Raw genomic sequence first — 237,207 nt, 5'->3', positions numbered from 1 at the left:
CATTCAAACATACTGTACATGGAGTTAGCAAAAACTCACCAACATGTAGCCTTGATAGTCTGACAAGATGGCACTTTTTTTAAAGTTAATAGTTAACTGGTAGGAGAAATTTAAAAAGGGTTAGTCAGTATATGGGTACTGTATTTCTAAAAGTTAAGAAACACTACAGTGAGCCCTAACCCTCACTGTCTCTTTGCCACACTCAATTCTCTACTCAAAATGCCCTCATCTTCAATCCCCCCCCCCCAGACGATAACAGAGGTCTTCTACAACAAGGTTCTCAAGATTCACCTTGAATTCTCAAAACAGGTCACCTCTCCATCCTCTCTTCCAGCTATCCACTCTGCCAACCTCCCGTACATAAGAATTGTCATACTGGGACAGACCGAAGGTCCATCAAGCCCAGTATCCTGTTTCCAACAGTGGCCAAACCAGATCCCAAGTACCTAGCTAGATTCCAAGTAGTAAAACAGATTTTATGCTGCTCAGTCAACCCCTACCACCTTTTCCTCCTTTTCTAAAATCACTGAAGAGAAAACTGCACAACTTCTCTCCTCCAAACCCACTACCAGCTCCTCTGATCTGATTCGCACCCATCTACTTGGTGCTCTCTCTCCCACTGCCATCCGTCCTATCTGTCATATCTTCAACCTATCACTCTCCACTGCAGCTGTTCCTGATATCTTCAAACATGCTGTAGTTACACCTCTCAAAAATAAAAAATCAGACCCCCCAACATGTCCCTCCCAACTATTGCCCCTTCTCCCTCCTCCCCTTCTTATCCAAGCTACTAGACATACTGTTCACTGCCTTTACCTGGACTTCCTTTCATCTCAAGCTATTCTTGACCTACTTCAATCAGGTTTTCACCCACTCCACAGAAACTGCCCTTGCTAAGGTCTCTAATAACCTGTTCCTGACCAGATCCAATGGCCTCTACTCTATCCTCATCCTTCTCAATCTATGCTGCTTTTGATACTGTTGATCACATATGCCTTGATACGTTGTCCTTGCTGGGATTCAAAGGTGTGCTGTTCTCTTCTGTTTTTCATCCTCTCTCTTCCATTGCACTTTTGGTGTATGCAGTGGGGGATCCACCTCCACTGCTATCCTGCTGTCAATCAGTGTACCTCAAGGCTATGTCCTCTCCTTTTCTCCATATACCCACTCCCTTGTTGCACTGATTTCCTCTCATAGTTTTCAGTATCACCTCTTTGCTGACGACTCCCAGATCTACCTCTCTACACCAGATATCTCTACAGCAGGGGTGCCCATACTTTTTGGGCATGCGAGCTATTTTAAAATGACCAAGTCAAAATGATCTACCAACAATAAAATTTAAAAAAACACAAAGCACACTATACGCAGAGAAAATGTTAATTAACATTTATATTCTGGGGGGTTTCAAAGAGATCAAGGCAGATGACTTTATGCAATGTCACCTCAGTAATAACTATACAAAAATATACCCCCTCCCTTTTTACTAAAATGCGATAGCGGTTTTTAGTGCAAGAAGCTGCGCTGAATGCTCTGCGCTGCTTTCGACGCTCATAGGCACCCTATGCTAAAAACTGCTATTGTGGTTTAGTAAAAGGGGGCCATAGTGCAAAATATAGACAGCAGAAATAATTTCTCAAAACATACATTTTCATCACTAAATTGAAAATAAAATCATTTTTCCTACCTTTGTTGCTTGGTGATTTCATGAGTCTCTGGTTGCACTTTCTTCTTCTGACTGTGCATCCAATATTTCTTCCCTTCTTTCAGCCTCCTGTATGCTTCCTCTCCTCCAGACCTCCCCCAATTTTTCTTCTTCTTTCCCTGCCCCCTTCTTTCTGTCTGTCTTTCTCCATGCAACCTTTCTTTCTTTGTCTCCCCTTTCTATTTCCCTTCTTTCTGTTTCCCTGTCCCCCCTTTCTTTATTTGTTTCCCTTCTTTCTTTCTGTCTCCCTGCCTGCCCCCTTTCTTTCTCCTTGCCCTCCCCCAAACTGCCCGCCTTAGAGTTGTGAGCTCTCCCTGTTCCTTACACGGTAAACAGAAGCGCCGGGCCAACCAGCCTTCTCCACGACGTCGGGGGGAGGGGGAAAGCTGGTCTGCCCAGCACTTCTGTTTACTGCATTGGGAAGCAGGTAGAATGCGAAGGCAACGCAAGTCTATCACGGAGTCTGGGATGGGCTCTTCGATTGACTCGTGTTGCCTTCACAATCTACTGGTTGATTGTGATCGACCTTTTGGGCACTTCTGCTCTACAGGAATCCAGACCCAAGTTTTAGCTTGCCTATCCAACATTGCTGCCTGGATGTCTCACTGCCATCTAAAACTGAATATTGCTAAGACTGAGCTTATCTCTCTACCTAAACCCACCTCCTCACTCCTCCTGTTCTCTATTTCTATGAACAACACTCTCCTCCTTCCTGTCTCATCAGCTTGCAATCTCGGGGTCACTTTTGACTCCTCTTTCTCCCTCTCTGCTCATATCTAACAAAATGCTAAAGCTTGTCGCTTCTTCCTCTATAATATTACCAAAATCTGACCTCTCCTTTTCGAACACACTACCAAAACCCTTATCCACACTCTCCTAACCTCTCACTTAGTTTACTTCAACTTGCTTCTTATAGGTTTTCTGCTCAATCATCTCCTTTCCAATCCAGGCAACTTTCTGCTGCAAGACTTACATTCCACAAGAGTTGCCATACTCACATTACCCATCTCCTGAAGCCACTTTACTGGTTTCCAATCTATTTCCAAATACAATTCAACCTCCTCATGCAGACCTACAAGTGCATTCACTCTGCAGTCCCTCAATATCTTTCCTCACTTGTCTACCCATATGCTTCCTTCTATGAATGCCATTCATTGGTAAAATCCCTCCTATCCATACCCTTCTTCTCCACTGCTAACTCCAGACTCCGTCCCTTCTATCTTTGCTATGCTGTATGCATGGAACAGACTGCCTGAGTCATTACATCAGGCTCTGTCTCTAGCAGCATTCAAATCCAAGCTAAAAACCCATTTTTTGAGGCTGCTTTCAACTCCTAATTCACACTCTATCCTATCATTCTCTGCAAGAAACTCCCCAACCCTTGTATGTGTTTGTCCAAATTAGATTGTAAGCTCTTCAGAGTAGGGACTTTCTATTATATGTCAGATGTGCAGTGCTATGTATTCATTTCAGCGCTATAGAAGTAAGTAGTAGTAGTTTGCAAAGGTGGCACAAATCTTCATGAACATACAAATTAACGATAAGTGTAATTTCTGAATCGGAATCCTTTTTCTGTGAGCCAAAACATACACAAGATAGCTATTTGGCTGTACCTCTAAGGCAGGGGTAAGCAATTCTGGTCCTTGAGAGCCAGAGCCAGGTCAGGTTTTCAGGATATCCACAATGAATATGTATGAGATGGATTTGCAGCACTGCCTCCTTGAGATGCAAATCTATTTCATGCATATTTATTGTGGATATCCTGAAAATCTGACCTGGTTCTGGCTCTCGAGGACCGGAATTGCCTACCCCTGCTCTAAGGCATTATAGGCCTGAATATGATTAGATTAAGGATATTTAAAGTTAATGGCTTCACATTATGGAATAGTCTGCCAGTGTTGCTTCATGAGAAATGCTCTTTAGAAGCATTTAAGAAAAGAAAAAAATGAAAATTTATTTCAGGGTGCCTTTAGTATATGACCATTTTTTAGCCCTAGGACCACTTTCCTTTTATGGACTTGCGAAGATCAGTGTCAAAGCCCTGCATGATTCCTAACTATGCTACTCTTCTTTCTTTTCCTCTTCCATCTGTCTTATTAAAATTTATATTATAATTTTTAAGTACACTGTCTAGAAAGTTGTCTCATTTAGCAAAACTAGGATGTATAAACAAGGAAATTCCCCCATATCTACAAACTCGTTTATAAGAATCAGTGTTTCTGTATTTCTCCGAGGCCCATTCCCTGCTTCAGTTTGGGAAATGTAAATGATACTTTATCATTTTGGTCACTCTTCTTTGAACCTTTTCTAGTTCCGCTATTATCTTTTTTGAGCTATGGTGACCAGAATTGAACACAATACTCAATGTTTGGTTGCATCATGGAGTAATATAGAGACATTATAGTGTTCTTTGTTTTATTTTCTATCCCTTTCCTAATAATACCTAGCATTTTCTTTGCTGGGTTTTTTTTTTTTGGGGGGGGAGGGCTGCCACAACACACTGGATAAATAATTGTCCACAGTGACACCTAGATTATCTTTTTTTTTTTTTTTTTTGTGCTGACTCCAAGTGGAGGGGTGAGAGCTAAAGCCTCAGCGCCCAGAGGTTGTGGGTTCAAGTCCCACGTTGCTCCCTGTGACTCTGGGCAAGTCACTTAAGCCCCATTGCCCCAGGTAGGTTAGTGAGCCCACTGGGACAGATAGGGGAAAAATGCTTGAGTATTAGAATGTAAACTGCTTAGACAACCTCCATTGATAGGCAGTATATAAATAACTTAAATTAAAAAAAAAAACAATAACATCAGATATCTATGACCTAGAATAGATTATTCCCCCCCAGTTTATTTTTAATCAGTATTCAACCAGTTACACTAAAGAGTATATTCTCTTGAAATTCACAAATTATGCCTAAAAATATAACCAATCACATACAGCATAAAAAAAATAACCTTTACAAAAAAAATTAAAATTTTAAATATGTTTGAAAACTATATGTATGTGTGAAAAGTGCTCGATGCTCATAGACTTCCTAAGCGTCAGAGCAGTTACTGCTGCTGCGGATGCTAAAACCCATGCTATGCGTTAGTAAAAGAGGGGGTTAATTTTTTTTGTTGGTTTTGCAACTTTATAATTTCAATTATAAATGTGCTGCAAAAATAATTTGCTCTATTTAATGTGCTGGAGCTAAAAAAGTTTGAGACACACTGGATTACACTGATGGATGTTTGGAGTGACTGCTTATTTTACATAGTAAAATATTAAATGATGGCAGATAAAGAGACCTGAATAGTCCATCCAGTCTGCCCATTAGTTAATACCATTAAAAATACATGATTAAATTAACTTGTCTTTTCTTTGATATTTCTGGGTCATAGACTGTAAAGTCCACCTGGTATTGTCCTAGGTTCCAAATGCTGAAGTTGCCATTTTGTGCGATTGCTTCACTGTCCTATCTTTTTAAGGGTGCTCCTTTCAAGTAGAGCATATTTTTAAAATTTTATTTGCTTTTATTGTACATTGCTTTGATTTGTGTGTTAAAAAAGATGATTCATCACATAAAAACCATAAATTTGAGGGACTTTGTCAAAAGCTTTCTGAAAATCTTGATGTACTACATAAAGCAATTCACCTTTATCCACACCTTCAAAGAAAGGAACTAAATTGGCAAGGTAAGACTTCCCTTAGCTGAATCCATATTGACTATCCCAATATATTTACACTGGTGTGATATATAGGCCTTCACAGATGGAAGAAGTGGACAGAGATTTCATAGTAGACATTCAGAATACAGTGCTACCTTGGTTAGCGAGCATAATTATTTCCAGAAGCATGCTCGCAATCCAAAGCACTCGTATATCAAAGCTTATTTCCCCATAGGAAATAATGGAAGCCCAGATGATTCGGCCCACAACCTAAAAACTAATGTACAGAATCAAATAACCCTAAAACTAATGTAACTGAATAAAATAAAAAGGAGAAAGACGCTGAGCCACCAGAGGAGGAGGAACAGGAAAAGAACCGCAGCCTGGGTGGCTCCCCGGTACTGCTGCTCCTGTCTTAGCAGCCAGTGATGCTTCCGGAGCTGGGCTCGGTACTGCTGCAGAAGCAGGCATGGCACTGTGTGGAGTTGAAGCGATGAATCCGCAGGTGGTATTAGCCATGCTTTCCCAGGCTCCGCAGCGTCCCAGTGCACACCCTGCAGGAACGTAGACACCACCGGACCTGTACGCATGCGCTATCCACATAAACACCACCAGCACTGGCCGAACCTGTACGCATGCACTGACCCCTCCTCCCGGAGCTCCAAATGTGCAAAGTACAGGAGTTCAAACCAGGTGCGCGAGCTGCACAGAAATAGCCCCGCCTCGAGCGAATGCATGCACCGTCCCATCTCCGGAGGAAGGCGCCTCCTCAGATCCAGTCACCTCGCAACAAGGACACACTCCCAGTGGGAAGAAGGTATTTGACTGCTAGTTTTGCAAGTCAATGCTCATTTTGCGAGTCACAAATTTTGCAAATGTTTTGCTCATCTTGCAAAACACTCGCAAACTACGTTTCTCGCAAACCGAGGTTTCACTGTATGTCTAAAAAAGGGGAAGTTTTACTAATAGGTGATTTTAACATGCTGGATGTTGATTGGAGTATCCCTATTGCAGGGTCTTCTAAAAGTAGGGAGATCCTAGATTCTCTACAAGGAGAACTGTTCCAGCAGTTGGTAATGGAACCTACGTGGAATGGAGTCATACTGGACTTAGTGCTTACAAATGGGGAAAGTGTTTCTGATGTTACAGTGGGTGATCATCTGGCATCCAGTGATCACTGCATGGTACGGTTTAATATTAAGATGGGTATAGAGAGGGCTCATTCAAAATCAAAGATGCTAGACTCTTAAAAAAACTAACTTTGTTCGTATGGGGGATTACGTCAAGGAATTGTCTGGCTGGGAACTCTGGAAGGAGTGGAAATGCAGTAGGCAAAACTGAAAGGAGTTATTGTAAGGGCGCCAAATCTTTTTCTGAGGCAAATAAGTAAAAGTACGAGGAATAGAAGGCCACTTTGGTTCTCAAAAGTAGTAGCTGAGAAGGTAAGGAATAAGAGGTTAGCTTTCATAAACTACAAAAGATCACAGAAAGAGGAAGACAGGCAAAAATTTCTGGAAAAGTTAAGAAGCTGGTCGAGAAGACAGGAAAGCAAAGATACAAATGGAAGAAAAAATAGCTGATGTGGTAAAATGGGGAGACAAAACATTTTTTAGACATATCAGTGATAGGAAGAAGTACAAAAGTGGCATTGTGAGACTCAAAAGTGAAGGGGAGGAATATGTAGAAGCTGATAAAGAAAAGATTGAATTGCTTAACAAATTGTTCTGTGTTCACAGCTGAAGATCTGGAAGCGGGACCGCAGAAGACAAATGCAAATAGGGATGGTGGAGTGATAGACCCCGATTGATTTTCAGAGGATTGTGTTCATGAGGAGCTAGCTAAATTAAAGGTAGATAAAGCGATGGAGCTGCTTGGTGTACATCTGAAGGTGCTGAAGGAACTTAAGGAAGTTCTGGTGGCTCCGCTGACTGACCTTTTCAATGCTTCTCTAGAGTCGGGAGTGGTACCGGAGGACTGCAGAAGGGCAGATGTGGTTCCTCTACACAAAAGTGGAAGTAAGGAAGAAGTAGGGAATTACAGGCCAGTAAGTCTGACTTCTGTGGTAAGCAAATTAATGGAAACATTTCTAAATCAGAGAATGGTGAAGCTTCTGGAATCCTGTGGATTACAGGACCAGAGGCAATATGGGTTCACTAGAGGTAGGTTTTGTCAGACAAATCTGATCAATTTCTTTGACTGGGTCACCAGAGAATTAGGTAGAGGGAGTGCATTAGATGTGGTGTATTTAGATTTTAGCAAAGCCTTTAACAGTGTACCACACAGACATCTAATAAATAAACTGAGTGCTCTAGGGATGGGCCCCTAAGTGACGGGCTGGGTTAGGAACTGTTTAAGTGGAAGACGACAGATGGTAGTGGTCAATGGAGATAGCTCTAAGGAAAATAACCACAGTAAGATCTTAAATCTGAACTTGCAGGACTCATGAATGAAGCAAGGATTGCTGTGGTTCAAGCTTGATTTCCAATCAGAAAAGCTCTTGTGGAAATTGTCCCAGAGCAGTTTTTCCAAATGAACTTCACAGAGCAGATCTTGTATCTCTTCCCACAAGTACATATTTGGAGACCTAGGGTTTCTGCTTGTACTGTAGGGATGGAGATCTGATAAGTTCTGATCCAGGGCATCAGAACACAGGCGGTTCTGAACACAGGCCAGGTCGGCACACTGACCTAGGCCCTGTGTGCGGATCTAGGCCTGTGTTTGGATCTGAGGCCCTGTTTCTTATTCCCTCTCCCTCCTGCCACTATACATTCTAAGCAAGGACAAGATTTGCACCTTGTGACAGAATGCTGAGGCATTTCTCCTCCTTTCCTGTCACATATTAACCTGACACACATTTACCCTTATTTCCTTATCTTGTTTAAGCATCCCTTATATGGGCAACAATCAGACTGCCTGAGCAGGCCTTGACTTAAGGCTAATCAAGAAAGCTTAAGAAGTATGCATTCTAACCTTTGGACTGTCACATGCCATAGTAAGATTGCACGGGCGAAACATGTCGGTGTACTCACACAAACTCCCCTGCACAGCGTCTCGCTAAAAGCTAAGTACTTTTAGTATATATAATTTATTTATAAAGTAAGCGCAAAAAGTATATATATATATATATAAAAAAAACACATGCTGGTTCCAATGAGGAGTGGGAGCGTAAAGCCATGCCCTATGAGAACGCTTGAGTGTGTGGTGGCCCGCTGAGGAACAGTGAAAAATTAAATGAAAAAAAAACCATAAGTGTGAATGAAGGGTGGTAACGCTGTGAGACAATTTCTCTCAGCTGAATTACACATTGTCTACATTGTCTAGATTGTCTAGATTCTTCATTCTAAAAGACTTTATTATAATAGTGCTTAAGTTTACATAGTAAGATTGGAGACATATCAGAAATGTACACATTGGGAATCACTTTATTGTAACTGTTATTATCCCAGGACAAGCAGGCAGGTATTCTCACTAGTGGGTGATGTCATCAGACAGAGCCCCGGTACGGACGTCTCACAAGCACGTGTTGCTTGTAGAAACTTAAAAGTTTCTAGATGCCCGCACCGCGCATGCGCCGGTGCCTTCCCGCCCGGGCGTGTCTCCTCAGTTCTTTTCTTTCCGCGGAGCTGAGAAGTTCAACTTCATCATGCGCTAGCTGAATTCAGTTAAATTTGCCTTCCTTGTCCGCGTTTTCGCTTTCTTTTAATTACAGTTAACAGTACTTTTCTTTTTCAGTAAAAAAAAAAAAAAAAAAGAAGATTATTTCCTCCGGCGGGTCGAACGGGCCGGCCACGTGGCTCAGGCCCACTGGCTTCGACCTCGCGGCGGAGATTTTCCGGCCTATGTCCCGGCCAATCACCGGGTTTAAAAAGTGCAGCAAGTGCCAACGCGCGATTTCACTCACGGACCCTCACCGGCGCTGTTTGCAGTGTTTGGGCCCTGACCACATTCCGAAATCGTGCAGGCCTTGCTCTACCCTTACGGCACGCTCATTCAAGCGGCGTTGCCTATTGTGGGAATCGATGTTCAAGATGGACGCAGCTAAGGATCCCTCAGCCTCCACTTCATCTGATACCTCCCCGGTTCGGGCGAAACCGGTATCGACCCCTCCTGCATCGAGTGTGGTGAAACCGGCATCGTTCATCCCGACACCATCCACGAGCTCGACGTCGGTGCCTGCCCCGGTCTCCTCGGTTCAGGTACCTCTTCCTTCCACAGTGCCACCAGTGGTCATCAAAGTGCCGAAAGCTACTAAGCAGAAGCACTCGGCCTCGAAGGAGCGCGATGACCGTGCAGGAGGACCCCCTTTCGGTGCGGATCCCTCCCTATCGGCTTCGCTACGGTCCGTGCTGGAAGCTCAATTCGTTGAGCTCATGCAGACCATCGGACCCGGGCTCATCGCTGCCATACAGGGTGACCTCCCGGTACCGGTCCAAAGGGGCGGTCCGCCCCCTCCCCCTCCTCCACGCCGTTTGACCTCGAAAACCGACGAGGACGAACGGGGGAGGGCGGCGATGCCCATGCGGCAAGCCTCGCTTACCGATATGCCACCATTAGAACCCATTACGCCTCCGCGCCAACATGGGACCAGACCTCCAATCGATACTCAAAGCCCTGGGCATAGTCAGGAAGAGTTCTTCCGTACTCCTTACCAGACTTGGGTAGCATCGCAAGAATCCGCATCACAACCCCAGTTGCGATCCACCGCTTCCAGCCCTATCCACCACTTGGGGGCCTCGGGAGACCATGCGATGCACAGACGATCCCGATCCCCGTCCCGCCACCGAGACGGGCACCGATCAAGACACTCATCCTGGCACTCTTCACGCCATTCGGAGGTGTCACCGCAGAAAAAACTGCAACGTAGGGGATACTCCTCATCAGAGGTGCCCCCTCCGGAGGGCCCGGAGTACGAGGAGACACCGGTGCCCGATTCTCCTTGCCACTCCCCGATGTCCATGGACCCGGAGGCCTCCTCCTCCTCCAGCCCGTCCCACAGACCGACGCTGGCGGATCAATTGTCCTTCTCATCATTCCTCCGACAAATGGCGGATGATCTGGATGTGACCCTTGACACGGGCTCCCGATACTCCAAAGAGTATCTGGACACCATGCATTTACCTAACCCTCCAACGGAGTCGCTTCGGCTCCCCCTGCATAAATTGCTGGATCAGACCTTCATGCAGTGTTTCGAAACACCGTACTCCATACCGGCGATTCCCAGCAAACTCGATGCTCGATACCGCATCGTGCACCATAAAGGGTTTGAGGGCCCTCAACTCTCCCACCAATCCCTACTGGTCGAGTCCTCTCTTAAACGCTCTCATCCCTCCCAGGTCTACGCCTCTGTACCGCCGGGCCGAGAGGGGAGAACGATGGACAAATTTGGTAGAAAATTCTATCAAAACTCCATGATGGCGTCACGGGTGCTGAACTACAATTTCTTTTTCTCTTCCTATCTGGAGTTCTTCTTGCCGGTGCTCCGCAAGTTCACTCCGTTCATAGACAACCAAGCTCGATTCGAGTTCGAGGAAGTGGTAGCCTCCCTCTCCCAATTACGCCTCCAGCTGATGCAATCCTCCTTCGATGCATTCGAACTCTCGGCACGTGCTGCCGCAAGCGCGGTAGCCATGCGTCGCCTGGCATGGCTCCGTACAATCGATATGGATCCCAACCTCCAGGACAGACTCGCCAACGTACCATGTGCTGGAGCTGACCTGTTCGATGAGTCTATCGAAACTGTTACCAAGAAGCTGTCGGATCATGAAAAATCTTTTCAATCCATCCTGCGGCCCAAACCCAAACCTCAACAGTCTCGACCTTCCAGGCCACCCCTGATTTACCAGCGGCGTTACATGCCCAGACAAACGCCTGCTGCGAGACAACCTGCGAAGAGACAACCTCCCCAGAAGTCTCAGCAAAAACCTCAGCCACCGGCTGCACCTAAGGCTCCCCAGCCCTTTTGACTCCCCTCCCGGGAGCATAACCGACACCGTTCTGCACTCAGCCTCTCCCATAGGGGGCCGCCTCCATCTTTTTTACCATCGATGGGAGGCCATAACCACGGACCTATGGGTCCTTACCATCATAAAAGAAGGATACTCCCTTCAATTCCATCGGGTCCCCCCGGACCATCCTCCAAGAGAGTATCCTTCAAGCTCGACGCAGACCGCCCTTCTTCTTCAGGAAGTCCAAACCTTACTTCAGCTTCGGGCTGTCGAGCCGGTCCCGTCAGACCAATTGAACCGAGGGTTTTACTCCCGGTACTTCCTCGTCCCGAAGAAAACGGGCGACCTGCGACCCATTTTAGACCTTCGGGCCCTCAACAAGTTTCTGGTCAAAGAGAAGTTTCGCATGTTGACTTTGGCTTCTCTATACCCCCTCCTCGAGCAGAACGACTGGTTATGCTCCCTGGATCTCAAGGAGGCCTACACTCACATCCCCATTCACCCGGCCTCCCGAAAGTTCCTCAGATTTCGGGTGGGAAATCTGCACCTACAATATCGAGTGCTACCATTCGGCCTATCTTCGTCCCCCAGAGTCTTCACAAAGTGCCTGGTGGTAGTGGCCGCGGCACTCCGGGACAGGGGTCTACAGGTGTTCCCATACCTCGACGACTGGCTCATCAAGGCCCCATCAGCCCCAGAGGTCACTTCGGCGGCCTTGGCTACAACCTACTTCCTCCAGAATTTGGGCTTCGAGATCAACTTTTCCAAGTCTCATCTACAACCCACCCAGTCCCTCCCCTTCATCGGAGCGGTCCTGGACACCACCCGACTCCGAGCATTCCTGCCTCTGCAACGCATGGAGTCTCTTCTTCATCTCTGCCAGTCGGTGTCTACTCGCCAAACCCTACCGGCGAGACAACTGATGGTGCTCCTGGGCCATATGGCCTCCACAGTACATGTGACACCCTTTGCCAGACTCCATCTCAGGATCCCCCAGTGGACCCTGGCATCACAGTGGAATCAGACGTCCGATCCACTATCCAAACACATCTTAGTCACACCTGCTCTTCGGCAGTCTCTACTTTGGTGGATGACCTCTTCGAATCTATCCAGAGGTTTGCTGATGCACTCTCCCCCCCATCAGAAAGTTCTCACAACCGATTCGTCGAATTATGCATGGGGGGCCCACCTGGATGGTCTCCGCACCCAAGGATTCTGGACCAGTGCGGAAAGACTACACCAAATCAATCTACTGGAACTCAGAGCCATCTTCAATGCGCTCCAAGCTTTCCAACACCTACTTCACGACATGGTAATCCTCATTCGCACAGACAATCAGGCCGCCATGTATTATATCAACAAACAAGGAGGCACGGGCTCGGCCCTCCTTTGCCAGGAAGCTCTACGAGTCTGGGACTGGGCGGTGCGCCACAACGCCCTCCTCAGAGCAGTCTACATTCAGGGGGAGAACAACGTCTTAGCAGACAAACTGAGTCGTCTACTACAACCGCACGAATGGACTCTCCACTCCAGCCCCCTTCACCAAATCTTCACACAGTGGGGGACGCCTCAGATAGACCTCTTTGCGGCTCCCCACAACTCCAAACTGCCTCAGTTTTGCTCCAGGATCTACACCCCTCATCGCCTCGAGGCAGATGCTTTTCTACTGAACTGGGGGAAACGATTTCTATATGCGTTCCCACCATTCCCGCTGATCCAGAAGACTCTGGTCAAGCTGAAACTCGAACAGGCCACCATGATCCTAATAGCTCCTCGGTGGCCCAGACAACCTTGGTTCTCCCTCCTACTTCAACTCAGCAGCAGGGAACCAGTACCACTTCCAGTGTTTCCTTCACTACTTACTCAACATCAAGGATCACTGCTTCATCCCAACCTGAAGTCTCTCCACCTGACAGCTTGGTTCCTCTCAACGTAACCCCTCACCACTTCTCTCAAGAAGTGAGGGAGGTCTTGGAAGCTTCCAGGAAGCCCGCCACCCGACAATGCTACTCCCAGAAATGGACTAGATTCTCCTCATGGTGTGTTTCTAAATCAAAGGAACCTCAACGAGCTTCCTTATCCTCCGTGCTGGACTATCTCCTACACCTATCTCAATCCGGGCTCAAGTCTACATCCATACGAGTCCACCTGAGCGCTATTGCGGCGTTCCACCAGCCCCTACAAGGGAAACCCCTCTCGGCCCATCCGGTGGTCGCCAGATTTATGAAAGGACTCTTCCATGTTAACCCTCCTCTCAAACCACCCCCAGTAGTTTGGGACCTCAATGTAGTCCTGTCCCGTCTCATGAAGCCCCCGTTTGAACCACTCAACAGGGCCCCTCTTAAGTATCTCACCTGGAAAGTGCTTTTCCTGGTAGCCCTTACGTCCGCTCGCAGAGTCAGCGAACTCCAGGCACTGATGGCGGATCCACCATTCACAGTATTCCATCATGACAAGGTGGTCCTCCGCACCCACCCGAAATTCCTGCCTAAGGTGGTCTCAGAATTTCATCTCAACCAATCCATTGTACTTCCAGTATTCTTCCCTAAGCCTCATTCTCACCACGGAGAATCGGCCCTCCACACTCTAGACTGTAAACGTGCGCTGGCTTTCTACCTGGATCGCACCAAACCTCACAGAACCACTCCTCAACTTTTTGTCTCCTTCGACCCTAATAAGTTGGGAAGACCCGTATCAAAGCGCACCATCTCTAATTGGATGGCGGCTTGTATCTCTTTCTGCTATGCCCAGGCTGGATTATCACTTCCTTGTAAGGTCACAGCCCATAAGGTCAGAGCAATGGCAGCCTCAGTAGCATTCCTCAGATCAACACCAATCGAGGAAATTTGTAAGGCTGCCACCTGGTCCTCGGTTCACACATTCACCTCACATTATTGTCTGGATACTCTCTCCAGACGGGATGGACAGTTTGGCCAAACAGTATTGAAAAATTTATTCTCTTAAGTCGCCAACTCCCCCTCCATCCCACTGAGGTTAGCTTGGAGGTCACCCACTAGTGAGAATACCTGCCTGCTTGTCCTGGGATAAAGCAATGTTACTTACCGTAACAGTTGTTATCCAGGGACAGCAGGCAGCTATTCTCACGTCCCACCCACCTCCCCTGGGTTGGCTTCTCAGGCTAGCTACCTGAACTGAGGAGACACGCCCGGACCTCCGGGCGGGAAGGCACCGGCGCATGCGCGGTGCGGGCATCTAGAAACTTTTAAGTTTCTACAAGCAACACGTGCTTGTGAGACGTCCGTACCGGGGCTCTGTCTGATGACATCACCCACTAGTGAGAATAGCTGCCTGCTGTCCCTGGATAACAACTGTTACGGTAAGTAACATTGCTTTATGTATTCATATGTCATGTGAAATAGTAGCTTTGAGAAGCACATGAAATAGATAAACAATAAGCTACCTTGGTCTAATCCTCACTGTAAATGCATTATGAAATTATAACCTTGCAGAGCATTAACTAAGTAATTAATGGAGCTATGATTCTCAATAAAAAGGAGGAGAGACCATTCATTTGGAGCGCCTCTTCCCGACTAAGACTGTGTGTGTGTTTCTTGTGGGGTATTCCTACATTGTACTTAATGCTGAAAACTTTTCTTTAGTTTTTAATGCTTTTAAGCTTTTAGACATTCTTTTCCTCTAGCTTAAGATCTAAGGATTGGCAAACAGGCTGACAGAAGCTACCAAAATGATGGATTTTGGAACCAAGAAGCCAAGCTATTACATCAGACTGGAGTCACTTGCCTTGTAGGTCACAGGGAAGCTTTTGAGCAGATCTTGATACAGGTCAAAGCTAGATCCATAACAGCCAGGAAGCCATCTCAATCATAAGAACATAAGAAGTTGCCTCTGCTGGGTCAAACCAGAGGTCCATCGCGCCCAGCAGTCCGCACTCGCGGAGGCCCATCAGGCCCATGACCTGTAATGTGATCCTTTTCTAAGCCCTTTGATCCCTTTTATCCTTCTATCCATACTCTATCTAAAAAACCTATCTCTACCTCTATCTGTATCTTCACAATACAACTGACTTGGTAAGGAGAGAGATCTGCTGGCCTCCAGTGAATGGTTAGAACCCCTAGGCACATATCAGCTGAATAGAAAGAAGCCTGTGTTTCTATTCAGCAGAAATTAATTCTCAGGTTCCTATATGTCTATCATGTTTAATAACCCTATCAAAGCACAGTCAGTCTGAAGGTGCACTCGTGTATGATTGATAACCCTCTCAAGCCTCACACAGATGTACTTGGTTTGAGGTTATCGGCTATAGGAAACTGTGGTTAGTAGGGATATCATTAAATTCAACTGCCTAAAAGGAAGCCTGTATGGGCACAGGTAGATCTCACACACTCAGTGAGTGCACATTCATGCAGACTTCCTTTTTATCTGGCTTACATGAGCGCTCATTTGCAGATGCTTCTATGCAATTGGCAGCTCTACTGAAGGACTCAAGTAATGTGTGCACTCCCCTTAGCAGTCAATGAGTTTGCACTCATGCAGGATTCCTTCAATTTGGCTGACATGTACATCTGTCTTTCTACCAGTCATGAGTGTTCATCACAGTGAAGATCTGAGTATGCACTCAATGAGTGATAGAGACAGATATTAAGAGAAATGCACACTCAACTGAGTGTGTGTCCCTCCCTCTGCTCCACTCTCACAGGGCACACTTCATCATATGGAAGCTTTTGCAAATGAATACTCAGCCAGATATTATGGTCAAATATATTTTATTGAGCAATCAAGAAAACAGCAAGGTAACACAAAAGTACAAAATCAGCTCAAAAGTTTGAAATATCCCCCAAAAGAACCCCCACAAACCCCAACCAAAACACCCCCCCCATACCCACCCCTGGGTCCTCCTTCCAAACACAAATGAACAAAGAATCAGAATAGCAAACTATACAGAAAAAGTCACACAAAGGTAAGTACAAACAAAAGCTTCAATTAAGTATCCGGCTACGAGCCAGAGGGGTCAAAGTATTCCAGAAAGGTTCCCAAGTGGTCTGGAAAAGACGACCCTGGCGAGAAGACAAATCAGTCACATCCCTGTGCTCCCACATCAAAAGAGCAATCATGCGGCTCCTCCAAAGGGAATAGTCTGGAGTCTCAGCTTCAAGCCATTTCAGAAGGATGCATTTCAGAGCAATCAGAATAGGCCACTTGAGGAAAGCTGCAACTCCCTTGGAACGTGGAAAGTAATGAGGAATAGTCCCAAACAAAAGCAAAGGGGAACTGCGAATAGTGACATGCCAAAGATTCTCCACAAAAGCAAATATAGCAGTCCAAAAAAGTTGTACCTGAGGACAAGTCCAAAACATGTGACCTAAGCTGGCTTCCGGAGCCTGACAACGAAGGCAGGCTGCATGGGGACGGAAGTGAGCCAAATATGCCCTGTTAGGAGAAACATATAAACGAAAAATCAATTTAAAATGCTGCTCCCAAAAGGTAGTGTATTTGCGAAAAGCAGGCAGTCGACGGACAGCCTGAAGGAGGATATCAGAAGGCAAATCAACAGCAAGATCACCTGACCAAGCATCTTGCAGCCAAGAGTGGTCAAACAAAGGGCATTCATCCTTCAAGTGGCGATGATGAAACGTGAGGGGGACCGGTTGTTGAGAACCAAGGGTAAAGGCCGTAGACAAAGTCTCATGACAGGCGGCCTGCAAGGAGCTAGAAGGTAAGGAAGAAATGTAATGATGGATTTGCATGTAAGCAAAATAGTCAGTAAGAGGGAGATCAAATTCTGCTCGCAACTGAGCAAAAGATTTAGGGGTGCCTGCATCAGTAACCAAATGAAATAGATAGTGAATGCCCTTTGTTTCCCACTGAGCAAAACTCGGCCCATCAATCCCAGGTAAGAAAGAACCATTAAAACGAATAGGCAGGAAGGGAGACAGAAGGAGAAAGAGTGTGAAATTTACAGACCCAACGCCAAACCTTCCGCAAGGGTCGATGTAAGGCTTTCATAGAAAGAGACTCAGGTTCAAGAGAAGGGATAGAATGAAGATAGACACTAAAATGAGTAGAAGAAAAGCAGGAAAGTTCCAGAGCTGAGTTAGTAAACGCTGAAGTACCCCTAAAAAGATCGTTAATATGCCTCATTCCACAACCAACTCAAATAGCGGAGATTCAATAAGCCCAAACCCCCTCTATACCAGGGAGTCGCCGCCCGCTTATAAGTCAAACGAGGCCTCTTACCGGCCCAAAGAAATTTCTGGACCAGTCGTTCCAAGCGGCGCTCATCACGAAATGTCAAATAAAGGGGAAGGACCTGAAAAACATAAAGCCAACAGGGGACCAGAAGCATGTTATACAGGTGCACTCTACCCAAAAGTGAGAAAGGAAGAGTCTCCCAAAGGTGCAACCTATTCTGTAATGCCTGAAACAACGGGATTACATTCAGCCGGTACAAACTAGATAAGTCTAGCGGAATATTAACCCCTAAGTACCGCAAAGCAGAATCAGCCCAACAAAGAGGGAAAACACCCCTCCACGAAGTTCGTAAATCTGGTGGAAAAGGTAAAGCCAAGGATTTATCTAAGTTGAGAGATAGCCCTGAATAAAAACCAAATTCAGAAATGAGATCCAAAGCCGCCGGGAGAGAATCTTCAGGTCGGGTAAGAATTAAAAACATATCATCCGCGTACGCCAGCGTCTTAAGTTCGAAGTCACCAACCGAGAGACCTCGGACCTCCGCGAACCCCCGAAGAGTGCATAACAACGGTTCCAAAGAAAGAAGGAACAAAAGAGGGGAGAGAGGGCAACCCTGTCGGGTACCACGAAGAATAGGGAAAGAGTCAGAACGAGTCCCATTAACAAGCAAGGAAGCCAAGGGATTGGAATAGAGGGAACGCACGGCATCCAGAAAGAACCCACCGAGCCCCACATACTCCAGGGTACGAAACAAGAAGGACCAGTGAATGCTATCAAACGCCTTAGAAGCATCCAGGCTGACAAACAGGGTCGGAATTTGGCGAGATTAACACTGAGCAAGAGCAAGAAGTACCTTGCGGACATTGTGTACAGACTGTCTGCCCCGAACAAAACCTACCTGGTCCTCGTGTATAAGCCATGGTAAATGAGGAGCAAGACGATCAGCCAACATACGAGCGAAGAGTTTGAGGTCCACATTGATCAATGAAATGGGGCGATAAGATTCCGGCAAATCAGCAGCCTTACCAGGCTTCAAGAGTAAGGTAATAAGGGCCTCGTTCGCAAAACGCGGAAAAGAACCACGGACAGTAGCGGCATCAAAATATGCCAATAAAGGTCCATAAAGTGTAGGAGAAAGGAGCCGATAGAAGTCACCCGAGAACCCATCTGGGCCCGGAGCCCGGTCAGAGTGGAGCGATTTAATAGCAGACTCCAATTCAACTGCCTGAAACGGACTATTGAGAGAGGAAATCGCAGCCGCTGACAAACGAGGCAACCCGGAAGAGTGAAGATAGTCCGACATCATCTCCAAAGAAGCGTCATCCGGAGCTTCATATAACTGACGAAAGAAATCAAATAAGACTCCGGAGATCTCAGAAGTCTGAGACACCACCCCACCGTTCCGGGTTCGCAGAGATAAAATCGGCTTCCTGCCAGTCGCAGTATTAACCAAACGAGCCATAAGGCGGCCGGGTTTGTTACCGTAACGAAGGAAACGATGTTGATAAAAGGCTTTGCATTTTTGGGAACGAGAATGGAGAAGGGAGTTCAGGGCCACCTGAGTAGACAGATAACAGTCTCGAGTCTCCTGAGAAGGGTGGAGAGAAAAGGACCGCTTCGCCAAACGTAAGGCTCGTTCTAGAGTAACGATCCCCTGGTTAATACGCTTGTTACGAGCACACAAAAATGAAATGATATGACCTCGAATCACCGTCTTCCCAGCCTCCCAAAACAAGATAGGATCATCCATATGGGAAGCATTATTCGTAGAATAGTTCTCCCATTGGGTCTGCAAAAAGGCACGAAATTCCGCATCCTGAGCAAGATAGAATGGAAACCGCCAGGACGACGCGCGGAGGTACGTAGAATCCAAGGAAACATCAACCCAAATCGGGGCATGATCCGAGATAGACAGAGGTCCGATCTCAGCCAAGTGAACAGAAGGAAACATAGAGGAAGACAAGAAAATATAGTCCAGACGGGACCAGGTACCATGGGCACGAGAGAGATGGGTATAGTCACGAACTTCCGGGTGTAGAAGACGCCAAGGGTCCACAACCGAAAGAGAGTCACAAAAGTCGGAGAGAAGATGACTTTTAGAACCCAACAAAGAGGAAGGAGAGCCGGTTTTATCCTGAGCCGGGTGCATTACCAAGTTAAAATCTCCCAGAAGAAGCAGAGGATCATCAGGAAAACGAGAGCGAAGGTGAAGCAACCGTTGTAAGAAGGCCGATTCTCCCGAGTTAGGGCCATAAACCACTAGGAAAAGATAGGAACGACCACCCAAAGTAAGGCGAAGAAGCAAGAAGCGACCGTCAGACGACTTATCAAGAACCTGGACGCCTATAGGCGAAGACTTACGGACCAACACAGCAATACCCCCATGACGACCCGAAGAGGAAGCAAAAAACACCTCCCCCACCCAAGAACGACGTAACTTAAGATGTTCTGCATCAGTCAATCTAGTTTCCTGTAGACAAGCAATATCAGACCGGTAGCGTTGTAGGGCAGCAAGTATTTTGGATCTCTTGACAGGTGACGTGATCCCCCCCAACATTCCAAGAGGCAATTCTAAAAGGGGTACTCATAGCTGAAAAGCAGGAAGGAGGCAATGCCAGAAAAGGAAAAGCAGGTGAAAACTACCCCAAGGGCCCAGCCTCCCCCAGAGCATTAGGAATCTCCAAATAAAGAAAAGACCAACACTGAAACATATCAAACTTATTGAGCAAATATACAGGAGGACCCCCCACCCCCATGAACCCACCCCACCAACTCCCAATCCACCCACCCAACCCCTCCTTTTCCCCCAAACCCCCCCCCCACCCCCCAGGAACAAACCCTCCAAGAACCCAACCAAAATGAAAACCCCGTCCCACATACGTGGAACAGAGATAGAGTCACAGAAGATGCAGTCAGGGCCCCAAATCCCTCAATTCCATCCACACCACGGACACGCAGAATAACCCATCCATCCAGCACACACACCGGGAGAAGCCATAGGAGAGCGAAGCTAAGAAGCAGAATGACCCCCGAACACGGGGAGTAACATAGCCCAATAGCCAGCGGGCCTGAAAGGGTCACCAAAGGACCCCCTAAAGTGGCATGTAATTGAAGCATAAATAGTACAATCAGCCCCACTGGTACAGATGATGAAAACGAGAAATCACCAACTCTCAAACACACAGATACTCCCCCCTATCACCTACTCCCAGCCATACACACCCAGTCCACACCCCAAATGGGAACACAACCCCCACTAACATACTCCAACCCACCAAGAGGAGATAAACCCCAGAGCCAAACAGGACAGCAGCTCCCCCCATAGGCATAACATCCATTCAACCCTTAAGAACACCTACAACCAACTAAGGCCCCCCCAAAAAAACAAGCAGCAATATCCTGAACAGAAACTGGAAAATATTAAACTGCAAAGCCAGATATGCAACCACAATGATAACAAATTGTAGAGGAAACATAAGATGTAACATGAGTGGGCCACGAAGCAGCCCAAACTCTGAGTGAGATGTAATGGTCAGCAGAGTCCAGGAGGCTAAAGACCAAAATAGGAGGCAAGCAGTAGTAAAGCTCAAAAGGCCAGCAATGGCTAAATAGAACAAAGCCACTCAAGTAAAGGAGAACAGCTCCATACACCAACTCTGCCTCAGGACTCAGGTAGCCAATGAGGGTCCCGCTTCTCCCGATAGGGAATCCAGATAGGCCTGGGCATCCTCCGCCGTGGCGTACAGGCGCCAACCATTTGGAGTCCAAACCTTCAGTTGCGCCGGATAGAGGAGCTGGAACCGCTGTTTCTTATCAAAAAGAGCCGAGCACACCCGGGAGAAGTGCCGTCGACGTTCTTGTAAGGCAGGTGAATAGTCCTGGAACAGACGTACAGGGATACCCTCATAGGAGAGAGTATTCCGCTTCTGCCGGTACTGCCGCATAAGTTCAGACTTCACCGCCGAATTATGGACTTTGAAGATGGTGACTCGGGCTCGTTCACGATCATCCGTACGCCGGCCCAGGCCGTGAGCGTGGTCAAGCTTCAAGGGCCCAACCCCTGCTGGAAGCGGCAACGCCTGCTGAAGCCAAGACTCCACGGAGGAAAGGAGACGAGAGTCAGGAACTGATTCAGGCAGACCAACCAGGCGGATGTTATCCCTCCTCGAGCGGTTCTCGAGATCTTCAATCTTTTCCGCCTGTCTCTGAAGCTGTGCACGCAGGGAGGCCAGATCCGCCGCTGAGGAAGAGCACGTGTCCTCAACCCCTGAGACGCGATGCTCCAATTCCCCCGTCCGCCGAGTCGTTTCCCCCAAAAGGGATTCAAGAGAGGTAAGCTGGCTAGAGAGAAGGTCGAATCGGGAGTCCAGCGCCCGCACTACCGAAGCCGACAATGCCGCAATGTGGGCCTCCGACAGGGGAAGCGCGGAACCCAAGTCCCATGCCGCCATCTTAGACTCGGGTCGCGCCGATCGTGTCTCCCTGTCTTTTACCGTGCGGCTCGATTTAGTGCTCATAACCGGGCTAGGCATCTGTAAAAAATGGTCTATAAACCTCCCCGAAGGTTCAGTGCAGAGCTAGGGCTGGCCAAGATGAGCAAAACGATGCTGAGGGATTCGGGGCCCCGGAGCACGAGTGAAGCACGTCTCACTCGGCTCAGCACATCACGTGACTCCTACTCAGCCAGATATAAAGAGGAGTGTTTACTTAATGCTGTGGAGTGCGCACAGCTGGAGTCCTTCACTGCAGTGGACACTCATGACTGGTAGGGAGATGGTAAAATGAAAGTAAACTCAATCAAGTATCTATATCTCTACCTCTGTCCCACTCCCTCAGTACATACTTAATCATATGGAAGCTTCTGCAAATGAATGCTCAGATTCTCAGCCACTCAGTGAGCTCTCACTCAAAGCAGACTTCATTCTATATGGTTGAGATATAGCTCTCCCTCCCTGTACCACATACTCAGGCTGGCTACCTTTGATTCAGCTGACCTATAGAGTGCATACTCATTGAGTGTGCACAGCTGGAGTCCTTCACTGCAGTGGACACTCATGACGGGTAGGGAGATGGTAAAATGAAAGTATACTCAATTGAGTATCTATATCTCTACCTCTGTCCTATCCCTCAGTACACACTTAATCACATGGAAGTTTCTGCAAATGAGTGCTCAGATTTTCAACCAGATAAAGAGGAGTGTTCACTCAGTGCTGGAGACCCTCTAAATGAGTGCAAACTCAATGTTCCAGACCTTCACTGCGGTGGGCAGACTTCATTCTATCAAATGTTGCTACTCCTTGGGTTTTCGTAAACCAAGAAGATGACTCACTTATTGTATAACCATCCTACCCAGAATGACATGCACATACCTGCAGATGTAGTTCTGTAGTTTTTGGGGTTTTTTTTACACAAAATAGGTGAGGCAGGTAGGATGGGACAGGCGTAGGTGATTAAAATTTGGAGTTGGATATGGACCTGAAATAATATGGAAATTATAAGAGGTCCTATGATCTGATCACCCATGATTATGATACGCCTGTCTCTTACTTCAAGTAAATCTACTGTTTAGAAAAAGATAGTAGCTTATTTTGTTCTATATGGGAACAGCTAATATTGAAGATAGACATTAAGTTAGCCTGTGGTAGGCCTTTTCATATATTCTTCAAGTCCTATGGAAACATCCATTTTAGACCCAATTTGCTCTATGCCACTCCTTGGGTTTTGGCCAGGTACTAGGGACCTGGATTGGCCATCGTGAGAACAGGCTTCTGGGGTTGATGGGTCATTGGTCTGACCCAGTAAGTCTATTCTTATGTTCTGCTCAGTTGCCATGGGAGGGAAAGCCTCAAGTCAGGTGTGTCCCCCCCCAGGGCCCTATGCTCGCACCCCTCCTCTTTAATACCTTTCTTCCCCAATGTTGACTATTATCTACAACACATTTGTTGATCTTGATTTTAAAGTATTTAAATAAACTACCACTGTTCCAACTTGAATGCCATCCATGCTTTGTAAAAATCACAGATCTGTGAACTCAACGCATAAGAATAGCCTTAGTGGGTCAAACCAATGGTCCATCAAGCCCAGTGGCTAATCCAGGTCACTAGTAGGTGGCCAAAACCCAAGGTGTAGCAATATTCCATGCTACCAGTGGCGTACCTAGGGTATGTGGCACCCGGGGCCCATCATTTTTTGACACACCCCCCCCCCATGTAAAAAAATTTTTTTTTTTTTTTTTTGCAATAACCATGAAATGGAATAAATGGTCAGAATAGAAACAGGCAGTGAAAATTTTCTTTTATTGAACCTCATATATGTAACCATTATTCCAAACATAACATAACGCCTGTCCCTTCCCCTTGTAGGCCTGTCCCCCCCTTGAAGGCCTGCACCCCCCCTTGAAGGCCTGTCCCCCCCCTTGTAGGCCTGTCCCCCCCCCCTTGTAGGCCTATCCCCCCCTTGAAGGCCTGCCTGCCTTTCCCCCCTTGAAGGCCTGCACCCCCTTGAAGGTCTGCACCCCCCCAAAGTCCTACACCCCCCCCCGAAGGCCTGTCCCCCCTTGAAGGCCTGCCTGCCTGCCTGTCACCCCCTCCCCCTTGAAAGCCTGCTTGCCTGCCCGCCCGCCCCAACTTCCTGACCCCCAAACGCATTTTGCAGGGGCGACCTGCTTCCGCCCTCCGCCCCCTACCGCCGGGGCTCGCCGCTTCTACTTGCCTCGGTCTTGGTGATGCGATGCCTGGCCAGTTTCACTACGGCGAAGTTGCCCTTTCCCAGGGTGCGCTCGATGTCGTAGAAGCCCACCCGCACGGGCCCCCGTTGCAAGTGCCTCTGACCATCCGCCATGACCATGGCTGAGAGTCGGAGTGGGGCGGGGGAGGGGAGGAGGGACGGGGAACGGAACGGCAGCGGCAAAACGCGGGCAGAGGAGAGCTCGAGGACAGTGGGAGCCGGGTTGCACCGTAACTCCGCGCGCCACTCCGAGCCCGCCAGCCCCAGCCTCCGACGTCTGACGTCAGAGGAGGGGCGGGATCGCAGCGCAGGGATGCTGACGCTGACTTCGCGATCCTGCTGCGGCTGTTCATAGGTGGTACGGGGAGGCCAGGGGGGCGAGCGGTCCTTCGGGGGTGGCGGGGGACTGAACGGCAAGGCCGGGAACACCCCCTTAGGGCTGGTACCCGGGGCGGCCCGCCCCCCCCTAGGTACGCCACTGCATGCTACCCATACAGGGCAAGCAGTGGCTTCCCCCATGTCTTTCTCAATAACAGCCTATGAACTTTTCCTCCCTCAAGCAAATTGTCCAAACCTTTCTTACAACCAGATACACTATGCTCTTACCACAACCTCTGGCAATGCATTCCAGCAGAGCTTAACTATTCTCTGAGTGAAAAAAAATTTTCTCCTATTGGTTTCAAAAGTATTTCCCTATAACACACTCGCATACAGCTTAAAGCTCATCGCTAACTTATGCTGCCTATGCGTAACACTGCCATCCACAAAATAAAGTGCTCTCTGAATCTGATTATAGGGCTGATCCTATCCGCTGCTCTCTTTACCTCCTTTCCCAGCAGACTATGCAGGGAAGGGGTAAAACACGGACCTCACGGATCTTAACTGCACGTCGTTAAAAATCTGAGGTCCGTGCCACTTTTAGTCTCAGCATAGATTATGGCTCTATGTGACACTTTAGCTCTGACGGATCCTAATGCTTTCCCCTCCCTATGCTGAGACTAAAAGTGGCACGGACCTCAGATTTTTAAGGACGTGAGGTCCGCGTTTTACCCTTTCCCGACTATGCAAACCTACGCTCTCCCACTACTGAAGAAAAAAATACCCTGCAAAAGCGCTCCCTGAGCCGCGAGCCCTGACGGCTTCGTTTCTTCCGTGCAGGCATTCTCCGGGACAGCCGCGGCGAGTCGGGTCCTTCTTAAAGGATAAACAGAAACATGGCGACGCTGAGGCTGCTGAGGAGGGCACTGGTGCGAGGCCGGTGAGCGGGGTTCTTCTTTCCCGAGGAGGACCTTCTCTTTTGAATACGCGTTTTGTACACTCCTCTTTTCCCTAACATGCATTACTCTCTTGACAATTTGTAGAAACTTTGTGATTCAGTCCTTTTCGTTTTCTTCTATTTTTAAAGGGTTTGTTTGTGGCAGATGAGAAACGAATTTCATGCCACAGCTAATCATCTGGTGTATCAAGTAACGCAAAGACCGTTGTATCCATCAGTACTGTTACACGGGCCAGGTAATAGTGAATTATTCTTGAAATGGGGTTTTGCTGGAATTTTCTCTGGTTCTTCGTGTCATTTTATCTTAAAGTGCTTACCCCCGGATTCTGTAAAGGTGACTCAGATTTTAGGGAAATCCTGAGATCTGCACAAATTCTGTTAAGGATCAATTATTGATATTAATTATTATTACTTTGGATTTAAATGCAGATCTGCCTATGTGCCATTCAAAGGGGCGTGGCCAAGGGAGGGGCATGGGTGAGTTAGGGGTGTTCCAAATATTTCAGTGCAGTGTTAACAGAATACTGGGGTTACACATACACACCCAATTTGTGTGTTAGTATTTACTCTGTTTCAGCAGGTGTAAGTTCTCACACCAAAATTGACCACAGGCATCCATGATAAACTTTCTCGAGCTGGAGCACACTAAAGGCGCCCAGAAGTTGAGCGGACGTTGCCGTGATAACATCATGCATATGCGTGACATCTTCACGTCAACGTTCGCACATGTGCAGAGGCCCTCAAGAAGGGCCCTGAGACACCAGTAGGGGGTGCTAGCAGGGAAGAGGGCCGAAGAGAAGGTGAGGCACTGGCGCCAGCTGATTGCCTACAGCAGTGTTTCTCAACTACTTCAAGCTAAGTACCCCCTAAGTCTAACAAATATCAACTTAGTACCCCAACCACAGACCTCCCAAGCTCTGCCCCAGATCCCACCCCCTTTACTAATTATAATGCAGTTTTTCCCATTCATTTTTCATATACACACAATATACACAGCAGATATAAATTCTCAAAAATAACATTTCAATCACTATATGTAAAATAAAATCACTTTACCTACTGGCGATCCTCTGCAGGCTGTTGTAATTAGCTTTAAAGGTGAGACCGGGAGACCAGGGGGGAAGCCGGAGGATCCTAGAGAGAAGGGGGAAACATGCGGGTGTTTGGCGAATCGGGTAGCACTGGTGCTATACTGCATAGGGAAGTCAGCTGGCAGGCGCCTCTCTTCCTCCTCAGTGTGCTGCAGCACACTTGGAATCTCAGGAGCACACAGTTTGAGATGCACTGCTTTAGAGGGAGCTCATCCCAGAGCACCCTTTATAGAATAGCAGTTAATGTGGATTTTTTCCTACACCTAAATTTGAGCGCCATTTACTTAATCTGGCCCTTGGTGTCTGCAATCTCAGACGTATGAGTGAATTTTATAGATGATAATGATCTAAGGGGCCCGTTTACAAAGCTTAGAGGTCCTTTTACAAAGGCGCGGTAGCGGTTTAACGTGCGGAATACCGCACGTTAAACCGCCTGCCGCGCTGGTACCTAACGCCTACATTGATGAGGCGTTAGGATTTTAGGCTGCCGCGGGGGTTAGCGCGTGATGAAATGTCCAACACGCTAACCCCCGTAGCGCACCTTGATAAAAGGAGCCCTTAGTGTGCCCTAAATGCTAAACATCCTATTTTATACCTGTAGGCTACTTTGTCTGTTAGCACATGCTAATCTTTAATCAGGGCAGGATTAATTATTTGAGGGCCCCTAGGCACACAAGTACACTGGGCCCCCCTGGCTTTGCCCTTCCTTTTGCCTATTTATCTGTTTTCTTATTTACTTCTTTATTTCCACTTGTATTTCTTTCTTTTTTTTTATTCAAAACAAACAAAGATTAGCATACCAGTGCACAGTTTTTCTTCTATGCCACCCCCAAACATCTCTGAACAAATCCCCCTTCCTTCCCTTTCCACCTACTTACCCAGTACTTTCATTCTGAACCCTTTCCATACATATATAAAAGTGTGCAAATATATTGTAAAGCAGTAATACTATCCAAAATATGTCTATATTAATAACCATGTTTACAACGCCTCTCAACTGCCTCACTCTACGTTAACCAACTGTAACACATATGTATGTATAAACAACCAAATCTGTAACTCCTCTAGTATAGTGTTCTTCAACCTTTTGACACCTATGGACCGGCGGAAATAAAATAATTATTTTGTGGACTGGCACTGGTCTGCGGACCGGCAGTTGAAGAACGCTGGGCTAAGTCGTGCCCATCTCATCCCAGACCCCACCCTCATAATAGTACTAATTGTACCATTTTTTCCATTCATTTTTCATATATACCCACAATATAATTGTATTAACCACAAAATTAAAACACACTCTATGCTTTTCAACATTCATTCTTACCAGAAAACAGATAATCCCATGCAAATGCAGGACCAAAAACTAAAAGTACTAATATTTACAAACAAACCCTAAGATGCAAGACTCTGAAGTAGTACAACCCCAGAGGAAAAGAAACAAATGTATTTCTTTCTGAACAGACAAAACAATCACTAAATTAAAAAAAAGACAAATCAATCACTAAATAAAAAAATAAAATAAAAGCATTTCCCCTACCGTTGTTGTCTCTCTCCCTCCATGCTGTGCCTTGCCTTCTGGCCTGCCCCCCTGGTGTTATCTTCAGGCCAATCCAAGGGGTAATCAGCTCATAAATCAAATCTATACTCCAATTATCCTGGGCAAAATGTACCCGGTAAATGCTAGCGTAAACCCGCTCTCCCCATGATTAAAAAAAAATCTTATTTTTCAGGGACACACCATCACGTGTGGGAAATCAACCTGAGCGGGCGCCCCCAAAGGCCCTTCCATCCCTTCGCTAGCCGCACCTCCTTATTATCTAGTTGCACTAGCTATCACCGCTGGGTCGCTATCCTTGCCAGTACAGAAATCAGAAAGCCGTGGTCAATGTATTTGGGATCAAGGGTGCGAGTTTGGATTAGCGGGATATAAAACATGCGAAAATACATTGGGGCGGGAGAGCCACGGCTCTAACATGCTTAAGAGCCAACTATTCCAAATGACTTGGAGGGGTACTAAACCCAATGGAAATTACCCCTTCCCTGGCCACAGTCAAGGAGTTTGCTCCATACTGGGGGAGGGAGAGCTCAAGAACACAGCAGAGCTGCTTCCTATGAACTTATTGGGCCGAGGTGACCAGCGGCCTGGGGTTGCGCACAGTCTGGCCCCTTCCTTTAACCTCCCACTAATCAAAAATGAAAATTGCTATTCGTGCTTTGAGATGGCGAGGGGAACGTGTGCGGGTTGAAGAAGCCTTAGCGCCCGGCTCGGTCAGTGGCTGCCAGGGGAAGGCCCTGACCTCTGCATTGAATGCCGAGCATCCGGCTTTCGTCACCAGATCCCTGAGTGCTGCCACAAAGCCTTGGGAAGCAGCTCCTCAGGTGCGTCCCATGCCCCCTCCGGAAGCCCTCCCTCCAACGTTGCGACGTCAGAGAGAAGGCTTCCGGGTCAGGCGCAGGACACGCGTAGGAGCCTTTTCCCATGGCTTTGTGCGCAGCACTCAGGAAGCCGGCCCGATAGACGTGCTGGCCCTGCGGACTTTAGAAAATTTCTACGGACCGGCACCGGTCCATGGACTGGCGGTAGAAGAACACTGCTTTAGCACATTCCACTCCATGTATGTTAACTTGTAATGAAACAACAAGGCAAGCAGTCCACCAAAGAATCCAATGTGAAACAAAAGAAGATCGGCAGAAAATAAGGAGATTCAAATCAGTTTTATTAAAGGTGCTCCCAAGAACCATGCTCGCTGCATTTCGCCAAACAAGTCCAGTCAACGCTAACAGAAAACCATGTCTTTCATACAATAGAACACTGATACACCCTCAGCCAGTATGGAAAAAGTAATCATAAACTAAAAATAGAAATATGTAGATAAAGGTTAAACTGAACCGCCAAAAAGCCAAACTGCAAACAGTGAAACACCACAGAATCAATGACACATAGCTCCCTAATACTCTGCAAAATATATATATATAGCAGATGTACATTTGAAGAAACTGACACATTTTGATCACTATTGAAAATAAAATCATTTTTCCTACCTTTGTTGTCTGGTGATTTCATGAGTCTGGTTGCACTTCCTTCTGACTGTGCATCCTTTCTTTCTCTCTTTCAGACCTCATCCCAACCAACATCTCTCTCTGTCCCTCCATGAGTCCAACTTTTTCTTCCTCTCTCCCTGTCCCTCCCCTTTCTTTTTTTCTTTCTCTCTCTCTCCCTGCCCCTTTCTTTCCTTCAGGCTTTCTTTTTTCCTGCCCCTCCCCTTTCTTTCTTTTTCTCTCACCGCCGCTTCTGCTGATTTCGCCAAGCCACAGCCCTTGATTTCCCCCTGCTTCCCTGAAGTGACCGGCTCACAAGCCTTCCTGCCTGACGTCAATTCTGACGTCGGAGAGGAAGTTCTGGGCCAGCCAATCGCTGCCTGGTTGGCCCGGAACTTCAGAATTGACGTCGGGGGAGGGGAGGGTTGGAAGAAGGCTTGTGGGCCTGCCACATCGGGGAAGCAGGGGGAAAGCAGACGACCATTGCGGCTCAAAAGAGAAGGCAAGGGCCCGGGACAGCTGCTCTCCTTGCTCCCCCCTAACGCCGGCCCTGCCTGCCTGCCAGCCAATTTAGCTGAGAAGGGAGGAAGGAAAACTGCTGAATATCTTGGGGGGAAAGATGAGGCGTTCTGACAGTACAGGAGGAGGCGAGGCAAGAGATTGCTTCTCCCTTGCAGCCAAAATTGTCCTTTTCAGAGGGTTTCCGACAGGGCAGATCGCGGCAGAGGGAAAACTTCAGGGCATCCGCCGGCAGCTTGTCGGGGCCCCTCTGAAAAGAACAATGTAGGAGTTCAATCAAGAAGTTTGGACTGCGGGGCCCCCTGGTTCTTTTGGGCCCAGGGCAGCTGCCCTGTTTGCTCCCCCCTAACGCTGCACTAGGGCCCCCCTGACAATTCCGGGCCCTAGGCACATGCCTCCTGGGCCTGTCCTTTAATCCGGCCCTGTCTTTAATAAAGGGCCCCTAAACATTTTACTTCAAGATACACAAGGAATTATTTTTATCTGTGGGGTGTAGATATCCCAAAAATTGTATGTAAAATTTGAATTAACATTGTCCAGAGTTAGCTTTTAAATTGTTGTAATAAACTGAGCTAACACTACAACATTTACCTAGGTTTAACACGGATTGATTTTGAGCTACATTTACATTCAGCTACTATACTAGCAAGTATAGTAGCACACCAAAAAAATTAGTGCAGACCACTCTGCTTCTAGGAGGAAACATGTCTGCAAATACCACCTGAGCACGCCCTCCATCTCCAAACGGCAAGACATTGTTCCTACTCCCACTTCATACCTAGCTATTGGAACCAACTGTCCCCCATCAGATCCCTTAATGGGCTCCTGAACTTTAGAAGAGCAATAAAAACCTACCTCTTTCCATAGATAACATCTTTGTAAGTTAACGTAAAATGATCAGATTGTATACTAACACTGACCCTATATTTGTCAAACCAAGATGACCTAAGACTATTGTACACAAGTAAATTCACAATCTGTCTGTCTACGCATTATGTATGTTAACCTTGTAAGGGCACTGGTCTTTGACGCGTGAGTGGACTGTTGGGCGCAATGGACCACTGGTCTGACCCACCAGCGGCAATTCTTATGTTTTTATGTTCATTCTAAACTAGTTGGAAAGGACTGGATATAAAATGAACCAAATACATGAATAAATTGTACTATTAACATAGCTTGGAAATTCATGCTAATGAACTGCATATGGTATTACACATCTCTCTCTGTATTCGCGGTTTCGATTATTCACGGTTTCTAGCTTGCTGGCTCCTTCCCCCCTACATCAGCTTTTATAGAGAAATTGCTGATTCCAAGTGCTTACAGAGAAAATCGCTGATTCCCGGCACTTTGTTCACTGTGTTTTGCCTCTCCTTCAGAAACAGGCCAGGTCTCCCACCATGTTATTCGCGGTTCCTCCATATTCACGATTTTTTTTTTTAACAATTCTTTATTTGTTTTCAAATTGAACAAGTGCACAAAAGAGTATATTACACTAAAATATTCCACAATATCACTTTGATATCTATACATAAAAATCTAGTACATCAATATCCCCCCTACCACCCACCCTTCATCATATTTTCAATAAAATACACACAAATTATATATCATATTATAACATATTATGTAAAATTATTTCCAAATCCCCCCCTTTTTAGTGTGCCGTAAGAGAAAAAGAAAAAGAGAAGAGAAGTGATGACTATTCAGTACAATATTTTGTCAATGGCCCCCAAATTTTATTCACGATGGTTTTTAATAGAAAACAACAAATAACATATAAAAAAAGTTATTCGCGGTTTTTCAGTATTTGCGGTTCTGTTAATCCCCTATCACAGCGAATACGGAGGGAGAAGTGTACTGCAAATTCAGTAAATTGTGCTGAAGATTAGTGCAGTATTTTATTTTTATTTTTCTGTTAGCCCTGAAATTTTTCTTGCCTTTTGAGGTGAAATAAAGATTAGCTTCCCAGTGACTTAAGTAGAAGTCAGTGAGAAACTGAAAAATCACCCTGTACAAAGGTGACATCACCAATCTATGGACCCACAGACCCCAGCTCCCCTGACCTAAGGTACCCAGCTCCCAGGACATCATGTCCATGATACTCAGAACCTCCCCCCCCTAGGATGGCATAATCCAGCAATACTTAATTGGGGCTGGGAAAAGTGTGTCTCTTCTGCCACTTGACATCTTGCTAAATGGTCATGGATCTGTTGGCATTAGTGATCTTGGCTGCACTACAGCCATTTTCTAAGTGGGTGACTGAAGAGTACACAAGAATGATTCTTCTCTGAATCTAGGTAAGTATTCCTTGATTGTGACGAGACAGATCTTTTGGGGCTCTTTGGGCTGAGGGTCTCCCTGTTAGGGAACCCAGACCATAGGTGCCTTGGCTGGGAGTGGGAGGGGGTATGTGTGCTAAGGATAGAGAGTCTCCAAAGCTAAAATGGAAGTAGTTAATGTAGAGATGTTAAGTTTGCTCTTTACATTAAAATGGAAGTAAAATTTGCTTTGAAATTAAATTTATTTTGTTTTAGTATTCTTTTTTCTGCATATTACTATTTTATTTCACGCTACAAAACTAAAACATTAGCATGGGAATAAAAATCTGCATTAGTTTTTAATGCTGTGTTTCTAATGTGGCCTTATTACATCAGCTTGCTTGTTTATAATGTTGGCTGCTAAATCTTTTTGCAACTGAACTCTAAAAAAGCAGTTATAATAAATGAATTAAGATTAGCATTGGTTTGTCACTTAGCACATATGGAATATATAGTGATGGCTTAATTTGCTACAAAACTACAGCTGTTCTAGGTAAAAGCAATCCTGGTTTATTTTGTGAAATCAGCAAAATAGCTGGAATTGTAATCTTATGTGATTTGGTTTCCTCCTGCTTTCTTTACAGTAAGGTACATGTTCATTCAAACCCAGGACACCCCAAATCCAAACAGTATGAAATTTATCCCTGGGAGAACAGTCATGGAGTCAAGTACTATGGATTTCCCTTCACCAGCTACTGCATACTGTTCACCTTTAGCCAGGTACCATTAAAAAATTGTGCCAAATGAAAATTTTCAGAATTTCTGGTACAATGCATGTATGTAACAATTCTTAAGAACACTGTCTGCTTGTCTTTAAAGTTATAAAGAAATATATTTTTGGGGTTTATAATTAGGTGAGTGGAGGAATAGCCTAATGGTTAGAGCAGTGGACTGAGATCCTTTTTTTTTTTTTTTTATTTTTATTTATCAAATTTTACATTTTATAAATCAAGTATCCACTTGTACAGAAAGTTGAAGAAAAGCAAGAAAATAATACTCAAAGGTAAAATACATAGTAATCAAATCAAATCAAATAAATGTTTAGCTTAAATTCAGCTCAAGTCCTCTGAATTAGATCCAAGAAGGATGAGGCGGATATATTAACAAATGCTAACAAATATCAATTCAAATATTAGGAAAACAAGATCCCTTGGCTGAGGAAGGATATCATTTATTCAATTGCACTTCACTTTGATTTCTCTTCATCCAGTCGAGTTCCTGCCAGAAAGGCTGTCAACTGGAATGGCTCAAAGAATACATATTTCTTCATATGGTATTGTATTACACATTTACAAGGATGTCGTAGAAAAAAAGTCCCTCCAAGAGATGTAACACCTGGCTTCATCAAAAGAAACTCTCGCCTTCTTCTCTGGGTTTCCCGTGCCAAATCTGGAAACATTAATATTTTATGTCCAAGAAATTCTTTCATTTTATTTCTAAAGAACAATCTAAGCAACCAGTTTTTATCTGGTGCAAGAGCCACAGTAAGAAGCAATGTTGCCGGAGATGCAAGCTCCCTATCTGAAAGTTCCAAGATTGCTGAAACATTAAGTGGTTGATTATCCTCCTGTTGTTTAGATGGTGATTTAATAGCTTCCATTGGTAGGTAATATACTTGAGTAAATGGTGGTAATGTATCCTCTGGAATACCCAAAATCTCCAACATATAACGTTTCAACATATCCCTAGGTGTCACCGAGGCTATCCTAGGAAAATTAATCAGTCGGAGATTATTATTACGAGAAAAGTTCTCCAAAGTTTCCAATTTTCTACGCAAATTTGTGTTATCTTTTGCTATTGCTTCACTAAGCTGTTTTGATGCTTTTAACTCCTGTTGTATATTCACAATAGAATTCTTGGATTCATCAATTTCAACTTTTATATTTTTTATCTCAGTTTCTTGAAGAGTGATTTTATTTTCCAGCTGCAAAAGCTGGGGCTTAACAGACTTGGCTAGGTCAGCAACTAAATCCCAGATTGAGTCCAGTGTTACTTCTCTGGGTTTTTCAATAACATATGAGAGATTAAAAGTTTGAATAGTCTCACCAGTTATCAGCTGTTTCTGGCAATCCTTCTGCTGGGCTGAAATAATCCCTGATGTTTCCAAGTCCTCGGTTCTTCTTGGACTCACCTGAGAACTCAGGGAGTCCATCTCCACGCTCCCCTCTCTGTTCTTCCTAGCCTCCGAGGATAGGTGCTTGCCTTCTTCCAGCAGCTCCTCCACTCGTGGGGAGCTGGTAACCTGAGGAGGTGGGGGAGGTGCCCTAGTGTCAGGGCTCAGCGTAGTTTCTAGCCCCAAGGAGATCACCAACGGGGGGAGGGGGGGGTGCCGACGCTGCCGGGATATCCTGCATCCGACGCAGGAGATCTTCAATATTGCCGAACGAGGGGATCGCTGAACGCCGCGAGGCTCCAGCGGCGCTGCAGCCTCTCCTCTTCGCTCCAAACGAAGTTTTCCAAGCAGTCTTCTCCGGCGTGCTATTCAGCGTCCGGGACCGTCGGCCATCTTGGATCGTCTATACTTTACCGGACTGAGATCCTAAGGAACTGGGTTTGATTCTCACTGCTTCTTCTTGTGACCTTGGGCAAGTCATTTAACCTTTCATTGACCCAGGTTAAAAAAAAAAGATTGTGAGCCCACCCCGGGAACTTTCTGATCGTGGCTTCGCACAGGGCAAGAGCGAAGAAAAATTGCTTCTGCCCTGCTTCACTTCTAGACCACCAAGGTTCAAAAGGTATGTTGGAGAGGGGTCCGGGAGGCATAAGAGAAGCAGGGTGGTTAACAGTTGGCTGGAACAGGACACAGGAAGAATCGCTTCTGCCCCGGCTCACCACTGGACCACCAGGGCTTAAGGCAGGTCTGCGGGAGGCCTGCATCGGGTCAGGGTGGGGGCAGGGGAGCATGCAGACTTTGAGGATCCGAATATAAACAGACACCCCCCATTTTGGCGGGTATCTCCCTGATCCCTTTCCAGATCCACCATACAGTCGCTCTACAATGCTTCATGATATTTAACTCATCAACATTATCTCGGGCCATGCTTAACGTGACCATTTATTTTTTTCATCAAAACGGGACATCTATTAATATTCAGTCCCGTCCCCAATCCCGCCCTAGCCCCATTCCAATCCCGCCCTAGCCCCATTCCAATCCCGCCCTAGCCCCGCCCCCAATTTTTTCCATTCATTTTTCATGTACACACAATATCTTATTATTTCATAATGGTAACCATAAAATTAAAAAAAAAACACAAAGCACCCTATACGCAAAGAAAATGTTAATTATTTATATTTGGGGGGTTTTCAATGATGTCACCTCAGTAACTATAGAAAAATAGACAAATATTGTGCAAAATATAGACAGCAGTTAAAATTCTCAAAACTGACACATTTTTATCACTAAATTGAAAATAAAATCATTTTTCCTATCTTTGCTGTCTGGTGATTTCATGAGTCTCTGGTGGCGTTTCCTTCTGACTGTGCATCCTATCTTTCATTTCTTTCTGCACTCAGGTCCAACAATTGTCCCTTTCTATTCCCTCCCTCCTTCCTTCCTATGTCCTTAGTGCCCCCAGTACCTTCCTATGTCCTTAGTGTCCCCAGCGCCTCCTTCCTATGTCCTTAGTGCCCCCAGTGCCTCCTTCCTGTGTCCTTAGTGCCCCCAGATCCAGTGTCAGTTCTCCTTTGTACCTTTGTTCCAGGTCTCCCTCTCTCTCTCTCTCCCTCCTCTGTTATGATATTGCTTCTCTCTGCTCTTCCTCAGGGGCTCTCCCCCTCTGTCTGCACCTCCCAAAGTCCTGCTTCTGCCTCCTGTCTTTCTGCGTTGATCCAGGCCTTTATCTCTCTAGTCTTTCTTCTACTTACAACCCCCCCTTCTCTGCCGTTTTCTCTCCTTCCTTCATCCCTCCTTCCTATGTCCCCTCACTGCCTTCCAGCCTTTGTCTCACCCCCTCCCAAAAAGCCTGCCGGCCTACCTCCCCCAAAGCCAGCCAGCCTGCCTACCTCCCCCAGAGCCAGCCTTCAAGTTTCAAGTTTATTTAATTTCTTTGATTACTTCGCATAGTCCAAATCCAATGCGATTTACATAAGTTCAAAAATTAAGTAAAATATTAAAAACCGACAAACATAACATTCACTACTAATACAGTAATACATGTAAGGAGGGAGGCAGTTGACAGCATTTGACATAAATACAATTCTAAAAAAATAAAAGTAAAAATAGAACCAGGGGAGGGTCAAGACACAGAAGGTTGGTGAACAGGTACCTGCTTAATTCTATTAGATCGTCTTCCTGAAGCTATTATAGGTTATAACAAATCTATTGGAAAGCGTCCTTGAATAGCCAGCTCTTTAGGAGACTTTTAAACTTGCTCAGTGATTTTTCTTCTCTTAAATTAAATGGAAGTGAGGACGTTAAATTAAAGAGGACGTTCCGGGCCAGCCAGGCAGCGATTGGCTGGCCCGGAACATCCTCTCCAATGTCAGAATTGACGTCGGGAAGAAGGCTTCCGGGTGCGAGTAGTGGCAGCAGAGGAGCAGCGGCGGTGGACCTAAATCGGGCCTGGAGAGAGGTTTTTTAAAATTTTTTTTTGGTGCGGCAAGGGAGGGACAGGAAGCAATCGCCTGTCCTGTTGTCCCCGTGCACAGCTTCGGGATGCTGTCCCTGAAAATGGGACATTTTGGCGTCCCGAAGCTGTGTGTGGGGACAACGGGACAGGGGATCTGAAAATGGGACTGTCCTGTTCAAAACGGGACGAATGGTCACCTTAGCCATGCTTCCATATGGGAGGCAGGGCTTGGGAGAAGGTGCACATGCTGGCTCAGTCATCAACCCATACTTCTTAAAGGTAGAAGCTGTTTCTGCTGATGTATGAAAACTGAGGAATAAGAGGAGACATCATCAGTCACAGCCACTACAAGCACTGTCTCTGTGCTAAGAATTTGACTAAAACCTGCTTGATAAGGATCTATCTAAACCCTCTATTTCATCCATGTAACAGATTTCTCAAAAATATTTACAAGAATAATGTTCACTGGGTCTAATCCAGGCTTTTTTTAAAATTAGGGTCACAGGTTAAAGAATAAATGGCCAGCGCCATTTTGTGTTAATACTAATACTGTAGCACATTTCTAATTATAATAAAAGACCCCTGAAGAAGCCCTTTATTTGTGGTGAAACGGGTCCCGTAGGGCGTTCAGCCATATAATGAACAACCAAGAACCACAAGCCAGCTCTGTATAAGATAAGTGCATAAAGTTTTTTGATATCTATTTTTAAAAAAGTCATTTATTTATTGCACTCAGCACTTTATATGAGCTTGCGTGGCTATGGTTTTTGCATAAAATATACCGACTCAATGAAAGATATCTTTTACCTGTGAGTATGGTCCCGAACACTGTAGTGTGAGGACAGCACAGATTTCTGAGAGCGGTATTATAACCAGCAAGGATTGACTTCTGTTTTAGTCCTCTTTTGTGTTGGTTGGATTTGATTTTCATTAAAGAATAAATATGACAGGCTTTTTGTAGTGGGAATTCTGGTTGAATATAATTTGTGTTTTTTGTTTTTTTTTAAAGTTATGTTGAATATTGATGTTCTAATTTTTAATTAAGAACATTTTGGTTACAATACTTTTATGAGCGCATAGTGTGGGTTTTAATGCTGGCAGTGGCAGTAACTACTCTGACGCTCATAGAATCCTAAGCGTTGGAGCAGTTACCATCACTGCCAGCGCTAAAACCTGCGCTATGCGTTTGTAAAAGAGGGGGATAGTTTCAAAGTAACTAGTACCATTCTTTCTACTTGTGACCCATTTACTATTTTCAACACAAACTGCAAAAGATTACCAAACAATTGCTCAGACCAGCCTCAGTTTCTATTGTAATAGTTCCTAGGACAGGGTTAGACCCAATTATGACATTGGGATTGTTTATTTGTTTTAATATTTTTCAATTCACATGCATTTGCTTAGATTGTTTGAAAGTCAGACTGGACTGAGAATGCAGTAAGAAACACTGCTTTGGCCTCAAATTCTCTAAACATTAACGGTCTCTTTTACAAAGCCGCGTGGAAACAGCCCCGAAGGCCTTTAATTCTCTATGGGCTTTGGGGCCATTAGCGCAGAGCAGCCACTAGCGCGGCTTTGTAAAAGAGGCCGTAAGTATATCCTGTTTGTTAGGGATCAGTATTGAGATGAGATTAATCATGTTGTGGTGTTCTATATTGATTCCTTAAGGAGCCTGTTGTCTTTTTCCAGAGTTTGTCGGTCATTTATGTTAGGGACGAAGTACAAACACAGTGAAAATGTTTTCGTTCTAATACAGGGGTAGGCAATTCCAGTCCTCAAGAACCACAGGCAGGTCAGGTTTTCAGGATATCCACAATAAATATGCATGAGATGGATTTGCATCTCAAGGAAGCAATGCATGCAAATCCATCTCATATATATATTCATTGTGGATATCCTAAAAAACCTGACCTGCCTGTGGCTCTTGAGGACCGGAATTGCCTACCCCTGTTCCAATTTAATACAGTATAAACAACTGATAGTTTAGTTTTAGGTGTAATAGGGAAAGGAAGTGTTTGAGAATAGTTCTTGGGCTGTAGATGCAATCGCCCCCTGATTATCACCTAATTTAGTTTATGACCACTAAAGAGAGGCTGCAAATGTCTATATGATGATTCACTAATTGAAACCCTTTTTTTAAAGGCAGTTATTCCGGATTGAAGGAGTTAAAAGTGTCTTCTTTGGATCCGACTTCATCACTATTACAAAGGTCAGTAAAAGGAACAGTATTATTGCCCCTATAAAATATTAGTTTGATGAAGGAACTTGGACTCAAAAACCAGAGCAATCAAGTTAAGCTAGCCTGATAGTACCCTAGCTTGTACATTGTGTTTAAAGGGACCTGAGTTTGACTCATGACTCAGGTCTTTCACTCCTTGGGTTGGCTGGTGCTAAGGATGATGCTGAGGTAGCCTTAATAACCCTTGGAAGGGAGAAGCAGGAGGGAATTGCAGACCTTGGAGAACTGTCCCTACAATAACATAAAGTAAATTGGAAGGGGATAAAAAATAGGGGAAAAATTAGCAGTTGAGAATAAAGGTCTTGGCAGTAGATCACAATTCTAGTTCTAGTTGAGCTCAAAGGACTAAGAGGAAAACAGAGTCTAAAAAGCAACCTGGATGGTGCAAGATGGTGTTTGCTCTGGTGTGTTGAGTTCTTTTTGTTTTTTACCTGTTTGGGTTGGAGCACATGTATCAAACACATGTCATGCGGGCCGAATCCGGCCCTCCTGACTGTTTTTTGTGGCCCGTGGTTCAGGGCTGGCATTACGGGGGAGTAAACAGGGCTTCACGATGTCGCCTTGCTTTCTGTTTTGGGCCCTCACCTGACGGCAACAATAGCACTCATGGGCTGCAGTGATCATAAGCTTGTGCGTGTCTGGAACACAACAAAAACTACCCCAGCGACGCACCCCATTGCCGGCCAGTAATTTACACCGCCGGTGTGATTGGCCCTGTATTTGCATAGGGGTTATCTATGTTTTGGTAGGAATGTTGAGAAGCATACAGTGTGTTTTGTGTAGTTTAATTTTGTGGTTAACCATTACCATTATGTGTTGATAAGATTATATTTTGTGTGTGTATACTGAATATGAAAAATGAATGGAAAAAATTGTTATTATGGGGGCGGGGTCTGGAGCAGAGATTGGGCAGAGTCTGGCCCGTGACTTTGCCTGTGTTTTGGATTTTAGCCCCTTAGTGTGATTGAGTTTGACACCCCTGGGTTAGAGGAAAGGATGCCCATATTTCTTGGTGGAACAGATTCCTTCCTGTCTTGTTGGCCCAATAGTTGAGTTTGTGTCTTGGAGCTCTGACTTAGCCCATATTTCTGTGGTGCAGCTGTTGAGGGAAGGAATGCCAAAGAGAGGGAGTCGGTGTTTTCCAGATTGTTACTGAGTCCCGAGAACACAGGCAATTCCCTGCCCCCCACTGCTGCAGTCATAGAGGATTAAGAGGAGCAGGAGTGGATTCCAGCTCAAAGTTGATCAAGATGCTTGAAACCCAAGTGAGGCCTATTTGGATGGAGTAGCCATTGGTATTAGAGGAATAACACTTGATCCTCTTGTTAGGACCCTGGTCAGACAGGAAGGTGAACCATTGCTTGACTTCCAAAGCTTATCACAACATAATTTGGAAAAATTTAAAGTAATAATGTTTTAATGTAGCTTGGTTTGCTATTACTAATTTGGGGAAATTTATCTGATCAATTTTAAAGTTTTTAGTTTTTATATTACTGAGCTTTCTGTGGTAACCTTAGATCATGTAAAAATAATTGCTGAACTAGGGAAAATTTGGAACGGAAAGTTACAAAATTGAGTCAGCTGAATCTGCTTTAAGGATAATATGAAGATCTATAGAAAATTAAAAGCCTTAATGAACCTTCTTTTACAATAAATTCTAGAATTTTCACCAGCGAGTTTATTTATCCTCTCTAGCTCTGAGCTGCAGGTACTCCAAACCAAACTTTTAGCCCCTCCCTAGGTGTATACATACTGTCACGTGCCTTTGAATTCCAGTCTTCCTGCAGCTCTGACTGCTGGTTTGCTCTTTTCTGCTCGTGCTTAATGTTACATTTCTAGTTCTTTTAATTCGTCTTATGGCCCGGGTTTTGCCCTTGTGCTGTGAATTCACCCTTCAGCGAGAGATCATAAACCTTTGTATTTACATCGTCTGCATCTTGGGGGGGGCGGCACTGTTGGCAGACCTGCAGTAAACCCCTCAGACAGCCTGCAGGTCAGATCGGGAGCCACCTCACCCTAGGTTCGTCCGCTAAAGGGTAGAGCACAGGATGCACGGTTCTGTGGAGGTATGCTGGGATCGGAACTGGACCGCGGGTCTTCCCTAATTTTCCGGTGAGGTCCAGAGAATCCCTGTCTGGGGTAACTGGGAAAGTGAGGCAGTCAGAAGATCTGAAATCCAGTTTTTTATCAGCTCCTGAGGTATGATCTCTCTGCTTGCTCTATTAGTTGGCTGCCATTGAGATCTATTGCAGTACATGTCTGTGAGTGTGTACCCATGAGTTTGACAATTTTGGGGGGTCCTAGAAAGGGTTTTTTGGGTGACTTCCCTGTATGCCCTAACCCCCCCTCCCCAACACCTGTAAAATTAAAAAAATCGCTGTTTTTCTGGGTTCCCTATGATTTTCCCGGACCGTTTTAGGGTAAAATTGGCACCCATAGCTACCATCTTGGATTTTCTTTAAAACTTTTAAAAGTACAGTGGTGCCTCACACAACGAACTTAATCCGTTCCAGGAGCAAGTTTGTTATGTGAAACGTTCGTTGTGTGAAACGCGTTTTCCCATAAGAATACCTGTAAAACAAAATAATTCGTTCTGCAGCCCTGTTGTCCCATAAGAATACCTGTAAAACAAAATAATTCGTTCTGCAGCCCTACATTTCCCTCCCTCCACCTCACCTCACATGCAGAGCCTGCCAGCCTTCTCCCTCACCCAGCCGCACGATCTCAAAAAGCTGTGCACGCGCAGCTGCTGGAGTTGATCAATGTTCTCCTCTCCTGTAACTTCCGGTTTCCGGTTGCGTCAGAGGAGAAGATTGAACAACAGAGCATGCGCACATGTGCTGCTCTTTGAAAGTGTGTGGCTGGCCGAAAAAGAAAGCCGGAAAACTCGGTTTTTAAGGTAAGGTGGAGGGAGATGATGGAACACTGCATTCAGACAGGAGGGTGCTGCTGTTCCCGGCTCACATTAGGAAGTGGCGAGAGTAGTTCCGCCCCCCCCCCGGGCCCCTCGGGCGACTTCGTTGTGTGAAACGAAGTTCGTTATAGGGAGCAAGACAAAAAGTTCGTTATGAGCAGCGTTCGCTGTGCGAGGCGTCCGTTATGCGAGGCACCACTGTATATTTTTTGCCCTTAGAAGCTTTGTTTATCCCAGGACAAGCAGGCAGCATATTCTTGACTGATGGGTGACGGCACCGACGGAGCCCCGGTACGGACAATTTTAGAGTGATTGCACTCTAAGAACTTGGAAAGTTCTCGTAGACCGCACTGCGCACGCGCGAGTGCCTTCCCGCCCGACAGAGGCGCGCGGTCCCCAGTTTCTTAGTTTCCGCGGAGCTAAGAAGACGCATTTTTCAACGGCCGTTGAAATTTTTTCTCTACGCCTTCCCGCTCGCGTAAACCCTTTTGGCTCTATTGCCTTTTCTTCTTTTATTTTATTTTTGTTAAAAAAAAAAAAAAAAAAAACTTATTTTTTTCTTCAATTCGGTTTTTCCCCGGCGGGGCCTAATGCCACCATCGAGGCCTCGGCCTTCGATTTGGCGGAAGCCGTTTTTACTTTCATGCCCCCTCAGCCAGGTTTTAAAAAGTGCCAGCGGTGTGCTCGGCCTATATCTCTCACGGACCCGCACAACTGGTGCCTACAGTGTTTGGGTCCTGAGCATCAGGCTTCCACCTGCACCCGCTGTGCCACGTTGAAAAAACGTACTTTGAAAAATCGCCAGATACAACAGCGATTACTTTTCGGTGCCGATATGTCCGATCCTGTACCATCGACACCGGCATCGGCACCTTCACAGTTGGCACCTACTTCTTCGACGCCGCGCGATACCACACTGGCGTCGCACCCAGGTAAGCCGGCTAAGAAGCCTTCCCCGCTGGAGCGTCCTCCGGTCTCTATTGCAGCGAGCCCAGTCCTGCCGACTGTGAAACGCCAGCGGAAGCGCTCCGCCCCGATTGAGGTGAGTCCCTCGACCTCGGGCTCTTCATCTTCGGGGCGTCGAGCGGCACCACAGATACCGCAAAAGAAAAAGGCGGTACCTGTGCCTTCTTTGGATGAGCGCATTGCCGCCGTCCTCCAAGTGCAGCTAAAGGAGCAGTTACAACAACTCCTTCCTGCTCTATTGGCACCGAACCTTCCGGTGCCGGTCCGGTCTGAACCACCGGTACCGGTAGTAGACCAACCCCTGTTATCTGCAGCATCCGCTTCGGTACTGGTCCACTCGGCCTCATCGATATCGATGCCTGTTCTTGCTCCAGAACCGAGAGCCCAGCATCAGTCGGTACAGACTTCGGCACCGGTGCAACCGGTAACGTCTCCCGGTACCATATCGATGAGGTCGGGTAAGTCGGTGCGCAAATCCCGGCACTTGGAACCATCCACCCCAGAGTCCCGAGACCGTAGTTCCCATATCAGGGACCCTGATCTGTGGTGTGACTCTGAAGAGCCCTTTCTGTCTGAGGGTGAATGTTCCTCAGATGAGGATGAGCCTGCTGTGCCTGACCCATCCTCTCAAAATGAATCCACATCTTTCACTTCTTTTTTGAAAGACATGTGTGACTCTTTATCCATTCCTTTGGAGGCTGAATCTAAAAAGTCTAAAGCCTTTTTAGATGCCCTTGACTTTGATCAGCCTCCAAAGGAATTTTTGAAACTCCCTCTTCATGACATCTTGAGGGAGACTTTCTATAAGAACCTAGAAACTCCCTTAACGATTCCAGGAGCTCCCCGTAAATTAGATTCATTGTATAAAGTAATTCCTATTCCTGGTTTCGATAAGCCCCAGCTTCCGCGTGAATCTCTGCTTGTGGAATCTACTCTTAAAAAGTCCACAGGGGCTAGTGTCTATGCTTCTGTACCTCCTGGCAGAGAGGGCAAAGCCATGGATAAATTTGGTAAGAGGCTCTACCAAAATGCAATGTTGGCTAACAGATCTGGTAACTATGTTTTTCATTTTTCGTTTTATCTTAAGCATCTTCTTACCACCATGGCTTCATTTGAAAAGTACCTTCCTCAGCGCAAACAGCAAGCTTTTCATCACTGCTCGTCTTCTCTGTTTCAACTACGTAAGTTCATGGTTCGGTCAATTTATGACACTTTCGAACTTACCTCCAGAGCAACTGCGATGTCTGTGGCCATGCGTCGCCTTGCCTGGCTTCGAGTATCCGAGCTTGATGTTAATCATCAAGATCGGTTAGCCAATGCCCCATGCCTGGGGGATGAGCTCTTTGGGGAATCCATGGACTCGACCACTCAAAAGCTCTCTGCCCACGAAACACGCTGGGATACCCTGCTCAAGACTAAGAAAAAGCCTCCTCAGACTCGGCCTTTCAGACAGCAATCGGCTTATCAACGACGCTATGCAGCTCGCCCATTGCCAGCAGCTCCCCAGCAACCCAGGCGTCAACGTCAACAGCAACGTCAGCCTCCCAGGCCACAGCAGCAGCAACCTGTGAAGCCACCTCCACAACAAAAATCGACACAGCCCTTTTGACTGCATTCTCCAAAGCATAGCCAGTGTTCCAATTTCTACCCACCTACCTCAACCTATAGGTGGTCGTCTCTCTCTTTTCCTCAGCCGGTGGGAGGTTATCACTTCGGACCAATGGGTCCTCAACATCATCCACCACGGCTACTCTCTCAACTTTCAGACCCTTCCAGCCCAAAGCCTGCCAAAAGAGTCTGCTTTGAACACTCCTCAGTCTGCCCTCCTTCTTCAGGAGGTTCAATCCCTCCTCCTTCTAAACGCTATAGAGGAAGTTCCTCTAGATCAGCAGGGACAGGGATTCTACTCCCGTTACTTTCTAGTCCCCAAAAAAACAGGAGATCTCAGACCAATCCTAAATCTTCGCGATCTCAACAAATGTTTGGTCAAGGAAAAATTCAAGATGCTTTCTCTGGCCACTCTTTACCCTCTTCTCAATCTAGACGACTGGCTATGCTCCCTCGATCTCAAAGAAGCATACACTCATATACCGGTCAATCTGACCTCCAGACAGTATCTCCGCTTCATGATCAATCGCTGTCATTATCAATACAAGGTGCTACCCTTCGGTCTTGCCTCCTCTCAAAGGGTGTTCACCAAGTGTCTCATTGTGGTGGCTGCCTTTCTACGCTCTCACCACCTTCAAGTCTTTCCTTATCTGGACGATTGGTTAATCAAGGCCAATTCATCTCAAACGGTGCTCCTGGCCACCAACCAAACCATCCTGTTTCTACAGCTTCTGGGATTCGAGATCAATCTACCCAAATCTCATCTCATCCCCACTCAGAGACTTCAATTCATTGGAGCGGTATTGAACACAGTCCTCATGAGAGCGTTCCTGCCGTCCAACCGTCTTCAAACGCTTCAATCTCTATGTCAGCAGGTGCTTCCACAACGTTCCATCTCTGCCAAGCAAATGATGATACTCTTGGGTCACATGGCCTCCACAGTTCATGTCACACCCCTCGCACGTCTTCACCTGCGCACTCCTCAATGGACTCTTGCTACCCAGTGGTCCCAAGCGACAGATCCTTGCTCACGACACATATCTGTGACATCATCTCTTCGTCAATCTCTACAATGGTGGTTGATATCCTCAAATCTCTCCAGAGGTCTTGTGTTTCATCTACCTCCTCATTAACTTGTCATTACCACCGACACCTCCCCTTATGCCTGGGGAGCTCATTTGAACGAATTCCAAACTCAAGGACTTTGGACAGCCCAGGAAATGAAACATCACATCAATTTCCTGGAACTCAGAGCGATGTTTTATGCCCTCAAAGCCTTCCAACATCTTCTCTTTCCTCAGGTCCTCCTGCTGTGCACAGACAATCAAGTTGCGATGTACTACATCAACAAGCAGGGTGGGACAGGCTCTCGCCTCTTGTGCCAGGAAGCCCAGAAGATTTGGGCTTGGGCCACAGATCACCAACTATTCCTGAAAGCTATCTACATTCAAGGAGAACAGAATTCCTTAGCGGACAAGCTCAGCAGAATTCTCCAACCTCACGAGTGGACACTCGATCCTGTAACTCTACAGTCCATCTTCGCTCAGTGGGGCACTCCTCAGATAGACCTCTTTGCAGCTCCTCACAATCACCAGCTGCCCCTATTCTGCTCCAGACTCTACTCTCCTCACCGTCTGGCAGCGGACGCTTTTCTTCTGGATTGGTCCAATCTGTTCCTGTATGCTTTCCCTCCTCTACTGCTCATGTTACGAACCTTGTTCAAGCTCAAAAGGGAACGAGCCACCATGATTCTGATTGCTCCAAGGTGGCCCAGACAACATTGGTTCTCCCTTCTACTTCAACTCAGTTCCAGAGAACCCTTTCTGCTTCCACTATTTCCTTCTCTGCTTACGCAGCATCAAGAGACCCTTCTGCATCCCAACCTCCAGTCTCTACACCTGACAGCTTGGTATCTCTCGGGCTGACTTCATATGATTCTCTTCTGTCTCAGCCCGTTCGTTCTATTCTGGATGCTTCCAGGAAACCAGCCACTCTGCAATGTTATCATCAGAAGTGGACACGGTTTTCTTCTTGGTGTCTTCTTCATCATCATGATCCCACGTCCCTTGCAGTGGAGACATTGTTGGATTATCTACTTTCTCTGTCTGACTCTGGCCTCAAATCTACATCCATCAGAGTCCATCTCAGTGCTATTGCTGCTTTTCATGAGCCAGTCCATGGGAAACTCCTTTCAGCTCATCCCCTGGTCACCAGATTCATGCGAGGTCTTTTCAATGTAAAACCACCTCTTAAAGCACCTCCTGTGATCTGGGATCTTAATGTGGTTCTCTCCGCTTTAATGAAGCCTCCATTTGAACCTTTGGCTACTGCTACTTTCAAGTTTCTCACTTGGAAGGTACTTTTCCTAGTTGCTCTCACCTCTGCCAGGAGGGTCAGTGAGCTCCATGCACTAGTTTCTGACCCACCTTTCACAGTCTTTCATCATGATAAGGTAGTTCTACGTACACATCCAAAATTTCTCCCTAAGGTTGTCTCTGAGTTCCATCTCAACCAATCTATTGTACTGCCTGTTTTCTTTCCGAAACCTCACTCTCATTCTGGAGAACAGGCTCTTCATACTTTGGACTGTAAGCGGGCTTTAGCTTACTATTTAGACCGTACTAAGCCCCACAGATCTTCACCCCAACTTTTTCTATCCTTTGATCCGAACAAATTGGGACGTCCTGTTTCTAAACGTACGTTGTCTAATTGGCTTGCAGCGTGCATTTCATTCTGTTATGCTCGGACCGGACTGACACTGGAAGGTTCCGTCACGGCCCATAGAGTTAGAGCTATGGCAGCATCTGTAGCTTTCCTCCGTTCCACTCCTATTGAGGAAATCTGCAAGGCTGCTACTTGGTCCTCAGTTCATACTTTTACATCTCACTATTGTCTGGATGCTTTCTCCAGACGGGATGGACACTTCGGCCAATCTGTTTTGCAAAATTTATTTTCTTAATGGCCAACCTTCTCTCCATCCCTCTTTTTGTTAGCTTGGAGGTCACCCATCAGTCAAGAATATGCTGCCTGCTTGTCCTGGGATAAAGCACAGTTACTTACCGTAACAGGTGTTATCCAGGGACAGCAGGCAGATATTCTTGCATCCCTCCCACCTCCCCGGGTTGGCTTCTTAGCTGGCTTTTCCTAACTGGGGACCGCGCGCCTCTGTCGGGCGGGAAGGCACTCGCGCGTGCGCGGTGCGGTCTATGAGAACTTTCCAAGTTCTTAGAGTGCAATCACTCTAAAATTGTCCGTACCGGGGCTCCGTCGGTGCCGTCACCCATCAGTCAAGAATATTTGCATGCTGTCCCTGGATAACACCTGTTACGGTAAGTAACTGTGCTTTTTGTTCCAAACTTCACAGAGGACCACCTCAGGACAGGATGGTCATGGATTCATGCCTCAATTACGGTAGATAGCTAGGAGAATTGCAGCCACAATTTGCGTGCATTATGGCCAGCGTGGGGGGCAAGACATGCGCAGATTCTGCGTTTTCTTCCTTCGGAGAGTCCCCTTTTGCCTCCATTTTTACCAGAGACGCTTTTGGTGCATTCGATCCCCCTCAAACGGGTTCGACACGCGCTGCAGCGAAACGCAAGCATAGCTTCGGGGGAGAAAGTCTCATTCTTTGGCTAAGAGCACTAATACTGCGGCACACAGCGCAACTTTCGCCACTAGTGCCTATTTCCCGCCTGCAAGTGTCGGATAATGTGTCAGACTGTGCCTGTTTCTTCCCCGTTGAATCTAGTGCTGCAGATGGAATCTGCTCTCCCTCTGGATTCTAGCATGTCTATGTGCTTCCTTTCAGTGACGCCGGAGAGCAGACTGGCAGTTTCCACCATTGCTTCTGCCCTGGTCTCTGTTCCTTTGCTGTCGCAGGTTTTTTCTATAGGGTCCGCCTATGTGACTTTTCTTTGGGATCCCACGGTGTGTTCCCAGTACTTGGGGTTGTCCCGGCTGTGCACAGGTTCTTCTGATATGACCTGTGTCCTGCACTCCTTTCTCAGTCCTCAGGTTCCTGAACCTGATTTTTTGACCACCAGCTGCTGGCAGAATGTTTCTCCGTGAGTGATCAGTGCTCACTGCCCACTTCCTTTCCGGACTGGGATGGGATGCCTGTAGTGGCTTGGGAGCCCCAGGAGGGTCACCTTAAATGTGCCGGGATCATAGTGCGCTTGCATCCCATGGACCTGGAATTCTCCAAGTGTATAGCTTCGCCGAAGGTGGTTTCAGCTGTGGCACAAGTCACTAAGCTCACTTTCTTGCCCTCTGTTGGAGGGGTGGTACTGACAGAGGTTCAGGAAAGGCGACTGGATTTTGTCCTGAAATGCCTTTTAGATTCCGCAGTGGTGGAAGTTGAGCTACAGTGGCCTCCTCATTGCCCATGCGTGGTGCTCCAGGCTCTACCGGGATCCCGAGGGGGTTGTCCTTTGGGACTTTGATTTCCTAGTCTCCATGGTGACTTGTTTGGCGGATACCCTCCTTGTCGTAGTGAAAGTTTTTTGCTAAAATTGGGGCTTCTTCGGTCTCTGCCTGGCAGCTGATGAGGATTCACTGGTAGTCTGGTGTTTTTTCTTCTATGGCTGCACCGAGCCAGTTTCCTTTCAGAGGTTTGGCTGACCTGGAACTCTCCAGTACTCCGGACCCCTGACAACAGAGTGCTTCCCAGATCTCGTTTTGGAGATCAAGTGTGACATCAGGCTTCCAACAACCCGTCCTCCTGCCCTTCCCAAGAGGGAGGTCTGACGCCAGGCTTCTGGCTCCTCTTTCTCAGATTGGGGGATGCCTCTCGACCTACCAAACGGAGTGGCGGAGGGTGATTTCGGACCAGTGGGTCTTCGATGTGCTCAGACAGGGTCTCTGTTATAAGTTTTTTCTTCCGTTGGATTTCTTGCCCATGGGAAATCCGTAACAAGCCCGGTGCGGGTGGGCCACGGTTCAGGGATTGCTGGATCTGGCAATGATGGAACCGGTTCCACATGAAGACTTGGGCTCAGGGAGATACTCGATATTCTTCATCATTCCAAAGAAAGGCTCTGAAGATTGGAGGTCTGTTCTGGATCTCGAGTCCGTGAATACCTTTCTGCACGTACCCCGTTTCTGGATGGCAATGGGTGCGTTCAGTTTTGGCAGTGGTAGCACCTGGGGAATCTTTGGCTTCCCTGGATCTCACGAAGCTTACCTCCTCATCCTGATTTTTCAGAAGCACAGGAGGTTTCTGTGGTTTCCTGCACTCGGTCAGCATTGTTAAGTTACAGCTTTACCCTTCGGGCTGACAATAGAGCCATGTTCTTTCCCGAAGATCATGTGGTGGTGGCTGCCCACTTGTGCTTGCAGAACATGCTAGGCCATCCATCTCCAGCCGTCTGGCTATTCAGGGCCCTCTCAATGGAGGAGGGCCGCTGGGCGGTTCCCCAGGTGGTGCACTTGTTGGAGCGTCTAAAGTGTTCAACTTGAAGAAGATTCATTGAGTACCACTGCAGGCATTGGACTATCTGGGAGTTTGGTTTTACAAGGGCATGAACCAGGTGTTTCTTCCGTACTCCAGAACGCTCAAGCCATGGAGTGCCATTTGGGCCCCGTTGCAGGTTCTGGTACTGCCGGCCTGGCTGGACCTGCAAGTCTTGGGTCTCATGGTTGTGACCATGGATGTGTTTCTGTGGGCAGAGCGTGACTTTGACCTCTTCAGCTGTCTTTCCTGGATCAATGGAACTCCCGGCGGGCTTTGCTGGGTGTGACGCTGCCTGGGTTGGCGACAGCCTGCCATAGGGGCTGCCTCCTGTGATGCTAGGCAGAGGGTTTCCTCTGAGGGTCCTGGACTGGGTGACCTTGACGTCGGACGTGAGACTGGTTGGGGGGCAGCTTGCAAAACTGTGTTGGCACAAGGCCAGTGGATTGTGCTGGAGCGCAGATGGTCCATCAATCACCTGGAACTTTGAACGCTTCAGCTGGCCATATTGCAGGTTCAACTCTATCTCCATCGGAAGGCGGTTCAGTGTTCTCCGACAACGTGGCAGCAGTAGCTTATGTCAACTATCTGGGGGAGAGGGGCGCACATTGTCCCCTGCTGAATCTGGGGGAAAAGCATTAGGTGACCTTGTCCACGGCTGGCATAGACACGGTTCAGACAAGACTTTCTCAGTTATCTGATTCTGGACCTGGGAGATGGGTCCTTATCTGGGATGGCGTTTGAGGTCATCGTTCGGCGGAATGGCTGTCCGGCCTTCGATCTGATGATGTCCGCCTGGCACCGGAAGATGGCCAGATTCTTCAGCCAACGCAGACAGGTCAGCAGTGAGGAGCTGGATGCTCTGGTCCCGCCTTGGCCCCCGGGGAGGGAACTTCTGTATGTTTTCTCCTCTATGGCCCATGATGGGGCACATTCCGCGCCGAGTGTCTGCTCAAGTGGGCCTGGTGCTCCGGGTGGCCCCCGGCTGGACCCAGAGAATGTGGTATACGGCTCTGATGCGGTTGCGCAGGGACTGGGGGGGCTGCGGCTTCCCTATCCCCAGAGGTTGCTTCCACAGGTCCCCATAGCGCTCCAAGTTTCGGACTGCTTTGGTGTTATGGCTTGGCTCTTGAGCGCGCGGCTTTGCCAGCTCTTCTTCTGCGGTCATCACTACGCTGCTTCGGAGTGACTGGAACTCTGTTGTGTATGACGCTGCCAAAACCTGGAGGTGTTTCCAGGTTTGCTGTGTGAGAGCTCGAGTGGATCCCTCGGGCCCGTCCATGGCACATGCTTCCGACAGGCTGGGCTCCAGGAGGGTCTGGTGGTGCCTTCACTCCGTGTCCAGTTGCGGGACTTTCATGTTTGGATCTTGCTGCTCTCGGGGGTTCTCTGGTGTCTCTTCCAGACGTTGTCCGCTTCTTGTGGGGGGCGGGGACCTTTCAGGATGCCTTGTCCAATGTGGGATTTGAACTTGGTTTTGCTTTCGCTGGCTAGTCCTCTCTCCGAACCTCTGGATTGATCTCTCTGACAGATCTTACCATCAGGACTGTGTTTCTTGTAGAGGTCCTGTCCGCATGTAGAGTGTCGGCGTTACAGGCTTTTTTGTGCCGAGATCTTTTCTCCGCATCTCGGATTCTGCGGTTTTCTGGCAGTCAAGTGTCTTCCTTTCTCTCGAAGGTGGTTTCCCTATTCTTTGTCAATCAAGAAGTTCAGTTGCCCGCCTTCGCTCCGTCGGGCTCCAAGTCCAAGGCCCGGGTGTTGCAGTCTCTGATACCTGGAGGCCTCCAATGACTTCTGTCTTTCGGACTATCTGTTTGTCCTGGCTGGTTCAGCTCGTAGGGGCCGGCCTGTTTCCAGTTCTTCCATCTCTAAATGGATGCGAGCGGTCATTTCCACTGCTTTTGTGGCAGCAGGGAAGAGGCCTCCCCTTGATGTGAGGGCTCTCTCTACCAGAGGAGTGACTTCCTCTTGGGCCATGTCTTCCGCTGTTTCTCCTGAGGAGATTTGCAGAGTGGCCACTTGGACCTCGAGCATGCCTTTGCCAAGATTTACCGACTTGATATGGCAGCTAAGCAAGATGGGCCCCCTCTGATGCTTTGGTACGTCCCACTGTTGAAGATTCCAGAGTTTATTGTACAAGAATAAAAGATAGGTTACTTATCTCTGCTAATCTTTTTTTCTTGTAAATAGACTCTGGAATATTCACACCCACCCATCTCTTCTGTCCAATTTGCAGATCGCCTGACAGTACCTGGTAAGTGGATGTCTGTCTTCATCAGCCTCCCTGAGACTCCCTTCTGGTCCTTTCTATGTAGGGTTGGAGTGTTAGACGAATCCCGGGGTGGTAACCCCATCTGCGCCCTCAGGCTGTGTTTCTTTTTCAATGTTATACTGGTCTTTAACATTGTTCCAATTTAAAGTTATTTATAGTTTGCCTTTAATTGTTCTGTTTTGTGTCTCCTGAGCAGAATTGATGTATAGCAGGAGGTCCCCACACACCTCTCTTTCCTTTCTGGTGTTTCCTGTTTTTCTTAGGTCTACCTGGCTTGTGTACAGACTGGAATTCTAAGGCACGTGACAGGATGTATACACCTAGGGAGGGGCTAAAGGTTTGGTTTGGAATACCTGCAGCTCAGAGCCAGAGATGATACATAAACCCACTAGTGAAGATTCCAGAGTCTATTTACAAGAAAGAAGATTAGCAGAGGTAAGTAACCTAATCTTTTGTTCTTCTAGAAACATTCTCCAATTTCCAAACACGTGCGCCTAAGAAAATTACTAGAAAAATGCATGTTGGACATCATGGGGATATCGGTGGATCATTTGTTTGTGGTTACTTGGGTATATGTCCCATATTCTTGAATGATGGGATGGGAAAAGAACATTTTGAAGACTCATTAAATAGTATTGGAAGCTCTGACATTAATGGAAATAAAGCTGAAGTTGTCACCATGATCGTGACATTTGGTTTAGAATCTGATTGTGTGAGAAATTATTTTGTAATGTTAAGTTTTTGGACATTTCCAGATGTGGGAAGGAAGAGAAACCATAAGCCTTAGGGGACAACAGATTGGGGCATAGTGTTCTTTTGATATTTCCATTTAAATGTGTGATAAAATATAGACATGGATCATAAATGAACATACTTCACATCACAATTATCCTTTTTTTTTTTTTTTAGTAATAGAAGTCCCTTGCCTTCCTCTGGTGGAGATGCTCTCCTCATAACTGGAGATTTGGTTTCTTAAATGTCTGCAAGCTGATTGGCTTATTAAATGCATCAGTGTAACCTCAATTTTTTTAAAAAAATTTCTTTATTTCCTTACCTTCCTCGCAAGATCAGTCCAGGAGTTCAGAGTGGAAATAGAGCAGAGAACTTCTTTTGTTTTTCTATAAAGTCTGTGTAGCTCCAGCCCTTCAGTATGTTTCTGTCTTCAGCAGGTGGAAGATGGTCTGTTGTGCAGTTCCAGAATTGATTTTTGAGGTCTGCTCCTGGTCCAGTTGGTCAACTGGATACCAGGTGAGCCTGGGGGTTGGCTAGGCATGTCAAAAAAATATTATCCTACTTACACAAGTGAATAAGGGGTAAGATTTATTATCCCAGGACAAGCAGGCAGTATATTCTTAACGCATGGGTGACGTCACCGACGGAGCCCCGGTACGGACATTTTTCACTAGAAAGTTCTAGTTGGCCGCACCGCGCATGCGCGAGTGCCTTCCCGCCCGACGGAGGAGTGCGTGGTCCTCAGTTTCTTCGTTTCTGCGGAGCGAAGAAGACGCCAGGGGTAAGCTACTAATTCTAATTTACCCTGTCCTTGTTATCTCCTAGCCCAGTTTGTAGAACCACAACTGCCTATCAGTTCTAGTATTGACATTCATTCTTCCCAGATTGTCCTCGCAGGCCTTGGTATGCAGATATGATGCATCTTCGAACAGGTCAAGGCCTCCAATTGCATCCAAACCTCCTTCCACAGGGTCCAATATGCACGGAGGAGCTTTGCTTTTACGGTATGGCTATTGAACGCAAAGTGTTAGAGCGCAAAGTTTCTCAGGTCTAAGAAGTCGACCACAGAATCTGCTTATGCTCAAGTGTGGTAGACTTTCCAGAATGGGTGTGCCCAAGAACGTGTGGAGCCATTTTCATCTCCATTTTCGGTGCTGTTGGCTTTTCTGCAAACTGGCCTTGATAAGGGCCTTACCATGGCTTTCCTTTGAGTCCAATAGTAGGGCCCTCTTGCTTCAGGCATCTCATCCAGACCACTGATCAAACCACTGTTCCCTTTGTGGGACCTTAGCGTGATTCTGCGAGGTCTTGCCAAAGCTCTGTTCAAGTTGCTGGAAGAAGTGTTCATTTTGGATTTGATGCTAAAGGAGGTTTTTCTGGTAGCGGTGACCTCAGAGAGTCTCTGAGCTTCAGACTTTCCTGTAGAGAGACTTTTAAAATCTCCAGAACTGGAGTCTTCCTATGATTATGTTCTTACCTTGATAATATCTTTTCCGGGGAGCTGCCTTACCTCTTTTGACTGGGACGCAGGAGGAGACTCTAAAATGCTGCCCCGTGTTTCCCGCAGCAGTGGCAGGGTCCGGAGGTGGAATCGGGCAGGCACTGTGGGAGACGGACCCTTGACGTTATTGGGTCCGTCTCTGCTGGCTGTGATTTGCTTTAAATTGGACACCGCTGCTGCGGTTGCGGCCACAGGGGTGTGCCCTAAGGGGCAGGTTTCGCCCCTTGGGAGCCCTTTGGAGCAACGAGGAGCCGGGGAGCGGGAGTTCAGGTCGTATAACTTTAATCTGTTATCATGGGGAAAAGGAAAATTAAGCCTAAGAGCTCAACACCTGCTGTTTCTGGTCCCATGGACAGACATTTGACATTTTCTACCGATAATCCACCACAACCATTACTTGATATGAATTCTCCCATATCGGGTGTATCGATGAGCCCCCTCGAAAGGACTTCCCCCCTCCTTCATCCAGTATCTGGTGGTAGCGGGAATATTACCCCCGCTTTTTCTATTGAATTTGTGGTATCCTCTACTCAGATAAGTAAATTAGCCTTTACTGAAATACCTAAACCACTTTACTTTTCAGGTGTAGTAGAGGACCAACCACTAGCAGTGGAAAAACAAGATATTACCCTTAAAGATTTGTGGTTAGGTATTTCTAGAGTTGAAGGGTTTCTCAGAGAATCAGTGAAACAAACATTGGACTATTCACAGTCTGTGTCTCAAAAGTTTGAGAATGTGGATTCTAATTTAAGTTGTTTGGATAAAAGATTAAGTGTGGTTGAAACTCAAAGTAATACCCTGCAAGCTGTCTCATTATCTGCTGTTAAGGATTTTACGGTGTTACATTCTAAAATGGAAATGTTGGAAAATATGCATAGAGTGAGGAATCTCCGCTTGGTTAATTTCCCAGTGACTCATTTATTATCTTCTGAAATTTTGTTAAGGAAATTTTTCAAAGAAATACTGGGATTACCCAATGCGGAAAATTTCCCAATAAATAATTGTTATTATATTCCGCAAAAGAAAATACAATCCGACCAGGAGGTGGACCACCTGGTCACAAACGAAATAAATCTGACAGTTTTTGGAAGATACTCAGGATGTGATCCAGAGTAGGTCCACTATGGTAATAACATGCATGAGTGAGATAGATAAAATGCTAATAATGAAACTTTACTTTTTAAAAAAAAAATTTTATAAATTCTTTATTCATTTTAAAACTGGCAAACAAGTGATTAATATTAAAACATTACATTACTAATAAAATATTGTGACAGGGAAGCTCCTGTCCCAGGTAAAAAGACTGTGGGTCCAGTCAAAAATACTGCCCTTAAGGCTGTAAGCTCTAAAATAAAGCCTGTTTCTCTTGGTAAAAGCAGCAGGGTAGCACAACCAAAGAACCTGGGGGAAAAGCAGGGGTGGAGTCAGCCCGGAATTCTGGAAGGGAGGGCACTGAAACCACAAGCCAGTCCCTATTACTCCTTTCCCCAGGTTAGAGAAATCCAGGTAGAAGTGGGTGGAGCTGGTCACCGAGCCCTGCAACCATGCAAACCTCAAATAGGCAGAAGGCAGAGTAATCAGGGGGAGGAGGGGGCTCACCTGTTCCTGATTGTAGGAGCCCAGCAGCAAACCACGATAGCTGCTATCTCCCTTCTGCCAGAAGCCAGCTAAGAAAGTTTCCAGGACGCCAGCCCACCCGGGGAGAGAGATTAACTCCAGGGAAGTACAATCACTTTCCTAACACATTTTGGGGTGAGGGGCTGGAGGTTGTCCCTGAAGGGGAAAACGATTTGAGAAGGTTGGCAGGCATCCAGAGAGGGGGAGGGGAGGAACAGACAGAAGTGCAGGACTTCATAGAGAGCCCTAATCCCCTGGAGCCAGCCTGGGAAATGCTCAGTGAGGAAGGCTCTGGAGAATACATGTTTTGAGGAAGACATGGACATGAAGTCTTGAGCTGGAACAGGCATGGCAGCAGTGCCTAATTAAGCAATGCCAAAATAATTCCTTGAATCTCAGTTCTCCTAGGGGCCCATTGAATTAAAGTTCTGGATGTTATGGGCATGTTCGGGTGGGTGATAAGACCTTTAGCATAAGGGAGGCTTGCCCGCACAACCTGGGTTCAGGTTGTGAACATCCTTCAAAGGGAGGGACTAGGAGGAAAAGAGGAAAAATAGTAAAAGCCAAAAACGTTTTTTTTTCCTACTGAAAGTATAGTGGAAAGCTTGCTGACTGACACCTGTTGTGCTCAGCTGTAAAGTAACAAGCCAACTCTGGCTAGGAGAAGCCCTTAACCCTAAGAGGGGACAATTCAGAAGCAGTGAAGAAACTGCAGAAGCATTTTTGGTTTGTTTTTATGATGCCAATGTGTTGACAAAGCTTGTCAGTCTTGAGCAGAGGCGCACCCAGCTTGCCCTGGACTTGTGTACAATATACGACAAAATTAATGACTAAGCCTGAGACAAGTATTCAGTTCAGTGAAGTTTTTTTTGTTACTTTAATAAACCCGCTGAAGTTTGGTGAAAAGTCCAGTGTCCGGGTTTTCCTTTAACCAACCATACAAAAGGCGTTCCTAAAATCTTACTTGTGGTCTGAGCCAGGGTTTCCCACCTACTCGGGATCTGGCCCAGCCACAATATACAGCACTTGACATTCTTATACATATAATCCATTAAAGTAGAAATTATAACCCTTTCCCCCCCACCCAACAATTCTTCAACAGAAATCCAATCATTAAAAAAAATATTAATCATCCAATGAAACGTGACAAAATTTTGTGGAGATTTGGTTAGAATTTTTCCTGATGTCTCAAGAGCTACGCAACTAAGAAGGAAAGAATTTCTGAAATTAAGAACAAGAGGCATCTTTTTATCTAAAATTTCCATGTAAATGTCTTGTTATATTACAAGACATTGAATATGTATTTTGGGATCCTATTCAATTGCAACAATTTCTAATAGCTCGAGAACAGAAATGAGTTGTTGGTTTGTTTGTTTTTTCTTTTGTTTTAAATGATTCACTGCTAAGAAAATTGGAGGATGTAAGAGTCCCAAATAGTAGGGAATGGTCAAAGATTCATATGAATCAAGAACCAATTCTTAGTTTTCTTCTTATTTTTGTTAATTGAAAAGTAGCATGTCTCTCCATTGTTATGGGCTTGAAAAGGAATTTTGTGTTGTATGTATAAGCATTGTTAAAACTTTGTGTAAGAATCCTTTTTTTCTTGGTATCATTTGATATTGTAATTATTAAATTTATAAATAAAAAAAAAGAAGATAGGTATGTAATTCTGGACACCCGCCCTGTCCTTCCTGCGCCTGTCTACTGTCTCATTCTGTTTATTCTTCTCCAAGTATGTATTTTGGATGCCAGTCAGCCCTTTGGACCTTGAAGAATACTGTATAATATGTTTTAGCGTCTACGGGGGCACTACCTGAGCTCCTTTGATGCTTCTGTTGGTTGTTAGTTGTTCATTGATTGTTCAAGTGTTTATTATTTTCAATCAGAACAGCTTATTGGTTTGGGAAGTTTCCCATTTTCCCTTATATAATATAATAAAACCCTAAGCCGTGCATGCACACTCCCACCTGCGTGCTCCCATTTTCCGTGCGCTGTAGGGCACCGTAGGTAGGAGTGCGTATGCGCGCTTAGCTGTGGCAGTGGCCGATTGACAGAGGCAGCAAACACGCCGCGACTCCCCCCCTCCCGCCCTCACTCACCCACCGTCAGAGAAACATCGCTATGGCTGACCGCATTGGACTGTGAGGAGGTCATTGGGAGTGCTGGCGGCGGACACGTGCACAGAATTGGCGCTCGGGGCAAGTAAAATGGGAGATGGGCCTTAAACCGCTGGCCTACCTGCTATCCACCTCGCACAAACCTAAATCCAGGAAAAGCGGCACTACCAGTAGAAGTTTATTGTTAAGATTAAAGGTGCTGAGACTTCCGGTGACGTCACGGACCAAGATGGAGGGTTAGAGACATTGCTCTGACTCTCCACTCCGTAGCAGCGTACCTTTCCCGTGGGGAGAGCTGAAATTTGCGAGTGAGCGAGTCGCGGGGAGAGCGTGCAGCCTAGCGCGCTTCCAGGATGCCGTCAAAAAAAAGAACTGAGACCGGCAGAGCGTCGGAGCGCGGAGGAGAGCAGGGAGGCCTCAGACACGTGCGGGGGACCTCCGGCATGTCCGCGCGCGAGTCGGGAGACAGCGCGTCGGAAGATGACTCGGAGCGCGGTGCCTCCCCGCGGCTACGGCGTGCAGGAACGGCGGCGGCGGTTACAAGAGCCGATCTGCAAATGTGGGCCACAGAGATCAAAGAGGAGGTGGCAGCAGTTAAAGGAAAAATAAAAGAGGCAGTGAAAGAGATCCGGCAGGACTTTGCTGACTTGCTGGGCAGAGTGGAAGACACTGAAAAGAGATTGGGGGAGCAGGAGGAGACGGTACAAGGACTCACTACCCAGGTGAAAGCAGTCCAAAAGGATCTGCTGGATTGCTGTGCTCAAGTGGAGGATCTGGAGAATAGGTCCCGACGGAACAATGTCCGGATCCGGGGAGTTCCAGAAACAGCGGAGTATGGTGATGCTGCGGCTGTGGTGCAGGAGCTTAGCCGGTTTCTGCTGGCCGAGGATGGGGTATCTGACACTGCTCCTGGGGGCCTGAGAGTGGATAGGGCACACCGCACACTGGGTCCGAAGTCTGGAGATTACCCGAGAGATATTATAGCCTGCATCCACCACTTCCCAGATAAGGATCGTCTGGTGAAGAAAGCTAGAGACATGGGTGTTATATCCTGGAAGAATTTGAAAGTGGAGATATTCCAGGATCTCTCGACCATCACTTTGCAGAAGAGGAGAGAGTTTCGACCGTTGCTGGAGGTGCTGAAGCAGAACAACTTACGCTATCGCTGGCTGTTCCCATTCGGCCTGCTGGTTACTTTTAATGGGGTGCATAAGCGTGCGACGACGGTGGCGGAGCTGCAAGCGATACTTCTGAAGGAGGGCCTGGTGCAGATGGGAGATTCCGTTTTGAGCAAATTATCGGCGCAGAAGTTGGAGCGGTATCAGTGGAAAGTGGTGCCCCAGAGACGGAGAGGACGACAGAGCTCTCGACTTGAGGGGGAGGCAACCGAGCTGGGCGCAGCTGCGGCCCCGGACACCTGAGTGGATGGCTGAGGGTGTTCGTGTTCACCCGCTGCAGGGTTCTGGACCTTGGTGTTGATCCAGTGCTGACTTTGGGAGTGTGCCTGAGAGTATATGGTTAAGGGGATGGGGAGCGATTGCAGGGGGGCTAGGGTGTGTGAGAGGTTTGGATGTGAGGACGGGAGGTACATTAAAGGTGGCATGGGGGGGTGGTGAAGTCACTTGAAGTCTTGGAAGGAGTGGGGAGAGAGGGAGTGTGGGTCTGGTGGGGAGGGGGGTGGGGAAGATTGGGGAGGAGGGGAGAGGATGGGGGGGTGGGGGGAATGGGGGGAGGGGAGCTTGGGTCACGGAGGGGGATGGTAGGGGGAGGGGTGTTGGGTGTGTTGCTGTTAGTTGAGGATGGGGGGGGATAAGGTTCTTAGATTGGGAAGTTTGAATGTTAAGGGGCTTAACATGCCACGTAAACGGCAACTGTTGTTGAAAGAAGTTAAGCGCCTATGTTTTGATATTTGTTTTGTTCAAGAAACTCATTTTGTAAAAGCTGGAGAAAAACTTGTACAGTTCCGGGACTATCCAGTGAGGGTTTGGGCATCTAATAGGGTGGAGCGGAAAAAAGCGGGGGTGGGGATTCTGTTCTCCCACAAGTTGAAGGTGGTCCCAGAAGGGGAATGGAGGGATGAGGGAGGGAGATGGCTTATCTGGACTGGTACGGTTGATGGCATCCGGGTAACGCTGGTTAATTTGTATGCACCTAACTCTCAACAGGGCCACTTTTTTGACCTTCTCCTGCCCAAAATTTTAGCGGTCAAGGTGGGGCACTTGGTGGTGGGGGGAGATTTTAATTTGGTTCTTAATCAGGAATGGGATTCCACGGGCAAGGGGAGTGACAGACTTAAGAGTGATAGAAAAGATCTGAAGAGATTTCTGGAAGTCCTTAATGTGGAGGATGGGTGGCGGGTGCAACATTGGATGGGTAGGGACTACACTTTCTATTCTCCTGTACATGAGGTGTACACTCGCATTGATTTGATATGTGTGGATAAAGGGTGGGGGGGTAAGGTGTTAGACACCAAGATTGATACCATTGGCTGGTCTGACCATGCCCCGCTATGGATGGATCTGAGCTGGGGAGGACCTCGGGGGGGAGATACGTACTGGAGATTAAATGATACCCTGTTAGGTGATCCGAAAATTGTGCAGAAGTTAGAAACGGGGATCTATGATTTTCTAGAGTTTAATAATGTGGATCAGTTCTCCCCCGTGACAATCTGGGAAAGTTTGAAAGGGGTGTTAAGGGGGGAATTGATCTCTATAGCTGCCTATAAGAAGAAGTCTCGGCAGAAGGAGGAATTGCAGCTCCGGGAAACACTCCGCACTTTGGTGGATCAACACAAGAGGGGTCAGGGGGGCCCGCAGCTGAGGCTTCGGCTTCAGGAAACCCGAATGGCCCTTGGGAAGTTAGAAGATGAGGTGATTAAATTTAATCTTGAGAAGTTGAGGCTTAAATATTTTGAATCGGGAAACCGGGCTAGTAAACTTTTGGCTCATAGGGTCAAAGTGCAACAATCTAGGAGTAATATTTTGGCTATTAAGGAGAGGGATGGCACGGTTATTACTGAGGAGGTAGGCATACAAAGGCGGTTTCGGGAGTTCTATCAGGAACTTTATACTCCAGAGCTGGAGGGTTCCGTGGAGGAGAGCCAAGCCTATTTGAGAGATTTGGGACTGCCCACTCTATCTGGGTCGGATGCGCTGGGGCTGGAAGGTGATATTACGGTGGATGAGGTATTACGTGTTATTAGACAATTGAAGCCGGGAAAGTCTCCGGGCCTGGACGGGTTTACAGGGCTGTTTTACAAAAAACTTTCTCCCTTGGTTGCGCCTTTACTAACTAGATTATTTAATTCCCTGAAAGAGGGAGAGCGCTTGCCTTTCTATATGCGTTTGGCAGGGATCACGATACTGCCTAAACCAGGGAAAGATGCGTCTTTGTGTGGCAGCTATCGCCCTATCTCTCTGTTAGGCATTGATACCAAAATCTTGGCCCGTATTTTGGCTGATAGGATGGCAACCTATATGCCGGACTTGATTCACCCGGACCAGGTGGGGTTCATTGGGGGGCGCCAGGCGGCTGATGGTATTCGGCGGGTGCTGAACTTGGTGTGGGCGGCTCGTAGATCAAGAACGTCTTGGGTGGCGGTGGCGGTGGATGCCGAAAAGGCGTTCGATCGGGTGGATTGGACGTTTATGGAGGCTGTCCTACGCCAGATGGGATTCGGGTCACGCTTTATTTCTTGGATTCTTACGCTTTATCACACCCCGATGGCTTGCGTCAAAGTTAATGGGGTCTATTCCAAGCCCTTCGAGTTACATCGAGGGACGAGACAAGGGTGCCCACTCTCTCCCCTGCTGTTTGCTCTGGTGATCGAGCCTTTGGCTCAAAGCATACGTCTGTCCCGGCATGTGAAGGGGGTGCAGGTGCAGGGGGTTGAGCATAAACTGTCCCTTTTTGCGGATGATATTTTGGCCATAGTGGAGGGGTCGGAGAGTTCACTTCTGGCTCTACGAGACCTGATGCGGGATTATGGGCGGATCTCTGGCTTCAAGGCTAATATGTCTAAGACGGAGATCTTGAACATTTCGGTACCCGAGCTGGAGGCCCTGGAACTGCAACATAGGGTCCCCTTCCGCTGGGTGAAAGGCCCCATTAAATATCTGGGGATTTTGCTGGGGGTGGATTGGGATACCCTGTTCCGCCTTAATTATCTTCCTCTGGGAGCGGCAATGCGACAAGACCTTGATAGATGGGACCCTCTGTGCCTTTCTTGGATGGGTAGAATGGAGGTGATACGTATGATGGTCCTGCCCAGATTTCTCTATCTATTTCAAGTTCTTCCTGTTGAAGTCCCTAAAGCCTATTTTATTCGCTGGCATAGGTCACTTTTACAATTTATCTGGAGGGGTAGGCGTCCCCGGGTTGCGAGATATGCAATGTTCAAATTTAAGGAGGAGGGAGGCATGGGGATACCCAATTTGGAATTATACTACCGGGCGGCACAGCTTAGGGCGGTTGTAGATTGGCATGCGATTCCGGCCAAATTGTGGGTTCAGGTGGAACAGGGTCTCATGGGGGGCCCTAGGGGCATAACGACGCTGTCTTATTTACCGTGGGTGGGCTTAAGGGAGAAGGAAATTGTTAATCTTTCTAATCCTTTTATAAGATGGACGCTACGGGTCTGGATGGGGGCTAGTAGGAAACTGGTGGATAGGGTGCGGGGATTACATTTTTTGCCTATTAGGTATGCGGAGGACTTCACTCCGGGTAGGGAGGGGGGAGTCTTTTGCAGGTGGGAGCGAGGCGGGCTGAGGCGTTTTGGCCAGCTGTTGGAAGGGGAGAGCATTCGTGGGTTTCCTGAGGTGCAAGCTTCTTTCCACCTGGAGCAGCGTGATTTATTCCCCTATCTTCAGGTGAAGGATTATATTATGCGATTCAAGATGGGGGACCTCCACGATTATAAGCGCTCGAGGTTTGAGCTCCTGTTGGGGGACCCAGTGCGTCGGGGCTGCATTTCGCATCTATACCGCATATTGCATGCAGACCCTGGTCAACAGACATCTTATATGCGGGCTTGGGAGGAGGATTTGGGGCTCACCTATACGACAGAGGAATGGGAACAAATAGCACTGCGAATACACCACGTGGCGGTGGCTCCACAACTGGTAGAAAATGCTCTTAAGCTTCTTGTGCGATGGTATGTTACTCCTGTGATGCTTGCAAAGATGGGCACCTCATGTGCAGGGGAATGCTGGAGAGGGTGTGGTCTGAGGGGTACGTTCTTCCATATGTGGTGGGAGTGCCCTCACATCTTGGAGTACTGGACTCAGGTGTTCCATTATGTGGGGCGCCTCTTGCAATGTAATTTGCCATATAGAGCGGAAACAGCTCTGTTGGGGGTACTCCCAGGGGAAGTGGAGGAAACGCAGGACAAGATGGCACGTCTGGCTTTTACAGCGGCTAGGCTAATACTAGCCTCTCTTTGGAAAAGCCCCACGCTACCCACGGTGGAGATGATGAGAGTGAAACTGGGCTGGGTATGTGAGAAATTTCGCCTTTCCGCTCTACTTACCCGCCAGAGGCGACAGTTCGAGGATCTGTGGGGTAGGTTCCTGGAGGTGGAGGGTAGTTCTGAGATTCCTGCAAGGGAGGCTTAGATTGCTTACTCCCGTATGGGAACCTCCTTTGTTTCCTGGGCTTCTGTCCCGCTCCTTCTCCTTTATGGAGCGTATTGAGTAGTGGGGGGGGATCTTGATGCTTCTTGGGGAGGGGTCAATTAGCTGGCTCTTTGGGGGGGGCTGGAGGGGGGGTCTTGGAGGGGGGGGATGGGGGGTTTGGTTGTGGGGGGGAGGGGTGTTTCATATTGTACACACTGTATACCTGCTTATTGTTTTTCTTTTATGGTTATGCCACACTGTGGTACTTGTTGTAATAGTGGATACAGTGCTTAAATAAAGAATTACAAAAAAAAAAAAAAAAGATTAAAGGTGCTGCAGCGACTCCTCTCACGAGCCACACCTGCGTCAGAGAAGGCTTCCGATGCAGGCAGCGATCGTGAGAGGAGCCGCGGCGGCAACTTTAAACTTAAAAATAAACTTCTACCGGTAGTGCCGTTTTTCCTGCTGTGCCCTCTCGATCTCCTTGACCACTGTGAGTGCGATGGTAGGCCATACCGCGGGAAGCAAAGGGGGGGTGGGGTTGGGGGAAAAGCTGCTGCACAAGGACCTGCTGCTCAGAGAAATGGACGCAGAGGGAAATACTGCTGCTGTTGCTGCACAGGGAAGTGAGGTCGGGGGAGGGAAATGCTGCACAGGGAAATGAAGGGGAAGGGAATGTTACATATGGAGCAGGGAGAGAGACAGATAGAAATAAATACAGACAGACAGTGGGAGGGAGGGAGACAGAAAGAAAGGAAGAAAGACACAGGGGCAGGAAGAGGGACAGAAAGACAGACAGAGAAAGGGGGTCAGGGAGAGAGAAATACAGCAGGAGGTAGAGAGACAGACAGAAAGAAAGAAAGACAGACAGACATCTATTCTATTACCCGTTAATGTAACGGGCCTAAAGACTAGTGTCACATAATTTTGATGGAGCTCTTGCATGCTTGGGTACTAACTGCAGGTGGCAGTAGAGCTCCTGGTGAAGTAAGAGGGTCACAGAAAAAACCTGGAGTGGATTCCTTCTGCATATGACTCATGGCCGTGGGGAGATAACTCGCTTGTCCAGAATGACACACCTAATCTCTTTTTAAGTGATATATTTAGTGATGTGCATGAGGAGTTTCTGGGTATATGATTATACTTTTAGAAGGCAATAGAAGTTGTCTGTATATTTGGAGCTAGCCTTTTGCCTCGTATTCGATTACCTCAGAACTTAAAAGATACTTCTCTCTATTGATTAAAAAAGTGATGTGGAAATATAGTATTTGTGAGGACTGTCTATTGTATGTTAAAATGTACAGCGCTGCGTACGCCTTTTAAGCGCTATAGAAATAATAAATAGTAGTAGTAGTATTATATTAACTGTAAGTCATTTTTGAAGAATATTTGCAGTATTGCTTCTTTTTGGACGTTTCATACTTACGTAGGCCAGCCATTAGAGCAGATCTGTCTGAAATCACAGTCCACTGAAATAATGAGGATTGCCTCTTAATACAAATAAGAGGGGGAAAAAAGCTGCTTCTCGGTAATTCTAAGAGGAGGGAATATTACTACTTTTAACACTGGAGCATTTTATAATTCTCCATCTTTTCGTACCATTTCTGACATTTTGTTCTTAAAATTCCTTCTGCAGACTAGTGAAGATACAGACTGGAACCTGATGAAACCAGATATTTATGCCACTATAATGGATTTCTTTGCCTCTGGTTTACCTGTAGTTACAGAGGAGGCACCTCGGACAGATACAGGTAAGCAGGCAGATCACTGGCCTGCTTTGGCCATCATTTTATTTTCCTCACTTTGAGACCTTTTGATTTCTGTTCTGATGAACAGAAGTTCTTGGAATGAAAACTGCGAATTCTGCTTAATGCACACATTTCAAAGATGCTTTTTGCAGCCTGAGATTTATTATACAAGTTTCTATCATGCAGTAGGGGATTTTTTTAAAGGACCGATAATGACTTTTATTTAACATGCATTTTTTATTTAAACAGAATCCCAGTTTATGTTACAATTTAGTTTCTGGGTGAGAACGTCCAAAGGAACGAAGGAATATTGTTCCTGAGCTACAACTGGGTAAACTAAGACACTAGGATGTGTCTAAATTCCTTTTATTGCTGAATTGTGTGATCTTAGCCAAGTACATCAAACATTCTCTGACCTCTAGACCACAGTTCTTCAACCGCCGGTCCGCGGACCGGTGTCGGTCCGCAAAAAAATCTTGCCGGTCTGCGAAGGATTCAGGACTCTGCCGCAGCAAAAGGTGCCAGCGTTAGCTGACGTGCAACTTCCTGTTGCCGTCGCTATGCCGGCACTCCTGCCTGCCACCACCGAGTCCTGCCGCGTATGTCTCCGCACCCCCAGAAAAGCAGCGGCAGGTCAGTGTGCTTTTAACTTCGGCACACAGCTGCCCCTAGGCAGTATTTTAGCGCGGTTTCATGAGGCAGCCTCGGGGCCTTTGGTAGGCCGGCCCACATCGCATCATCGAAGCGAGCCGGCCTACCAAAAGCCCCGAGGCTGCCTCATGAAACCGCGCTAAAATACTGCTTAGGGGCAGCTGTGTGCCGAAGTTAAAAGCACACAGAGCTGCCGCTAGCCTATATCGAGGAAACATTTGCTGGAGAGGGAAGGGAGTAGAGGTGCTCCTAGACAAGGGAGGGGAAGGGGCTACTGCTGGCAAGGGAGAAGGGAAAGGGAAGGGATGAGAATTACTGTTGGATAAGGGGAGGAGGAAAGGGAGAAGGGGTACTCCTGGACAAGGGAGGGGAAGGGGCTACTGCTGACAGGGGAGAAGGGGAAGGGAAAGTTACTGTTGGATAAGGGGAGGAAGAAAGGGAGAAGGTACTGCTGGAACATTGGAAGGAAACAGCTGGCAGGGAGATTAGAGGAGGGGAAGGAGTCAGGATGGAATGGAGAGATCAGATGAGGGAAAGGGGAGAGACAGAGGAATGACAAGGTAGAGAGAGATTGATGCTGGGAAGGGGGGTCAGATGAAAAATAAGGAAAGAGGGACAAAGATGCTAGATCTGGTGTAGGAGAGAGGGGCATAGAAAGAACACAGATACCATATGGGTGGGGTAGGGGTAGAGGGCAGACAGTGGATGGAAGAGGCAGATGCTGGATGGAAGAGAGTGAAAAGACGATGAAAGCAGAAACCAGAGACGACAAAAGGTAGAAAAAAATAATTTTATTTCTATCTTGTGATTAGAATATATCAGATTTAAAATATGTATCCTGCTAGAGCTGATGTTAGACATAACTGGGGAGTGCAAAGCCCAGGCAGTGTGTCTTTAGCTTCCAGCTGGCTTAGGGCTTTCTCTGACCAGGAGGCAGTTGCCCTAGTTGCACTCCCCCTAACACCATTCCTGCCATGTGTGACTGCGGTATTCTGTTAGCATGATATTTGTGTAGCATTCTGTAATAATTTGGCTTATTCAGTTTTCTTGATAGTAGAGGGGATATATGTGAAGGGGAGGGGAGACGGGGGTTTTGTTGATCCTTGCCCTGTATTATTTATATTTATAAAATGACAATTGTACAGAATATTGTTTCTTTTTATACGTTAATAAAATATGTTCAGTATAAAATCATAACTATTTGAGGCTTGTGCGGATGGGATCAGATGGTTAACGGGACCGAGCTCGCGAGGACAGGGTGGCAATGGGTTTTTTAAAAAATTTCAGTCTTATTAGTTTGCCGGTCCACGAAATAATTATTTTATTTCCGCTGGTCCATAGGTGTAAAAAGGTTGAAGAACACTGCTCTAGACCACGGTACTCTGTACTTGTATTTTTCCTATTGTGTGTTTAGTCTTATGAGTTCCTGTTGTATGCAAATAGTGCTACCTTTCATGGCCCCCTTTGACTTTTTACTGTTCTTAGCTAGGTTCTGATACTGTTTAAGCCATTAGGGTGCATTAATTCGGTCTGATATTCAGCACTATTTAACCAGCTAGGAATAGCTCTTGGCTTGTTAAATAACGTTTGGCCAGCTAACACTAATATTCAGCAAGAGATAGCTGGCTATCTTCACTGAATATTAGGGGTTAGCAGCTAAAACTTGATTGGCTATATTGTGTGATAGCCGTCAATTTTAAGCACTGGCCAGCCAAGTTTAATAGCCAAAGTAGGCCGCGCAAATAGCAGGTATTTCTTTGGTTACTATAACTTAGCTGGCCAGTGCTGAAAATGGACTTGGTAGGTGGCATTTGCACTTTATATCCTTATCAGCTTTGTTATCAAGTCTTTTGCATTTGCACTTTATATTTATTTTTTATCAATGAACTTTCGGATTGGCACTTTATATTCTTATTAGTACATTATTTAGTATATTATTAAGTTTTCAGCTTGACCTTTGCATATTTATTCAGGTAGTGTCTTTTACTTCATCAGCTTAGTACTAGATTATTCATCAAGTTTTGTGACACCCATCACATTTACCTAGTCAGTTTTGGTTTCTGGCAACTAACTTATAATAGGAATTTCCGCACTTGCACTTTATATTAGTATGTAACTTTCTAGTGTTTGTATTATCCCAGGACAAGCAGGCAGCATATTCTTGACTGATGGGTGACGGCACCGACGGAGCCCCGGTACGGACACTTTTAGAGTGATTGCACTCTAAGAACTTGGAAAGTTCTAGAGACCGCACCGCGCATGCGCGAGTGCCTTCCCGCCCGACCCCGACGCGCGGTCCCTCAGTTTCTTAGTTTCCGCGGAGCTAAGAAGTCGCATTTTCAACGGCTGTTGAAAAATTTTTTCATTCGCCTTCCCGCTTGCGTAAACTTTTTCAGTTTTTTTTTGCCCTTCCTTTTTTCTTTCTTTTGTAAAAAAAAAAAAAAAAATCTCTTATTTTTTTCCGTTCATGCCCCCTCAGCCCGGGTTCAAGAAGTGCCAGCGGTGTGCACGGCCTATTTCCCTCACAGACCCACACAACTGGTGCCTTCAGTGTCTGGGTCCGGAACATCAGGCCTCTACCTGCACCCGCTGTGCCACTTTGAAAAAGCGGACTCTCAAAAATCGAGAAAAACAGCAGAGACTGCTTTTCGGCACCGACATGTCCGACCCCACGTCTTCGGCGCCGGTCTCGGTACCTCTTTCGTCGGCACCCACCTCATCGACGCCACGTGATACCGCGTCGGCGTCGCAGCATGCAGGTAAGCCGGCTAAGAAGCCTTCCCCGCTGGAACGTCCTCCGGTCTCCATTGCAGAGAGTCCAATCCTGCCGACCGTGAGGCGCCAGCGGAAGCGCTCCGCCCCTATTGAGGTGAGTCCCTCGACATAGGGCGCCTCATCTCCGGGGCGTAGAGCGGCACCACAGGTACCGCAGAAGAAAAAAGCGGTACCGGTGCCCTCCCTCGATGATCGCATTGCGGCCATCTTACAGGTGCAGCTGAAGGAACAGCTCAAACAACTCCTTCCAGCTCTCCTGACACCGAGCCCTCCGGTGTCGGTTCCCACTGGGCAACCGGTACCGATTGTGGAACAGTCTGTATTGTCACCATCCACTCCTTCGGTACCGGTACACTTGGCCTCATCGGCGTCGATGCCTGTCCTCGCACCGGAGCCCAGGTCTCATCACCAATCGGTACAGACTTCGGCTCCGGTGCAACCGATAACATCACCCGGTACCGCGTCGATGAGGTCGGGTAAGTCGGTACGCAAGACCCGACACCAGGAACCATCCACCCCTGAGTCTCGGGACCGTGGTCCCCATATTCGAGACCCTGATCTGTGGGGCGACTCTGAAGAACCTTTTCTGTCAGAAGGGGAGTGTTCGTCAGAGGAGGACGAGCCTGTTCTTCAGGATACTTCCTCCAAACCTGATTCCACCTCTTTCTCTTCTTTTTTTAAGAGATATGTGTGAATCTCTTTCCATTCCTTTGGAGGCTGAGTCTAAAAAGTCCAAAGCTTTTCTAGACGCCCTTGATTTTGACCAGCCTCCAAAGGAATTCTTGAAACTCTCTTTGCATGACATCCTGAGGGAAACCTTTTACAAGAATTTGGAGACTCCTCTTACTGTTCCGGGAGCCCCCCGCAAATTGGATTCCCTGTATAAAGTGATCCCTATTCCTGGGTTCGATAAACCACAGCTCCCTCATGAGTCTCTCTTTGTAGAATCCACCCTCAAGAAGTCCTTAGGAGCTAGTGTCTATGCCTCTGTTCCTCCTGGCAGAGAGGGATAAGCCATGGACAAATTTGGTAAGCGACTTTACCAGAATGCGATGCTTGCTAATCGTTCTGGTAACTATGCTTTTCATTTTTCTTTTTACTTAAAGCATCTCCTTACCACCATGGCTTCCTTTGAGCAGTACCTTCCTGTGGGGAATCGTGAGGCTTTCCATCAATGCTCCTCGTCTCTCTTCCAGCTCAGAAAATTCATGGTAAGGTCTATATATGACACCTTTGAGCTTACCTCTAGAGCAACAGCCATGTCTGTAGCCATGCGACGTTTGGCCTGGCTCAGAGTCTCCGAGCTTGATGTTAATCATCAAGACCGGTTGGCTAATGCCCCATGTTTAGGGGATGAGCTGTTCGGAGAATCTATGGACTCGACGACTCAGAAGCTCTCGGCTCATGAAACCCGCTGGGATACCCTTCTTAAGACCAAGAAGAAACCCCCACCTCCACGGCCATTTAGACAGCAATCGGCCTATCAGCGGCGTTTTGTGGCTCGCCCCTTGCAGCCATACACTCAGCAACCTCGGAGGCAGCGTCAACAACAGAGGCAAACGCCTAGACCTCAGCAGCAACAACCAGCCAAGCAGCCTCCTCAGCAAAAATCGACTCAGCCCTTTTGACTTAGTCCTCGAGGGCATAGCCAGCGTTCATACATCTCCTTTCCTCCCTCAACCGATAGGAGGACGACTCTTTCTTTCTCAGCCGGTGGGAAGTCATCACTTCGGACCAATGGGTCCTCAACATCATCCGACATGGCTACTCTCTCAACTTTCACACCCTTCCAGGCCAAAGTCTACCAAAAGAGTCTGCTTTGCACACTCCTCAATCTGCCCTTCTTCGTCAGGAGGTTCAATCCCTCCTCCTTCTGAACGCCATAGAGGAAGTTCCTCTAGATCAAAGGGGGCAGGGATTCTACTCCCGTTATTTTCTAGTTCCCAAAAAAACAGGGGACCTAAGACCAATTCTAGATCTGCGAGACCTCAACAAATGCTTGGTCAAAGAAAAATTCAAGATGCTATCTCTAGCAACACTTTATCCTCTCCTCGATCACAACGACTGGCTATGCTCTCTCGATCTCAAAGAGGCCTACACTCACATTCCAATCAACCCGGCCTCCAGACAGTACCTTCGCTTCATGATCAATCACTGTCATTACCAATACAGAGTGCTCCCCTTCGGTCTTGCCTCCTCTCCAAGAGTGTTCACAAAATGTCTGGTGGTGGTGGCAGCGTTTCTGCGCTCCCACCACCTTCAGGTTTTTCCCTACCTGGACGACTGGTTGATCAAGGCCATTTCATCTCAAGCTGTTCTTCTGGCCACCAACCAGACCATCTTTTTTCTACAACTTCTAGGGTTCGAAATCAATGTACCCAAGTCTCACCTTCTTCCTACACAGAGACTTCAATTCATTGGAGCGGTGTTGGACACTGTCCAGATGAGAGCCTTCTTGCCGGACAACCGTCTTCACAACCTCCAATCGCTCTGTCAGCAGGTGCTGCCCCAGCACTCCATTTCTGCAAAGCAGATGATGATTCTCTTGGGTCACATGGCCTCCACAGTTCATGTCACACCTCTGGCTCGTCTTCACCTGCGCACTCCTCAATGGACCCTGGCTCTACAGTGGTCTCAGGCGACAGACTCTTGCTCACGACACATATCTGTGACATCGTCTCTTCGTCAGTCGCTGCAATGGTGGTTGACATCCTCAAATCTCTCCAGGGGCCTTCTGTTCCATCTGCCTCCTCATCAACTGGTCATCACCACCGACGCCTCCCCTTATGCATGGGGAGCCCATTTGAACGAGTATCAAACTCAAGGCGTTTGGACTCCTCAGGAAAAGAAGCATCACATCAATTTCCTAGAACTCAGGGCAATGTTCTATGCCCTCAAGGCCTTCCAACACCTTCTGTTTCCTCAAGTCCTGCTACTCTGCACAGACAACCAGGTAGCCATGTACTACATCAACAAACAGGGTGGAACAGGCTCTCGCCTCTTATGCCAGGAAGCTCAGAGAATCTGGTCCTGGGCAACCACTCGCCGCTTATTCCTGAAGGCGATTTATATTCAAGGAGAACAGAATTACTTAGCGGACAAGCTCAGCAGAGTTCTCCAACCCCACGAATGGACTCTCAACCCATCGACTCTACAGTCCATCTTTGCTCAATGGGGCACTCCTCAAGTGGACCTCTTTGCAGCTCCTCACAATCATCAGTTGCCCCAATTCTGCTCCAGACTTTACTCTCCCCACCGTCTAGCAGCGGATGCTTTTCTTCTGGATTGGTCCAATCTGTTCCTCTATGCTTTCCCTCCTCTACCTCTCATGCTTCGGACCTTGTTCAAACTAAAGAGGGACCGGGCCACCATGATCCTGATTGCTCCACGGTGGCCCAGGCAGCATTGGTTCTCCCTTCTACTTCAACTCAGTTCCAGGGATCCATTTCTACTTCCACTGTTTCCCTCTCTGCTTACGCAGAATCAGGAAACCCTTCTCCATCCCAACCTGCAGTCCCTACACCTGACAGCTTGGTATCTCTCGGGCTGACTTCAACTGATCTTATTCTATCTCAGCCTGTTCGCTCCATTCTGGACGCCTCCAGGAAGCCAGCCACTCTACAATGTTACCATCAAAAGTGGACAAGATTTTCTTCTTGGTGTCTCCTTCATCATCATGACCCCAAGTCTCTTGCAGTGGAGACTCTTTTGGATTATCTGCTGTCTCTGTCTAACTCTGGTCTTAAATCTACTTCCGTCAGAGTCCATCTCAGTGCCATTACGGCCTTTCATGAGCCGGTCCAGGGGAAACTCCTTTCAGCTCATCCCCTAGTCTCCAGATTCATGCGAGGTCTTTTCAATATGAAACCACCTCTCAGAGCACCTCCTGTGATCTGGGATCTGAACGTGGTTCTCTCCACCTTGATGAAGCCTCCATTTGAACCCTTGGCTACTGCCTCTTTCAAATTTCTCACTTGGAAGGTACTTTTTCTTATTGCTCTCACCTCTGCCAGGAGGGTCAGTGAGCTCCATGCACTAGTTTCTGACCCACCTTTCACAGTCTTTCATCATGACAAGGTGGTTCTACGTACACATCCAAAGTTTCTCCCTAAGGTTGTCTCTGAGTTCCATCTCAACCAATCTATTGTACTGCCTGTTTTTTTTCCCAAACCTCACTCCCATGCCGGAGAACAGGCTCTTCATACTTTGGACTGTAAGCGGGCTTTAGCTTACTATTTAGACCTTACTAAGCCCCACAGATCATCTCCCCAACTTTTTCTGTCCTTTGATCCGAATAAATTGGGACGTCCTGTTTCTAAGCGTACGCTATCTAATTGGCTTGCGGCTTGCATTTCATTCTGCTATGCTCAGTCGGGACTGACACTGGAAGGTTCTGTCACGGCCCATAGAGTTAGAGCTATGGCAGCATCTGTAGCTTTCCTCCGTTCCACGCCTATTGAGGAAATCTGCAAAGCTGCTACGTGGTCCTCAGTCCATACTTTTACTTCTCATTATTGTCTGGATGCTTTCTCCAGACGGGATGGACATTTCGGCCAATCTGTTTTACAAAATTTGTTTTCCTAATGGCCAACCTTCCCTCCATCCCTCTTTTTGTTAGCTTGGAGGTCACCCATCAGTCAAGAATATGCTGCCTGCTTGTCCTGGGATAAAGCACAGTTACTTACCGTAACAGGTGTTATCCAGGGACAGCAGGCAGATATTCTTGCATCCCACCCACCTCCCCGGGTTGGCTTCTTAGCTGGCTTATCTTAACTGAGGGACCGCGCGTCGGGGTCGGGCGGGAAGGCACTCGCGCATGCGCGGTGCGGTCTCTAGAACTTTCCAAGTTCTTAGAGTGCAATCACTCTAAAAGTGTCCGTACCGGGGCTCCGTCGGTGCCGTCACCCATCAGTCAAGAATATCTGCCTGCTGTCCCTGGATAACACCTGTTACGGTAAGTAACTGTGCTTTATACATTTTGCATGTATTTTTCCAGGGTTTTATATATATGATATTTATTCAGTTAGATTCAACAGTTATGTATCAATTTATATATGTTATTTGATTGATGTATTAATTCTTCAATCGCATATGTTATTTGATTATTTCATTAATTCATTAACTTACCAATTCACTGACTCCCCTTTTTTTTCCTTTCTTTAGGAGTTTGTCTTATTGTGACATTTTTTTCACTCACACAGTTTACTTCACATATTCTATATTGGTTTAGTCTTTAGGGATTATATGTTTTTTGTATGTCTTTATTTCCCTTCTTCCTTAGTGTTAAGTCTGATATTTTCATTTGGGAGTGCGATTGTTTTCACAGGTGATTAATTTCATTATGGACTATATGATGTATGAGGCAACTCTCATTTAGACTGATGTCTGGTGCTGGTTACCTCTGAGATTTTGCCTGAGCCAGAGGTTCTCGTTATCCACGAAGGGCTCATACTGATGTCCACCACTTTAAATGTCGTTTCCTCCCATTGAATGATTGTCTTGTCAGACTTACCATTTTAGGTTTTAGGTATTTTAGCCAATTCTTTAGTGGTAAGTTTGAGCCTGCCAGAAATAAACTTGGATATTTATGTTGGTCACTGGAAACAGCCCAGTATTGAATATCCACAGTCAGTATTGACTTTGAAAGTTAGCTGGCCTGCCTCCTGTGATCTGAATATTGGCCCTGTTATCTATTATTGCCTTGCTAACAGTGCAGTAAAACATGAAGGAAATGATTTTGAAAATAGCTTTTTAACAAGTTTGCTGTGCTTTTATATAAGCTGCGTCGGAGGAAGATGATGAAGTCGTGGCAATGATTAAAGAGCTCCTAGATACTAGAATAAGGTAACTAGCATTTTTAATTTATTCTTAATGTGAGTGAGTTCTTTAGTTCTCAGGCTCAGGGACCAATTCTCAAAACTTACTATTGGCATTAAGACCAGTTAGTGCTGGAATAGTGTGCATACTAATCTGCACAGAATGCTTAAAGGGCTTTAATGCAGGAAACGTTCACCAGAGATGGCTGCAAACTGTGTTTGAATATAGTCAAATGGATCTTAAGAGATAGTTTGCTATGCCCTCCTGATGCTCAGATAACGGCACATGAACAAACCTTGCATTTACCTTTGGAAATCTCCTCCCCTAATTCCCTTGCTCCCCATTTCTCCTGTCTCGTGCCTTCTCTGGCCTCCTATTCCCTCCTCTTTTTACCCACTCCCCAATATTACACATACCTTCTGTACTCGCCATACTCCTTATCAACTTGACAACTCTCTTAGCCAGCATCTCTCTCTATCGTACACGCCTATGGTCCAACATTCCTTTCCTCCATGATCCAGAAATTCCATGTTCATATTCCTTTCTTCTCCACCACTATGGTGCAGCATTTCTCTGTTTGCTTTCCCTTTCACCTCTACAATTGCAGGTTCAGTGTTCAGCAGCTAGGAGGGAAGAGCAGCAGCAGGTAACCCAGCCTGGCTGCTGGAGAAGCAGCTACAGCAACTCCTATACTGCACTGCTTTCTGAGTTATGTAGGAGCAAACCACACTAAGTAGGCTTTCACTTCGGATGGCTCTGTTTTGTGCTAGCCCTGTGACACATTTGTGTTATAACCGCTGTGAAACAGTCACCTGTAGTTGATACATCTTATGCAGCTGCTTGAGTTCTATTATGTTGCATTATTTTGATACAGATTTTACAGTACAATTGAGCACTAAAATGGGACTGTTTTTTTGTAAATTATTTTTATTCCATTTTTTCAATCTAAACCACAGAGGAAGGATACGCATTTTTATTCTTTTTTGTTCTTTTCCAAATGAACAAATAATGATTTGGAAGTATCAGTTCCCATTAGCACAGAATCTTTTTTTAATTTTATTTTATTATACAAACAACAAAGCAATAGTTTATAACCTTTAAAATAACAATTCTCCGTCCCACCCTAATAAATAATTTCTCTCCTCCATTGCTTCACCCACTCACTAATAAAAAGAAATACTGAACCTAGGAAAAAAGGAATACTGGCCTCAAGATACACATTTAAGACTGGGCTCTTTTCGATGTTGCTGATCTCCCTTTAAGTGCTAGGCATGGGTTCAGTCCATCATGCCTTAAGGCTGTTAAATTGCTCCAGGAAAAAACAGTTTCTTAAACAACATATTAAAGTCTGGTATTCGCAGTATTCCAACAGCTAGCCAGAGCCATGCACATCAAGGCCAAGGCTGCCTTCAAGAATCTCTGCTGATCTACATCCATCGAGTTAGGAAAAACATACAATAAAAACACTCGTCATAGAAATTGAAATCCCCAAGATACCGGACATTTTTTGCATATTACCCCCAAATCCTAGCACTGGATTCTTGCATGTTAAAAATCACTTCTTTACTATTTCATGTACTATACAGTGAAACTAACTTAGGAAGATAAAGCTGTGTTTGTTTGAGGTGTGTATACAGTTCATATACAGTTCATAAAGACCAATGACATCACCAGCAAAGAGTTTAAAGAACTACTTGTACTATTATGTACCTCTGAATATCTGTGACACTATTGAATAATAATAATACTCGTACTTTAGGCAGTGTGTAAACTGTGTTTTTTTTATTCTTATGGTATCCTGTCGAGTATAATGGAACAACTCAGTACAATTTATGGGTTAGCCAACATGAATGGTTTTAATAAGCACTGCTATAGTTACTTACAAAACTACATTTGTATACATATATTTTTGTGTTCTCAGACCAACAGTTCAAGAAGATGGAGGTGACGTGATTTTTAAGGGTTTTGAAGATGGGATTGTTCAGTTAAAACTTCAAGGCTCTTGTACCAACTGTCCCAGCTCTATAATTACTCTGAAAAGTGGCATACAGAACATGTTGCAATTTTACATCCCGGAAGTTGAAGGCGTGGAACAGGTATGTAAACATTCACTAAGCTCATGACTTTGGCTCTGCTCCTCTCTTTTAATTATCTGATATAGTTTAGTTCTGTTAAGGGACCTGCACAACTAGAAACCCAACACCTGCAGTTCTGTCTGTTTTGTTTCAGCCATTTAACTTGCCCAGGCAGAAATGTGAGAACAGCCCTGACTGACAATCTTGAACTTGCCTTTGCTCTCTAACATAACTATTACACAGATCATTTTGACTTTGTAGCCCATCTTTAATTTTCAGGTTGTTGAAGATGATGACGTTACAGAGAGAGAAAAAAATGCCTTAGACAAATAGCAGTCCCTGCTGGCTCCAACTCTTTCCTTGCTCATGATAACTTATTCAACCAAACTAATATATAGTGAATTTATTTCATGAAAAAGAAATGCTACTTTATTTTTTTTTTTCAACAAAAAATAGTGAAAACACAATCTGGTGACTGAGAGAATTATTTTGATTGGATTTATTGTTCAGTTGCTTTAAGCAAGGTCACCCAATTTTGACATTTAAAAAAATGGACCTTTACCTATTCAATAGGTCATACTCTATAATGCATCACCTGGCTTTTCTTCCATTTGGCATGTATCGAGAAGCTACAATATGCAACGTCATGAAAGCAGCACTGGAACAGTCTTCCTGAGCCTGGCATATGATGGGCTGCCAGAGTTGCCTTTTGTCCAGTGTGATGGTATACTTATAAGAAAAGCACTTTCTGTCTCCATATCTTTTCCAGCTAAAACAGTAAAGTGTTGGGAGTTCCTACCCTTTATCATCACTATAATGTTAAGGAAATATAAGAGTCTGATTCTTCAGTGAGTCCCAAGCTTTCTTAGCACTTTTAACCAACCACACTAGAGGGATCTAAATGGGCATTAAACCTTAATCTCCCATTTCTTACTGTGGTTCATAAACGGTTCTTGCTTCTGGCTTTTTGATGTCAAACATGCACACACATTCAGAGAGGAAACTGCTAAAACTATTTTATTGAAAAGTATTTTATCAATGTGACAAAGCTGAACTGTATAATATAAATGTTTAAAATTTTGTGCCCTGTAGAATTGTGGAATGACCCAACCAGTTTCAGATATGAGAGCTAAGGAAAAAAACTGCAAGCTACATGCCTAGGGGGCAATGCAGAAAGCCACATTGTACATGTGTGTATGGTGTGTACCACAAAATTAATGAGAAAATATTCTACGGCAATTTATTGTTAATGAGGTGCAAATTCAAGTGCACACAATTTTTGCATTAATCAGGAAAAGCTTGCCAAACACATGCACAAAAACTCTGTGGTAAGGGCAGCTTCACTGTGCACAAGTCTGCAGAAAAACAAGAATGCTAGCACTTATCTGCACCTGATCTGGAATATTGTTCTGTGTACCTCATTAATCTCTCAAAAATTTCTTGCACGTAAAATTTTGCAAGACTGATATTAATGTGCAGAACAGCATTCCAGTTTGCACACAGATCTGTGCTGATACTTTTGATTTCTTTATACACACATGCAAAGCAGTTACCTTCTGTTTTTTTAAAGTTGCAGGTACATGCTAGGGTTGTAGAAGACATTTCTTATAACATGCCTGCTTTAAAATGTTTGTTTTCTTTATCCCAGGACAAGCAGGCAGCATATTCTTGACTGATGGGTGACGGCACCGACGGAGCCCCCGGTACGGACAATTTTAGAATGATTGCACTCTAAGAACTTTGAAAGTTCTAGTAGGCCGCACCGCGCACGTGCGAGTGCCTTCCCGCCCGACAGAGGCGCGTGGTCTCCAGTTTCTTAGTTTCCACGGAGCTAAGAAGACGCGTGTTCCAACTGCTGTTGGAAAATTTTTTCAAATTTTTCTCACCTTCCCGCTCGCGCGTTATTTTCTTGTCGTGATTTATTCACCTTATCGTTTCTTTCTTTTATTTAAAAAAAAAAAAAAGTCCATTTTTTTTTCGACTTTTTTCCAGTCAGCCCCGGCGGGGCCTGTTGGCACCATCGAAGCCTCGGGCTTCGATTTTGCTACGGCCGTTTTTCCCTTCATACCCCCTTCACCGGGTTTTAAGAAGTGTCAGCGGTGTGCACGTCCTATTTCTCTTTCCGACCCGCACAATTGGTGCCTTCAGTGTCTGGGTCCGTACCATAGGGCAGAAACGTGCACCCGCTGCAGTTCTCTCCAAAAGAGAACTCTAAAGAATCGCCAAATTCAACAGCGAATTCTTTTTGGTGCCGCCATGGAAGTTCCCCCGGCATCGACACCGTCATCTTGCTCCAAATCGGCACCGGTGACTTCGACACCGCAAGATCCATCCTCGGTGTCGCACCCTGTAGGTAAGCCGGCTAAGAAGCCATCCCCTACTGTCCTTAGCCCGCCAGTCGAACAAGCAGTGAGCCAAGTCCTGCAGACTGCGCGCCGGCCTCGCAAACGCTCCGCTCCTATTGAAGTCACTGCCTCTTCATCGGCATCGACTTCGTCTGAGCGTCGAGCTGCACCACAGGTACTGAGCAAGAAAAAAGCGGTACCGGTGCCATCGGGACCGTCTCTGGATGAGAGAATAGCATCCATCCTTCAGGTCCAGCTTAAGGAGCAGTTACAACACTTGCTCCCGGCTCTGCTGACTCCGAGCCTTCCAGTGTCGGTACCTACTGAGCATTCGGTGCCGATCGTCGAACAGCCTGTTTTGTCGGCATCGACGTTGTCGGCACCGCAAAAATCTGTTTCTATGCCTGTTCTCTCGGCGGAACCGAAGTCTCTTCGACGCACTGCTTACTCGACTTCGGAGCCGGTGCCATTCTCTGACACCCGTACTGCTGTACAGTCACCCGGTACGGTGTCCATGAGGTCTGGTAAATCGGTACGCAAAACCAAGCATACCGAACCTTCTACCCCACTTTCTCAGGGCCGTCTGTCATCGGTACGGGACCCTGATTTGTGGGATGATTCTGATGACCCCCTCGGTACCGAGGCAGATTATTCCTCGGAGGAGGATGTTACATCGGTGCAGGATCCTGCTGGTAAGCCAGAGCACTCGTCCTTCACCAAGTTTCTTAAGGAGATGTCGGACACCCTTTCCATCCCTCTAGAGTCTGACTCTAAAAAATCCAAAGCATTTCTTGATGCTTTGGATTTTGACCAGCCTCCGAAAGAATTTTTAAAGTTACCCCTCCATGACATCTTGAGGGAAACTTTTTACAAAAATTTAGAAACTCCTCTCACCGTTCCAGGAGCCCCTAGGAAGCTGGAATCGCTTTACAAGGTGATTCCTATTCCATGAATCTCTGCTGGTGGAGTCCACCCTCAAAAAATCGGCAGGCTCTAGTGTATATGCCTCTGTCCCTCCTGGCAGAGAGGGCAAGGCCATGGATAAATTTGGTAAAAGACTTTACCAAAATGCAATGCTGGCCAACCGTTCAGGTAACTATGCGTTTCACTTCTCTTTTTACCTGAAATATTTGATTCAGCAAGTCTCTTCTTTTCAAAAGTATCTTCCTGACCGTAAGCTTCCTGCATTCCAACAATGCACTTCCAGTCTCCTACAACTCAGGAAGTTCATGGTCCGGTCCATCTATGATACTTTTGAACTCACATCCCGAGCCACGGCTATGTCTGTAGCGATGAGACGATTGGCATGGCTCCAAGTCTCCGACCTTGATGTGAACCACCAGGACCGCCTTGCCAATGCTCCCTGCCTGGGTGAGGAGCTCTTTGGAGAATCTATGGATACCACCACTCAAAAGCTCTCTGCCCATGAGACGAGGTGGGATACTTTGCTGAAAAATAAAAAGAAGCCTCCTCCTCCTCGTCCATTTAGACAGCAGCCATCTTATCAGAGGCGGTTTTCTGCTCGGCCAGTTCAGCCTCAACCTCCACAACCTCGGAGGCAGCGGCAACAGCACCAACAAGCACGTCAGCAACAGCCGCCTACCATAAAGCCTGTCACTCAGACTAAGCCGACTCAGCCCTTTTGACTCCCTTCTCCTGGGCATTGCCAGTCTCCCTCCCTCCTGTCCTCTTCCACAGCCCATAGGAGGTCGATTAACCATTTTTCACTCTCGATGGGAGGTAATCACCACCGACCAGTGGGTGCTCTCGATCATAGCCCATGGCTACTCCCTCAATTTTCAGACTCCTCCGCCGTTAGGCCTGCCAAAAGAGTCTGCTTCCAATAAGTCTCAGTCCCTCCTTCTCGCTCAAGAGGTTCAATCCCTCCTTCTTCTCAATGCCATCGAAGAAGTTCCTCAAGATCAGCGAGGTCAGGGTTTTTACTCCCGGTACTTTCTAGTTCTCAAAAAGACCGGAGACCTCAGACCCATCTTAGATCTCAGAGATCTCAACAAATGTTTGGTCAAGGAGAAGTTCAAAATGCTCTCTCTTGCCACCCTCTACCCTCTTCTCGCTCAGGGCGACTGGCTATGCTCCCTCGATCTCAAAGAGGCTTACACACATATTCCTATCCATCTGAAGTCCAGGCAATATCTGCGCTTTCTCATCAATCAACATCATTATCAGTACAAAGTGCTACCCTTCGGCCTGGCCTCCTCTCCCAGGGTATTCACCAAATGTCTGATTGTGGTAGCGGCCTATCTCCGCTCTCACAACTTTCAAGTCTTCCCTTATCTGGACGACTGGTTGATCAAAGCTCATTCCCCTCAGGCGGTTCTGCTTGCCACCAATCAGACCATTCACTTCCTTCGACTATTAGGGTTCGAAATCAATCTACCCAAGTCTCACCTCATTCCGACCCAGCGACTTCAATTTATTGGAGCCGTTCTGGACACTGTTCTGATGAGGGCGTTTCTTCCATCCAACCGCCTTCACGCCATCCTCCATCTCTGTCAGCAGGTGTTTCAACAGATTACCATTTCTGCGAATCACATGATGGTGCTATTGGGGCACATGGCTTCGACAGTACATGTCACACCCTTCGCACGTCTCCACCTGCGTACTCCTCAATGGACCTTAGCGAACCAATGGTCCCAAGCGACGGATCCTTGTTCACAACACATATCTGTGACCTCGTCTCTTCGACAGTCGCTTCTTTGGTGGTTGACATCTTCAAATCTATCCAGAGATCTGCTGTTCCATCTACCTCCTCATCAACTAGTCATCACCACAGATTCCTCTCCCTACGCCTGGGGAGCTCACTTGAACGAATTCCAAACTCAGGGATTTTGGACTGCCCAGGAAAAGAAACACCACATCAATTTCCTGGAACTCCGAGCGATGTTCTATGCCCTCAAGGCGTTTCAACATCTTCTCTTTCCTCAAGTACTACTCATTTGCACAGACAATCAAGTTGCAATGTACTACATCAACAAACAGGGAGGAACGGGCTCTATCAACTAGTCATCACCACAGATTCCTCCCCCTACGCCTGGGGAGCTCACTTGAACGAATTCCAAACTCAGGGATTTTGGACTGCCCAGGAAAAGAAACACCACATCAATTTCCTGGAACTCTGAGCGATGTTCTATGCCCTCAAGGCGTTTCAACATCTTCTCTTTCCTCAAGTACTACTCATTTGCACAGACAATCAAGTTGCAATGTACTACATCAACAAACAGGGAGGAACAGGCTCTCGCCTGTTGTGTCAGGAAGCCCAACGGATTTGGTCTTGGGCGACAGCTCGTCACTTATTCCTGAAGGCTATCTACATTCAAGGGGAACAGAATTCCTTAGCGGACAATCTCAGCAGAATTCTCCAACCTCACGAATGGACTCTCGATCCCTCGACTCTTCAGACCATTTTCGCTCAATGGGGCACTCCTCAAGTGGACCTTTTTGCTGCTCCCCACAACCATCAGCTGCCCCTGTTTTGTTCCAGATTCTACTCTCCTCACCGTCTGGCGCCCGATGCATTTCTCCTGGATTGGACCAGTCTCTTCCTATATGCTTTTCCCCCTCTACCGCTCATGCTGCGAACACTGTTCAAGCTCAAGAGGGAACAAGCCACCATGATTCTCATCGCTCCACGGTGGCCCAGGCAACATTGGTTCTCCCTTCTACTTCAACTCAGTTCCAGAGAACCCATACCTCTTCCACTGTTTCCTTCTCTGCTTTCTCAGCATCAGCAGACCCTACTGCATCCCAACCTACAGTCTCTGCACCTGACAGCTTGGTATCTCTCGGGCTGACTTCGGCTCACTCACTCCTTTCTCAGCCTGTCTGCTCTATCATTGATGCTTCCAGGAAACCGGCCACGCTCCAGTGTTATCAACAGAAGTGGTCTCGGTTTTCTTCCTGGTGCCTCTTACATCACCATGATCCCATGTCTCTAGCAGTGGGACTGGTGTTGGACTATCTTCTTTCCTTGTCTGACTCTGGTCTTAAATCTACTTCTATCAGAGTTCACCTTAGTGCAATTGCTGCCTTTCATGAGCCAATTCATGGAAAACCCCTCTCGGCTCATCCTTTGGTTTCTCGGTTCATGAGGGGCCTTTTCAATGTGAAACCACCTCTCAAGCCTCCTCCTGTGGTCTGGGATCTCAATGTGGTTCTTTCCGCTTTAATGAAGCCTCCTTTTGAACCTTTGGCCACAGCGCATTTCAAATTTCTTACCTGGAAAGTGGTCTTCCTTATAGCTTTCACTTCTGCCAGGAGGGTCAGTGAACTGCATGCACTAGTGGTCGATCCACCTTTCACTGTTTTTCACCATGATAAGGTGATTCTCCGTACACACCCCAAATTTCTTCCTAAGGTTGTGTCTGACTTTCATCTTAACCAGTCCATAGTCCTACCTGTATTTTTTCCAAAGCCTCATTCTCATCCAGGTGAACAGGCTTTGCATACCTTGGACTGTAAACGTGCTCTGGCTTACTATCTTGAACGTACTAAGCCCCACAGATCATCTCCTCAACTATTTTTGTCCTTTGATCCTAATAAGTTGGGTCATCCTGTATCTAAACACACTCTCTCCAATTGGCTTGCTGCTTGCGTTTCTTTCTGTTATGCTCAGTCGGGCCTGACACTGGAAGGTTCTGTCACGGGCCACAAAGTTAGAGCTATGGCAGCGTCTGTAGCTTTCCTCCGATCTACTTCCATTGAGGAAATCTGCAAGGCTGCTACTTGGTCCTCAGTTCACACTTTTACATCACATTATTGTCTGGACGCATTCTCCAGACGGGATGGACACTTCGGCCAATCTGTTTTGCAAAATTTGTTTTCTTAATGGCCAACCTTCTCTCCATCCCTCTTTTTGTTAGCTTGGAGGTCACCCATCAGTCAAGAATATGCTGCCTGCTTGTCCTGGGATAAAGCACAGTTACTTACCGTAACAGGTGTTATCCAGGGACAGCAGGCAGATATTCTTGCGTCCCTCCCACCTACCCGGGTTGGCTTCTTAGCTGGCTTATCCTAACTGGAGACCACGCGCCTCTGTCGGGCGGGAAGGCACTCGCGCGTGCGCGGTGCGGCCTACTAGAACTTTCAAAGTTCTTAGAGTGCAACCACTCTAAAATTGTCCGTACCGGGGGCTCCGTCGGTGCCGTCACCCATCAGTCAAGAATATCTGCCTGCTGTCCCTGGATAACACCTGTTACGGTAAGTAACTGTGCTTTCTGTACATTGTGGAGGAATACTTAATGACCTTGTTATCATTCATTTTAATATACTGTGCACCTGTGTACTGTACTTGTTAACGGCTACGATGAGCCCCTATCTGCATTGTACAGCCGGTAACGGGTGCAGAGTGCTCATTAACTGCATGGTTCTGGCTGCAGTAGCTGTCTTCATCTGCCCCTGATTAGTGAATGTGAGAGCTGGATCAGCAGAATGGAGATGGGCACAGTGCTAATGCTCAGCTGGAATTAAAGTGTGACTTTCTCTGTCATTTATCAATTGTTGAAACAATAGCTTTCAAATTTATGCCAAATTTCAAAGCCTTGGGTAAAAGTTGAACTGTACAATGACACTATATGTCAAGCTATTTTAAAATTTGTTCAGCAATCTTTTGTCCTACTAGCGTGCTCGACTTTAAGAATAAATGGGACATCCACGTGGGATCTCTACGTGGGTCGAGCAGCACTCTGACTTAATGGGGTGGGACAGTAGAGTGGGCAGTCTTGATGGGCTATAGCCCTTTTCTGCCGTCATCTTTCTATGTTTCTATGAATTTCCTCCCACATCAGAATGAGCAACAGATTTTCATGTGAGCCAAAATAGTTAAATTTAAGAATAGGTTAAAAGTTGCATGGTATTTTGAACAAGAGGAGTCTCCCTGACTTGCACTATTACTGAAACTTTGCCTAGCTCTTCATTAGACACGTTTATTAAATATTTTGGCTCTGCCCCCCCCCCTCAGATTCAAATCAAAAATGGTCATAAAGATTCTAACTAAAGAAAAGAGCAGTACTATACTGGGACCAATGTTTATATTTGTTCCCCTTCCCTAGTTTTATAATTCCAGAACACAGCGAGTGCTCTGATTTCTGGGGTCGTTGCTGCTCATGCAGTAAACAGCTCTTATCAGCTGTTTGACCTATCTGATACACTGCGGGTTTCTGGATAGTATACACAGACACTGATGGCAGGAAGAATAGGTTGGGGCATGGCAGAGTTTGAGTGCACATTCCTCAGGCCATGGCATACTCCCTTTAATCAGTACACTACTGGGTAAGATATACAGTATATTGTAGTGGAAGCTAAGACTTGCGCTGCTATTCAGCCTTAAAGGTCAAAAGTAAAATGAGCCCTTGTTTGAAAACAATTGAAAACAAGATTGGCTTAAAACTGAGTGGGAATTGTCAAGCAGGAAAAAAAAATTGCAAGAGTTGTAGTATGTGTCATACCTCATCATATTCATATAGTTCCTGCCCTTGATTGGCTTACATTACCAGCTGTTACAGAATGAACATTGATTTATTACTGAAGTTCTTGCTATGGTTCATAATTTAACAAATCCATCAATCTTGCACGAATGGAACAAGCTATACACCATGGCAAGTATAGAACATGGTAATAACAGCAAGGACCTGAACGGGCCATCTAGTCTGCCGCATAGCCACACGCATTATACATTCACAGTTAAATTGTCTTTTTTTCTTTGGTAATTCTGGGATATAGAAGTCTGCCCAGATTTATATTTAGGTTTCAACTACTGAAGTTGGCTCACTCTAGCTCAGGGATGTCCAACCTTTTGGCTTCCCTGGGCCGCATTGGCCGAAAAAAAATTTTCTGGGGCCACACAAACGCGCAAATGCTGCAGCAAGACAGAGGAGGGAGCCGGCAAGATGGTAAACACCCGGGAGCAGCAGAGGAAAACACTGCATCGCCACATGTTGGACACCCCTGCTCTAGCTTATCAAAACCATCTTATCTTTTCATTGGTGGGATACAGACCATAAAAGTTACCCAGCACAGTCCTTACATTCCAAATGAGTGGTATTTTGTCAAAGCCCTCTCCAACCCAACCTAAACTGAATTGCTACATATGAGAGACAAGTGCAAGTCTGCCCAGTACCAATACCTGAATGAGTCATCCTTTTTTATGTAAATGCATCACTACTCTGGCTGTTAAACCAAGGCTGTGGAGTAGGTAGATAAATCCTTTGACTCTGACTCCTCAGTTTCTGGTACCCATGACTCCGACTCCAGGTACCAAAAATTGTCCCAACTCTGACTCCACAGCCCTGGTTAAAACTATGCCAATATTGTACTTGTTTGACCATTTAGAACTCCTGATGATGTCTAGTATATTATTTACTCTGGGAGAGAAAGCAGAACTGTAATATTTATATTTATACAGAGAACAATAAAGCACAGCGCTAAAGGGAACTTGGGCCAGGATTCTGTATACGACGCCCGGGAGGGGCGTCCTATATAGAATTGGGTCTACACTAACCCTGATTCTGTAACCAATGTCCATGTTACAGACGCCAGTTTCAGAATCTGTTAGAGTAGACAGGCTGCTACACTTATCCCTGCCACGATAAGTATAGCGGCCACCTGTAACACACTCCCCCCGATGATTGCCGGCAGGAGGATGCCCAACCCCTCCTGCCGGAAGGCTGCCTACCCACACGATCTTCGGCAGGAGGGTGCCCAATCCCTCCTGTCGGAAGATGCCCCCCCCCCTCTGGGCCTCCTGTGCTAACATCCCCCCCAATAACTTTAATTGTTGGTTGGCCCGCCTAGTCGAAATGAGGCAGGCCCGCCCCTTTCCAGCCCATCCCCACTAAGCCTAAGGCCTGATTGGCCCAGGCTCCTAGAGCTTGGACCAATCAGGCCTTAGGCTGGGCAAGGGATGGGCGGACCCGATAAGCCTAAGGCCAAATTGGCTGGAAAGAGGCGGGCCCGCCGGTAGCAAGACCCGGCCAGCCAACAATTAAAGGTTAGTTGGGGGGTTTGCGGGAGGAGGGAGGGGTGTCCTCTGGCAGAAGGAGTTGGGCACCCTCCTGCCGGCGATCATCAGGGGGGGGGGGAGGAGGACAGGCAGCCACGGCTGCTATACTTACAATGTAGGGCAGCATTTTGCTAGCCTACATTGTAAGCATTTCCTGCTCTACTAGGGAGACGCGTAGGGCCGCCTAGGTTCACCTAAGGTGGTCTTGTGGGGCTCCCGGAGGCGCCTTCAATAAAGGCGGCCTGCCTGGGGAGCATTTTTTTTAAAACTTGCATCCCGATTGGCCTAAAATCGGAATGCACTTTGCAGAATCCAGGCCTTGGTGTTTAAATGACAGTCATATATAATGTGTTCGCATTCAATAATTTATAGATCGAAATGTGACCCATATGAGCATATAAAAGATAAATTAGAACAGAATGTTATGCTTTGCATTCCATTATCAGATGAGTGATTATTAGCTGATTGCTGGGCTAGCCTTTGCACTGTTTTAAAGTATGCATCATTGTAAGAGATCTTATCTTTAACCACTTTGACTGTAGCCTGAAAAGCTTTCCTAAATGTTTATTGAAATTCAAATCTGAAAGCCTAGGATTATTGTACTTGCTTTTTTATTCTATACGCTATCTAGAATACTCCAAATGAGTCAACTCTACTGCAACTGAAGTCTGAATAGATTATGGGTCAAATGTACTTGTTTGTACTGAAGTTCTCATTTGTGTGTGTGTGTGTGGGGGGGGGGGGGTGAGGCTTTAATTTGAAACACTACTTCATATAATTAATTCATCATGAAGACATACTTTGGGGGGTGCCCAGTCTAAATTGTAGAAAGGTGTGTAGTTCAGAGTGCATTTTAGTTCAGCTACTTCATGAAATCAAAACAACCATTTTAAAGCATTCTTGTATAGAATACAGTATTTCAAATGTCATACAATTCTGGAAAGTCAACAATTTCCATTCTTGTGCAATCCTTCTGGAGGCTGAACTCGTGGGATCTTGCATCCTCTTTAGCCTCAGCTGCAGGGCTAATAAAACTTTTCCCTTCCCGGAGTCTAGCCTATCTGCCTGGTAGTTTCCTGTCATGCTCAGTTTGTTCCTCGCTGCATGGGTGAAATCAGTTTCTTCTGCTCATGATTTGTTTTCAATTCCTAGTCTTTGATTTGTTTCGCGGGTTTGCCCAAGTGCTGCGGATCAACTCTGTGGGAGTGATCCTACTGTGGGAGATCGCAGACATTTTAAATTTTGTCTGCTTCTGGAGGGTGCTCTGTAAGCTTAAACTGCAGTAAACCCTCTAGACAGCCTGCAGATTGGATCGGGTCTCCGGGATCGGGAGCCATCTCTCCCCTGGTTCATCCGCAAAGGGGTAGAGCGCAGGCTGCTGCAGTTTGTAGAGGTACGTTGGGATCGGAACCGGACCGCGTGTCTTCCGTAATTTCCCTGAGGGATCCTGGTGGTCGTGATCTGTGGTGACAGGAAAGGTGAAGCGATCAGAAGATCTGAAAAATCCAGTTTAATCAACTCCTGAGGTACTGATCTCGTACTGTGTATTGCAGGCTGCTGTAGACTTTCATTGCAGCACATGTTCAAATTACCCATTATGTATTACCTAATTTCATGACAATTCTTATCTAATCCACCTATACATGTCGTAACATCATGACAATTCTTATGTAATCCGCCTTGAACCGCAAGGTAATGGCAGAATAGAAATCACTAATGTAATGTCTGTGGTGTCTGTGAGTCAGAGTTTGGCAATTTTTTTTGAGGGGGGGTGCTGAAATCGGGGGTTTTGGTTGTTTCCCTGCATGCTCTGCCCCCCCTGTAAAATTATAAAATCACCATTTTTCACGGTTCCTTGTGTTTTTCCTGGGCAGTTATAGGGCAAAATCGGTACCCGTGGCACCCATCTTGGATTTTCTTTAAAGTTTTCAAAAGTATATTTTTTGGACTTAGAATCTTCGTTTTTGCTACAAACTTTACAGATGGCCACCTCAGGACAGGATGGCATGGATTCATGCCATAAATGCGGCATATCGCTGACAGCCATGTATCAGGTGCGCCACGGCCTGCGAGGGGCATGAACCGTGCATGGATTCCACACTATCCTCCTCTGAACTTCCGAAAAGGGAATTATGAAGGGATGAGACTCATGGTAGGGAAGAAGATTAAGAAGAGGATAAGCACTGTAAAAACACTAGAGCAAGCTTGGTCCCTTTTTAAGGACACAGTCATCGAGGTGCAAAATCTATATATACCACGTATCAACAAGGGATCCAAGAGGAAAAAGAACAAAGAGCCAGCGTGGCTCACTGTAGAGGTGAAGGAAGTGATCAGAGACAAGAAAACTTTGTTTAAGGAATGGAAAAGGTCAAAAATATCATCAACGCAGGTGCCATAAGGTGGTAAAAGGGGCCAAAAGAGACTACGAGGAAAAAATAGCTAAGGAGGTGAAGAACTTCAAGCCGTTCTTTCGATATATTAAGGGGAAACGACCCATGAAGGAAGCGGTGGGACTGTTGGATGACCATGGAATAAAGGGAGCTCTAAAAGAGGACAAAGCAATTGCCGACAAACTGAACACTTTTTTTGCATCTGTATTTACCAAAGAAGATGTACACAGCATACTGAAACCCATCAGGCTATATGCTGGAAACGAAGACGGAAAGCTGACAGGATTGACGATCAGTCTAGAGGTGTGTAGGTAGATTGATAGGCTTAAGAGCGATAAATCCCCAGGACCGGAGCGACCATAGCTGAACTGCTTCAACTAATAGCCAATCTGTCGATCAAATCGTGAAAGATTTTGGAAGACTGGAAGGTGGCGAATGTTACGCCAATCTTCAAGAAAGGTTCAAGGGGAGATCCGGGAAACTACAGACCTGTGAGTCTGACCTCGGTACCGGAAAAGATGGTAGAGTCACTGATAAAGGACAGCATCATTGATCACTTTGACGGACATGAGCTGATGAGGACTAGTCAGCACGGTTTTAACAAAGGCAGATTGTGTTTGACGAATTTACTGCACTTCTTTGAGGGAGTAAACAGACAGATAGACAAGGGCGATCCGGTCGACATTGTATATCTGGATTTTCAGAAGGCGTTCGACATTGTTCCGCATGAACGACTACTTCGGAAAATTGCGAGCCATGGAATCGAGGGTGAAATACGTGGATTAAAAACTGGCTGGAGCATAGGAAACAGAGAGTGGGGGTAAATGGACAATACTCGGCCTGGAAGAGCGTCACCAGTGGGGTGCCAAAGGGCTCAATGCTTGGAGCCGTGCTCTTTAACATCTTTATAAATGATCTGGACATAGGTACGACGAGCGAGGTGATTAAATTTGCGGACGATACAAAGTTATTCAGAGTAGTGAGGACGCAGGGGGATTGCGAAGATCTGCAACATGACATAATCAGGCTCGAGGAATGGGCATCAACATGGCAGATGAGGTTCAATGTGGATAAGTGTAAAGTGATGCATGTCAGGAACAAAAATCTCATGCACGTATACAGGATGTCAGGGGCATTACTTGGAGAGACCTCCCAGGAAAGGGACTTAGGAGTTCTGATCGACAAGTCGATGAAGCTGTCAATGCAATGTGCGGCGGCAGCAAAAAGGGCGAACAGAATGCTAGGAATGATAAAGAAGGGGATCACGAACAGATCAGAGAAGGTTATCTTGCCGCTGTACCGGGCCATGGTGTGCCCTCACCTGGAGTACTGCGTCCAGCACTGGTCGCCGTACACGAAGAAGGACATGGTACTACTCAAAAGGGTCCAGAGAAGAGCGACAAAGATGGTTAAGGGGTTGGAGGAGCTGCCATACAGCGAAAGATTAGAGAAACTGGGCCTCTTCTTCCTTGAACAGAGGAGATTGAGAGGGGACATGATCGAAACATTCAAGATACTGAAGGGGATAGACTTAGTAGATAAGGACAGGTTGTTCACCCTCTCCAAGGTAGGGAGAATGAGAGGACACTCTCTAAAGTTGAAAGGGGATAGATTCCTTACAAACGTAAGGAAGTTCATAGAAACATAGAACATAATGGCAGAAAAGGGCCATGGCCCATCTAATCTGCCCACACTAATGGCCCACCCCCTAACTACCTCCATGAAGAGATCCCACATGCCAATCCCATCTTTTCTTAAAATCTGGCACGCTGCTGGCCTCAATTACCTGTTGTGGAAGATTATTCCAGCGATCAACCACCCTTTCGGTGAAGAAATATTTTCTGGTGTCGCCATGAAATTTCCCACCCCTGATTTTCAATGGATGCCCTCTTGTTGCCGTGGGTCCTTTAAGGAAAAAGAGATCCCCTTCCACCTGGATAGAGATCCTCTTCCACTTCTTCACCCAGAGAGTGTTAGAAAGCTGGAACGCTCTTCCGGAGGCTGTTATAGGGAAAACACCCTCTAGGGATTCAAGACAAAGTTAGACAAGTTCTTGCTGATCAAGAACATGCGCTGGTAGGGCTAGTCTCGGTTAGAGTGCTGGTGTCTGACCAGAGGGCCACCGTGTGAGCGGACTGCTGGGCATGATGGACCACTTGTCTGACCAAGCAGCGGCAATTCTTATGGAGAGGACCTGCTTTCCTCTAATTCCGCCGAAGTTGTGATTCCAGCATCCGGAATGCCAAAATTGGGTAAGGAGGCCGCTTTTGCGAAACGCAAGCACAGTTCCAGGGGAAGAGTCTCATATGTCTTCTAAATATTCCAAATCTTTTGCCGCCATTAATTATTTTCTGCTAGAATTTGTGGATATGTATCCGGCTTTCATGAGAAAAAGGGCTATGCCTGTCTCTCCCTCTCAGACTCTGGGGCAGCAGTATGTTCAGCCTTTGGATTCCAGCATGTCCATTTGCTCCGTTGCTGGTCCACCTGAAAGCAAGCAGCGTCTGTTTCTATGCTGTTGCATGGCTCTTCGGTGGGGTCAGCTGATGTAGCTAACTTAGTGGATCTAGGGGATTCCCAGAATACTGATTTCCACAATCTGGGAGAGGATCAGGCGGTGCGCAGGCTCTTTAAGTTCAGCTGCCTCCCTGATCTTATCTCTGAGTCCCTGCGGACATTGAATCTTGATTCAGACTCAGCGGTTCAGGCAGAGTGTTCCATCATAAGTTCTAAGCCCCCGCTTTCCGCTGCATTTCCAGACCACATGGACTTGGTGGAAATGCTCTTGGAGGTTTGCGAGGCCCTGGAGGGTCCCCTGAAGTGTGCTAGATCCATGGCTTAGTTGTATCCCATGGCATTGGAATTTTCCAAGCGCTTAGTCCCACCGAAGGTGGATTCGGCGGTGGCTCAGGTCACTAAACGTACCTCTTTGCCCTCTTCTGCCCTGAAGCATCCTTTTGATTCCGCTGCAGTGGGAGTGCAAGCTGTGGCGGCCACTACCTTTGTGGCCTGAGCATGTCATTCCAAACTCAGTCAGGATCCTGAGGTTGTCCTTCGGGACCTCGACTTCCTGGTTTCTGGAGTGAATTGTTTAGCAGATGCACTCTACGATATCTTGAAAGTTTTTGCTAAGCTGGGAGCTTATTCAGTTTATGCAAGGAGAATGTTATGGATTCGGGTGATTCTTCAGCTAAGGCTGCACAGAGCAAGTTGCCTTTTAATGGTTCGCTCTTGTTTGGCCAGGGTTTGGATGATCATATAGCCAGTATGCAGGACCGTAAGCCTAAGGTGCTTCCTGACTCTAGACCTCGCCCAACCACGGGGGCGGGACAGCTGAATTTTCATCCCTTCTGGTGAAACTCAGTACATCAGATCCCCTGTGGCAGGACAGTGTTTTGAAGCGCCTCCAGACCCCGCTTTGGAGGTGCAGCGCAGCGCACCAACAATCTTCCAACTCCCGGCCTGTCCCTCAAGTTTTTGATGAGGCTCCCCCCAGATCGGGGAGCAGCTTTCTACCTTCCTCCTGGAATGGCTAAAGATAACCTCGGACCAGTGGGTCCGGGAGGTACTTTGACTACAGGTCTTACAGCTACCGTCGGATTTCTTCCTGTCCTCTCCCAAGGGAACTCCGGACAGGGCCAGCAAGGTGCGCCGGTTACTGGATCTGGTGGCCATAGAGCCGGTTCCAAGGGAAGACTTGGGCTCGAGATTCTCGATTTACTTCATCGTGCGAAAGAAAGATTGCAGACCAATTCTGGACTTGAAGGCTGTCAATGCATTCCAGCAAGTTCTGCATTTCTGGATGGAACCGGTGCGTTCTGTACGGGCAGTAGTGGCGCCCGGGGAGTTTTTGGCTTCATAAGAACATAAGCCATGCCTCTGCTGGGTCAGACCTGAGGTCCATCATGCCCAGCAGTCCGCTCAGGCGGCGGCCCAACAGGTCCAGGACCTGTATACTAGCCCTCTATCTATACCCTTCTATCCCCTTTTCCTTCAAAAAATTGTCCAATCCCTTCTTGAACTCCAATACCACTTACGCGGCGGCCCATCAGGTCCAGGACCTGTATACTAGCCCTCTATCTATACCCTTCTATCCCCTTTTCCTTCAGAAAATTGTCCAATCCCTTCTTGAACTCCAATACCATACCCTGTCCTATCACTCCCTCTGGAAGCGCGTTCCAGGTGTCCACCACCCGTTGGATGAAGAAGAACTTCCTAGCATTGGTTCTGAATCTGTCCCCTTTTAATTTTTCGGAATGGTCTCTCATTCTTGTAGTTGTCGAAAATTTGAAGAATCTCTATGCCGTTCGAGATCTTATAAGTCTTTATCATATCCCCTCTAAGTCTCCGCTTCTACAGCGAAAAAAGCCCCAGTCTCTCTAATCTTTCAGCGTATGAAAGGTTTTCCATACCTTTTATCAAATGCATCGCTCTGTTCTGAACCCTCTCGAGTATCGCTATATCCTTCTTTAGGTACGGTGACCAATATTGGACGCAGTACTCTAGATGCAGGCGCACTATCGCCCGATACAACGGCAGGATAACTTCTTTCGTTCTGCTTGTAATACCCTTCTTGATTATTCCTAGAATTCTTGGAACAAAGGCTGGCATGGAAAGAGGAAATCATTTTCGGAAGAAAGGAAGCCAGTACGCAAAATCACCGTTGACACATTGATATGAAGAAAAGGATCTCTGCATGACAATGTCAGAGCTTCAGGCTCGCTCCATGCCAAAGTGGTTTATTTGAGGCTCCCAGGACAATCTCTCTTTTTAAAGTTCAATTTGTTTGTTGAAGATTAACAAAAAATAAAAATCATGTAATTATTACAGTTCTCAAAAATCAAATAGTGCATATAAATATATCAGGAAATTCACCAAAAAACAATGTTGCAGACTTAATTATTTAAACAGTTTGCAAATAAATGTCAATGGGCTTCCATATATTACAGATAGGAATTGTTGAATGAAAGTATAATTTATCCGCAGCATTCTGTTCAAAGCATTTGTATAAACAAATAGAATTCCACCAGAAAGTATAATTCAATGAGGAGGCAGATTTCCAATTTTGCAGAATTTGTTAACCAACAGATAAGATATCTATCAATTTTGGATCACATGAGCAATTGATAAAGCATGGATGGAGAGAACGCATTATAATGATGTTGAAAGATAAATCTGCAGTACAATTTGAAATGGATCTTTATTAAGGACCATATCTGTGTCCAGAAAGGTTGAATCTAGGGGCACTCAAAAATCTCTGGAGCCAGCCTGCTTTGAGTCTGTTCAGGAGTTCGGTGTCCATCCCCCTGGGGAGCTGCTTGCCTGCTGATTCGGTCAGAGATGAGTGCAGGCTGTGTAGCCCATGCATAATAACCCCCTGTTGCTGTAAGAGGAATTCCGGGTGGTTGTGGTCCATTCGACCAGCAGGCAGAAGATTTCCTTCGATGGTTGAGGATCTGAGCAATTTCTGAGGTAGAATTCCTTTCCCTGCAGTCAGGCTCATTCAGGCAACAGGCAGCTGAAGTCACAGCAAGTACTCCCAATGGGGAACATTTGGGGGAAGGAGGTCTGAAAATTGGAGTTTTAGGGTTCCTGGGGTTAGTACTCAGGTCCACCTCTAAAACCCTAATGCTATTTTTTATTTTTGCATGTAGCTCCAACGGCCTGTTTTTGGCACAATTTTTCTGACATGGCCATCTTGGATTTTTAGCGATCTGATTTTAAACATCTTTTTTCTTCTTAAAATAAAGCCACTTATTTTGACAAGTGACTGCCTCTGATGGATGCCTCAGGCCTTTATAGCCCTAGATCATATGTCAGTTGTGCAGAGTTGCTGGTTGAAGAGTGGCCATGTTACTCGTGCCACGGGAGAAAAAGGTGGAAGTTTCAGTCTTGGCCTCTAGTCAGTCCTCCAAGGCCATGGAACCTCCCAAATCCCAGAAGAACTTGTTGAAATAGAAGAGATCCTGCTCAGATGAAGCGAGAGTGATGGGGCATAAAGCAAGTGTGTGGTGACGGAAGATGCATCTCCTTTTCTCCAGTCTGGAGTTAAGCAAGGTGCCTCAGGATCCCTAATGCAAGGCTTCTCGAAGTTTATTAACCTATTTTGGAAAGCTTATTTAATGGGACCAAGAAGCACTGCACTGCCTATGGGTGTGCCTACTCTGCCTAAGGGGCATCTCCATCTCATACCACACTGTCACTCAGTGTCAGTGACCCATCAGAGCAGGACTGGGATGATTGGAAGTCCCTTTCCATGCCTTTATTTTCACTGGGCTCTACTGTGATTGGATGATGTGGGATCCCTGTCAGGGTCCAATAGAAGAATAAAGTTATTATTATTCTTCAGGGAACAGGTGTGGTGGTGGATCACAGTGATGATCCCTTAGCTTCAGTCTCCCATGTCATTTCTGACACCCTGTCTATTCTGAAGCTAAATGTCCAGCAGCCGTCCACCTCGCAGTGCTCTGTCATGTGCGGCACTAATGCAAAGAAAAAAAATTTTCTGGCTTACCCAGATCTTATCTCTTTGGTCACTGACCAGTGAGAGAATCCTGAAGGCTTGCTTAAGGTGGCCAAACTATGTCATGGCTCTGGACTTCCAGCAACTGTTTGTCCAACCGAAGGTGGACTCTACAGTGGCACAGGTGACTAAGTGCACCTCCCTTCCTAGTAAGGGTGGAGTGATGCTGAAAGCGCATAGGACTGTATGGTGGACGCAGTCCTGAAGAGACAGTCTGAAGCGCTGGCTTTGGGTATCAAAGCTACAGCAGCTGCATCGCGCACCTGCCATACTAGACTGCAGATGAGTCCCTCTAAACTTGTGGATGCCTGTCCCCATCTGTTGAAGGAGGTCATAGACTATGTGGGTGATGCTCTTTATGACATTAGAGTCCTGGGTAAGATTTCAGCCTGCTCTGGATCAGACCACCTGATGGGTGGGCAACTCAGCCTCCAAGGACACTCTCAGATTACCCTTCAAGGGCAAATGCTGTTTATCAACGGGCTAGATGACCTCATGGCCAGTGTGTGGAGGATTGCCGCCCCAAATCCTTCCTCGATAGTAGAAGCCATCAACCTGCCAGAGACAATTTTCATGCTTCCAGGAGAGCTTGCCAGTTTTCCTCTGGCTACTCCTCTAAGGCCCTTTCAGGTCTCCAGACAGTAATCTGACGACTATCAGCACCAACAATCCGTGGGTTTCCATGGTGGCTTAGCCTCCAAGAAGCAGCAATGACACCAGGAGGATGGACGATCCTCCTCATATAAGAAAGGTGGCTGTCAGCATTCAGAGACAAATGAGAACAGATCTCATCCAATAGTTTGGGTGCTGGACATAATCAGGGAGGGGCACAGGATCGAGTTTTATTGGGCACCTCCAGATCTATTTCTTGACTCTCCAGCTGGATAGCCAGAGAAGCAGGTCAGACTCAGAGCAACAGTGAAATGACTCTAGACATTCTAATCTAACCTGGTATTTCTGAGTCGTGCTATGCTTAAACAGGTTCAAGGCGACATACAATGTTTTGAGTTACAGCATGAATATACTACTTTATAGTAGTTTGAGGAGGTAAGAATAATGGATAGGATAATAAGAATAGAATGGAAATTGATTGTACTGGTATAAGCGTTTGAGTAGGGGTAAGACTTACTGATATTAATTATTTTGAGTTAGTTGTCTACAGTGTACGCTTTCAAAGAAGAGTGTTTTTAATTTTTTTCTGAATTTGTTATAGAATGTTTCCAACCTGATGTCAGTCGGGAGGTTGTTCCAGGTCTTGGTGCCAAGATATTTGAAAAGCGACTCAAATACGCGTTTGTATGTAACCTCTTTGGAGATGGGAGTAGAAGTTGAAGCGATTTCAGTTTTCTGGTTGACGTAGACCAGGAGTTGACAAATAGGTTTATGAGTGGTTCAGCAGTTTTTGCATATAGGATTTGAAACATTATGCATTCATGCCATAGAACCATTTCCCAAAGAAGAATCGGGTTCAGGCAGATACTCCTTATATTTCATAGTGCCCAAGAAAGGCACACAAGATTGGAGACCCATTCTGGATTTGAAGTCTATAAATGAGACCCTGAAAGTACCCCACTTTTGCATGGAAATGGTCTGCTCTGTCATAGCGGTGGTGGCTTTGGGAGAATTCTTTGCCTCTTTAGAGTTGATGGGGGTGTATCTTCTCATCCCCATCTTTCCGGCTCTCAGGAGATATGAGATTTCATGTGCTTCAGTGCCACTTTCAGTTTGTGGCGCTCCTCTTTGGAGGGGCCATGCCCCCCTCTGCACCTTTACCAAGCTGATGGTTGTGGTAGCGACCTATCTTCGCCAGATGGAGGTCAAGGTGCATCATTACTGGTCCCCTTACTGGCGGACTATGAGCGTGTGGTCCAGCAGATGGTGAGCCTCTTACAGGACCTGGTCTGATTTTCAACTTTCGGAAGAGTCATCTTCAGCCAACTCAGTGTCTGGAATATCAGGGAGTCCACTTTGGCATGGAAAGGGCTGTGCCATGCAAACAATCTCAGGACACAGATCCTAGCTAGTGATATTAGCCCTTCTGAGCCCCACGGCCTGGTGGTATCTGCAGGTACTGAGCTTGATGGCAGCCTCCTTGGAGGTTGTGCCCTGGACAAGAGATCATATGTGCCCTCTATAGTACTCCCTTCTGTCCAGATGGTCCCTACAATATCACTCCCTACAAATGTGGCTCTCCTGGACAGCGTAGGTGAAGCGTAGCCTGTGTTGATGGCTCCAAGGGGAGATCTTGGCGAGGGGCATTCCTCTCTGAATCGAGGCATGGATGATCACAACTGATGCCAGCCTCAGTGGCTAGGGGACCTTCTGCTGTGATTGCCTCCTAGAGGGCAAATGGTCCATGTTGGAGATATGGCCTTGCTACATTTACAGTATTTCCTGACAGGGAAAGCAGTCAGGGTGTTTTCGGACAATGCTACTGCCGGGGCTTACATAAACAGGCAGGACAGGAGGCATAAACAGGAGACTGTTCCAGTGGGCAGAACTTCACTTACAGGCCCTCTCAGTAGCCCATATGGCAGGAGTAGAGAACGTCTAAGCCAACTTTCTCAGCTGGCAGACCCTGGATCCTGGAGAGTGGTCTACTAGTGCTATTAATTATTTCTATAGTGCGGGTCTCTGTCTCAAAAGGCATTTTCCTTCATAGTCTAAACTTGGGGAAAACTAGACATGGATCTCATGGCCATGGCCAAGAATACAAAAGCATCTCACTATTACAGTTACATGGTCGAACGGGGAAGTGCAGGGCTGGATGCCTTGATCCAACCTTGGCCCACAGATTTGCTTCTCTGTGTTTCTACAACACTGTGGGATATGGTGGATCAGATCATTTGCAGGATAGCCACCCATCGGGATCTGGTGATCTTGGTGGCGCAGGACTGGCCCTAAAGACCTTGGTATGTGGACCTGGTGGGTCTACAGAGCGGCAGCCCACTAAAGTTGCCTGTTCAGGGCTTCTCGGTCTGGGCCCGATTCCGATGGAGAAGCCATTGTTCCAGTCTCCTCTGCTTGCAACCTTGGAGTCGTCTTCGATTCCGACCTCTCATTTTCTATGCACATCCAACAAACTGCTAAGGCCTGTTGCTTCTATCTCTACAATATCGCCAAAATTCAACCCTTCCTCTCTGAACATACTACCTGGATCCTTGTCCACACTCTCGTAACCTTACGCTTAGATTACTGCAATCTACTTCTAACTGGTCTCCCACAGTGCCACCTCTCCCACTTTTTTCTCTATTAGTTATGTCATGGACTTTCTATTGGTTTCTTTCAAATTCTGCACTCTTAGCACGCAGTGTGCACCGATGTCATTTTTTACGTCATCACATTTCCCTTCACTTTTGCTTTTAAAGCTCCCGACTTTGAGTGCAGCCCTCTTTATTTCACAAGCGATTTTGTTTGCTCGGCAACATTTTTCAAAAGTATGTCACTGTTTTTCTTCCTTTGTTTCCTAATCACTTTGGGCACTGACTGCTTTTTGTTTTTTTATTTTTTTATTTTCCAGACAGTGTATTTTGAAAGCATCAGCGTCAGGTACTTTAAGTTTTGCCTTCTCTGTATTTGCTTTCCTGGTTTTTCACACGTTCCCTTTCTCTCCGTTTTAGCTCTTGTTTCACCCTTATATCCTTAGTTTCTCTTTATTTTGTGTTCACTTAGTATGGCAGCACTCTTTATTTATGCTTCAATTTCCCTCCTACATTTACATTTCTGTTTTTCACTCTTTTAAAACCTTGTACAATTTATGGGTTCATTTACAAATATTGCATTTGGCTCGATGTTTTTAAGCTCTACACAACTTTTTCCCTGGTCTTTGGTTGGCATCTTTAATGTGTTTTATCCACTGTTGTCTTTCTTTCTGTATTTTTAAAGTAAGATTTTCAAAAGGTGGGCACATACATGCCATGGTACCATATCAATGCCTTTTTGTTCATGATTTCTGTATGTTTTTAAGCTCTGCACACCTTTTACCATGATATTTGCTCATTGTTTTAGATGTGTTTTATCCATTGATGTTTTTTTCTGTACTTTTAAAGTAAAGATTCTCAGGGATGGGCTTATATATATGCCATGGTTTAATAAGTATGTCATTCATTTTCTAGTCTGTTTTGTTGCTCTTTTGATTTATATTCTTAAATTTGCATGTTATCCTAATAATGTCTTTAAAAAATATATATATATTTATATCTTTTTTTATATTTACATTCAATGGTTTTAATGTTTTTTGCTTATTTCCTTTGTAAATGCTTAGTTTTATGTCCCCTGAGGAAGACGTTTTCAGATGCCGAAACTAGGATCCTTGTTGGGACTACGTATTTGAATATAGGATATTTGCCTTGGCTGTTAGGACTCCTCCCTTGCCTCTTTTGTATTTTGAGGTGAGACATTTCTCTTGTCTCCCCCTAATGTCATCCCATTTCCTTCTCCCCTTCTTATCTAAGCTACTTGCCTAGGCTTTCTGTCATCCCTAGCTATTCATGACCCATTCCATTCAGGCTTTGGCCCACTTCAGTCCATGGAAACTACTCTTTGTAAAGTCTCCAATGACCCTGGTCAAATTCAAAGGCCTCTATTCTGTCCTCATCCTTTTTGATCTATCCACTGCTTTTGACACTGTAGATTATCGCCTTCTCCTTGATATGCTGTCCAGGGCCCTATTCTTTCTTGGTTCTCTTCTTACCTCTCACATTGCACCTTTAGTTTATACAGTGGTAGATCCTCTTCCACTGCTATCCTGCTATCCGTTGGTGTTACATGGGGTTTTGTTCTGGGACCTCTTTTCTCCATCTATACCCATTCCCTTAGTGCTTTGATCTCCTCCCATGGCTTTCAATATCACCTCTATGCTTACAACTTCCAAAATCTACCTCTTCACAACATAAATCTCTGCAAGAAACCAAGCCCAGATCTATCTGCTTATCTGACATTGGTGCTACTTAAAATTGAACATGGCCAAGAGTGAGCTATTTTTCCTTCCACCCAAACCTACCTCCCCTCCCCCCATGCTCTCTATCTCAGTGGATAACACTATCATCCTATCCTCCCTGTCCCATTAGCTTACAGCCTTGGGGTCATCTTTGTCTCCTCTCCTCTGAACAAATCCACCAGACCACCAAAACCTGCCATTTCTTTCGCTATAATATCACCAAAATTTGACCCTTTCTCTCTGAGTACACAACCAAAACCCTTATTCACACTGTTATCACTCTCATCTAGACCACCGCAACCTGCTTTTCACTGGTCTCCTGTTAAACCACCTCTCTCCCCTTCAATGTGTTCAAAATGCTGCTGCATGATTTATATTCTGCCATTATGCTCACATCACCCTCCTCAGTTCGTATCATTGGCTCCCTGTCCATCTCCACAAATAGTTCAAGCTCCTCTTATTGACCTACAAGTGCATTCACTTTGTTGCTCCTCCGCATCTCTCCCCCCTTATCTCTCCCTATAATCCTTGCTGAGAATTTCAATCATTGGGCAACTCTCTCTTGTCTGTGCCCTACTCCGTTACTGCTAACTCCAGACTACGTCCTTTCTCTCTTGCAGCGCTATATGCCTAGAACAGATTGCCTGAGTCAGTATGTTAAGCCCCATCCCTGGCAGTATTCAAGTCTAGACTAAAAGCCCACTTTTTCAAGGTTTCTTTTAATTCATGTCCTCTAGTTCTAAAGCACCCACTGTAGTCTCTGTGACTCTGGATATATTACTTGGCATTCCTTTGCCCCGTTTACAAAACTTAAGAGTGTGAGCCTGCTAGGGACAGAGATAGTACCTGCATATAATGTGTATGCTTAGTAGTGCAATAGAAATGATTGATAGTAGTAATAGTAGTCATATTAATTCTCCCAAGCCTTTGCCTAGTTGCTCTGGCTCATGTAAACCCTGAGCCCTTCAACCAGTTTCATGTTCATGAGGTATGTGGAGATCTGGAGGAAGTATATAGGAAATCAGTTGTGCTGGTGGGAGCACAGGGGGAGATACCAGCCCTGTAATTGTGAGCCTGCCAGGACAGATAAGGAAAATACTTAAGAGCACCTGATTACTAGTCAATGTATTGTAAACCACTTTGGGTGAATCTTTTCATGAAACATGCGGTTAATTAATCCCAATAAATTAAAATGTAATTTTATTTTTTTTTGCAGAGAATTCCCCCAGGAGTAGAGGAAGGAGCCATAATTCACCACAAATCACTAATAGAAAAGATCAGCAAAGAACATTTCAGGAAATTAAAACTGATATTGAAAAGTGCTTTTAAGATCAGGGAATAAGAAAAGCCACCACACCTATGCAGATTTTGGAATTGTAGGCTGCCCTTAAAGATCTTGAAAAACTGGATGGGTGAACAAGAAAACTTCTCCATTCCCACTAGGTCATAAAAATCAGGTTATACCACCACTTTATGTTCTCTTAGTAGAGTCCTCTCTCAAGGATATGATACTGGGAAAGGTTTGAAGGAATCTAATAATGGAAAACATTTGGCGAAAGAACAATCAAGGCTTGGAACAGCCACAGAGACGATCAGAAGAAATGTCACAAGGCGGTGAGGGATGCCAAAAGGTTTATGAGGAGAAAATAATACAAGAGACCAATAACCTCAAGCCCTTTTTTAGATACATTAAAGGGAAAAAACCTGCAAAAGAGGCAGTGGGTCCGTTGGACGACCAGGGAAGGAAAGGGTACATCAAAGAAGACAAACAAATTGCAGACAGATTGAACTCCTTCTTTGCGTCTGTCTTTACAAAGGAGGACATTATATCAATACCTGAAGCAGAGAGAGTGTTCAAGGGAGAAAAAGAGGACAGCTTCACCACAGTAGAAGTGGATTTGGACCAGATATACTACCAGATCGACAAACTTAAAAGTGACAAATCCCCTGGACCGGATGGAATTCACCTGAAAGTATTAAAGGAACTTAAGGTAGAAATTGGAGAACTACTGTAAAACCTTGCTAACCTGTCAATTAGAACTGGACAGATACCGGACGACTGGAAGATAGCAAACGTCACCCCAATTTTCAAAAAAGGATCAAGAGGAGAACCGGGCAAATACAGACCAGTGAGTCTTACGTCTGTCCCTGGAAAGATGGTCGAAGCACTGATTAAAGAAAGCATAGTCCGGCACTTGGATACACACGACCTGATGAGAGCCAGTCAACACGGCTTCAGGAAAGGGAAGTCATGCTTGACGAATTTACTACAGTTCTTTGAAACAGTAAACAAACAGATTGATAACAGGGAACCAGTCGATATAATATACTTGGAAATCCAGAAAGCGTTTGACAAAGTTCCACACGAAAGACTTCTCAGGAAATTACAAAGCCACGGAATAGAGGGAGACATACTAAGGTGGATAGCCAAATGGCTGGAAAACAGAATGCAGAGGGTGGGCTTAAATGGGAAGCTCTCAGACTGGAGGAAAGTGACTAGCGGTGTTCCCCAAGGCTCGGTTCTTGGGCCCATCTTATTTAATATTTTCATCAATGACCTAGAAGAAGGAACATCCAGTGAGGTCATCAAGTTTTCAGACGACACGAAGTTATGTCGGACAATCAGATCACAAAAGGATAGCGAGGAACTACAGAGAGATTTGAGCCAGTTAGAGAATTGGGCAGAGAAATGGCAGATGAAGTTTAATGTGGAAAAATGCAAGGTAATGCATTTGGGCGGAAAGAACAAGGAGTACGAGTATAGAATGTCAGGTGCAACTCTGGGTAAGAGCGAACAAGAAGAGGACCTGGGGGTACTGATTGATAGGACCCTGAAACCGTTGGTACAATGCGCGGCAGCGGCAAAGAAAGCAAATAGAATGTTGGGCATGATAAAGAAGGGAATCACTAGTAGATCGGAGAGAGTCATAATGCCACTTTATAGAGCAATGGTCAGACCACACTTGGAATACTGTGTCCAACACTGGTCTCCCTACCTAAAGAAGGATATAAAACTGCTGGAGAGGTTGCAGAGGCGAGCCACGAAACTAGAAACTAGAAAACTTGAACTACAAAGAACGACTTTAAAAAAATTGGGACTATTCTCCCTTGAGAAGAGGAGACTGTGAGGGGATCTGATTGAGACTTTTAAGATAATAAAAGGAATTGACAAGATAGAGAAAATAAAAAAATTCTTTACGATGTCAAATGTGACCAGGACAAGAGGTCACGGACTGAAGCTGAGGGGAGACAAGCTTAGGACAAATGTCAGGAAGTTCTGCTTCACGCAGCGAGTGGACACCTGGAACGCTCTCCCGGTGGAGGTTGTTGCGGAACCCACTGTTCTTGGTTTTAAGGGCAAGTTAGATGCACATCTCCTCGAAAGATGCATAGAAGGATACAGGTGACTTAAGTTTTTTTGGGTTTTTTTTCCCACGCCAGGTTACACCTGGCTGGGCCTCCGTGTGAGCGGATCACCGGACTTGATGGACCTAAGGTCTGATCCGGAGATGGCAGTTCTTATGTTATGTTCTTTCCTTAGGAAAATATTTGGTCTCTTTCAGAGTCAACAACTGTAGGAATCTCAGTTGTTTCATCAGTGGCAGTAATAATAAGAATGACAATGAGGAGACGTCTGCCACTATAGACTGCAAAGAATCAACAAATCACGTAAACAGATCAGAAGGGAGAAAAGGAAAGATGGCATTGCAGTTAGTAACTGAGTAACAATGTGAGAAATAACACATACACATACAGATATTTGTCAGTGAGAGGGGTAGGTGGTATACACACATGGGACAATCTCTGTCATCAGGTCTCACCTTTAAACTCACTAGAGATTTATGTTCTTAACTTTCTGCAATTTTTTTTCCATCTGATAAAATAAGGAAAATAGTTAAAAAGAAGCTAAAAGGATCAGTTGCAAAGGTTAAGACTGTAAACCAGGCATGGATGTTATTTAAAAATACCATCGTGGAAGCCCAGACCAGATGTATTCCATGTATTAACAAAGGTGGAAAGAAGAGAAAATGAGAGCCGGCATGATTAAAAGGTGAAATGAAAGAGGCTATTAAAGCCATAGAAGCATCCTTTCAAGAATGGAAAAAAGATCCAAATGAAGAAAATAAGAAGAGATAAACACTGGCAAATTAGATGCAAAACATTAATTAAGAAAGAATATAAAGACAACTTGCCAAAGAGGCAAAAACTCATAGTAACAAATTTTTTAGGTACATCAGAAGCAGAAAACTGTGATGGAATCTGTGGGCCACTGGATGATCAAGGAGGAAAAGGGGTGCTCAGGGAGGATAAGGCCACTGGAGAGAATGAATGAATTCCTTGCTTCGGTCTTTACGGAAGAAGATATAAGAGATCTACCTGAATTAGAAATGGTTTTCAAGGGTGATGATGCAGAGGAACTGAAAGAAATCTCAGTGAATCTGGAAGATATATTAAGCCAAATTGCCAAGTTAAAAAGTATTATCACCTGGACCAGATGGTATACATCTCAGGGTACTAAAAGAACTCAAGCATGACATTGCTGAGCTGCTGTTTGTGATCTGTAACTTGTTGCTAAAATTGTCTGTAGTACCTGAAGATTAGAGGGTGGCTAATGTTACGCTGATATTTAAAAAGGGTTCCAGGGGAGATCCAGGAGATTACAGACTGGCAAGCCTGACTTCAGAACCAGGCAAAATAGTGGAAACAATTATAAAAAATAAAATAGTAGAATATGTAGATAAACATGATTTAATGGGACAGAGTCAGCATGGGTTCAGCCGACAGAGATCTTGCCTCACCAATTTACTTGACTTCTTTGAAGGTGTGGATAAAGGCAAGTCGGTTGATATAGTCATGTATCTAAATTTTCAGAAAGCTTTTCACAAAGTTCCTTATAAGAGGCTCCTAGAAAATTAAAGAGTCAAAGGATAGGAGACAGTGTTCAGTTGTGGATTAGGAATTGGATAGGGTTAAATGGCCATTTTTTCTCAGTGGAAGAGGGTAAATAGTGGAGGGCCACAGGGATCTGTACTGGGATAGGTGCTATTTAACTCTTTCAAACATAAATGGATTTCAACATCAACAATTTCAATTTTGCTTGTGAATCTTTGTAACGTTTTGTGGTCAGAATCATGAAGACAATAACAGGGGCAAAGCCCCAATACTACTGTCTCACCACCCAATCATCAATAGTAGTGTTGGGGCTTTGCCCCTGTTATTGTCTTCATGATTCTGAGCACAAAAAGCTACCAAGATTCACAAGCAAAATTGAAATTGTTGATGTTGAAATCCATTTATGAGTGATTATTCTATTGTGTTTGAGTACATTCCCTTCTAATCACTCAAGTTGAAATTTCTTGAGTTTATCTGCCCCTACTTGTGTGTATTTAACTCTTTCAAGCAGGGACTGTCTCTTCTGTGTTTGGTGTACATTGCAGTATATGTCTGGTAGCGCTATAGAAATGATAAGTAGTACTGTATATCAAGACTATATTTCTGGAGTGGAAGGCAGATTGAAACTTACAAAGATAGATGGTAGACATAGAGCTACTCAGAAAAAAACACACATGGATCATTTCACAATGTATCCAACCCACAATGGTATATCATCAATCAAAAAAAGGGGGGTATATCAGATAGTTCCATAAAATATTAAACATTTTTTACACACTAGTATCACAATTTATCTGAAACTCAATATAGCATGTAACTCATATTTCAAGTAAGACTGTTCATACAGTACACCCATTTAATAAACTCTCCCAAGTGAAAAATAAACTAGGAGGTTGAAGTATCATATAAAGGTTATGGTCTCAGTACATAGAACCTCTTATAACATATAATAGGCTCATAGTCCAATCCCTAGTCCTAGGTCTAGTGGACTATTGCAACATCCTCTATCTACCATGCCCTGCAAACTTGATAAAACAATTGCACACAGTACAAAACACGGCTCTCAGATTGATCTACTCGCTAAGTAAATTTGACCACATCACCACTGCCTACCTAGACTCACACTGGTTACCAATACAAGCACGAATTCAATTCAAATTATACTGTCTATTATTCAAAGCAATAAATGGCACTGCCCCCACTTACCTAAACAACCGCCTAAATCAAAACCTCACTACTAGACAAAGGAGAACCCAGACCACATTTACCTTCCCCCCCATTCAAAGGCACTCAGCGCAAGAAGATGTTTGACAACATATTAACATAGTAACATAGCAAAAACGGTAGCAGAACGAGACTTGGGGGTAATCGTCAGTGAGGACATGAAGTCTGCCAATCAAGTGGAGCAGGCTTCGTCCAAGGCAAGACAAATCATGGGCTGCATACGAAGGGGTTTCGTCAGTCGTAAGGCGGAAGTCATTATGCCATTGTATAGATCCATGGTGAGGCCCCACCTGGAATACTGTGTGCAATTCTGGAGGCCGCATTATCGCAAGGATGTGCTGAGACTGGAGTCGGTGCAAAAGAATGGCCACCCGGATGGTCTCGGGACTCAAGGATCTACCATACGAAAAATGGCTTGACAAATTACAGCTATACTCGCTTGAGGAGCGCAGAGAGAGGGGGGACATGATCGAGATGTTCAAGTATCTTACGGGCCGCATCGAGGCGGAGGAAGATATCTTCTTTTTCAAGGGTCCCACGACAACAAGAGGGCATCCGTTGAAAATCAGGGGTGGGAAACTACGAGGTGACACCAGGAAATTCTTTTTCACTGAAAGAGTGGTTGATCGCTGGAATGGTCTTCCACTACAGGTGATTGAGGCCAGCAGCGTGCCTGATTTTAAGGCCAAATGGGATCTCTTCACAGGGCAAAGGTAGGGGAGGGACATTAAGGTGGGCAGACTAGATGGGCCGTGGGCCCTTATCTGCCGTCTATTTCTATGTTAGTAGATGATGGCAGATAAAGACCCGAATGGTCCATCCAGTCTGCCCAACCTGATTCAATTTAAATTTTTGAATTTTTTCTTCTTAGCTATTTCTGGGCAAGAATCCAAAGCTTTACCAGGTGTGTTTGGGATCCAACTGCCGAAATCTCTGTTAAGACTTACTCCAGCCCATCTACATCCTCCCAGCCATTGAAGCCCTCCCCAGCCCATCCTCCACCAAACGGCCATATACAGACACAGACCGTGCAAGTCTGCCCAGAACTGGCCTTAGTTCAATATTTAATATTATTTTCTGATTCTAAATCCTCTGTGTTCATCCCACGCTTCTTTGAACTCAGTCACAGTTTTACTCTCCACCACCTCTCTCGGGAGTGCATTCCAGGCATCCACTACCCTCTCCGTAAAGTAGAATTTCCTAACATTGCCCCTGAATCTATCACCCCTCAACCTCAAATTATGTCCTCTGGTTTTACCATTTTCCTTTCTCTGGAAAAGATTTTGTTCTACGTTAATATCCTTCAAGTATTTGAACGTCTGAATCATATCTCCCCTGTCTCTCCTTTCCTCTAGGGTATACATATTCAGGGCTTCCAGTCTCTCCTCATACGTTTTCTGGCGCAAGCCTCCTATCATTTTCGTCGCCCTCCTCTGGACCGCCTCAAGTCTTCTTACGTCCTTCGCCAGATACGGTCTCCAAAACTGAACACAATACTCCAAATGGGGCCTTACCAATAACCTGTACAGGGGCATCAACACCTTCTTCCTTCTACTGACTACACCTCTCTTTATACAGCCCAGCATCCTTCTGGCAGCAGCCACTGCCTTGCCACACTGTTTTTTTGCCTTTAGATCTTTGGATACTATCACCCCAAGGTCCCTTTCCCCGTCCGTGCATATCAGCTTCTCTCCTCCCAGCATATACGGTTCCTTCCTATTATTAATCCCCAAATGCATTACTCTGCATTTCTTTGCATTTAATTTTAGTTGCCAGGCATTAGACAATTCCTGTAACTTTTGCAGATCCTTTTTCATATTTTCCACTCCCTCTGGTGTCTACTCTTACAAATCTTGGTATCATCTGCAAAAAGGCACACTTTTCTTTCTAATCCTTCAGCAATGTCACTCACAAACATATTGAACAGGATTGGCCCCAGCACCGATCCCTGAGGGACTCCATTACTCACCTTTCCTTCCTTCGAGCGACTTCCATTAACCACCACCCTCTGGTGTCTGTCCGACAGCCAGTTTCTGACCCAGTTCACCACTTTGGGTCCTAACTTCAGCCCTTCAACCTACTAGCGACGCAAGCAGCGAAACTTGACCACACCATCTCCAACTTGCTATTAACAACGAGCGCCTTCAAATCATTTCGAAAAGAAATTAAAACCCTGCTATTCAAAAAATTTATCCAGATGTCTTAACTCTACCCCCTGTTCTCCTCCTTCCTTACAAATTCCCCCTCAAAGTCTCTCCCGCTCCGTAAATCTTTCTCCTCAAAGTCTCAACCATGTAAACAGCTCCCCAAACTATAAATTTCCTGGAACTGTCCAGTCATCTTATTGTAATCCAAAACCCTAAATTGTAATTTTCCTGGAAATGTCCAGCTAGTTTCTTTTGTAATCCGCCCAGAACTGCAATGTACAGGCGGAATAGAAGTCATTAATGTAATGTAATATATGTTATTTCAGGTCCTTATCCTGGATTGATGAAATGCCATATAATCATTTACATCAAATCTCCTTCCCACTCTTAAATATGAACTTTGTTTCTATCTAAGTTGGTTTAAAACTGTTTTAATTTATTTAATTTTTATATCTAGCACAAAAAACTTAAAAACAAAGAACAAAAGAAAAGCTAAAATTGTGTATATAGCCAAAATCAATTGGAGAAGAAACAGCAACACTTATCTCAATAGCTCTTTGCCAGTGCCAAGGTTGGTTAACATCCCAATACCCAAAGCTTCTATCATGCACTGCTACTCTTACATAAACGTGACTGGCTAGGTGTGTCCAAAGCACTGGTTTAGGGGAGAATGAAACGAGAATATCAAATGCCTACACTCTGTGGTTGAATTCGTACTGTTTTACCTCATTCTATGTCTGTAGTCCTGACTCTTTCCTAATTTAAAATTTCCTTAATACAATCGGCATCTACATGTCTCTGTGTGACTGGACCAAAATCCGGAACCGGATCATTTTGTTCACTGGTGCGTCAAGGTGGCTGGGAAGCGTCCGCGAGGACACTAGCACTACAAATCCCAGTATGCATTGGGAGGAACACGGGGCGTCTATGAGTGTAAACTATGCAGCAGGAGGCAAGGCACTCTCATCGCCTCGTGTCCGTCGTACCTGCTTCGCGTCACCCTAAAATACACAAATTGTGCCACGTCTCACCTGCCAAGCCTTCTAAATTCCGACGCTGGCACCACCCAGCGACGTGACGCATGGTGACGTCACCTCATATTATCCCAGCCCTCCCAGCCGGCGACCAACCGCAGAACCGCTCGTCTCTCGCCGTTCCCGGGGAGATAGCGGGAAGGGGTGGGGTTTGGGTGACGTCACCCGAAAGAGCCTCGTCTAGATTGTGTGTGAAAACTCCAGGAGCAGGAAGCGTGTTCCATTGACACTGTCTTCCCGCAAACAGTCATGTGCGGTAAGTGAGTCTGGGTGATGTGAGATGATATTCGCCTCCATTCTCCTCCTGGGGGCTTTTAGGATTTATACTGTATATTCGTTGGTGCATTAGATCAAGGATCCCTCCCTGTCTCCTTCGAGCTGGTCACAGAGCGGAGGAGAAATTCATTTCATTTAAGAAACTGGTTACTGTGCATCTGTGCTGTGGAAGAGCTGTAGATGCATTTGTAGCGTTGTGGGGTGGGAGATTTGCTCGTGTTCTAACAGGTCATTTTATTCTGCTGTGCCAGCGAGTGTTCAACCAGTTTAATAGCATTTCCTGGACTGGTTGGCTATGGGATGATTTTTAACCGTGGTTTGTCAGTGCGCTTATGATGTGTCATTGGAAGTGCTATCTTTATTAGGAAGGCGTATTCCAATTAGTTTCAGGATTTTGAAATGTGACTAGAATTCACCTATAGTTCAAGAAAGATGTTTATAAGAGGTAAGGATAAATTTCACTTATCCAGGTGCTGAAAGTGTGTCTAAGAAAGGTAATAGAGACTGGTATTTGTGCTGTCTGTGAAAAAATACTTTTAAAGCTCTACTGAAATACATACCCTGTTTCCCCGAATATATGACACTGTCTTATATTTTTAAAAACTCCAAAATATGCACAAGGTCTTATTTTCAGGGGGATGTCTTATTTTTCCATGAAGAAGAATACAGTACACATTTATTGCTGAAAAAAAGACATTTATTACCTGTATATGGTACAGGTCATCACAAACCAGAAAAGCTGTATCACAAACCAGAAAAAACTGTATCACAAACCAGAAAAACATTTAAGGCCCTGATTCTCCAAAAGTGCGTCCCGATTTTAGGCAGCTGTAGACATCCTACAGCTGTCTAATCAGCCAATCGGGATGCACGTTTAAAAAAAAAAAATGCTCCCCAGGCAGGCCGCCCGGGAGAAGCGTCCTATACTAAACGCCGATTCTGTAACCAGCGTCTTTAGAGAATCGGGTTAAATTAGACGCGGCCGCTATACTTATGGCAGCAAGGGATCTCCCTGCTGCAATATGTATAGCAGCCGCGGTTGTTGCGGCCGCCTGTCCCATCACCGACAGGAGAATGCCTAACTCCTCCTGTCGGAACCCCGAGCCCCCTCCCCCCCAAACTCGTAATCGCCGACAGGAGGATGCCCAACTCCTCCTGTCGGAACCCCGGACCCCCCTCCCCCCCCCAAACTTGTAATCGCCGACAGGAGGATGCCCAACTCCTCCTGTCGGAACCCCGGAACCCCGGAACCCCCCCCCCCCCCCAAACTCGTAATCACCGACAGGAGGATGCCCAACTCCTCCTGTCGGAACCCCGGAACTCCCTCCCCCCAAACTCGTAATCGCCGACAGGAGGATGCCCAACTCCTCCTGCCGGAAAGCCCAACGACCCCCCGCCCCAACTAATCTCCCTCCCCCAACTAACCTTTCAATGTTGGTCAGCTGGACGGGTCTGCCTCGTGGAAATGAGATGGCACGCCCCTTCCCGGCCCAAGCCATTTCAATAATAGGTCCTCGACAAGCGGCAGTCACAGCATGGAAGATGACCTCTCTCGCAGGGTGCGGGAAGCAGCAGAGGTAAGGCCCTGCCCGTCGCAAGGTCCATGGCAGGATAGGGATTGCTGGATCTGGACAGAAAAGGACCTTGAGGAGGGGTGCCTCGTGGAAATGAGACGGCACGCCCCTTCCCGGCCCATCCCCGCTAAATCTAAGGCCTGATTGGCCCAGGCTAGGCACCTTGGCCAATCAGGCCTTAGGATTAGTGGGGATGGGCGGACCCGCTATGCCTAAGGCCTGATTGGTCCAGGCTTCTACAGCCTGGGCCAATCAGGCCTTAGATTTAGCGGGGATGGGCCGGGAAGGGGCGTGCCGTCTCATTTCCACGAGGCACCCCACCTCAAGGTCCTTTTCTGTCCAGATCCAGCAATCCCTATCCTGCCATGGACCTTGCGACGGGCAGGGCCTTACCTCTGCTGCTTCCCGCACCCTGCGAGAGAGGTCATCTTCCATGCTGTGACTGCCGCTTGTCGAGGACCTATTATTGAAATGGCTTGGGGAAATCCACTGCTTATTCCTAGGATAAGCAGCATAGAATCTGTTTTGTTACTTTGAATGTAGCTAGGTGTTGGCCACCTTTGGAAACAGGATACTGGGCTTGATGGACCTTTGATCTATCCCAGTATGGCATTCTTCAGGCCACCGTCAGCATAAAGTAAGCACATTATCTTTGACGGCCTGGAAATTTTCCTTCTGCTATTGCTTCGTTCCTAAATGGGGACAGTAGCAAAGGGAAAGCTTCCAGGCAGCATGCTTATTGCAGGGCTTTAACAAGTAGCCAAATTGGAAGGGAAAACTGCCAAACTGGCAACACTGGTCGCGAGGTCAGCAAGCGACAGAGAAAGAGCTGAGGCCAATTCAGGCAGTAGGTTGGAGATACAACTTGTGTCAGCAAATAGCCAGAGAGGTATGGGAGGGAAGGGGGAGGAAAGCGCACATGCGGTGTGGGTTGGGGGAGAAAAGGGCAGGGGGTGCCATTGCCAAGGGACAATGCTAGAGTGATTGCAATGAAGAAGCAAGATGAATGGCAGCCATGGAGAAAGAAGAAATGCCAAATATATTCTGGCTAGAGAGTTAAAAGAAGACAGGGAAAAGTAAAAAAAACCAAACCCCTCCCCCCAAAAAAAACAGAGACTAGGACCAAAGTGATGAAGAAAATTAAATGACCAGGTGATGAAGACAGAAAAGGGGATTCTTCCAGAGCTAGCATTAGACATAGCTGGGGTCCTGCAAGAAAAACCTTACCCACTGGCCTTTTACCCCTTCGAAAATCCTATTGACAAGGGAAGCAGGTTGGGCACCCCTGCTCTAGCTAGCTGAGCCACAAGCCGCACTCAAGTGGCTAAAGAGCCGCGCTTTGCCTAATAGAATTCACGTGTTCTGGCTGATTGACCCCCCCCTGCCTGCCTCCCTCCCTGCCTACAAAAGTGTCTTCTTTGTTCAGAGAGGGCATGCGCAGACCTTTGACAGGCAAAGAGATGGTCTGCACATGCGTCGGGATCGCACAGTAGCGATCCCTGGTTGGTGGGGGGCAGGGGGGGGCGTTCCTCTGATTGCCCCCATTTAAATATTCTCCCATCGTGAATTGGTCAGCCTGCCACGGATCGGTCATGATCAGACAGGTAAGTGAATCTAGCCCTGACTTGAGGGAAGAGAAAGAGGGGATGGAAATCACCAATCCGCTGTCCTCGACCCCAGACTACAAAACCTTCAAAAAAGAAACCAAAACCCTACTCTTCAAAAAATACATAAAACCTATTTAATACGACCAGTTCCTTCCCAAACTCCACCTACCACAATCTCTACCCCTTTCAAATCTAAAATGTTTCTAATTATCCAACATCTATCACCTCAAGTTCCTGACAGTTCTTATGTAATTCCTATGACAATTCTTATGTAACCTCTTGGTAAATCTTATGTAATCAGCCTTGAACCGCAAGGTAATGGCGGAATAGAAATCACGTAATGTAATGTACAGTATTTCCATTACAGTACATGCATTAGCACTCCTCTAAAATGCAGAAAAAGTGACCCATCAATTACCAGAATAACTGCTCTTGTTCACAAATGAGTACCAACAAAGTGCAATGTGCTAGATTAAACTGTACTAGCAGCAAAATGGATGAAGTGATTGATTTATGAGTGTTTGAACTGACCCATTAAAATCGGTTGGGGGTCCAGAGCTTTTTCACTGAGACATGCAAAGCAATCAGTAAACAAATATAGAATCCCCTTTTATGAAGCCGCGGTAGACTTTTCATCGCCGGCTGCATCGATATTGGCTCCAACGCTCATGGGAATTCTATGGGTGTTGGAACTTTTACCGCTGCGGCTGGCGATAAAAAAGCCTAACGCAGCTAAATAAAAGGGCAGGGGATGGAAAAAAGTGGCAAAGGTTGTCTTAATATCTGTTTCCTCAGGCACAAGTGGAGGAATCAAAGTAATTTAAACGATGATTTCTTTCTTCAATTTGATTGTTGTTTTGGTGTATAACGGAGGTCCACACCAAATAGTTTCAAATTTCTGAAACATACTACAAAGGTGTCCTTCAGTGCATCACCGGAGCTGTTCAGCAGTGAAATATGCTTTAAGTAACCCTGGTTTATTGGTTGATCTTAGTTGCTCTGGCTGTTAGAATCTCTTCCCCCAAGGTGACTCTTCAGCTCTCCTGTTTCTTCTTTGAATTTATCATTGTGGTACTCAAATAACAAATAATGGCAGTTCTTCTGGATCCAAAGCCAATCCCACTGCAGCTTTTCCTACCAGATGCAGGCAACACCAGGCACTAACCGTTAGCACTTGAGAATTTTACATTCCCTCCCCTTTATTTATTTATTTTTTTGTCCATTGTGTGTGATGGTCATGTACTGTGCTGTTTTGGAGTTTACTTAATGACATTAGAACATAAGAATTGCCATACTGGGACAGACTAAAGATCCATCAAGCCCAGTATCGTATTTCCAACAGTGGCCGACCCAGGTTCCAAGTACCTAGATTGATCCCAAGTAGTAACACAGATTTTATGCTGCTTATCAAGTTTCAATAAGCAGTGAATTTCCCCAAGTCATCTCAATAATGGCCTATGGACTTTTCTTCTAGGAAATTATCCAAACCTTTTTTAAAACCCCGCTAAGCTAACTGATTTCACCACATTCTCTGGCAACAAATTCCAGAGTTTAACTTCATGTTGTGTAAAAAAATATTTTCTCCTGTTTGTTTTAAATCTACTACTTAGTAGCTTCATCGCATGCCCCCTAGTCCTAGTATTTTTGGAAAGAGTGAACAAGCGATTCACATCTACCCTTTCCATTCCACTCATTATCTTATAGACCTCTATCATATCACCCCTGAGCCTTCTCTTCTCCAAGCTGAAGAGCCCTAGCCGCTTTAGTCTTTCTTCATAGGGAAGTCGTTCCACCACTTTTATCATTTTCATCGCCCTTCTTTGTACCTTTCTACTTGTAATTCCGCTATATCTTTTTTGAGATATGGTAACCAGAAGTGCACATAGTATTCGAGATGCAGCCATACCATAGAGCGATACAAGGGCATTATAACATTTTCATCTTTATTTTTCATTCCTCTCCGGATAATTCCTAACATTCTATTTGCTTTCTTAGCCGCCACTGCACATTGAGCTGAGGATTTCAACATATCCCCAACAATGACACCTAGATCCTTTTCCTGGGCAGTGACTCCTAACATAGAACCCAGCATCATATAACTATAGTTCAGATTCCTCTTTCCTACTTGCTCACATTAAACGTCATCTGTCATTTTGACGCCCAGTCTCGCAAGGTCCTCTTGTAATTTCTCACAATCCTATTGCGATTTTAACAACTTTGAACAAATTTGTGTTATCAGCAAATTTAATTCTCACTAGTTATTCACATCTCTAGATTATTGATAAATATGTTAAAAAGCAGCGGTCCCAGCAAGGCTGTGTTGGTTTGTAGCGTCACACGATTCGGAGCAACGGTTTGATCGTTGTGTTTTAGAGCATATTTATCCAATTGATACCCAAAGACTCCTAAGACTCCTGATGCAGGCCGGGTGGCCGAAACATGATCATGTCGAGTCAATGAGTTACTTTGGATGAAAGAGTTATTTTGGATGAATAAAGACATTTGGATTTATCAGATGAGTTGAAAGACACTTTTTGTGCACCATCTTGATTGGACATTTCCACTTTTGCTCTTGCTTGATTACAGTTTCAGTCATTGTTCAAAAAACTCTCAATTTTCTCCAGCCCTTAGATCAGAGCTTCCTAATCCTTTTCAAAGGACTGGGTTTTCAGAGATATCCACCACATATCTGCAGAACAGAATCTCATGAATCTCGTCTGTAGGGTATCCTGAATATCTGACTAACTGTGGATCTCCAAGGTATGATTTGGAAAGACCTGCCTAAGGCCTGCAAACCTGTGGCTTATGATCCAAACTCTGACTAGGCCAAGAAATTTATTTTTAGGACAATACTACCATGGCTGTTAAAATATTTCTTGCAGCACTGTTATACTTAACATTTCGAGGGACATATGTGTTCTCTCTCTCTGGTGTGAAACCTACAGAGTGAGATTTACATTGATACTAGTATGTGGTAATCTTGATGACCATCTTGAAAAGGCACCAGACTGCTTGCCCTGAATTGGTATGACCTAGTTTGGCTACCGTATTTAGTGACCTGGATTGGCCACCATGAGAACGGGCTACTGGGCTTGATGGACCATTGGTCTGATTCAGTAAGGTTATTCTTATATTCTTATCAGGACATGCATTTCTGAGTGAAGCTAATGACAATTACCTTCTGGTTAGCTCAGTGATCTTAGTAGACCCAAGCTTTGCCATCTACGGTCCATGTGCACCTTTCATGCGAGCAGCCTTTGACTCGGCAGTTAGTCTTCACAGACGCAGTGGCGGTTTGTCCATTAGACTGAGACAGACACCTTCTCTGTCGCTCAAGTGGTCCAGGTCTTGCAAAGCTTGGGCTGGATAGTCAATTTTCGAAAGAGTCAACGTTCCATCCCAATCTCTAGAATACCTGGGGGTACTTAACACAGCAGAAGGTCAGGTCTATCTTCCAAAGGCAAGCAGACAGAAGCTTTGCACACAGGTATTGGACATAATGGCTAAGTCGGCTCCATCTGCATTGCACTGTCTTCAAGTACTAGGCTACATGACAGCCATTATAGATGTACTCCCTTGGGCAAAGGCTCACATGTGTCCCCACAAACGGACTCACTCCGGAAGCTATACACTTTCCCTATTGCACATGGAATTTTTCTCTTGGGCATGCAATCGTGGTGTCACATCAGTGTGAAAGGATAATGCATCGCTTTGGGGGGCAGGTCCTAGCTCCCCTTCCAGATTTTCTTCTGCAAGGCAGCACAGTGGCTTCCAAACTGCAGGTGTGGCCATTCTACTACATCCCTGAAAGTCTCCTAAATACCTCTGTCTGCCTCCACTCCACCCAGGAGCTGTTTGTACCATATGCATACATACGACCCCTCGGCAACTGATAGATAAATCATGTGGCACTTGCTGCTAAAGACTGCATACTCCTCATCTCTTGGATGGCTTGATGTCTGCATCCTAATGTTATTTAGCTATTGGCAATTTAAAGTTGCTAAAATAATAGGGATACTGTACTTTTAAGTCCTTAATGTTTCTTTTAAACATCCTTTTAAATTTACTTGGTGTATTTTACATTTGTAGGAGAACAACAGGGGGGGGGGGCAGAGGAGAGATGCCAGCGCCACTGTCTAGTCAGGGCCCGGGGCGCTTCACTCCCCCCCCACACTTGCTATGCTGATCTATATGTCATCACTGGAATGCATACATTTCATTGGAATGTGTGATGTAATACATAGCACTTTTATCATGTAACATTATTTCAGCCATTTCAATTGTGGTTTTTTTTTTTTTTGTTTTGGCTTTTGTGTAAATCTTTTTATTGAATTTTTAGCAGACAATACAAACACTATAGCAACCACTAACTTCAAATGTGAGCATCTCATATCTAACAAAATCAATTTTGTATTAAGTTTTTGAGGTCTATCCTGTCTTTCAAATGGGCACTACTTTTAAAAGTAGGATTCTTTTAAAAATTATTTTAGTTACATATTATTGCCAGAATACATTATTTTGAGGACTCTGCCGTGCTTGTTGTTCTCCTGGAATGTTGCAACATGCAAGTCTCTCTTTCCATTTTATATTTTACATTTGTAGCCCCTTTTGCATGTTGTTGCCAAACTGTCTGTTTATAACATCGGCATTCATCAATTGTTGCTAAAAATCACCAGTGTGCCTGGGATGGGTTGTAGAGAATGACACGGGGACAGATTTTTCCCTGTTCCTGTGGAGACTCATTTTCCCATCCCGCCCCCGTGAGCAGGGCAGGATTAACCAATAGGCCAAGTAGGCACGTGCCTAGGGCTCGAAATGGTCAGGGGTCCTGATGAAGGAGGGCATCAACATTGTTTTTTCCAAATGATGATGGACCCCTCCAGCATCGATCGGCAACGCGGGCCCCCCCCTTGATCAGCAACGCAGGCCCCACCCCGATTGGCAACGCAGCCCCCCCCATCGACGGAAAGTAAGACAAGCAAGCAACGTGAGTAAGAAAGGCAATGGGAACTGTAATTGTGCAAGTGGTGCTGCTTGTCCGCAGCTTCCCGTTTCCTCCTAGGCACAGGGTGGGGTGGGGCGGGGCAGGGGGGCCAGTGTTCTTGTGTGCCTAGGGGTCCTCGATGAATTAATTCTGCCCTGCCCGTGAGTTATTTTCCTGTCCCTGCCCCATCCCTGCAAGCTCTGTCCTCATCTGCACAAGCCTCAAACACTTTAATATCATAAGTGTTCGAGGCTTGTGCGGTTAAGGCAGAGCTTACAGGAATGGGACAGGAACAGTGACAAAACTCACAGGGCAGAGAAATTGAGTTGCTACGGGGACAAATTTGTCCCCGTGTCATTCTCTAATGGTTTGCAGTTAGGGGAGGATAGGAATTGCATGCTCGGTTCCCAATTTCTAAGATGCCCTATTTCCCAGCAAGTCAATTCTCACTAATCTGGGATTCCCATAAGCAGGGGTACTTCTTGTCTGGGCACACCTTCACTTCATTCTGAAATTTGCTGATTGTTCCAGCATTATTCCTTGGGTTGCTTACACAAGACCTATATTACATACCTAAGATTCATATTTTCCTTTTATCTATTTCCTGTTAATAAGTTATACCCTCACTACTTGCATTCTGTAATTCACCAACTGTCCAGCTTCATTCTGTAATTTGCTTTATTCCATAATTCACTTTATTCTGTAATTCACTTCATTCTGCAATTCGCCTTATTGTCCAGCTCTATTCTATATTTCACAGAGTGTCCAACTTTATTCCTTGGAATGTAATTCGCTGATTGTCCAGCCTTCTTTGATGTAAACCGCCTAGAAGTCATTCGACTATGGCGGTATAGAAGAATAAAGTTATTATTATTATTAAGTGTGCCTGACAATGAAGAAAAATCATGCCTTGTTGGATTCCATTTTCTTTTGCAAGTTAATGCGGAAGATGCTAAGGGGCATATTTAGTTGGTTTTAGTTCTCAAGCTTCCATACCACCCTCCCAAGAGGCTCAACATGAGAATATGGTAATAGTAAAATTATATTCTCCACATAAAGCAGATGCAAATATGAAATCAAGTATCGATAAAAGTTTTCCATGATGTTTTTTTGGACGGGTATTACACTTCTCCCTCCGTATATCCGTGGTTTCCATATCTGTGGATTTGCTTATTTGCGATTTTTCAGCTGCTGACTCCGCCCCCTAATTTTCATCAACCTGCCGTTTCGCATTGGAAATTGCTGCTCCCGGTGTTGTACGGAGTAAATCGCAGGTTGGGTTATTCACGGTTTATTATCTTTTTCAGGTCTAGTTTACCGAAAACCCGCGAATAACATGCAAAAAAGTTATTCGTGGTTTTTCGGTATTCATGGCTATGTTCTGTCCGCATCCCCCACGAATACGGAGGGAGAAGTGTACTTTAAGCCTTTCATATTTTGTAGTTAACGATTTCAACACAAGTTAATGCTGTTCATTGCTTTTGATCTGCTTTGCTGGTTTCTCTGTATGTTGCAGAAAGTCTCAAATTGTAAACTATGGGCTCCTTTTACAAAGTTGCGTTAGGGCCTTAACGTGCGGAATAGCGCGCGCTAGCCACTACTGCCTCCGTTTAAGCAGGCGGTAATTTTTCAACTACCACACGCTATAGCGCGCGCTAAAAACGCTAGTGCACCTTAGTAAAAGGAGCCCTATGTCTCTCTATTTTCTATTTGTTGAGACAGGTCTCCATGAACGCTGGCTTTTACAAAACTGTGGTTGAGGCTTTTGCCGAGGGCCGGCGAGGTAAATGCTCCAATGCTCATAGAATTCCTAGGAGCGTCGGAGCATTTACCTCGCTGGCTCACGGTAGACACCTCTACCGTGGCTTTGCAAAAGGCGCCCTAAATATACTACTGTATAGAGCAACAAACTAGGGGTGGAGAGGAAAACATGTTTGCTTTGTTTACTGCATATTAACATTTTATTTATAATATCTGTTTTGTGTGTATTTCCGGAGAAAGGAAAACGGTAAAACTAGAGGACATAATTTGAGGTTGAGGGGTGGTAGATTCAAGAGCAATGTTAGGAAATTCTACTTTACGGAGAGGGTGGTGGATGCCTGGAATGCGCTCCCGAGAGAGGTAGTGGAGAGGAAAACGATGACGGAGTTCAAAGAAGTGTGGGATGAACAAAGAGGATCTAGAATCAGAAAATAATATTAAATATTGAACTAAGGCCAGTACTGGGCAGACTTGCACGGTCTGTGTCTGTATATGGCCCTTTGGGGGAGGATGGGCTGGAGAGGGCTTCAATGGCTGGGAGGGTTTAGATGGGATGGAGTAGGTTTTACTGGAGATTTTGGGGTGACGGGTCAAGCGCGCGAGGACAAAGGAGCGCCGACAACCGAGCGCGGACAACTGAGCGCAGGGCTTAATCGCGCCAAAGAAAACCTGTATTTTAAAGGGCTCTGACGGGGGGGGTGAGAGGGGAACCCCCCCACTCTACTTAATAGGGATCACGCTGCCTCATGCTGCCATGTTGGGAGGAGGGGTGTAACCCCCCCACATTATACTGAAAACTTAACTTTTTCCCTAAAAAAAAGGAAAAAGTTAAGTTTCCAGTATAATGAGGGGGGTTACAACCCCCCAAAACGCCAGCACAATCTCTATTAAGTAAAGTGGGGGGGGGGGTTTCCCCACCAACACCCCCCATCGGAGCCCTTTAAAATAAGGTTTTTCTTCGGCACGATGAAGTCCTGCGCTCAGTTGTCTGCGCTCGGTTGTTGGCGCGCCTTTGTCCTCGCGCGCTTTAGACTATGAACCGATTTTGGCAGTTGGAACCCAAGCACAGTACCGGGTAGAGCTTGGGATTCTTGCCCAGAAATAGCTGAGGAGAAAAAAATTTTAAAAGAATCAGGTTGGGCAGACTGGATGGACCATTCGGGTCTTTATCTGCCGTCATCTACTATGTTACTATGTAACATTTTAAAGGGCAGTTCTATAAACTAGGTGCCCAAATTGACATGCCCCTTGTGTTTTGTAAATGTATGGAATACTAGCACTTAAGTGCTAGCAGGGTACCTAGGTGTGATGTTGCAGAATGGCGCTTAACTTACATGGTGTGTAAATACAAGGGGGAGGGGGTATACGTTGATGGAGATGTGGCCCTGCCTCATTTATATACCTGCGTTTATGCCAGGTCTGACAGACACCTCTGCTGCCTTTATAAACCAAGCTTAATATAGGTGTTGGGTCTTGTTCTAAAATAACACTTCTCCCACCACCTGAAAAACGATGCTACTGATGAATGGAGAATTCAGAACTGAATTAGAGCACAGAGCCCTTGTTTTTTGAGGAGTAGTTTAAATTCTAACCCTATTTTTCCCTGTTTTCAGGCATCTTTGCTTACTTGAACTATCATGTGCCCAGGACCAGGAGGGAGATCTTGGAGACATTAATCAAAGGGCTGCAGAGACTAGAGTACAGAGGATATGATTCTGCAGGTGAGTGTGTTTTTTTTTTTTTTTTTTTCTTTCACAGATCTGCTTCAGTATATTCAGCAGGGCACAGGTGAAAAGCAAGTGAACGTAATACTGAAGGTGAGGTCACACCATTGAGCGATACCCTATACCACCTCTAGATCTAATACCCTATACCACCTCTAGATCTCTTAGATCTCAAGACCAGCAACTTTTAGCTATTCCCTCACTAAAAGTTATTAACACAAGGCGTAACACTATTTTTTCCATAACAGCCCCTCAATCTTGGAACAATCTTCCATTGTACCTAAGACAGGAAAAAAACTTAACAAAATGTAAGTCAGAACTTAAAAGTTTTCTATATATTGACGCCTTTAATAACTAATTCTTCCTTTTTTCTTTCCGCATCCATAACTTAAAAGGTCAATTTGTCCCCCTTCCTATTGTTTTTTCCCTGAATTTAATTAAATATTTTAAATTCGAATTAGTGATTGTATTATCGAATGTAACCATTAAATAATTTTTCCTTATGTTTCACTATAAACTATTTAAATTACCTTTAAATGTAATGTAATGTGTTATTTGTATTTTAGATAATTGTTTGTTTAATTTAATAATTGCAAGTGTGTTACCAACTATTTTATTTATACATCGCCTTGAATTTTGAATAGGCGATAAATCAAAAATACCTAATAAACTTGGAAACTTGGATAAACTTGGATACAGAGGCATTATCACATTTTTAGTCTTGTTAACTATCCCTTTTCTAATAATTCCTAGCATCCTGTTTGCCTTCTTGGCTGCCGTCGCAAATTGGGCGGTAGGCTTCAGCGTATTGTCTCCAATGATACCCAGATCCTTTTCTTGAGCGCTGACCCCCCCCACCAAGGTGGTCCCTAGCATCCGATAACTATGATTTGGATTATTTTTCCCAATGTGCATCACTTTGCATTCGTCCACATTGGAATTTCATCTGCCATTTGGATGCTCAGTCTTCCAATTGCCTAAGGGCTTCCTGCAGTTTTTCACAGTCTACATGCGTGTTAACAACTCTGAACGGTTTAGAGTCATCTGCAAATTTAGTCACCTCACTCGTCGTTCCAATTTCTACACCAGCTGCTCACAGAAAATCTGCCGTGCGCAACCCCTAAGGATGTGTGGGCATGAGAGGAGCATGGGTGTGTCAGGGCTGTGCACACAATGAATGTGTACTATCACTTTTATGCAGTTAGTCGCCTGCACTTACACCAACCGTTGAACTGACTTAAGTGCTCATGTCGAAAATTACGGGTGTAAATGGATACTAGTATTCTGTAATGGAAATTGTCAGTTCATCTAATTTTAGGTGCCCTGTCTTGAATTTACCCCCTATTGTCCAGCACTCCGTTTGCGATGTTGACACTTTTAGCCCAAAGGGTGGTGGTGTGACTTTGCGATGCTTCATTACTCCTGGTGATTTTCCAGCAAAAGCTCAATTTTTAATTACCCGCTGAAAAGACAACAGGAGGCAAGGCAAACGTCCCCCGTGTCGGTGGAACCTAAAATCTCCTCCCTGTACTGGATGCCGATGGTAACTGCACTAAAATGCTTTGTGGTTTTCTTCTTTTTCTGATCACTCGTAGGTGTGGGAATCGATGGAGGAAATGAGAAAGACTGGGAAGCTAATTCCAGCAAAATTGAACTCATCAAGAAGAAAGGGAAGGTGAAAGCCCTGGATGAAGAAATTCACAGTATGCGCCAACTCCTTTTACTCTGTAGTTTCATTAGCATGCTTTTGAGCTAGCTGAGGTTAAACTAACAAAGTCGCATTTGTGTAAATGTGCTCAAATGCTAATTCCTAAATATCCACTTCACAGGTTGCAAATAATGCAAAACGTGGTTATTAGACTTTTATTGAAGAAGAACCAATGCGGGCCGAATTACACCGATTGCCAGTGGAATATCGTATCTCTTTTAAGAATTTTTAAGACAATGGGCTGAAACTAGAATTGAGAGCATTAAAATCTTTTTCAGCTTTCTAAAAATAAAAGCTTAAAAACTTGGTTTTCTAGAAGGAGCTTAGGAGCCCTTTTATTAAACTGTGGTAAAATTTGCAAGTTACTGTGGCTTAATGTGGGACTTTACTATACAGTAGCTGCAAATTTAATGTGGCACCTATTAGGAGTGTTCCCAATATCTTCTAATTCAGGTTGTGTTAACATTTATGTTAGATCAATCAAATTTATAGCATATCTTATATGGAACACTAATAAATTATTAATTAATATTGTGAAACGTGTTCCTTTTATCAAGCCGCGCTAGCGGGGTTAACGCGCGTGACTTTTCATCACACGCTAACCCCTGCGCTGGCCAAAAACTACCGCCTGCTCAAGAGGAGGCGGTAGCGGCTAGCGCGGCCGGCAGTTTAACGTGCGCTATTACGTGTGGTAAACCGCTAGTGCGGCTTGATAAAAGGAGCCCTAAATGTTTCCTACAAGCACGAGCTTTTAGGAAAACAAAATCGGGACCATCATTTCACTTTTCTTCCCAGTCCCTGATGATGATTCTCATAGAGATTTCAAACTGCTATTGATTGTCTGCTATGCAGTAAGCTGTTAATACCAGAATAATAGAGCGGTATTGAAAATCGTTTATCTTGATCATATCATGTCTCAGCCCAAATGTCCCGGCCCAGTAGGAACTATTTTTCTGGTTTCATTGCGGTGATAAAGTGCTCCGTGAGTTTAAAATCGTGTCGCTCCCCTACTCAGACCTGAGTTTCACCAAAACGGCTTCCTCAGGAGGAGAACAGGCTAAGAACTACGAATAAAAAAATAAAATTGCACTAAATTAATCAATACTATCATTGAATACCTCCCACAAGTTTTAACCACTATTCCCATCTCTATTATAATTCGCTTTTTTCAAATATATAGAGGCGGCAGCCTGAAGGGGGCATTAGGATTCCAAACCAGTTCCCCTTGGGTTTAAAATTGTGAAGACACTTACTTGTGCTGGAGCAAGCTTTCCAGTGGCTCTGCTGGCGTTCTCAGCGCCACCAATTATAATCAGCTGGCCGTCCCACCAACTGCTGAAGTTAAGAAGGGCTGCACATGCGCATTAAAGGAATATCCAAGCCTCTATTTCAATTTAGCAAGTTAAGCCCTTTAAAATGTTAGAGGACATAAGATAAAAATCCTGGCTATAAACGGACATTTGCAGTCGGCTACTGAGAGCATAAAGCCCCCAGTGCATGAAACATGCTCGCTCCAGTAACTGTGTCAGTATATTAAACTTAAAGAAAAGAAAGACGTTGAACACTTTTCACAATATTAATTTGCTGCTGCACACAGAAATGGAGGGGGAGGGAATGCTGCTTTGGCTTCTGCACAGGGAAGTGATAGGAGGGAAAATATGCTGCTGCACAGGGAAATGGAGGGAGAGGGAATACTGCGGCTGCTGCACAGGGAAGTGGGGAGGGAGACAGAAAGAAAGGAAGAAAGACACAGGGGCAGGGAGAGAGACAGAAAGACAGACAGACAAAGGGGGCCAGGGAGAGAGACAGACAGAAAGAAAAACAGAGGGAGGGAGAGAGACAGAAAAAAAAAAGACAGGGGTAGGGAGAGAGACAGAAAGAAAGACAGACATATATTCTAGCACCCGTTAATGTAAAGGGCTTAAAGACTAGTTAATTAATAATTTATTAGAGTTCAATATAAGATATGCTATAAATTTGATTGATCTATATTAATTTGAGCATATCATAGGTTGTTTTGATCTCCTTAATATAGTTAGCATTTATGTTAACATGGAAACACTTAGGCCTGGATTCTCCATAAGGCGCTGATATTGGTGGCCACCGATCGCATGCCAATCATGCCTTCGTGAAAGATAGGCAATGGAAATGTAGGCCCGAGCATACATTTCTGGTGCTTATCTATGCCATGAATTGTGCCTATGTAGATGCTTTAGGCCGCTTAATGCCACTTCTGGCGTTAGCTACTCCCATAGTGGTATTCAGCAGCCTAAAGTGCCTACGTAGGCATGTTTCCAGCGCAATTATTTAGGTGCTGGTAGGTGCTTTAACGGTGCCGTTTTGAACGGTGTTTGTTACTTAGGTGCCTAAATATAGGCGCCATTTCTACAATTTCCCCTTTACTGCCTCCTGTTTAGGAGGCGATGATAAGTAGTCCCCTGTTAACTCTGAGTTAGCACACAATAAGTGTAGTCTGTTAACTGCCAGATGCCTTCCACACCCACTCTTTGTCTGTGCCATACCTCTTGACACACAAAGCACGTAATGTGTAGGTTACCGCATTGTAACGCTAAATTACCGCAAAATCCCTTAACATGGCTCTGTGCTAGCATGCATTATGCAGTAAACTGCATGTTAAGTGCTTAACAGGGTTTAGTAAACGGTGGGTAACGATCGTATCAAATGTAGTTATTCATGGTGGGTATTCGGTTTATTATGTAGTGGATAAATATGTGATGTTTTATCATTTACTGTTACTCGCCTTAAGCTACCTTCGTGCAATCGACTTTTGTAAAGTAAGTCAGTTTGCTGTTAGCTTAGCAAGAGCATATCCTGTTATTTCTCTGTTTTTTTTTTTCTTGCCAAAGAACAAAAGGATCTAGATTTGAATATTGAGTTTCAGGTGCACTTGGGCATAGCACACACCCGTTGGGCTACACACGGAGAGCCGAACCCTGTCAACAGTCATCCTCAGCGCTCTGACAAAAACAATGGTGAGCAAGAAGTGTTTTTTTAGAATATTTAAGAAGGTTACCGTATTCTTCAAGGTTGCTCTTTCAGTTTGTGGTGGCAGACCTTTAGAAATAAGTAATGCAAGCGATTTGGGTTCTTTTTGGCAAGTCCTAATAACAAGATCACGAATACCTCTGAGATTAAATGGGTCAGACCACCCAATTAATTCTACCATCAAACTCCTGGGTGTCGTCTTGGACCAAAGCTTGACTTTTGAAGATCACACTAACTCTCAGGTTAAAAAATGTTTTTTCACTTTATGGAAACTTCATACCATTAACACTATTTTCATTTCTTCTCTTTTCGACTGCTGGTTCAGTCTTTGATCTTAAGTATCTTAGACTATTGCAATATTATAAACTTGGGATCTTTTAAGAAAGCTATCAAACGACTGAATGCTGCAGTCCATCTCATCTACGGTCTCAAGAAATCAGATCATGTAAGCTCATTGTAACCGGGACTGTGGTCTACTCAGGACTCAACAGCACCCCTCAGTGGTTAACATATATAATAGCACTTGCGTGTGACCCGGACTGGAGTCACCCTGCAGGCTTGGACTGACACCAATAGAAAATCAAAAACCACAATCTTCTCAAAAAGGTTCTAAATCAGAATGCTCCAGTTTTATTCTTTCCCATACATAAAAATCAGGAAAATCAGGAATCCAACAAACAGGTAAGTAAACCATAAATCTTCCAGCAGTCCAAACTCAAAAGAAAGAGCAACAAAACAGTTCAAATATACAGTTCAGCTGCTTCCCTTATTTCACCCCTCTGAGGTTTGGTCTCACCGCAGAGCTCAAGGCAACCTGCTCCCAAACAGGTTATACAGTGTAGTCCAAAATAAAGTTCAAGGCACTGGATTCACTATCCACAGTGCTCCTAAAGTGAAGCCTCTGGCAGCCCTACACTAAACTGCCAGGCAAAGGAGAGTGTCACAGGTTTGCTTTCAGATAGCTATAATATAGCCTACAAAATTGCCCTCCCAGGTAACAGCAAACCTCTCCCAATATCTGACACTTTCAGCTTCAAAAACAAAACAAAAGAAAAGCAAAAATCCCAAAAGGTTCAGATTTAGCACACAGTCACTTTCAATCACAGGGAGCTGAAAACTCACTCACTGTTCTGCCAATTAGGATCTTCAGCTGGTGGAAAGACCAACCTCCATGGCTTCCTCACAGGGACTCACTTCCTCAGGCAGGTTGTCAAGTTCCATTGGAAGATCATCATCAGAAAGAACTTCCTCCAGCAATTCTCCAGCCTCCTGTACCTCCATGGGTGAGGCTGTATCATCCCTGCTTGGCCCGAGGAGACTCTCAGGGAGTAAAGGTCTGAACCTTCTCCCTAGCCTGCCTGTCTGCTTGTGCTCAGCTGCTGGTTTAAATACTCCAGGGGCACGCCCTATTCTACCTGAGTCAGCAGACCTGCCTGTGGCTCTTGGGCTCCTCCTGTGGTGACCTAGATATGGCTCTTCCAGGAGATCCTTGGATATTTCAGGCTCCCCCTGGTGGTTAACCTGAAAATCACCCCTAGCACAATCCTTGTCCATTCCCTTCCGGGTTTTCTTTTGTGTCTTAGGAGGAACTTTAACTGGAACCAGGTCAGGCACGATGTCTGTCTGGTTACACCGTATTACAAAAAAACTACACTGGCTGCCCGTGGAAGCAAGGGTTATTTTTAAGTTTGCTTGCCTTTGCTTCAAAACCATAACAGGTTCATCCCGAATCTATCTCACCATTATGAATTTTCAGGTACAACTTGTACATGTGGTGCCTACTTTGTTCACTTTTCCATCCTTGAAGAGCTGTATCTACCAGGGATTCCTTGATAGAACATTTTTATTCCAAGCAGGCAAATGGAATAAATGTGTAACCAACTTTAGCTCAAACGTACTTTCTTACCAAACTTTTAGGAAGTCAATCAAAACTTATCTCTTTGATAAATTTCTCTGATTCTATTTCTGCCTTGATGTACTTCTAGAACACTTGCAGGAAAAATTTGATTAATCTTACCATGCTAATGTAATTTTGAAAGTTTCTTGCTTCGCAGTGAGAGGCACGTCCTGTAAGCTGCCACCAGTGCCTCTCCTCCTCCCTGGCACGATATGCTCTGCAGCACCCCCTCTCCCACTTGTGGCTCAATAAAGATAAGATAAATTGGACCATATTGGTGACTGAAAATACTACATGGCAATTGCCAAATGAATAGGAATGTTCCTGGTATTAGTATATTTTGTATAGCACTTCCTAATAAAAAGAGTACAATAGAAATGGAGACTGCAGAAATTTATTAGGCTCTTGGCAAAGGAGTTTTTTTGATGCACTGTATAAATCTTGCCTTGTTTTCCTAGTTTTCCTTGTTTGTCTAGTCTTGTTTTCCTAGTAAGACTTCCTTTCTTCTGCATTGTTCAAGCTAATAAGCAGGTGGCAGCATAGCTCCTTTCCCTAGGCTTAGGCTAGCTAGTGGTTCCCAGACTTTTCATGGTTCACAACACCCTTATTGTCTAATTTTTTCATGGTGCCAATAGGCTACACATTTCCTCTCAGGACTTCTCTTCCTCTCTCTTTCTCCCTCTCTCCCCTCCAATTGGCATTAGCATAGTAGAGTCCTACCTTTGCTGACAGGGATGCCCAAACCATGCCAACTGAACTGGTCTAGTGCCTGAGCCCTGAGCTCCATGCTGTCTGGCAAAGACTTAGGGTGACACTGCCTGAGTCCTGAGCTCCATGCTGTCTGGCAAAGACTTAGGGTGACAATTTGCCACACTGGCCATAAGATCACCCAGCCCTTTGTCAAAGAGAATTTAGCCTTTGAAAGATCGCCTGCTCAAGGGGCGTGGCTTAACGCGAACACGAATGGAAGTGTGATCGCTAAGCTCCTCTATATCTAGGCAACTGAAGAAAAAATATTATTCCCTTCTTGAAGATTTCAAAAAAAAAAATAATTATTAATAATGATGATGTTACCCTCTAAAGCCTGAAGTTGAAGATTGAAAGAATAACAGCTGAAAAGTTAGAGTGCCGACATCAAATCGCCGACATCAAAAAAAAGCTGAGGAGAAGGTAATTTTACCGGCTTTTATCTTTACTGAAAAGGCAAAGCAGAGAGTGAAGATAGATAAAAACTTAAAATGACCAACGTATATAAAATTTATGGGCACTAAGAGAGAGAGTCTTGCAGCGAGAGAAATTTAAAAGATATAGCTGTGACGGTTTGAAACAAACTTCTCTTGCCCGCGCTGAACAGAGACTCTGAGGGCAAAAATCGGCAAATTTTCTCCTCACTGAAATATTAGGAGACTGAAGAGGAGGTTTGCTGGAGCGATTAAAACTGACAAAAAGTTAAAAAGAAAAGAACTGATCTAATTGTGAGGCTGCTGTCAGTTGATTTGTGTGGTGATTTGATTTCTCCTGCCGGCGCTGACTCAGAGCCCTACGGGTGGTGAATGAGAGAGATCAGTATTGTCCTTTTTGCCGGATAGATCATTGAATAAAGAAAATTGGATCGGCACGGGATAGAGAAGGGATATTAGAAATTTAAACTGACCAAAAAGAGAAGGAAAGTAAGAGAAAGACTGATTCTAGTGTGAAGCCTGCTGTTGATAGAATTCCTGAGCTGTGACAGTTTGAAATTGCCCTTTACAGCCAGTGAAGCCCTGAGAGATCAATTAATAAATTGAAGTATTGAAAAAAAGAAGATTGATAAAAAGTATACTGCCTGATAATCAAACAATAGTCTGAAGGAGGAAAGTAAAGAAAGAGGGTTTATTTCTCTTTATGCTGAGTTCTTTCATGACAGGAAGTTAGATAGCCAGAGCAACGGGGCATATTTGAAGTAAACTCGGCGTAGGGAACATCAGCCTGATATTATAAACTGCCAAGCCTGGGTAAGATATTGAAAGAGAAGCTTGAAATATAAAAAGTGTTGTTATTTCTCTGTGCGCTGAATAACTGTTGAAAAGGAAGCCGATTTTGATGTGAGGCTACTGACGGTTGATTGTGGAACTGTGACAGTTTGATACAGCCTTCTCCTGCCAGCGCTGAAAAAGGCTGATAAAAAATTTTTTCCCTCCGTGCTAAAACGAATAGATATTGGGAGAGAGTAAAGCTGAACGGAGCTAGAGGGAAAAAGAGCTGACAATATATGTGAAAGCCCTTCGGTGACGACGCTGAAAGAGGGGATTGATTGAAGAAAACTGAGTGAAAGGAATACCGGAGTTTTCTCTCAGTGATTGAACACTGAAACGCTGAAGACAGAGAAAGAATACAAACTTACTAAATAAACAAAAAACTGAATTGAAATTGCTTTTCTCTTACAAAGCTGCGATTGGGCTTGTATGAGAGGAGACAGAGGAAGGGATTAACGGAACTTTTGGAAAAAAGCTGAAGCGGCAAGACATCGAGACAGTTGAGAGACGCCAGAGAACTGGAAACAAATAACTGACACTTACTTCAAAGAACCTTTTTACCAATATTAAAGAGATAAAGACACTAAAAAAGGAGTATATAAGATTGAGACAGATAACTGAGAAAGAGAAAAGGAAAAGGAAAAAAGGCAAAAAAGGAAAAGAAAATTTCTACTTTAAAAGATAAAACTAAAATTTGGAAGAAAAGGGATTAAAAACAACAGTATGTCAAGCACCAGACAAAACAAAAATGAGGTTGGTACATCTGCAAAAAGACAAAAACAAGATCAAATAACACCAAGCAAGATACCACTTCCTATTGATGAACCAGACATATTAAGCAAAGCTGAAGTCATGGAAGAATTAAAACAAATCAAACAAATGCTTAAAGAAACTATAACTAATATGTCTGAAATGAAAGAAGAAATTTTAAATATACATAGACAAATGGAAGTTAACAACAAAAGAACAACTGAACTAGAATCAAAAATGGAAAATATAGAATGTGAATCAAAAAGATGTAAAAACGACAGCCTGGAATTAAATAAATTAAAAGATCAACTGGAGGATTACGAGAATAGAGGAAGAAGAAAGAACATCAAACTCTTTGGAATACAAGAAAATTTAGAGGGAAAAAATACTATCCTTTTCCTTGAAAATTTAATTCCAAAAATTCTACAATTAGACTTGAAACAACCAATTGAAATTGAAAGGGCGCATAGAATCCCAATTAAAAATTTAGAAAATAAAAACAGACCAAGACCAATCATTTTCAAAATGTTGAGATACCAACAAGCAATAGAGATACTAAATGCTGCAAAAAAAGATAAAAACTTAAATTATAAAGGATCAAGATTATGGTTTTTACCAGACTTCGCCAAAAACACAGCAACTAAAAGAAAAAGACTACTAGACATGAGACCTCTACTCAAAGAAAAAGGATTTAAATATGGTCTATACTACCCGGCGAAAATGAGAGTGTCATCTGGAGACAAGTCCTTATATTTTGAGGATCCCGAAAAACTAAAAGATTTTCTCTCTAAACCAGAACCTATGATATATTAACATAATATATTAAGATGGTTTTGAAGATTCTATGAAAAATTAAAAAATATAACATATCGAAATATTTGAAGAAATGGAGGAAAACAATACAAAGAAAAGACAATAATAATTATATGAAAGAAAGAACAGAATATAGGAAAATTATTAAATAATACACTGCATATATGTTTAAAATAATTATATGTTGAAATCATAATACTAAGGAAATACAAATTAACATATTGTTAAATGGAAAATGATACATTAATAAAATGTTATGGAAAATGATTAAATAAATATAAAAGATCAATATAGATAGATAGAAGGGAAATTTGTTTAAACAATTGAATATTGATTGCCTAGAATGGGGAGAATGTTGGGATTACAGTTCCAATGTGTATCCTTAAGCAGCCAATGTATTGGGTGGGAAAGGGAGGGATAAGGAGAATATTTATTAGAATAATTAAGGGAGATACATTAGGGTTAAATATGTGTGTCGTGAAGAAAATTTTTTGGATATTAAATATGAAAGAGGAGAGGAAGAATAAGATAATGAAAAGTATTAAAATATATAATGTCTTTTAAAATATATTCTATTAATGTCAATGGCCTGAATCACGTAATTAAAAGGAAAAAAATATTAACATTTTTAAAAAAACAAAATGCAGATATTTACTGTCTGCAAGAGACCCATCTTAATATGAAGGAATCACAGAAATTATCAGGTGGATGGATAAAAGAATGTTTTTTTGCTCCAGCAGTGGGTAAAAAAGCAGGGGTTGCAATCCTTATAAATAAAAAATGTATGGCCAATATAAAGGTAAAAAATTCAGATCCACATGGAAGATGGATACATATCGATATAGGTATGGGAAATGATACCCTGACGTTATTTAATATATATGCCCCTAATTCGAATCAATCAGAATTTTTCAAAAAGCTACAAAATATGTTATTACCACTGGCTGCCTCTAATTTAGTGGTGGCTGGAGATTTTAATGCTGTAATGGATCCATTATTGGATAAAAAACCAGGTAAAAATATTAAATCTTTAGGTCTAGATAATTTAGTTAGTTCATGTGATTTGAAAGATATATGGCGTATTCTTCATTTTAATGATCAGGAGTATTCATTTTGTTCACAGGTTCATAAATCATTTTCAAGAATAGATTATATTTTTGTTTCAACAAATAAAGTGCAACAAGTGATTAAAGCCTCCATTGATCCTATTATCATTTCGGATCATGCGGGAATATGGATAGAATTACAATTAGATCAATTAGAAAATAATAGACCTCTTTGGAGATTTGATAATGCATTGCTTGTGGATGACAAATTTTTGGAAAATTTTAAAACACAAATTAATGAATTTTTTCAAATAAATTTAGTGGAAGATACATCTATAGAGAATGTATGGGATGCATTTAAAGCAACTATGAGGGGTAATATCATATCATATTCAGCTTTTATTAGGAAACAAATTAAAAAACAATATATGGAATTAGAAAAAGAAATAAAAATATTAGAAGCTAAATTGATAAGTAAATGGGAATATGAAGTTTTACAAGCTCTTTTGAAAGTAAAAGGTAAATATAATGAATTAACTTCAAAAATGATAAGAAAAGATTTGTTTTCCAAACAAACGGTGTATTATGGAAATTCTAATAAGGCGGGAAAATTATTAGCAAATTATCTTAAGGCAAAAAAAAGGAGAACTAATATATAAAAGATGATAATGGTATAATAACAAATCAAACAAATATAATATTAAAACAATTTTTAAATTTTTATAAGGATCTATATTCTTCCGAACCTTATTTGGAGAAACAAAAAGATGGAAAAAAATTTTTAGATTTAATAAATGGACCTAAGATTCCTGATCATATAAAACGAAGTTTAGAAGAACCTATATCAATAAAAGAATTAGAAACAGCATTGAGATCTCTTAGAGTTGGATCCGCTCCAGGTGGTGATGGTTACACAGTAGAATTTTATAAAACATTTCAAAATATCCTCTCCCCACATTTATTAAAATTATATCAGACACAACTTATAAAAGGTAATATAAAAGGTACTATGGCTGAATCAATAATAATTGTTTTGCCTAAGCCAAATAAAGATCCTACTTTGGTTTCAAACTACAGGCCTATATCTTTGATAAACGTTGATAATAAACTTTTGGCGAAAATTTTGGCTTTGAGATTAGCCAAAGCTCTCCCACATATTATAGATATGCATCAAACGGGTTTCGTTGCTAAAAGACATTCCTCCAATAACTCTAGACTATTATTTCACATGCTAAACTTATCAAAAAAAATGGATGAACCGGCTTTTACAGTTTCATTAGATGCTGAGAAAGCATTTGATAGGGTAGAATGGAATTTTATGTATCAGGCTTTAGAATGGTTTGGTATAGGTTCTGGATTTATACAAATGGTAAAAACATTGTATAGCTTCCCGATTGCAAGATTAAATATTAATAATAAGATATCTGATGGTTTTCAATTGCAGAGGGGAGTTAGACAAGGTTGTCCTTTATCTCCTTTGTTATTTGATATTGTATTAGAACCCTTATTGTTAGCAATACAGCAAACGAGGGAGATACAAGGAATTCCATATTCAGATATGGAATATAAAATTTCGGCTTATGCTGATGATATTTTGCTTTATTTGAGAAATCCAGAGTCTACCTTATCTTCTTTATTGGAATTAATTGATAAGTTTGGCAAATTTTCAGGTTATAAAATTAATTGGAATAAATCTGAAATTATACCCTTGAATGTTTACTGTGTAAAAGGATTATTTGATATTTTTCCATTCATATGGAAAGAAGAAGGATTTAAATATCTAGGCATTCAAGTTAAAAAAACAATTGAAGATACTGTAAAAGAAAATGAAAAATATGTATTAAAAAAAGTAATGGAGTTATGTGAACAATGGAACCCATTACATATATCTTGGTGGGGCAGAGTTCAAACTATTAAAATGATGATGTTACCTGTGGTTTGCTACCAAATGAGTATGATACCTATTTATTTTCAGGGGTCCTTTTATAAAAAGCTTAATAGAATTTTAACAAAATTTCTTTGGCTTGGTAAAACACCTAGAATAGCTTTAGTAACCTTACAAAAATCAATTAAGGAGGGAGGGGTAAATTTTCCAAATTTCTATAGGTACCATCAAGCCTATATTCTACGTCAGGGTATGTATTGGATCCTCCCAGAACTTATAGATAATGCACCAGATTGGTTATATTTGGAATGGCGCCTTATGTTTCCCCTAAATTTAGTTCATTTACCAAGTATTAATATACCTAAAAGATACAAAGAAAATAAAATAATAATGGATACTTGGAAAACATTGAGATTTATTGATAAATTAACACCCATCCCAATATATAAATCAACTAATCAATCCATATGGATAAACTCCAAGATCAAAATTGGCGGAGCTCAAATCCTTTGGAAGAATTGGATTATTGCAGGAATTAGATCTCTAGATGATATTATTTCAGAAGGTAAACTGCTGGATTTTTCACAATTGCAACATAGATTTGGTCTTAATAAAACACAAAGTTTTAAATGGTTGCAATTGAAGCAGGCCATTCAGATTGGGTTCCCTGAATGGAAATCATTAAACAATCAATATAGTTTAAAGTTCTTATGCTTTAAAGCAGACTTCCTAGGACATCAAGCCGCATTGTGGTATAAATTAATATCTGGATATTTGAATAAAAAACCAAAAAATGGTCTAAGAGACATTTGGAGCATTGAGATTGGACATCAAATTAATGCATCTCAATGGCCACTAATTTGGTCTTGGAGAATGGGATGTACAGTGTCAGCGTCTATGAGACAAACATGGTTCTTTTTATTACATAGAGCTTTTTGGACCCCTACTCGTTTACAAAAACTAGACAGTTCTAAGTCTAATAGATGCTGGCACTGTAATCTAGAACCAGGGACATTAGATCATTTATTATATCATTGTCCTTATATTAAAATTTTTTGGAATTCAATTTGGCCACAAATTAATAAATTAATGGAAAATCATATTGCAATATCATATGATACAATTTTATTTGGAACAATGATGAGAAAAAAAAGTCAAATTTCACCAGAAAATAATAAGCTTTTATTAATTATGACAGGGGTTGCCATTCAACATATAACTAACAATTGGAAAAATTACAACAACCTAAATTACACATTTTGGTGGAATACAATATGCCATATTTTTAAAATGGAAAGAACAATAGCAATACAAAAGGGGACATATAATAAATTTATAAAAATATGGGGGCCATTGACAAAATACTGTAATGATTAAATAATGGAATACTTTTTCTTCTTTTCTTCTTTTAGAGATTTTTTTTTTTTATGACACACATATAGGGGGGGTAAGGAAAACAAATTATATATAATAAATTATAATATATGATACAAAATGTAACATATGATTAAAAAATAATAGAAGAGTGGGGGGAGGGAAAATGAATAAAATTTATCCAGAATATATTGTATTAGATATAAATATGTTATTGAATAATTATCAATTATATTCTAATATGTTGTATACTTTTATAAAATTTGAAAATATTATATTAAAGCAATAAAAGGGTGGGGGGAGGGTGAAGGGGAAAATCAAATCCAGACATACATTGTGTTAGATATAAAAGTGATACCATGCATTTATCAACTGTATTTTATTATTATGTACACTTTTTGTAAAATTTGAAAATAAAAATATAATGGAAAAAAAAAAAAAAGAAAGATCGCCTGCTCAGTGTAGAATTAGAAGCATAATCTCCTGCTCATTGCCTAATCCAGACCATTCTACAGCAGAAACGGAATTTGCAAAAACCTTGCTCACATCCTGAAAATGTCATGTAGAGCATCTGCAATCTTACAATCTGGTTCCAAGATCCATAAATCTTAATCTTCTTTCACCATTTTCCAGTTATCATTGTACCAACAATAATGCCACAGACCTCAGAAATACCCCTCCCCCGTCCCGCTGTAGGTCCAAATTTCAAGGGAGGATCATATGTTACCTCCTCACTGGTCCAGGCTCAATTTTCTATTTATGCTACTAAATTTGCATGCTTTTATACTTTTATTAAGCTTTTAAACTTCTATTCTAATGTACTTATCTTAATTGGTGATTAAGCGGTTGGACCCGACATGTTTCGCTTCCGCTTCGTCAATCAAACGATTGCGGTATTGTGTGGATCCCTGACGAAGCGGAAGCGAAACATGTCGGGTCCAACCGCTTAATCACCAATTAAGATAAGTACATTAGAATAGAAGTTAAAAAGCTTAATAAAAGTATAAAAGCATGCAAATGTAGTAGCATAAATAGAAAATTGAAAATTGAGCCTGGACCAGTGAGGAGGTAACATATGATCCTCCCCTGAAATTTGTACCTACCACGGGACGGAGGAGGGGTATTTCTGAGGTCTGTGGCATTATTGTTGGTACAATGATAACTGGAAGATGGTGAAAGAAGATTAAGATTTATGGATCTTGGAACCAGATTGTAAGATTGGATTTGGACCATCGTTCCAAGATATTAATATTTGCCTTGGAATGATGTTTTGAAATGTAGAGCATCTGCTACATAATTCACCCTCAAAATTATTAACTGGGGGGGAAGCCGGCGTTGTCCTCCTCCACTGGAATCCGACGTAAATTAGTATGGCAGGTGCATGCAACAAAGGAAGCCACAGCCGCCACCTTCAGTCCCAAGGCCAAACTTTCTTTTAAGGATTAAAACTGATCCTGCGCATCTTTCAAAATCACTCCATCTTCACTAGGCAGAGAAGTACACTTGGCAACCTGTGCTACCAGCAAATCCATCTTACATGGGACAAATAGCTGCTGAAAATTGGGAGCCATCAGGTACAACTTTGTCTTAGTCATAGCTGCCCGTGAGGGCCCCTCCCAGTACTCCATCAGCATTATTGTAATGTCTAGATGTGAAAGAAAAAATGGGGTCTGAGCCTTAGAGCTGCTCATGACAGAATACTGAGCAACAGAGGTCTGCAGGGTTTTCCAGCTGCAGTTCCCTCAAAGGTTCTGTAATGACCTCCACCAAAGCTTCTGATTTAAAAAGGTGACCCACCGTCAGGTCTTCATCCCTGGCCCAGGACTGCCACAGACTCTTGACCAGTGGCCCCTGCCTGAGACCCTGAATCCTCCAAAATTGAATATTCACTCTGAGGGAGAAAAGGCATTTACTCTGAGCCCCAGTCCTTTACTGACTGGCTCCTGCTGCCTGCGGGAGAACCTTTTAGAGGTGGGACTGCGCTCTGATCAAATCCTCATGCGCAACCACTGGCATGACCCCAGACGGCATAGGCAGGCCCCTAGAGTCAGATATTTTTCAAACATTAGACTCGCAAACTCAGGGGTAAAGCTGGCACCTGATAGACCTCAGGATTGACACGGTGCCTCACAGACTGTTCTGATGCCCTGGAAACGATCAAGAGTGAGCTTCACTATCGGGGGAACGGTCCCTGAGCCACCAAAAGTGTTGGTGCAGGCTTGCCAGATAGTGCCCTGTAAAAGTGTTGCCCTTCCAGCTACAGATATCTGACCAGAGCATCTGTGACTTCCAGGCACAGCTGCCCCAGTAACGCTGAGGACCTCTGAAAAGCCTCAAAATCTGGATAAAAACATGAAAATAATAAATTAAAAGCAGAGCAGATCAGAAAGACACCTTCCAACTCGTGTGTAGGAGTAACTGAGGAGTTACAGCAGAGCCCAGTGATACAGTCTTGGCTTTGGAGTAGGAAGAGAGCAGATGTGTCAGCCCTGTCAATCCTTTTTTTTTTTTCTCTCTCAATTCTTTATTCATTTTTTCATCTTATATCAAGTACACAATATTGCATCAATTGAATTATGCACATCACTTGAAATTCTTCCAATTATCATCTTAAATACATAAATTACCTCCCTCCACCACCCACCCTTCCCACAAATATTGTAATCAAAAATATCATACAAATATTACATTCATAATTATTGATTAAACCTTTAATATAACTACCGTATTTTCACATAGATAACGCGCACCCGTGTAAAACACGCACACGGGTATAGCGTGCAAAAAACACATATTTATGTACATAAATTTTTATATACCGCGCACACCCGTATACCGCCCGACTCTCCTTTCGCCCGCCCCGACTCTCCTTTCCTCCTTGAAGTCCTGTCCCTACCCTGAAAACCTGATGCCCCCCCCGACGTCCGATTCACCCCCCCGCAGGACCGCTCGCACCCCCACCCCGAAGGACCGCTCGCACGCACCCGCACCCCCACCCTGAAGGACCGCTCGCACCCCCACCCCGAAGGAGCGCTTGCACTCCCACCCCGAAGGACCGCTCACACCCCCACCCGAAGAACCGCTCGCACCCCCACAGCCTCACCCCCCTCCCCCATGGAGAAGCTGTCTACCTTGTTTCCGGATGCCAGCGAGCCCAGCTGTTTTCTCTGCCGGCGGTCCCGCCCCTTCTCTGAGCCCTGCTGCGCTGCTTTTTCTTCCGGCGGTCCCACCCTTTCTCTGACATCAGAGAAAGGGCGGGACTGCCTGAAGAGGAAGCAGCGCAGCACAGGGCTCTGAGAAGGGGCAGGACCACCGGCAGAGGAAGCAGCTGGGCTGGCATCCGGAAACAAGGTAGACAGCTTCTCCATGGGGGTGGGGGGGAGGCTGTGGGGGTGCGAGCGGTCCTTCGGGGTGGGAGTGCGAGCGCTTCTTCCGGGTGATGAATCGGGCGTCGGGGGGGGGGGGAACTATGTAAAAAAATTTTTGTACAACGCGCTCACGCGTATAACGCACAAGGGTATGCGCGGTTTGTAAAAACCACGTATAATGCGTGCGTTATATGCGAGAAAATACGGTATATACCACCCCCTTCTCATAATCATTACTGTACTTTCAGTGTAAAATGGCGTCCAATCATTACAATAAGTCATCAATAATGTGTGACCTCCTAGCTTTTTCCTCACTACTTTTTTGTAACGAGCCACCCTCCGTGCTTATCTTTTTTTTTCTTCCCTATCAATTATGAAAATGTTCATACCCATCCAAGTATACAAAGATCAATAAAAGGTAGACACATTATTGACACCAACACAGCACACACAGAACAACCGAGGGAAGGGGGGGTATTTTTAATGAATCTGAGTATTTTCACAGCTAATAGTGTGTTCTTAGTGTTGCCATGGTATGTGTGAAGCTGATTAAAAATAATCTCAACATGTTTCTATTTCCACCACCAGGGCAAACAGCCGTTGTCCTGAGCTCCCCTGTTGTAGGAGCCTCAAGCCTGCTTCAAGCTGCAGGAGGTTTAACCCACTGGGCCCCGCTCCCCAGTTTCTCCCCTTGGGCCTAGCACTAACCCTGCCATGTACCTCCACTTGGAAGCTATTCTATGCGTCCACCGCTGTTTTGGATGTTGCTCTTTGTCTGCTTTCTTAAAGCCTCTTAACCTGACCTCTTGTTTTATAGCTGTGGCTCTCAAAACCCAAGAGAACCCTAATTACTTGATATTTTAGCCTCTCTGCAATGAATATGCTTGAAGTTGCAGAGGAGGTAGTATATTTCAAATTTATGAATGGCCTGAAAACTCCTGGTTTGAGAACCATTTTTTAGAGCACTTCTCCTTCTGAAAGTTTGTTTCTTGTGCATTATACTTCTTTCCTCTTTACATATGCGTTACATTTTTTCTTAGAGACTCTGGATCACCTCTAGTTGAGTGCAGTGAGACACAGAGCCACCTTTGGCCAAGGCCAGAGCTAGAACCCTGACTCTAGGGTGCTTCTCTAGTCCCATGGCCATTTCCTCATATCTGATTTCATCTGGAAGTTCTTCATAGTCTTTTATGGTGATATTTATTTACATGCTAAATGGTGAGCGAGCGCAATATAAAATAGTTCAGGAAAAACAGACTAATGTACTAAATGTGAATATGAGAGCTCTTATGAGGAATAAGTCAGAGTAAATTCACGTAAGCCCTGGTCTTACGAATGCCCTTTATTAATAACAAAGCTGGCATACAACTTGGATGTAGATGAGGGTAAAGGATGATGTCGATGCTGTACACTAAACAAATAGCTAGATTCAAATTAGCCCTGGCAGGTCCCAGCAGTGCAGAAACAGAGAGGATAGATGGTAGAAACTTGAAACAATGATAATTCGGGTCAGATGCTAACACCAACTGGTTTTGGTTTTCAGAGCTCCTTCTTTATACATTTCTGGTAGAGGCCTTATCGCTGAAAGATAAGGAAGCTTCTCTTTTTGTTCTGAATATCTGGACCTCAGAAACCACATTTTAAGTCCATGAAGATGCGGTTCTTGGCATTCAGGAAAGTCCCTGGATCCAGGCATCATGGTGTCCGGGATAGGTCAACCTGGTCTTGGCACAAGAAGTTGAGAGCACAGTGATTGGACAATCATGACTTCAGCTAAGTAGTCCAGAAACAAATTCCAGCTGGAGTTCACCCTGCATTGGGCTCTGTTCTTGCAAGAAGTTGTTAAGCCAAGCTCTGTATTACAGCTACATAGGCAGGGGGTCTAGACCCCTTACAGGTGTGTGTACTCTGAAGTAGAAGTTAATGACATGGTGACTGTTTCCCGCAGTAAGCCACGGCAAAACTGCAGGAACGGGGAAAAATTTGTCTATTTGCTGCAGATTCAGTAATGAGGCTTTTCACCGCCCCATGGGAGTGGTAAAGGGCCATAAGAACATAAGAATTGCAGCTGCTGGGTCAGACCAGTGGTCCATTGTGCCCAGCAGTCCACGCCCGCGGTGGCCCTTAGGCCAAAGACCAGTGCCCTGATTCTAGCCTTACCTGTGTACGTTCTGGTTCAGCAAGAACTTGTCCAACTTTGTCTTGAATCCCTGGAGGGTGTTTTCCCCTATAACCGCCTCTGGAAGAGCATTCCAATTTTCCACGCAGTATTCCAGGTGGGGGCATACCATGGCCCGGTACAGCGGCATGATCACCTTCTCTGATCTGTTCGTGATCCCCTTCCTAATCATTCCTAGCATTCTGTTTGCCCTTTCTGTCGCCGCCACGCATTGCGTGGACGGCTTCATCAACTTGTCGACCAGTACTCCCAAGTCTCTTTCCTGGGGGGTCTCTCAGAGTACTCCACCGGACATCCTATATTCGTGTATAAAATTTTTGTTCGTGGCCTTGTTCACACAGTAAAGGATGACTGGCATGAGTCGCCTCCCTCCCTCTTCACCTTCTCTCCCTTCCTGGCCAGCAGTCCTCCTCATGATCGTGGGTCTGGCAGATTCCCCCTCACGACTGCTGGTCCGGCAGCCTACCACCCTCCCTCCCCATTGTGGGTCCAAAAGCTCCCCTCCCTCCCAATCCTGAGTCAAATGGCAAAAAAATAAAAACCTACAACTCCCCTACTTGGTCAGCCCCTTTGCGCCTCCTGCCTCTTAGAACCTTCAGTGATGAAGAGGCAACGTTGCAGGCCTGCTCCAAGACCTTCCCCTGGCTGAGTCCTTCCTTTCAATGTAACTTCCAATGAAATATTTTCCCTGCGTCATTCTCTACAAAGGATGCTCTGGGATGAATGCCCTTATAGAATAGCACTTGGAGCTGATTCCTGCACTTAACTTTTAGGTACCAGCATATATGCTTGCCAAAACCCAATGTAAATGCTGGTGCCTAATGTTTGAGTTGAGTGTGCAAATCAGAATATTCTGTAACATGCCTTAACTTATGGCCATGCCCCTTTTGAGTAGCACACTAGAAAAGTTAGGTGTAGCAGTACCACCTGTTCTTATTTTTTTATTCCTTCAGGAAAATCTCCCTTTTGAAGAAAGAGAAAACCATGATTTTAGCAGGACTATGCTGAGACTGAAAAGACCAATGGGATGGTTAGAGCTTTCATCTCCCCAATCCCCCATTATCACGTGAATTTGAATTTGTTGAGGCCAACTTTGAGCAAGAACAGGCTTAATTAAGCAGTTGCACTGCAATGGCCTCCCAGAATGCACAAAAATGTAGTCCGAATTGATGCTTTTTAATCCTCAAGTTTAAAAAAAAAAATTGCTGTTCACCTGCTCCTGAACTGGTGTATGTCTGGAAGGATCGCATGGTATGCAGTAGGTGCAGCTTTATTTGAAAGGTATCTGTAACAGTAACATTTTGGTTTTCATATCTAGAATTTATTGTGATCCACAATGGAATCATCACCAATTACAAGGATCTGAAAAAATTTCTGGTAAGTCTGTCAGTGAAGGGAGGTAAGAATTGTTAAATCAGTTCTATATGATTTCTTCTGTCTTTTTTTTTTTTTTCCCCCCTGCTATTTTTAAAAAATAGAAACTCTTAATGGGAAAGAAAGAATTAGGGACTTCAGGTCTTACTGGAGAACTTTGGGAGACTGGAAAAATGGACATTCAACTAGCAAATGAAATAGAAGGAGAAATTCTATAAATAGTGCCAGAAAAATAGGCGCTAAGTATTATTATGCAAAGTAGTGGAAAAGCACCTATGGCAAATCCATATTGGTGCCAATTAAGTCCAATTACTGATAACGCCTCATCAACCAATTGATTTGGTGTACATCTACCCAATATGCGCAAATTCGCATGCTTATGTTTTGGCAACCTGTAAAGAAATTGGGGGTTATTGTGGACAAGTGCAAGATGATGCCCGTTGGGAAGAATAATCCAAATCTTAGCTACTTGATGCTGGGCTCCGGTTAGGAGTCATTATAAACAATATATTGAAATCTGCTTAGTGTGTGATGGCAGCCAAAAAAGCATACAGAATAAGAACATAAGAATAGCCTTACTGGGTCAGACCAACGGGTCCATCAAGCCCAGTAGCCCATTCTCATGGTGGCCAAACCACATCCCTAGTACCTGGCCAAAACCCAAGGAGGAGCAACATTCCATGCTACTGATCCAGGGCAAGCAGTGGCTTCCCCCATGTCTTTCTCAATACCGGAATATGGGCATTTCCTCCAGGAAATTGTCCAAACCTTTCTTTAAACCAGCTATGCTATACACTTTTACCTCAACTCCACAACCTCTGGCAATGCATTCCACAGCTTAACTATTCTCTGAATGAAAAAATATTTCCTCCTATTGGTTTATGTTGAATCAATTTTTATTATCAAATAACAAAAGACAGACCAAAATGCAATAACCACAGCAACAGAAGAAAACAATCAGAAACCAAATAGTAGATCCAACAATCCCACCCAAACCCCCCCCCCAAACCACCTAGTCTAAAGCAGGAATAACTGTAGTGCAGTAGGCTTGGACTCAGATAGCCCACTGTCAAAGACAATGATTGACTCCAACACGGAAAAGAGAGAAGAAAGAGAGAAAAAGAAAGAAAGGGAGAGAGAAGTATACCTGGCGCCCCTCAAAGATGGAAAACAAGCCCGGGTCTCAGAAAAAATCACAAGGAATTTAGAATGTCACTTCTAGCCCGTGGTGATAATGAAAAAAGGTAAGAATCCCAGATCCGAAGAAAGAGTCGCTTTCGTCGCAAGCTATAAGACGCATCTTTATGCTCCAGCAGCAGCAGAGCATGCAAACGATTCCTCCAGTCCCAAAAGGATGGCAAAGTTTCTCCAATCCAAACAGATAGAATTACCTTCTTCCCCAAGACACCCACCCGTCTCAGAAACTGCCGCTGACCCGAATCAGATAAACGGAAGGCCTCATACTTATCCAGTAAGAGACCAGCTGCAGAGAAAGGTAATGCAGTGCCTAAAATACACTCCACATAAGATAAAACCTGCCGCCAAAAACGTTTAATTTTCACACAGCCTCCTATTGGTTTAAAAGTATTGCCCTGTAACTTTGAGTGTCCCCTAGTCTTCGTAATTTTTGATGGAATGAAATGTTAGGAAGTACTAGGGAAGGAATAGAGCATAAACCAGAGCATATCATAATGCCTTTTTGTCATTTCCCAGTGAGATTGTACTTTGAGTATTATGTGCCATTCTGGTCACCGTACTCAAAAAGATTTAGTAGAACTAGACAAGATAAAAAGAAGGATGTTTGCAGGATATCTACAAATAGGATATCAACAACAGGATGAAGTTTAAATGCCTTTTCGCACAGGTGGAATTAATTTTGACAGGGTTTAAGTGACTTGCCCAGGGTCACAAGGAGCAGGGTACTGAAGCTGTAGCTTTAACCACTGTGCCACATTCTTCTAAACTGCTTTAATTGTAACCGCAGGAAGGTGGTATAATCAAATCCCTTTCTCTTTCCCTCATCTGGGTAGGTGGATTTGAAAATTTTCCCCCAGATAAGGTAAAGCTAGAGGCTGATTGAATTTTGGCTTTGGTACTGAAACAACCTGAAATTCGTATTTGTGCTTGTTTCGGTTTCAGCTGAAAATGCCAATGCATTTTTAGCTGGAACTCTTCATGTTTAAATTTTTTTATTGATTTTAGAAAATCCTTTTACAACAAGTGTAACAGATTATTAATCAATTAACATTCTTGAAAAACACTTATGGTATTATATGTAATACCAATAACATAAACCCCTCCCTCCCCTTTATCTAAATTGCTCTTGAATTATTAATTGTATTTATACAATACATGTGCAATAAATATGACATTACCAGTAACCCGTGTTTATAATTTATACTAAACTCAGTTCAAAAGCTTATCCTCTCCTTAATCCTAACCCACCTACCCACCCCTAGATGTGCATAAAAACAATAGACTCACTAGGAATTGATGCTTCTTTAACTCAAAGACTATCTTAAATTAATGATTTTTAATGAATGAGTCTATTGGACTCCAAATCTGTTTAAATTTCAGGGAATCACTTCTTTGTTCTGCTAAAATTCTTTCATATCTCATATCTATAATAAAGGCAAAGTGTCTCCCACCAAAAAGGGAAATTTAAACGGTCCCAATTCTTCCAGTTTTTCATAATCAGTTGTAATCCCACCCCTGACATTATGAGAAAAAGCCTATCTTTATGTTCATCAAGCGGATTTTCAGGCAGGAATGATGAACTGAATAAAACAGTCCCATATGATAAAGGTACATTGACTCCAAGAAAGCTGGAATTCTTTATGCTGGCTCCCCTTGTGTGCTCTCTCTCCCCATGCCCGACTACCCACTAAACCAGTGTTCTTCAATCTTTTGACACCTATGGACCGGCGGAAATAAAATGATTATTTTGTGGACCGCCACCGGTCCGCAGACCTGCAGTTGAAGAACACTGGGCTAAGTCGTGCGCATCTCCGCCTCAGACCCCGCCCCATAGTAGTACTAATTGTAACACCATTTTTTCCATTCATTTTTCATAAATATATACACACACACACAATATAATCATATTAACAACACATAATGGTTACCCACAAAATTAAAATACACAAAGCACACTGTATGCTTTTCAACATTCATTCCTACCAGAAAACAGATAACCCCATGCAAATGCAGGACCAAAAACTAAAAGTACTAAAATTTACAAACAAACCCTAAGATGCAAGACTCTTCAAGCAGTACAACCCCAGCGGAAAAGAAACAAATGCCTTTCTTCCTGAACAGACAGCAGATGTAAATCAATCACCTATATAAAAAAATAAAAGCATTCTGCCTACTGTTGTCTCTCTCCCTCCTTGCTGTACCTTGCCTTCTGGTCTGTCCCCCGGTGTTATCTTTGGGCTGGTCCACAGTGCGATCAACGCAGCGTCTTTGGGCCGGCTCCCTGATTGTTGCAGTGCACAAAGCTGTGGGCAGCGGCTCCTCGCGCGTGTTCCTACTCATCTGGAAGCCTTTCGTCTGACATTGTGACATCAGAGAGAAGGCTTCCGGTTCAGGCGCAGGACATGCATAAGAGCCTTTTCCCACAGCTTTGTGCACTGCAGCACTCAGGGAGCCGGTCCGAAGACACCACATTGAAATCACCATGGACCGGCGGCTGAAGAGCACTGTCTTCTGCCCGATGGAAATGCTGGCCCTGTGGACCGGCAGAAAACTTCTTTGGACCGGCACGGTCCATGGACCGGCGATTGAAGAACACTGCACTTAGACCACCAGGGATGCATGCTGGATCTGGGAGAAGGAAAGGGGGTTCATTCTGTGTGGGGAAAGGGGGAGGGACTCCTAGCTGCCAGTTTCGACTTTGGCTTCTGTTGAAACTGAGTAGCAAATTTTGGCCTCAGATTTGGTTTTGGCTAAAACCAGTATTGCTACTATTTGGGCTCGTGCCAGGTACTTGTGACTTGGAATGGCCACTGCTGGAAGCAGAATACCGGGCTAGATGGATCATTGATCTGACTCAGTATGGCTGTTCTGATTGGTTTTAGTGGTGATGGGACTAAATCGCGCGAGACAACGGCGCGCCGACAACTGAGCACAAGGTTGACGGCGCGCTGAAGAAAAGCACTATTTTGAAGGGCTCCGGCGGGGGGTGTGGGGAGGGAACCCCCCCACTTTACTTAACAGACATTGCGCTGGCGTTGTGGGGGGTTTGGGGGGATGGAACCCCCCACATTATACTTAAAACTGAACTTTTCCCCTAAAAACAAGCAAAAAGTTCGGTTTCAAGTATAATGAGGGGTGTTACAACCCCCCCAAACCCCTCACAACGCCAGCGTGATGTCTGTTAAGTAAAATAGGGGGGTTCCCCACCAACACCCCCCGTCGGAACCCTTTAAAATAGTGCTTTTCTTCGGCGCGCCGTCAACCTTGCGCTCGGTTGTCGGCGCGCCGTTGTCTCGCGCAATTTTGTCTAGGAACCGTTTTAGTTGCCATCTAGGAAAAGCTCTGATTCAAGTCCTTCATCTCAAACAGTGATGATATTAATTCATTTTCTACTCTTTTGGGTTTTAATTATTTCATATAAGTTGCATCACTAATGGTTTCTGAATCTCACAAGCAAATATTTAAACATTGATTAGTTCTGTGGCCATTGTATAGTTTCCCTCTCTGTCCTAACCAAATCAGGTACTTTAAGCCTTAAAGTACCTGATTACTTTTGTGGCCATTGTATTAGGCAAATTTTAATTGTTTTTGTAAACTGCTTTGAAGCCTACGTGGTGATTTAGCGGTATATAAACTCTGCATTAAATTAAATCTTACATCCAGATGAATGCAATAAGTCTGCTAAGATATTTCAGGTCAAGATTTGCCTTGCAGATGTTTTGGTTTGTATGGCTAAACCATTAGCAGTGGTTTATTATTAGGGATCTTTATAGGTTGAGATTAGATGAAATACAGTGAGTCATCATTTCTCGTTTCTTTTTTTTTTTTCTACTTAGGAAAGCAAAGGTTATGAATTTGAGTCGGAAACTGATACAGAAACAATTGCCAAACTTGTCAAGTACATGTATGACAATCGTGAAAATGATGAGATTGGCTTTATAACACTGGTGGAGAGAGTTATTCCGCAACTGGTAAGATTGTGAAACAATGTGGTGGTGTCACTGGTTTGAGCTTGGGGCAAAAAGAGGTGATGGGACAAGAGCACGTGAGACTTTGGCGCGCCGACATTGCAGCACAGACAATTCGGCGCAAGATCCCAGCGTGCCGCCTAAAAAGTTACTTTTAAAGAGCTCCAGGAGGTGTGGGGGGGAACCCCCCCACTTCATACTCTTCACGCTGCCGTTGGGGGGGGGGTGTAACCCCCCACATGATAGAGAAAACTTAACTTTTTCCTAAAAAATCAGGAAAAAGTTAAGTTTACTCTATAATGGAGGGTTCCAACCCCCCCCCCCAACAGCAGCGCAAAGAGTATGAAGTAAACTGGGGGGGTTCTCCACTCACAACCTGCGTCGGAGCTCTTTAAAAGTAACTTTTTAGGTGGCGCGCTGGGGTCTTGCACCAATTTGTCTGTGATGCAATGTTCTTGTCTCTGAGCTGGTATAAAATCTGATTGATGGGGAAAATTTTCACCATAAATGTGTATTCCCTTTGTAAAATGGGGAATGGAATTGCAGATTTTTCTTCTGTCAAGGCATACACAAACCATGCACCCCCTTTGGATCTCTATGTGTAAATAGTGGCAGTCTACATATGCAAATATGCCACAATTTACATGGGGTGATGCTTCTATACTAGTGCTACTCAAATGTTTAGAGTGGAGCTCCGAAAACTTTGTCTGTCTGAAACGCAGGGTCCGCAAATTAACATGGACATGTATCAATCAATACCAAATGAAATACTCTTTCTCTTTTTGTCAGAGCATTGTTTTTCCATTTGGTTTTGGTTCGAGTGTCCCTTTTTTGCCTCTCCTCCCTCCCCCCCTCCTTTTCTGGTAATCCTTATTTTATCTAATCTTTGGTTTTATATACCGGGTTATCTCCCAGTGGAGCTCAACTCGGTTCACACATAATTAAGACTAGCTTACATAGCAGAAAACATAGGAGAAGGAAGAACTAATTAAAAACTAAAGTGCATAAGAGAAATAACTAATATTATCATTTCATTGAGGCTGTAGTTAAACCATTTAAAAATTGCAAAGACAACAAAGTTTTCAGGAATTTCCAAAATAATTGCAACTGGCCTAAAAGCCTAATGGGAGTCAGGAAGTTCATTCCAGGTCTCTACAAATTTAAAAACAAAAGATCGACTGAGGTTCCCAGCAGATTTAATTCCCTTAAAGGAAGGGAAGGCTAACAAACATTATCCCAGGACAAGCAGGCAGCATATTCTTTACGCATGGGTGACGTCACCGACGGAGCCCTCGGTACGGACCTTTTTACTAGAAAGTTCTAGTTGGCCGCACCGCGCGTGCGCGAGTGCCTTCCCGCCCGACGGAGGAGTGCGTGGTCCCCAGTTTCTTCGTTTCCGCGGAGCGAAGAAGACGTGTGTTTTTTCAACAGAGTTGAAATCCTCCTTTTGCCTTCCCGCTCGCGTTATTTTTTTCGGTTTTTCACCTTCGGGTACTTTTTTCTTCCCAATTCCAAAAAAAAAAAAAAAAAATCTTTCTTTTGTTTTATTTTTTCGTTCCTACCCCGGCGGGGCCTATTGCCACGATCCAGGCCTCGGGGTTTGATTTTGCGGAGGCCGTGTTTCCATTCATGCCCCCGCAGCCAGGTTTTAAGAAGTGCCAGCGGTGTGCACGCCCGATCTCCCTCACTGACCCACACAATTGGTGCTTGCAGTGTCTGGGACCAGAGCATCGGGCGGACTCCTGCACCCGCTGTGCCACTCTCAAAAAGCGCACGTTGAAGAATCGTCAAATCCAACAAAATTTACTTTTCGGCACCGGCCCGTCTATGGATTCGACATCTTCATCTGCGGCACCGTCGAAATCGACACCGACCACTTCGACGACGCCTGAGACGACGTCGGCGCCTCCGGCGCCAGGTAAGCCGGCTAAGAAGCCTTCCACCCTTGAGCGCCCTCCCACCTCGGGGACGGCACCAGTCCTCTCGGCTCCACGCCGGGCCAAGAAACGCTCCACTCCGATATCGGTGAGTGCCTCGTCATCGGCACCCTCATCGCCGGAGTGTAGAGCGGCACCCAAGGAACCAAAAAAGAAAAAAGTGGTTCCGGTGCCTCCCCTGGATGACCGCATTGCGGCCATCCTCCAGGACAAGTTGCAAGAGCAACTCCACCAGCAACTTCAGCAGCTCTTACCATCTATCTTGGCACCGCTGCTCTCGGTACCAGACCGGCCCGAGCCCCGCACCGTCCAACCGGTATCCACTCCATTGGTACCTATGGACTCTTCCATGCCCATTCTCTCGGCACCGCATCTCCATTCCCATACCGAGCCAGTCGCCTTAACGACGACGGATCCTCCTCGGGACCGAGCAGGACACCGGTCTTCCCATGACCCGGACCGGCACCGGTCTTCCCAAGACCCGGACCGGCACCGTTCTTCCCGGGATCGGGACAGACACAGGTCTACATCGCCAGGAAATGTCTCGGTACGCTCAGGCAAGTCTTTGTCTAAGACTCACCATGCCGACCCGTCCACTCCGGTCTCTCGACACGCAACCACCGATGTCAGAGACCCGGACCTATGGGAAGAATCCCCCCCCGGTACCGAGGAGGATGCATCGTCGTCGGACGAAGAGCCTTCCGCACCCGAGACCACTTCCAAACCTGAACAATCTTCCTTCTCTAAATTTCTCAGGGAGTTGTCAGGGGCTTTGTCTTTGCCATTGGAATCTGACTCCAAAAAGTCACAAGCTTTCCTGGAGGCTCTGGATTTCGATCAACCTCCCAAGGAGTTCCTAAAGTTACCTGTTCACGATATCCTACGGGAAACTTTTTATAAAAATTGGGAGAACCCGCTAACTGTCCCTGGGGCCCCCCGTAAATTGGACAGTCTCTATAGGGTCATACCAATCCCAGGTTTTGATAAACCCCAACTGCCCCACGAGTCTCTCCTGGTAGAATCCACCTTGAAAAAGACTCAGGGCACCAGTGTGTATGCCTCCACCCCTCCTGGCAGAGAAGGAAAAACTATGGACAAATTTGGCAAACGGCTCTACCAAAATGCCATGCTTGCCAATAGGGCAAACAACTACTCCTTCCATTTTTCCTTCTACCTGAAACATCTGGTAATGCAACTCTCCTCCATGCAAAAATACATGCCGGAGCACAAGGTCCCTCTTTTCCAGCAGCACATCTCCAGCCTGCTTCAACTGAGGAAGTTCATGGTGCGCTCTGTCTATGACTCCTTTGAGCTCTCCTCCCGTGCATCTGCCATCGCTGTGGCTATGCGCCGCCTGGCCTGGCTCAGGGTCTCTGATCTAGACGTCAACCATCAGGACCGTCTAGCCAACGCCCCATGTCTGGGAGATGAACTATTCGGAGAGTCCCTGGATACCACCACTCAGAAGCTCTCCGCCCATGAGACCAGATGGGATACTCTCATTAAACCAAAGAAAAAGACTCCTCCTGCTCGTCCTTATAGACCGCAGACATCATATCAACGCAGGTTCTCTGCCAGACCGCTCAACCCACCTGCACAGCAACCTAGGCGGGCCCGCCAGCACCAACACACCCAGGCTCGTGCCCAGCCTAATCAACCTGCCAAGCCTCTTCCTCCTGCCAAACCTTCTCAGCCCTTTTGACTCCTCTCTCCAGGGCTTAGCCAGTCTTCCACCCTCATTGCCTCTTCCTCAGCCAATCGGAGGCAGGCTCCACATTTTCTTCAGCCGTTGGGAGGTCATCACATCGGACCAGTGGGTCCTCAACATCATCCGCCACGGCTACTCCCTCAACTTCCAGACTCTTCCGCCAGACAATCCTCCCGTCGAGTCTGCTTCTCTCTCAACTCAAACCCCCCTCCTCCTGAGGGAGGTTCAATCCCTCCTCCTTCTCAATGCCATCGAAGAAGTACCTCCAGATCAAAGGGGTCAGGGATTCTACTCCCGCTACTTCCTGGTACCCAAAAAGACAGGAGACCTTCGTCCCATTCTCGATCTCAGGGACCTCAACAAGTGTCTAGTCAAGGAGAAGTTCAGAATGCTCTCCCTTGCCACGCTTTACCCTCATCTCTCTCACAACGACTGGCTATGTTCCCTGGACCTCAAAGAGGCCTACACTCACATACCAATCAATCCAACTTCACGTCGCTACCTGCGATTCCAGGTGCACCATCGCCATTATCAGTACAAGGTGCTACCTTTTGGCCTCGCTTCATCACCCAGGGTGTTCACCAAATGCCTCATTGTGGCGGCGGCCTTCCTCAGGTCTCACAACCTCCAAGTGTTTCCCTACTTGGACGATTGGTTAGTGAAAGCTCCTACGTCTCCTCTTGTGCTACAAGCCACTCAACATACCATCTCTCTTCTCCATCTACTGGGGTTCGAGATCAACTACCCCAAGTCGCATCTGCTTCCCACACAGCGCCTTCAGTTCATCGGAGCAGTTCTCGATACCACACTAATGAGGGCATTCCTCCCCTCCGATCGTCGACGGACTCTGCTCCACCTCTGTCATCAGGTGCTCCTTCATCACACCATCCCAGCTCGACAGATGATGGTCCTCCTGGGACACATGGCATCAACGGTGCATGTGCTTCCCTTAGCACGACTCCACCTCAGGACACCTCAATGGACTCTGGCCGACCAGTGGTCACAGACCTCGAATCTTCTTTCTCATCCCATCTCTGTGACATCATCTCTTCAGCGATCTCTACAATGGTGGTTGAACTCCTCAAATCTTTCCAGGGGCCTTCTGTTGCATCTGCCCCCACATTCCATGATCATCACCACGGATGCCTCCCCTTATGCATGGGGAGCTCACCTGGGAGACCTACGCACCCAGGGTCTTTGGACCCCACAGGAGCGTCGACATCACATCAATTTTCTAGAACTACGAGCCATGTTCTATGCTCTCAAGGCCTTCCAGCACCTTCTTTGTCCTCAGGTTCTGCTCCTGTGCACGGACAACCAAGTCGCCATGTACTACATAAACAAACAGGGCGGCACAGGATCTCGCCTCCTTTGTCAGGAGGCTCTTCGTATTTGGACCTGGGCCACGGCCCGCAGTCTCTTCCTCAAGGCGGTCTATATCCAGGGCGAACAGAACTCCCTGGCCGACAATCTCAGCCGCATCCTTCAACCTCACGAGTGGACTTTAGATCCTCCCACGCTCCACTCCATCTTTGCTCGCTGGGGCACTCCGCAAGTGGACTTATTCGCAGCTCCTCACAACCATCAGCTGCCCCAGTTCTGCTCCAGACTCTTCTCTCCTCGCCGTCTGGCCCCGGATGCATTCCTACTCGACTGGACGGATCGGTTCCTCTATGCCTTTCCTCCACTACCTCTGATGTTGCGGACTTTATTCAAACTCCGCAGGGACAGAGCCACCATGATCCTCATAGCCCCCCGGTGGCCTCGTCAACACTGGTTCTCCCTCCTGCTTCAACTCAGCTCCAGGGAGCCCATTCCTCTACCTGTGTTTCCTACTCTACTTACACAGCAGCATCAGTCTCTACTACATCCCAATCTGTCTTCACTCCACCTGACAGCTTGGTTTCTCTCGGGCTGACCTCTCCAGGAAATCTGTCTCAGCCTGTTCGTCTCGTTTTAGACGCCTCCAGGAAACCAGCCACCCTTCAATGCTACCATCAGAAGTGGACCAGGTTCTCCTCTTGGTGTCTCCGGCATCATCACAATCCCACCTCCTTAGCGGTGGAACCTGTTCTGGACTACTTGCTCTCCCTGTCCAACGCAGGCCTCAAGTCTACCTCAATCAGAGTCCATCTCAGTGCCATCACGGCTTTTCATGAACCTGTCCTAGGAAAACCCCTCACGGCTCACCCTCTGGTTTCCCGATTCATGAGGGGTCTCTTCAACATCAAACCACCTCTACAACCTCCTCCGGTCGTCTGGGACCTGAATGTGGTTTTGTCTGCCCTCATGAAACCTCCTTTTGAGCCTCTTGCCACAACTTCGCTCAAATTTCTAACCTGGAAGGTGCTTTTCCTCATTGCCATCACCTCTGCCAGGAGGGTCAGTGAGCTTCATGCACTGGTAGCTGATCCACCGTTCACTATCTTTCATCATGACAAGGTGGTTCTGCGTACCCATCCAAAGTTCCTCCCCAAGGTGGTCTCGGCCTTTCACCTTAACCAATCCATAGTGTTGCCTGTTTTCTTCCCGAAACCCCATTCCCACCCCGGGGAACAGGCACTGCACACTCTTGACTGCAAGCGTGCCCTGGCTTACTATCTTGATCGTACAAGGGCTCACCGCTTGTCCCCTCAGCTCTTCCTGACCTTTGACCCGAATCGTTTGGGTCGACCGGTCTCTAAACGAACGCTATCCAACTGGCTTGCAGCTTGCATCGCGTTCTGTTATGCTCGGGCCGGTCTGTCACTGGACGGTGCTGTCACGGCCCACAGAGTGAGAGCTATGGCCGCTTCTGTTGCTTTCCTCCGTTCCACACCCATTGAGGAGATCTGCAAAGCGGCCACCTGGTCCTCAGTTCACACATTCACTACTCACTACTGTCTGGATGTTTTCTCCAGACGGGATGGGCTCTTCGGCCAATCTGTACTTCAGAATTTATTTTCCTAATGGCCAACCATCCCTCCTCCCTCTTTGTTAGCTTGGAGGTCACCCATGCGTAAAGAATATGCTGCCTGCTTGTCCTGGGATAAAGCACAGTTACTTACCGTAACAGGTGTTATCCAGGGACAGCAGGCAGATATTCTTACGTCCCACCCTCCTCCCCGGGTTGGCTTCTTAGCTGGCTTATACTAACTGGGGACCACGCACTCCTCCGTCGGGCGGGAAGGCACTCGCGCACGCGCGGTGCGGCCAACTAGAACTTTCTAGTAAAAAGGTCCGTACCGAGGGCTCCGTCGGTGACGTCACCCATGCGTAAAGAATATCTGCCTGCTGTCCCTGGATAACACCTGTTACGGTAAGTAACTGTGCTTTCTCAAATGGCAAAGTCTAAGGGTATTCCAACATAAGTGGATAAAAGGATCAAGTATTCCATAGAGAAGCTTGAAGATTATGCATACGCATTTAAACTGGATCCTAAAGCGAACTGGGAAGCTTTATCAACAAAGGGAAAACATGATCATACTTTTGTTTCTCAAAAATGAGCTTAGCTGCAGTATTCTGTGTTAACTGAAGTCGTTTTAGACTGCCCTGCTTAATGTCCAGATAAACTGAGTTACAATAATCTAACTGAAAAAGCACAGTGGATTGTACCAATACTGAAAAATGTTCTTGATGGAATAGTGATCTGACCTTCCTAACATGCACAGACTAAAAAAACATTTTTGTCGAGGAATTTATCTCTCTCCCTCCCCTCTTTAGGGACCAATATCTTTCTATCTTCCTTCCTACCCTCCCACTGTCTAGTAGCTCAGTTGCCTCTGACCCCAGGACCAATATCCCTCCATCTGGCTTCCCATTCTCCCATTGTCCACTATAGCTTTCTCCATCCCCTCCCCATCTTCCAGGTCTAATATCTCATTGCATAGCTCCTTCAACCCCTTTCTCTGCCCCACGGGTCGAACATCCCTCCTTCTCTTTCTGCTATCCATTGTCCAATATAGCTCTCTCCTTTCCACTCTCCTCCATGTCCTTTTCCGGTTTCAATATCTTATTGCATCTCTCCCTTAACTCCCTCCTCTGGTCCCAGGTCTGGTGTTCCCTTCCAGTGGCGTAACAAGGGTGAGTGGTACCTGGGGCGGTAGTGTCCCTCCCCTGCCCTCTTCTCTACTGCCCACACACTCCTTCCCGACCCTCCCCTGCTACACATTCGCCCCCCCCCTTTCCCCATACATCTTTAATTTTCCTAGCGCGAGTAGCATCATGAACTTGTTGCCTGCATCGTATCTGCTTTCCCTCTGATGTCACTTCTTAGGTGTGGAACCTGGAAGTGATGTCAGAGAAAGCTGACACTGACGTGGGCAGCAAGTTTGTGATACTGATCACGCTGGGAAAAATTAAAGAGGGATAGGGGTAGGAAAAAGCGGGGGGGGGGAGCAGAGAGGAGGACGGGTTCCGGCACCTCCACCAAGACCACCCCCTTACAACAGCACTGCTCCTTACTTTAAATTATTCTGTCCAGGCCTCCTGCAGCAGCAACAATTCATGCAGGCCATCTGCATGATGCCAGAGCCTGTTCTTTGCTTGTTCCACCCTTGTGGAAGCAGGAAGTTGTGCCCCCCTTCCCGACATAATAGAGAGCAGGACGGAGATTTCAACAGTCAAATCGCTTCCACTGCTGAAGGCCTGAGCAGAGAACGATTTAAGGAAGGGCATTCTAGATGAGGAAGGTTAGTGGAGGAAGTCAGTTCCCCTCTACCACTGTATCAGAGTTAAAAATAAATAATAATAAAATTGCACATGGCACCTTTCTCCAGCAGTACTATGGACCACAGTCTGCCATTTGAGTTGCCCTGTTCTATACTAAGCTAAGTGCGATGGGTTTCTGATTTACTACATAGTGAAAAATCTTTGCCCAATTACTGCTACTAAAAATTTCTAAAGCACTACAAGACATACCCAGCGCTGTATATCAAAGCACAGAAGAGACAGTCCCTGCGCAAAAGAGCTTACAATAACAATTACAGTTGTTGCAGTAGTAACTGATAAAGCTAATCTTGGAGGCTTTTAAACTTGGTAAAGCTGCTTCAATTGTGTGGTATTACTGTCAGTAGTGTGACGTTCAGCAGTAACCACCAGTTAGTGAACGTGCTAATAAGAGTTTTTTTTCTTTTGACAAGCCCTATAAAGTAGCATCAGCTCTGTGGGGCAGCTTCATAAGGGTTTCATTACTGATGCATGGAGCTGGCAGCCCTTAATTCTTCTTAATTATCTCTGTTCGAATTCCATCTGCTAATTTTAATAATCGTTTTGAAATGTCATCCAAGTCTTCCTTCTTTAGGTCAATGAATGTTTGATCTTGTATTGGTTGGGATGCAGCAGAGGGGAGGGATGGGACTGGTCACAGTGTAAGGGTGATATACTTAGTGGCTGGGTTTAGGGCCATGATTCACAGTGTTCAGGAAAGAGCCCTGGTGTGTAGTCCTTGACTGTTGCTGTCACAACTGTACTAAAGTAAGTTGAAAGGGTTGTATTCTAAATGTCACTGATTATAATGTGGATGTTTGAAAGTTTTAAGCAGGAGATTAAAGGAAACTCCAGGGCGTGTGTTCATGTATTTATTTCATTGTATTCTATTACCAAATTAAGGTTCGGTATGAGGAGAAAATTTATTTGGAAAAGTGGAAATTTTCTGATATTTCAAATAAGCACATCTCAAAAGAGCTGGTGTTAGCATAGGAATCTGGGTTTCAGCTGCTTTTCAGTTCTATTTTCCTATACTTATGGTATAAGAAAGAAATGCCTCACATTATTGCACACTTGTGGGTTTGTTTGTTTTTACTTCTGTTTGAATGTTTTCCAGGAAGGAGCGTTTGCCCTGGTGTTTAAAAGTGTCCACTTCCCAGGGCAGGCAGTTGGCACCAGGTATAGTAACCTTTCTTTCAATATGAAGCTTGTAACCAGATGCGCACGGAGTGTGTGCTGTAGGGCCTTTTACAGACCTTTAGGGCCTCATTCTGTATAGGACACCTGATCTCAGCAGCCAACTAAGCGGCTTTTGAGAATCACACATGGGCATCCTATATAAAATTGCGTCTGTCCTGATGGACAGGCACCTAACCTCATATAACCACCCCGATTCTCTAACCGGCATCCATGTCACAGGCGCCAGTTAGAGAATTGTATTGCCACTGAACTAATTGCGGTAAGAGAATCTCCCTGCTGTGATCAGTTTAGCAACTGCAGCAGGGAATCCGTTCCCTCTGTGAAGTTGGCCGGCAGGAGGGATGCCCACTCCCTCCTGCCAGAATCCCCGAAGCTCCCCCCAAATGTCCATGGCAGGAGGAATGCCCAATTCCTCCTGCCACAACGGTGAACCCTCATGACATGGTCCAAGGCAGGATGGATGCCCACTCCCTCCTGCCACTGGCCCCATCATCCCCCGAACCCTACCAAACACTCCCTGACTCCATCCCTGACACCCTGACATCCCCCTGTCACTCCCTGACTCCACTCCCAAGATCCCCCTGCCACCCCCGAAATGCCTCCCGTACCTTTATATGATGGCCTGCATGGGAGGGGTTTTAGGTAGCTGGCCAATTGGAATCTTAGGCCACTCCCAGTGCATCCCAGGAGCCAATCAGGGCCTTAGGCTCCTCCTCGGTGCATCCCAGAATGGACCGGGAAGGGGAAGGCCCACCATTTTGCAGTGACGGGCCTCACGGCAGGAAGGAGTAGGCATCCCTCTTGTCGGCCATCAGATAAAGGTACAGGGGCATTCAGGCGGTGGCAGGGGGATCTTGGGGCGTGTCAGAGAGGAGTTTGGTGGTGATTGATGTGGTTTGGGGGATGATGGGGCTAGCGGCGGGAGGGAGTGAGCATCCCTCCTGCCGGGGGATGCCTCGGAGAGTGGCAGCAGGAGGGAGTTGGCAATTCGAAGGGGGGCCTTCGGGGATTCTGACAGGAAGAATTGGGCATCCATCCTGCCGCCTGACTTTGGGGGGGGGTGAGTTCTCTGCCGCGGCCACTCAGCTGATCATGGCAGTAAGATTTCTTTGCCTCGTTCAGCATAGTGTCCACGTCTATTTGAAATGTAGACCAGCTTTTTGTTGGCCTACATTTCAGGTGCCTATTGCTGCCTTAGGGAGATGCGTGGGGCCGCTTAAGCTTGCTCAAGGCCACTTCCAGGCAAAATCATACTTACGCCTAGCCTAGTCACAGTATAGGCGGCCTGCCTCGGGGTGTTTTTTTTTTAACTTGCGTCCCGATTGGCTACTGCCTACTGCCACCTACATTTGGGACATCGTTTATAGAATTTTGCCCTTAATGTACACTTGGGAGTTTTACTGTGCAACCTGAATCCTGTAAGCAAGGCCCTTGGCGTCCCATGATTCTCCAGGCACAGGAATGACTGCAAAGTTTGGCCCTTTCTGCAGAATTGGCAAGGAAAAATCTTGAAAACTCTGCTGCAAGAAATTAGAGGCTGGGCATATAAGTGATTTTGATTTAAAGAGGTATTTCAGCCTGGGTTGTGTGCCGAGCCTGAAATTTCATATAAGGCTTGACCTACACAACTGACTTATAAAGTCATATCAACTGCTTGAATAGTTTCCTAAGAAACCTGGTAGAGACATAGATTTGAGGGCATCATAGGGTTGCACACCTAGAAGAAATCCATGAAATTACACAGAAAAACAACATTTATTAGAAAGAAAAATTCTTATCTATGGCCACGCTGCCCTGAGTGTGCCTGATTTTGGAAATTAAGCAGTGTTTGGGCCTGATTAGTACTTGGATGGGAGAAAGAAAATTTCTCAGTTTGTAAGACAGCCTAGCATCATAATTGACCACAGTGGGAAGCATTTTGTTTCTGACTTAATAGATGACAAGATTCTGCAATTTGAAAGGTGTACCCTGTGTTTGCAGGCGAGGCAGCCCATTGCTGATGGGAGTGCGCAGCGACCACAGGCTGTCCACAGACCACATTCCAATCCTGTACCGATCAGGTAAAGTGTGTCTAAGTCATACAGTTTATTTTCTGCTTCAGGAATTCTTAACAGTGGAATTTTCTTGAATACAGATTGAAGGAGAAGGGACAGGAGTCTTTATAAATATTAGCACAAAGTATTGTCTTACTTTTTTTTTTTTTTAGCGTTTGTGAGTGGTGTTATGAGAGGTTACCATCACTTCATTAATATACAGACCATTCTTTTCCTAAGGCTGACTAGAAGATGCATTTATTTCAGACCATACTTAATTCTTTCTCTGTTGGCCAAAGTTGATGATAAAGAAGCAGGAAATGGTGGAAGAGGGGTGTGAAATTTTAGTCCCGCCTTGAAGGGCCTTCAGATTATTCTTCCCAAACTCTGCCCCTTCAGCCGCTGGAAGCACTTGTTCACTGACTTCCCCTTGTGGAGGAGTAGCCTAATGGTTAACACAGTTGCCCAAGAACCTGGGGAACTGGGTTTGATTCCTACTCTGACTCCTCGTGACCCTGGGCAAGTCTCCTAATCCTCCATTGCCTCTGATATGAAGCGGTCCAGAGGAGGGTGACAAAAATGATAGGAGGCTTGCGCCAGAAGACGTATAAGGAGAGACTGGAAGCCCTGAATATGTATACCCTAGAGGAAAGGAGGGACAGGAGATATGATTCAGATGTTCAGATACTTGAAGGGTATTAACGTAGAACAAAATCTTTTCCAGAGAAAGGAAAATGGTAAAACCAGAAGACATAATTTGAGGATGAGAGGTGGTAGATTCAAGAGCAATGTTAGGAAATTCTACTTTACGGAGAGGGTGGTGGATGTCTGGAATGCGCTCCCGAGAGAGGTGGTGGAGAAGAAAACGGTGACTTGAGTTCAAATAAGCGTGGGATGAACACAGAGTATCTAGAATCAGAAAATAATATTAAATATTGAACTAAGGCCAGTACTGGGCAGACTTGCACAGTCTGTGGCTGTATATGACCATGTGGGGGAGGATGGGCTGGAGAGGGCTTCAATGGCTGGGAGGGTTTAGATGGGCTGGAGTAGGTTTTAACGGAGATTTCGGCAGTTGGAACCCAAGCACAGTACCGGGTAGAGCTTTGGATTCTTACCCAGAAATAGCTAAGAAGAAAAAAATAAAAAAATTTAAATTGAATCAGGTTGGGCAGACTGGATGGACCATTCGGGTCTTTATTTGCCGTCATCTACTATGTTACTATGCATGTAATAAATATAAACTGCTTTGGTTGTACCCACAGAAACCCAATATACTGACCTTTATTTTTACCTTTACAATGCATTTGGATGTGAATCAGGTTTTGCATTAGTGAGGGTTCTGTTTTTATTTATATATAAACCTTCACTAATGGTAGTAAGAACATAATAATTGCCGTTGCTGGGTCAGACCGGTGGTCCATCCTGACTAGCAGTCCGCTGACGCGGCAACCCTCAGGTCAAAGGCCAGTGTTCTAAATGAGTCCAGTCTCACCTGTGTATGTTCCAGTTTAGTAGGAATTTGTCTAACTTTGTCTTGAATCCCTATAACAGATTCCGGAAGAGCGTTCCAGTTGTCTACCACTCTCTGGGTCAAGAAGAACTTCCTTACGTTTGTACGGAATCTATCTCATTTCAGCTTTAGAGAGTGCCCTTTCGTTCTTCCAACCTTGGAGAGGGTGAACAATCTGTCTTTATCTATTAAGTCTATTCCCTTCAGTATCTTGAACGTTTTGATCATGTCCCCTCTCAGTCTCCTCTTTTCAAAGAAGAAGAGGCCCAGTTTCTCCAATCTCTCACGATACGGCAACTTCTCCAGCCCCTTAACCATTTTAGTCGCTATTCTCTGGACCCTTTTGAGTACCATGTCCTTCTTCAAGTATGTTGACCATTGCTGGATGCAGTACTCCAGGTAAGGGCGCACCATGGCTCGGTACAGGAGCATGATAACCTTCTCCGATCTGTTTGTGATCCTCTTCTTTATCATTCCTAGCATTCTGTTTTCCATTTTTGCCGCGCATTGCGCGTATGACTTCATCAACTTGTCGAACAGAAATCCCAAGTCTCTTTCCTGGGAGGTATCTCCAAGTACTGCCCTGGACATCCTGTATTTGTGCATGAGATTTTTGTTACCGACATGCATCACTTTACACTTATCCACGTTGAACCTCATTTTCCATGTCGATGCCCATTTCTCGAGCTTGGTTATATCACATTGCAGATCTTCGCACTCTCCTTGCGTCCTCACTACTCTGAATAACTTCATATCGTCCGCAAATTTAATCACCTCACTCGTCGTACCAATGTCCAGGTCGTTTATAAAGATGTTGAAGAGCACGGGTCCAAGCACCGAGCCCTGTGGCACCCCACTGGTAACGCTCTTCCAGTCCGAATATTGTCCATTTACCCCACTCTCTGTTTCCTATGCTCCAGCCAATTTTTAATCAACGTGAGTATTTCACCCTCGATTCCATGGCTTGAAATTTTCCCAAGTAGTCGTTCATGTGGAACCTTGTCAAATGCCTTCTGAAAATCCAGATATACAATATCGACCGGGACGCCCTTGTCTATCTTCCTGTTTACTCCCTCAAAGAAGTGCAGCAAATTCGTAAAACATGATCTGCCTTTGCTGAAAATGTGCTGACTTGTCCTCATCAGAACTAATATTTAAGTGCGTTACATTAACAGGTGCTAGAATAGATGTGTAAACTTTTAACACAATGGGGCGCTGAGGCCTTTCTTTCTTTCTTTCTCTTTCTTTTTTTGCTTCCTGCTCCCCCCACCCAGCAGTACCCCTTCCCTACTCCTCCTGTCCAGCAGTAGCCCTTCTCCCTTCCTTTTACCTCCCCCTGTCCAGCAGCACCCCTTCCCTGCTCCCCCTGTCCAGCAGTAGCCCTTGTCCCTTCCTTTTACCTCTCCCCCTGTCCAGCAGCACCCCTTCCCTGCTCCCCCTGTCCAGCATCTGCTAGCCCGAGCAGCCTCGGGGCTTTTGCTAGGCCGGCCCGCCTCGCATTATCCAAGTGGGCCGGCCTAGTAAAGGCCCCGCAGCTGCTTGATGAAACTGCGGCTGCTGCCACTGCTGGTCTGAGGGTGAGAAGAAGAGGCGTCCCGGCAGCGTAGGCAGAAGGCAGGAAATCAGCTGAGGCAGGCACGGGTGATCGGCGGCAGGCAAATTATTGTACTGCGCATGCGCGGCATGGAAGCACGACGCAAGGAGACACAGAGATTAAAGAGCGCATGCGCGCTAAGGGTTTTATTATTATATATATTGCATTAGTGAAGGTTTATATAAGTCTTTTCCACTGAATAAAGTACTACTATTATCATTCTTACCCATAATTGATTGAAGTGTTCTAATTCTATAAAAAAAATACCAGGTCAATATTCAGCCACCACAATCTGTGTTCTTTTTAAAGGGCAGCCCAAAATATCTAGTATTCAGCACCAGTATCCTGATAATGGCCATGGTTGAATATGCAGGTAATGCAAACTTGCCCAGATGGTGGTAGTGTTCAGTCCTGAAAATGAGTTCTAGGCCTGCCCTGCTCTGCCACAGTTCTGGCCACATCGTGCCATCTGGCCACATTGTGCCTTCATGCCATCTGGCCACATTGTGCCATCATGCCATCTGGCCACATTGTGCCATCGTGTAAGGATATTCAGCAGTCCTATCCTCTTGGTGCTTCTGAATATCCTGATCAGATACACTTATCCGAATAGCTGCTGCTGCAGCTATCCAGATACAGGGCCAAAGTTAGGGTGGGGGATACTTGCCATGGGCCCCCCATGTCTAAAGGTAGGGTTACCAGATTTTTCATCTGCATGGCCCCGCCTCCGGGCCTGCCCCACTCTGTTCCGCCCCTCTCCCTCCCCCCAACCTAGCCCCACCCAGCCCCAGTCCCGATCTCACCAGCTTTTCAAAACCCGGACAAAGTGGACATGTTCAGGGAAATCTGGACATATGGTAACCCTACCTAAAGGGCCCTGTTGTATAGCCTGCTGGCAGGCTTTGTGGACCCTTGCAAATTTCAGCCCTGGGCCTCAGCATGTCTAACACCAGCTCTGTTCAACTATCTTGAATCCCTTTTAGAGTCAGAATGCCTACCTTGTGTCCTGGTTATAATTATTTACACAAAGTAGCTAGGAAAATTCAAGGACAGATTTTCCATAGTGTCACTGATGTGTTGTAGAGTCCTGTTATCACTCGATGCTCTACTGTCTGTTATATTTGGGGGCATTGTCTGCATGAGGGCCTGTTTTTCTGAGTAGGATTGGTTCCTTTGCAGTGCATACTGGGAAAAATAGCTTGTAAACAGCAACAAAGTTAGTTGTGGTTGAAATAAAGCCATGAGGTACAAATCTGAAGTCTAACATCATCTATCTGAATTCATTGTGTGGTAGAAGTACAGGGCAATGGGTGTTGTGAGGACTTGGAGACTTCTGAATTCTTGAAAGGTAATTTTAGATGTCACTTCAGATTTTTTTCAAGAAATCCCTAATTAATAGGGAGCTGCTGACTGTTAGGTGTCTATTGCTATTATAAATCAGATTTTTATTTATTTGCTTTGATCTTTACCCATCTTTCTGTTTTTATAATTGTATTTCTAAGTTAGGATTGCTCAAGTATCGCACTGTGCAGCTTTTGATAATGCTTGATAAACAGCTTCCTCTGCCCATTTCATCCTCCTTGTGCACTGTATAGCATAGATCAGGGGTGTCCAACCTTTTGGCTTCCCTGGGATGCAATGGCCGAAAAAAAAATTTCTGGGGCCGCACAAACACTAACACTAGCTGTTGAGCAAAAAAAAAAAAAAAAAAAAGGTTGAGCAGGTCTCAAATTTGCTATCACTAATACAGAAGATGTATGTATGTAATAATAAACCTTCATTAAAGGGACACTGTGGAGAAGAACCCAAAAAAGCAGTAATACTTACCCTGACTGAGTGATCCTCCACGTACACCGCTGACAGTGGGAGCAGCCACAGGCTTCCACATCCACACTCTGATGAGCAGGTATGCGCGCTCCTGGTTCTCTCATTCACTTCTAATACAGCTACAGTGAGCCTCTTCAGAGGTGAGCCTCATCAGAGCGAGGATGCTGAATCAGCTGTCAGCAGCGCACGTGGAGGATCGTTTAATCAGGGTAAATATTACTGCTTTTTTGGGCCTCCCACTTGGAGCTTAGGCTCCTTCAAAATGAATATCTCCCCTGCTGTAGCTAGTAGGGATCCCCAAGCCTCATCAACTGACGGCCATCTCCTCCCCCTCCAACTTCCCAGGTTCTGCAGCTGGCAGCAATATTGCAGAGCGGCTGCCTTCCCTCCGTCCCTTGGCTTTCATGCATGCATGAAAGCAGGGGTAGCTTGAAGATATTGTCATTGGCTGCAATGCTTGGAGATTTTGAATTGCCAGACTGTAGAAAGATGTCTTCAGTTGGCAGGGCTTGGGAATCCCCACTAGCTCAAGTATTTATAAATTGCACTCAGGCGGGGAGAAACTCTGGTGCCCATTCACTAATTTTGGGCTCCAGTCCCTCCTCCCAAATCAGCTGTATATGACTACACCACTGAATACAAAAATAATAGTGATGTACATATCCCAAAGCTAACATATTCCAGTTAATAAATTCAAAATAAAACAATTTTTTCTACCTTGTTGTCTGGATGTTTTGTTTTTCTATCATCTTGGTCCCAGTTTCTCTTTCTGCTTTTTGTCTATCTTCAACTAATTCTCTTTCCAGTGTCTGTTGTCCATTTCCTTCTTCTCTGTTGTTCCATTTCCTTCTTATGCCTTATCTCCAATGTATTGATTTTTCCCTTTCTACTTTCTTAACTTTTTCTTTTCTTTTTTGCCTCTGTCCACTCAAATCTTGCCTTCTTTCTCATCCTTCTTCTTTTTAAATGTTCATCTACCTCTCAATTCTCCATCTTCTCTCAGTCCTTAGCTCTCCCATTTCCCATCTCACTCCTTTCCTACTCAAATCTTGCCTTCCTATGTCACCCTTCTTCTTTTTAAATGTTCAGCTACCTCTCAATTCTCCATCTTCTCTCAGTCCCTAGCTCTCCCGTTTCCCATCTCACTCCTTTCCCACTCAAATCTTGCCTTCCTTTCTCACCCTTCTTCTTTTTAAATGTTCAGCTACCTCTCAATTCTCCATCTTCTCTCTGTCCCTAGCTCGCCCATTTCACATCTCACTCCTTTCCCAGCCTTCTATTCCCTTTTATCTACTGCCCATTACCACATTTCTACCATTGTACTCGCTTCTCTCTCGCTCATCTTGTCATCTCCCTTTTGACCTCACCACTTTCAGAAACCCCCTCCCTCTCTCCACTGGTCAGGCTATAACTCCATGTCCCTTTCTTTCCATCCCCTAGCATTATCCCAGCTCTCTTCCCTCCTGCCCTCCCATGGTTCCATCTCTCCTCTTCTACCTCCATGGTCCAACATTTTGCTCCCTCTCTTTTCTGTTTTTCTTCTTCCCTCCCCCCTTGATGCTGAACAATGAAATGGAAGAAAAAAGAGAGAGATGCTGCATCTCTCTGCCTTTCATTCACAGTCCTAACATTTCTCCCTCCCTCCCATCCCCAGATCCAACTTCTCTACCTTTCTCTTCCCAACTGCCCCCATCCCATCTCTTTCCCTGCCTCCCTTCCCCAGGTCCACCATTTCTTCCTTTCTCTTCCCAACAGTTTTCCCTTCAAGTAGAAGAACATAAGAATTGCCACTGCTGAGTCAGACCAGTGGTCCATCATGCCCAGCAGTCCGCTCACGCGGCGGCCCTCTGGTCTAAGACCAGCACCCTAACTGAGACTAGCCCTACCAGCGCACATTCTTGTTCAACAGAAACTTGTCTAACTTTGTCTTGAATCCTTGGAGGGTGTTTTCCCCTATAACAGCCTCTGGAAGGGCATTCCAGCTTTCTACCACTCTCTGGGTGAAGAAGAACTTCCTTACATTTGTACGGAATCTATCCCCTTTCAACTTTAGAGAGTGCCCTCTTGTTCTCCCTACCTTGGAGAGGGTGAATAACCTGTCCTTATCTACTAAGTCTATCCCCTTCAGTATTTTGAATGTTTCGATCATGTCCCCTCTCAATCTCCTCTGTTCGAGAGAGAAGAGGCCCAGTTTCTCTAATCTCTTTCCCTCTTCCTACACAGGTCCAACTTCTCTCCCTTCAGACCATTGCCCAACATCTCTCTTTCTGTCCTCTGTTTCTGGCCCCATAAGCTCTCCCCCCACGCCCAAATTGGCACTTCTTTTAATATCTTACCCCCACAAAAAAAAGTCCAGGAGGCTTCCTTGGCCCTGCATGTTCTCCCCCTTCTCTCTGCGCCCATGCATCTCTACCTCATTCCTCTCCCATCACCATGTCCAATAATTCTTTCTCTATCTCCGTCCCTCCTCTCTTTGTCCAACAGTTCTTCTCTTTCTTTATCTCCCCATTCTTTATCTCCCCAATTGCACCATTTCTTTCCCTCTCTGACACCCAATTCTCCCTTTCTATTCTCTCCCTCACCTCAGCATCTCTTTCCCTCACTCCCTCCATTCTTCCATCTTATGGCTCTTGTTCCCCCCCTCTTTCCCTTCATTCTGTGTCCTAAGTTCATGCCCCTCCATCCTTCCTTCCATCATTTTCCTAAGTTTGTGATCCCTCCCTCTCAAGTCCCAACACGTCCTTCTCCCTCCCTCCCTTCTGTGCCCCGGGTGTTTACCTTCAGGCTGACTCCCTTCTCACTGCTACAGTCATATGGGCAGCACCTCCCTCTCAAGTCCTAACACGCCCTTCTCCCTTCCTCCCTTCTGTGCCGCGGGTGTTTACCTTCTTGCCTGCTCCCTCCTCCGTCTTGCTGCAGTGTTTGCCAAAGCCGTGGGCAGCGGCTCCCACGTGGCTCCCGCGGTTGATCTGGAAGCGTTTACTCTGACATTGCGATGTCAGAGGGAACGCTTCTAGGTCAGCCACAGGAGGCACATAGGCAACGCTACAGCAAGACAGAGGAGGGAGCCGGCAAGACGGTAAACATCCGGGGGTGGCAGAGGAAAATAACGCATCGTCCTCGAGTGGGCCGCACGAAATACATTACAGGGGCCGAATGTGGCCCGTGAGCCACGGGTTGGACACCCCTGGCGTAGATCATTCCTGCGATGGAATGTCCATAGGGAAAGAGCAAGGTACCTTTTCAACCTGTTACCTAAAGCCCTCTTCTGTTTCCAACCATGGCATCTTTAGATGTGTGGTGTTGCTTTCCATGTAACAGATACCTGTGCACGATACCATAGACACAACAGGCATATATGCTTCTCTTTAAATACTAGGGAAAGTATGTAGTCCTGGGAAATATGCATGTCCTAGTTTTGGTAGGTTTAACATTGTGTGTTTTCAAGGCTAACTGATATATTCAAATTACAGATTCATCTCCTTTTGTTAAAAGAAATCACTTTGTGAAACAGCTGCTTTTGAGTTACGTGTGATTTGGATGTCTGAGCCAAGTTCCTTTCTCTGATTTCACTAACTGTGGAAAAAGTTGCATATTTCTATGTAATATAATCAGTCTGAGATCCTTTCTTGTCAGCAAAAGGGCATCTGACGCATAAGCACTAATGGTCGTTAGAAAAGATGTACCGGTAGGCAGCTTAGCCTTCTGAGGTATTAGAATCAGTTAATGCCCCTTATCAGAACACGACACAGTTTCTGATGAGGATGGGGAAAAGCACAACAGAGCTGTATTCAGCAAGCACAAATGATTATGGAAACAGTGCCTGCCACAGTAGGCGCCTGCAAAATGGATGCCCTTCCGAGTGTCAATCACGGGTGGGCACCATGTCCAGAATCGTGTCTGTTTTTTTCTACAGATGCCTTAAATGTAGGCCATTATTTTAAAGATCTACATTTAAGGTGTCTGACTTATACCTATGAGAAGCACCTAGGCATGTCTATGGACGTCTAAGACCACTTCTGGCATAACCCACCCCCACGCCAACCTTAGGCATCCGTAGGTATGCAAACGATGCCTACATTAAAGGTGTCCTTCATCCCATCAATTTTTTTTTTTTTTTAAACGTGCATTCCAATTGGTCTGTTAAGCAGTAGGATGCCTACTGCTGCCTACAATCATGGCACCGTTGTTAGAATCAGGTCCTAAGTGTAATGCTCACTTAGCTTGATTAGTCAGTGCTGTTCTGTCCCCCTTGAACTATTTCCCTTTCTGCTCTTGCTCACTTAACCTGTGTCCTGAGCATTTGGGATGGACAGGAACATGAAGAAATCTAGACAGGAAAATGAAGAAATATCACTCTCTACAAGGCCATTTTGGTAGGATTTTTTATCCATTCACAACCCTGATTACTGTATACTCACCTGTGTGGTCTGTGGATTAGTACTCAGTATAGACAATCTCTATCTAAATCCAGTGCAGTCTTGGTCATTCTCTATAAAGAGTGCAGAGATGGGATAGTCTTCCTACTTATACTGGGGAAGCTGAGTTTAGTAATTTGATCAAGTCCAAATGGAAGTGTTTAGTTCTGTAGTAGTTCCTGTTTCTGCCAGAAGGTGTCATCATAGGGTAGGGAGACACATTGTAGAAGAATCTAAACCAAATTGAAATCAAATATAATTCAACTAATACATATGTATGAGAAATATATTTTTGTTTTAAATGTGACAATTAGGTGTCACTGTTTCCTAGGATATTTCCTGTGGTCACTACCTGATAGAAGTTCCTTAAACAAAGCCTCATGGGAGTTAAATGTGATATTAAAAAAACTTTGCTGTGCTAAGGAGGACTTTGTCCAATTTTTTACTTTTTTTCTGGTGGGGTGGGGGGGAACAGGAAGGAGGATACACAGTATCTAAGGCAAGAGGAGGCTCTCTCTGCCCCCTTTCCTTCCCTTCCTCAAAACACTTGTCAGTCTAAAAGTACAGAAGATGTTTTCTACTTCCTGGACTTTTTAAATTAAATTTAATTTTTTTAAGACAAAGGCAAAGATTTGTGGTAACACAACCCAGTTTTCCATCTAATTACCCAATCATTCTCACTCATTAAACAAAAGAAGAGGTTAGAAAGTGCACAGGAGGTTTCAGTATTTGGAAAGCAACACCATCATGGTCTAGAAGTAAATGTTAATCCTGTGGGAGGGAGCAAAATCTGCATGCCGTTCTGAATACGGGGAGCTGAAGTGGAAAAAATTCTCTGAATGTTAACTTCTTCCTCTCTTCTTCGCTTTCTTTATTCTTGATGATTTCGACATAGCAAACGAATCCAGGAAGTGTTATTAAGCTGGTATAGTGCAAACCTGTCATAGTCTATTACAGCACCAACATAAAGGAAATGCTAATTTTCTACCAAACGATTTAAATACACAGGTGTACAGAGAAGCCCTTGAGTATTTCAGACCTAGTTAAAACAAGATACCTGCAACACTGCATCGCTCTTCATATTTACCAGAATACATTTGGAACTAAACATTGATCTGAGATATATATATATATATTTTATTTTTTTTTTTCACCGATAGGTACATCCCATTACAGCAGGGACTGTATCTCCAGATAATGACATATGTCTTACCCAGTGTTCTCCCTGTGCTGTTCTCACATGCTGATGAGAAGGGTCGGCTCAAGCGTCTGTGGTGCCTTGAGCTAACCTTTTGCATTGGTGCCCCCCACCTCCACAATCTGATATCTCTCTCCTCCCCCCACCTATAATATTGTATCTCCCCCTCATGCTGGACCAGGTGAAGCACTGGCTCAGGGCATTGATGATAGAGTGCCACAATCCCAGTCCAACATCTTTCCCTCTAGAACTCTGAAGGTGGACCGGACTGGGATTTTAGTGTCATTTATCACTGGTGCCCTGGGTCAGGGCCTCACCTGGTCCATAGGTTGAGCCAGCCCTGCTGGTAAGAACCACTTGGTTGATTAGGCATTGTGTGGTCCAGACTTGCTGAGCAGCACACGGGCTGGAAGAAAACCAAACAGCTGTTTTTAGAAGTGATTCTATCAGTGTCCTTCCAGGAAGATGACTAGGTGTTAACAAAAAACTGGATAACTGGCTTTGTGGGATGGAGGGGCATGCATGGTGGAGCTGGCTGGTGGAAGAGGTGGGTTGGTGGTTCTAGTTGAAACTGAATTGGATTAGGCTTAGATACTGATGTGTTTTGAAGAAAATGATGGAGAGAGAATGGGTTTGGGGAATAGACAGTGAGTTAGTGGGAAGCATTTAGTTGGAGGTGTGGGGTAAAACTTCATTCACTCATTCGAGTCACCCCGAGTGCACTTGAGCAGCCAAGCTAGCCACCTTATCTTATTGGAATCCCTCTGCCCTGGGCATGAGCCTGAGTTTGGCATCCAATTCTAGTTCTCACACTGAACTTTTCAATCTCAGCCTATTTTTTTTATATATATATATATATATAAACTGCACACCCAGGTCTGTCAGTGTAGGAATACAATAAATTTAAAACCAACAGCATACGTAGTAAGACATTCCAAACCGACATTCCAGAATGTTTCCAGAGTGACCTGTACTTGAAAAGATCACTGTTCCAGCCAAAGCAGAGGGCATTTGACTACCTGGCATAGGCTGTTAGCTTGCAGTAGATTCTGCTGATCAGGGCACTATTACCATAAAAAATGGAATTAATAAACAAGGTAAAATTACATATTCTCGGTCTCTGTTTAAGTTGCAGCAGGCTTCTAGTGTCAAACGGCGGGTAGATTTTGCCACTGGTTGGTTAGTGAGGCTAATATGTTTGCTGATAGAATATATGCCTATGATTTTACAAATATGTTTGAATCTCATTGCCTAGCATTGTCTTATTTGGTTCATTGTGTGTGCTTGAGTGCCTGAATAAATTCATATGAACGTTCTGAGTGCCCCTGGGAGAACGGTATAGAAAATTGAATAAATAAAAAATAAATAATGTTTTATTATTACCCACCTAGAACAATGGATAAAGTGAGCTTTAGCTCATTTAAATAAGTAAATAAATAAATAAATTAATTAATTAAAATGAGTTTTATAGCTAATTTAAATAAATAAATGTATTTAAATGAGTTATAGCTCACTTTATCCATTGTTCTAGGTGGGCAATAATTAAACACATACAAGAACCAAATAAGACAATGCTAGGCAATGAGATTCAAACATATTTGTAAAATCATAGGCATATATTCAAACATATCTTAGCCAGCTAATGAATTCTTACCATTCACAACTAATGTTTAGATGGTTAATTGACTACTTGACTACCATTAAAAGGCTTAAAAAAAAATAGAAAAACTTTCAACCGCTTTTGGAACTGGAGAAAATTCTTCATACGTCATAATGGCATAGAGTTATACAAACTTGTACCTGGAACATAAAATACGTTTGACTGGTAGTCAACCAAGCTTATATGCTGGATGGAAGGCAGATCCAATAATAACTTCTTCGAAGAGCTGGCCCCGTATGTTCACATGGAAACAACTCTCCAATTTACTGATAACTACCCCCAGACTACAAATCGTTCAGAAAAGAAATAAAAACCACGCTATTCAAGAAATCCTTGAAAACAAACTAACACCGCACGACTCGTCCCAATTCTCTAAAATAACCCGCTCTACTCTTCAGTCCCTCTGGAAATGGCCAGATAACTCCTTTGTAATCCGCCTTGAATCGCAAGGTAATGGTGGAATAGAAATCACTAATGTAATGTAATGTAACATCAGAGCATATGAAATCTTCTAACCCTTGTATCAGGAAGTGTAGAGATGATAGGTGTGCGTGTCTGTGAGCAGACTGGTCCATGGTTGTTACTTGGCCCTGGCAGCTAGATAAATCAATCCTGAAAGGGGAGGGACTAGAGTTTGTGTGCTAGATGCAATCAAACACTTGTTAATTTTAGATTGGAATATTTGGCAAAACTGAGGTTAATCACATGTTAACATCAGGAACAAGCAGGCATTGGAAGCCCTGTTTGGTGCATTTTATAAAGTGAAGCATGTTTAATTATGTATCTTCAGTGCCTCTATACATATGCCTCTGGATTCTATATATAGCGCCCAAAATTGGGTACCGATATTTGAGTGCCGATCTAAGATGTGTACCCAACTAAATTGGCTAACATGCCAATTGGCATCAGTTTGAATTAATGAGCTCAAATCCCCTAGTGCGCAACTTAAAAAGGAGTGTTTCCATGAGAGGAACAAGGTCAGGGGCATTGGTAAAATTTATGTGCAATGTTATAGAATAGCAGGGATGTGTGTGCCCAAATTGGGCGCCAGGAATTACACATGGTTTCAACACTGAAATTAACTGGTGCTCAAATCTGGGTGCTGAGAGCAACACTCTATGCTATTCTATAATGGTCACTCATATTTGAGAATACCATGGAGTGCCAATTTTTTTTTTTTTTTGGGGGGGGCACCTATTTTTGAGTGCTATTTATTGAATCTAGCCTGTGATGGGTAATTCTATAACTAGGTATTTGCATTTATGTGCTTATCCCAGGACAAGCAGGCAGGTATTCTCACTAGTGGGTGATGTCATCCGACAGAGCCCCGATACGGACATCTTGCAAGCATGTCTTGCTTGAAGAAACTCAGAAGTTTTGAGATGCCCGCACCGCGCATGCGCCAGTGCCTTCCCGCCCGATGGTCCGGGCGTGTCTCCTCAGTTCTTTTTCTTCCGCGGAGCTGAGAAGTCTATCTTCAATTTCGCGCCCATTAAATCTCATTTTTTGCCTTCTGTTTTGCCGCGGGTTGAGTTCTTTTGGCTCTCCTGTGCATTTGTTTCTTTCTTTGTTTTCTCTTAAAAAAAAAAAAAAAAAAAAAATTTTTTTCTTCCGACACTGGGTCGGCCGCGTGGCTGAGGCCCCGCACCTTCGACCTTGCGGCGGAACTTTTCCGGCCTATGTCCCGGCCGATTACCGGTTTTAAAAAGTGTAGCAAGTGCCAGCGCACGATTTCACTCACGGACCCTCATCGACGCTGCTTACAGTGTCTGGGACCGGATCACTTCCCGAAATTGTGCCGGCCTTGCTCCACTTTGACGGTGAGGGCATTTAAGCGCCGCTGTCTGCTGTGGGAGTCCATGTTCAAGATGGAAGCTTCGTTGGATCCTTCAGCTTCGACATCGACATCGACTGGTGCTTCGACCCCATCGGCGAAGCCTGCTGCCTCCCCGGCTGCTTCGGGCCTCCTGAAACCGGCATCGTTCACGCCAGTTTCGGCCTCGACTTCGGCGCCGGTGCCTTCCTCCGTCTCCTCGGAGCAGGTATCGACCCCTAAAGTTCCACCGGTGGTGCTTAAAGTGCCGAAGCCTGCTAAGCAGAAGCATGCGGCACTGAAAGAGCGCGGAGACCGTGCGGAAGGGCCCCCTTTTGGTGCGGATCCCTCCATATCAGCTTCGTTGAAGTCCCTTCTGGAGGCTCAGTTCGTGGAACTCATGCAAACCATGGGACCCCGGCTGATTGCCTCGATCCAGGGTGACCTCCCGGTTCCGGTTCCAAGGGGCGGACCGCCCCCTCCTCCTCCGCCGCGCCACACGACCTCGTTGCTCGGCGAGGAGGAGCGGCGTGCGGTGTCCGGGTCCTCGAGGAGGTCCTCGGTTAGTGCTATACCTCCTTTGGAACCGGTTCCCTCGAGGAAGGCCTCTCTTAGTGATATGCCTCCTTTGGAGCCCATTCCCTCGAGGAAAGCTTCGCTTAGCGACTTACCTCCCTTGGAACCTATTACCCTGCCTCATGACACAGTGTGGCGTCCACCTTCGAGGCCTCCCAGTCCTGGGCATAGCAGGAAGCAGGACGAGTTCTTCCAAACCCCATATCAAGCTTGGGCGTCGTCGGGGGAGGCTTCGACTCTTCCACCTCTGCGATCAACGGCATCGAGTCTGATCTGCTCCTTGGAGGCGTCTGACCAGGTTTCTCACAGACGGGCTCGGTCCCCTTCAAGGCATCGAGAGGGACATCGATCCAGACACTCTTCGAGGCATTCCTCTCGACACTCGACCGTCTCGCCTCAGAAGAAGTTGCCTCGGATGGGGTATGCTGCTTCGGCTGGGTCTCCGCCTCCGGATCCGGAGCTCAAGGACCCCGAGGTTTTCTACTCGCCTTGTTGCTCACAAGCCTCTGTGGAGCCCGAAGCCTCGTTTTCTTCCAGTCCTTCTCGTAAACCGGCGACGGCGGACCAACTGTCTTTCTCCTCATTCCTCAGACAGATGGCGGATGACATGGACATTACCCTCGATGCTGGGTCTCAATACTCCAAGGAGTACCTCGATACCATGTACTTGCCTCGTCCTCCGGCCGAGTCATTGCGCCTTCCTCTGCACAAGCTCCTCGACCAGACTTTCATGAGGTGTTTCGAGTCTCCCTACTCTATCCCTGCGGTTCCTGGGAAATTGGATGCTCGGTACCGCACGGTGCATCATAAGGGCTTCGAGGGTCCTCAGCTTTCTCACCAGTCCCTCTTGGTCGAATCCTCGCTCAAGCGGTCTCATCCTGGCCAGGTCTATGCTTCAGTGCCTCCGGGCCGCGAGGGCAGAACCATGGATAAGTTTGGTCGATGCATCTATCAGAATTCGATGATGACGTCTCCTGAATTACAATTTCCACTTTGCAGCCTACTTGGAATTCTTTCTGCCTGTGCTTCGGAAATTCACACCATACATCGAGACCCAGGCTCGATTTGAGTTTGAGGAAGTGGTGGCTTCGCTGTTCCAGCTTCGTCTTCAGTTGATGCAATCTGCCTATGATGCGTTCGAGCTCTTGGCCCGAGCAGCAGCCTGCTCAGTGGCGATGCGCCGACTGGCCTGGTTGCGGACCATTGACATGGACCCGAATCGTCAGGATCGCCTGGCTAACGTTCCATGCGCTGGGGCGGATCTTTTTGACGAATCCATCGAGACTGTCACGAAGAAATTGTCTGATCATGAAAAGTCCTTCCAGTCTATTCTTCGGCCGAAGCCTAAGCCTCAACAGTCTCGACCCTCTCGTCCACCGTTGATTTATCAGCGGCGTTATCAACCGAGACAAGCTCCACCTGCGAGGCAACCGGCGAAGCGACAGCCTCCTCAGAAGGGTCAGCCGAAGTCTCAGTCGCCTGCGGTCCCTAAGGCCACTCAGCCTTTTTGACTGTTTCGTCGAGGGCATAACCAACCTCGTTCTGCCTCTCCCTGTTTTTCCCATCGGAGGGCGCCTCCATCATTTTTATTATCGCTGGGAGGCCATAACATCCGACCTCTGGGTCCTTACTATCGTCAGGGAAGGATACTCTCTTCATTTCCATCGGGTCCCTCCAGACCACCCTCCAAGAGAGTATCCTTCCAACTTGACTCAGACCGCCCTTCTTCTTCAGGAAGCTCAGGCTTTGCTCCGGCTTCGTGCCGTGGAGCCGGTACCGACGGACCAATTGAACCAGGGATTTTACTCCCGGTACTTCCATGTTCCGAAGAAGACAGGCGACCTGCGATCCATTTTGGACCTCAGGGTCCTCAACAAATTCCTGGTCAAAGAGAGGTTTCGCATGTTGACACTTGCTTCTCTCTACCCCCTCCTCGAGCAGATCGACTGGTTATGCTCTCTGGATCTCAAGGAGGCCTACACTCATATTCCCATTCATCCGGCCTCTCGCAAGTTCCTCAGATTTCGGGTGGGACATCTACATCTGCAGTATCGAGTGCTTCCATTCGGCCTGTCTTCGTCCCCCAGATTCTTCACAAAGTGTCTGGTGGTGGTGGCCGCGGCACTCCGGAACCAAGGTCTTCAGGTATTTCCCTACCTCGACGACTGGCTGATCAAGGCTCCCTCGGCCTCAGGGGTCATCTCGGCGACCCTGTCAACGATTCGGTTCCTGCAGAGCTTGGGATTCGAGATCAACTTTCCCAAGTCTCATCTACAGCCGACCCAGTCGCTCCCCTTTATCAGGGCTGTCCTGGATACCATACGCCTCAGAGCATTCCTTCCTCCTCAGCGCCTGGCTGCTCTTCTTCATCTCTGCCAGTCTGTGTCTTCTCGCCAAACCATCTCAGCGAGACACATGCTGGTCCTCCTGGGCCACATGGCCTCTACAGTTCATGTGACGCCGTTTGCCAGACTCCACCTCAGAATTCCTCAGTGGACCCTGGCATCTCAGTGGACTCAGGTGTCGGATCCGTGGACTCGACACATCACAGTCACTCCTGCTCTTCGGCAGTCTCTACTTTGGTGGATGACCTCTTCGAATCTATCCAGAGGTTTGCTGTTTCACTCTCCTCCCCACCAAAAGGTCCTCACAACCGATTCCTCGACCTATGCCTGGGGGGCTCATCTGGATGGGCTTCGCACTCAGGGATTCTGGACCAGTGCGGACCGACTCCATCAAATCAATCTTCTGGAGCTCAGAGCCATCTTCAATGCTCTTCAAGCTTTTCAACATCTGCTTCACGACATGGTGGTCCTCATTCGCACAGACAACCAAGTCGCCATGTACTATGTCAACAAGCAGGGGGGCACGGGCTCGGCCTCCCTCTGCCAGGAAGCTCTCAGAGTCTGGGATTGGGCGGTTCGCCACAACGCCTTCCTCAAGGCTGTCTACATTCAGGGGAAGGACAATGTCTTGGCAGACAATCTGAGTCGTCTTCTCCAGCCTCACGAATGGACACTCCATTCCAAGCCCCTTCATCAGATCTTTGCTCAGTGGGGAACGCCTCAGATAGACCTCTTTGCGGCTCCCCACAATTTCAAGCTGCCTCAGTTTTGCTCCAGGATCTACGATCCTCATCGCCTCGAGGCGGATGCTTTTCTGCTGGATTGGGGGAATCGTTTTCTGTATGCGTTTCCGCCATTTCCTCTCATTCAGAAGACTCTGGTCAAGCTGAAGTCAGACCATGCCACCATGATTCTGATCGCTCCTCGGTGGCCCAGGCAACCTTGGTTCTCCCTTCTACTTCAACTCAGCAGCAGGGAACCGTACCTACTTCCAGTGTTTCCTTCACTGCTTACTCAGCATCAGGGGTCTCTGCTTCATCCCAACCTGCAGTCTCTCTACCTGACAGCTTGGTTCCTCTCAACGTAACTCCTCACCAGTTTTCCCAAGCGGTGAGGGATGTCTTGGAGGCTTCCAGGAAGCCGGCTACTCGTCAATGCTACTCCCAAAAATGGACGAGATTTTCTTCATGGTGTATTTCCAATTCTAAGGAGCCTCAGCGAGCCTCCCTATCCTCTGTATTGGACTATCTTCTACATTTGTCTCAGTCTGGTCTCAAGTCAACATCTATACGAGTCCACCTGAGTGCTATTGCGGCTTTCCATCAGCCTCTACAAGGGAAACCTCTCTCTGCTCATCCTGTGGTTTCCAGATTTATGAAAGGACTTTTTCATGTCAATCCTCCTCTCAAACCGCCTCCAGTGGTTTGGGATCTAAATGTTGTCCTTTCTCAGTTTATGAAACCTCCTTTTGAGCCTCTAAGCAAGGTTCCACTAAAGTTTCTCACTTGGAAAGTGGTTTTTCTGGTGGCCCTCACATCTGCTCGCAGGGTCAGTGAGCTTCAGTCCTTGGTGGCGGACACCTTTCACAGTATTCCATCATGACAAGGTGGTCCTCCGCACTCATCCAAAATTCCTACCTAAAGTGGTCTCTGAATTTCATCTCAACCAATCCATTGTGCTTCCAGTGTTTTTTCCAAAGCCTCATTCTCATCCTGGAGAATCAGCTCTACACACTCTGGACTGTAAACGTGCTTTGGCTTTCTACTTGGATCGCACCAAACCACACAGAGCTGCTCCTCAACTTTTCGTCTCCTTTGATCCAAATAAGTTGGGACGACCTGTATCGAAGCGCACCATCTCCAACTGGATGGCAGCTTGTATCTCTTTCTGCTATGCCCAGGCTGGATTACCCCTTCCCTGTAGGGTCACAGCCCATAGGGTCAGAGCAATGGCAGCCTCTGTAGCCTTCCTCAGATCGACACCGATTGAGGAGATTTGTAAGGCTGCCACTTGGTCCTCGGTTCATACATTCACCTCTCATTATTGTCTGGATACTTTCTCCAGAAGGGATGGACAGTTTGGCCAAACAGTGTTGCAAAATTTATTCTCCTAAGTTGCCAACTCTCCCTCCATCCCATTGAGGTTAGCTTGGAGGTCACCCACTAGTGAGAATACCTGCCTGCTTGTCCTGGGATAAAGCAATGTTACTTACCGTAACATTTGTTATCCAGGGACAGCAGGCAGCTATTCTCACGTCCCACCCCCCTCCCCTGGGTTGGCTTCTCTGCTAGCTACCTGAACTGATGAGACACGCCCGGACCATCGGGCGGGAAGGCACTGGCGCATGCGCGGTGCGGGCATCTCGAAACTTCTGAGTTTCTTCAAGCAAGACATGCTTGCAAGATGTCCGTATCGGGGCTCTGTCGGATGACATCACCCACTAGTGAGAATAGCTGCCTGCTGTCCCTGGATAACAACTGTTACGGTAAGTAACATTGCTTTCTGTACATATACAGAATACTTTTACTTTTGGAGGTACTAGTACGCTTGCACGCATAAATGGCAGCAAAGTGACTAAGTGCTGTTCTGTAGAGACACCCATAAGTGGCATGGCACAGAAGCCAAGGGTGAGTTCACATGGGTGGAACACGGGAGGGACATTGGCAGTGCTATCACTTGCATGCGTTTAACATACAGAACACTAAGTTAACCTGTGTCCTTGACACATTTAGGCAGTTGCAGCTAGGCCAGATCTAAGGCTTATCGATTCTTGGGTTACACTGGCATTCAGTAACGGAATCTGTGAGCTCAGATGCCATTATAGAATAGGCTGTGACCTTACAGGATTTAAAAGAAGCTCCCACTTAGTCAGCAGTTCTAAGAATGTGACCCGCTGAGCGAAAAGATACAAAAGTGGGGTTACAAAAAACAGAGACAAAGGCTATAAAAGTTTGGAGCAGCAACCTTCATTTTGAAAATTTTGAGTACTATAGGGTCAGTAGAATGGAACTAGGCAACTTTTTTTTTTTTTTTTTTTACCAACTTTGATTTTTGTGTTCTAAAAGGTACCTAAAAGTGGAGTATATGATTTCTGGGGTTAATCACTTTTTTTTTAATTTTTTTATTGATGAGCATTTTCTCATTTTTTAAAGGCATAATTAGTCTATACCTGAGGCTGAAATTTAGCAGGATTGTGCAGTTACTATCCCTCTATCTTGTGGTATAAATAAGTCACATACCCCACTTTTGGTACCTTTTCATTCAACGGGCCACATATACGAGTATATTTGGCAGCTAAGCTCTTAAGTATAGTGGGAATATTCAGCTATTATTTGTATAGCTAAGCCACCTCATTTAGGACAACCTTTCTTCTGCCCTACCTTAGACTGGTTAGCTATATGGGCAGTGGCTGACTTTTGCTAGCTAGCCAGATAGTGTAATGGAATACCTATGCTTTGGTCTGGCACTGTCTGGATGTTGCGGGGCATTGCGTGAAAATTTTCAACACAGCTATAAGTATAGTGCCACTGAAAATTCCCGGATAGGCACAGATACATTTAACAGCCACCACTAAACGTAAAAATGATTTTAGATATTAACCAATTCATTATAGCTGGTCCATAGACTCACACAACTGCCTAAAAGAGGACAAAAATCATTATGACGCGTGAAGTACTGACAAACTCCTTTTGTGTTGGTCCTGTAGTAAACAGGTTGTCTGTAGGCATTGAAATTGGGAAATTCATGTTTACCTTTTGATATGTTAGTTCTAAGAATGCATGCTAATGGTATGTCATGCTGCAGGCAAGGATAAGAAGGGCAACTGCAGCTTACCTCGTGTGGACAGCACCACCTGCCTCTTTCCAGTTGAGGAGAAGGCCGTGGAGTATTACTTTGCCTCTGATGCCAGGTGAGATCTTCTTTTTCAGAAAATTGGTGGCACTCCAGTAGAGTTTTGGATCAAGTATAATAAATAGTACCTGGAAGACCGAGCTTTGCTCGGGAAAGTGAGCTGTGTGATTATGATGGGGTGGTTGTTTGGGTTATGAGACATCAACCTTTAGTCCTGGTTTTCCCTGTAGCCTATTGGCTGACTAAGCTTCCTTAGGAATGTCTAACCAATGGACTGCAGTTATCTTTATATCACTGTCTATGCCTTCCCATAGCTTGCATTCACTTCAGCTCTGTTCTCCCTTTTACGTTTCATATCTCTTCCCTCGGCCTCTCTTCCCCGATAGCCCCTTACCTTCACTGAAGCTATTTTGGCTTCTGTGCTGTTAGTGTATTCCTCAGACATTCTTTAGGCAGCCAATAAGCTGCAGAGGCGATAGTACCAATAAGTTTTGAGATATCAGCCTTAAGTCCTGCTCTTTTATGAAGCCTATTGGTTGGCTAAGCTTCCTTAGGAATGTCTGACCAATGAGCTGCAGTTATCTTTTTATCACTATCCATGCCTCCCTCAGCTTGCATTGTGTTTACTTCAGCTGCGTTCTCCCTTTTACATTCCATATCTCTTTCCCTCAGAACCCCTTAGCTATACTGCAGGTTTTCTTCCTTAGGCAGTCAAAAAGCTGCAGAGGAGACAGGACCAATAGGTTAAGAACATAAGAATTGCTACACTGGGACCAAACAAAGGTCCATCAAGCCCAGTATCCCGTTTCCAAAAGTGGCCAACTCAGGCCACTTGTACCTAGCTAGATCCTAAGTAATAAAACTAGATTTATGTTGCTTATCCTAGGAATAAGTAGTGAATTTCCCCAAGCCGTCTCCATAATGGCCTATGGACTTCTCTTTTAGGAAATTATCCAAACCTTTCACACATTCTCCGGCAACAAATTTCAGAGTTTAATTACACATTGTGTGAAGAAATGTTTTTTTCTGCTTTGTTTTAAATCTACTACTTACTATCTTCATCTTATTCCCCTAGTCCTAGGGCTCCTTTTACGAAGGCGCGTTAGGGCCTTAACGCGCGGAATAGTGCGCTAGCCGCTACCACCTCTTGAGCAGGCAGTTGTTTTTCAGCTAGCGCACCTTCGTAAAAGGAGCTCCAGTGTTTTTACAAAGAGTAAACAAGTGATTCACATTTACCCCTTCCACTCTGTGGTTCTACGGGGGTTGAGGATTAGTCCAAATTAGGCAGCCTGAAGATCTCAGCATTTGGAGTACTGGTTGATTGAAGCAAGGATTCTTCTCCCAGATCCAGTTGCTTCTTATAGCTGAGGCAGGCTGCATAACCCTCGGAGCACATGTCATAGTGAGTAAGGCTATTACAGCCTATTGGCAAAATGGGGGGAGGGGGTCTGAAAACCCTATTTTTAAAGGTTTCTGCCACATCCTCTCAGGTGCTCCACCTCTAAAATCCTGTTTTCTGAGGGTTTTTTTTTACTTTTAGTTAAGGGGTTTTTGAGCTGGGTTTTTTTTTTTGGGTGCCAAAATGCTGCCATGGTGGCCATCTTGGATGTCCTGAATTTTTTTCAAAGTTCTCCAGATCCTTCAAATTACATTGTTTTGCTTTAAAACTGGCAGGGATGGAGTCCTCATGCTCTTTTAAATTAAACTAAACTAAACTAAACCTTAAGCTTATATACCGCATCTTCTGTATAAGAATAGAGCTTGACATGGTTTACACCCCTGAGCCGTTTCTTCTCCAAGCTGAAGAGCCCTAGCCCCTTAAGCCTTTCCTTATAGGGAAGTCATCTCATTCCTTTTATCATTTTTGTCACCCTTCTCTGTACCTTTTCTAATTCCACTATATCTTTTTTATGAGATTATGGGGACCTCTTTGGAGGGATTTCTGTTTCTGTGTAGGAAAAGGAGACTAAGAAATGGGTGAAAGGTGGGCGAGGGTGAGACTGGTCAAAGGTGTGAGGGGTTGGTGTGAGGCCAGGGCCGGATCATGTGCCGTCTTTTTTACTTCATAAATATGGTAAGCCTACTTTTATTTGAATGCTGGGGGCCTTGCCCTATGATTTGACTGTATCTGTTGTACCCTGAAGCCTGAGAGTCCTTAATCACGTGTTCATTGTGGCTGGTGGTTTGAGGAACAAAGTAGTGTGATATGTGAGAGGCCTGAGATGGAGATGATGATTCAACCAGGTGGCATTAAACAGCTCAGCACTGTAGTAGACTGTCTTCCAGCACTCAGCTGCAAGATGCCATGCAATAATCTTAAATTCATCTTTTGGATCCTGGTGACAAGAGGTCAAGAAAACAAGTTGGAAAGATGTCGGCTAGATAAAAAAAATACACATTTTAAATTTACTTTTCTGCTGGTGCCCCTTTTAACCTATGTGAAATTCTTCTTTGCAGTGCAGTCATCGAACACACCAACAGAGTCATCTTCCTTGAGGATGACGATGTGGTAGCTGCTGTGGACGGGCGTCTCTCCATCCATCGCATCAAGCGTAATGCAGGCGATCATCCCGCACGAGCCATTCAGACACTGCAGATGGAACTTCAGCAGATCATGAAGGGTAGGGAAAACTGATATGTTTCAATCTATATTCTAATTAACAAGGCCACACAACCTCCTTTTTAACCTTTTCCTATCGTAATAAATTTTACATTACGCTGGTTCCAATCGTAATTATTTTAGCAAAGTTTTGTATTATTTACCGTTATCATTTACGGCTATTGTAAACATAATGTAAATAAGTCATAAGTCTGTAAATTCAAATATTTTGTGTTCCTGGCTCTTTATTAGTCCATACAGACTGTTTATCCATGATGGCAACGACATTTTTTGGAATGTCCCGTCATCCGGGACACACGATAGGAAAAGGTTAATCCTCTTTGTCCAGAAACATTTGTGGGGTTTTTTTTTTCAGATTTAGTGCCTAACATAGGCCTCAACAAATTTTCCTTTGGATTTAGGATCCAGTCACTGAGCTCCTCATCCCCCATCCAGTTGAGGAGTTGAGGGAGGGAGGAGATCACCTCTTCTGAGGTCTAACAGTGCCCCTTTGGGGCTTGATTTACTAAGGATGTTTTTTATATGTTAAAGGGAAGCAACCAGCGAGGGAGGAAGTAAGACCGTTGGATGATGGAGATAGAAAGGGAGTGATAAAGGAGGAAAAAGAGGTAGCCGACAGGTTAAACAAGTTCTTCTCGTCAGTCTTCACAAGCGAGGACACATCCAGTGTACCAGAACTCGACGTGATCTTCCATGGAGACCAAGAAGAAAAACTGTCAACAATAGAGGTGAGCCATGAGGATGTCCTCCAACAGATAGATAGATTGAAAAGCGACAAATCACCAGGCCCGGATGGAATACACCCTAGGGTGCTAGAAGAACTAAAAAATGAGATAGCGGGAATACTCCAATGAGTTTGCAACCTATCCTTGAAAACTGGCGAGATCCCGGAGGACTGGAAGATAGCAAATGTTACACCTATCTTTAAAAAGGGGTCGAGAGGAGACCCGGGAAACTACAGGTCGGTAAGTTTGACATCGGTTCCGGGCAAGATGGTAGAAGCATTGATAAAGGACAGCATCTGTGAGCACATCGAAAAAAATGGGCTGATGAAAGCGAGCCAACATGGCTTCTGCAAGGGAAGATCGTGCCAAACAAACTTACTGCACTTCTTTGAGGGGGTAAACAGCCAGTTGGACAAAGGGGAACCCGTAGACATCATTTACTAATATTCCATTTTTATCTAAATTAACAGAAAAAATTGTCTTCAACCAAATATCAGAATTCATAGAAAAAACTAATGTGCTACACCCAAACCAAACAGGATTTCGATTAAACCATTCTACTGAACATTCTCTAATCGGTTTAACAACATCAATACTATATCATTTAGATCACCATAGTTCTGTCATACTGATTTCTCTCGATTTATCGTCTGCTTTTGACACCATTGACCATGACCTCTTAATAAATAGAATTCAATCAATCGGGATAGTAGACCAAGTCTTACTTTGGTTCCAGTCATACTTTGATCACCGCACATCTAGCGTTTCTTTCAATGATACTACCTCGAATAGTTTTTCCCTTCCGTATGGAATCCCACAAGGTTCAATACTTTCGCCGATTTTGTTTAACATTTTCCTAGCACCACTGTTAACACTCTGCCAATCTATTGGATTTACAGTATACGCGTATGCAGACGATATCCAATTATTACATCCTGTAAATACCAAAAACCCGCAAGAAATAATATCAATAAATGAGAAATTACATCAAATTCATGACTGGCTTGAAACCAATAGACTCGCTTTAAACATTCAAAAATCAAATCTTATGTTCTTTCCTTGGAAAGATGGTGAAACACTTTCTTCTGTTATAACTATTAAAGGCATTTCGTTAAAAATGACTAATAATGTTAAAATTCTTGGCGTTACCTTTGACAATAAATTGTCCTTTCATGATCATATAAGTCAAGTCGTAAGATCTACTTTTTATAGACTTCGTCAGATCCGATCGATATCTAAATTTTTATGTTCAAAATCATTGAATATCTTAATTCATTCACTTGTAATGTCTAAATTAGACTACTGTAATATTCTATTTACAGGTTTGTCACAGAAAGAAATTAAACGATTACAAATAATCCAGAACTCCGCAATTAAATTAATCTATAAGGCTAAAAAATTCGATCATGTCACACCCCTGCTTAAGAAAGCCCACTGGCTCCCAGTAGCACATAGAATAGTATTCAAACAATGTTTACTCATTTTTAAAGCTTTAGAACACAAAACTCCTGCCTTTATATTTAGACTTTTAATACCCTATACTTCCTCTAGATCTCTTAGATCTCAAGATCAGCAATTTTTAGCTATTCCCTCACTAAAAGTTATTAACACAAGGCGTAACACTATCTTTTCCATAACAGCCCCTCAATCTTGGAACAATCTTCCATTGTACCTAAGACAGGAAAAAAACTTAACAAAATTTAAGTCAGAACTTAAAAGTTTTCTATTTATAGACGCCTTTAATAACTGATTTTTCTTTTTTTTCTCTCCGCAACCATAATTTAAAAGGTCAATTGTCTTTGTCCCCCTTCCTATTGTTTTTCCCCTGAATTTAATTAAATATTTTAAATTTGAATTAGTGATTGTATTATCGAATGTAACCATTAAATAATTTTTCCTTTTGTTTCACTATAACCTATTTAAACTACTTTTAAATGTAATGTTATTTGTGTTATTTGTATTTTAGATAATTGTTTGCTTAATTTAATAATTGCAAGTGTGTCACCAACTATTTTATTTGTACATCGCCTTGAATTTTGAATTGGCGATAAATCAAAAATACCTAATAAACTTGGAATAAACTTGGAATAATAATTTACCTCGACTTCCAAAAGGCCTTTGACAAGGTACCCCATGAGCGGCTACTTAGGAAGCTGTGGAACCACGGGAAGGAAGGGGACGTACACAGATGGGTCAAACACTGGTTGGCAGGCAGAAGGCAGAGGGCTGGAGTGAAGGGTCACTACTCGGGCTGGAGGAGGGTTATGAGCGGAGTTCCGCAGGGGTCGGTACTCGGACCACTGCTGTTCAATGTATTTATTAATGACCTGGAAATGGGGACGAAGTGTGAAGTTATAAAATTTGCGGATGACACTAAACTCTGTAGCAGGGTTAGAACTGCCGAAGAGTGTGAGGAACTACAAAGGGACCTAAACAAACTGGAGGAGTGGGCGAATAAATGGCAGATGAACTTCAATGTAGGGAAATGCAAGGTCATGCATATAGGGAAAAAGAACCCGATGTTTAGCTACCAAATGGGGGGATTAGTATTAGAGGGAAGTAACCTTGAAAGAGACTTGGGTGTACTGGTGGACACAACAATGAAGTCAACGGCACAATGCGCAGCAGCCTCGAAGAAGGCAAACAGAATGTTGGGTATTATCAAGAAGGGTATTACAACCAGAACAAAAGAAGTCATCCTGCCGTTGTATCGGTCAATGGTGCGCCCGCACCTGGAGTACTGTGTTCATTATTTATCACCGTACCTTAAGAAGGATATGGCAGTACTTGAGAGGGTCCAGAGGAGAGCGACACAAATGATTAAGGGCATGGAAAACCTTTCATACACTGAAAGATTGGAGAGACTGGGGCTCTTCTCCCTGGAAAAGCGGAGACTCAGAGGAGACATGATAGAAACCTACAAGATCATGAAGGGCATAGAGGGAGTAGAGAGGGACAAATTCTTCAAACTTTCAGAACATAAAAGAACAAGAGGGCATTTGGAAAAGTTGAAAGGGGACCGATTCAAAATGAATGCTAGGAAGTTCTTCTTTACCCAACGTGTGGTGGACACCTGGAATGCGCTTCCAGAGGACGTAATAGGGCAGAGTACGGTACTGGGGTTCAAGAAAGGATTGGACAATTTCCTGCTGGATAAGGGGATAGAGGGGTATAGATAGAGGGCTACTGCGCAGGTCCTGGACCTGTTGGGCCACCGCGTGGGCGGACTGCTGGGCACGATGGACCTTAGGTCTGATCCAGTGGAGGCATTGCTTATGTTCTTATGTTCTTATATACTGTTCAAGGGAAAAGAAATCTTAGTGCAATATACCATTGATGCACATTTGTATGGAAATATACAGATAGCTGACCCCCTCCCTATCTGTCATCACCCAATCGCATTCTCACCCTGCCTCCCCCATCCTTTGCAACTCTGTAATTACCCAGTCTCATTCTCTTCCCACCTTCCTCCATTGTTATTTAGACTCCCTCTTCCTTTAAATTTGGCCACCCCCAACTTTTCCTCCAACTAACTATTAGTACCCAGCAAGCCAGTTCCCCCTACCTAGGGTTACCAGACATCTGGATTTACCCAGACATGTCCTCTTTTTAGAGAACTGTCCAGGCATCCAGACGGCTTCTCAAAACCTGGCGCTTTGTCTGGGTTTTGAAAAGCTTCAAGTTTGGGGCTGCGTTGGGAGGGCATCTGCACATGAGCAGATGTAACGCGGTGACATTGCCCACATGCGTGTGACGTCATTGCGTCATACGTGCACATGCTCGAAGGCCCTCCAAACGCGGCTCTGAGTTCCAGGAGAAGAGGTTTGGGGGCAGAGCTGGGGCATAACAGGGTGTGACTTGAGGGCAGAGCCGCATGTCTGGATTTTACAGGCCTGAAATCTGGTAACCCTACTCCTACCTAGCCTTCACCACTTGAGGAACCAGCCAGTCACTCATCGTCACCCAGCAAGCAAGTCCAACCCCAGCTCCTTGGTCTCTCCCTAGCCCCTGCAAACCAGTAATTTCCCCAGCTGATCAGCTTTTCGCCTCATCCTGCAAGCCAGCTAACCTGCCTTCCCTTCCTTTCCTTCTCCCCACAAATGTCTGTGGTCACTGCTGAAGCACGGACAAGCTGCTTTCTCCTTACTCTTTGTGGCTCAGTGTGAATTTTAACTGCGTAGTGCAGGAACTCTTATGCTGGTCTCATGAGACCTGGCAGCGTGAGATTCAACGGTCAAAATACCATTAAGTATTCTGCACAAAATTGGATTCTGCTAGGTACTTGTGACCTAGATTGGCCACTGTTGGAAACAAGATACTGGACTAGACCATTGCTCTGACCAAGTATGGCTATTCTTATGTGACTCCTACCAAGCCGTAAGGTGCAGGGTGGAAGCAGCTACTATTTTGGTGATGATTGCAGCGACAAAAGAATTGTTTTAAAGTTAAAGGGCCATGAAAATCTCAGCTTCCAGAACACAATATCTTGTGGCCATAGTGACCTGATGCCAGGGATTTGTTGAGCCCTGGCCTAACTCAAAACACAGCTTGGTTTTATAACATCCTCAGGCCGACAAGCTTTGAAAGATGTTCCCTCTTGCATCGTATTTTCTCTTGATTTTAGGTAACTTCAGTACATTTATGCAAAAAGAAATCTTTGAGCAGCCAGAATCTGTTGTTAACACTATGAGAGGACGTGTCAACTTTGATGACTTCACTGGTAAATATTTTGCTTTACAAAATTTAAGACAGCGTATTCACTTTGAAAAGCATGTTTGTCTCAAGTATGATCACCTGTTGTTGGGTTTATCCAGTCTATACTGCTCTGAAAAGCCAAAACACAGTATCTGTTGAGAATTAAAAAGTTCCAAAAGCTGATTTCTTTGAATATATCCCCATGAGGTAATTCTTGAGCAAAACAAATAGTACAGTTTCAATAAATACTGTGTTTTGGACTTTTATTACAAGCTTGAAAATGCATCCAAATGTTCAATGGCTTCCATATTTAGAATTCTAGTGTAACAGGTTTCTCATTCTGGACAGTAGAATATTCTTCCCATATTCGTGAGCCATGCAGAAAGAATCCATTCCAGTTTTTCAACTCCTTCTTCAGAGGGCTCTGCTGCCCCTTTCAGTTTTTTCTTTTCGTGAGCCAGAAAGTGTCTTTTTAAAAAAAATTTTTTATTTTTTCCAAGTTTATTTATAAACATATACAATATAAGCTTGAAGCCCTACAGACTCAGGGTATCAATGTATATTCAATCCATAAATCCAAATGCAAAAACACCCCCATGTAGAAAAACAATACAAAAGGCAAACTCTCGTCATTGCTCACCCCCCTCCCCTTGCCCTCCCATCCCTCCTCCCGGTTTAAGTGTCTTTTTTATTTGATTTATCTTTATATACTGCCCAATACACTTTTAATCTGCTCTTTATATTTCTTTATTATTTTCAGTATTTTTACAGGTTTTTTTTGCAGCTATTGATGCACTAGAGCTCTCCAGTGAGGGGACAGTTTTACCTGCTTGGAAAAGAAATAGACTTGAGTCTGCAGCTGACAGGTTAATCCCTTGGGGACTTGCTTGGCCAGCCTGCAGAAACTAGAGCACAGCTCAGGGTCCGTATCCTAGTAGCTTAGTTTGCCTGCTGATTAACAGGGGCTTGAGCACAGGTTGTTAGGCATCTGCAGGGGGCTCAATGGGGCTCTTCAGGGTGCTGGCTGCATTTTTGCCTCCCTCCCTTCACATGCGTGGTTCTACGGGGGTTGAAGATTAGTTCAAATTAGGCAGCCTGAAGCTCTCAGCATTTGGAGGACTGGCTGATTGAAGCAAGGATTCTTCTTCCCAGATCCAGTTGCTTCTTATAGCTGAGGCAGGCTGCATCAGCCTCTGAGCACATGTCACATTGAGTAAGGCTATTAGAGCCTACAGGCAAAATGGGGGGAGGGGGGTCTGAAAACCTTATTTTTAAAGGTTTCTGCCACATCCTCTAAGGTGCCTCACCTCTAAAATCCTGTTTTCTGAGGTTTTTTTTTAACTTTTATTTAAGGGGTTTTTGAGCTGGGTTTTTTTTTTGGGCTGCCAAAATACTACCAGGGTGGCCATCTTGGATGTCCTGATTTTTTTCAAAGTTCTCCAGATCCTTCAAATTACATTGTTTTGCCTCAAAACTGGCAGGGATGGAGTCTTCATGCTCTTTTACCCCTAATTCATGGTTTGCACTGGATGAATGCTGGAAGGGTGCCCTTGTGCTATATGCCATGCAGCACATGAAGGTAAGGCGGGAGTATCGGGCTTAGCCTCTCCTTTGATCTCTAGAGCTGAAAAACCTCTGGGGGGCCTCCCTACCATGAAAAAAAGCTTTCCTGGATCCCTGGAACAGCAGCTTACCTAAGCATAAGTGCGTGGAAGCAGCAGAGCCTAAGAGAAGTTAGATGAAGTTACCTAAAGAGGACTCAAGTGATGCCTAATAAAGCTTTTTCTCCAGAATTGGTTAATTTGATGTGGAGAGCTTATTTGGATAGTCAGGATCCTTATATGATGTCTGGTAACAAGCTAGGGGTCTCAAAAGGGAACTTGTGCTCCCAGGGTGTATCAGAGTCATTACCAGCAGCTGACCAAGATCTTGTAGACCTTTCTGACAGGGACTCAGAGGGCGAGGGGTCAATCTTTATGCCTTTGCTGTCACAGAGTGAATCTTCCTTGCTGGGAGATATGGGGTCACAAACAGGGAGTAAGTATGCAGGAAGCAGTGGTGGCCCTCAACCATGGAAGCCTCATTATTGCCTCCCTGCGGGAGTTACAGTTAGACTTAATGGTTTTTCCTCAGTGGAGTGCGAGCACAACCCATGTCGTTTTCCTTGGCATCATGATACGAGTGTTTTAGTCATCGGGCATTGGGATGCTCCTGAGGGCTCTTTAAAGGTAGGAAAAGTCTAGATTTTATTCTATGGCACAGGAGAGGCAACAGATGTTCGCTCAGCCTAAGGTAGTTCCTTTGGTTGCTGTGGTAACCAAGCAAATGTATAGGCCAAGTGAGGGATACACATGATTACAGAGTGGATGTGGTCCTAAAGATGCAGTTCAAAGCTTTGGCCTTAGGGAACAAAGTAGCTACAGCAGCCTTTTTTGTGGCATGTGCTTTTTTATACCAGGATGCTTGGACTCACTCTGGTAGAGGCGAGCCTTTACTCCAGCTTATGAAGCAGGGGTGGATTATGTAGCTGATGTTAGAATCATGAGATATCAGAGTCATGCACAAAGTCTTGGCTTGTTCGATTTCAGCCCGCAGAATGCTCTGGATCAGGCAATGGGCAGGAGATTCCACTTTCAAGGCAGATTTGCTTTCAAAAGGACAAATGTTTGGAAGGGATTTGGATGATCTCTTGGCTGATCACTGGCTGAAGTCTCTGCTGGGCAGCAGACTGCGAACCTCGAGAGATTCTGGGCAGTCTAATTTTTGTAATTCCAAGTGCTTTCGACAGTATTCTGGAGGAACCTCATCTGAGAGATCCTATCAGGAATCAAGACAGAGATTTATAGGACCTAGGCGAAGCCAAGCCTCTGGTTCTTGTCCCACTTCAACTTCCAAGAGAGCGCAATAATGCCAGGGCTTAAGTTTTCCCCTGAGGATAGGAGGAAGGCTTTTGGTGTATGTGGAGGTCTGGGAACAGATCTGAGTGCTGGAGATTATTCAGTGAGGGTACAAGCTCAAGTTCACCCATCTCCTAACAGATTGGTTTGTAGACTTCCTGGTGGGGTGCCCATAAAGATCATGCAGAGTCTTAGTAACAGTACAGAGACTTGTAGAAATTCAGGCCATAGAACCCATACCTCCAGATTTGGACTCAGACAGATACTCCAAATATACTTCAGAGTGCCCAAGAAAGGCTCAGAAGACTGGAGACCTATTATGAATCTTATACATGGAAATGAGGCCTTGAAGGTTCTTCGCTTTTGCATGGAGATCGTGCGGTCAGTCATCGCAGCGGTGGCTCCAGTGGAATTTCTAGCTTTCCTAGACTTGCCGGAAGCCTATTTGTACATTCCAATTTTTCTGGAACACAGATGATTCCAGAGATTCCCTATGACCTACCTCTACTCCTATCTGTACCCCTCAATTCCTTTATCCTCTAGGAACCTATTCAAACCTTCTTTGAAGCCTTGTAACGTGCTCCGGCCTATCACAGCCTCCAGAAGCGCGTTCCATGTATCCACCACCCTCTGGGTGAAAAAGAACTTCCTGGCGTTTGTTCTAAACCTGTCCCCTTTAAATTTCTCTGAATGCCCCCTTGTACTTGTGGTTCCCCATAATCTGAAAAATCTGTCCCTGTCTACCTTTTCTATAGAAACCTTCAAGATCCTGAAGGGTATAGAAAAGGTAGACAGGGACAGATTTTTCAGATTATGGGGAACCACAAGTACAAGGGGGCACTCAGAGAAATTAAAAGGGGACAGGTTTAGAACAAACGCCAGGAAGTTCTTTTTCACCCAGAGGGTGGTGGATACATGGAACGCGCTTCTGGAGGCTGTGATAGGCCGGAGCACGTTACAAAGCTTCAAAGAAGGTTTGGATAGGTTCCTAGAGGATAAAGGAATTGAGGGGTACAGATAGGAGTAGAGGTAGGTCATAGGGATAGTCAGGGACCACTGCTCAGGAAATGGGCCTGATGGGCCGCCGCGGGAGTGGACCGCTGGGCGAGATGGACCTCTGGTCTGCCTCAGCGGAGGCAACTTCTTATGTTCTTATGTTGCAGAGGTGTACAGTGTCCAGGCCGATTACCTCAGAAGACAGACCTTAGACACAGGAGAATTGATGTTATCTTCAGTAGTGTACCAGTCCATTGTTCTTCAATAAGATCAGTCATCTTTTGATCTAATGGCTAAGGCGAGGAACAATTGAAGATTTGAGTCGGAAGCAAAGGTCTGGACACCCTTGTCCAGCCATGGCCAAAGAACAAACTCTTGTATGTGATTCTTCCATGATCCATCTTAGGGTGCATACTTCACAGAATAGCACACCACCCAAAGAGAGTGGACCTTGTAGCACCGGATTGACAAGTACATCTTCAGAAGGACAAGGGTCTCAGACTGCAGGTACTGTGGGTCCAGTGGTCATTGAAGATCTGGACCGCTTTGGTCTTATGACATGGCTCTTGAGCATGCAGTGTTAGAGCGCAAAGGATACTCAGAGGTAGTCAGGGTCCCAGTGGTGAGCTCTCATGCTTCAGGGCCCATAGATGTAAAGCTCACCTGACTTCTCATCCAGACATAGACAGATGCCTAAAGGGGGCATTAAGGCTCAGACCTCCGATAAATCAATTGTTTATATCATGGATCCTTAAAGTGGTTTTGCATGGCCTCAGCAGGCTCCTTATGAGCCTATTTAAATGGCCTCCTTGTTGGATCTTTCTGTGAAGACCATTTTCCTCATGGCCATTATGTCAGAGAGACGAGTCTCGGAGCTGCAAGTCCTATCTTGCAGGGAGTTCTTCCTCAAGATCGCTGAGGCAGGTGTTTCTTTGTGCATAGTCCTGTCCTTTTTGCCCAAGGTCGTTTCTCATCAATCAAGAAGTAAGATTGCCAGCATTCCAGACCACAAGATCAAATAAATTCCAGACCACAGGATCAAATAAAATGGACCATATTCTGAAAAAGTTGGATGTGAGGAGAGTCTTCTTAAGTTATCTGGAGGTCACCAATGAGTTCTAACTGTTGGACCGTCTGTTTGTGTTCATCAGTCAGGCTAGACACAGTAGACCAGCGTCTAAGGCTACCATCTCAAAATGGATATGGAGGGCCTCTCGTCGGCATATATTGCCTGTGTCAAGCAATAGCTGGTCTTGTTGAGGACATATTCCACAAGAAGTGTGTCTTCCTCGTGGGCAGAAGCTTAGGCAATTTCGCCCAGGGAGATTTGTAGGGCAGCGACCTGGTTGATTCTGCAAACGTTCTCCAAGTAATACAGAATGGACATGGGAGCATAGAGGGACACCATCTTTGGGTCTTCAGTGTTACAAGCAGGCACTGAAATTCCACCCTAGGTTTCTGGAACTTCTTTTGTACATCCCTACTGTCCAGAATGAAACACCTATTGCACTAGAAAAAAAGAGATTAGGTTCTTACTGTGCTAATATCTTTTCTAGTAGATAGGTGTGTCATTCTGATGCCCTGCTTGTCAGAAATACTCCACCTGCCTACTGTTTCAATCAGAAAGTTTGAGTCAAAACTGAGATTTTGACTTCAGTCAGACCTTAAGGGTATGAAGAATAGTCTATTGCTATAACATATTGAAGGAATGTTTGAGCTCCATAAATGTTTCAGATTGGTATGGTTATTTTGATCTTTTGATTGTTCAGTTATACTTACTTTCAGAGCAGAATAGATTTGTAGTTCGGAGAGTTTCTTTGTACCCCTCCTTCTTATGTGTTCCTATATTGGGCTATTGCCTGCTTTGGTACAAGCTGAAGGGGACAGCAAAGCACACTGGAGAAGGAGGAGGAGTTGAAAATCTGAAATGGATTCCTTCTGCATGGCTCGCAAGCATGGGGAATATATCTTACTGTCCAGAATGACACTCCCATCTCTATATACACAGTAGCTACAGGACATTAGGCAAGTTAGCTTAGTTTTTGACAAATATGTGAGTTACTATGCTCTGGCTTTTCAGGGCAGTACAGATGTGCATCTGTGTGGAAGAGCTCATGGATGGCAGTGGACCTGTAAACAACTGCATTCACCATATAATAAGGGCAATTCTATAAATGGATGGATGGCACATGTAAATTTACAGAATATTGACACTAGAAACCCGTGTGCACATATGTATTAATGTCAATATTCTGTACTGGCACACCTAAAGGAGGTATACAAAGGGTGGAGCAAGGGTGGGGCGTAGGTGGGGGCTCCCATTTATACACGTAACTTACAAAATACTGTAAGTTACTTGCATTCTTCTGTATTTAGGTGCCTGCAGTCACACCAGTTCAGTGGCTGGTGTAACTATAGGCACATAAATATTAGGTGCACCAATAACTCACAATATAGAATTACCCACTTATAGAATTACCTCTAATATGGCAGTGGGGGGCCTGGAGGAGCACAGGAGAGAGCGGCAGGATTATCTCCCATTTTGTCTTCTCCTACCCAATGGCATTTTGAGGGGTGAAGCAGTGGATATCCATGTCTTCCTGCTGGTGCATTCTTTGTGGACGACTTTGGAGAGGGAGCGGGAAGAGAAGCCTGAAGCAAAATGTGCAGCTGTAATTAGCTTTGAGCATTCACCTTCCTACTGTTAGACCTCTGTGGCAATTCTTCTTTCAGTGAATTTGGGAGGTTTGAAGGATCACATTAAAGAAATCCAGAGGTGCCGACGCTTAATCTTAATTGCATGTGGGACCAGTTATCATGCCGGAGTAGCTGTGAGTTACTTTTGTATATTTTCTTAGAAACCATTTAATTTTTTAAAAAAAAATCTTATGAGATGGATAGATTAGACTAGTTGTTCTTTCTGCTTTTCTGCTGTGATAACATCATTCTTTGAGAAACAGAAGTTTCCCTGTGCTTCAGAACAAGATTGTAATGTATAGAGAATGCTGACCTTGTCATGGCACTTGGCAGACTTGAAAACTACAAATGTCGCCAAAATGTTATGTACCACCCCTCTTCCCCCCACCCCACCCCCCCGGTAAGGTTTCTTTCCATCAGCCTTTCTGTTTATCTTCTGTACTGGGCAGCTGCTGTTTATGCCCAGCAGTGCATTTTTCTATTTACTTGTACAGGCCACATGTTAGAGTATCCTACTGCATTTAAGAGAGCCAGAAGGTTGAAAACCTTTTGCTTCATTAGGTTTTTTATTGAGATTTATTAACTGCCTCCATAAAGAGATTCACCCAAGGTGGTGTACATCAGGTAAAATATGTCCTAAAACTTAACATTTTGCTAACAGAATAGCAATAGTTAAAATGACCAAATACAAGCATGAATACAGTCGATGATGTAAACCGTGAGAGGCACGTCTTGTAGATAGTCGGCTGGCACTTTTCCTCCTTACCGGCATCTCATGGCACACCCAGAATCTCACCGCGGCACACAGTTTGTAATACACTGGCTTATGGGAAAGGTTTTGCATCAGCTAGGTGACGCTGGCTCTTTCCTCATTTTTTCATAATTTAGCAAGATACTGGGGCTCATTTTCAAAGCACTTATGGTATTTTGTGTGTCTAAGTGCTTTGAAAATGAGCCTCACTATATGCTAACTAGAACTACTATGGTTTTAATCAAGCTTGAATGTAATGATGTAAGCTGTCAAAGTATTTGAACTGATGGTTTTTGCTGGGCCATTGTGCAGTACATCTTATCAGAATTGCTGAGAATTTGTTTAGTCTGCAAACATTTTCAGTCTTTTTCTCTTCCTATCCCTAGACTCGTCAAATCCTGGAGGAGTTGACAGAGTTACCTGTCATGGTTGAACTTGCCAGTGACTTCCTGGATAGGAACACACCTGTCTTCAGAGATGATGTTTGCTTTTTCATCAGTCAGTCAGGTTAGACCCTCGGCCAGAGTTCACAGATATCCCTAAAAGGTTCCACACAATTGTATGCATGGTCTGGAACTGGATTTGGGTAACACATAGTTTTACATAACATTATGCAGAGAGCTTTTTAATCAGAAAATATTTGCAAACCCTGAGACAAGAGCCATGTCTAGTTTAGATGAGGAAATTAACACCTTGCCTACCTATTGCTGGTTTTTAGCTAATGTAAGAAGGAGCAGGTGGACAAGGCATCGGTGACTTTCATCCCTGTCAGTTTCAAGTGCCCCCAGAAAACTTAATTTGAGCCCACTGTATGTAGCAGCCTCTCTCAACTAATCTAGGCCTGCTTTGTACTGATGCAAAGTAGTAGTCATTTTGTGGCATCAGAGATTGGGAAGTGATGTCATGGAATGTGTGCTAAACCCTCAATGTCAATAACCCATTAGCTTGCTGTATTTAAATAAAAACAAATACACACTGATTGGTTATTTGATAATTGAAGATGTCTAGCTTTATGGTTTGTTTTACTTTGAGTTGTGAACTTTATTCTGATCTAGCAATGTCATTCTAAAAACAAAGAGAATATTTCACTTATAGGCATTCAGTAACCAAGATAAGGTTAGAAACATAACAAACATTGCTAGTGGCAGAAGATCTGTCACATGTAGGGATGGAGATCTGACAAGTTCTGATTCAGGGCACTTATTAGCGCCTCCTCCCGATTCTAAAATTGCATGTGTGTTTCTTTTGTGGTATTCCTACAAGTGGCGCACGAGTCCGTATTTATTATGCTTCTAAGCTAATGACATCATAGTAACTCCCTCGTTTACACATCTCATGATTGGTGGGTACAAAGGTACATGGTTTTACATTGGGGGATATAAAGATAGGTACATGCTTTTTACCTCGTGATTACCTCGTGCTTTTACCTCGTGATCATCCTCCAACTCAGCACTTAGACAAGGGCCTGATTAACAAATAAAGACAGCTCAAATAAGATAAGCATGTGACAGTCCAAAGGTTATAATGCATGCTCCTTAGCCTTAAGCTGTAGGCAAAGTCTGATTGTTGCCCATATAAGGGATGCTTATACAAGATAAGGAAAAAGATAAGGGTAAACCTATGTCAGGTTAATAAGTGGCAAGAGTCGGGGAGGGGGGAATGCTTCAGCATTCTGTCTCAAGGTGCAAACCTTGTCCTTGCTTAGAATGAATACGTGGGAGAGGGAGAGGGAATGAGAAACAGGGCCTCAGATCCAAACCCAGGCCTAGATCCGCACACAGGGCCTAGGTCAGTGTGCTGACCTGGCCTGCGTTCAGAACCGCCTGTATGTTGACCCTGCCTGTGTTCTGATGCCCTGGATCAGAACTTATCAGATCTCTATCCCTACAGTCACAGCAGAAAGGGTTGTAGGATATCAAACTGGCTGCTTTTGGTCCAGTTTTTATGTTTGAAATACTACTTAATTGTAGAAAGAAAAAGGAATTGTGATCATTTTTAATATATATATGCTGATGAGTCCTCAGTATTGCTGCTTGTGATGTCGCCAGCGGTGCATCACGATAACGTTGCAGACTTGATTATTGCAGAGAATGTAGATTTCTGTACATGAAAGGGTAATTCTGTAACATGGTACCGAATATGCAATAGTTATGGCACCTATTTTAAGCCTATTCTCTAAAGAAAAGTAGAGGCCAACTTTTTCTGTATAGAACACTAGTGCAAATGACAAAAATGTATGTGTATTAAGGCCAGTCCCTTACATCAGCCCTACGGCTGGTATATAGCACATATCTAGATGCAAATATTAGAACTGTATAATTTATGTATATACCTGTGAGTTCCGCCTTTGCAAAGTACACACCATCAAATCATGGCCACACATGGACTCTTCAAAAATACTATTTGGTGTAAAAGTATGCCCTGATACAAAGAGGGATATTTTGCTGGTAACCATGTGTGGGGTGGGATTTGGGCAGAGCTGTCAAGTGTATGAATTGACTATAAAATGCAATCTGAGTATGGATGTTTTATATCAGCGAGCAGGAATAAATGTCTATGTCTGTAATATAGGCGTGATTTCTGCCACTCTTGGTAGTATTTAATAAAGACATATACAGTATAGTCAAGTGACAAAATTAGGACACCCTATGAAATATTCAGTTCTTTCTTAAGAAATGTTCACATATTGTTGTCAAATCTTTTTTTTTTTTTTTTTAAATCTCTGAAAAAGATAGTGATGTAATTGCAGGTAAACAACAAAAATTTTCCTTGATTTACTCATGAAACGAAAGATATCCACAAAAATGTGTATTCTAATTGAGGAATAAATTAGGACATCCCCACATATCCTTTCACTTAAAGTGTCTCAAATTATACACAGGTGTATCACATCAGGTGCATATGATTAGAACATCGTGACAGCATTTTGAAGGAGGTTTGCCCTACTTAAATCTTAGACATTTAGTTTGGTGTGCTCATGACTGCTGCCGTGAGAGTGAACACCATGGTAAGATCAAAAGAGCTGTCTGAGGCCTTCAGAAAGAAGATTGTAGCAGCTTATAAGTCTGGTAAGGGATTTAAAAAGATCTCAAAAGAATTTGACATTAGCCATTCCATGGTTTGGAAAATAGTGTACAAGCGAAGGACTTTCCAAACAACTGCCAACATGCCCAGGTCTGGCTGTCCAACCAAGTTGACCTCCAGAGCAGACCACAAGATGCTAAAAGAAGTCTCCAAAAACCCTAAAATGTCATCACGGGACCTACAACAGACTCTTGCTACTGTTAATGTGAAGGTGCATACCTCTACAATCAGAATGAGACTGCACAAATTTAACTTGCATGAAAAGTGTGCAAGGAGGAAACTTTGCTCTCTAAGAGAAACATCAAGGCTAGACTGAAGTTTGCCAGAGAAAACGTAGACAAACACCAGGACTTCTGGAATAGTGTTCTATGGACAGATGAGTCTAAAATTGAATTATTTGGACATCAGAAAAGAGGACATGTTTGGTATATACCAAATACAGCATTCCAGGAAAAGAACCTCATACGAACTGTGAAGCATGGAGGTGGAAGTGTCATGGTTTGGGAATGCTTTGCTGCAGCAGGACCTGGCCAGCTCACCATCATAGAATCCACCATGAATTGTACTGTGTATCAGAGGGTGCTTGAGGAACATGTGAGACCATCTATAATAACATTAAAGTTGAAGCAGAACTGGACCCTGCAACACAACAATGACCCAAAACATACCAGTAAAACCACCAAGAACTGGCAGAAAACTAAGAAATGGAGAGTCCTGGAGTGGCTGAGTCAAAGCCCTGATCTTAATCCCATTGAGATGCTGTGGGGTGATTTGAAATGGGCTGTGCATGCAAGAAACCCCTCAAACATCTCACAGCTGAAAGAATTCTGCATTGAGGAGTGGGCCAAACTTTCCTCAGACCGATGTCAGAGACTGGTAGATGGCTACAAGAAGCGTCTCGCTGCAGTTATTTCAGCCAAAGGAGGTAACACTAGCTATTAGGGTTGAGGGTGTCCTGATTTATTCCCCAGTTAGAATATACATTTTTGTGGATATCTTTTGTTTCAAGAGTAAATCAAGGAAATTTTTTTGTTGTTTACCTGTAATTCATCACTTTCTATTCCAGAGATAAATAAAAAAAAAAGTTATGACATCAATATGTGAACATTTCTTAAGAACCGAATATTTCATGGGGTGTCCTAATTTATTCAAATGACTGTAGGTGTAAGTGTCTTAATAAAATAGTGACTAAATAGGCCTGTTATAAAATCACCCTCAGTGAAAAAACAGGAACGATAGACAGTTATGTTAGCGGTTTACAAAAAGATTAAAAAGGATGCTAGGTTACAAACGGTCATATTTTAAGAGAATGGGGTCAGGAAGGGAGATTATTATACCCTAAGAAACAAAAGGAGGGGAGGGGGTAACAAAATAAATGTGAGTGAGGCATCATCCAGAACCAGGACTTGAACAAGTAGTAAGACTAAACCAATTGAACATATCAGGTAGAAGTACTGTATGCCTTAAAAAATGGTTTCTTTGAATGGTAGGGCACCTAATTCTTGGCTTACTGACTTGGTAATCCTGTAATTGCTGTGTCTGCAGGTGAGACAGCAGACACGCTTCTGGCCCTTCGGTACTGCAAGGAGCGTGGAGCTTTGACAGTGGGAATCACCAATACTGTCGGCAGCTCCATATCCCGAGAGACAGACTGTGGTGTTCACATCAACGCCGGACCAGAGATTGGTGTTGCCAGCACAAAGGTGACAACAGGATGGACCTTTTTTCTAAGTGGTCATTTAATAGTACAGGTAGTACAGTACAGCACATTTCATTCAGACACACAAGTGAACAGGGACTGATCCAGACTGGACCGAGGGGATAATTATAAAGCAAGTGTGGATCCAAAAATGGAGATGAAGGAAAATCATCCAACCTAAGAGAGTAGGGGTGGACCAAATGACTTCCAACAGCCAGGTGTATATAACCAAAAGTTTACTGACAAAAGCACCCAATTTTAGAAGGACCCAACACGGGTCTGTATTTTGACGAAGCTCTGCCTGCCTGCCTCAGGTGTCAAAATGCTCCATCTTCTGCCATTTAAAATGGAAAATTGATGCTTAGGAAACATACAAATCCAGTAATAAAGAGCCACCAATGGATACTAAAAGACAGCTCCTGACACCAGTAAAGTGTGGTGTCAGAAGCTGCCTGACTTTTTTTAGTATCCAAGCTCTACAGGAGAGACGGATTGCATCTGAGCGTGGCGGGAACTAGACTTCTAGCAAACAACGTCAAAAGAGGAATAGAACAGGCTTTAAACTAAGAAGAAGGGGAAAGCCAACAGTCGACCAAGCGTCGATGATTCGGAAGAAGGTATCCAATGAAGATACTGAGGGGAAAAAAGGCTTGGAAGAAACAAGGGACAATTTACAGGAGTCAACTAACCAAGAAGAGGAAGGTAGAAAGATTGTAGCCAAAAAGAAGACTCTAAAGACCGAAGCACAGGGAAAGGAAATGAAGGCAACAAAATTCCAGGAGCTAAATTGCATATATACTAATGCAAGGAGCCTAAGAAACAAAATGGGGGAATTAGAAGCCATGGCCATTGCAGAAGACATAGACATCATTGGAATCTCTGAAACATGGTGGAATGAGGAAAGCAAATGGGATACAGCACTGCCGGGGTACAAGCTCTATCGCCAGGACAGGTCAGGACAGAAAGGCGGTGGAATAGCACTATATATAAAAGAAAGCATACAATCGACAAGAATGGACATAGCAGAGACGGCCAACAAGCTAGAATCACTATGGGTTAAAATACCGGGAAGGAAAGGGCCTGAAATAAAGATAGGCCTATACTATCGTCCTCCCGGACAAACAGGAGAGATCGATGAAGAAATGGAAGCTGAGATGAAGCGAGAATGCAAAAGCGGTAATACGGTTATTATGGGAGACTTCAACTACCCTGGGATAGACTGGAGTCTTGGAAGCTCAAGCTGCACTAGGGAGACAGAATTTCTGGAGGCTGTACAAGATTGCTTCTTGGAGCAGCTTGTTAGAGAACCAACGAGAGGAATTGCCACTCTGGACCTAATCCTAAATGGACTGAGGGGACCTGCAAAGGAGGTGGAAGTAATGGGACCGTTGGGAAACAGCGATCATAATATGGTCAAGTTCAAGGTGGAACTATGAATACTGAAAGGAAAGAGAACCATAGCGACAACTTTTAAATTCAGGAAGGGAAACTACGAAGCAATGAGGGGAATGGTAAAGAAGAAACTTAGGAACACTTCCAAAAAATGGCAGACGATGGAACATGCCTGGTCCTTTTTCAAGGACACGGTGAACGAGGCACAAAATCTGTATATCCCCAGATTCAGAAAAGGGTGCAACAAGAGTCGAACAAAAGACCCAGCGTGGATAACTAAAATAGTGAAGGAAGCGATAGGCAATAAGAAAAATTCATTCAGAAAATGGAAAAAGGACAAATCTGAGGGAAACTTGAAAGAGCACAGGAAGTATCAAAAAGAATGTCACCATGTGGTTCGAAAAGCCAAAAGAGAGTATGAAGAGAGATTAGCCAGGGAAGCACAAAATTTCAAACCATTCTTTAGATATGTTAAAGGCAAACAGCCGGCTAGGGAGGAGGTGGGACCGCTGGAAGACGGAGACCGGAAGGGAGCGGTGAAGGAAGAGAAAGAGGTCGCGGAAAGACTTAACATGTTCTTTTCATCTGTATTTACAAGCGAAGACACAACCAACATACCGGAACCCGAACAAATCTTCAATGGAAATCAAGCACAAAAGTTAACATCCATGGAAGTGAGCCTCGATAATGTGTACAGGCAGATAGAAAAACTAAAAACTGACAAATCCCCAGGTCCGGATGGAATCCATCCAAGGGTTCTGAAGGAACTAAAGGAGGAAATAGCGGAGCTACTACAGCAAATTTGCAACCTATCTCTGAAAACAGGTGTGATCCCGGAGGATTGGAAGATAGCCAACGTTACGCCCATCTTTAAAAAGGGATCAAGAGGTGACCCGGGGAACTATAGACCGGTGAGTCTGACCTCGGTTCCGGGGAAAATGGCGGAAGCACTGATAAAAGAAAACATCGATGAACATTTTGAAAAAAACGAACTTCTGATATCCAGCCAACATGGTTTCTGCAGGGGAAGATCGTGCCTGACTAACTTATTGCACTTCTTCGAGGGAATTAACAAACAGATGGACAGAGGAGACCCCATAGACATCATATACCTAGATTTCCAGAAAGCCTTTGACAAGGTGCCTCATGAACGTCTACTCCGGAAACTGAAGAACCATGGGGTGGACGGAGACGTGCATAGATGGATCAGAAACTGGTTAGAGGGAAGGAAACAGAGGATAGGAGTGAAGGGCCACTACTCGGACTGGAGGAAGGTCACGAGTGGTATTCCGCAGGGCTCGGTGCTCGGGCCGCTGCTTTTTAATATATTCATAAATGATCTAGAAACAGGAACGAAGTGTGAGATAATAAAATTTGCGGACGACACCAAACTATTTAATGGAGCTCGGACGAAGGAGGAATGCGAAGAATTGCAAAGGGACTTGGACAAACTAGGGGATTGGGCTGAGAGATGGCAGATGAAGTTCAATGTTGAGAAGTGTAAAGTATTGCATGTGGGAAACAGAAACCCGAGGCACAATTATACGATGGGAGGGATGTTATTGACTGAGAGTACCCAGGAAAGGGACTTGGGGGTAATGGTGGACATGACAATGAAGCCGACGGCACAGTGTGCAGCGGCTGCTAAGAGAGCGAATAGAATGCTAGGTATAATCAAGAAGGGTATTACAACCAGAACGAAAGAAGTTATCCTGCCGCTGTACCGGGCAATGGTGCATCCGCATCTTGAGTACTGCGTCCAGTATTGGTCGCTGTACCTTAAGAAGGATATGGCGTTACTCGAGAGAGTTCAGAGGAGAGCAACACGACTGATTAAGGGGATGGAAAACCTTTCATACGCTGAGAGATTGGAGAACCTGGGTCTCTTTTCCCTGGAGAAGAGGAGACTTAGAAGGGATATGATAGAGACTTACAAGATCATGAAAGGCATAGAGAGAGTAGAGAGGGACAGATTCTTCAAACTTTCAGAAAATAAAAAAACAAGAGGGCATTCGGAAAAGTTGAAAGGGGACAGATTCAAAACGAATGCTAGGAAGTTCTTCTTTACCCAACGTGTGGTCGACACCTGGAACGCGCTTCCAGAGGACGTTATAGGGCAGAGAACAGTTTCGGGGTTTAAGAAAGGATTGGACAATTTCCTGCTGGAAAAGGGGATAGAAGGGTATAGATAGAGGTTTACTACACAGGTCCTGGACCTGTTGGGCCGCCGCGTGAGCGGACTGCTGGGCGCGATGGACCTCAGGTCTGACCCAGCAGAGGCATTGCTTATGTTCTTATGTATGTTCTTATCCATCAGTGGCTCTTTATTACTGGATTTGTACGTTTCCTCGGCATCAATTTTTCATTTCAAATTGCAGTTGATGGACCCCTGTGGCAGGTGGAGTTCCACCAAAACACGGTCCTGTGTTGGGTCCTTCTAAAATTAGGTGCTTTGTCAATAAACTTTTGGCTACATACGTCGGACTGTTGGAAGTCATTTGGTCTACCCCTTCTCTCTTGGCAATTTTATAGTCATACTAGTCTTTAAGCCCGTTACATTAACGGGTGCTAGAATAGATGTGTCTGTCTGTCTTTCTTTATCTCTCTCCCTTGGCCGCTGTCTGTATCCTTCTGTCTCCCCCCCCCCCCCCGAGAAAAGCTGTCTGCCCCCAGCACCCACCTCCCCCCAAATATCTCTCCATGGCCCTCTTCTGTCTTCCCCCCCCAGAGCAAAGCTGTCTGTCCCCAACACACCTCCCCCCAAAGCAGCCCCCTTTCCCTCTCCCTGTCTCTCCATGGCCCCTTCTGTCTTCCCCCCTAGAGCAAAGCTGTTTGCCCCAAGCACACCCCTCCCCCCAAAGCAGCCCCCTTTCCCTCTCCCGCTGACTCTCTCTCTGGCCCCCTTTCTCTGTCTGTCTTTCTGTCCCTCTCCCTGCCCCTGTGTCTTTCTTTCTTTCTTTCTGTCTCCCTCTCTCCGCTGTCTGTCTGTCATTTTTCCCCATTTCCCTGTGCAGCAGCATTTCCATCCCACTTCCCTATGAAGCAGCAACAGCATTTCCCTCCTATCCCCCCCCTTTCCTGTGCAGAAGCAGTAGCAGCATTTTCCCCCACCCCCCTTTCCCTTCTCTTCCTTGCTCCGTTCAGCACCTCTCCCTTCTTGTACTGCCGTTGTCCTGCTCGATCTGGCCTGCTCCTGACCCTCCCACCGCCGACAGACCTCGGGGCTCCAGCCGCGTAGGTAGCACTTTAAACACGCTGCTTCGCGGCCTTCTACTGCCGATTTCCTCTGCCGCGTCTGTCTCCGATGATGTCATCAGAGATGCGGCAGAGGAAATCGGCAGAGAAGGGCGTGAAGCAGCGTGTTTATAGTGCTGCCTACGCCGCTGGAGCCGGGAGGTTTGTGGAGGGTGAACGGCCGGAGCGGGGCTACTGTCCACTGGTGCTGCCTACTCCGCTGGAGCCGGGAGGTTTGTAGAGAGCACAGTCGCGCGCCTTTAGCCCCCGCATGCGCCGTGAGGTTAGAATGTTGCCACAGAAGCACACCTCATGGCGCCACACCGCACGAATTTTCGAGAGCGCATGCACGCTCTAGCGTTTTATTATTATTGATATGCTGGTAAAATGGTTCTTATGAAATTGCAAAAAATATCAAATATGGGTAGCAGGAAATAATCACCATCAAACAAAAATAGTTCCAAAAGGGGTTCACTTACTATAGTTGTAAATCAATAACAATCCTTTGACAGATTTAACATTTCATTATAGCCATTCAGTAAGAGCAAAACCCAAGGGTTGGAAAAGCCTCAGATTTACAACAGGAGATGTATAAATGAAAAAATCCCCCAAGCTCCCTTTTCTCAGTCACAGGCATAAAAACCTACCCCCCCTCCTCCCCCCGTGCTCAAATTTTTTCAAAACGAATCTCAAACTCTTTAAACAATTTTTTTTTCCACAGATGAATCTCAGGTCCCTTAAAAACACTAGATCAATTTACCAGCTGTATTTGCTATGCAAGTTTTTTAACGTATTTGCTGTAGCATTCAAACACAGTTTTGCAAAATTTTCCCTTAGGCAGTGCTTACTATAAGCATTTAAACATTCACAAAATTCAAACCATTATTCCCGAAGCTTCTTTGGCCAATCCACAATTTTTCCTTTTCCCGCGGACTAGTCGTGGTTTACCTCAGGAACACGTCCACGTGTCATTCTCTAGTACAGAAAGGAGATTATCCAGGTAAGAATCTAATCTTTCATTATATAAAGAAAAAAAGAGAAAATACAGCACACACACACCTAATATTATGGTAGCAGTTAACAAGACTCTTGGGGAATACATAAATGACAAGACCTTACAAAGTGAAGTGCACTCTTTGAATACACATGAAGAGACAGGAGGGGTTATTCTCCCAACACAGAAGCTTATATAAGTTTGTACATTGGGATAATGCATATGGCCTTATTGTGTGTCAGGTCAAACCTGTAAACATTCCTATTTTCATCTTTGTTCTCCTTTATTTCCAGCTCACAGATAGCCAGGCTCCAATTAGCTGTTTGCAGTGGTGTAGTAAGGGGGGTGCCGCTCCAGGTGCCGTCTTGGTGAGGGCACCAGCACTCCTCCTCTCCGCCCCTGCTCCTTCTCACACCTCCCCCCACCGTGTGCGTGTCTTCACTTCCTCTCCACCGTACCTCTATCTCTTCGCTGGCATGAGCAGCAACTCCAACCTGCTGGTCGCGTCAGTGTCGGCTGTCCCGCTGACGTCGCTTCTGGATCCTGCGCCTAAGAAGTGACATCGGAGGGAGAGCCAACGCGGGCAGCGAGTCTCGACCTGGAAGTTAAGAGGTACGGGGTCAGAAAGGGCTGCACGTGTGCGGCAGGGGCTATGGAGAAGGGGGAGGGGGTGCCACCTCCCCAGGTGCCTCTCACACTCTCTACGCCACTGGCTGTTTGTTTCAGTTTTGTAATTGATGAATAGCAGTGACCTGTGTATTTGTACCTCCCAAGGACACCAGGTGATACCTTGTATTCTGGGTGAACTCGCTTATCATGAAAGGAAACTTTGAGGAGTTGCTTTTAAGGGAACGCAGATAATGCTAATGACTCAGCGTTAATTAGAAAATGGCACAGCTGTAAGAAAGTACAGTAAAACCTTGGATTGCAAGTAACTTGGTTTGCAAGTGTTTTGCAAGACAAGCAAAACATTTTATTAAATTTTAACTTGATATGCAAGCAATGTCTTGCAATACAAGTACATAGAGTATACACACATCACAACTGAACTGATGGTTCTTCTCTCTCTGACGCTGCGGGAGTTTAGTGACTGTTCTAAACGAGCAAAGTCTTGCAATACGAGTACATATGGTATACACGCGTCACATCATCACAACTGAGCCGATGGTTCTTCTCTCTCTGACACTGTAAGAGTGTAGTGACTGTTCTAAACGAGCGAGGTCTTGCAATACGAGTACGTATAGTATTTTGTATTAAAGTTTTTGGGTTGTGGAACGAATTGTCTGAGTTTCCATTATTTCCTATGGGGAAATTTGCTTTGATATACGAGTGCTTTGGATTACAAGCTTGCTTCTGGAACGAATTATGCTCGCAAACCAAGGTTTTACTGTACTTGAAATCAGAGAAACTCATAAAGGAGAATTATACTTCAATGAGGCAGCATTTCCCAGGAAATAAAAGCCTGGTGCCTTTTGTTTAACTGCAATTTTAGATATTGTAGTACTCTAAGGCCTGAGGCCATATCGTATCCTTCCTATATCCCAAAGCTTGTTCATGCCAGTTTTAGTTTGTGTGGAACCCAGCTGCAGTTAAAGGCAAAGATTGTAGTTTGCACAAAAATTGAAATTTAAGGTTACTGAAAAGCCTAAGCCTCTTCAATAGCAAGCTAGTCCAGGTGGTAGAATGAGTGTGTAGTTGGACAGCATATGTATTAAAGGTTTGGGAGAGGAGCCAAGCTTTTGCCTGCTTCCTGAAATAGGGGTAGTCTCAAGTTAGATGTAGCCCCTCTGGGTATCACATCATACAATTTATTTTGATAAGGGTATGTTAGGTGCCATCGACTCATGTTTGAGTCCTAGTGACCTGATGAATTACAGATCTAAAAAGAAATCGGTTTTGTGCTAATCCGGTAAGGTCATCCAGCGTCATCCCCATAGTTGTTTTCAACGTATTCAGCAGCCCTCTTCACCTGGTTCCTTTGATCTTCCCAAACATGATTTCCTTTTCCAATGATCTTTCTCTTCTGATGGTGTGACCAATATAAGACAAGTCATAACTTCATCAGTTGGGCTTTGAGTGACATAGCTGGTTTGATCTCTTCCAGAATCAATTTGTTAGTTCTTCTAGTGGTCCATGGTATAGGGTACAGATATTGATGCTCCTTGAGAAGACCTTAAATGTCTCAAAGGTGTTTAAAGGACTAATTTAGTCTTTAAGTACTCTGGTCCATTTTATCTGAGGACCTTGAAAATCAAACAGTGTTAACTTTAGTTCTGTAAGGTACTTGTAGCCAGTATAGTTTTTGCAGGAAGGTTGTTATATGGTCATGCCACTTGGAGCCTTCTATCAGTTGTGCTGCAGCATTCTGAATTAATGTCAGGCTAAAGTCATATTCACCATTTCTTTAAACTTACTAAAAGGTAGCCTCAGCACCACCACTCCACCGCTAGATTAGTGTTTCATTGCGGGAAGAATTATGTGAGAACTCATCATTGGCTGCCTATAGCGTTTTTATCCAAAAAGTTTTTCCATCAAAAAATGTTTATAACAAATATTCAATATTTTAAAGTGTCAATTTATATTTAGCTTGTACTTAGCTTATTTAATCAGCCAACGTCCGGGAATAGAACCCGACATGCATGTTTCGCACTATAAAAGTGCTGTATCAAGGGTCTCCCAAGATCGCCCGTGTCATCCGACTCCACCAATTTTAAGAGAGAATTGGTGGAGTCGGATGACACGGGCGATCTTGGGAGACCCTTGATACAGCACTTTTATAGTGCGAAATATGCATGTCGGGTTCTACTCCCGGACGTTGGCTGATTAAATAAGCTAAGTACAAGCTAAATATAAATTGACACTTTAAAATATTGAATATTTGTTATAAACATTTTTTGATGGAAAAACTTTTTGGATAAAAACGCTATAGGCAGCCAATGATGAGTTCTCACATAATTCTTCCCGCAATGAAACACTAATCTAGCGGTGGAGTGGTGGGGCTGAGGCTACCTTTTAGTAAGTTTAAAGAAATGGTGAATATGACTTTAGCCTGGGTCTAATATATTGGACTGTGATTTGTGTCGGAGTGACTAGGGCTATAATAAATAACAGTGAGATTATCGCCATTTTTTTGAGGGCATTCTGAATTAATTGCAGCTTATGCAAACTCTTTTTGGTTTGACCAGCATTCAGGGCATCAGATTAGTCTATTTGTGACTTTATCATGATATGCACAACTGTGGTCGGACTAGTCTGAGAGTAGTTTCCAAGGTGGTAGACAATTTTTAAAAGTTGCTTGAATTTGCCAGATCAGAGTAAGTGATGAGTCTAGCAGTATTCCAAGATTCTTGACCTGTGATTATAGAGGGAATTCTTACTTCCCAAAGGTATTTTGAAGTTAAGTATTTTGTCCACTTGTTAGGTACCCAAAGAATCTGTTTTACTTGGATTCAGGTAGAATTTGTTGTATTTTGCCCATTCCTGAGTTGCAGTTAAACAGGCAATCGGTTTACTCAAAATTATGAGTAGATCTGGTTCAGTGGGTATGAGTAAGAACATAAGAATAGCCTTACTGGGTCAAACCAATGGTCTATCAAGCCCAGTAGCCCATCCTCGCAGTGGCCAATCCAGGTCACTAGTACCTGGCAAAAACCCAGAGTAGCAACATTCCATGCTACCGATCCAGGGCAAGCAGTGGCTTCCTCCATGTCTTTCTCAATAACAGACTAGTTGCATATCTTTGGCACAGATATAGAATTTTGTGTCTATAGACTGAAGCAGCTCAGCCAGAGACTTGGGAGATAGTATGGAACCCTGTAGCACAATTTTAATGTGGCTTAACAGTTTTAGTGGCCCCTTCAGTGAGGTCTATGCTTATTCACTGTACAGTACTCCCCCGATATTCACGGGGGTTCCGTTCCAGGAACCCCCGCGAATCTTGAAAAACCGCAAATACGGTTTTTCATGGGGGAGACTGGAGAGGGCAGCGGGAGAGGCAGGAGAGAGCAGCCGGAGCACCAGCGAGTGCAGGAAATCACTCGCTGTATGCTCCGACCGCCTCTTCCTGCATTAAATCGGGCCTTACCAATCAGGAGCTGCGTGTCAAAGCGGCTCCTGATTGAATAAGGCCCGACTTGGTGCAGGAAGAGGCGGTTGGAACATACAGCGAGTGATTTCCTGCATTCGCTGGTGATCCGGCTGCTCTCTCCCGCTGCCCTCTCCTTGTCGACAGTTCGCGGTCAGAAAATACCGCGAATGACCAGGATCGCGAACCGCCAACCTCGAACGACCGGGGGAACACTGTATTATTTTTGCTGGCAAAAGTCAAAATGGCAGGTTATCAACTGTAGACCTTACAGGAAATTTTCAAAAGTTTCCTCTATAACCTGGCTGAATGAGTCCCAGATGGCTGTGCATGTGAGGGAGAGGGAGTATTCTCCTCATTAGCTGATGGGAGCTTTGATGGGACTGGTCTATAGGTCTTCATGTGGCAAAATCATTGCTGGTTAGTTGTGACTGATAAAGCTGGTTCAGTTGTGGAATTTGCAGTAGGCTGTTTACTATTTTAAATAGTAGCTTTGTTAAATTTAGTTTGTTCAGCGTGTTGAGATAAATCTTTTTTGGGCTGCTGTTAAGGGTTGATTGGACATTGTCATGTGTTTCTTACAGTTGAACCTGTCTTCCTATCTAGGTGAGAATTTTCCCATTTTCTTTCGTTGATGTCCTTCATGTTTAAGGATCCATAGCTCTGGGGAGAACCATGGGGAATGTTTACATAGAGCATAGGCCTATTTTTTTCTAATACCATTGCTAAGTGTGCATTCCAGATATCAACCTATTCTGACAGTGTTGTTGTCGTCTTCGTCCACATAGGGGTAGAACAAGGCTTCTAGGAAGTTATCGTCAAATTTCTCAGGTCTTGGGTTTCCTCTCAAACTTTGAGCCCATCAACATTAGGTAATCCTTGATAGATAATTTAATTAGAAGGTGATCTGTCGATACTAGGGATGTTATCTCAATGCCACCAGCCATGTGCACAGAGTTGAGGCTTATGCTTCAAATGTCGTCCCTATACCCTCATATTTGGAAACCCAACAATTAGAGGAGAGTCAGTGATCCAAGAAGTAGTGGTGGTCCCCATAAATTTCTCTGACAGACTACTGTAAGAGAGGCTGGAGAATGCTCTGATGTCCAAAGAACTTCTCTGCATAATCTGAAAACCCTGCAGGAGTAGTATGGAAATCATAATAGAAAATGCAACTTCTTTGGGAGGCACTCAGGTGTTTGGATGCTGGAACATAAAAACTAGGTTCAATATTCTGCTTTCTGACTTTTGGATATAAAGGGCTAGATTCACTAAGCTCACCGATCAAGTCCCGACCACTTTGCGACCCGACTTCCCTCCGACCCACAGTTACTAACCTAGTGGCCGATCATCCTCCAATCTGATCCGCGCATGCAAATGAAGGGAAACGGGCATGTAAAGTAGGCAGGCAGCGATTCACTAACCAACAACTGGAACACCGAGTAGGTTGGCCAAGCAACAAACATGCAACTGCTGGGGACCAGTCACTCACGTCGTTTCCGACTGCATCTCCTGCTCTCTTCCCCAATCACCACCCTGCTTCAACCCTGATCACCGCCCTGCTTCTGCCCCAACTCTCCTATTCTCTTGCTCTCTTTGCCACGATTTTCCAGCTCTCTCTCTGCCCCCGACTCTCCTGCTGTCTGCCCTGATCACCGCCCTGCTTGTGCCCCTACTCTCCTGCCCTCTCTGTCCCGACTTTCTAGCTCTCTCTCTGCCCCCGACTCTCCTGCTCTCTGCCCCGATCGCTGCACTGCTTCTGCCCTGACTCTCCTGGACTTCCCCTGTAGTGCAAGCCTATGGTTTTAACCCGTGGGTTAAAACCAAGGGCTCGCTATAGTCAAAAGTAAAAAAAAAAAAAAAAAAGGTTGTGCTCTGTAAGCATGTGTAGACCATCTACAGATAGTCTACGCATGCGTCAGGATCACTATTCAGCGATCCCTGCAGTCGGTTGGGGCGTGATTCCGAGCGTCCTCATTTGCATGAGGACACTTCATGAATCAGCCCCCCCGCCCACAGATCAGATCGCTCACGGATCGGATTGGATCCATGGGCTTAGTGAATCTAGCCCAAAGTGCATGTGAACTGTAAAGTCTGCTTTAATTTAACTCCCTTGAAGAGGGGAGAGTAGGGGAGGGAGAAGTGATGTCAGCCTGCTTTGTAAATTCCACCAAAACCACAGCTGAGTGCTTTTTTTCAGAATGCACTGGGGAATTTGATCATGGAAAATTCATGAGTCTCCTGCAAAAACTCTGAGCTGTTTGTCCCTGATTTTCTTAAGATTTGGCAGCAGAGAATATTTTTGAAAATCCAGCTTTTTGTCTCACTTTGCTAGAACCCAGAAAATGTTAGTCCCATGGCTAAAATGGTTGTTAAATAAATTAACCACAAATTTATAAGCTGTAGCCAAAGTACCTGGGAGGGGCAGAATGGGCATTGTCTGAGGTTAAATCAGAACTTCAACATATTTCTTTCTCAGCTGATCTTGTCTCATAGGAGTATAGCCTTGTAGCCAGAGCATAGACCTCTGAAGCCCAGAAACTAAAGTTTCAATTTCCCCACATCCTATTGGTGATTGGCGCAAGTTACTAGGAGGAGTACTTTGGCAGTGTGTGCCCATGGAGAGACAGAGATGGAGAATGGATGAAATCTATAGCCACTGTAAGGGAGAGCCAAATCTAGGGGCAGGAAAGGATTACCAGCACAGCATTACAGAGCAAAAAAAAAAAAAAAAAAAATGATTTTTCTTAATCCTTTTCAGTTTAACTGTTTACAGCTCTCATTGCATTTCTTCTTGCTCGTTAATGTTCTTGTGTAATTGTTTTTCCTTTTCTTGAATTACTTTCTTTCTCTTTCTTATTCCACTCAGTTTCTCTCTTGCTGGGGGGGGGGGGGTTTGTGTGTGTGTGTGTATGTGTGCACGCACAGGTCAGTATCTGTCTCCTCCTTGATGCACTGTCCGTATTAAAAGATGTGATTCTCCTGTATTTCCTGCTCATTGCCTTTCCCCATGCCCAGTGGAGGAGTGGTCGGATGGTTAGAACAGCAAGCTAAGTACCAGGAGAGCTCAGTTCAAATTCTACTGCAGCACCTTGTAGTCTTGGGCAAGTCACTTAACCCTCCGTTGCCTCAGGTGCAAACTTATCATAGAAACATAGAAATAGACGGCAGATAAGGGCCACGGCCCATCTAGTCTGCCCACCCCAAAGACCCTCCCCTACCTTTCTCTGTGAATAGATCCCACCTGTCTGTCCCATTTGGCCTTAAAATCAGGCACGCTGCTGGCCTCAATAACCTGAAGTGGAAGACTATTCCAGCGATCAACCACCCTTTCAGTGAAAAAGAATTTCCTGGTGTCCCCGTGCAGTTTCCCGCCCCAAATTTTCCACGGATGCCCCCTTGTTGCCGCTGGACCCTTGAAGAAGAAGATATCTTCTTCCACCTCGATGCGGCCCGTGAGATACTTGAATGTCTCGATCATGTCACCCCTCTCTCTGCGTTCCTCGAGTGAGTATAGCTTTAATTTATCCAGCCGTTCCTCGTACGGGAGATCCTTGAGTCCCGAGACCATCCTGGTGGTCATTCTCTGGACCGATGAAGCTTGCTCCACTTAATTGGCAGTCTTCATGTTCTCACTGACGATCACCCCTAAGTCTCATTCTGCTTCAGTTCTTTTTTGGATCTCACCATTAAGGGTGTAAGTCTTGCATGGATTTTGACTGCCCAGGTGCATGACTTTGCATTTTTTGGCATTGAAGCTGAGTTGCCAGGACCTAGACCAGCGCTCCAGTAGTAGTAGGTCGTGCATCATGTTGTCGGGCATTGAATTTATGTCCATTGTGCTTTTGCCCACTACATTGCCCAGTTTGGTGTCATCAGCGAGTAATGTCATTTTACCTCGCAGCCCTTCTGCTAAGTCTCTTATAAAGAAGTTGAAAAGGACCGAGCCCTGTGGCACCCCCCCCGGCCATTGTGAACCCCATAAGCACAGAAAAATACCTACTGTACCTGAATGTACATTGCTTCAATACTTTTCAGGCTTGCAGTCAATATATAAAAAATTTAAATAAAAACAAAATGGCAGCCATTTCAGGTGACAAAGGATGGGATCTAGCGAGTTCAAATCCCAGTGTCCCTGTGGAGACCATACTAGAGCTAATCTTGAGTTATAAGAACATAAGAAAAGCCATGTTGGTCAAACTCTGGTCCATCAAGCCCAACATCCTGCCTCCAACAGTGGCCAGTTCAAATTGAGAGTACCTGGCAGATCCCCAAAAGATCAATTTCCCATAGTTCCTTTCCAGTGTTGAACAATAGCTCTCCTAAATCTACCTGGAATTTTCTTTCAGAAATGTGTCCAAACCTCTTTTGAACCCTATTTTAAGTCCAGTTTAAGCTCCTTCCCTTACCAACATACTTTGTCTTCTTCTCCATTGACAAGCCAGGAGAGTACAGGAAAACTGCTTGGTGAAGTCATCTGAATGGCTTCTATGTATGGACATTTTCCTCTAAGGGACGCATTTAAAGGTTCCTTAAGTGTACATTGGTACTCGACACTGGCAAATATATTCACTTCACCTCGGTATCATTTTTTTAATTGGCTATGATGTATGCACATTTTTCTTCTTCCATGAAAACGCACGTAAAAGCTGGTCAGAAGAAGAAGCGATTAATCAGCAAGCTTGGAGAACCCGAACACCTTTACTTCTCTCAGGCATCCACAGATACAAAACCACAGGTCCTCACAGCAGGTTTTGCACAGGCACCAGAAGAAGAGTGCATCACCAAGGAAAACGGCCATCCACCAGGATGCTAACTCTACTGGGAGACTCAAATGGAGCTGGTACTGCTTCTCCATTTCCCATACCTCCATACAGCATGTGGGCCCTAGTAAAAAGCGAAGATTCTGCAGCAACCAAGGTACTGCTGTTCCAAAGTTAATTTGCCTTCTGACCCAGTGTGTTAGGCAAGTCAGATTGCCAGCAGACCGGCAACCATGGCATACAGCCTAAATCTTAAGCAGGCTGCTTGTGGGAGAATAGGATTCTGAATTAAAAACCGTACTAGTAAAGTGGCTAAGGCTCTTTAGCCTGGAGAAGACAGCTCAGGGGTGATATATAAAATACTGAGTGGAGTGGAATGAGTAGACATGAATCGCTTGTTTACTCTTTCCCAAAATACTAAGACTAGGGGCATGCGGTGAGACTACTAAGTAGTAGATTTAAAATTAATTGGAGAAAATATTTCTTCACTCAACGTGTAATTAAACTCTGGAATTTGTTGCCGAAGAATGTAGTGAAAGTGGTTAGAGTAGCAGGGTTTTAAAAAGGTTTGGATAATTTCCTAAAAGAGAAGTCCATAAGCTATTATTAAGATGGAGCATTTTGGACCCCGTTTGATTACAGAAATTAGATAGTTCCAAGTCTAATAGATGCTGGCACTGTCATCTCAATATAGGGACATTGGATCATCTACTGTTCTATTGTCCCTTGATACTTAAATTTTGGAGATCCATCTAGGATCAAGTTTATAAAATATTGGAAACTCCAGTGGCATTAACGTACGATACTGTGATAGTTGGCACATTAATGAGGGCTAAAAGCCAAATATCTTCTCACAATAACAAACTTCTCTTTATAATGACAGGGGTTGCCATACATCTTATCTTGAAGAATTGGAAAAACTGGGATCGGTTAAATTATACCTTTTGGTGGGAATCTCTATGCCATACTTTTAAAATGGAACGTATGATGGCCATACAACAGGGACATTATAGAAAATTTTTGGATGTTTTAGGAACCATTGACAAAATTCTGTAAGGAATGATAACTGAACTGATCTTATTTTTTTGCCCTTTCATCATACACATCCGGGGGGGTGGGGGGGGTGGAGGTTTTTTTTTTGTTTTTTTTTTCACTACTATTTTAAATTGGGTAAAATTATTGAAGATTCTATGTATTTGTTTTTCTTGATTATTTATTAGGTGGGTGGGAGGGTTAAAATGATTGCTCATATATATTTCTGTAAGATCAATATGCTTTTCTTGTACTATTATATCTATCTATATCTATACCTATCTATCTATTTGTTTTGCACAGTTGTTATTTGAAAATCAATAAAGATTATTTTTTTAAAAAGGTGGCTTGGGAAAATCCACTGCTTATATTCCTAGGATAAGCAACATAAAGTTTGTTTTACTCCTTGGGATCTTGCCAGGTACTTGTGACCTGGAATGGCCAAGGTTGGAAACGAGATAACTGGGCTTGATGGACCTATGGCCTGTCCCAATATGTCAGCTCTTATGTTCTTATATAAACTATTCCACAGTGCTGGACCTGCCACAGAGAATGCCCTAATCTTTCATATTGCATAGAAGCAGTGCGATATGGAGGTACTTTCATAACAGGGCGCCTATGGGAAATATCAAAAAGGTTTCTGTATTATATCTGTTTTACAAAGGCGACAACTTAGGTACTTGTAAAATAGACACCCAGAACTTTTCTCAGTAACAACATTCTCAGTACAAATTTACACCAGCTTTGAAAAAGGTATGGAGGAGGGAATTGCTATTCTGCTCAAGCTTTATGCCCCCAGGAACACCTTGCACATTGAGGGTGACCACCAAGCCGGCCATTATAGACATGGACATTTTATCAGTTTTTGAGAAGCTGCCCCTGAGGTAACTACTATGGTGAAACAGAGAGCTCTGTCAAGTAGGCTATTTCAGATAAGTTGCCACTAATCTTGAAATTGAAATTGTATTTATTGGAAAAATTGGCTGTAAAAATTTGTGGGAGGTTTTTCTGACTAATTATAATATTTGTTATAGCTCTTTTTTTTATGGTGATTAAGCTCCTGAATTCTTTTCCTCCCTCAGTTAAAAAAAAATTAAAAAGTTATGCTAGTTAGGTTTCTTTTCTTTTTTTTTTTTTTTAATTCTTTGATTTTCCAAACTTCAATAGTGCAATACATAAATATATCACATATAATAAGTCAATAAAAGCACATTCAACTTACAAAACCATTTTCTCCCACCCACCCAATAATTATTCAATAAAACACAGAAGCATAGATTTTCCCAATAACCTTACCCTATTCAAATTAAAAATAACCTCCCAAATGTAAATATTCAAAGATCAAATTAGGACAAAAATAGCCCCCCCCTTCCCTGGATGTGTACGAAAATAAACAAAAACTGACTCACAATCAAAGACATACTAGTTAGGTTTCTGAATTGTGCTTATACTTGTTGGTTTACTATTGGATGGTGTTGAAATAAGCCATTTGTCCTTCTGAGTAGATGCCAATTTTTATAATAGCTCATCTAGATTAGAAATCCAAATAAGTACCTGCTTTGGGGTTATTTTTAAAGGGAGACATTGGCGCCCAAGTAGAACAATGTGTAGGTTTCGAAGGATAAAATGCACCTTCAATCATTTATTTGCACATGCTCTGAACTGACTGAAATGTGACAACCATGAATGAATTCCCTCCTTTCCTGTCCTCCTCCCATCCCTCCTGTCACTCATTATGTATGTGCATAAACCAGCCAGTAAATTAACTTCTTTCTGTAATCTCAACCTTCTTCTTTTTATGTTTTTAAAAAAATTCTGTCTAGGCCTATACCAGCCAGTTTGTGTCACTAGTGATGTTCGCTCTTATGATGTGCGATGACAGAATTTCCATGCAGGAAAGACGCAAACAGATCATGCTGGGTCTAAAATTGCTTCCAGGTACGCAGCTCTCACTGTGGTCTCCCTTTCACTGTGTCCAATGCAGTAGAGCCTTGAATGTTTATTCTTAGGTATATATTAAAGCTGCTTGGATCCCTTCAATCAGGGCTGATGTTTGAGGGGGGGAAGGGGCAACAGGGCTGCTGCCCTGGGCCCCAAGGCTCTGGGGAGGGGGGGTGCGTCATAGGCCAGCATGTCTTCCTCCTTTTAATCGTGCCAGTTGGATGTTGCCTTTACCTTTGTTCTCATCTATTTTTGTTGCAGGGAATTGCTGGCTGCAACAGTGACTCTGAAGCACAGCCTGTGGCCTTCCTCTGTGCTTTCCTTCTGCCGCAGTCTGCCCCCAATGACGCAACTTCCTTTTTCCACTTGGGCAGACTGCGGCAGAAGAAAAGCACGGAGGGAAGTCACAAGCTGCATTTTAGGGTAGTTGGAAAGAGAAAGGGAGAGATAGTGGACTTGGGGGAGGCAAGAAAAGACAAGGGACGGGAGGGCAATTGGGAAGAGAAAGGGAGAGAAACTGGACCTGAGGATGGAAGGAGGGTAAGGGAGGAAGAGAGAAATGTTAGGTTTGGGGGTGGAAGGAAAAAAGGATGCAGCATCTCTTGTTTTCCTCTCTTCCTCCCATTGTTCAGCTTCAAGGAGGGAGAGAAGAAGAACAATAGAAAAGAGAAGGAGAGATATTGGACCTTGGGGAGAGAGGATAAAAGATGGACCCATAGGAGGAAAGAGAGGTGGGATAAAAAGATGCTAGGGGATGGAGAGAAAGGGACAGGGAGATATAGCCTGACAAGAGAGGGGGATTCTGGAAGTGGTGAACCACTTTGAAGAGGTCAAAAGGAGGATGACATAATGAGAGAGAGAACAGTGAGTACAGTGGTAGAAATGTGATAATGGGTAGTAGATAGAAGGAACTAGGAGGCTGGGAAAGGAGAGAAATGGGAGAGTTAGAGAATAAGAGGAGATGGAAAATTGATAGGTAGCTGGAAATTTAAAAAGGAGAAGGGTGAGAAAGAGGGTGAGATTGAGTGGACAGAGGCAGAAAAGAGAAAAGGCAGAAAAGCTGAAAGGGAAAAATCAATATGTTGGAGACAGTCATAGTGAGGGAATGGAGCAAGAGAGGAGAAAAAAAATAAACAACAGACAGTGGAAAGAGAGTTAGTAGAAGATGGACAAAAAGCAGAAAGAGAAACTGGGACCAAGATGATAGAAAACCAAAATGTCCAGACAAGTTAGAAAAAAGTGTTTAATTTTTAATTTATGAACTGGAATATGTGTATCACAAATAATTTGTATTCTATTCATTGGCATAGCCACAAAGCTAATTTGGAGCACCAAATTTTCTCCCCATTGCAATGCAAAATATAAATACTTGAGCTGGTCGGGTTCCCCAAGCCATGCCAACTGAAGACCTCCTTCTCCAGTCTGGCAACCAGAAATCTCTAAGCTTCGCAGCTAGTATATGCATGAAAACCAAGGGGGTGGGGATAGGATTACCAGATTTTTGTCTGGAGAAACCCAGACACATGGCCCTGCCCTGTTCCGTTCCCTAGCCACACCCTGCTCTGCCTCTAGCCCCGCACTGCTCCACCTCTAGCCCCGCCCCCATAAAGCCTTGTCTTTGTTTTCTGATCTCCAGGCCACATCTGGAGGGTCCCCGAGTATGTGCGGATGTGTATGGTGTCATTCGCGCATGCTCGAGTCCTTCCAGATGCAGTTGAGAGGTTGGGGCTTTCCAAAACCCGGATAAATGACCGGGTTTTGGAAAGTCTGTCCGGGCACCTAAACAGTCCTTAAAAAGTGAACATGTCCTGGTTTTCCCAGATGTCTAGTAACCCTAGGTAATCCTGTTGCAAGCTACATAACTTGGAAAGTTCTGGTTGCTGGACCTGAGGGAGGAGGGAGATGGTCATCAGCTGATGAGGCTTGGGGATCCCCACCAGTTACAGAAAGGGAGATGTTCATTTAAAAAGGGATGGCCCAGCCCCCTCTCATGGTTATGCCATGATTGTGTTAAACTCAGCAAGTACTTCATTTTGTATTAAACATTTTGGGGTTTCCAGTTCAGTTTTGGTATTCATATTTCTTTTTCTATTTTGTGATCCATTGTTCTGTATTTGGTGAAGGTCTGTCTGTGTTTTGTGTGTGAAGAAGTCATTTAAAGTTGTATTATACATTTATGGTAGTAATGGTGGGTGGGGAATTTGGGAGAGGGGCCCCCTCCTTAATTTCTGCCCTGGGCCTCAGCATGTCTAAAACCATCTCTGCCTTCAATAAAACTAGTTAGGCTATATTAAAAACAAACAAACAAACAAACCCCCAAACACCAGTTTTTTAGCAGTTAAAAACACATGGCCTATAAATGTGTCATCTTATGGTAGTGTTGCTTTTTCTCGCACTGTGATTTATACACATGTAACTTCAGTAATTGGCATGTTCGCATTTATTTCCCTGTTTTATGTTGCCCTCTGCTGTGAGAAGGTGTTTTCTCCTGAATTTACAAAATAAACAGTTAAACATTACATGGAAAAGACTACCTAAACATATAAATTGTTAAAACAGCCACAATTATTATAAAAGTCATTTTTTTTTCAATTCAAACAATGACAAATAGAGGACCTCCAATTGAATCCATGCTAGCCCCAAAAGAGCAGACTAGTTACAGGTTTAATTTAGCCAGCTTTTTGGCTCAGCCATGGACACTGAGAAACATTCCGAGCCTGCGGTAATAGTAGTACCGCCATTGACATCAGACGAGATTCCAGCATCAGGGAAGCCATCCTCTTCCCAGCAAGCGTCGACTAGATCTGAAAATCCTATTTTTGGAGGTTTCTGCCACATCCTGTAGGATCCCCCTCCCCCACCTCTAAAATCCTGTTTTTAGAGGGTTTTTAAACTTTTAGTTAAGGCATTTTTGAGCCTTTCTGGCACCAAAATGCTACTGCGGTGGCCATCTTGTATTTCCTGGGTTTTGTGGGGGGTTTTCAAAGTTCTTCAGATCTTTCAAATCACTTTATTTTGTCTCAAAACTGACAGGGATGGAGTCCTTAGGCTCTTTTACCCCTAATTCATGCCAAATTTGCACTGGATGGATGCCGGAGGAGTGCCATGTGCTGCATTGGGCTTAGCCTCCTCTTTGGTCTCTAGGGCTAAGGAATCTTTTACCAGGAGAAAATCCCTCCCAGAGACCCGGACCAGTGGTGTACCTAAGCATAAGAGTGTGGAAGCCGCAGAGCCCAAGAGACGCAAGGCAGAATTACCTAGAGGGGGCTCTGTGCTTCCTAGTAAAGCCTAATCTCCTGAATTTGTTAATTTGATGTGGAGAGCCTATTTGGATAGCCAGGATTCTCATATTGGACCTGGCAGTGAGCCAGGGGTCATACAAGGGGGCTTCGGCTCCCACGGTGTCAAACAGGAGGTAAGATTACCAGTGTTCCAGACCACAAGGTCAAAGAAAAAGGACCATTCTGAGAAAGCTGGATGTGAGAAGGATCCTCCTACGTTATCTAGAGGTCATCAATGTGTTCTGACTGTTGGAACATCTATTTGTGCTCACCAGTTAGGCTAGACACGGTAGGCTGGCGTCTAAGGCTACAATTTCAAGATGGATATGGATAGTCATCTTGTCAGCATATATTGCCTGTGGCACGCAATCACCGGTCTCCTTGAAAGCATATTCCATAACAAGTATAGCCTCTTCATGGGCGGAAGCTTGGGTGATTTTGCCTGGGGAGATTTATAGGGCAGCAACCTGGTCCACTTTGTACACATTCTCGAAGTTCTACAGAGTGGATGTGGCAGCATGGAAGGACACTGTCTTTGGGTCCTCAGTATATGAGCAGGCATAGAGGTCCTACTCTAGATTTTTGGAACTGCTTTTGTACATCCTTACTGTCCAGAATGACATACCTATTGTACTAGAAAAAGAGATTAGGTTCTTACTTTTCTAATATCTTTTATAGTAGATAGGTGTGTCATTCTGGAACCCTCGTCCTGTCAGTTATTTGATATTGCTATAACACATTGGGGGATTGTTTGAGCTCCATAAATGTTTCTGATTGGTATGGTTATTTTGATGTTTTTATTGTTCAGTTCAAATGTTTAATATGTTTATTATACTTTCAGAACAGATTTGTACTTTTGAGGAGTCTCCTCGTACCCCTCCTTCTTATGTGTTCTTATATTGGGCTATCGCCTGCTTTAGTACAAATTAAAGAGGGCAGCAGCGCCCTCTGGAGAAGGAGGAGGTGTTGAAAACCTGGAGTGGATTCCTTCTGCATGGCTCACGAGCATGGGGAGAATACCCTACTGTCCAGAATGACATACCTATATACTAGAAAATATATTAGCAAGGTAAAAACCTAATCTCTTTTTATAGAGTTGATATTTAATATAGATAGGTCAGCTAAAGTTAGGCACCAAACTTTCTTGAATTGTCCTCCAGGAGAGTGGAAGAGAATGCACTTGTGAGTTTTCATTCTCGCTGCAGAGGCAGGTATTGTGTACAGATAAATCACAAACCAGAACAAGTCTATTGAGAAATGTAGAATCAAGGGTGATTTACTGAAAATTGTGGATTGTGTAGGGAAATGTTTATTCTTTGCTTTTATTCTCTTTCTATTAGATCAGATTAAAGAGGTGCTGAACATGGATGATGAAATTCAGAAACTAGCGACTGAGCTCTACCACCAGAAATCGGTGCTTATCATGGGGCGTGGGTATCACTATGCCACCTGCTTGGAGGGGGCGTTGGTGAGGATGCTTTCTTCTTTGTAAAATTGCTTAGTTTTATTTTAACAGTAAATGCGATTTTTAAAAAATCAAGCTGTAAGGTAGCAGAAGTACAAAAAAGCACACAGAGGCGGAAAAAGCCACCCTCTTAATGTGGATTTAAATGTTGAGAATTGGAGGGGAGGGGATTAAGGCAAAGAAGGGTACATTTGTCATGAAAGGGATGCCCAAGACATTTGTGCAGTCTCTCTATTTAGAACTGGATTGAAATATTCTTTCTGTCTCCAGAAAATCAAGGAAATCACCTACATGCACTCAGAAGGAATCCTGGCTGGAGAACTGAAGCATGGGCCTCTGGCATTGGTAGATAAATTGATGCCTGTAATAATGATCATTATGCGTGATCACACATACACCAAGTGCCAAAATGCCCTACAGCAAGTGGTGGCAAGACAGGTGAGCAGCATGGGACTCCTCACTATCCCCCACACCTCATAAGAGGGCTTTAGTAACATGCATTAAGCAAACAGAAAATGGGCAAAAATTGCTGATGAGCAGACAGCAGGTTTACACATGATCTTACAAAGGGTGTATATACAGGAAAACGTCTGTTTTGTATCTGCATTAGAGAGTTGCACGGAGACAGAAATCCCGCCCGTCCCCGCCAGGATCCTCTCCGTCCCCACCCGTCCCCGCCAGGATCCTCTCCATCCCCACCCATCCCCGTCAGGATTCAGTCCGACCCCGCCCATCCCCGCAAGGAATTACCTCCATCCCTGCCCGTCCCCATAAAAAGCAGCAATTATTTCTGACAGGATCATCAATTCCACAGTTTTTTTGTGTTTGCACTGCTGTTTTCCTTGTGGAATCTCTTTGGTGGAACCTTTTTTTTTGTTTTCTGTTCAGGTAATTAACTTATAAACCCCCTCTTTTACTAAGGCTGACATGTCCATTATTTTATATGGATGAACCCTGCTTCCAAAGCCTTCCATCCCCATGGGAGTCACGTTGGCTAGAGGGGGGTCCCCGTGGGAGTCCCGTGGGCCAGCGGGGGGGTCCCCGTGGGAGTCCTGTGGGTTAGGGGGGAATTCCCGCGGGACCCCCGCGATCCCCATTCCCGTGCAGACCTCTAATCTGCATGCAACAGACAGATGCTTCACATTTATTTTATTATTTATATACCACTTATAGCCTAAAACTCAAGAATGTTGGCAATGTTAACAAGTCTGTAAGTCTACAATATCAACGGGAAAGACTTGTAATGTAGTAAGGTTTATGATAGTTAGCAGTACCCTCAGATACCTGAGCCGTTGAACCATTTTCTGCCATAAACTCAGAGAGCAGAGCTGCCCATTAATTATCACGACCCCTGAAGAAGCCGAAAGCTCGGCGAAACGGGTCCCGTTGGGCTTGGACAGCGCTTTGAGATAAGTGCTGTTTGTTATTTATTTAGTCATTTATTTATGCACTTAGAGCACTTTATTCAATAGATGTGCAGTAAAAATCAAAAACTAAGCACTTTAAAAACAGCAGAACCCGATGAATGATACTCTTTACCTGTATAAACTGTTATAAGAATCTTTGATGGTTCAACGGCTCAGGTATCTGAGGTTACTGCTAACTATCATAAACCTTGCTACATTACAAGTCTTTCCCATTGATATTGTACACTTATAGCCTAAGTAATTTACATTCAGATACTCAAGCATTTTTCCCTATCTATCTAATGTACTTGGGGCAATGGGAGGATTAAGTGACTTGCCCAGGGTCACAAGTAGCAGCATGAGATTTGAACCCACAACCTCAGGGTGCTGAGGCTGTAGCTCTAACCACTGCGCCACACACTCCCACATTGCTCCCAGATTCTGGCTACACATTTATGCTTTATCATTGGTTACCAATATTATATAAGATGCAATTTAAAATTTTAACGTTGACGCATAAATCGTTTCATCTGCAACAGCCAAGTTATCTTAATTCTTGAACCATACCATATACTCCATTACGAGCATTAAGATCATTACAAGATAATAGGTTGGTTTTACCATAAGTCAAAAGGACTAAATGTTCAAAGGTGTTCTTTTATTTAGCACCTAAGCTTTGGAATCGGCTTCCTAGTGAGATTAGGTTAGAGATGAATTTTAAAGCTTTTAAAACCCTTTTGAAAACCGCATTTTTTCAAAATATTCCTCAGAATGACCATAATCATTGATTGTTTATATTGATCCTCTTTGGGTGGGATCCAGGGAATTAATCTGCAAAAACAGCAATGTAAAATGATATTTCTATTTAAGATAGGTCTTTTCTCTTTTTAATGGAGTTCCTTTCTTTTTTCTTTTTCTTTTCTTTTCTTTTTTTTCAAAATCTTTATTCATTTTAACATATACATCAAGTGTACATTAAAATATGAACACAACATATTACATTATCACTTGATAATTCCATAACAATATATACCTAAAAGATTTATATCCCACCCCCATCTCATATCTATACATGAATAATATAATTCCTATGTATATTAATCAATTAAATTATGCACATATATATTAAATTATCATAACCCACCCATCCCCCATTCCCCCCCATTCTGTCAATTATCATATAAGGAAAAAGAATAATAAATTAACATTAATCATTATGATAATTTATTATTGGCCTCCACACATCTTTAAATTTTTATTTTTTTATAAATCTTTATTAAGTTTCAAACAATCATAGTGCATAACAGTTATTTACACAGGTCTGAAAACCTGGCAGAACTTTCAGGTAGTGGTAGCTGACAAAGGAAATAGTATAAAAACATAATGCTAATTGCCCACAGTTATAGGATAATTTTGAGGCCCAGCACAGAGAGTTCTTCAAAGTAAATGCAATGTGCATTCTCTAGGAGCATCTTAACCTGTTTTCTGTTCTCTGCACTGAAGGGACGTCCTGTTGTGATCTGTGACAAGGAGGACACCGAGACAATCAATAACATAAAGCGAACGATTAAAGTCTCACACACAGTAGACTGCCTGCAAGGGATCCTAAGTGTCATCCCCTTGCAACTGCTGGCTTTCCATCTCGCTGTTCTGAGAGGATATGATGTAAGCTGAATGCTGATATTTACAGTCTTATAATGCTAAGGAAGATTATTCACATGCTTTTTTTTTTTTTTAATCATGTTTATTAAAGAATCAAACTGAACTGGCCCAAATAGTACAAAACGACGACAGAACATAGTATGTACAAGCAGACAATACAACTACAGGCAGTTTCAAACAACGATATCAACAATACCCCAGAACATCATCCGCCATCCAAATAGGAGTGAGGTGTAAAGCGTAGTGAACTGGTCCCCAGCAAACACCAACCTATCAAAAAGCAGGATCTGGAGAAGCACCCCAACAGAAAAGAAGAACCAAGTTCCTCCGATCCCTTCTTTTTTTTTTTTTTAATCCCCATGCCTCTCCTGTTGCCAGAGTACAGCCAGGAGGGCACCAGCATACACACACCATCCATCCATCCATCCACAGACCACTCATACAGACTCAGGAAAATTCTAGCCCCTCCTCCCCCCCCCATCCCAGTGCAAGAGACTTGGATTATTCACATGTTAATCAATCCCCTGTCCCAAGGAACTTACAATGAAATTTTGAGTCCAGTTAGGCTGTCGCATGCTTGGGGGCACCGGTGGTCGAACTGGCCCTCAACACTTGCACTAATGCCAGTCTGTGAAACTGCAACAAACCTTTTATACTGTGTCAGAATTATTCGTTTAGTAGCTCATTTATTAATTATCTCACGCTAATACCATGGGCCCTGCAACATCCATAAACCGTTAGTAAATGACCCACATTGTAATGCTTAGTCTACCTCATGAAGAAATAGAGCACTTTTGAAATCAGGTGTGTTTGTGCCTAAAAATATTTTGGTGTGATGTCCTACCTAGACAAGATGAGCATCAGTCACTCTTTGTTCAGAGTCCTCTGAAATTTCATATGATTGTGGCATAAGTTCCCAGTAATTTTTTTGTTGTTGAAAACCAAACTCAAACACAGGGATAGGATGTCCAGCTCTGCATCATGATTTACTTATTTCTAATTATTTAAGAACCTGATTCTAATTGGCCAGTTTAAGGGGGTAGTTATTAAAGTGCATTATGACCATATTGTGTGTTAAGAGGCAAATAATGCACATTATAGCAATATTGCATGATAAAAAGCAGTAACGTGTATTTATATTACTGTAACACACATTATGATGCACCATGGGATATGCAGCAATGAGATACAAAGCATTCAAAGCAAAGATGATAAAGGGGATGGAACTCCTCTCGTATGAGGAAAGACTAAAACGGTTCGGGTTCTTCAGCTTGGAAAAGAGACGGCTGAAGGGAGATATGATTGAAGTCTACAAAAATCCTGAGTGGAGTAGAACGGGTACAAGTGGATTGATTTTTCACGCCATCAAAAATTACAAAAACTAGGGGACACTCTATAACGCTACAGGGAAATACTTTTAAAACCAATAGGAGGAAATATTTTTTAACTCGGAGAATAGTTAAGCTCTGGAACGCATTGTCAGAGGTTGTGGTAAGAGCGGATAGTGTTTCTGGTTTTAAGAAAGGTTTTGGACAATTTCCTGGAGGAAAAGTCCATAGTCTGTTGTTGAGAAAGACATGGGGAAGCCACTGCTTGCCCTGGATCGATAGCATGGAATGTTGCTACTCCTTGGGGTTTGGCCAGGTACTAGTGACCTGGATTGACCACTGTGAGGATGGGCTACTGCCCTTGATGGACCATTGGGTTGACCCAGTAAGGCTATTTTTATGTTTTTACTCATACCCACTAAACCAGATCTACCCATAGTTTTGAGTTTTGGTCTGACCCACTAAGGCTATTCTTATGTTTTATCTCATTACTATATAAATCAAATAACAGAGCTTGCAGTGAACACCACAAGTCCTGTTATTCTGACAAAATGCCAACAGCTTTTTTTCCATTTTGGGAACACTGGGCCACAAAGCTGCAGTATGATGCTTGTGGACAGTTCCCAGCTGAAATATTGTCTCCCTCTCCCCAGATAGCCTCTTCAACTCTGAAGCCCCCCCCCCCAGGCCTGTCTAGCAAGTCCCAGGGGGTGTAATATAGAAATATAGAAACGTGATGACAGATAAAGGCCAAATGGCCCATTCAGTCTGTCCATCTGCAGCATCTACTATCTCTTCCTCTCCCTAAGAGAACCCACATGCCTCTCCCACTCCTTCTTGAATTTAGACACAGTCTTTGTCTCTACCACCTCTTTCATGAGACTATTCCATGAATCTATCAGTCGTTTTATAAAAACATATTTCCTTATATTACTCCTGAGCTTATCACCTCTTAACTTAATCTTATGTCCTCTCACTCTGGAGCTTCCTTTCAACTGAAAGAGACTGGCCTCATGCCTATTTAGGTACCACATAGGTATTTAAATGCCACATAGGTATTTAAATGGCTCTATCATATCTCCTCTCTCCCACCTTTCCTCCAAAGTATACATATTGAGATTTTTAAGTCTGACTCAGTATGCCTTATGATGAAGACCACCAACCATTCTAGCAGCCTTCCTCTAGACTGACTCTATCCTTTTGATATCTCTTTAAAGGCGCGGTCTCCAGAATTGCACACAATATTAGTCTCGCCAGAGCCTTATACAGGGGCATCCTACTGGCCATACCTCTCCCTAAGCACTCTAGCATCCTTCTAGCTTTTGCCATCATCTTTTCAACCTGTTTGGCCACCTTAAAATCATTACATACTATTACAGTGATCCCCAACCCTGTCCTGGAGGATCACCAGGCCAATCAGGTTTTCAGGCTAGCTCTAGTAAATATGCATGGAGCAGATTTGCATGCCTATCACTTCCATTATATGCAAATCTCTCTCATGCATATTCATTAGGGCTAGCCTGAAAACCCGATTGGCCTGGTGGTCCTATTACACCTAAGCCCGACTTCTTTTTTGTGCACAAAGGTTCTTCACCGCCTCAACTGTATTTCCTTAGATCACTCCAGAGCCTATCACCTCTTAACTTCATCCTATGCCCTCATTGCAGAGTTTCCTTTCAAATGCAAGAGACTCGCCTCGTGTGCATTTACATCACGTAGGTATTTAAACTTCTCTATCATATCTCCCCTCGCCCGCCTTTCCTCCAAAGTATACAGATTGAGATCTTTAAGTCTGTCCCCATATGTCTTATCAATGCAGTGCTGGTGCTCACACATAGCCTGGCACTGAATATCCGGGGCTAATTTAGACGGTGCAGTTCAGTTGGCGGCAGTTTTGTGAGCCACCTCTGGTGCCTACTCTGTTTCCAATCCTTTTAGGCTGGTGGGGCCTGGGGAATCCCTACCAGCTCATGTATTTAAAATTTGAGTTGGGGGGGCATGGTACCCACTGTGCCTACTCATTTTGACAGTTGGCCCATCCCCCAAATTTGGGTCTTGGTATGCCAGTGGCTTAAGATCTCCTGTAATAGCCTTTTGGGTATGCTAAATCACCTGTTTGAAAACATTTTTAATGATATGTTCAGCTCATGAGCTCTGGTGAACACAAGTCAGCAGGTCAGCTAAGGTGAATTCTCCATTTCCCTTACAGAAGGGCAAGGTGGGTTGAGAAAATGACTGAAGGTTCAAGACCCAGTTTCAGTTCTTTTAAGCAACGTGTAAATTTTTTTAAAAAACAACATATTAAGAGACTTGCACATGCATGATGTGAAACAACCTTGACAGTAAAGAGGGAAGCTGAAAGTTTTGGACTTATTCAAACTTCTATTCTTTACTGAAGGATGTGTTTACATTATAGAGGATTGAAGCTGGGAAAAGCTAGCTGAAGAATTGTTTACAGAAGCTAAACTGCCTATCAGTTTGGGAAAAGATTAGGTTTCAAATTGATCAGACAGTATCTGGAAAATGTGAAGTAAATGCTCTCTGGTTAGGATGAAGGTTTATGCTTGTTTCATATGGTACATAGACAACGGCGCGAAAGACAAAAGCGCGCGCCGACAATTGAGCGCAGCGCGCGCCGCTCTAAATTACAGTTTTTAGGGGCTCCGACGAGGGGTTTTGTTGGGGAACCCCCCCAGTTTACTTAATAGACATCGCGCCGGCGTTATGGGGTTTGAGGGGTTGTAACCCTCCACATTTTACTGTAAACTGAACTTTTTCCCTAAAACAAGGAAAAAGTGAAGTTTTCAGTAAAATGTGGGGGGTTACAACCCCCCACAACGCGGCGCGATGTCTATTAAGTAAAGTGGGGGATTCCCCCCACGCCCCCCCTGTCGGAGCGCTAAAAACAGTAATTTAGAATGGCGCGGCGGCGCGCACTGCGCTCAATTGTCTGGGCGCGCCTTTGTCCTGGCGCGCTTTTGACCTGACACCGTTTCATATAGGGGGTGGCAGGATGCATTAGAACTCATGAATGCTAAAGCCTTTTACTGCATTTCATCCTGTTCTCCGATAACAAGATCGTTACTGGTGCCATATGTTTTGAAAGGCTGGTGTAGGTGAAAACATTTCCCCAAACCTTTCTCTTTCTTTTAACAGGTTGACTGTCCAAGAAATCTTGCCAAATCTGTCACTGTAGAATAAAGACCATCTATAATGAAGAGAAGAGAAAAATAACGGACTTTTTGTATCAAAATATCCTCCTTTTATAATCTTTTGGCAACTCATTTAGATAACTTTGTCTGCTCTACATTGTCTGCCCAAGCTCAGTTGTGTTAATTTTGATTTCATGTGTAGCCCGCGGTTTCCCCTTTTAAATGGTTTGAATCACATTTCAGGGACAGGCCTGTATATTTATGTTTTTCATAACCAGGAGGAAGAATTTTAGATAATTTCTTCCACCTTTAAACCATCTGTGTTGTAGGAAACAAATGGAGCAATGAAACCAAGTGTCTTCCTTCTACCATTTTCAGTTTCTCAGTTTAAGTAATAGAAACCCTTTTACTAAAGGGCATTAAGTCCTTAATGTGGCAGTAGTGTGGGAAAACAGGCTACCGCAAAATGTATTTTATGATAATTTTGCCTGTTTTCACAGGCACTACCTGATTTTTCTTAAAATATTTTTGTAGAGTGGTTGTTTCATGGGCGGGGAGTGGGCATTCCTGCATTATCTGGCTAGTGCGTTCTAATTACCACGCCAAAAGGGCTTGATTCTATAAATGGCACCTGACCACGCAGTTGTCAATCATCTGCTAGGTGTCCTTTATAGAATCACGACTAACGGCACCCAGGCGGACTTAGGCTTTGCTAGGTATAGTAGAGGTAGGCGCCAGTTTTACCTGGCCAGATTTCCTGGCGCCTAACTCCTGTGCTTTGTGACACTTAAGTTTACCGTGCCTCGGAGGGCATTGGAGGGCTCCATGACTTAGGCATCACAAGGTGTCATGCTGATATCCATGCGCAACCTTAATTGGTAATACAAAGAGAATTTTTTTTTAAAATCAGTTTTTAATGGCATGATTAGTTATCACGCCATTTAAGCAATTAAAAAACATTGAGTTGTGAGTGAATTTTACTTAGGCATCCGCAATTAGGGTGCCTAGTAGCACCTAACTTAGGCACCATTTATAGACTTGAGCCCTAACTGAATAATGCAGATTTAATGCAAGAGCACTTGAGGTGGCAAGTGCTCCCATGTTAATTTTTTTTTGCAGGTCTCGTATGCTAATCGCAATATTAGTATATGACCTGCAAATAAAAAAATGAAGAAAAAAAAAGTCCTAGAAAGTGCAGCTTTAAATCTGGGCTTAAACTAAACTAAACTAAACTAAACCTTAGGTTTATATACCGCACCATCTCCACAAGCGTAGAGCTCGGCACGGTTTACAGGGTTAGGTTGAAAAGGAGCTACAATGAAGGGTTATAGGAAAGGAGCTAGGAAGATAAAGAACCAAAGAGCGGGAGGTGTTAGATTTTTGAAAAGAGCCAAGTTTTCAGGTGTTTGCGGAAGGATTGGAGGGAACTTGAAACTCTGAGCGGGGATGTGAGGTTATTCCAGAGTTCTGTGGTTCTAAAGGGTTAAGAGTGTGGGAAAGCCCTACGTTGGAATGCATTAAACCCGGAGTTCAGTGCACTTTATTAAAAGGGCCGTAGATGAGCAATTTCAGGTCCTGTGTGGTTATCCTTTTTTTCCTTGCTCCATGCATCTGTAAATTCATTATTCATTGAAATGCTGATAAGGCATGAAAGACAATCCATATGACTCAAAAGCCCAATTTGTTTACCTAAAGGTGAATCACTTTAGCATAATTGTATTGAACCCCAGATTGTAGCTCAGGTTTGTTTTGTCTATATTCATCCCTAACTTTATTTTTTTTTTTTAGTTGATTGGACTAGTCATATTACAAGCCAGTGCAGATATGTGCAGACATCTGAAAGAGAAACATTTCTAGCCACACTCGAGCAATATTTTATGAAACAACAAAATTATAAGGTTAGCCAAGACCTCAGCTATCAGATACCTTCAGAATACCTCTCTCATGTCATAGTGGTGATACCATAGCCTGAGAGCTGTAGACTAGAGAAATCCAAGGCGTGGAAATTCTGGAAAGAAAAAAAACAGCTTGCTGCAGGACATTGACTTAATTCTTTAAGTTGGCCTTTTCTGGCAAACATTTCTAAGTACATTTTAGACATTTTTTTAAGCTTGCACATTTTTTTTTCTTTCCTGAAGTTGCAAGAATCTAAATCCTTGGGGAAAAAATATGGAGCCGTTCTAAAGCTTGCAAAGCAAACTCGCTTCTTGCATTTGCCTCTGTTGTGTGGAAATTTAAATCTGGCCCTAAGGCTCTTTTAAAGACAGTATTAAAAGTTCCCCTGCATGCTCTTCAAACCTAGAGACCCTCACAGTTCAGCAGCCTCGAATGTTCATTTTTGCCTTACCTCACTTGCAGTTTTTTTTTTATCTGTTTAAGGCCATTTGTTTGCAGCTTTGCAGGATTTGTCAATGTAGAAGAAATGGTGTAACTTGTCCTGGGAATTTGTGTTTATATGGCTAGGTGGCTGCATATCTCTCCATCTGTAGGGAAACTTGTGAACTGTTGATCTCAAGCACTGCAGTGGCTATGTGTTTGTTTCTACTGGTACCCAAGACAATCTAGAGCTTCTTTTAAAGAACTGAAATCAGTAAACTACCACGGGGGAAGTATGGTTGCATTAATTAGAGTGGAGAATTTACTGTGTTTCTGAGTAAGACTTTCCAACTTCCAAGCTCATGAGGTAGGGTTGGACCTGTACAGGTTTGGGTTGACTACCTTTGAGCTTCTGATACTGTACCAGGGGCCAATGAACATAATAGCTCCATCTTGTTCATAGATATGTAGCAGAGCATAGATTCGGGGCCTGGATTTTTCAGCACTCATATAACATTGAAATGAATTATGTCAAAATCCTTTAGTAAATAAGGACCTCAAGTTGTTTTACTGACTAGCTTGACTGAGTTCTATTTTCTTTTCATAGACTGGGACATAGGCTGCAAAATTAATTTATATAAGTAACAAAGTGATGAGTGAAATGTGGCATGAGCTTAACCTCCCCAAATCTTATAACTGCGGCGCAGATGAGATAGTGCTGATGCCGTAATGACAGGTATCTAAATGTCTTGAGACCCGAGTCTCCCTACAGGGTGAAAGATCTATGTAACAGATATGAACAATTTAGTTCATTTGTCTTAAGAAAGTGGTGTGATGGATTTTGCAGAGCTCCTCGCTCTCTTATTCTTTTGTAATTTTTAAATGCCCAAGTTCTTGATTCACTCGGTCATTTTTGGCCATAGCAAAGAGTGAATGTGTTTTGCTGATTAGTAACTCTTGCAGAAGGAAATGAAAGCTACAAAATAAGATATTTTATGTAGCTTGAATAAAGATTTTTTTTTTAAGCTTGCAAGGGGAGGAGGTGGCATCGCAGATGTCCTGTTTATATCTCCTCAATATGTTTTTTTTCTTTTTCCTCATATTTTAAGTTATTGCATTTTGTAATGAGGTTTGCAATGTATTATGCAAGCCAGAGTAGTAGGCTGGTCTAAAATAGAATATTGGAAATATTGGGATGAGGTGGAGTGGGGGAGGTTTGTATGCTGTCTTATGCTGGACCTTCTAAAAACACACATGGTTATTTTCACTAGTCAAACCTACAATTGTTTGGGAGTCATGAATTTAGTTCAGGGGTGTCAAAGTCCCTCCTCGAAGGCCGCAATCCAGTCAGGTTTTGCCCAATGAATACACATGACATCTATTTGCATGCACTGCTTTCATGGTATGCTAACAGATCTCATGCATATTCATTGGGGAAATCCTGAAAACCTGACTGGATTGCGGCCCTCGAGGAGGGACTTTGACATCACTGATTTAGTTGAATTCAGCTCTGAGGGCAGCTTTGTTTTCGCTTTGTCTTGCTTCAAAAAAGCAGTCAGTTTATGAACACTACGGTCTCTCTGCAGTATTTTTTCCAAGCATGGAATCTTATTCCTTTTTGTCCATATTTATTAACAGTCTGTCTTTGTTTTCTGAAATCAATCATTCCTTCCTACAAGGCATATAGCAGTACATTACTCGTTTCTGTGGTCCAGATGTCCACATTTTATTATCAAATAATGTTCTGTAAGGTTGTTCGTGGAAGTAAGCAATTTCAGTGCAATAGTGAGTGGCGAGTATGATTTGTCTTAGAAAAGCCGATAACCCCCGTCAGTTACATTCCTATATATTGAATTTTGTCCCAGTAGGTTGAGCTTAACAAAGTTCACTAACATTTGCTGCTAGATTTGGAGTTGTCCACCATGCCAGTATGTCTATAAAGGGTGGCACTTTGAGCCTAGATTAACAAAAAGGGGCCACTGCGTTACCATGTATTATGTACCACAGGGAGGCCTCATTACTAATGCACACTTATAGCATTAATGCTTGTGAACACAGTCTCACACTTCAGCACCTCAAACCCTTAGTGTAATCTCTTTACTACATTTTTATTTTTACTTTTTATTTTCTACATTTTTATTCCACACTATCCAAAATTATAGGTGGATTACAACAAACATACACAGTACTAAATGAAACAATAGTCAGTGAACAGTTAGTGAACATTAAACACTGAACCAAAACGGTTAGACGGTGGATACACTCATGTAGACCCCCATAGGCACAAAGGAAAAGAATAGTCTTGAGCTTTATCTTGAAAGGTCCAAAGCTGGACAATGTAAGGAGAGTTGAAGGCATAGCATTCCAATGTTTAGGTCCTATGTCACTGAAGAGAGATCTATAAGTTTGTAGCCACATAATACTTTTGAAGAGCTAGTGACCCTCTGGCCCTGTCTAGAAGCACCACTGAAACTGTGAGACAAGGAAATTTGTTATGGAGAAGGAAACCTATATTGAGCAGGAATTAAGCCCACAGATATCACAGTGCTTTGCAAGGATATGTTGGATCTGGGACTGGCATTCTCAACCCAGTCCTCAGGACACACTTAGTCAGGTTTTCAGGATACCCACAATGAATGTGTAGGAGATAGATTTGCATGCCCTACCACCATGTATACATATTTATCTCATTTTGGGTATCTTGAAAACCTGACTGGCTTAGGTGTGTCCCAATGACTGGGTTGAGAACCCTTGATTTAGGAGAAAACCTGTGAATGATGACTAGACTTTTGAGAATAATTTTTAGAAAGTCATTTTAGTGCATATGTGGCAGTATATACACACAAAATATATTTTATAAAATGAGGACAGGCATAAAAATGTGTGCTTTTACTGTAGGCATTGTGGTAGCGCAGTCTGGGTATAGCAAATATGGAATTGTGAAGTATGTGCTTTGATTATTACATATACCAGTTTATGCATATACCATATTTTTCGCTCCATAAGATGCACCTGACCATAAGACACACCTACCTGTAGAGGAGAAAAAACCAAGAAAAAAAATTCTGAACCAAATGGTGTGCCCTATATATACCCTGTCCCCCCTCTGGTAGTCTAGTAGTATGTTGGGACAGGGTACAGGGCACGTCTAATGGTGGGCATGTCTAATGGTAGGCACATCTAGTACCAGCCAGCCAGCTCCCAGCCAATGCCAAGCCAGCCAACCCACCTCCAAGCCAGCCAGCTCCCAGCCATGCCAAGCCAGCCAGCCCCAAGACAACCAGCCAACCCACCTCCAGGCCAGCCAGCCCCCAGCCAACTCCAAGCCAGCCAGCCGTAAGGCAGCCATCTAACCAGCCAACCCATCCCACCAGCCAGTCCCAAGCCAGCCAGCCAGCCCAAAGGCAGGCAGGTGTGGTGCACCCCCCTTCCCCCGGTACCTTTTTTTGTCATCCCGGCAGTCCAGTGCACTTTCCATGCTCCTGCCTCGGTTCCCCTGCTCTCTTCCAGTAGCGTCAGCGGCACAGTG

The 237,207-nt window shown here is 44.7% G+C and overlaps 2 protein-coding genes across 4 annotated transcripts; both read left to right on the top strand.

The window, feature by feature from the left end:
• The first annotated feature begins 25,157 nt into the window (after window positions 1-25,157).
• Window positions 25,158-103,231, top strand: NFU1 (NFU1 iron-sulfur cluster scaffold). Of its 3 annotated transcripts, none has more exons than XM_033948078.1 (8): window positions 25,158-25,443; window positions 25,591-25,697; window positions 33,010-33,145; window positions 39,136-39,202; window positions 65,657-65,771; window positions 74,975-75,038; window positions 76,933-77,107; window positions 102,517-103,216. In XM_033948078.1, the coding sequence occupies exons 1-8, from the start codon at window positions 25,400-25,402 to the stop codon at window positions 102,640-102,642; spliced, it is 834 nt and encodes a 277-aa protein (XP_033803969.1). In that variant the 5' UTR covers window positions 25,158-25,399; the 3' UTR covers window positions 102,643-103,216. The 3 variants fall into 3 exon arrangements, with proteins under 3 accessions (XP_033803969.1, XP_033803970.1, XP_033803971.1); XM_033948079.1 differs by lacking the exon at window positions 102,517-103,216 and adding an exon at window positions 77,366-78,167 and having other exon boundaries at window positions 25,168-25,443; XM_033948080.1 differs by lacking the exon at window positions 25,158-25,443 and having other exon boundaries at window positions 25,591-25,700; window positions 33,008-33,145; window positions 102,517-103,231.
• A 6,429-nt stretch (window positions 103,232-109,660) lies between these two features.
• Window positions 109,661-232,544, top strand: GFPT1 (glutamine--fructose-6-phosphate transaminase 1). Its single transcript, XM_033948412.1, has 19 exons — window positions 109,661-110,854; window positions 122,414-122,521; window positions 124,120-124,227; window positions 127,100-127,225; window positions 143,884-143,942; window positions 148,973-149,107; window positions 158,553-158,614; window positions 160,616-160,695; window positions 181,417-181,522; window positions 183,922-184,085; window positions 189,434-189,529; window positions 196,131-196,228; window positions 197,232-197,352; window positions 201,475-201,632; window positions 218,951-219,065; window positions 223,690-223,817; window positions 224,085-224,252; window positions 226,724-226,885; window positions 231,367-232,544. The coding sequence occupies exons 1-19, from the start codon at window positions 110,848-110,850 to the stop codon at window positions 231,409-231,411; spliced, it is 2,046 nt and encodes a 681-aa protein (XP_033804303.1). The 5' UTR covers window positions 109,661-110,847; the 3' UTR covers window positions 231,412-232,544.
• Window positions 232,545-237,207: the final 4,663 nt, after the last annotated feature.

This window comes from Geotrypetes seraphini, chromosome 6 (assembly GCF_902459505.1).
Source record: "Geotrypetes seraphini chromosome 6, aGeoSer1.1, whole genome shotgun sequence".
Lineage (NCBI taxonomy): Eukaryota > Metazoa > Chordata > Amphibia > Gymnophiona > Dermophiidae > Geotrypetes > Geotrypetes seraphini.
Note: the sequence above shows the minus strand (reverse complement) of the source record. Positions and strands in the feature narration are given on the sequence as shown.

What these genes read in the sequence shown, in the direction of transcription:
- NFU1 (XM_033948078.1), top strand. Translation starts at nt 25,400, where the DNA reads ATGGCGACGCTGAGGCTGCTGAGGAGGGCACTGGTGCGAGGCCG. An exon ending in AGGGCACTGGTGCGAGGCCG is followed by an intron (nt 25,444 to 25,590) that starts GTGAGCGGGGTT and finishes CTATTTTTAAAG; the next exon opens with GGTTTGTTTGTGGCAGATGA. An exon ending in ACTTCATCACTATTACAAAG is followed by an intron (nt 39,203 to 65,656) that starts GTCAGTAAAAGG and finishes TTCCTTCTGCAG; the next exon opens with ACTAGTGAAGATACAGACTG.
- GFPT1 (XM_033948412.1), top strand. An exon ending in CAACTTTGATGACTTCACTG is followed by an intron (nt 189,530 to 196,130) that starts GTAAATATTTTG and finishes TTCTTCTTTCAG; the next exon opens with TGAATTTGGGAGGTTTGAAG. An exon ending in GTTATCATGCCGGAGTAGCT is followed by an intron (nt 196,229 to 197,231) that starts GTGAGTTACTTT and finishes TCCTATCCCTAG; the next exon opens with ACTCGTCAAATCCTGGAGGA.